Genomic DNA, 275,664 nt, shown 5'->3' with positions numbered 1-275,664 from the left:
TGCATATGAGCTATGCTCTGTTCTAATTTGTGTCCTACTTCTTAAACAGAGTGCACTTCACATATTATAAAACTTATTACTAAAAGACTGCATTGTGTACTGAATAGTGGACTATTGACTAGTGGAAGATGTTTGCGACTCAGCCCTAGTGGGTTGGTGGTGTAACTGCAGTGCAACACAGAGACCAGCGCACAAGTATAAATTCTCACAACAGCATATGGCACTTGCACAGGCTACAGCATAGGCTCTGCCTTGAGTCAACACAGAAGCATAAATTAGCCTTAAGGAAAATAGAGAGGTTGGAAAAGAATTGGATAAAAATTAAATTAGGCCTGATTTAATACAATAATTCCACACACAATCATTTGTAAATTTATAATAGGGAAAAAACATACAAGAAAAAATATTGGATGCAGTCCCTTTAAATCCAGCTGAAGGTTTACAAGGTGATCCCAAAAGAAATAACAGACCGGCCACAGTGTTATCTTCACATCCTCTTACATTTATTACAGACATGCACACACTCCAGCTCTTCACAAATTTTTCACACCTGATTGGTCAGCTTTGTCTCGGCAGGATATGAGAGACTTCCCATGAATAAACATCAGCGTCTGGTGCTGTACAATATTTTTCTCGGTGTGGAACAAATTCAATTACCAATGAGCTACACAGCTCCTCTCATCAGCATCTTTGCTCTCTCTCTATATCACTTTCCCTGTTTAAGGAAAACAACCACATTGTCAGATCAAATTTCTCCTCCAGTGTTAAAAAAATGTCTGTGAAAACACTGTGAGGCTATGTAACGAAAATCAGATATTTATTTTGCTTTAACATTAATCAGAAGTGTGGACAAATCCGATCATTTGCTAACAGATCTGGAGCTGTTTGATGAGCTTTAATGCAGGCTAGAATCAAAATGTTTTTCATTGTATGGCTTGTTGTCTGTGGTTCAAGACACATGTGGATTATACAAAGGACATTATTGATACCACAGAGGTTTTATATGGTCGCTTTACAAACACAAAAGTACACTCCCAAAAACTCTATCTGAGCAAAAGAAATCAGCATTAGACAGTTCTAACAGACTGTGTTTACAATTTAGAGCAGACTGGAAAAACATGGTTCACCACTGCTAGAGTCAGAGTATGTATGTTTTTGTTAGTGTTCTCAGGTGATGCTTTTGACTATTTTGTCTGCCTGGAACCAGCTGATAAGCACATATTAATATTCATGTTTGTGAATCCTTAGCCTGGCAAATACAGAAGTTATATCTGCAGTCAACTGAATGTGAAAATCCTTGGATGTTTATGTGAACATGTGTATGTTTGTGTATTTACTTGCACAGCTGTGCACCCCCGCCCCCATCTCTCTCTTCTCCTCCTCCTCTCTCTCTCTCTGTTCTCTCTCTCTCTCTGTTCTTTCTCTGAGATTTATTTCTGGAAGTATGTCAGGGCACCTCCTGTTGTCTGACCACTCAAGCTACCAACCCCAATTAACACTGTGGATGGCAGGGTGCTGGTGTTATGCAAAGACAATATACACTCAAACTCTCATATGTGTCTCTTGGGCACTGACTTCAACTCTCTACATATCAAGGCCATGAAATATGTAAGTGTACTAGTACTTCTAATAAACCGTCTTAAAACTAGGAACAACATTTACCTTTCTTAGCTAAGAATGGCACCAATTTGCGGTCAATTAAATATCTGAAGGGGGGAAAACACACACACACACACTCCTATTGTGGCATGTTAAGTGAACTGAAAGGGCTTTAAATAAAAATCTAGCTCATTTTAAATCAATATTATTAAACCGTGAACAACATTAGTATAAGTTTTTACTCAAGGTTTTAGTATCACTTTTGAACAAAGCATAGACAACATACACACACCAACAAATTGATACACATGAATCAAGCCAAGCGCATATTATACTATATGAAGTATGAAAATATTAATAATATGAATAAAACACATTTGATGAAGCTAGAATGCTAATACAATATGTTCGTAGATCACATTCAGGTGCACACTGACACCTAGGGACACTTCTGAGTCGCCAATCCACCTACCAACGTATGTGTTTTTGGACCATAGGAGGAAACTGGAGCACCCAGAGGAAACCCATACAGACACAGGGAGAACACAACAAACTCCTCACAGGCAGTCACCCGGAGCAGGACTTAACCCACAACCTCCAGGTCCCTAGAGCTGTGACACTACCTGCTGCGCCACCGTGCCACCCTTTATAGCCAACATCACTTTAACAACATATGTTAACACTTCTTCATTTTGTAAATTCTATACCCAGCAACTCTACACCTTAATTGGCATGGTCAAATAACAGCTACCACAAACAGTACAAGTAGGTCACTAAAATGCTTGCGAAAGCTAACAACTTTACTTTTAATTGTTAAATAGCATCTGACTTGATGACGAGTATGAAATGAGGACACGTTGCCTTCCTCTAATGGAGACTAGATACAGATGTGCCTAATACAACTACTGTATTGATAAACAGCATGAAGGCTGAATGTTGTGAAATGTTCTTGTTTAAAAAAAATTACAGCAAAAAAATTCAGCACACATTGTGCCGCTTGAACCTGAGTGGCAATGGTATATTAACTGAGCTTTAAGGTCCTACCATTTAGAACCTGACATTCAAATTCCTCATACTCTATAAACAATGATTTTATTTATACAGGGACATTCAGTCTCACTTGAAGCACAGCTCAAAACATCTTGAAAAGACAAAGCTGATGGATTCTTTAAACACTTGAAGAACTTACAAGGCTTTTATAAGACGTCTGCTCTGAGTCTTCACTCCAGACCTTGAGACTAAAACAAACAAACAGAAATAGCCTGTATACATGAAGTTGAACTGTCAGTCTTGTCTTTGGATAAAAAAAAAAAACGTTTTTGATCGTAATAGTACTGTTCTTATTAAGAAGCCTTCTTCATTGCCATGTTCTTTAACCACTTCATCCAGTTCAAGGTTGTGGTGGACTTGTTCAATACAGTTAGATAGGGAACATAATTGTACCTAATTATATTTTAATTGTAGATATTTAAGTTGTGGGCGGCACGGTGGCACAGCAGGTAGTGTCGCAGTCACACAGCTCCAGGAGCCTGGAGGTTGTGGGTTCGATTCCCGCTCCGGGTGACTGTCTGTGAGGAGTTGGTGTGTTCTCCCCGTGTCCGTGTGGGTTTCCTCCGGGTGCTCCGGTTTCCTCCCACAGTCCAAAAACACACATTGGTGGATTGGCGACTCAAAAGTGTCCGTAGGTGTGAGTGAATGTGTGTGTGTGTCTGTGTTGCCCTGTGAAGGACTGGCGCCCCCTCCAGGGTGTATTCCCACCTTGCGCCCAATGATTCCAAGTAGGCTCTGGACCCACCGTGACCCTGAACTGGATAAGCGCTTACAGAGAATGAATGAATGAATATTTAAGTTGTGCTGACTTCATACACCCCATTTCAACTCCAGGACTTATATTCATTCATTATCTGGCGGGAATACACCCTGGAGGGGGGCGCCAGTCCTTCACAGGGCAACACAGACACACACACACACATTCACTCACACACTCACACCTACGGACACTTCTGAGTCGCCAATCCACCTACCAACGTGTGTTTTTGGACTGTGGGAGGAAACCTATAGAACGCCGTTGGGCTCTAAACATGTGAACACATGCGCGTTAACACGTTATTAAAATTTTGCGTGTTAACACGTAAAATTTTGTCGTGATAACGTGACCAAAAATGACACGTTTACACGCTTCTTAAGGTTTTCGCCAATGGGAGGCCTCAAATCTGGGCCTACTTACCTATTCATTATAGGATTTACATCACACACTGTAGCTGACACGAAACATAAATCCTTTGTGAACGTAGTCCCTAGGTTTCATCTGAATTATTCATAACATAGTGAGCGAAGCACTGACCTATGGCTACGTTGAGCCCTACGTGAGCAGTGTGAAGACAGCAATACTAGTAAGCTGATCCCCATAGCAACTGGAAGTTTATTTTTCACAATAAAAAAAACTCTGGTGTTTAGTATCTTTAAATTTGTAAACATGCATGTTATTATATAACTTCATTCATAATATGCTCTAAAGCTTTTCATAATTTTATATCAAACAAACATCACTATTCTCTCACACTATGTGTGTGACACATACTGAGGCATAATTCATTCACATTGATAAATTATGTGCATTCTTTTAATAGCATACTGCTAACCAATAGTGTCAATACAAACCCATAGTGAAATTAACTTTCCAGATCCTCCTCTTTCTGTAAACATGTATAATATGTTTAAAGATACATTAAGTTACTCATGTTTTATTTCATTATGTGTATCTACTTCTATATATACATTGAGAGGTTAAATCTCCTTCAAAATGAAATTGAACAAAATGTGTGTGTGCGTGTGTGTGTGTGCGTGCTTTTAAATGTATTTATATATGTATAATGTTTATAAAAATCTCATAAAAAAACATGGTTCAGAACATTAAACACTGGAATTTTTCCGTTATTTGGTAAGTTAAGGCTTTACGTTGTTTCAGCAATAACTCCATACACCAGTAGGTGGCAGTAAAGCATCATGATTCACGAAATACACAAACTTAACGTGTTATCACGTAAATACCTTAGCGTGTAAACACGAAATTATACGCTACGTGTTAACAAGGAAAACCCAACACGTTTAGAGACCAGCGGCGTGCCATAGAAACCGGAGCACCCGGAGGAAACCCACGCGGACACGGGGAGAACACACCAACTCCTCACAGCCAGTCACCCGGAGCAGGAATCGAACCCACAACCTCCAGGTGCTCCAGAAGCTGTGTGACTGTGACACTACCTGCTGCACCACCCAGGACTTACATTACGCTGTTTTATTTTACACAATTCTATAATGAAAGATTACAAATATTCACTTCTTCTGGTAAAGAGAATGTAATGTACCTTTAAGGAACACAACTGTTATTCCTTTACATTACATTCCTAGTACATTTACACTCTTTGTACCTTTAGTGACGTACATCATAATACCTCTAAAGTGCAGGCCATCACACAATCATCCACTCATTGACACACAAACACACACTCAGACCTGAAGACATAATCACACAGCAAATCCAACTGTGTTTTTGGACTGTGGGAGGAAACCGAAGCAGACACAGGGAGAACACACCAAACTACTCACAGGCAGTGGCCAGAGACAGAACCCTGGAGTTGTGCAACAGCAACACTGCCTTCAACAACTTGCAAATGTCTTCCATTTTTTAGGGTTCAGTCACCAAACTGTGTAGAACCCTATTGCTTTTTTCAGATTTTTCTTCTTCTTTTTCTCCTAAAGAAATGAATCTTCAGAATAAACCGTAACAGCTGCAGACACCAAAATTAGTGGGTAGGTGTATTTTGTGTGCATCTCGGGGGACAACAAATATGACACTGATTGTTCAATGGTCTGCCACTCAGCCCCTATATTTTATATAGTATCTATGTCATTATTAATATTTAAGAAATATAATTATGAATAATAATTATTGCACAATATTTAATGTGAAATGAGTCATATTAAGTGCCAACATTTAGCAAATACAGTGTATGTTCTAAAGCTATAATAATAAGACACTCCTTACTTGGGGAAATTGATTCTCTGCATTGAACCCATAATAGGTAGTGAACATACAAGCAAAAACTAGTGAGCTATTTTAGCCAAACACATTAGGGGCTATGAGCACACACAACCAGAGCAGTGGGCTGCCAGCCATTATGCCCAGGGAGAAGTTGGGGGTTAGGTGCCTTGCTCAAGGGCATTTCAGCTGGCACACTAATTGTAAACACAGATGTATAACTGTGCATGTACAGCTTGTATTACACCCACAGAAAAGCATGCAACAAAATCAGATGATCTGGAAAAGCTGCACATGAGCGTAATTTCACAATTCTCAACAACAAATGTCAGCTAGAGGGGCATCTACAAGAATGGAGTATCATCAAACACTCTCAGAAAAACTGTCACTGTGATGGTACCAGGTGCTCCGGTTTCCCACCATGGTCCAAAAACATATGTTGGTAGGTGTACTGATGACTCAAAAGTGTCCATACGTGTGAGTGAATGTTTGAGTGTGTCGCCTTGAGAAGGACTGGTGCCCCCTGCAGGGCAAACTGGAAACACAGCAATTTAAAGTACCTTTAGGGAACAAAACTGGACTTTAAAAACCACTGTTATAACTTTAAATATATATTAACACTTTGTGTCCCTTTAGTGATCAATAATGTACCTTTAGCATACTTTTTTCTGAAATTTTATACCCTTTGGTTGAGGTGGAGTGGTGTCTGTGATCCAGAACATATAATCCAACCTGACAGGAACCACAAGTACACAAAGCACAGGAAAGGAAACACTAACAGACAAGAGAGAGAAATAGACAAACCGAGCACATGCAGCAAAGGAAAAGAAGGAAACAGACAAACCGAGCACATGCAGCAAAGGAAAAGAAGGAAACAGACAAACCAGACAAGCATACCAAGGAAAAGGGAAACAGACCAGAGAAACAGACTAGAAAGACACAAACTGACTTGGGATGAGAATGAGGAACAGACAAGACAACCTGAGTAGTAAGAAGCAAGCTAAAGTGGAATGTCCAACAAAGAGGCACTAAGACAAGGGAACTTAAATACACACCACAGACAAGGAACACCTGGGACAGATAACGAGAGGGCAGGATTACAAAGGAGGCACAACGAGAGGGTGGAGCTAAGGCGGGACTAGGGCTGAGACAGGAACAATAACAAACAGAGCCATGTGCTAGAGCACATGGTGGGAAAAACTGACAGATGACAGGACCAAGCCGTGACAGATGCCCCCTCCTAAACGCGCAATTCCCAGGGCGTGTAAACCTAGACCCCCCAAGAGCTGGCGCAGGAGAGGATCAAGGAAAACAAGACAAGACTGAGGACAGAACAGGACCAGAAACTAATGATTTGGGACTGGACAGGGTTCTGGACATTGGACTGGACACTGGATGGAAACAGAGTGGACATGATTAGAAACAGGGGACTGGACTGTAGACTGGACTTGAGACAGGACAGGAGAAGAGAGAGGTAACAAGACAGGAGACAAGATGCTGGACTGAAACTGGGACTGGACAAGACTTGGCAGGGGGACAGGGACTAAGATGTTTACAGGGACTGGCACAAACATGGTGACAGGGACCCGGACAGAGACAAAAGCAGACACAGGTACTGGGACATGGAAAGAGACAGGGACCAAGACAGGGACCGACAGAGGAACATAAACAACAATTGGGGAGTGCCCAGGACTGGCAAAAGTCTGAGGTGAAGTCCAAGAAGCCAGCCTGGGCACAGCTCCAGGAATCGACCCCAAAGTCCCTGGGGCCGATCTAGGGACACAAACAGAGGCCAAAGTCACAGGAACAGGAGCGGCTGGGTTGGCCGCCTTCACAGGAACAGGAGCGGCGGATGCTGCCATATTGGGAACAGGAGCGGCAGATGCCGCCATATCGGGAACAGGAGTGGTGGATGCCGCCTTCACAGGAACAGGAGCAGCTGGGTTCGCCGCCTTCACAGGAACGGAAGCGGCCGGTTTCGCCGCATTCATAGAAATGGGAGTGGCGGAAGCCTCCTTTACAGGAACAGGAGCGGATTTGCTGCCATCTCAGGGACAGGAGCCGTCTGGATCACCGCCCTCTTGGGAACAGGAGCGACCTCCTTTGAAGGGTATTCAAAGATGCATTGAGCCTTGCAGCGACATCCACAGAGGCAGGGGGCCCTGCAGCGCCGTCCACGGAGGCAGGGGGCCCTGCAGCGACGTCCACAGAGGCAGGGGGCCCTTCAGTGACGTCCACAGAGGCAGGGGGCCCTGCAGCGAAGTCCACGGAGGCAGGGGGCCCTGCAGCGACGTCCACTGAGGCAGGGGGCCCTGCAGCGACGTCCACAGAGGCAGGGGGCCCTGCAGCAACGTCCACGGAGGCAGGGACTTAGTCTGCTCGAAGGGCACGTGCTGCTCGAGAAGCAGGTGCTGGAAATCACCTGAACAAGGATCCTCATGAAATACGCCCCCGTTAGCCTCACCTCTTTTGCCCTGAGGCTTGAGGCTACAGCCCCCTGAAAAAATTTCCCCAGACCTGAGGGGGTAGTCTTCCAAAGAGGGGGAGTCTCCTACGTAACTTCCTATGGCAACGGGATGTGGAGGGCGCTGGTTCCTCCTTGAAAGAACAGTCCATGTTAGCTATGTCCCTTGTTGGGTTGGGCATTCTGTCTAGGTCTTTGTTGATTCAGTAGTGTAAGTTTGTGTAATTGCATTTGCATCCACTTCCCTCAGTCAACCCAGTCCTGACACTTGCACACACTAATGTTCCTCAAACATTAACTAAAAGAAGTACATTATCCAAAGAAGTGGAAGAAAAGTTAAATTATTTGTTGTTATAATTAGAAGAAATAACCACATAAAATTAGGAGCCTATGAGCATTATATCTGATATTGAGTTCAGAACATCATGGATTCATTCATCCAGGGACATGCAGTTGTGTTAAATATATTAAGAAAATGCTAGCAGGCAACATGCTAAAAGTTAGTTAAAGGTTTCATCATCTTAACAACTTCAGTTGTATTAGTACAGTTAGTCTTTTACATATGGACAAGTTAGATTTCAAGAGCTCATTCAGGGGGACATTTTTCCAACAAAGTTAACATAGGCATCCAGCAGTGTATATAGCCTATAGCATGTAGCAATGTACACAGTCATGATGGTGGTACACTGTAGAGTATATGTTCAGTACTTACCTCAAGGGTATTAACCACTCTAACACCTTTTTAGCTTATGGAATTTCCTTGGATGTCAATGAAGGGTTATCTAAATGTCATTCAGTCTTAGTGTTTGCAGTAGCTAAAGATTCCTTCTTGCAAAAAAACATTTTTGGAAGAATTTGTTCTGTCTTATCTTACTGGTGTTATTAGCAAGTCAAACAATTTGTTTAATATAACTATTTAAGAAGGGTGGCACGGTGGCGCAGTCACACAGCTCCAGGGACACAGCTCCAGTAGGTTCAAGCCCTGCTCCAGATGACTGTCTGTGAGGAGTTTGGTGTGTTCTCCCGTGTCCATGTGGGTTTCTTCCGGGTGCTCCGGTTTCCTCCCACGGTCCAATAACACACATTGGTAGGTGGATTGGCGACTCAAAAGTGTCCGTAGGTGTGAGTGTGTGAGTGAATGTTTGAGTGTATGTCGCCCTGTGAAGGACCGGCGCCCCCTCCAGGGTGTGTTCCTGCCTTGTGGCCAATGATTTCGGGGAGACTCCGCACGCACCCCAAACTGGATAAGTGGTTACAGACAACGAATGAAGATTAAAATTTCATACTAAGCGAAATAATAGCTGAAGAAGTGAGCAAGGATTTGTTTGTTAAATTTAGTGAGTCCAATTCTCAATGCTCCAGCCCATCTCCGGTGTACATTATACCACTTTCCCACAAGTAAACACAGCTCCCTGGAGTCTTAATAAAACATCTGTGACGTGTTGGTAAAAATACCACAATATCATTCTCCTTTCGTCTAAACAGCCCTGCTCAGAATGCCTGGTATTTAAAAGAGAATGGGTCACAGTTCACTTCAGTGTGAGAGCACAGGAGTGGGGAGCTAGGACCAGAAGATCTGGTTTTTAACCATTTTTGCTTGATTCTCTTTCTTCTCTATTCTTAATCATTTCTCTGCACCTGCTGTGTTTGGTTTGTTCCATTTAACCTATCTTATGTCATACGTTGTGGGTTGGTAGGCCCTACTCCCATCTAGCATTCATTACAAAAGTACATTAGACTTTTGTAAATTTGATATTCCCAAGCTTTGGTAGTTTTTAGTCACTGATAATATGCTGTTTCTCAACCACTCTTCTGATCTCTACAGCATATATACTACTTATATCTCCAACATCTTTAGACATCATTAGTTCTCTGACAGGGTTTTGCAAAAGATGGATGAGCAAGCTTTGTTAAATATTCAGTTCTCCCGCTCAGGAAGTCTGCCTCATCTTATGTATTTGGAGACAGTGCGACCCATGAAATGGAGAAAATGGATGGACTGACCTCAATTAGTGCCTGTCTGCTGGATCAGACCTGACAACCATATACAGGTGTCAGAGGGTCTATGAGCAAACACCAACATATCTACAGTGAGAGAGAGGGACAGAGAAATAGAGTACAGCCTCTTAACTACAAGCTTGGTTACATACTAACAGACAGGCTACATGTGTATTAGACACATATTTATATAGACAGACAAATTCATGCATCAGTGGATCAAGCATGTGACTGATTTGCTTAAATAATAACCTGAACAGATTTTATAATTGAAATGATGCATCTTCTAAGGTCTATAATTCATTCAGTATTACCAGTTGTCACCCAGCAAACAGCCACGCTTTCCTCCTGCAAATCTGAGGGGAGCTCATTACCAAGACTGTGCTGATGGCCTTAACCACTACAGTCTGCCTAGCTGTCAGACAAGCCAAATAATGATTTTAGAGTATATTAATTTAATTAGAGTATTTTGTGTTTAGTTGTAAAAAAAAAACATCTTTACTCAGTGACTCTTGCTTTCCAAACTTTTGTTCACATAGTGGTGTCAAATATCTCATTACAAAAGATGAAGAAGCAGCATGTGCCTATTTTTAAAATTCACAACATGCAAAATGGTTCAAGGTGGATGAGCATATTTACCACAAATATACAAATGGTAGCATTTTTTTTTTACTTTGAACAGATGGTCCTACGGCAGTATTTCTAGCCTTTACAAATATTAAGCTATTTTAGATGTTTGGGAACATTTATATTAAATTTTAAAATATTATTTAGTAATATTATGTGTGGCTCTCATATATAATCTAGTAATTTTAAGGCACTAGACAAAAATAAACAAAAAACAACACACACACACACACACACACACACACTAAAGCAGAAAGAAGGAAAGAATTGCTCCTGTAAAATGAAATAAATAAATAAATATGTGTGGTAAACACTGAACTGCAGAGTGCACTCAGTGACCCAGTCTGAATTTTGCTCAAAAGCTTCAATCTGTCTGCAAGGCATACATCAGAAAACTATATCACGTTGTTGCTGTTCTAAGAAACATAAGAGCCACAGTGCCCACTTATGTTCTTTTCATCATTTAGACATTAAAGACCCTATGTTTTGTGCCCATTTTAGCCTTTGCTTTGTGTGTGTGTGCGTGTGTGTGTGTGGGGGGTACTGATGATGTGTAATGAGTTACCAAACAAATCCACCTGTTAACAGTGGGAGAACAAATTCAGAGGCAGCTCAGGGGTCACATATCAGAGCATCTCCAATGGATGCAGTATGCACTGACAATCATCTTCAACTATTACAATCTCATCAAGGAAGCGTGAGAGCTGGGTGTCTTGGCCACCCAACCTGAGCCACATTCAAATCAGCCTGGTCCTCTCTCCATCATCATAACCCCAAACATGTACCCCGAGAGTTGGTGGTGGTGGGGGGGAGAACAAATGAATAAGACAGAGGGAGGAAGAACGGGATGTTTCAAATCAAAGAGGAAGGGATGAGGAAGAAAGCTTTTGTCAGAGCTAGATTAAAATTCATACAGCCTAATCAGCCACTAAATTTAACCTTGTCAGGCAGACCGCTGAACTACTGCACACACACACGTTTGCTCAGTCTGCTATATCTCAAGAGTCAGTGGAAGCATTCATAACAGATAATATTGATGAGTCATGAAATATCACAATGACCACTAATAGTATTTTTTGGTTAATTCTATACTTGTCATTGGCCTGTTATTATCAGTGGGCTGCCTTGTTCATGAAATGTGTTAAAACTTAATTGAATATAATACGTTTGCATTAATTCAAAATAATAAACATTCAACTTTGTTCCCATAAACCATCTACTACTACATATAGAAGACCCTCTCTCTGCAGCATGAGGTCTCGGTTATCTTTTAAACCTAGTGCAAGAACAATTAATGAAAAAACTGGAACCAAATATTTTGCAACACATATCTGAATAAACAGCAGCAAACAGGCTCTGAGACAAAAAAAACAAACAAACAATAAAAAAGCTTGTCATATAACACACTCTTGTCATTTCAGTGAGAAGAGAATGGTGATCAGGTCCTTCAGATTATTGCAGGATAATGAGCACATTTACATTTGGCCATAGCCGGCGTGCAGATGAGCCAGGGGATGGCTGATTAGGACCTTCCCTCTGGTTACCAAGGCGATTATTATCATTATTGAGCCTGCGAGCTGGGAGAAGGATTTCCAAACCAGGCCCCCAGAGTCTGCCTGGAAGAGCCTGGGCAGTCAGGACGGTGACAGCATCCACAGGGTAATCCCTGTTAACAAGGTGCAGAGCTGGGTGCAAAGCTGCCTAACAGAACCCCTGAAATCTTTTAACCAGGAGACCCCAAGACCACTGCCAGTGGGGATTTATATATATTATCCTATATAAATCTAAATTAAGCAAAACTGTTCATTGTATTTTAGTGATGCCAGTAAAATAATTACATAACTTGCTCATAGAGCATACAGGGTTTATATGGTATGCCAAAGTAGCATATACAATTAAGTTAGAATGTTATTTTTCTACTTTCTCAGGGGTTTCTCAGTTTTGACAATTTTAACCACATGTTTTTCCTCAGTCTCTAAAAAAAAAATGTGAAAACAGCTTTTTTTTCTGTCACCATTACATAAACTGAATATAACAGCCCCTTATATTCTTGTTTTCCCCCCTTTCACCACCTTGAACGTCTATGCGGAACTTATTCAGCACAATCTAAATTCTGCCACAGTAATTACAGATATTGGGACACTGGGAAACGTGTCTAATTTTTCCAGGCATCTGGAAAGAAAGCATATGGTTAACACAGACTTTATTTTAACAATAGATAACAAAACAGATAGACAAACCAGGACAACATGACAGGAACCTTAGATAAAGAAAGACGTACACAGAGAGAGGCTTTGAAATAATGACCTAGACAGAGACATGGACAGAAAGAGAGAGAACTGGACAAATGGAGTAGGACAGAGAGAGCTAAAGAGGCTAAACTAGAACACAAAGGTAAACTGAGTAATACAAATAGACAAACCAAACAAGCTCACAAAGCACATGGAAGAAACAGACAGATGCGCAGAAAGGTGACTCAAATCAAGAAACAGACAAGCAAACATGGACTGCCCAACAAATACTTACAGCGACAAGGGAACTTAAATGCACACCACAGACAAGGAACACCTGGGACAGATAACGAGGGGGCAGGATTACAAATGAGACACTGACGAGGAGGCGGAACAAAGGCGGGACTAGGGCGGAGACATGAACTATAACAAACAGAGCCATGTGCTAAGTAAGCACATGGTGGGGAAAACAGACACAACAGGACAAGGGCGTGGCAGCTCTATATTTTTTAATGTTGTTTTTTGTTAGAAATTCTTTTATAATATAAGTAGTATAACTAATAAAATTAAAATAGAACTAAAAATGAGTTACACTTTTCTCAGGAATCAATATTTGCTTTTATTGTTTGGCACTAGAACTATGAACCTAAATTTGCTATCAGATGCAGCATTCTATTTTTTTTCTCTAAATTACCAAAATTTCTCAATAACCAGTAACCTTCTTTCCTACTGATAAATAACTCAGAAGAAAATATGTTGAATATATTTTGTAATTTAGCATATAGGTAAGGTGTTATCGTTTGCATCTCAAGTACAGTTGTTATTAAGTGTTTAATATTGCATTTATATATGATAACTGCTACAACAAAAAGGGCTTTCATGTTATCATTGACCAAATGAACAAATGATGAGCCACTGAGAAAAATTTCAGACACATGGCAGTAATCTTTCTTCACCAACACCCGGCTGACACAACCAGCCTCCACTGACAAAAGGAGAACAGAAGCCATCATTAATCCATGTGCAACCAAGGCATCGTGACCTAACTGCTGGTGTGAGAAGCTCATTGTGAAGCTATCATTGTTTCAGGGCCAATGAGTAACAGAAAACTGAGCAGTTCGCCGATTCACATGAGGTCTGAATGTATCAACAGCCTTAAGAGAAGGGACCCTATATTTCTATTTGATGCTGTGTGATTAGTTGAGGTATTTATAAGTGTTCAAAAAACATAAAACAGCACAATATTCCAAATGAATCCAATTTACAGGGTTCATATGTCACAATTTAGTACCTACCCAGCTTAGTTGGAACGAAAAGTGAGCAGGGACTAAAAAAGTGTCAGGGACCAGGTACCAGATTTGGCTAGTGGCAAAGCAAAAGAGCCAAGCTGAGTCTAGTTTAGTCGTGTAGGGTCCATGCAGGGAAAATTCTTCTTATGTATATAAATTGTAAAAAGTGTTCATGTTACTGCAGGAAAAGGCATTGGACTGACAAGCAAAAGGGCCAATCACAAGCCTTGGCATGACATATAGGAGGAGGTATAGTGCCTATCAGAATGTAGCTTGCAGAATTCTCAGAGCGTGGCCAGATTAACACACTGAAAGTATCAGACTCTCTGGCAACTTGTGGGCAAAGTGTCTGTGGCTCAGACTAAACTTAATGTAACTCACTTTAGATTACACTGAAATAGCCAGAATGATCATTGTGTACAGTTATAAAAAATATTAATTATGATTTTAATCACTTTTTTTATTCCACATTTATCTAATAAACTCCTAGTAGAAGATCTACAGTAGGGACCAACCAGCCATTTTGAAAACAAGTGCTATTAAGACTTTGCTCTTGACTAACAAACTCTTCATTAATTTCACAGGACATGTTTCAGTCAGAAATACTACTTAGTACTAAGAAGGTTATGGCCTTACAAAACATCACCAAATGACACAATGACGTTTGAATAATGCCGGCCAAACCGCTTGGATAGCATCACAGCCTCATTGCATCATGGCTGGCATTATTTCAATGTAATACAGTAAAGAGGATAAAGAACAGATGTTCTCAGATAACTTCTCTGGGTCTAACCTCCAAAAACATAAGCGTTTCAGCTTGGTTTGCTCGGCATTACTACAGAAAAGGTTAGTAAATTTGAACACATTTCCAAAGGTATTTTATTTCTCTTAAGATAAACACAGAGATTATTGTGCTGTTACTGCATACTGATGTGTACTGAAGAGCGTGTCCAAACAGCAGTTTCACTCGGTGTGGTCAGAAGGCTCTTCCTTGTATAATCTCCATAGAAATGTATTACCAGAAACATGGGATGCCATGACATTCCATCATCTAATATAAAGCCTTCTGAGAATATTAGTGGCTCTATTCATACAGTAGTTTTCAAAAGAAATGCAGCATTTGCAATTTCTCCAATTGTTTAGTATATTTGAGTACTTTTACTTGCATTTCGGAGAAGCCGGTAGAGAAGAATGGCAGCAGAAAATCAATGACCTAGGACTGTCTGACTTCAAGCCCACTTTGAGACATCTACTTCGGTAAGTTCTCTGGGGGCAGCAGTGACTCTCAGGTCAACAGAGAGCTCTGCTCTGTCTGTGAATGCTGACAAGCCTCTTTTGAATTCAAACGTCATAAAATTTCACAGCTTCACTTGACCATGATCATGGATGTTGCCAGAGCTGCTCAGAACAAATGAGGCACTGCAAAAATACCTTTTTTAATCTACAACCATCTCTGACAACTATGGTGATCAAATACTTACTGTCATGCATCACTGCGAAATTACTGTGAAATAGAGCAGTTTGCTTAGTAGTAAACAGGAATTATAGGACATGTGTTGCATTTCCATTCTATGTTTTCTTACAGTGATCTATCTTCAGCTAAATTTACAGAAATTATGCTGGTGAATTTATTTGTGCTACTGAGAAAAAAGGGAAAAGGTCTCCATTTAGGCCACACAGCTATTGAGAAAAAGGGAAAAGGTCTCCATCTCTTGGTAGGAAATGAGAACTGCTTCTCATTTGGTGCTCACGCAAAATATAACATTCACTCGAAACCCTTGTTTAATCCCACTTTTTTTTTTCCTTTACCATATTTTTCTTTCTTGAGTGCTCTTGTTAGAATCTGATGGCATACAAAATTGCTTGTACTCAATACGCCCTTCCAAACTTTGCACCGTTCCTGTCTGCCGTTAGTTTTTGTACACAATGTAATAATTATTGTTAGGGATACACCTAAAAAAGAATGTAATTCACGATACACTCCACAGCTGAAAACCGGAGAAAGAAATTAATAAAGCTCATATCATAGAACCCAAGCTTCTGGGGTAACAGGTGTTACGGCCAATTCAGTTCCCCGTTTCCACTACCACATTAGTGCGCATGTGCGAAGCCATAACGTTGTTCAGCTGGCGCACCATTCATGGGAGGTGTTTTATATATATATATATATATAGATTTAATTTCTTCATACGGTAACACTTATTCGTGAGTCTGTGTGCGCATATTTGTACGTCGATTACGTAAATAAATTGTATTAAAAGATACATTAATCAGTTTGTGTATTATTGTATTATTGTATTACTTTATTATACACGTAGAAAATTTGTTTCCCTTTAGTATATTGAAGCTGGAGTACATTTCACTCCTGCTGACAAAATGGTCAAGGGTGGATTACAGTTTCATCCACAAAACTTTTACACTAAAGGAAGGAACATTTGGCCTACAGAAATGTGTTAACACTTCTATGTTAAAGTTATACTGCAATTTAAAGTGTAAAAATGATCCAATGATCAGTTCACACAATAAGTTACAGGAACCAACCACATTTATATTGGGTATACATGGGGGAATTGTTTTTTTTTTTTGTCCACGTCACTGAAATCTGTGTGTATTGCTTGTGTGCTATAGGTGTTGTTTTTTTCAAGATCACACACTGTGCTTCGTTAAGGCACAGTTTGTGACCTTCTTTTTTTTTACCACCACTTCCCTGTTGTAATCCAGCTGTTTTTTCTAACTGTAAGATATCTGTTGTGCACACCTAACCCCTGAATGTAATTTCACTGCAATATTGTACTTGTATAACTTTGTATGTGACAAATAAATTGAATCTGAATCTTAATCTGAATCTAAATTAACTGGAAAATGTTACGTTATGTTACGTTATGTTACGTTACATGATACGTTATCTTTCCTAAATTTTTTTTTAGTTTTTTTTGCATTTAGTTATGTGCATATATGACTTTAAAATTACTTGTGACTTTACTGGAAATTACTGCAAATCTCTGTTCAAGTGTAGAGTACATAGTTAGATTTGTCAAGCATTTCAAATGGCAACTTTCTTGCTTTAAGAAACACTAAAAAAATCAAGAAAAATAATTGTGGTAGCCAGTAACAGTTAGATTTTTAGAACAAGCACAGGGAATAAATTATGGAATCACTCAATTCTGAGGAAAAAATTATGGAATCACCCTGAACATTTTCATTACAAACACTAACACCTGCATCAGATTAAAGCTGCTCGTTAGTGTGCAGGTAAAAAGGAGTGATCACACTTGGAGAGCTGTTGCAACAAGTGGACTGACATGAATCATGGCTCCAACCCCACAGAATTTGAACAAAGGAGAGGATTATCAAACTCCTTAAAGAGGGTAAATCATCACGCAGTGTTGTACAAGATGTTGGTTGTTCACAGTCAGCTGTGTCTAAAACCTGGACCAAGTACAAACAACATGGGAAGGTGATTAAAGACAAGCATACTTTTAGACCAAGGAAGGCATCAAAGTGTCAAGACAGAAAACTTAAAGCAATATGCCTTGAAAACAGAAAATGTACAACAAAACAAATGAGGAACAAATGGGAGGAAACTGAAGTCAATGTCTGTGACCAAACTGTAAGAAACCACCTAAAGGAAATGGGATTTACATACAGAAAAGCTAAAAGAAAGCCATCACTAACACCTAAACAGAAAAAAACAAGGTTACAATGGGCTAAGGAAAGGCAATAGTGGACTGTGGATGACTGGATGAAAGACATATTCAGTGATGAATCTCGAATCTGCATTGCGCAAGGAGATAATGCTGGAACTTTTGTTTGATGCCGTTCCAATGAGATTTATGCAGACAACTGAAGAAAACATGCAAATTTCCACAGTCATTGATGATATGGGGCTGCATGTCAGGTAAAGGCACTGGGGAGATGGCTGTCATTACATCTTCAATAAATGCACAGGTTTACACTGACATTTTGGACACTTTTCTTATTCCATCTATCGAAAGGATGTTTATGGATGATGAAATCATTTTTCAAGATGATAATGCATCTTGCCATAGAGCAAAATCTGTGAAAACATTCCTTGAAGAAAGACACAAGGTCAATGTCATGGCCTGCAAACAGTCCGGATCTCAATCAAATTGAAAATCTGTGGTGGAAGTTAAAGAAAATGGTCCATGACAAGGCTCCAACCTGCAAAGCTGATCTGGCAACAGTAATCAGAGAAAGCTGGAGAAATTGAGTGAGAAATTGAGCTTGAGTGATTCCATAATTTATTCCCTGTGCTTGTTCTAAAAATCTAACTGTTACTGGCTACCATAATTATTTTTCTTGATTTCCTTTAGTGTTTCTTAAAGCCAGAAAGTTGCTATTTGAAATACCTTTAGTTTTTTTTTGTCATGTATGTGATCTGCTTTTTTTTTTCTACAAAATTAAACAACTGAAGAGACATCCTGGTGATTCCATAATTTTTGCCAGGGGTTGTATTCCCAGCAGCCACCAAACCTTTTTTGCATGTTGCCATACATCAGTCCTCATCAGAAAAAATGCCTCCCTCATGACTGTCATGAGTTCCGTCAGCAAAGAAGCCCTTAAACCCATGCTACAGCAACTTCACCCCAGCCACCAGCACATCATGCTACAGTGCCCCCACCTACACAGCCATCTATGCTGTCCTGGAAGACCGAAAAAGACCTAGACACCACTCCCCTTGTCTCAAGGCTTTGACCAGCTCAGACACCAGGGCTCAGTTCCACCTCTACATATACACTCTTTTGATGTGTTCAAACTTTATTTCCCTGTACAAACTGAACAAATACTGTGTCAAAATATAAACAAGCAGGCTGCAAATCATGTCACAGGGCAAGAAATACAAATCTATGCATGGCCAGCATCAGGGATTGCTTTTTCAGTTTTTGTTGCATCATGCCACCGTGGAGATACAGGGCAATGTTCTGGAGTGTTCATCTTTTAGTGACCCTGATGATGATGTCCATAATAACAGGAAAAAAAGGCACAAACCAGCACGACTGACTTTTCCGGCTAAAACCCCTGATGGACACCCTCAGGAACTCCTGAAAATCAATTTATCATCCCCACAGTGGGGCTGTGGATGAAAGACTGGTTGCCACCAAGACTGAAACTGGGATGTCCCAGTGTATAAAGGCAAAACCCCAAAAGTGGAAGTTCAAACTGTTTGCCCTGGCTGACTGAAAGAATGGTGACATTTCATTTACACTGGCAAAGCAACATCGTCACCGGACATGGCCTGTCTTATGATGCTGTTATGCTTTTTTACATATTGAAGCATATACTAATAGACAATGACCTTTTACACAGTAAAATGAACATTTCACTTCTGTTGGACAGCCAGTGTACTTTTTTTTTAAGCATTTACTAATTGACACAAATATTTACACGGTAAATATTTGCTAATGGTGAAACAATGAGGTTTTACACAAAGTAAGTTTAATTTTGTCAAAGTTGAATGCATTTTTTATAGAGTGCACATTTACTAAATAATTTTACAAAGTTTCCTTTTAGAAATTTTGTATGCATTTAGTCTCCTTTTTTGTGACTTTTACACTTTGTTAAACCCATTTCAATCACAAAAACAATTTGTCCAAATGAGTAAAGGTATGTTTTTGACAAGAAATATGAAGAATTTGTGGGTATTATATGCAAGTGCTTTTAAAGATATGAAGTAGAATCCGTGCATAAAGCGCTCTCCGTGTGTAAAAGCTCATTATATGCCAGAGCATGACCCTGTGTTTATTTACATCTGAAGATGCATTATTTAAGCAAATATACACTCGCGGTTCCTGCTATAATGTGAGATATTGGCACTGGTGTGCTGCAGTTGTAAGCACAAATTACGCTCCTGTCCATACCAGGGAAAGTGTTTAATAGAATCATTTTAATCAAATGAGGGGCCAAGTAGATGCTCAACTCAGTGATGCTCACAGCAAGCAGGTTTCCGGTAACTTCATGGACTTTGAGAAGGCGCTTGACAGTTTGGACAGGAACACCATTTGGAACCTTCTCCGTCACTATGGGGTACCAGCCAAGATAATTGACATCATCAAGAACTTGCTTGAGGGCATGACCTACAAAGAGATTCACAGAAGTCGGCTCACATGGCTTTGAATTGAAAACGGGTTCACCAGGGGTACCTACTCTCACCCTTCCTCTTCTTGCTCGCAACAGACTGGATAATGAAGATGTCGACAGCTTGTAAACAAATGAATTATTATGCTCATTGGCCCACTGTAGGTTCTTGGCTCCGAAATTGAATCTGACCCAAAAAACAGGAATCCAATTGGCACATTTTACACTACTTGACAATCTCGATTTTGCGAATGACCCACAAATAAACAGATGCAGGAGACGACAAACAGAGTGGCAGCCATCTCAGTGCATATCGGACTAAATGTCAACAAGGAAAAGACCAAGATCCTGAAAGGTCAACACCTCCAGCAATGACTCATCGAAGTGGAAAGACAGACATTGCAGGAGGGTGAAACATTCACATACCTGGGAGGTACTGAAGCTGATGTCAAGGCCAAAACAGGCAAAGCAAATTCCTACAGTTAAAAAACTAATGAAGTTCAAAGCAGCTGACTGCAAACAAAGAACAAGTTTTTCAACTCCAATGTTAAGTCTGAGGGTGGCACGGTGGCAGATCCTGTTTCCTCCCACAGTCCAAAAACACACATTGGTAGGTGGATTGGTGACTCAAAAGTGTCCGTAGGTGTGAGTGTGTGTATGTTGCCCTGAGAAGGACTGGTGCCCCCTCTAGTGTGTATTCCCGCCTTGCGCCCAATGATTTCAGGTACGCTCTGGACCCACCGCGACCCTGAACTGGATAAGCAGTTACAGATAATGAATGAATGAATGATTGTTAAGTCAGTTCTGTTGTATGGAGCAGAAACATGGAGGACAAAAACGACAGATGAAGAAAGTGCAGATGTTCATCAACTTCTGTCTGCGAAAGATACTATGCATATATTGGCCAAATAACATCAGCAGCAAGCACCTATGGCAGAAAACAAATCGGCTCCCAGCAGAGGATGAGATTATGAAAAGACGCTGGCGATGGATTGGTCACACACTCCATAAGCCAGCCTCCCAACATCACCAAGCAAGCGCTGACCTGGAACCCTTAGGGCCAGAGAAACAGAGGACGGCCCAGAAACTCACATTTCCAGTATTATAACTACAAGAGAATGAATAAATACATTGAAATGTATATAATAATAATAATAATAATAATAATAATTTTTCTATAAATAAATAATTGACAAATGCAGATACATGTTTAATGTGTAAATATAAATAGAAACCGGCAGCTGATTAGTTGTGTTGAATAATTCTGTGTTTTAGACACTAGGTGTCTCCATTATCTATCTAGCTATTTATCTGTCTGTCTGTCTGTCTAATTTATGTACTTATTTATATAAATATTCATTTATTTATTACTATTATTTTTAATGCATTTGAAATGTACTTAATCTGGGATTAGTTTCACTTAAAATCTGGCTACATACAACTCATACACTCAGAAAAAAAGGTAAAGTAGAAGTACAATTTTTGTCTCTAAAGATACAAACTGTGTAAATGTACCTTTAAAAGTACAACAGAGTAAGTCCAGTTTTGTTCCTTAAAGGTGCATTACATTCTCTTCTCCAGAAAGAGAGATACATGTTTGTAATCTTTTATTATAGAACTGTGTCATATAAAAATACATAAGTCCTAGAGATGAAATGGAACATATGAAATCAACACAATTTTAAAATCTACAATTATAATAAAATAAGGTACAATTATGTTCCCTAATTATAGGTACTGAATATGTACCCTTGAGGGTACCACCACAGTGACAAATGTTCTGACAGTGTAACTTATTTGTTTTTTTAAGGTAATTGGAACATTGACTATAAAGAAGAAGATGGTGTCTGCTGTGGGCAGAGCAACCAAGAAAAAAAAGCAGAGTGGAATGGATGACGGGGTTTCCCAGACACCCACTACAGCTGCAAGAGCATGTTGCCTCAAGTGGAATGACTGTATATAGCAGGGTGCCCTTGATGGGGAGGGGAGGGGGGAGAGAGGGAGAAAGAAATCATGTGGTTTCCCGGAAGCCATGGCATATAGAGCTGAGGCTGGGAGACTTGCCTGTAATTTGTATCATTTCCATTACAAGTCTAAGCAATTCTAGAGGATACGGTGTAGCCTGGAGGATTTAAAACATAAAAAGTACATACATTTTAGACATGCTTTTGGCTTCAAAGAGGGACTCTGACCATTCTAATGTCTTCAACGTTCTCTTTTGTAATAATCATTGATACCTCAAAATATTAATGTAAACACAGAAACAGATAGGGTCTTCATGACCACAACTGTACATGCCTAAACTTGGCTCAAGGGAATTTCCAATGACTCAACATTTGTTTCCAACATTAGACTGGGACTAGTCTGGAAAACTGACACCACCATCAGTTTTTTCAGTATCAGTATTTTTTTTTTTCTCTAATAACCTAAAGGCACAGGTCCCACACATTCTCTGCTGCTGTCCAAAGACCTCCCATTCCAGATGTCGTTTTTTCTTTTCTTTTCACTTCCCAGCAGACCCAAATAATGTCTTTAAAATCTGTTCATCCTGGCCATTTCCTCACTGGAGTTTCCATCACCTTAAAAATGTAAGCAGCGTGGCTTGGAATATCCTTGGATTACTTGTGTGCGTTGTTGATCAGAGATGATGATTCTTTCAAACACATTTAAACAGTTGCTAAACATGTGTTTGACATAAGCATGGCAGGATGTGATGAACATTGTGAATAAAAATGACACATTTCATAAGTTAATTTAATTTACAGTTTAAAACTGAAACTTACCCGGAGTAAAGGAATAACCAAAACAACCACTAATCAGTTATCAGTAACAGAAAAATACATTACACCATGCCTGTTGTCGATGGATGTAAAATGGATGGGATGTTTTCATTGGTGTGGCCTCCTTTCTTTTAATAATTCAATAGTTTTGTCTGAAAGGCTCCATTAAAAAATTTCCATGATATAAGAAAAAAGACAAGCACAGGGCAGCACAGGATTTAAAAGCTTTAAAATTCTTTGCTAAATTCCACTTCATGCACAGAGCTGTAATAAAATATAATATAAACCATAATAGTATAAAAATTATGAATAATGTCTGGGTTACTTTTACTGTCTCAAATATTGGGTTGTTTAATGAAGATGACATGTCCTTGTTTTATAATGTCTATTTGGGTCAAACAGTGTTTCTTGTTCAGGGCTCTGTCAAGTCCTGATGTTATACATTATAGCATGCATTCATCATCATTACAGCCTAATAATCTAACATGTTCTTAATATTTTGCTTTAAGTCTTGACACTATGTGAGAGCTCCTATGCTAAACACAAGTTTCCTTGATTACAGCCAGTAGTTTCAGAACTATTCAGAGACTTATGCAATTTTATTATAAACAAGTGGTTGGTAATATCCAAGTTTGAGGATGGAATCATCAATAGAGTGTCAGCATTCCCTACTTTTTGCAGTCTGGTATGGATTGTTCTTGTTAAATGTTGACAATGTATTCAAATAACAGTCCCTGGGCTCATTGTTTATCTTGTGTATCATCCCTCATGTTTCTCCAGTTTTTGTACTCTCACTGCTGCCTCATTATAAAATAATACGTTTTTCCACAGGGCACAAGGAAGAAGACATTATGGACAGGGCATCAGTCCATCACAGGGAATCAAAACACTCATATAGTCACTCAAACACTCACATATATTCTACAGACACTTTTGCTCAGCTAATTCATCACTGTGTTTTTTTTTTTTTTTTGGACTATGGGAGGATTCCAGAGTACCATGAGGACACTCACACAGACACAGGGAAAAAACACAAAACTCAGTGATTTGGGGTCAAGGATGAGGCAGTTACAGAAAATGAACAGTGAATAAAAGCTCTTCACTGCTTACACCACACTGTTCATTGTGGCAATGCCTCAGAAAAAATGTTGATGCTGTCACAGTAAAGTAAAAACATCTGATTGACAAAGACCAATTGGAGTGAAAGTACAGGTTGCTCTGGAAAGACAAGCCCATGAGTAAAAGTATAAATTCCATACATTATTTCTAAAGGGGGTTAAATTCATACATGTAGCAATTCATTAAAGCCATGGATAACTGCAGTAGCATGTAGTGGAGTCAGAGATAATTAATTATTACTTAATTAATAATTGATTATTGAATTCATTTGGTTGAGCCCCATGGTTGGGAGCCACTAAGTGATATGTAAGGTCTTTACATGTCCAGTTTTAGCTTGGACAAGTAGGTCATCATGTTGGATGACTTTACATATAATATAGCAGAATTAGCTTGCATTAATTATTATTAATGAATTATTATACTCATCGGCTCACTGTAGGTTCTTGGCTCCGAAATTGAATCTGACCCAAAAGTAATAATTCCGTACAAGAAATGTGCACACACAGACAAATAACCAAGGACTGGTTTTATCATACAACTTGTTTATTAAAGATAATGAATATGATCAGATAATGAATTAATCCAATTATGAATATTGATTATACATTCAAATAATGAAATGGATTCTAGTTATACATGAGGAAGATTAATATGAGGAAATTTCTGTGATGACTACCCTAAATTCTAAAAAGATTATAGTTTATCCCAGCAAAGCACTCAGCACCAGTCTCCTGAGTTATGAAAGAATTTAACCAATAAGCTTGAGAGGAGTAGAGATGGTGTGCTGGGCTTTCTGGACCTTCTCGCAGACACAAGCCTTGTAGCTTTGCACTTGTTCTTCCCTTAGGACTTTTGGTCAAAGACACAGCCTTGACACGCAACAACTCCATCGGAGCTGGTGGCATTCTGAGGGGCATGTGGGGATTCTCCTTCATCGTTGATTATACTCCTTGTGAGAGACATGTCCATGCACGTCTCTCCTGGGCCTTTGCTCAGAGTAACCACCTCGGAAGAATCTTTCATACCCTGGGCATTGTGTCAAGCTTTGCTGGATTTAAACTATAGATTTTTAATATTGGCACTAAAAATAAAAATAAACCTTCTATTGGAATTTCTGGGCTCTCTTATCTGAGCTTGGGTCAATCTAAATTTCTCCTTCATTCCACCCCTCTTCTTTCCTTCTCTCTTTTCTTTCTACATTTTCTTTCTCTGTTCTGGGTTTGTTCTGACCGGCTGAAGTGTTGAAGATCTCGAGAGTGAGCCTAAGAGCCTGTTTCAAGAGAGAGCCATGACAGCATCTTTAAGAGCTGTCTGATAGCTAGTCTGGAAGAGAGAGGAGTCTGTTAGAGAGTGAGAAGACAGAGAATTTTGCGCCACTGGATTTTAAACCAGGGTTTTGGAATCCTGCCTGATTGGTCCTCGGGGATTGAGGATTGGAGCATCTCTTGCCTCTAATTGGATCTTCTATTAGACTAGAACCTCCCTTAGTAGTGACATCACATAAAATTTACAGACCCTTGTTGAATGAGTTTCCAAGATTTCTGAATCATGCTTTTGCACTTATTGAAAATTATATGTTGACACAGAGTATTATCATTCAGACAAAACCATGTTTTACATAATTCTTAACCAAATGACACACATATATGAACATCTTGGTGGTTCCTAAATGAAGTCATTGACTTGACATGAAGTCAAAGACATTAAGTCAGTCTTTGTATCTATCTGCAGTCCATTGAGGGAGCTGGTCCCATCGTAAATAAGTGTATTGTCATTTTTATGATCCTTGTAGCAGACTTTTAGGCACCAAAATGTTATCTGGATTCCTGATGGTGAAAAGAGTGGCCGGTTTTGAAGGAAGGTCACTGAGGATGACCAGTTTAATTTCTGCAGATTATGTCCCAAAAAGTAAAATTTCTTATTAGAAATTGATAAAACATATTCATCTCCCACAACAAGCACATGCAGAAGCCTGACATTTAGTAAAATAAGTATGGACTTCCTGGGAAGTACAGTGCCTTGACAGCAGCATTTGTTTTTCTGAAATCCTAATATCTGTTGAAGCATCACAATGAGAGTCACCCTGCCATGTGAACTAATTCACACTATATCATAAAAGATGTTGGCTTCTACACCTTTAGTAGACAGTCAAGATGATCCCTATTGTCTTTATGCAAAATAACACAATGTCTTTTTTTTTCCTTTAAAACAAACGGAAGCATAATCTTACCACAGCACAATTTCCATTGTTTTGGGTCATTTGAGATTAACTTGGAGCCAAAGAGTTCAGCAGTTTATGCTTTGAATTCATGAATGTTTTTCTACATGCATAACTGCAGTTTTAAGGTGCATTTCTTTATGTTTAAGTGCTTGATGCTTGAAGTTCATGGAGATACAGAAGTTTATTAAATCCTTGCCTTGCACAAACTGAGATTTCTCCAGACTTGCTGAATCTTCTCAAGTTATTGTTGTGAAAGACCTAAATTCTTCGCAATCTTTCATTGAGAAATGTTATTTTTGAGCTGTGTGAATATTCTGCCTTGATATTTTGAGTCATGGCTCATATTTGCTTGCAAAATCTGAGGCTTTGTTGATGCTAATTTTATGCTAATGCTAATATTTCATATTTGCTTACCTATAGTGGAATGTTTGAAAACAGTGTAACTTGAATATTCTACAAACATTTCAATTTTTATTTTGCTCATGTCAATTTTTAAAAATGTTCATATTTACAAAATACCATTAAGTTAGTCAATGAAAACATTGGGAACAAAGGTCACATATTTTCATTGCATTATAGAAAATATTCAAACTTTGCAAAGGAAGGGTGTGTATAATCATCAGTGCATAGAAGAAAGTGCACTGTGTGTGGTGCAGATTTTTTTGCTCTTGTCAGCTGGGTGTAGCTGACAACTGAAACTAAACACAGCACCCCCATATGCTAAACTGTCCCATTCACCAATGTGTTTAAAATAGCTTTGGTTTAGCATAATTTAATTTCTCCAAGCACAATAATGTATCCATGTTCATCAAAACAATGAAAAAAAAAACATGGGAAAGTTTTCAAAGCTTAAAAATGTTCTATTTTAGATTGATTTCTGATTAATTATTTTATTTTAGAAATGGCGTACTAATTTAAAGTGCTATTGTACAGTATAAGCATAGGAAACACATATAATGCATTTGCCACAAAACTGAAAGGCACTAGGCCTATATTATAATGTAGCTTCTCTCTTACTTCTCTACCCCATGAACTGCCCTGGACTTCCCTATGACATAACTGCTAATTATATACACTTTGTTGGAGCCCCTCAATTGATGCCCCCCCAGCATGCACCCACCAGCACGCACCCATGCACTTCAACAAAGTTGTTCTGTGTTTTCCTCTGTAGGCTGGGAGGGAAAATATTCACTACTGCCAAGAAAGCACAATTGACTTACACATCCTATAGCAGCTGAAGCAATTTAATCTGCTCTGTGCAGTTTACATTTCTGAACGTGGAGTCCATCCTTACTTAATTGAAAACATCTGTTTGGACTACATCTATATCTTCCAACAACCAGCCAAACTCCAGCACACAATCCAGCCACTAAATAATACTGAATGCAGGCCAACTGAAATGCAAGAGTTTAAGAATGTTTAAAGTTTCTTCCAGTCCCTTCCCTATGAGAATGTTCAGGATCAGCATTCAGCAAAATAATGCATGCTGTGGGCTCCCACCTGAGATTTCCAGCATCACCCAGTCTCTGCACACTGTCACACAAAATCCAGCTTCATAATCTTATACCTGCTCTCATGTCTATTTATTTTAGTCTCTTTAATTGTATCTAAAGTAGGGCTGTCTCTCTCTCTCTAAAAAATAACATTAAAATAACTTTTAATGATGGATTTTTAAATGTAAAATAAAATAATCAATGTAAAATCAACATAATGGAATTATTTATATTAGTAGTGTCTATCAAAACATGTAATCACAACAAAAATTTTAAATGTATTTCCTTGTATTTTTGGGAGGGACATAAATGTGTGGAGTTATAGCCATGACAACTACTTCTTAGTACCTCAGAATAGCTTTGATGATTTTTATTGCAGAATCTCTTTATTCGCAGAGTAAAACTTTCGGGAGGGATTGAATATGAGACACAGAAGATTTTAATGGTGAAAATAAAAGCTACAGCACAGCTCATGACTTAAACACCTCAATGTAAGTGTAAGAGTGAGGGTTATTTATGATATTGAACCCACATTGTAGCATAAAATGTAATCTACCTCCTGAGCTCAACAGTAATAATGCAATGTTAAATAGACCATTAACATGCCACTAAGCTTTATAAAAAAAATGAATTATGGGAGGAGTTGTGGCCATATTTGGTGAGATGGGTAAATAGCATAAAAAATAGTGTTAAAGTCCCCTGCATGTTAACATATTGTGTTAATTTTGACAGCACTTATCTACATTTATTTTATTGTGCATTTAGTATTTTTGATTTCTTCAATAGTAAATTTAAGTAAATATTCTGGGGAATAAAGGAATTACAATCCTGACAGAGGAATACAGGACACTGTTTGGGTTTGTGAGTGTTTCATGGTATAATTTTCAGGATTGTTTAGTCTCTTAAAGCTTTGCACTACATGCCTAAACAGGTTCTTCTATAGATTCAAAACCTGTTCACGAGCTGCTGTAACTCTCATCACACAATGTGTTTTACATTTTTGTACTTTCAAATAAGCCTCTGCATAATAGTTAATTTCTTATAAGTCATTAAACTGAATTTCTTTTTAGACCATATCAGATTCCCTTTACAATGCTAATGTCATCTATTTGTATTACTCATTTGTAAACAATATATAGTTTTTCTGGTTTGTTTTCTTTTAAATTTTGCTTTTAAAATGTTTATTAGACATAACGGTGCTTGTGCACAAATAAGTTAATTTGTTATTAAGGTAACTTGTGGTGATGATATTGCTGTTTAACAGTGGCAAGGCTCCATTTAGGATGTTCCCCCCTGTATTGGTTAAATGCAAGTGGAACAGAAAAAACCTGGAGATGTGCCTTAAAGGAGTTGTGGCCAAATTTGGTGAGATGAGCAAATAGCATAAAAAATAGTGTTAAAGTCCCTTGCATGTTAACACATTGTGTTAATGTTGACATCTACATTTATTTTATTGTGTATAAATAATAGGCGTCTAATTATAACTCTAAGAGGCGTCTTGCCTGTGACGTAGATGGTGGACAACAACTCTAGAAGTTGCATTTAATTTAATGAAAAATGACGAAAAGGTGTGTTGTTTTTGGCTGCTATAATTCAATGTACAGTGGGACATCTGTGCACAAATGGCACAAAGATCCCAAAATATCCAGAAAATGGACTAAATTTGTCAACGTTAAACGGGCACTTTGGAAAGGACCACCCGCTCACTCCGTTATCTGTAGCTCATTTCACTGGCACTTTTCCAACAATATGGGCATGTAAGGACACCAACGAAAGGTGTTCAAGAGCCTCTGTAACATGGAGGTAAACAGGGTAAGTACACTTACTTCGCCCTTTTTTAGTTGGCGTTAGTTAACGTTAGCCTGACTTGCTAAACTTGGTGGCTCAGATTATACTCGGCTACGTAGTGATAGTTGCTTTACGGAGGTTTATAGTGTCGGATGAATTCGAGTTCGACTTCGATCACATTTACAAGAATAACGGTACCTCTAAATTTGAGTTTAGCTTATTGCTAGGCTGTTGTCATGAATAATGTTGGTTATTTAGCTAGCTAGATAGATACTGTCATAACAGTCAGTCATAACGGTGTTTTACCGCGGCGTTGTTCAGTAGTTGTCCACCTGTGACGTCACGGTTGCGTTCAAGAATTTCCGTAGGAGCTCGGTTTTCTCCGTCAATTTAATAAAATTGTCAGTTTTAAAGCCAATTAAGCATACTATTTTCATTTTAATTCATACTTAACTAAAATAATGTGAAATATTCACGGAGATCCATTAAGTGGTGCTTAGCCTTTAAACATCCCAAGATACAAATGTGTTCCTGTGTTAATTCAAACAGTTCATAAAAACTAACAGACACGTTAAAACTTCATCCACGTACAAACAACAGTCGGTTTTTTGAGTTCACACAATTCGTTCCTCACTAAAGGACCCCTAACTGAAAGTAAACCGAGAACTGCAGTGCACAACAATCATATGTGCAGCTGTTTATTCGCAGTGCTTATATGGAGCTTCATCGCAGCAGCTGTGACTGGGTCGGCAGGTTGATGAACATTGTTGTGAAGTCCTGAAATATGAACTCCTCTACAACAACACCAGACTGCAGCAAATTCTTGACAAGAGATTAAGAGATTTACTCACACATCTGTTTGAATGGGAAGAATGTAGAAGTGGAAAATTGGAAGAAAAAAATATGAGGGGGCCCACAACCGGTTTTTTTTTTTCTCTCCGCATGAGTCTACGCTGAACTACGCTGCTCTGCCACAAATATAAAAATATCACCATACTTCGTACACAGTGCACTTCACAGTTAATAAAACAAATACTACTGCACTCGGACAGTGCACTAGAGAGCGGAAACTTAAAGCCTTTAAATTATTACCCGACATACAGTGCACTTTTTGAATACAGATACCTTTATCTTATGACGTACGCAAGATGAAGGTATATGAGATTTAGCCCTACGCAGGTTTGGTGTAATTTCAGAACGACGCTGACACACCAACACACAAATGTAAACGCTGGCAAAGGCATTTGCGCAGGCTATAGTCTAACCGCTGCAGAAGCACCAACCGACATGAAGGAATACATAATTAGATGAGGCGCATGACACATGATGAAAGCACAAAATAAAACAAAATGTTATCTATAGCTACGAAGCAGATTAAATTACCTTAACGTTTTATGTTTTGTCGTTAAGAGAAACTGGCCCATGAAAGTATATTTGGATTTGGAATAGTTCTCAAGTTAAATTTAAGGATGCTCTCATTAGCCAGAGTACATTTGCATATCTGCCTTCTGAAAAATGAGGGAGTTTAGCAGGGAATCCCCAAATGTAATTAAGAGCATGAGGGATTTAAAGGAAAATGAAAATGAAACAGGCGTTCGGAAGAGAGGGCAGTTCCACAAATCCCAACAGCCTGATTGTATGACTAGGCTGGTGGGTGTCACCTACAAAAAGCCTATAAAAACACCGAAGGACGCAGACTCACTGAGCAAGTCACATCTTATACTCTCATACACAACAGGATTAATCTTCCCCTGGTTATGAAAAACATGCATTTTCCCGCGTTGTCCCTACGGAGGAAGAGTAAAGGTCAGTCAGTTTCTTTGTTATTGATGTGCATTGGACCTGAATATATGTTGCTGTTTTTTATTTTTTTTCCTAGATATACGATCACCTCAACAGAACTAAATACATGTTAGTGTTCTACGGACCTGTCTTTAAATGTACGTTTTCACGAGAAAAGCCAACTGGAAAAAAATGTATTATTATTTATTACATTTTTTTTTTTTTTACATTTCATGTCAAATCTTGGTCTTACTGGAATTCTGTGAAGCTGCTTTGTGACAACATCGGTTGTGAAAAGCGCTATACAAATAAATTTGATTTGATTTGATTATTATCTAACAGAATTTTAAATGCGTGCAGGGTGCGTCCCGCTGCCTTCTGAACTGCACATATCAGGTTCCCCACATATCTATTAATCCGAGAAGCCTATAGTTAAGTCCAAAATTTTGGACGCTTGCACTGTTTGATCAAGCCATTCTATTTCTTGATCTATGGAGTGCACTTGGGCATGGCGATCTGTTTAGGATTAAGCCGTTGTTTTTTCCTGTCTCTTTTCATCACCTTCACGTGATAAATTATTATCATGTATATATTTACTTTTATTATCCTTTACATCTGATCTACTGCAGAGCTCTGTACTCACACCATGTCATATTGCAGCGCTGTTGAGTGGCTGCTGAATATTAAAACAGTTTTGAGCGGGTCAGCGGGTTTAGAAAGGTTGTTGAGGAACATGCACAGTCATTTTGATTATGAAAATTTTCTTGCAGTTTGACATGGTAATATATTGAACTCACGAACTGACATAACAGTCTGTACATTAACATAACACACAAAAGAGGGCGCACCACCAGTTTTCTCTGCAAAATGGACAGACCGTTTAGTTGACGTTTCCCAGCCTCCTGCTGATCCTTTCTTTGTCTTCTCTGTCCATTTTTAGAAATGGAGGGTAGGGAATGGCATATGTCGGCAAAGATGCCCTTAAAGTGAATATTTCGGAGGCTGTCTCATGCTATACGAAACATCTACGCCCCGTCGTGTCATTCGGACTTCGTGCAGGACGACGAAATATTCGATGCGGTGAGAGACATAGGCGTATGAAGCACTGGAAAATCTATACTAGATTTGCGCCGCTGCCCGATTTGGACTGCGCATGCGCAGAATATCAAGCGTGCTCTAAAAAATGGCTTTTTCTAAAAATGTCCCATGGTAGATAGCATGAGTTCACTGATAACAGCACAATCAGTCCTCCAATGCCTTTGGGGCTTTCACATCAAATGACATCCTCTTGTTTTGTGCTCTATTTTATTTTTGCTGTTTTCCATTTGGTTGTTTTGTTTTTTCTTGGTAGTAATGTAATTGATGTGATCTATATGAGTCTTGAACCATTTTGGAGAAAGTGTTAGTTCACTGAACGCGACAGGTCTTATGCTGACCTGGAATAACTACACTACAACTACAATGTATTCATAAAAAAAAAACAAGTTCAGTTTAAATAGAAATGCCATTCAATTCTGGAATAAAAAAAAAAATTAATATCAGTTATTTTAATTTTTCACTTTCATAGTTATTTGAGGGCGGCACGGTGGTGCAGCAGGTAGTGTCGCAGTCACACAGCTCCAGGGGCCTGGAGGTTGTGGGTTCGATTCCAGCTCCGGGTGACTGTCTGTGAGGAGTTGGTGTGTTCTCCCCGTGTCCGCGTGGGTTTCCTCCGGGTGCTCCGGTTTCCTCCCACAGTCCAAAAACACACGTTGCAGGTGGATCGGCGACTCCAAAGTGTCCGTAGATGTGTGTGTGTGTCTGTGTTGCCCTGTGAAGGACTGGCGTCCCCTCCAGGGTGTATTCCCGCCTTGCGCCCGATGATTCCAGGTAGGCTCTGGACCCCCGCGACCCTAAATTGGATAAGCGGTTACAGATAATGGATGGATGGATTTTTATTTGATATTTCTTTTGATATTTGAAGTCTTATAAGGAGATTGGTGTGTTTTCCCAGTGTCCGGGTGGGTTTCCTCCCACGGTTCAAAAACACGAGTTGGTACCCAGTAAACATTTAGCCGTTGATTCAACGTTGAAATAACGCAATGACTGCCGTCTAATCAACGGTCTCTTAAGGTTGAAAATGAAAGTTGAAAAGACGTCCAAACACAGACAGTGAAAAGACGACTATTAGCCGTATTTTGGACGTCCATTGATGTTATTAATTGGTCCCGAAATAAATTACTTGTATAAAACGCATTTTGGACGTCCACTGACGTTATCGATTGGTCACCACTTAACTAACTTATTAAGATGGATTTTGGACGTCAGGAGGTAGATTACATTTTATGCTACAATGTGAATTCAATATCATAAATAACCCTCACTCTTACACTTACATTGAGGTGTTTAAATCATGAGCTGTGCTGTAGCTTTTATTTTCACCATTAAAATCTTCTGTGTCTCATTTTCAATCCCTCCCTGAAAGTTTTACTCTGTGAATTAAGAGATTCTACAATAAAAATCATCAACGCTATTCTGAGATACTAAGAAGTAGTTGTCATGGCTATAACTCCACACATTTAGGTCCCTCCCAAAAATACAAGGAAATGCATTTAAAAAAAAAAAATTTGTGATTACATGTTTTGATAGACACTACTAATATAAATCATTCCATTATGTTGATTTTACATTGATTCTTTTATTTTACATTTAAAAATCCATCATTAAAAGTTATTTTAATGTTATATTATAGATAGATAGACAGCCCTACTTTAGACGGACATACTACTTGTAGACCCTTGTTTACTGGGTAGGTGGATTTGCAACTCAGAATTGTCCATAGGTGTGAGTGTGTGAGCAAATGAGTGAACGTGTGTCGCCCTTTGAAGGACTGGCACTGCCTCCAGGGTGAGATCCTGCCTTGCACCCAATGATTCCGGGTAGGCTCCGGACCCACCGCAACCCTGAACTGGATAAGCGGTTACAGTGAATGACTGAATTCATGATTAAGTCTTATATTTTTCAGTTGCTATTTTTCAGTTGCTATGTTATTTTTCCGATTCAGATCGTCTTATTATTTTTTTGTTTATTTTTCTTTTTCTTTTTGGTTACAGATCTTTTTTTTTTTCACTTTCAAACACTTTTTATTCCCTTTAGCTTTCAGATCCTTGTTTTTCAGTTTCAGGCCTCTGGCGATTTTCGAGTGGGAGGCGGGACATCAGCTGAGAGTATGATTGCTCTTATACTGCGATTGGTACCTTCTCACTAAAGTCAATGTTTTACACTGAATATTGTGTATAACGCGAGTGTTCAGTGATATTTCCCATGGTCATCAATGAGGAAGGTCCTCTGCCTTCATTGTTATGCTGTCAGATACCACGCCCCACTCAGCTGAGGTCCCATCTCCCACTGCAGAATCAGGCCAAACCTCTGAAACTGAAAACCAAGCATTCAAATTTAAAACAAAACTCTCTACAATTTTCAATAAACAGCCACGAGATTTCACATAGTCGGACCTACATATGTCCATTCATTTGAATGGGGTAGACTTGAGTGCATGATGTCATAATACACTCTGCTCCTCAGCCTGGACAGTCTTATTCCAGTTCCACAGAACACTTTCTATTTAAATTATTATACTTTCACTTAGAGACTTAATTTAAACTTTAAATGGTAGAGCATTCCATTCTTTCTAACATCAGTACATTTGAAATTGTTTCACAATATGGTTTTTGAGTTATGAGCACTAGGGAGGGTCTTGGGTGCCATAGAGTTCAATGTATTTTCTGAGTGGGCTTCTGAAATTTATTTTACTGTGTTTAACTTGTGATAAAGTGACCAATTCTTGCTCAGTCTGCATAATATTTGCCCCAAATTTATCGTCAGAGCTTTCTTGTCATAACGGTGTCTTTTGTTAAGCAATTTTGGAAAGCCTTTCAGAACTACAAGCATTTGTTCTGAGTGTGTACACTCCCACAGTAATGCAGTAAAATGAGCTTTACTCACAGACAGCTGTGTGCGTGAGAGAGAGAGAAGGGTGGGGACAAGGAGAGGGAGAGATAGTGTCCTGCCCTGTTTGTGTGTGCATGTGTGTAACAAAAAAAAAGAAAAAGAAAAAGAAAGATAGGTATACTCCCAGTGGGAGAACTATCCAAGCTGCAGAACCATTTTGCATGTCCTTTAGGAAAGTTTCTATTTTCAAATGAGATTACTGAAGAGTGAAATTTTCAGTGTCTGTGTAGTTAGTGTCTGAATTGTCTTGGGTTTGTGGGTTCAATTCCAAATTTGGGACACTGTTTGTGAGGAGTTGTAGTGTGTATTCCACACACCTTAACAATCTCAGACAAATCAAAACGTACCGTTACATGTCATGACCTATTTTATATTAAGTCCTTGTTTAGCTGACTCCTCAGTTTATAGCAGGGATATTTAAAAGAGTTTCACCTGAGCCACCCTTAGATTTTTTTCCCCAGGAATGTTCACTAAATATGTATATCAGGTAAAGTTATCTCATTTGACCTAACTTTTATTTTCTGTTAGTAGCATTGTAACAAACTTAAAATAAAACAACAGGAAATAAGAGCTTCTCTTTTCTGAACATATGAACACAACAGATATGCTCCTCATTTAGGGGACTTTCTCTCTTCTCCCTTGGGTACATATGCCACCTAAATTGCATGGTGCATTTCTCATGTGTCAAACATTTTAATGACTTATTAAAAATAAACCAACCTCACTAAATTAAATTGTGAAAAAAAACAGATAATTTCAGAGTATGAAAAATAAAATTGGTTTTATTACATCTTATTTATTACAGTCTCATGTCGCACCTGTACACTATGCTCTGGAACAGGGCATAACCCATAATTTCAATACCTTTGCTTTAGAGCTAGTGCCTCAGCATGTGGTGTTCAGCTGATTTTTAAACTGTGTTATTTACAGATGTCCTGGGTTCACCCGAAGCCCTCAGCAGCAACTCCCCTGATCAAGCGACGTCTGAAGAGCAACCTGAGAAGTCTCCTAATGGCGCATCAGATGAAAAGGGAAAAAATAAAAATAAAATCCGAAACCGGTTAAAAATATCAAGGTTCATGAAGCGACACAATGCTCCCAACACTGTGCCAGGTACACTCCACTCTATGAAAATAATATTTCAGTTTGTACATCAACGTCCAACACCACTCTTTATTTATTCATTTACTTTATTTTCAGTCAAAATAGTAAATAAATTACAAATTCTTCATTTTATGGTAATACTTCTGAAAGATTAAATTAGATATCAAATATTCACTTGTATCTAAAACCCAAAAACTGACTTTCTGTGTTTTCTAAAAGAACTACATATGCTTTTAGTTGTTGAAGCTTCTGTGAAGTTATCTTAATGGATGACTGACCAGAAATATGTGTAAATTTGTGATTACATGGAAATATCCAATATACCTCTTTACTTGATGAATGTATATAGTGTTTTACATCTTATTTTAAAAATGTAAGGATTATGTTAGATGTGGTTACTGCTCTATAATTACAAGTTGAATGAACATATAAATCAGTGGTTTTAACTATTTTTGTGTACATGCCAGTTTGACCCATTTTTCTGTTTGGTCTTACACACTCAGCTCAACATTTTCTACATGTGATATTAAAACGGCACAATGCTAGATTTAAAACTGAGAAAAGTAAATTTCCTAAGGGAGAAAACATGCTGGAATATGTTCACTGCCATGAGTCAAATACATATATATTAGGCTATTAGTCAAAATGATAAAGTTGACAGTGGTATTTCATGTATATTTTAACAAAGACGTAATACATTTTTTACATTTTATTTTTCTTTAGAATAAACTTCCAATATGCTTAGAGTGTAATTTTAAATAAAATAAATAAATAAATAAAAAAGTCCACCTGGTGACTTTAAGACCCCTGGTAATTTTGCGGGTCCTAAATAACTGACACCTTTTCGGGTTGGAAACCATGGGTATAAACATGAAAACACTGCAAACAGCCCAACTATGAACATTTTTCAATATCCTTCTTCAAAACATTTACTTATGACTAAAACATTAAATCAATTGCATGCTGGTAACATTTATATGCTAGAGAATGTGAAGCCAAGAACAACTTGTCTTGACCACATTTAACAGAAGCAATATTTCTTTCATATAATCTGACATTAATCTAATAGCAAACTGTGTTCTTTCAGAAATTCCTGTTGTCTTGGACTTCAATCAGAATTTAGAAATGAATTATTTGGCAGAAGCAAGCCAACAACTTATAGCACGGGAAGAACAGCTCTTCAGTTCAGAGACAGCAGAGGACATTCGTACAGAGGATGAGGAGGACAAAATGCAGAAGGACTATGAGATGCTAAAACTGCATCTGTGGATTGTTATCCAGGATTCCTTTAATAAGGACAATCAAGAGCCACTGAAAAGTGCAGTGAAGGCAATCTGTCAGGAGGAGGAAAGAGATCATCGCTGGGAGGAAGCAGCAGATGATGAACGGCCAATTTGGAGGCCCGTGGGCTGCCGAAAGTTCCATGACACACTTCTCCAGAAGGTGGTGAAGATACGAATACAGAAAGCTAATGAGGAAGAAAGCGGAGCAGACAAACTGTCTACCTCCATAAAGAAAGACGTTTGCAGAATGGGCAAACGCATTCAGAATGACCTGCTCTGTGTGGTCAGAGATGTTCAGGGATGTTACACACCAGACTATGATGTGTGCCAAATGTACACTCAGTTGTACCATAAAGCTTTCTCCACAAAACTTCAAGAACTGTCCCAATCCAACCTCGATGTGGAAGACTGCATCTACATACTAAGTTGGATTAATATATATTTTCCAAAGTAAGTGACAGGTGATTGAACGTGCCCCATTCTCTGATTAGAAGAACTGCTCTTATGAAGTATTAAAAGCTATTACATTTCTTTAGCCTGATAAATATGGATGAGTGAATGAATGACTGACTTAGTTAGGCATGTCCACAAGGTGCTTTGCATCTAAAAACATTTCACTGTAAACAAGTTTTTAACCAATGATTAGCCCAGTGTAACATGTTTTATTTCTTTATTTTTTAGCGATATTTTGCAGCAGAAAGAACTAGCGTCACACATCAACAGTGAAACTCTAGGACCATTGTTAACAGAAGAAGATCTTAAGTCATTAGAGGAGCAGTATCTTTCACACAAAGAGGTACTGCATTGTGACAATGCAAAAGACATGAGCATTATATGTATGCTGGGCAATCCTTCAGCTTTTCATTTGTATTATAGGCTGAGGTCAGTGGGTGGTTGTCCAATGCGCTCAAGAAAGAGGAGGAACACTGGCAGTCTGACACACAGCCTGAGCAGATGGATGGATACTTCATTTCCAACCTTGCCTTGGATGTTATAAATGTATGGCAATCTGCATTGAAATGTTCACAATGTTTTTTTTTATTTAACAAGTTATGAATGAATGGATGAATTAACATTTCCTTAGAAAATAAGCACAGATAGGATTGGCTTTATTATTTATTTATTATTATTACTTCGTTATTTTACATGTCTGGACTGATGTGATACATTAACTTCTCTCTCTCTCTTTTGATTACAGCTTTTAGATGCAGCCAAGAAAGAAGTAATAACTGTTATGGGTAATGAGTCTAAAGCTCAGAGGATTCTGCTTCAGCTGGGAGGCTTCCTTTCAAGGTAGTTTACTTAAAATAAGACAGTGTTTGAAGTATGAATACACCTAACTTAAACTCTGTCCCTATGCTCTGTTACCTAGGACCTTCCACACTGTTAATGACCATAATCATTTCAACTCACACAAAGGGTTCCTGGAAGAACAGTGAGAAATAAATGTCAGAAATGTAATGTCTATTTGCCAGAATGATTCTTGATCTTATAGAAAATGTCTTTGCTGTGTAAGGTGTTCCTGAGAGGTGTTTCCATATTTCAGCTCTCTTTTATGTTTTTCCATTCAAAATATATGTGTTATATGCAAGACAAATCATTTTCTCTCTCTCTCTCTATTTTCTCTTTGTTTTCAGCTATAAGAAATCTCTTGCTGAATTCCTCAAAGGGAAGAACAAGAATATTTCAGACACACTGAAATCTAACCTGGTCAGCATCCAGCAGGCAAGGTAAGAAAATTAATACACAGTACAATAATTCATAATTCCCTATAGCCTAGAAACAGAATAAGCTAATATAAATGTAATTATGAAGGTTTGATTACGTCTTTATGTGCAGCTGCAATTAATTTTTTTAGTCAACTCTAAGTTGCTTTGTGTTTGGAAATAAATGTAACTAAACCAAACTACATTATACCCTCAGGGAATATATAGAACAACAAGAAAATCTTCCAGCTGATGATAAACAAGCCTGGCTATCCATTGTAGAAGATTTGGGACATTCTTGTCACAGATACTTCCTCGACTCTATACACAAGGAGCTCAAGGTATCTAAATATAAAGCAACACTGGAATGGGGTAGTGAACTCATTTCTTATGGGCTGGATTTCAGGGTTGCTTTGGAATGTGTTTAAAGCCAACCCAACACAAAAATTATGCAGCTTTGCAGGTTATATATATATATATTGGGCTGAGGGATGGAGTTTGGTGTGGTCCTACTTCCAAAATGTTGTTATTACATAACTTAAGTTTGCTAGTACAGACCATGGCCATAAAGGCTGAAATGGGGAGGAATTCAGGGCAGCTTTAGAATATATATATAAAGTCAAACCCCCCAAAATTAAGGACATGCTAGGCAATGTGAAGAATGGTCTGAAGAATGGTGAAGGTAGAGAGGTCTGTTGGTTGAGGGTTTGGTTGGTATCCTAGATTCTGAGTGAAAAGTGGTTGGTGAATCCATTAATTAATTGCTTTTAATAAACTTGTGCATGCCTGAGCACCATGTGATATGGATCAACAACTGGATAATTAGAGTCCTCAAAGTTCCATAGTGACTGAGAAACATGATAGAGTCATCAGAGCTGAGGTGAGATCAGAGACGAGGAACTCATCCATGGAACAGTGCCCAGAGCCCCTGGCACAAGGGCACAGCATCACCTTAGAAAAAAACACAAGCTGGAGGTTAGGGCTGGGAGCAGTGTGCCTGCAAAGGGGAGAGGTTAGGACGAAGCCCTTTAACAGCTGGAGGAAAGAGTGTGAGCTGTACAATTAAAGGCAGGTTGGAGGTCCTCAGAAGCACAAGCTAAAACGTTTGAAAGTACGAAGGTCCATAGCAGCATCTGAGGAGAGAGCTGTAAAGGTAGAGGCTAGGAGTGGCGTAGCCAGTGAGTTTGTCCGACATGGAAACGACATGAATTTGCAGGGTATATATATAGCTGAGGAAAGGAGTTCCGGTGGGAATATGTCATAAATTGTGCTATAAAGCAATATATTGATCTAAATGTATGCTTATGTGGACTATAGCAGGTTTACACTGACATAGTTAACTTTGTTACTTTGACATACATTACTTTACAAAAGTGTCTTTGTCTTACAAATGTGTGATGTTGCAAGTTAGTGCTCAGTTCCATGGTTTAGTCATCACTGCAGTATAAAAACTAAACAGGCCTGGTTACAATCAGGAAATAGCTAAACATTTTATGAGGAGCCTTTCATTTTCAGATTTGTTTTTAAATAATTGTGAAACTTTAGGCCCACTTTTGGGTGCATAAAGAAAAATGATTGCTACAAGGAAAGGCTTCAGTTTCTCAGTTAGACTGGCAAATTACAAAAGCTGTAAGTCAGTGTTGTAAGTAGGTCAGAACTGATCTTAAACAAGAAATTAGCTTGTGTTGCTGGAACTCAGGGCATGACAAAAAATCCTTCAGTTCTTATTTGTGGTCTGAACATGGGCCAAAACTGAGTAGAGATAAAGCTGGGCCTGTGTTTTCTTCACTTAGGATGAGCTATAGAGTGCAAGATATTAACAATGTCCCTATGTTTGGCTGTGGTACTTTAAGTAGAACACAGAGAGCTTGGATGTGAATGCTAAATTATAAATAAAATTCTCTTGGTAGAACAAAAAGTAATTTAATTTAAATCTGCTTCTACAGAAATCATACATTAATTTTACATTCATTTTATTTAGTTTCAATTTAGAAATTACTTGATCCCATTCCACATTTGGATTTGACATCTTATTTATCATATGTCTTCTCCATAGGATCACTACCGCAAGCTTTGGACGCCGGTCTGGTTTGCAGAGAGTCAAAATATTATTGGAGATCTGCTCAAATCTCTGGAGGATCAGATGAAACCTTTCACCTCATTAAAACCTTCCTGCACGAAGGTGAGAACCACAAACTCTAAACAAAGGATAACATTACAGTGGCTATATGAAGAGCAATACATACTTCATAGATTTCATATGTAACTCTAACATAATTATATTTTTCCATAGGAGCTGGTGAGTCAGCTGCATATTGAGGTGATGCGTGAGTATGTACGGAGAATGCTAAAGAGGAAGCTGAAACTAAAAGATAAAGATGAGCAGGATGCAGCTGCAACCTTTCTGTGTGAGGACAACATCAGAATCAATGGATTTTTCATAAAAACGGTGAGTATGTGCAATACATATACACCAACACCTGAATATAATTCATGTTTTTTAAGGTTGTCAACCAAAGTTCAACAAAATGTCCTTTCCACCAATGTCAAAATATTCACTTTTCGTCAGAAATACAATGACATCCCTGTGGCGTAATGTGTTTAGATTTTGTATCTTTGGGTTTTCCCATTATGCTTCATTTGTTTGTATCTTAACTTTCCCAAACGTAACAACCTGCACATGTATGTACTGTGAAAGTGAAAGTTAATTCTGAGGGCATTTAAATTTTTTTCGGAAGTGCTTCCAGATTCTTTAAATATCAGCATTTTCTCCCATCATATTTAGCCTTTAAAGGAAACACAAACAAAAAACACAGGCCTGTACACCCTCCCCCACATATAAACACACATCTCTACTCATAAACACAGGCATTGCTTACATTCCTCCTCTTCTGCTCTGAATTAATCTCACAAACCAGTCTCAGCACAACCCCACTCAAACCACAAACATGCCTTTTCTTCTTTCTTTTGCCACGTCCCCACATCTGGTCGCAATAAACCCTAACTGAAAGTGTGCTTTTTTTTGAGAGTGTTTTGGAAAAGGGATAAACAGGAAAAGCTGGTGTGTTTATTAGGTCATTTAAAAACATATTTTAATTTCTTTTATTTTCATATAAAGATAAGCTCACGATGTTTGTATGTACGAACAGAAAAGAGAAAATGCAAAGCCAGGAAAATAACAGGAATGGGATCAACCATGAAGGCATAGATCACACAAACTTACAGCTGAAGCTTGCCATGTACAAATGCCTTTTGTTGCATCACTCACAACAGTTTCAAACTGCTTCAGCAGAAGTAGTGTGCGATGGAAAATTCATGGAATGAATGGAACAATCTGGTTTTGGTATATGCCAGGAGAATGTTCCCTCTTACAGAGTGCAAGAGTAAAGTTTGACGGAGAAGGATAGTCTTGGAAAACAGTATTCATTATTCAAAGTAACAGTCTGAAGTCTCTTTTATGTTCCAGAATGACTGTGGCTTTGTGCATAAAGTCCATGAAGTGTGATGAGTTTAGGGCGGAGATACTCCAGTGACGTGCAGAATGTTGGCATGCCCTGATATTACCATATTTCTTTCCTCACAAATGTTCTTTCGATGAAATGGTATCAAATTCCCACTGACACACTCCAAAATCATTTGGAAAGCCTTTCCAAACAGGTAGAAAATGTATTTTATTTTCAGCCAAGTATATGTTCAGTCCTTTCAAAGTAGATGATTTGTGCAATTTCTCCACCTATGCTTTTAGAATGCTTTCATTTCTATCATAAAAAACTTAAGTTTATTTGACTGAAAAAACTGATGTGTGTACTCACTGATGAGAATGTTATTCTAAATAGACTGTCATTCTTTTCTCACAGGGGTCCAAAGAGGAATGGCTGCGCCGTGTCTTACCCAAAGTGTCAGAAGTATTAAGACTGCAAGATGCAGGCTCACTTCAGCTAGAGATTGTAACTTTAGCAAGAGCCTACCCAGACATAAGGTGAGTACAGCCAAAGGTGGTGTTAGTAATGCCACAAATGGGCTGCTGGCCAAATCGTAACTTTCAGACTTGAAATTTTCAAAGAGCTTTAGACTTTCAGTGGAATAAAATGACCTATCCACAGTCTGTTATTCAGTTAATAAATAATTAAAATATTATTTTTTCTTTACTTTTGAAAACATTTTAGTAGAAATTAATAACACACAGGGTTAGTTCCCAGGCAGGGATTAAGCTTGATGCTGCACTAATTTTTTCTTTTTTTAAAGGACATCATCCATTCACAGTGCTGTACAGTCCAGGAGTATAATTACTTCCTGCCTGTTTTTAAAATATTTCATAAACAATCACAAACATAAACTGAGTGTATACATTACTCTGAAGAAATTCTTAGAAAATCTTCAATAAAACACATAAAATAAATGTGGGAAAGCCAGGCTTTTGTATTTCTTTCACACTCAGGCATCCTTCTAGCTTTCACTGACCAATGAGCAAACAGCTGAAATGCTGCAGGGTTTGTTTGGTTCTAAGAAGTGATTTTTGTTAATAGACATTATTATTATTATTTTCTATTTTGATCACATAGTGACCTCACTGACATGTCTCCATGATTCTCTCTCCAGTGTAAGCCATGTCCATGCCCTACTGAAGATGAAGAATAACCTGTCTAGTGTGGATATACGCAACATTAAAGAAAGCCTAAATGAGAACAGGAATTTGCCAACTTCTGAGCCTCCACCACCTTTTTTCAGTAACATACCTGTTAAAAAAACACTCATATAACCATCCATTGTGTAAGCAATGTGATCAAATGCATGATGTTGTGAATGTGGTTCTGCTTCATTTACTAATGGGAAGAGCAGCCTATATTTCCGGTACTGAACCTGCTCTAAATGAAAGACCAGTATTAATGCATATTAGTATAAATATAAAGCTGTAACAGGTTTGCTATGTAGTTGCTTTGATTGTAAATCATGTGAGCTTATAGTGTTGATCAAAGCAACATGTGAGTCAACAACAAGCATCAAATCGTGAAGTCACAGCTTAGCTTTGGCCCTGTTTTGGGAGAAGGTAAATTTGAGTTGGGCAGTTAGTGCTTTTCTCCAACCATGTTCAAATGTCTAATGACATTGTTTTAGTAACTAATTAAAAATAAGCAGTTCCTTGCTTATTTTCAGTTCTGGAGAAGAAAGACACTTTTTCACTTCCATCCTCATTTGTTATTGGGAGAATCCCTGCTGCAATGTTCAAAGGCAATCAGATAATCCAACATTGTGGGCAAAATCACCCACAACAACAACAACAATAACAGAAATTGGAATTAAGGCCCTGGCCTCACATTTCTCAGAGGAAGTATGTGCAAGTCGTCTCCTTGCTGTATTTGGTGAAATAAATTAATGTGATTGGAGGGGATTTGGCTTTCAGATGGTGTTTCAAATGCATTCTGCAGCCACATTTATATACTAGTTTCTTATCAGACTTAATGTTTATATTCTGTATTTATCAGCAACAAAATAATGTGGTACTGTATTTGCTCATTAATGGCACAAAATATAGACATTCTATCTGTATTCCAGGGCAATCAAGGATCTGTTATTGTAGAGTCATGGTTTTGGTTTGTTTATACATGCATATAAAACATGTATGTTCCATTTTGTTCTGTATTATTTTAATAAACCATCAGTAAGTATTAATATATTTTGAGTATATCAGGATGAACAGAGTAATAGATCTGCTCCAAAATTGTGAAATAAAATCGTATTACTTGCACTTACATTGAAAATGATCTGAGCCTTTCTCTTGTGTTTATGATCGCATGCTCAGTTGTTTTCCTAGCCATGGGTCTTTTCCCACTTGTTTCCTAGCCATTGCCTGCACATGTGAGGCCTGAGAATTCAGGTTTTTTTTTCTATAGTGTTTTTCTTTATAAGCTCCCTCTCCCTGTCTCCCAGTTTGTTCATTTTCTGTCAGTGCTTTTGTGCTCCCTTTGTTTAGTTTTTGTTGCCATTACTTGTTTTTTATTAAATCTCCATCTGTCACGGACCACGGGGCGGACTGACAGAAGCGGACGCACTTGCTAAAGCACAGAAAATTTAATTATAACAAAAGATATAACAAAACAACGACAGGCAACAGTAGAAACAACACAACACGAAATGAAACGAAACTAACACAAGGACAGACTAGACTGGGGAGCGAAACGGTGAAAGGCAACGAAACAACTGGATTTGAAACAACTAAAATCAAACGGCAGAGACAGAGAGATAAACTAAATAACACGACTGATATGACAACGGAGAAATGTACGACAAGAGGGCTTAAATACTGACACAAACGAGACACACCTGGACAGATAACGAGGAGGACGGGTTAACACATGACACGGACGAGGAGGCGGAACAAAGGCGGGACGAGGGCGGAGACAAGGACATAAACAAAACATAGCCTGCACTTCAGTCCCTTCTCCCTTCAGTCCCTTGCCTGGCCTGACAAAAATTAAGAATATTTTACCTCCCATTTATTTATTTATTGTTTGTTTGTTATGTAGATATACAGTGACTGGTATGGTTTCATACACCCTTAGGATGTTATATATGGAATAATTTCACTTATTTTAATGCATGTTTATTATTTATTTACTTTATCTTATATGTTGCCTTTTTTTACAAAGACAAACATGTCCCCATTTTTGTCTATTTTTATTTTACACCATTTGAACATTGCAGCTTTTCTTCACATTCTGTGAAAATTTCAAAATGAATGAACCAATAGAAATGCTCCAGAATTACTGTAAAATCACTCATTTTACACTCATTTTCAATCACTCATTTTTTCTTTGGGGCAGCACGGTGGCGCAGCAGGTAGTGTCACAGTCACACAGCTCCAGGGACCTGGAGGTTGTGAGTTCGATTCCCGCTCCGGGTGACTGTGAGGAGTTTGCTCCGGTTTCCTCCCACGGTCCAAAAACACACGTTGGTGGGTGTATTGGTGACTCCAAAGTGTCCATAGGTGTGAGTGAATGTGTGTCTGTGTTGCCCTGTGAATGACTTGTGCCCCCTCCAGAGTGTATTCTCCACCTTGCACCCAGTGATTCCAGGTAGGCTCTGGACCCACTGTGACCCTGAATTGGATAAGCGGTTACAGATAAAGAATGAATTAATATTTTTCTTTGGATAGCGATGACATATAAATTATTTTGGCAGGCACATAAACACAATTACAATAACATTAACAAAGGTGAGTTACATTGATAATACACAACATGATCAAAGGATAGTAGACTCTTGCTCATCAAATATTTCTTCCCAGTGCCAAAAGCTGGGGGGAATTTATAGCAGTCTTCATTTTGCATTGGACATGGTAACCAGCTGACATACACCTACTTCAGTGTTTTTTATTTTATTTTATGCTTTTTTACAGAGACTAAACAAGTTGTATATGTTTTTGTAATGTTAAATGATGTCCACAAAAAAACATAAAGTATGTGTAATCTGTAAAGAGAATTCAAGAAATTTTTTAAAGTTAAGGTTTTAAAACACAAAAGAGAATATTAACTATACATGAGGAGAGAGAGAGAGAAAAGGCAACTTTTTATACATTTTCCTCAGAAAGGTGAGGTTGAAGTAGACCAGACAGTAAATATGCTGTATAAAAATTAACACACATATTTACAGTGTTCTATATAAAGGACAAGCTGAAACCACTGGAATTTCACTCATTACAGCAGAAACTTTGTAGTATATCAGTGTTTTTGCTGTCATAACATCGAAGCTAAAACAGCCTGTTATACTACAAAGTTACTGCTGTAATGAGTGAAATTCCAGTGGTTTCAACCTAGTCTCGCATTTCCACACTCTCATGGCCAAGAAGCACCAACTACAGCAGGAAAGGAAATTTCCTGACAGTGAGGCCAACCTAAAAGCAATGTTTACAATTGGAATAAAAAAACAGAGTTTTATAAAATTCTAAGGATGTTTCCTTACCATTTGCTAGCTCTCTAGTCTGTTTGCATGCTCGAAATTTATCTAATGTATTTTCAAAGACAACTTGTAAAACAACAGTCTTTATTTGCCCTCAAACATACAGTTCCACCTTAAAAGACGCTGAGTTTCTGAACTTCCCAGAGAGAACCGTGTTTCCCTACAACCGTAGACTTCCCCTTTAACGCATTGAAAGTATCAGTCTCTCCATCAGCTTGTGAGCAGAGAACAGCAAAATGAACAATGCTAATTCCAGAAGGAAGTAGACACTTTTTTCCTGATGCAGCTAAACCTGCTGATCTCCCCAAAGTATGTGGGATAATGGTATTTCAGCACCGTCCCCACACACGTTTATCTAATAATTTCAAAATATGGATCCAGAGGCACCCTGTTTAAGCAGCAGCTCTGAATGCTTGTTCATTTGCCTAGAAAACAGAGCCTTATCCTGATTTTACTTCCAATTAAGAGTATCTTTTTTTTCTGTCAGAAACAGAATAACATGTCATTTCCCATGTTCCATTTTCCCATTTCCAAAAGAGAAAACCAAATAATTAAATGCACATTAGTCTGGAAAAATATACTGTCAAGGAAAAATATCTTGACATATATGGAGAAACTGCATTTTCAAAAGAAAATGTCTTAACTGTGATGCAAAGCAATGTCTTAACTAGAACACATGGTAAGTAATATGAAGCCATATACACAGGGTAAGTAAATATAGCAGATGTATATATAAAGCAAGTATGTCTTTAAACATTCCATCCTATCCTCAGCTACAAGAAATAATGTCTGCCTTCCAAGAAAACACATGTATATCTTCCACCCTCCTGAAATGTTAAATATTATTCTGAAGAATAGTCTGGTGACTTACATACACTGGAAACCCTAATGTTCAAAGTAATTAACTGGGTTGATTGATTCAAATATACTTAAAATATATTGAAAAGTTTCAATCAATTAAACAATTCAACTAATTTCAACAATTTCTTGTTTTTGACTTTGTGAAACTGTAAAATTTTGATTTAGCTCAGTCCTGTTTGTGGTTTTAAGTAAAAATAGCTGGATATGAGAGATTTAACTGGATTTAAATGTTATGAGTTTATGCAGCATGGGGTCTGAAGTCACAGACATGGGAACAGTGCAAGAATTTTCAGCCGAGATAACGGTCTGGCGTTCACTGCTTTTAGTGAATTTGGACAGGTTCATGTGTTTATTTTAGTGCAAGGGGCAGTTACACAACAGGTAGAATCACTGTCACAAAGCTCCAGAGTCCAGGGGTCATGGGTTTGAGACCCATATTGGGCCACTGCCCTGAGGAGTTTGGTGTGTCTCTCCACAGTGCAAAAACACACATTTGTAGGTGGACAGGCCGTGCAAGAGTGTCCGTAAGTGTGAGTGTGTGGTGCCCTGTGATGGACTGGCACCTCAGTTACAGACAATGAATGAATATATGTTTAGATTAGTTAATAGCACTTAACAGTATTGAGTGCAAGAAATGCATATTTTTTAGTTGTATTAATCATTATATGAAGTGGTAGACACGTAAAGTAACTGTGTATGCATACTTCTGAAATTTTAATTTATGATTTTTTTTTATGAAAGATTTTATGGCAATATATATATAAAGGTGTAATGTATAGTATACAATAACTGTTACAAGCCTATGGGAGGCACACTTTAATAAATGTATGACTTAACCATTTAACAAATATAGTTTAGCATAGCTATCAAACCTTCGTCTTTACATTTTCAAGATTCAGTGCTCAATATTCATTTCAAATAGTTCATTCAAATACTTAAATTTAATGTTTAGTTAAAATGTTAAAACTAATATGTTTATTATTCTAGTGTGTAGCAAGTGAAGTTGGTTTATGTTTTTTTGGTTAATGTTGCTTTTACAGGCAACATTATAAATTAATTGTTATTTTTACTCCTGATCACTCCCTACACCCCTACATTCTAATTCAATTTAATTCACATTCGTGACAGAGATAGAGGAGAAAGCTTTTCCACCAAAAGAACTGTGGTTTTTGAATCAGTTCTGTTCCTGATTCTTGGAACCTTGTTTGTGTCCAGTGAACCAGCCCATGTTTCTACCAGTTTAGATGGGATCCAAAGATACATTATCAGTGGGGGCAGTTGCAGGGCTGCTCAGTTCCAGAGTTGCTGTGGCTGAATACAGCCTCAGAAACAAAGCTGTAGATAAACAAGGTCATTGTTTATTCTATGATAATAATGAGGTCACCGCAACCCTGAAATGGAAAAGCGCAAAAGAAAATGATGATGATGATGATAATAATGAGGTCAGATCAGAGTATGATACGCATGTGTAAATATCACAGAGTTCTGAGCCATCATGCTAAGCTTGTGAACAGCAGAGAAAAGTAGACAATGCACCTTGTCTGGCTTAACAAAGCCTTGAAACATAAACAAACATTTTCTATTGTGTTTCCCTGTAATTGAGGAAAGTTTACTGCAAACTTTGTCATATTAGCAAACAACACACATTCACTAGCATCATGCTGAGGTGGAGGGAGGGGTGGGGGTCAGGAATATATCCTACACACTCAGAACAAAGGTATGGTAGAGGTACATTATAGGTCACTAAAGGTACAAACAGTAAAACTGCACCTTTAAAGGTTCAATAGTGGTTTTAAGGTGAATACTTATAAGATATCTTTATAAAACAGTGTAAAATAAAACAAAATAATAGTCATTTGTGAAACTGGACATGTGAAAGCAACAAAATTTTAAAATGTACAATTATATTAGAATAAGTTACAGTTGTTCCCCAACTAATGGTAATAAATATGTACCTGTGAAGGTACCCCCACAGAGACAGCAAAAGGTACCACTGCAGTGACAATTTTTTATTATGAGATTTATTACCAGCTTTCAAGTGGGGTGTGTCACATTAAACAGGAGAATGAAGTGATACTTGGGGGAATATAAAGAGGAAACTAAGGGCTGCTTCAATAGTGTCATCCACTGATTGTATTTTAACTAGCAACGGTCTGCAGTGGGATCACATTTACTGGCAATCTTTGGATATGAGGTGCATTATGTCCATCACTGGTATGTTGACCTGACCACTCAACTCATCATATCTTTCTCCAGCAGAAGAGGTGGGCATCAGTGGGATCGTCAGTGAATCTGTGTACACAAAGATGGCTTTGGTTAATGCAACATTGATTTTAACATTAATATATAATATCAGTAACAGATTCTGTGTATGAGCATACTTTCCCATAGGCCTACCTTAAGAAAACCCTGCATTTTTGAATTACTTGAATCAGTTGTTATTGACCTATAAACTAAATAACTCTATTATGACTAATGTAATAGGATGTATTATTTTATAAGTATCTCAGCTTAAAGCATATTTCTACTAGATCCCCATTAATTCCCCACCTTGAATGTCTGGTTTTAAGGCCCTTAAAAGTAGAGTCTGCCTAAAAAAATGAAAAATATTTCTTTCTCACGCTGACTTTTCTGACTGTTAAGCATCCTGTCCATCCTGTTAACATGCTGCTAATGAACACCACAAACAGATGACAGGAATAGCCTCCCAAGGTTATAAATAATAGTCTGTAATGTATATGGTTCCTCTGGGTAACAGTCCTTATGTATAAGACTTCCTTTCTTTGTTTATATTCACGACAGCTCAGTTCAGGGTCAGACAGACAGAAAATGACCTTGAGTTCTAAACAAAGCAAAACATGTTTTTTCTATTTGACCCTTATGGATACACATCTGCCACAAAATCACATGTTTAAAATCTTTATATTTTTATTCTTTACCATAGATTTAATCAGAAAATGAAATCATCAGTAACTCATTGCACTAATTTTTTGTCCATTACAGAATGTCCACAGACACAGGGACAACACACCAAAATCCTCACAGACAGTCACCAGGAGCGGGACTTGAATCCAAAACCTCCAGGTCCCTGGAGCTGTGTGACTACGACACTTGTAGTAATTCAAACACTGAAAAAACGTACAGACAAGTTAAACTGTAGCCACGTACAAACAAGTCATTTTTCTCCTTCCCCCTCAAAAGCACTTCTTAACACAAATAAACCAGAGTGAACTGCATTTCAACACAAATGCTGATGTTTCTTTTATTCTGTTTTGGGTTTCTTTACTTTCTCAAAAAGAAAACTAATTAAAAATTACAATTATATACCTTGAATGTTAAAAAGTGTCCAGTCGGCCTACTCTGGGCCCTTTTGGTTGTTCTGTTATGTTATAAGGGCAAAGGTTTGTGGGTCAAAATATTTTGTTTGTGTGAGGAAGCCAACATGACTCAAGAAGGCCATGTCAAAGTTTTCAGACCCATGGGAAAATCTGGGATCAACATCTGCTAAATGAAAACACAACTGAAAACACGTCACATCAGAAATCTCTGATGAATCTGTGCCAGGCAGTAAAAGTATGCCTCAAAATGTCTGACTGACAGGATTTTAAATCTGAAATTAAAGGCTATCCACTTTGACACCATTAATATTAATGCTTCACCATATGTAGGGCTATCTCAGAACAATTATTAGGGAGTCAGTTTACATTATAAAACATTTAACATCAAGCTTTGATGCATTTAAGCATTGATGTAGAAAAACCACAACACTCCACAGGCATGATTAGCAAACTGGAGCAAAGAGCATGCAAACATTAGTTCCTTCCTAATTAGTCATATATTATTTTGCTTATAAACACAAGTTTTTTGTTTTTTTATGGAGTGACACACTGACACTCTAATGGCCTGGGTTGAGACAAGCCAAATAAGCAAAAGAGAATTCTCTCTGTAAACAGTGAATACAGTTGCAACTTATAAATAAATTATATTTGAATTCTTCTATAACCTGGACACAAAGGATGTGAAATATCACTGAATATTGTAGTCAGAAATTAGAATCAGTTCAACTGAGAAAAAAAAAAAAACAACACAAAAATATGGTTCTAAAAAATTATCCATAAATACTGTCTTCCAGTCTTTGGTGGATCTCATCCAGCTGTCACAAGTTATTATTGTTTTACCTTCCTGATATATTCCTGATTTTCATGTTTATAATAACATTATGTATATTACATTACTCCCTGGCTCTGTCATTAATGTCTCCTCAGAGGATGGATTGCAGCTGCTTGGCTGAGTATTCTGGGAATGAACTGTTCACTCTTTGTGACCCAACTTTATTTTATTTTGACTGTAAATTAATTTAAACTAGTAAATTAGTAAAGTTTTTTTCATTGAATAAAAAGCATTTTAGTAAATAGCAGGTTGCCTTTACATTTTGTGAAAAATATCATGAAACCACAATTTCCGAGGAACTGTATTGTTAAGATTCCGAGAAGATTCTGGCAAACCATCAGGCGACTCAGGAGGGGGAAACAGTTTTCCACCAACACTGTATATGGTGGGGGTGGGGAGTTGTTGACCTTGACTGGGGACGTCATTAGGCGGTGGAAGGAATACTTAGAGGATCTTCTTAATCCCACCAGCACATCTTCCATACAGGAAGTAGAGTTTGGGGATCCTGGGGAGGCCTCGTCTATCACTGGCTGAGGTAGTAGGAAAACTCTTTGGCGGTAGGGTCCCGGGGGTGGATGAAGTTCACCCTGGATTCCTCAAGGCTCTGAATGTTGTAGGGCTGTCCTGGCCGACACGTCTTTGAAACATTGTGTGGACATCAGGGGCAGTGCCTCTAGACTGGCAGACTGGGATGGTGGTTCCCCTTTTTAAGAAGGGAGAATGGAGGGTGTGTTCCAACTCTAGGGGGATCACACTCCTCAGCCTCCCTGGTAAAGTCTATGCGGGGGTATTGGGGAAGAGAGTCCGACTGATAGTTGAACCTCAGATCCAGGAGGAACAATGCGGATTCCACCCTGGTCGTGAAACACAGGACCAGCTCTTTACCCTCGCTAGGATCCTGGAGGGTGCGTGGGAGTTTGCTCAACCAGTCTAAATGTGTTTTGTGGATCTGGAGAAGGCATTCGACCGTGTCCCTCTGATTATTCTGTGGGGAGCGCTCTGGGAGTATGGAGTTCTGGGCTCTTTGCTACAAGCTATCCAGTCCCTGTATTAACAGAGCAGGAGACTGGTTCGTATGGCTGACAGTAAGTCAGACTGGTTCCAGTCAGGGTTTGACTCAGTCAGGTTGCCCGTTGTCACTGGTTCTGTTCATAATTTTTATGGACAGAATATCTCGGCATAGCCAAGTGGCGGAAGGTGTCCAGTTTGGTCTCAGGATTTCGTGTCTGCTTTTTGCGGATGATGTGGTCTTCTTGGCTTCATCGAGCCGGAACCTCCAGCTCTTGCTGGACCAGTTTGCAGCCGAGTGTGAAGCGGCAGGGATGAGGATGAGCACCTCCAAGTTCGAGTCCATGGTATTCAGTCGGAAAAGGGGTGGAGTGCTCTCTCTAGGTTGGAAATGAGATCCTGCCTCAAGTGGAGGAGTTTAAATACCTCAGGGTCTTGTTCAAGAGTGAGGGACAGATGGAGCATGAGATTGATAGGTGGATCGGTGCAGCGTCAGCAGTAATGCGGGCTCTGTACCGGTCTGTGGTGGCGAAGAGAGAGCTTAGCAGAAAAGCAAAGCTCTCAATTTACCGTTCAATCTACGTCCCAACCCTCACCTATGGTCACGAGCTTTGGGTAGTGACCAAAAGAACGAGATTGCGGGTACAAGCAGCTGAAATAAGTTTTCTTTGCAAGGTGTCTGGACTCTCCCTTAGAGACAGGGTTAGGAGTTTGGACATCCGGGAGAGACTCAGAGTGGAGCTGCTGCTCCTCCACGTCGAGAGGAGCCAGTTGAGGTGGTTCAGGCATCTGGTCCGGATGCCTCCTGGACGTATTCTTGGTGAGGTGTTCTTGGCATGTCCAATGGGGAGGAGGCCCCAGGGAAGACCAAGAACACGCTGGAGAGACTACATGTCTCGACTGGCCTGGGAAAGCTTCGGTATACCCCCAGAGGAACTGGAAGCAGTGGCTGAAGAGAGGGAGGTCTGGATTCCTTTACTCTGACTGCTCGGATAAGCAGTGGATAATGGATGGATGGTTGTATTGTTAATGATTGCAAATTTTTTAAGTGACATCATCTCTTATAGGTCAGCAGGAAACCCTGAAACCCACTGAATAGAAACTGAAACTGCTGCATGGCATTATTCAGCTATTTTCTCTGAGATCCCATGGTGATGTCACTGTTGGCTACGACACTGCAGAGCAAGTGCTGTTGAGCATCCACACATACATGTTCCACCCAGCCTGCTGGAGCCCCACTGTGAAAAGAAAGCAAAGGTAAGAACAGTATTTAGTTATTGTTTTGTGGGATGTTCCATGCATGAAAATGTTCTCCATGTGTTGCTTGGTTGGTCTTATTATAAAATGAAATCTATATCTTAGACTAATTGTACCTAGTGCAGGAAAGGAATGAAGCAGAACTTAATACAAACACATTTTCACATTAATATGTCAGTATTTGTAAATATACTTAGTAATACATATTATCTGCTTATCTTACAAAGTAAAAATGTTGATGTAAGATGTTTATTTGTGAAATATTGTTTATTATTATGAACGATTAACAATTATTCACGAGAATCTGACAATTACTGAACAACAGAAACACTCCCAAAGCCATAACAATGTCCCTTGCCTTTTTTTTTTAAACAGTCATGTTACAGTCAAGCTTTGTCTACCATACATAAAATTTAAATGCATGATCTCCTTTACCTGTCTGATTAAAATTTTTAATGAAACTAAATTACAAATAAGCTAATAAATGTAAAACATAAAATTTTATTTTGTTAATTTAATATTATATGTTCAGTTTATTTAAAAATGTATAATCACATTTGCTTAATTTCCAAGTAAAATGCATATTTTTCTCTAATTGTTTTAATAATAAAACAATATAAAATATATTTTCTGATCATGCTTAGGCATTAAAACGTGTGTTCTTACTTTACTTTTTTCAGTTTACATGATTTGTATTATATTATATTTTCATATTTCATTTAGTTGATGCTTTTATCCAAAGCTAATTTGGATATTTCCAGAAAAACTGACTGAACATACATATGCAATTTGCTAAACTCAGAATGCATTGTTGCAGTTCAGGAAAATAAGCAATTTCATGAAGTGTTGGACTGACCAATGTAAAGACATAAATAGCAGGTTTATCCATGTTTTAGCAAAAGACAACTGACTTAACAACCATGCAGCCAATTATGTTTAAGCTGTAGTGATGTACACAGCTGAAGGGATGCGAGAAGTGTTTCCAAATTCTGCTTAAATTCCAACCTCTTGAACGCAAGAACTCTCATTTTTTGTAGGTCCCAAAAAGAAGATGTCTGGGCAAAATAAGATTTTTAATGTTTTCATGTGTTTTTCATGAAAATTCCTCTAATGCATTATGCAATATTAGCTTACACTTATTATTTACTTTAAATGTTCTAAGACTGTACATGGTGAATTGGGTTTAAAAAAATTCTTATCAACACACTTACCTTATCTTTACCCTCAGGGAATTAGGCTATGCACATATTCCTCTTATATGTCTGTTGGGAGCATTTTCTGATATGGTAATTTATATAGAAAATCTTACCAACTGTTTTATTTAGGTGGTTGTACATGTAAAAGTACTCGAGCATACATAGTAAGGACTGGGAGATTGAGTGATAGTACGTTTTTAGGTGCAGAATGGCTAGAGAACTTCAGAATTGGTCCAGGTTGGTTCTAAACTCTGGTTGGTTACTTGTGCATGCATGAGCACAGAAAGAAATTGGGTTAAGCATAAACATGCACTGAGAATTCTACTTACTGAGCTGAAACTGAGCTCTTTTTATCCAATTCCTAATCAGATTTATAGTCCTTAATTCAATCTCAGAAGTATGCTGTTTACATGATCACTTTAATAATTAGATAACTGCAGAAATCTGATTATGATCTGATATTAATTTTATGCAAAGTCAATGTTGATTTAACATGCCAAATTTGTTGTGTGTTATTGTGATGAACCTGTCTGTAATTTTAAGCTTGCAGTTTGTCCGTCCATCAACTCTCAAGCAACAGACAGCTGGTCTGCCAACAAAAGCATTACACATTAGAATTTATCCAGCTTTAGGCCAGCTGGACTTATTTGCAAGTTTAAATGGGCTGGATATTTCAGCAGGGCATACATTTACATTTTGTTTGAACATTGTTGCCTTCCAACAAGACATTGCCAAGCTTCATTCTGCACAAAGGAGCCTATATGAGTTTCTCTGTACTCTATGGGTGGGTGGATAGCAATTAGGAATCTGCCACATCCTCCTAGTTATTGTGGCCAGCATTTTGTGTATAATATATCAGACAATCCATTTCCATGTTGGCAGAGAGTCTGAGGCCACACTGAGACTACAGCAGCATCTGCCCATTTGCAAAATGGACAAACATCTAAGTCATGGTGATCAAAATATTTTTTTCCTTTTTACAGTTGCACCACACCTTGCCATTTCCCCTCTCCAGAGATTACAGCCTTGCCTGAATCACTTACAGAAAATAAATGTCACACTCATTTCCCCAGGACAACACTGAAATGTTACCCATGACAAGTAAGTAAATTATGTATTTTAAAAAAGAATGGGAGGAAGTGATCCCATACCTCACCTTGAGTCCTCAGAAATGAAATGCACATTTCTGCTGTATTCTGGCTCAACACAGTATTTCACATGGAACCTATGAGCGAAAGGTAGGAGCATGTGATCCAGGTGTTTCTGTCTTTCAACCTTTGCATCTACTGTAGCACTCAATAAGAAGTTTTAAAGCAAGCTTTTATTCATCACTCATATAACTTAAGAATAGATGTCAGTTTGCATAGTATTTTGTTTATGTCAAATTATTTAATAGAATTGAATAAACCTGAAATTTGAAAGGATTAAGTATTTGTTATGTCCCTGAGGGTGGGGAAGTGAGGGAAGTATTAGTGTTTTAAGAAAACACAAGACACGCTGTTTATTACTTGCTGCTGCATTACTTTATATGTGATGCTGGACAGAGAATAAATATCCATTGTCTTTAGCTATATTCATAACAATTGACTGAGTACACCCAGTGTATTTTAAGGACTACAATGAGCAACCATGACAAATTTAAAACAAAATATTGTTTTTCAGCTTTTCTAAAGAAATAAAGGACACACACAAAAAGAAAATTGCTATTACAAATTAAGTTACCCAATGCTTCCTGACAATTGTATTATTCTCCATTAGTATAACAAGATCACAAGCAATGCATTTGAACTGCTTGCCCCATATTTAACCACTATACAGAGCGAGTCTAACACAGCCTTTAAATGTGCTTAACTTTCATGTTACCTGCATAACAGTGAACATGTTATATTTTGAATATATCTCACAACCAGTGGCGGATGCTGGTCTTTCAAGGAGGGGAAGCTCAATTTCGACCTACATCATAAAATGTGTCGCTTTATTTATACGTAAATTCTACACTTCGTTCCTTTTCAACAAAATGATCTGTGACCCTGTCGTACCAACAAGGCGTCTTTTCCAGGGACTTCATTAGTGTCCTCTCAATAGCCAGCAGAGCTAGGCTGCTTAGTGTGAAGTGTGTCCGCCTGTGAGTGCTTTGTGACGGTGGACGGGCTCAGCAGCACCCGCTGGACAGAAACTGCGATAGAAGTCAGAAAGAGTGATAGAAGTCAGTCTCCAAACACAAGCAGCTACAAAAAACCCACCAGAAATAGAAGCTCGATTTGTCGCTAGTCGTTTTTAACAAAGAAAATGCCGCTAAGAGGATTACTATAGTCTGGTTCAACTCAGAACAGAATGAAAAAGTAATACTCCCTCGGCTCTTTACACCAAAGGTTCGCTGATTCGCTCATTTCGCTGTCAATCAAAAAGGGACTCAGCCTCAGACAGATCATCCAATCATCATGCAGAAGCTGAGCGTCCGGGCCAGCCGTGGCCAACCCATTACCCCATAGACCCCAGAGAGGCTGAGCGTCCGATGGGCGGGACAAAGCCCAGCATTTATCCAATCACTCGTCTCGTTTCCCTGCACTTCGCTGCTTCTCCATTGAACTCACTGTTTAAATCACTGTTAATCTGCGCGAATAATTGAGAGGAAAGCCGCGTCTTTACCAGTGATAAGAAGCTGATTCTGAACAAAAGTTAATCGCGTTGTAGTGCATATTTATTCAACGACATGTACACACAACAGTATATTTTTGATCACTTATTTTTTTACATTTTAGGGGAAGCTGAGCTTCCCTTGCAGTCTTAGAGCAATCACCACTGCTCACAACAATATCTCAGCATAGGCTTTACAGCACAACAAATGATGTACAGCTGAGCTACTTAGCCTAACTTCCCAGCTTGTGAAATTCAATCCTAATATCAGCTAGGTAATTTGTGTCATGAAATATTCCATAATATAAACTGTTGCATAACTCAGCAGTTAACTTAAGAAACAGCTCGTTTATCAGAAATCTACCTGTTCATCAGAATACTCAGTTAAGGGACTGAACATGCTAAGCAGCTAAAGCTAAGTGGAGAGGACCGTCTAGGGCAAACCTGGGCATTGTACGGCCCTTTGATTGACTCTGACCGGCCCGTGTAACGTTAATTGGAAATGACAAAATAAACATATTTTCTTATTTTACCTGATGCATGGACTGAAGCTGCATTGCTTTTATTTTGAAGTTGTTTTTTATTTACGTACATGATGACGCAAAACGTATATTGAGGCATGAGCGTGTCACTAGCAAGTCACAAGACGACTTTAGCCCTCAGAAATGTCTGCTCATGCTAAAAAAGAAAGGTAGATGCCGAATGCAGGGTTTTCAACAAAAATTGGACTGCTAAGTATTTATTTACTGAAGTGAGAGGTAAAGCCGTGTGTTTAGTTTGCGGGGAGCAGATCGCCGTGTTTAAGGACTACAATTTGAGTCGGCATTACGAGACGAAACACGGGGAGAAATACAAGAACGTGACTGATGCTGAAAGGGCGCGGACATCGGAAGCTTTGCCAGCTAAACTGCAAAAGCAGCAAGGCGTTTTTTACCAAGCTTCTTTTTTTATTTTTATTTGCATGTTTAGCGTGTTTTTATGATGCCGTTTTAGTGATTAATTGCCTTTCCCATTGTTTTGTGAAATTCGCTTGAATAAATTACATTTTTTGGAAGGCAACCTCATGTTTTCATTGCTTAATTATAACATATACTCTTACCAGCTTGTCAAAACAATGCTATTTACTGCTTTTTACAACGAAGTACAGTTAATATTATGCAGAATTGAGATCAGCCTTTTGGCCGGCCCTCCACAATATTTTCTGTTTCTCATGTGGCCCCATGGAAAAAATAATTGCCCACCCCTGGTCTAGGGCATAACCAAACACGTTCTCACAACAATGAAACAAAGTTTTCACCGTTTTTTTTTTTCAGTACTTTCCGTCCTGAGGAAAAGGGGACTATTGTTTGCTTGGTGCTGCATTACTTTGAGTGATGCAAGCCCATGCGCCTTCCCTAGCACCCAATCTGAACCAATCATTATTGTACTCAAAAGAGAGAGAGAGAGAGAGAGAGAGAGAAGACCAATCACAAGAACTTATATGAGAAAAAATGTGTCCATTAAAGTGTTCATTAAACCATATACACATTTTATTTTTTATAAACACCTTACATATTCAGCATTTAGTTAATGTCTTGCACAGTTCCACCAAAAGTAGATTCAAATTTGGACTCCCTATACCATCATAATTGTGTACCACCGTCAAGAATGTAACAAGGGCCAAATTAGGTGGCATTTCTTGAAGATAGCCTATAGTCCAGAACATACATTAAAAAATACTTTTTCCTATTATTTTTGTGTGCTTGGACTCTGGAATGTTATATATATATATATATATATATGCCCTTTGATTGTGGAATCAAAGCGGAAATGGATGGAACAGTCCAGAGTCCAAGCACCCAAAAGTAATAGGAAAAAGTATTTTTTAATGTAGGTTTATCACTCAGAAGGTAAAATGTTGTTAAAATAATATGTAAATAAATTAAAGATCCATAGAAAGTACTTATGGATTGAACAAAATATTTTAACAAGAACAATACATCAACTCCGGTTTCTCCCACAGTCCAAAAACACACGTTGGTAGGTGGATTGGTTGGTAGGTAGAGTGTGTGAGTGAATGTGTGTGTGTGTCTGTGTTGCCCTGTGAAGGACTGGCGCCCCTTCCAGGGTGTATTCCCACCTTGCGTCCAATGATTCCAGGTAGGCTCTGGACCCACTGTGACTGGATAAGCGGTTACAGATTATGAATTTATTTTCATTTGCTGGCAATGGCGTTCGCTCCATCAGGACAAGCTCCAGTGCGCAGATAAGAATTACTAACTTCTATCTACTAACTATTCACATTTCCCGTTCCACCTTAAGCGGCCTTCTGTTTTTTAACACTGAGGAAGGCGTATGTAAATAAAATGCCATGTAAACACACTGAATGTAAATGAAAAACACAGCAACAACACCAGTTTAATTTAAAGCACAATTTAAGGTGGAACTGAACATCAGACTAAGAAGTTGGGGAATGAGGAGCTATTCATTCAGATTGGTTAACTGCTTGTCGTGATGGAGCGGGCGCCATCAGAGCTGTTGTACTGTTGCTGGTAGAGCCTAGGTGCTACACTAGTGTTTGTAAGTGTATTAACTCATAAAGGATATGGAAATACAATGAAAGAACAGAAGAAATGATGCCCACCCAACTCCTATCCAAGCCATTGATATTCGATAGTTTTTCAAGAAAAAACTGCCACTTTCTGGTGAGAGAGAAAGGTGAAAATGGACAACAAGAAGCAGGTGAGAAAGCTGACAGTAAATGAACACACCAAACTCTTCGTGAAGACCACATTTTTGAAAAGCAACAGGTAGTGTTGGTAGGTGGATTGGCGACTCAAAGTGCCCATATATGTGTGTGTTTCCCTGTGAAGGATTGGCACCCCGTCCAGGGTGTGTTACCGCCTTGTACCCAGTGATTCCAGGTAGGCATTACTGGGTGCAAGGTGATTCCATTGAAATGAAAACATGAAATGAAACATTAGTGATAAAGCCATGCCAACTTTTCTTCCCTGCACTCATTGCAGTAGAGTCCACAATGATTTCACGTATAAGCAAACTGAGCTTATGATATCCTGTCATAAAAGATGGATTCTCCACTACCACTTTTTATATTTGTTTATATCACTCAAACTTTGTTGGTTTGGCCTATTTATTAGTATTTATTTTTATTTATGTCATTTCATATTCAATATATTTGTGTATGATTGTCAGTGCAAATAGGGAGAAAGAAAGATGGAGAAAGTACAACAGCAGGAAGAACCAAGTGAGTCTGAGGGGCTGCTAGGCTCACTGGATGCTAAGCACCCCTAAAGCCCCGTTCCTAGTTAAAGAACTAATGCTAAGTTTCTAACAAAATAACACATTACATGAACCCCAGTAGATTCTTTCATTCATTCATTATCTGTAACCGCTTATCCAGTTCAGGGTCGCGGTGGGTCCAGATCCTACCTGGAATCATTGGGCGCAAGGCAGGAAAACACCCTGGAGGGGGCCATGTACTAATGTGTGTTTTTGGACTGTGGGAGGTGACCGAAGCACCCGGAGGAAACCCACGCAGACACAGGGAGAACACACCAAACTCCTCACAGACAGTCACCTGGAGAGGGACTCGAACCCACAACCTCCAAGTCCCTGGAGCTGTGTGACTGCGACACTACCTGCTGCACCACCGTGCCACCCACTCCAATAGTCTGTATATATAGAAAAGACATGTAAAAATGGATACAAAATAAAAACATGTCAAGAGGTCGCAAAGCAACTCACAATCATAAAAAACACACTAAATGAGAATATTAAGCAAATATGAACATATATTTACAAATGTGAACATATAGACACAAAAACACATGTTGGTGGATTGGCAACTCAAAGGTGTCCATAGGTGTGAGTGTGTGTCGCTCTGTGGGGGACCGGCACCCCCTCCAGTGTTTATTTCTGCTTTGCACCCAGTGGTTCCACATGGGCTCCAGGCCCACCATGACCATGAACTGGATAACTGGTTACAGACAATGAATGAATGAACATTTCCGTAACATTTCAAATATCCCTATGTCTAAAATGTATTAGAGCATATGAATGGAGAAATATATATTTTTGTAAATATGTGATCAAATTGCCAGAGCTATCCAAGACTGTACTAACACAGACTTTCTGTTCCTTAAAGTTCCTAAGTTTTTCATTATTTCATTACTTCATTATTGTATCCCTTATTAGATGATGGTAAATTCTCAACAAATGTTGGTGACTCAAGTTGTACAGCTATGAATGTCCAAATATCGGAGGCTTTTAGTGGACCAAAAGATGCTTTTCCAACCAACACTTTGCCAGGTATGCTCTAACTGCTCAACTAGAATCATAGAAACCACTAAATTGTTCTGTCTTGAAACATATACATGAACCTAAGGTTACACTCTCAGAAAAAAAAGGTAATGTATTTCCACTATTCGCAAGTGTGCAAATGTACCAGTTTTGAGGTCTAGTTTGGTTTTCTAAATGTATATTACATTCTCTACTCCAGAAGGAGAGGTGAATACTCGCAAGCTTTCATTATAAAACTTTGTACAATAAAATAGCATAAGTCCTGGAGATGAAACTGGACATATGAAATCAACACTTCATAATCTACAATGATTATATAATATGGTACAGTTATGTCCCATAACAAAATTTATTGAATTAGGGTACCACCACAGTTAGAGTTTTACACAATAGGCATTCATAATATATTATGTGCTTTTGAAATGTCCTCCCAGCTGGTCTGTAGGTCCAGTACTGCAGCAACTCATAACAAAATTTTATTTACATTGTGCACAATGTCCCAATGTTTGCAAATGCATTTGATAGCATTTTAATGTGCTTACTCTACCAGTGTTGTACTTTTATATAATAACAAATAAGATTGGTGCCTTTTTGATGAAAAATATTTTCTGTTTCTATGTGAGTTGTGTGTAAATAATGAAATGTCTGAAATGTTGCATGTTTTATAGAGGATAGCAAATACTCCAGAACTGTTGGTGACTTACGTTGTAACGTGGATGACCAAATGGTGGAGCCTGTGAATGATCCCAAAGAAACTTCTGTTAAACATAAACAGAAAATGACATCTAAACCAATAAAGCAAATGTTTAAAAAAATTATACCCAAACAAGGTAGTGCTACTACTGAAACATTGCCAGGTAAGATCTTTTAAAATAACTCAAGTAGAATTACTACAGTTATCTGGGGTTTCTCCCAGGTCAGTTGTTCAAGTGCTATTAGATTTCATTGGCAGCAATAAAAATACTGCTGTAGAAACTGTGTGTGTGTGTGTGTGGGGGGGGGGGGTGTTGACGTGCTCAAGGGTTTAAACATTACTATATAGCACCTATAGCTCTGGTTGTTTCTATAGCTCTTACATGTTAATAGAAGTTATGCTCATTTGTTGGTTACATTTAGAAATCTACTATAAAGATTGCATGAAAAATCACTACTCAAAATGTTTCTGTAGACCGTGCTGCCTCCAATTCAGAATGTAATTGGTTGAACATATGATGAATGTTATTGGTAAACATAAACTGGGAAAGCTCCACCTAGACCACTGTGATTTGTTGGTCTGACTGCCTCTGGAAGAAATAAGTTTGAAATATTTTTCTTTATTTACTCTGCACTTAGTTCTGTTTGATTACTTGTTGGAAGTGCGACAAGAAATTTTTATTTTCTTGAATGGAGCATAATGTAACTGCCTTTGAAGAAGCTGCAGATTTTTATCTTCTGCTGCTTCTGAGGCAGGTTATGAAGAAGTACTTTCCTGCACATTTGAGGTATGATGGTTATGAATGATTTGAGAAGCACAGGATATGCCTCAGAGGCAGTGAAGCATTATAACAACATTCTGCAACTTCCTCAGAAGCAGTTACATTATCCTACATTCAAAAAAGTCTACAGTAGAAAGTTATTTTGTTCCAAGTCATTTCTGGCAGATAGAGCAGGAAAACTGTCAGGCCTAGATGGAGCTATTCCAGTTTATGCCAGTATTTGAAAATCTCTACCCAATTTCATATATTTTGTAGTGGGTAAAACATCATCCAGAGCTGTTCAAACTGGGATGACTGAACAATTTCCAGAGACTTTGAATGATCCAGAAGAAACTTCCATGAAACAGAAAACAAAAGATACCACTAAACAAATAAAGCAAATTTTAAAGCAATTAAAGCCGACATTTGCTAGTGCTGCAACTACTGAGATGTTGCCAGGTAAGGTTTTTTAAAACTAAATGCTTGAATAGAGTTAGTGCAGTGGTTTCAGTATATTATTCATTCAAATACTGTCCATTATTATTATAATACTTTTTGTGTGGGGTGGGGGTGCAGCGCTATACTTTGCAGTTTTTAATGAGTTTTAGGATCATGCATTTAGACACTGCATGTATCGTTTCCACTTTCACAGAGATTGATTCAATTATCCAGTATCTATCCTAAACTAACCAGTGCTGATAAAATAAACCACTGGTTCATCTCAAATACACTACATGCTGTTGTTAATTTTGTTAACAAAACCTAAGATATAAAATTTCACAATGAAACCAAGATAATATCTAAATAAAAATAAATTACACTTTATCTTATTTGAAAACAGAAAATCTGAAAAAACACCCTCTCTGGTGCTTCTCTGGGCATGGTCCATGCCAGAAAATTATAATTAAATGGATTAAAACTAGACTAAAATGTTTTTTTTTTTTTTAACTAAAACTAAACTAGGGCGGCACGGTGGCGCAGCAGGTAGTGTCGCAGTCACACAGCTCCAGGGGCCTGGAGGTTGTGGGTTCGATTCCCGCTCCGGGTGACTGTCTGTGAGGAGTTGGTGTGTTGTCCGCGTGGGTTTCTTCCGGGTGCTCCGGTTTCCTCCCACAGTCCAAAAACACACGTTGCAGGTGGATTGGCGACTTGAAAGTGTCTGTAGGTGTGAATGTGTGTGTGTCTGTGTTGCCCTGTGAAGGACAGCGTCCCCTCCAGGGTGTATTCCTTGCGCCCAATGATTCCAGGTAGGCTCTGGACCCCCCGCGACCCTAAATTGGATAAGCGGTTACAGATAATGGATGGATAAAACTAAACTAACTATAATTCTGAGACCAACATATGACTATAACTAATAATAAATTACACAATGTAGTCAAAAGATTAAACTAAAACTGAATCAAAATCAGCTGCCAAAATCAACATTAGTACATTGGCAACAGTAGACAGGCTCATTCGCAGCCTACGTTTAGTCGATCTGTTTCAAATACACTATTTGGTCAAATGTTAGTGGACACCTGCACATCTTTCCATCATACACAGTATAAAATCACAGTCATGCCTGCTGATCTTTGAAAAATATCTGTTGCACTATACTGTATACACCCTTTCTTACCGCAGCCTGTTTGTGAAACTGCATGGGGGAAAGGTACTAGTGTAGTAAGTACAGATAATCAATAAATAAAGAAATAAACATCTAAAAGAATTATTATTATAGAGTAAAACTTATCCTAACTTTCTGCAAACTATGATAGTAAAAAAGTAATTAATAAACCCGTTATTCAGAATTTTAATACAGAAAAGTTTAAGTAAATTCAGAAAAATACAAGGAAAAGGAGTATAAATGCAGAGGTAGGGTGTAAAATAAAAATAGCATGTAAACACATAAATGCAAAATGATTGGAATTGCATAAATGTGGAGCTGGAACACTTCAAATAGCATAAGATTTGGAGTCCATTGTTTTAGTTTCTAATTTCAAGAATCAGCCCTGTGAAGGACTGGTGCCCCCTTCAGGGTGTGTTCCGGCCTTGCGCCTAGTGATTCCGGGTAGGCTCTGGACCCACCGCGACCCTGAATTGGATAAACTGTTTCAGACAATGAATGAATGAATTTCAAGAATCATATAAGGGACATTTATACCTATACATGTACCTGCTTATCCATTAAATGACAGTACTGTTGATTTTTTGGTCTTTGTCATTTTATTATTTACATATTTCTCTCTGTTTTTTTTTCTCCTTCTCTGTTTATATTTCATTTTCTCTCAAGTGGCATCTGCTGATTGCTAGGCTGCAATTGTAAATAAGGTCTTAATCACATGCCTGGTTAATTAAAAGTTTAAATTAGAAACATAAATAAAAACAACAAAATCAGAAAAATGGAGCATAAGAGATAAAAAGAGGAGTGCAATGAAAAAAGAAAAATTTTGTTTGCAATATGTTATTATTTTTATATATACTAAAGACCCCAGGTTTTCTCCAAACATGAATGCTGTTAATTGGATTTTATGCGACTTTTACTCAACTCTTATCCCGTATTGGCTGTATTTTTTGATAACATATTCCAGCCTCTCTGTATGCTATGTTTTCTTTTCAGTTAATAATGAAATGTCTGAAATGCTGCCTGTTTTGTAGAAGATACCAAATCCTCCATAGCTGCAGGTGATTCCAGTAGCACAGTGAAGTTGGAACAAATACACATGGTGGAGCCTTTGAATGAAACAGAAGAATGTTCACCAAAACATAAAAAGAAAATCACAACTAAAATTTTAAAACAATTGAAACCCAAACATACTAATGATACAACCACTGAGACTTTGACAGGTATGGCCTTCAAAACTAACTGCTTTAGTAAAGTAGTAATGACAGTCAAACACAGCTGTAGGGTTTTGTGCCTTGATAAGCAAATGTATGAAACCTTGTGGGTTTTTGTTTTTAAGATGTTAACAAATCCTCAAGAGATGTTGGTGATTCCAGTTGCACAGTAATGGATGAAAAAATTGTGGATCCTTTGAATGATTCTGAAGAACCTTCTGCAAAACAGAAGCAGAAAATAATTCCTGAATCATTAAGGCGAATATTAAAACAAGTCAAACCCAAACTTTCTAATGCTACCACTCCTGCCACTTTGCCAAGTAAGGTCTTTCTTTCTAGTGAAGAATTTTTGACTGCCAAGAGTGTATAGATAAGTGTATAGAAAAGTAGAAGTGTATAGAAAATGACAGTTTTTTCATGAGTTTGGAATATTTCTCAGCTAATTCTAAGAATTCTGGAGCTGTTGGGGGCTCTGTTTGCAAGCCAGTGATTGGAAACTCTTCCAAGTCCTTCAGCGGCTCTAAAATTAATTCCACCATGGTCAAGCCCAACAAAATAAAGGGTACAAATGCTTCCAGATATGCTGGGGCTTCAGGCACAGGTAAATTCTACAGTTATTTCCACAGTCAAGGTAGAGTCACAATTTCTGGATCATGACTTTTAATGCTTTATTCTTTCAGAAGTGGATTTCAACAAGAATCTAGAACTGAATCGACTGGCAGAAGCAAGTCAGCAGCTTATAGCACGGGAAGGAAGCCTTTTCAACTCAAAATCAGCAGATAATCAGGATATTTGTACAGTGGAAGAGGAAAAGAGGCTGCAGAAAGACTATGAGACCCTGATGTTGCGCATATGTATGGCTGTCCACAACTCCTTCAACAAAATTTGTCAGGGGACACTGGAAAGTGCAGTGACAGCTATCCTTCAGGAGGAGGAACAAGATCTCTTCTGGAAGGAGAGGGCTGCAAAGGAGCATCCAAGCTGGAGGCCTGTGAGATACCGACAGATACATGATAGTCTGCTCCAGAATCTAGTAAATAATCGACTGCAGCAAGATGATAATGAGGAAAATGAGACAGAAAACCTGAAGAAAAAGCTCAGCCAAATGATCTTGGTCATCCAGAATGACATGTTTCAGGTGGTCAGAGATGTGCAAGCATGTTATCCACAAGAGTTGGACATAAGCAACATATATGCTGAGCTGTACCATCAAGCTTTCTACACAAAACTCAGGCAACTGCCTCGATTCAACATCCCCATAGAGGACTGCATCTTCATCCTGAAACAAGTTAGCAATTATTCAAAGTAAGTGAACCAAGAGCAATGAATTTTTGACATCTGGTCCAGACTGCCCCAGACTCACTTTTTGCTTACAGGGATGTATCTGTATTCTTGATAGAATCCTTATATCATCAATGATTTTATAAATGGAAAAATATAGGCCATAATCTAATTATCAATTGGCAGACACTTTTATTCAAAACATTGTACAGTCTGGTTATGTTAGAAAGGTATAGCAAGGTAATGCAGCACGAAGAGTCAGCACAGCACAGTGAAGAGCGGCAGGTAGAGGTTTAGCAACAGTGATATACAAAAACATTGCAGTTTAGTTAGATTTTATTGTAATTTCAACTATAGTGTACAGTACACAGTGGAACAAAATATTTCTCCAGGACCACTGTGCACTGCAAGACCTGTAAATAAATAAATAATAAATAATAAAAACTAGGGAAGGGAGCTAATGCAGTTGGACCAGTCACAGTTCACAGTGGGAATAATGTAATAAATTGAGGTATATTACAATAATATTGTTGGAGGGAATGGAAATATAAACAATACACTAATTAGCAGGCTGCTTAGCTAATCTGCATTACTAATCAACGTTAATAAGAATAGCTAAAAACTTGAGTTGAACTGTTGAAAAACCTCAAAAATCATACAACATAATGCTGACTTGATTTTTTGAGCTCTTCAACTGTTTTTATACACTGACATGTTAAACTTTGAGCAGCAATTTAGCTATTTGTAAGAAATGTATTTGTATGTTTTTTGTTTATGTTTAATATTTTTAAATCTTTTTTAGCAGTGTACTGCACCAAGAAGAACTGGAGTTATATATAGATAATGATACACTCGAACCTTTATTACCTGAGGAAGATCTTAAGTTGTTGGAGAAGCAGTATCTGTCACACAGAGAGGTATTTGTTTAGGCAATATATCTGTTCAAAATATTATGCAGTGTTCCGAGACAATTTTTTTATGTAAATGGTATCGTAAGATAATGTTTATATTAATGCAGTGGTTTCCTGTATTCTTTATAGGATGAAGTTAAGACATGGTTGAACAATGTTCTTATATTAGAAGAAGAAAGTTGCCGGATGTATACAAAAACAGAACAAACAGAAGGATACTTTTGCAGTTTTGCCCAGGATGTTATATATGTATGATCAAAAGGAACTTTTTCTTTGCAAACATATTTTCACTATCGTACAAAATTTTGAAACCACTTGTAAGATGAGCAATAACTTAATTCTGCACAAAATAATTTATTATAAAATTATTCACTAAAAACCTAAGAAATATTTTGATGTTTTTATTATGTCTGGCCCAGAATATTCGACGATTTGTATATTCGTTTGTTTTTTTTTTCCTTTTTTTGGATATATGTGGCTGTTGATAAAGGCAACCCTCCACTCCAACTGTATTCAGCCTTGTCAACATAAAAGTCTTGAACGAAGCCTAAAACTCTACCTAAACAGCAATCTATTACAACAAAGCATGGCAAAGCTACAGTTCATTTTGTCAGCTTTCAACCTAAAATTAGAACATCTCTATAAAGTGTCCTTAGTGGCACTGTATATGCAAAAGTTTGCAAATGAATCAGCAAGTGGAGCCATTCTGGGAGCAGCAGTACAGCCTTAATTTTAAAGCAGGCGCTGAACGCTGACTTTCTGAACAATAGGACTATTCATATATTTGCTCATTGGGTAGGTATTTGGTTTATAATTTTGAGATTTGGATATTCTGATTTTTTTTTAAATCAGATCGGATTTATATATTGGGTGGAGCTATCGATTATGGCAATGCTCCACCCAACCAACATTTTCCACTGGTCCAATCTGATACCTGGTCCTTGGAACCGGGTAAGTGTTCTGTACCAGCTCTCATCGGGTTCCAACCGTGCCAAGTAGGTACTAAATAGCGACGTGTAAACCCTGCAGATTGCTGATTGGCCAGAGAGACTATCAGCATGAAATACAGAGGTCATTCAGCCATGTTCATCCCAAAAAACAAAAACAACACACAAATACACGATGAGTAAACAATGCCTAACTTTACCGCCACCATTGTTGTGGTTTCAAAGCCAGCGATTCCTGTTAGAGACAGTGTTTTGCAACGTCACTGGCTTCATTTTGCAGGGGAGCCCTGCCTGTGGAAAAGCGACAAGCTTTAAGCGTGCCAAGCCAAACCGTGTCGAGTCGAGTCATGTAGAGTTGGACCCATGCAGTGGAAAAGCGACAACATACAGCTATTGTTAAAATCCACAAAAATGGAGATACATGTTTTAATTGGACAGCGATGATGTTTACTTTATGTTTAGATTTATTTTATTGTCTTCTTTTATTTAAACTTTTACTTATTTAAATATCTGATGCATGTGACAACCACTAGCATAAAGCATTAGCACAGAACAAGCGTTAGCATCTGTTGATATATTTCTTTTGTTTTGTTCAATTTGTTTTGAAAATCTTTCAAACCTTTCTTTTAATGGGGACTTCAAGGTTAATATAGTTTTTTGCATTCCATTTTTAATTGTTTTTACCTAATATATTCTTGAATTAGCATGCTGCATCATGTTTTGTCTGGCCCAAGATTCTGAATGGTTTTAATATATACCACTTTTTTCCCAGTTTGTTGATGGAGCCATGAAAGAGGCCATGACTCTCTTGAGTAACAGGGATGAACCACAAAGGATTTTGTATCTATTGCCCAACTTCCTGGAAAGGTAGTTTATTGTACTGGCATATAATCAGTACATATAATGACATGAATAAGAGAAAAACATTCTGTAACAGTATATTGTAATCCCTTTAATGAAAATAAATAATTTTATATCATAATAGAGTTAAAATATATAGTCATATAAGAATATTATGATCACACTCACTGTCCATTATCTCAGCTCCACTACTGACCACTGTGCTGATCCACTTGTACACTGTCAGAAAAACTGTCATTGTTTGATGAAATTCATTTAGTAAGTCTGCCTTCAGTGAAAGTGCATTTAGAATAGTTGCATTGGTGTTTGTAATCCATAACTGGGATAAATTTTGCTTCTCGTAATTGTTTCTTATAATTTCTCTTTATCACCTTATTGAAATGTTGTCATATTGATACAACAGGTATTGTTGTGTGCAACAAAAGTTAATAAATTGATATGTCCTTTTGTCAGTTACAAGAAAACTATTGAAGAATTTATCCGCAGTGAGCAAAACATTTCTGAAATCTTGAAAGTCCACTTGTGTTGCATCAGAAAACTGAGGTGAGAGTAGAAAACAGACAGAACATACTTTATAAGAAATTCACCAGACCATAAATAATATGATGTATATATTGTCATATACTATTTTTTTCATCATCAATATATTTTTTTTTTTTACGTATGTTCTCCCTCCTACTGTTCATTTAAGTGGCTGGTGTGCTCTCATGTCCAAACCAGTCCTTCATTTTGCATCCTCCATTTTATTTCTTAATATTAAATCAACATATGTTGGTATTTAATTCTTACGACTAATATACTAATCCCTGCATTGCGGCTGACTCAAAAAGCAGAGAAATTTATCCATCCATCCATCCATCCATTAGCCACCGCTTATCCGAGTCCGGGTCGCGGTGGAAGCAGTCCAAGTAAAGAAACCCAGACCTCCCTCTCTTCCAGCTCCTCCGAGGGTATACCGAGGCGTTCCCAGGCCATTCAAGACATGTAGTCTCTCCAGCGTGTTCTTGGTCTGCCCCGGGGCCTACTCCCTGTTAGACATGCCCGGAACACCTCACCAGGAAGGCGTCCAGTAGGCATCCGGACCAGATGCCTGAACCACCTCAACTGGCTCCCCTCGACGTGGAGGAGCAGCGGCTCCACTCCGAGTCTCTCCCGGATGTCCAAACTTCTAACCCTGTCTCTAAGGGAGAGTCCAGACACCCTGCGGAGAAAACTCATTTCAGCCCCTTGTATCCGCGATCTTATTCTTTTGGTCACTACCCAAAGCTTGTGATCATAGGTGAGGGTTGGGACGTAGATTGAATGGTAAATCGAGAGCTTTGCTTTTCTGCTCAGCTCTCTCTTCACCACCACGGACCAGTACAGAGTCCGCATTACTGCTGACACTGCACCGATCTGGCTGTCAATCTCAAGCTCCATCTTTCCCCCTTTTTAAAAACGGGGACCACCACCCCAGTCTGCCAGTCCAGAGGCACTGCCCACGATGTCCACTCGATGTTGCAAAGACGTGTCAGCCAGGACAGCCCCACAACATCCAGAGCTTTGAGGAACCCGGGGCGAACCTCATCCACCCCCGGGGCCCTACCGCCAAGGAGTTTTCCTACCACCTTGGCCACCTCAGCCCCAGTGATAGACAAGCCCTCCCCAGGATCCCCAAACTCTACTTCCTCTGTGGAAGACGTGCTTGTGGGATTGAGAAGATCCTTGAAGTATTCCTTCCACTGCCTAATGATGTCCCCAGTCGAGGTCAACAACTCCCAACCCCCACCATATACAGTATTGGTGGAAAACTGCTTTCCCTGAGTCGCCAGAAGGTTTGCCAGAATCTTCTCGGAGCCGACCGAAAGTCGTTTTCCATGTCCTCACCGAACTCCTCCCACACCCAAGTTTTTGCCTCAGCGACAGCTGAAGCCGTGAGCCGCTTGGCTCTTCAGTACCTATCAGCTGCCTCCGGAGTCCCCGGAGCCAACCAGGCTCGATAGGACTCTTTCTTCAGCTTGACAGCCTCCCTCACCTGGGGTGTCCACCACCGAGTGCGGGGATTGCCACCCCGACAGGCACCGACAACCTTGCAGCCACAGCTCCATTCAGCCGCCTTAACAATGGAGGTCTGGCACATAGCCCATTCGGACTCAATGTCACTGCCCTCTCGTCCACTGGGGTAAACCCAAACGTAAAGGTGCTAAGCTGGGGGGCTATGAGTAAGCCCACTCCTGCCCTACGCCTCTCACCCTGGGCAACTCCAGAGTGAAAGAGCATCCAGCCCCTCTCAAGGAGATTGGTTCCAGAGCCCATACTGTGTGTTGAGGTGCGCCCAACTATATCTAGCCGGTACCTCTCAACCTCGCCCAGCTCAGGCTCTTTTCCCACCAGAGAGGTTACGTTCCATGTTCCAAGAGCCAGTTTCATTAACCAAGGATCAGAACATCAAGGCCCCTGCCCCCGGCTGCCACCCGATCCACAATGCACCAGACCTGGATTACTACCTCTCCCACAGGTGGTGGGCCCATGGGAGAGTGGACCCATACTGCTCCTTCGGGCTCAGCCCGGCCAGACCCCATGAGTGAAAGTCCGACCACCAGGCGCTCGCCAAGGAGCCCCTCCCCCATGCCTGGCTCCAGGGTGGGGCCCCGGTAACCCTGTGTCTCTGTTTTTACTCTCTTCATCTGGGTCTTTATGGATCACTCTTCATCTGGCCCATCACCTAGGACCAATTTGCCTTGGGAGACCGTACCAGGGGCTATTGCCCCTGACAACATAGCTCCTAGGCTCACGCAGGCACACAAACCCCTCTACCATGTTAAGGTGGTGATCCAGGGAGGGGAGGATATATTTAATCCCACCAAAAAAATGAATGCTAGATAAGAGATTGCAATTGATAAGGAAAATATTAATTCATAAGAGATCTGGCTATTTGTGTAATATTTCATTCTTAAAGGGAAGGAATTAATTACAGAATAATCTTGTAAATAAAAAGACAGGAATACTTGCTTTATGGATGAAAGGATGGATTTTTTAAAGATTTTTGCAACTGGTTATGAAAATATGATATTGATATGTAAGATTTCAGCACAATAACTATCTTCACAGAGAGTACATTGAGGAAAGAGACAGTCTTCCAGATGACATGAAAGCAGCCTGGCTGTGCACTGCAATTGACCTCAGAGACTCTTGTCACAAATACTTCCTCAGCCAGATACACAATGAACTCAAGGTACATCAAATAAAGCATAATGTATTACATTTTCGCTGATTTGAAGAGACTTGCTTTCTGGTAGAAATCTACAGGGGTAGTTATCCACAGCCTTACTGTTCAATGAATGTTGTTGAAGCCTGGGTTGTGTCCATTGTTTATCTGAAGGGGACAGTTTTGGAAGTCTTGCCACATTACTTCAGGTTCCAGATCAATAACTGTTGTTTCACTTATATTAATGTACTAATACTAATATTCTATAAAACTGTTCTTTTTCATTCAAATTGGACTATATTATAATCTAATATCCTCTGACATATCAGATTAAAATCTTTTATCATCCTGTGGTTCCTCAGGTGACTTATAGAAAATTGTGGACTCCAGTCTGGATTTTAGAACATCATGATATTATTGAAGAGATTGAAGATAAACTGGATAAAAAGATACATCCACTCAAGGACTTAAACTCTGATTGTCTACAGGTCAGTATAGACTGCGGAAATTTACAGAAATGCTACCCAGTGGATTCTACTAGATTTTTTTTAACCTTCTGTGCTTGTGTGTGTGTGTTTTCAGGAGCTGTTGAGTCAGTTGCATTTTGAGGTGATGCTTGAATATGTGAAGAGAATGCTGAAGAAGAAACTGAAACTAAAAAACGAAGAGCAGGAGACAGCTGCAAGATTTCTGTGTGATGACAGTGAAAGAATCAATGCACTGTTTATCCAAAATGTAAGCAAATAATTTGTTTATCGCTGAAAATCAAAATGAAAATAATTTTGAATGTTGTTATTAGAGCAGTGTTGGGGGATGAAGTTTGTAGTCCAGCACAGTTTGTTGATTCCTCTGCTGTTACAGCACAATTGAACTTGATAAATAATTACGGACTGAAATCGGACATATCACTGACCTGAGTAGAAAACATGATTTCCAAAGTTGCCCACTTTTGCCTTAAAACTTTGGCACATCATTCTAGCCTTGGATTCCAAGTTAGTATGTAACCTACAACATTCTTCTTCATATGCAGAGCAGCTGCTGTAGTAATACAGAAAAGTGAAGAAAAGATGTTCAGCTGTAACTGACATGGTATAAAATGCTAAGTAGTAACAGCCTTCTAATTGAACATATTAGGAGCTAATGTCCGGTTTTAGTATAAGGGGGTTTGTCATGCTTTCTCTCTTAAGAGATAATCACTAAATTCCAACAGGGATCAGAAAAGAGGTGGTTATGTGAAATCCTGCCCAAGGTTTCAGAAGTGCTTAAAGTTCAAGATCCTGAAACACTAGAGCTAGAGATATGTGCACTGATGAAAGAGCACCCTGATCTCAGGTGAGTTTTGGCATCAGAGTTTCTTAAAATGTTTTTAGCAAGGTTTTAGCACTTTTTACATCCTAAAATCACATGAAAATATCAATTTTTTATATATAAGATTAAATATCTAAATATTTCTCTTACACATAGTGTTAACAAAACTCTGTAGATTCAGAATACTACTATTTAGCACACAAAGGAACAGGGCAGAACACTAGACCCACCACCTGATTATTCCTCTAAAATTGGCAATGTTTAAAGAAAAACAAAAGGATACAGAATGCCAGACAGATTGGTCACTTGCTTTTTGTGGAAATATTTCAACAGATTTCAAACAAAGAAAACTCCAGTGGTTAAATCAAGCAAGGGCTTATATATTGTTGCTGTCCTATTAAAAACATGTATTTCCATTTTTGCGGGTTTTTAGTTTACTACATCATTTGAACAGAGCCGCTGTCCTTCACGTTGTGGTAGAATTCTCCAGAATGACTTGGAATAAATTGTTTTTACATTGATTCCATTGAAATTTAAGAAGGTTTTCCCCTTCTTCTGTAAAGTTGCTATTTTGGGAAATTTTTTACACTATTGATTATACATGTTTATTAAAAATCGGTAAGTAAAACATGAGGGCTACATGAAAAAAGCAATCAATACTACTTAAATCTGTACAGAATACATCTAAAGTCATATACCCCTTTTCCTAGATACAGGGAATCATTAAATATACAGATGTTGTATGTGTTATGATAAGTGTACTTTACCTTTTTTTTTTACTACAGTGAAAGCCAAATGCGTGCAATCCTGCAGCTGAAGACAAACATATCTTGTGCAGATAAACGCATGATTAAAGAGTGTTACCATCAGTCAAAAATCAATATACTTGACTCTGAGCCTACTCAACCTTTTTTCTGTAGAGTGCCCAAAAGCTGCTCTTTAAGCTTCAGTTCTTGTTTGTGTATACCGCCTTTACGGCCCTCCTTCCAGATGAAGGGAACCATTCCTTGTAAGAATGGCTGCTCAGTTGATCCATCCAGTCCAGGTAGTTAGAAATAAATAAATACATTTCTAAGAAGCCAAACTTATTTACTTCTGGTAACAACTGTGCTCATTTAATATGTGAAAATCATGTAGACATTTGAATCAAGTAAGCTCAGTCTTTTGTGCAAGTGTGGGTAGATAATAGTTCATGATATTCAGATGCTGGTGGAACAAGTTGGCTTTTAAGATGAAAATAATAAAATCAATGATTTTCACAGCTTTTGTTTGGGTAATCCCAGCACAAAAGTGCTGGAGGCCTCCACAGACATGACTGTACTGATAAGTGCGCATCGTTGCTCTCAGTTTGATTATATGGGAAACATAAAAATTAAATAAATTTGGAATTAGAAAAGGTGACTTGGTTAAGAATATTTTAACATGTCTGAAAATAAATTACGTGACTGGCTGATATCTTCTGTGCAAGTGAAAATGAATATTTGTGTGTACAGTTCAGTGCAAAAGTCAGAGACCACCTTTAATTTATTTAATTTCCAATTATTTTCATGGTGGCAGGGTTGCACAACAGGTAGTGTCACTATCACACATCTCCAGGGTCCTAGGTTTGTGGGTTCGAGCCCTGCTCCCAATGAATGTCTGTGAGGAATTTTTTGTGTTCGCCTTATGTCACAGGGCGAACACAACAAACACAGGAATGGCGCCTCCTCCTTGGTGTGCTCCTGCCCTCCGCGAAGTGATTCCGGGTAGGCTCAGGACACTGAGATATATATGACTTAATGAATGAATAAGGAAAGCCTGAGGAAAGCCTCCTTTATTTGGGTGGGGTCAGTAACAGTAAAATATAGTGTATTCAGCATCAATAAATAATGGTACAAATGTTAATAGAGATGTATACACACACCTTTACATTCAGTTTTTAAAATTTCCACTTCCAAACACATTCAGTGGTCTGGAGGGATCCCAAATGTACTCATTTCAAATTCTTCTTGTTAGCTTGCCTGGACTCTACCAATGCTATCAATCTGGGAGGGTGACAGGGTAACACACGCTTCCTCTGAAATGTGTGAAGCCAGTCACTGACCTTTTTCTAATTGCTTCTGACAAAACACCACAGGACAGCTCAAAACACTTGGAGGTGAATGCTAACTGCCCAGATCTGTAACTCACCCACAGTGACTTGCATGAGTAATAAAGGTGAACTCTGACTTTTACACAGTGTTATATGTCTGTGAAAACAATTAAGCTTTCAGACTAGAGCTTACATTTTGTCTTTTTCTGACAAATCTAATGCCATCTAATGTTACAATAAGTCACAGTGGCTAGTCAGTAGTGTTGATGTCATATATGCTGTTAATAATAAGTTAGTGTTCTCTATGTCTTTTCATTCAGTCATAAGACTAATGACTGACCATTTTTCACTGCTGGTTTGGTTTTTCTTCACTATGAGCAATGAAGGCTAGGAGCTGCTTATTGTGTATGACTCACTGGCCAGCTTCTTTATTTCAGAAGAATGGCTCTGGAGTGTGAGGGCCTACTTGCTTTTGACTGGCTTCATTGTTAGTCGAATCACATATACTAAACACTTACCCTTCCTTGACTGTGTTGCAATGTACTCTATGTCCTGAAAAATAAACAACCAATTCCATTTAAAGAGTCTTGATGTTTGCTCTGAATAAATGAAGTAACCTACATGGGGAAAAATGTTGTGTATTTATTTACATTTACATTGGGCATCCCAGACTCTCCAATAGATGAACATGCAACAGCTGTTCTGTAATAGCTGTTTTCAAAAGTGTTATCAATTTCCAAAATAAAATCAATGGCTGGGATGAAGAGGTCATATATAATTTTGTTTCAATACAAAAATATATATGATTTATTTATAACTGTTTATTCATATAAGGATCTTTATTGCCATTACAAAGGAAACACACTTGAACAAATGGAAATGCAGCTGTGTAATTTATGTTTCCTCTGAGGCACATGATTGCACAGGAAAGGCCACTGAAATCATGAATAATAAACAGGATCTTAGAGTTTGCTTAGCCCATGCACAAGTACTGAGAGCTCATGTCTTGAATACATCATGACTACATATAGACACTAAAATAATAAAATTAAATAAATATAATGTTAACGTTAAGAAAGTTTGGTGAAGTTGTATTTTTTTCTGGAGAGGTATCATTATTTGGAAATTTCAACAGAAAATGTTGATTGCCTAAGAGACGTTCACCCTCGGGCTCTTTGTTTGCCTTTAGTGGCACTGAAAGACATAAAAAAAAAAGGGGGGGGGGGGCTGTTAGCTTACCAGTGAGAAGTCTGCGTATTATCGTTTTCCTAAAGTAACAGCCTTACCAAGATCTTTGAAGGTTATTCCAGCTAGGTTGGAAGTGGTTCATTAACATTAAACACATTTCTCATGCTATGCTGCCCCCTGTAGGACGCCAGGTTAGACCACATACAGCATTCTTTCCAGGTCCCTGGAGCTGTGTGATTGCGTCACTACCTGCTGCGTCACCGTGCCGCCCTACTTTAACATCAATAACGATAATTATATTTATGACTTTATGAATTATATTTATTATATTTAAGACTTTATGTAAAGTCTTCTCAGAATACAGGCTTCAACTGTAGCAAAAGGACAATAAACCCTCAAATGATGCACTTAATTAAAAAAAAAAGAATTTGCACAGGGTGGCACTGTGGCTCAACAGGTAGCTTTTCTGTCACACAGCTCCAGTGTCCTGTGTTTGTGGATTCAAAGCATGTTTTGGATCACTGTCTGTGAAGAGTGGGTACTGTGTTTTTCTCCCACAGTCCAAAAACACATGCTCGTAGGTGGACTGGCTGTACAATATGTCCATAGATGTGAGTGGCTGCGTGAGTTCGTGATACCTAGTCCATGATGTGTTTTTGCCTTGCTCACAGTGATTCTGGGTAGATTCCAGACAAACCATAACTTTGAGCACAATGTAGTTTTTACAGAAAATATTGCATTCTTTTCCATTGCAGTTCACTGACTTGGAGTCAAAATGATTAAAGTCATTCAAAGTAGACAGTTGTTAGATAAACCTCAGAGATACTCGGTTTAAGAAATGCAACAATACTTAATAATATAACATTTGCATATTATTTTGTCTTTCAACAGTGTACAGGATATATAAAGATGCTTAAAATAAATATAATTGCTTAAAATAACAATATTATTATTATTAATGTTATTATTATTATTATTATTATTATAGAGCATGTCAGATAAAATGTAATTATTAATTTCACAATGACTATAACCTTTAAGACATCCATCCATCCATTATCTGTAACCGCTTATCCAATTTAGGGTCGCGGGGGGGTCCAGAGCCTACCTGGAATCATCGGGCGCAAGGTGGGAATACACCCTGGAGGGGACGCCAGTCCTTCACAGGGCAACACAGACACACACACATTCACTCACACGGACACTTTCGAGTCGCCAATCCACCTGCAACGTGTGTTTTTGGACTGTGGGAGGAAAGCAGAGCACCCAGAGGAAACCCACGCGGACACGGGGAGAACACACCAACTCCTCACAGACAGTCACCCGGAGCGGGAATCGAACCCACAAACTCCAGGCCCCTAGAGCTGTGTGACTGCAACACTACCTGCTGCGCCACTCTCTCCACCATGCCACCCTACCTTTAAGACATAAAAGACCAAAAAGAAATAAGATATTAAAACAGCACATTTGGCAGAGCTTTAACTGCATCCCGGGAGAGGCTGGTGACATTGAGTCCAAATGGGCCATGTTCCGGACCTCCATGGTTGAGGTGGCTAACTGGAGCTGACAGTCCCCGCACTCGATGGTGGACACCCTGGGAGAGGGAAGCTGAAGAAAGAGTCCTATCAAGCCTAACTGGCTCAAGAGACGCTGGAGGCAGCTGACAGGTACCGAAGGGCCAAGCATAATGGGGCATTGGCTATCGCTGAGGCAAAAGCTTGGGTGTGGGAGGAGTTCATGAGGACATGGAAAACGACTTTTGGCGGTAGGGCCTCAAGTTCCTTAAGTTCCTCAAGGCTTTGAATGTTGTAGGGCTGTCCTGGCTGACACGTCTTTGAAACATCAGGGGCAGTGCCTCTAGACTGGCAGACTGGGGTGGTGGTTCCCCTTTTTAAGAAGGGAAAACGGAGGGTGTGTTCCAACTCTAGGGCAGCGGTCCCCAACCACCGGGTCGCGACCCGATACCGGGCCATGGGCCATTAGGTACCGCGCTGCACAGAATTATTTTTTATTAGAAAGAAATTTTATTTTCGTTCTAAAATAAATATTTTTGTTTACAGAGATGTTGTTGATTATTAATTTAAGAACCAAGGTTGTTTATTGTCTGTTGATGTTTGCATTTGACATAAGACCACTGCGGATGATTTATTATTAGATTACGTCATTAACGATTATCGAGCAATGTAGGCCTGAACATATGAAGGCCGGTCCGTGAAATTATTGTCTTAGATGAAACCGGTCCATGGGGCAAAAAGGTTGGGGACCGCTGCTCTAGGGGGATCACACTCCTCAGCCTCCCTGGTAAAGTCTATGCGGGGGTACTGGGGAAGCGAATCCGACTGATAGCTGAACCTCAGATCCAGGAGGAACAATGCGGATGTGTTCGGATTCATGGAACACAGAACCAGGTCTTTACCCTCGCTAGGATCCTGGAGGGTGCGTGGGAGTTTGCTCAAACAGTCTACATGGGTTTTGTGGATCTGGAGAAGGCATTCAACCATGTCCCTCTGGATATTCTGTGGGGGGTGCTCTGGGAGTATGGGCTACTGGGCTCTTTGCTATGAGCTATCCTGTAAGTCTGTTTGCAGTCTTGGCTGGACTCCGTCAGGGTTGCCAGTTGTCACCTGATCTGTTCATAACTTTTATGGACAGAATTTCTCTGTGTAGCCAAGTGGCGGAAGGTGTCCAGTTTGGTGGCCTCAGGATCCCATGTCTGCTTTTTTGCAGATGATTTGGTCTTGTTACATTCAGCACCTGCAAATCTGAGTCCATGGTACTCAGTTGGAAAAGGGTGCAGTGCTCTCTCCAGGTTGGAAATGAGATCCTGCCTCAGGTGGAGGAGTTCATGTATCTTGGCATCTTGTTCACGAGTGAAGGAAAGATTGGGGGGTTGACAGGTGGATCGGTGAGGTATCTTCAGTAATGCGGACTCTGTGTACTGGTCCGTTGTGGTGAAGAGAGAGCCGAGCCAAGAAGCAAAGCTCTCGATTTACCATTCAATCTACGTCCCAATCCTCACGTTTGGTCATGAGTTTTGGGTAATGACTGAAAGAATGAGATCGCGGGTACAAGCGGCTGAGATGAGTTTTCTCTGCAGGGTGTCTGGACTCTCCCTTAGATACAGTGTTAGGAGCCACTGCTCCTCTACATCAAGAGGAGCCCATTTGAGGTGGTTCTGGCATCTGATCCAGATGCCTCCTGGATACCTTCCTGGTGAGGTGTTTCAGGCATGTCCAATGGGGAGGAGGCCCAGGGGAAGACCCAAAATGTGCTTGAGATGTCTCGACTGGCCTGGGAACACCTCAGTATCCCTTACTACTTAAGGACAAGTTAAATTTGAGCCACGAACAAACAACCGTTCTTTTCCTCCTTTTTTTTTTACAAACATACCATTCCTCCTTAAAAGACATGGAGTTTCTGAATGTAAACAAACCAGAAAGAGCAGCAATTCCCTAGATTTGTAAATATTGCCTTACCTTGTAGATTTGTAAATGACATGTAGCTATGTGCTTCATTATGTAATAGGTTTTTACGTCAAGCAGAAAATAAATGTGTTTTTTACGGCATGTGGTGAAAAATGCTGTGAAAATATTTGGCCTAAACGTGCTGTTTTCCTCTGTGCCACCAACTGTCCCATCAACAGTAAGCCTTTTCACCCTTTGTAATTCCACAGATAATCCTGAGGGTCCATCCTGCCTGTTTGTTCCCAGCATTCCTCCCTCTCTGGCCTGTGTGGCTCTGGCAGGATGCCTTTGTTCCGCAGCAGGATGAAAACACATCCAGAGCTTTCACTCTGTGTGCCATCCCCTGGCCTGTGTAGCTGGGTATTTGTGCCATTACAAAAATGGAATGTGCTCTGAAAGGGGAGCTGATCTGAAATATGCCTCTATTCAGAAGCTTCCCACCCACACACCCAAAAAGTTGACTGATTATTTTATGAATATTAAAGGCTATAACATGCAAGTTGCACTGCATGGAAAATAAGTTCTAAAATTCACTCGCATCTACACATGGTCCAGAATGTACTGTTTTTAATGCTATTAACAAATGTATTTACATATATACACAGTTTAGTATGTATACCCAATTATACTGAAGTGATATGCAGTGTTTGAGAGCAAACTGCGCTTTGGATGTAGTGCAATAAAAGTCAGCAAAACATTCTGGTGATTCCAAGACTACACTGTAATTCATTCATTCATTAACCGTAACCGCTTATCCAGTTCAGGGTCGCGGTGGGTCCAGAGCCTACCTGGAATCATTAGGCGCAAGGCAGGAATACACCCTGGAGGGGGCGCCAGTCCTTCACAGGGCAACACAGACACACACACACACTTTTTGAGTTGCCAATCCACCTACCAACGTGTGTTTTTGGACTGTGGGAGGAAACCGGAGCACCCAGAGGAAACCCACGCGGACACGGGGAGAACACACCAACTCCTCACAGACAGTCACCCGGAGCAGGAATCGAACCCACAACCTCCAGGCACCTGGAGCTGTGTGACAGCGACACTACCTGCTGCGCCACCGTGCCACCCACACTGTAATTTATAATTATATAATTAATGTAATCATAACATGTAATAAATGTCTTAGAATATTATTTTAACCCACAATCCCATCACTTTCCTTGAAATATAGACATAAATATATCTTACTTCTCAGATTCCTGATGAATGTAACAAATCTCTGTCAACCATTATAGATGTACTTCTTATTTTTCGGAATATAGATGTAAGGTGTTTGGATTTCTTGAATATCTTGTTCAAGATCATGTATTCTTCGTTCATTTTAATTATATTGTGACATTAACTGACAGCAAATTGGAAAGTTAAACCCTGAGACACTTAGTGTAGTATAGAAGCTAATTATGAAAAAAAAAACATTATATCATGCTGGTATTGATGATAGTTAACTATATTTAGTGTGTATTTATTATTATTAATTCAAGCCACTGTCTGCAAAGAAAACTCATCATATTAGATTTCAGTTGCAGAGCAACTGCCCTAGAGTACCCTAGAGTAGAACAGAGTTCAAGTCCTTGCTTGGGCAGGCACAGGGCCATGAGAAAAATGTCCACAGTAGAATTTCTTCATCTTCAGGATATCAATAGTCTGTTATATTGTGTCGTTAGTGAGACTTTCAGATTTTTGAGACACTTTGAAAATAAAGAGATAATATCCACGGAAGGAAGCTAAACGTGTAGTTTTCCACGGTGTAGAAGTTGTGTTCGTATTTCATGATCTAGCGGCGACAGAATGCAACTAGTGCAGCATTTAAGGTGAAAGAGAAAATCCTAATGAATCGATTGCTTATTCTTTGTGTCCCGGATGTGTATCTGAATTTTTTCACTCGTATTTTAGCATCTGAATTTCATCTGTTGAATTTGAGCAACTTCTAAATATATTCTTTGAAATTCTTTAAGCTTGAATTTTTTAAAATCAGAATTTATTAACCTTGAATAATAACAGTGAAAACGTGTTCTTGAAAATTCACAAGGGCAATTGTATTCAGATGCATAATTGTGAAGCAAAATATTCAGAGGTGTAAATCTGAAAACTTAAATTCAAAAGCAACAAAATTCAGATTCATAATTTCAGAGCAAAAAATTCAGCGCTACAAATTCAAAGGTGGTAATATTTCAAAGCCTGATGAGACAGATTTGCTTCCATAATTGGCGACTCAAAAGTGTCCATAGGTGTGAGTGTTGCCCTGTGAAGGACTTGCGCCCCCTCCAGGGTGTAGTCCTGCCTTGCGCCCAATGATTCCGGGTAGGCTCTGGACCCACCATGACCCCGGACTGGATAAGCAGTTACAGATAATGAATGAATAATTCAACGGCAAATGGCTTTGTATAACAGCATTTGGTAAATGCCGAAAACTTCAGTAGTGTTCCTGGTATGATTCTAATCATTTTTGAATGGCTTGTACGTTTTTTATATTCAGTGTTGTGAAATGTTATCAATGGCCTTAAATTCTGAACCATACTAATTTAGTTAGTGACAGTGAATTTAACCAATAGAGTTGAGTGAGAATAGGGGGCGTATTCGTGGTCGTTTGTGAGTGAGTGATGCTGAGTGGGCGGAGAGAAAGAGAGAGAGAGATGAGTGTATTTAGTTCACTCAGAGACTGAGTCACTCTAGCTGCTGCCATAGGAACCGCTCACTGTGGCGCTGGACTCAGGAGCACACGGCGTGTACGTGTTAGAGTGTATGTATAGATGTTTATTTATTTCTGCAAGCACAGTTAAAACCATAACCACGGAACATATACATTTATTAACAGTGTTTCTTATTGTTAAGAACTTACAGCTCGCTAGATCGAGCTAGTTTAGCTTTAGCTAAAAGCTAGGAAGTCCTGCCATATGTTAGCTAACCACTTAGCTAAACTTGGCTTTAATGTTATCCTGTTGTGGACTTTGAAGGATGTGACACACGCTATTGTAGTGTTTCTCTTTTCGCATCAAAGATCGTGAGCTTAATTAGACTTTCACGAGCTTGGTTCCATTTTCTAGTATAACGTTAATTTCCTTCAGGATCAGCAGAGCACACTATCTTGATGTAACCTTTATATTAAGGCTCGGTCTCAAATGGCGTCATACAGACTTTTTAACGTGCACTTTTTTTTTGAAACCGCACTTAATCTAGGCTAAGTGTTGAGAAGTGTTATGTTCAATCACTTACAGTTGAACATGGATTGAATTTATATACTCAATTACTTATTAGATTAAAGCGATGATTCTGCGTAAATATCGTTATTTCATGACACTTTTATAGTTATATTGTTTTCATGATGGGCATTTTGAACATATGAACTTGACCAGCTAAGGTTTCATTAATGAGCTTGAGTCCAGCTTAAGTGATGTTTAAATACGTTTAAGAAAAAATACAGTAATTGGTTATAATTATTTTAAAAGTTAAAACAAACAGTGTGGATTTCAACATGTAATTGAACGCATCGGGTATATTGTCTATGTATCGTGATAGTGCCGAAATATCTTATCCATCCCTAGTTCCCTATGTAGGGAGTAGAGCGAGTCGGGGCCCTATTTGAGATCGAGCCTGAGCGTCTCTGTCGGACTTGGCTGCTGTCGCTAATCGATGGTGATTTGGTTGGTTGCAGATTCCCGTTTTCGAGGGTAGCTCGAGTTGTCTCTCCAGGGCTTTACTTTCCTTCTGCGGACCCAGGCTGAAGTGTCCTCAGAGCTGTGCTCCTCCTGTGCTGCTGTAAACTCCCTCAGTCTCTCACGGCCAGAGAAACGCACTAACTGTAACTCAACCCTTCAGCGCATCTCAGGGCGAGCAGCGGTGGGTTTATGTCTTTGTTTTACCCAAACGGCGAGTACCTGGACGTCAGGAGCTGCGGATGGGAAAGGTACAGGGTTTTTGTCTTTACCACATGACTCTTCTGCTGTGTACGTGCTTCCTCGTGTTTCACCCTCAATAAGCTGAAGTGTGGTTAAAATGGCGGCCCCCTCCTCCTGACTCTGAGCTGCTGTGTTTGCTCGGAGTGTGACGCATTCTGCAGCAGCTTTACTTCACTCACGCTCACATAGACATTACAACAATTAATATTTATTATCAAAGGAAAACGCAGTTTCCCATAGCAGTAAGTCTTATTTTATGTCCTTCGAGGACACACATTTGTAGAAATACTGTTCAGTAGGGGAGGCAAAATTCATTTAATTTTTTACTCAGGATATACCCTGTGTGTTCTGCCCTCTCCAGATCAGTGGACATTGACCACACTTTGTTTGTCTGCTGATGAAACTTAATTTTTCCCTGTGAGAACTTTTATATTGTCATGTACTCTCCTTTTAGTCCTGTTGAAATTATATACTTTTTAAAAATGTTATAATGATATCACTAATAATGGGCCCCTGGAATATGTTCATTCAGTCAATAGAAATTTTTTGTTCTCAAAATGAAGTTACCTAAAGTAACACTAAAGCAGCCCCTCATTTCCTAAATTGAATGGCCAATTCCCTGTGTCCTTTAAAAAATAACTTATCTCTTTTTTTATTATTTATTTAACAGTTAAATAAATTGAGTGCAGTGCTTTCTTTTTTTTTTATTCTTTTTCTGGTCATTTTCATTATTTCCCTTTTTTTTTTCTTCCAGAAAGTGAGAGGCCTCATAATGTGAGACTTTGTGGTCTGTGCATATGTGCTTTTGTAATTTTAATGTGTATTAAAAAGCCCTTAATTTCCTAAATTGCATATTTTACGCTGTGGCTTTCTGTTGGGTTCCATTCGAGTTGAATAGGAGCAAACGGCTGTTCCCAGCAGATAAGCATGGCTTTTCTGCCTTTGGGAGGGAACAAAATGTTCTCATTTTGATATCAATAACACGTTTATAGCAGTGTGATTAAATAAGTGTATGTTAATTTTATTACTGTAATTAATAACTAAATAATTGGGATACCTGAATTGCCTCCTTTTCTTTCTTTTCATATGTGTTCTTTCTTTATTTTACAGAGCTGTTGGACAGCTTTTGAAACCTGTGTGTGGGGAACATAGCCTACGAGCTTACAGTTTAGAGCCTGAGTGGCCATACCTTTTTCATGTCAGAGACACAGTCCTCTTGCAGTCGTTTATGTCATCCCCTCTTTTTGAGACAGAATATACCAAAAATTGCCAATTCAAGATCTTTTCATCTTGCTGATAAAACCTATAGCAAGGTAAAATGTCTGTCAACGTCAACCGCAGCGTTTCAGACCAGTTCTACCGCTATAAGATGCCCCGTCTGATTGCAAAGGTTGGTATGGCTTGGTGCTTTGTATTTGTAAACTTCAGAAAGGGAAATTTTGACTTGAATGGGTGAATTGAATTAGTAAAACTTATTTATTATTTTTTTTTATTTTAGGTGGAAGGCAAAGGAAATGGAATCAAGACTGTCATAGTCAACATGGTCGATGTTGCCAAGGCACTGAACAGGCCTCCAACTTGTAAGTACTAACAGAGCACATTTTTACAGAGCCTTAATAAAGTGATTAAATCCCCCTAATATGTTATAATGCTTTCTTTAGATCCCACTAAGTTTTTTGGTTGTGAGTTGGGAGCCCAGACTCAGTTTGATGCCAAGAATGACCGCTACATTGTCAATGGATCTCATGAGGCAAACAAACTGCAAGACATGCTGGATGGGTTCATTCGCAAATTTGTGCTGTGTCCTGAGTGTGACAATCCAGAAACTGATTTGGTAAATATGGACTTAATGACCCCCCTGCCTTTTGTGCATTAAATGGCTCATTTGAATTCACTTTTTAAATACATCATATAATAATATTTTTCCTGAGTGTAGAATTGACCACTAAATTCCATTCATCTTAAACTGCTGTTTGACCAGGGTAAAACAATGCTCTTAGTGACGAGGCTCTTTAAAAGCTTACACTTGTGACTCTGTTTGAATAGGTGAACTTGGTACCCTCTGTATTGGCCACAGGTTTGAAAGGGTTGCTGAATATGCAGCTTCCCGTAAGGTACTCACAAAGGTAGTTTTGCTCCATGTGCCAGAATCAAATGACTGTTCATAAGAGCTGAATTAACAACTAAATTGTCAGTGGGCAGAGTTACTCTTCCTGGAGACTTACTGGCTAAGCTGTAATTGAGATGATCAGGCTGACAATAGAGGATACAGGGACAAACTGGGAAGACATCACCTGAGCATATCTGCAGAAGCTGTGTTTTGTCTGATAGCAGTGCCAGGCCTGTTTGCACAAGCAGGGAATTATTGAGGAGGACAGCCCTCTTTGTACTGCAGTGTAGCACGCTGGGTCTTGCATTGTCTCAGCTAGCTGGTTTTCTGCTTAGGCATGCTGGAGCCGCAGTGGGGAATATGCTGTCTAAAATGGTGGCCTTCACAAAAATCCTTTCTGTAGTTTGGATGAAAATTGTGCCTATATACTGGGTGTACTATTGTGGTTTGCAAGAGGTTTATATGAGATTACTTGGCACTAAATTAAAGCTTTCCTTTTTCAATCTTAGACAGCTATGTAGTGAAAGGGAGTACAATATATACACTATATTTCCAAAAGTATTCACTCACACATCCATATTTAATTGTGTTCCGTTGTGTGTGTGTGTGTATATAAATTCCATGTATATGACAAATATATTTCAATGTATATATAACCAAGCTGTTAGGCATGCAGACTACTGCTACAAACGTTTGTGAAAGAATGGGTTGCTCTCAGGAGCTCAGTAAATTTCATAGTGGTACTGTGATAGGACTCCACCTGTGCAAGTCCAGTTGTTGCCATACCACTAAGAGTTGACTGTGGAATATTTATTGGCAAGGAAATTTGTCAAAGTGGAACAGATTGAGAAGTGGTAGGCCATGTAAAATGAGTGGTGTCAGTGGATGCTGAGGAGCAGAGGTCACCATTTTCTGCATAGTCAATTGCTACAGACATGTGGCCTTCAGATTAGCTCAAGAACAGTGTGTAGAGCTTCATGGAATGGATTTTCATGGCCGAACAGTTGCATTAAAGCCTTTGTCACAAAGTGCAATGGAAAGTGTTGGATGTAGTGGTGTAAAGCACACTGACACTATTCTAGAGCAGTATTCTCTAGAGAGACCTGTTTTCTGGGGTTTTCAAGATTCTCTGTATGTCAATCCTACCTGACTGTATTGTGCCAAGTGTAAGGTTTGGTGCAAGGAGGGATTTCAGGAGTTGGGCTCGGCCCCTTGTGGTGCTTGTCCACTGCATGGGTCCGGCGCTACACGGCTCGCCGCTCTTAAAACTTGATGCTTTTCCACTGACAGGCCTCCCCTGCAAAATTGAGCTAGTGACGTCATAAAACCCTGTCTCTAACAGGATTTGCTGGCTTTAGGAACCACAACGGCAGCTGTAAAGTTGGGCACTGTTTACTCATCATGTATTCGCATGTTGTTTTTGTTTTTTGGGCAAAACGTGGTTCCATGTCCCCGTTCTCACAGATCAGTTTTACTTTTTGCATGTTCTGCTTTCACTGGAAATTTTCATCAGCCCAAGGAGGTAAAATTATAAGCTACCGTTGTGAGTCCGATTAAAAATTAATGTGAAAGCTGCTGTAACTTAAGAGATTTAACAATCAATAATTTGTGCTGGATTTGAATGAGCACTGCATTTCATGATAGACATGTCTCTCTGGCCAATCAGCGCTCTGCTGGGTTTACACATCACCATTTAGTACCTCATAGAACACAAAGCGAGCTGGGACTGAAAACTTACTCGGTTCCAGGGACCATGTACCAGATTTGACCAGTGGAAAAGCAAGAGCAGTGTAGACTTGTGTATGCTCCTTGCAGTGGAAAAGTGCCATTAGTTCCAGTGACAGGAATTCTTAATACTTCTGCATACCAAGACATTTTGGACAATTTCATGCTCCCAACTTCTGTGTGACTAGTTTAGGGATGGCCCTGTCCTGTTCCAACATGACTGCACTAAATTACTTTTGGCAATATGGTGTACATAACTGTGATTTACATGCAAGTTGAGCTTAGTTGTGTGGCTCCTGTTCCACAGCCTTAACAGTTAGAGTACCTATTCACCTGTGTGCCAAAACTTGCCACAGTAAATTGAGCTCCTCAGCTGTAGCGTCATTCTCTAGACAAATTTTACAGCATGTGTCATTTGATTTGTGATCTAACTTTTTTGAGCTTCATTTCTGTAAATTCACAATGATCACTTCCTTGCAGCACATCAATCCCAAAAAGCAAACCATTGGCAACTCATGCAAGGCCTGTGGGTACCGAGGCATGCTGGACACCAGGCACAAACTGTGCACCTTCATTCTTAAAAATCCACCTGGTAAGATCAGTTTCATTTTGATATGATATCTCTCTGATACCACTGGCCCCTATTTTTAATTAATTATTATATATATTTTTAATAAACACTGTTCATGATTTTTACTTTAATTCTCCCACTATGGATTAATGAAACTGTTGCCTGTTGACTCAATGTTTCTTGTAGTATCCTGCAGTTGTGAAACACTGTAGTGGAGTTTAAAGCCAGGGGCACTTGTCTTATGGCCTTCGGCACCTTCTCTCTTTTGAATGATATGTACCTGGTGCAATTCTCTGAATTGGACTGCAAATTGTTTCTTCCTATTTTACAGCAATGGTTGTACCATATGCTTGCTTAATCCTGATGCTGTTTTTTAGAAGGTTGTAAATGAGACTACTCAAAATTATTATTAATATTATTATTGTGCTTATTACAGCTTAGTACAGGTGTGTGTGTTTTTCATTCAAAAAAAGCTTTTCCTTGTGTGGAAATAGCCTGCATGCTTTTTTTTATTATTATTATTATTTTCTCAATGTTATGAGCATTCACACATTCTTTAAGTTTGATCTCACTAACAAAATGAACATGCACATACAGTGCTGCTATATCTGTGCTTATATAGTTTCTTGTCCTGGAACAGAGAATGATAGTGGATCTGTCAAAAAGGAGAAAGAGAAAAAGAATCGCAAGAAAGACAAGGAGAATGGCTCAAATAGTGGGGAGACTGGGAACAATGACATAGATGCTCCTGAAGCTGTGGTGAGTATTGGTGTGCCTCACCTGCTCTTTCTAATGAAAGACTTCTAAAGACATTTGTCATGTACACAGTACTGTCCACTCTGCTCTTATATTTAGAGCTGAATCCATAGTGTTTGCATGTGATGCATATTCCTACTGTGTCTTTTCTTTGTCTGATTTTCAAGGTTTTATTTATAACTTACATTTTTCTTATTTAAAACATGTAACAAAAGTGTGGTTTTTGGGGGGGACTGGAAAGGATTAATAGCATTTAAATTAATTTTAATGGGGAAATTGAATTTGATATACAAGCAAATTGACTTACAAGCTCAGTCACAGAATGAATTAAGCTATTAAGGTATTACTGTTTAACACTTGCACTATTTAAAGTGAAGCGAAGTTCTGCTGATGCTGGAATGTCTTTGCTGCACTTCTAAAAATGGAAAGAAATTCTAATGAAAATTTAATTTCATTCAGTCACTGATGCTGATATGGTACAGCAGGTAATGACACATGACAATGTCAACTTCTAAATGTAACTGTTATAAGTTTACTATTAAATGTGTAGCTGCCTGAGAGCACCAATACAAACAAACTGCTGTGTAACAAACAGATCTGAAAGAAAAGGATGGGTCCCGCGGGCTGTAAATTACTGCATTTCTTGGGCTATACCAGAATAACTGATTTTAGGGGGAAACAGATAAAATGTGCAAGTATTAGCACAAGGTAAACTGCTGGATTTGAACAGTCGAGATGGAATTTCAGTTTAGAGGAGAAATTGAAGTTGAAAATGTGCTGCAGAGGCGTACACAATGACGGAAGGTGGAGCTACACATGCTGGAATTTTTTTTTTTTTTCCCAGAGATGTTATTGTCCATGTTTTTTACAGTCATTACTCTTTCCTTTTTTAGAATGATTTTCTTTTGAAAGACAGTACTTTGCCAACCACTTGACCTTGGTTAGTCCAATAACTTTATTGATCTGTAATTTTGAACTTAATCTATCCTGGAAAAGCTGAGGGTGCACTTTTAGTTGCCATGACATTGTAGCTTCAAAATCATGATTCGCCATAGTGAGAAAGCAGTTCCAGGGTTGGAATTTGCAAAGCATACAGTTGCCTCTTCAAGCAATAAGTCTTGTTTGCCCACAGCACTGGAAGCAGACAGTCTGAAGCAGCAGAATTCACTTACTGCAGAAAATGGTGGGTGGGCTGTGCAGTAAATTTGATCACCCACTCAACCCATTATTGTTCTTGTTTTCAATATCAAGCCAAAACAGGTAACCTCAGTACTGCGATACCATGGTTCTTGTTTAATATCACATGGTAAACATTAATAATAATAATTATGGGGCATCAGTGTATATATAATGTCAATTAAAATTCAAATTTCAGATCTTGGATCTGACAAAGTGTTATCTATCTAAAATAAAGGGCATATTTTGGCTTAACCTACCGAGGGACGAATGGTCCTAGGAGGGAAGTACAGTAGGCCACATCTATACCCACAGCAGGTTAGCTTGAAGGACCCTTCACACGTATTTATCAACAACCAGTGCCACCTGTGAATGAACAATTTTACGACGGATACTGAGCTCTGATCTACTAGAAGGCATGACACTTTATTGTTCTGTTGATCAGTTGGACGTCTGCACTTGAAACAATCTAGTGAACTATCCCTGGTCCATGGTTTTGTGCTGTGTGCAGGATGGGAATGATGATGATGATGAAGACTGGGCAGAAGAGACCACAGAGGAGGCCCAGCGACGCCGAATGGAGGAGATCAGTGAGCATGCTAAGGGTCTTACACTGAGTGAAGACCTGGAGAAGACTCTGGAGGAAAGGGTCAACATTTTCTACAACTTTGTAAAGGTGCAAGTTTGGTGTTTTTGGCTACATCTGTTTATATCTAAATATTAATATATCTAAATATTCTATAATATATTTGCACTTTACTATTTGCACATTGATATTAGTCTACTGCCCCCCCTCCATTCTGTTTTATTGTGTTGTATTATAGACCTACATGTCTGTCTGTAAATCTGTGTATAAGGTGCAGGAGAAACTGCATTTCGATTCTCCTATGTGTCCTACATATATAATGGAATTGCCAATAAACATCCTTGGATCCTTAATGTCTTTTCCATTATAGAATGCATACTCCATGTATTCATTTTTTCCCCCCTCCCTAAACAGCAAAAGAAGGAAGAGGGAGGAATCGATTCCTCTGATAAGGAAATCCTGGCCGAAGCGGAGCGGCTCGAAGTGAGGGCCATGGGCCCACTGATCCTGAGTGAGCTGCTCTTTGACGAGAACATCCGTGAGCAGATCAAGAAGTATAAACGTCATTTCCTCAGAGTAAGGGCAGCCTCAGTTTACCTTCTCAAGTCCTTAGCAGTTGTCTTCATCAAAGGCAACAAGGGTGCAGCTTCATTCCTTTATTGAGATTTATTTTTTAAAAATAGAACTTCCTTGTTCTTATTATAGCTTTATCAGTGAGCATGACAGAGTGATTCGGTTTATAAATATTAGGTATTTTAGGACACCTGAACTGTGGAGTAAGTTTGTCAGGCATAGTGAGATTTATACAGCGATGTGTGATGTCTCCAAATAAAGCTGTTGCCTTTGTTGTCAGTTCTGCCACAATGATAAAAAGGCTCAGAAGTACCTCTTGGGTGGTTTTGAATGCTTGGTAAAACTCCATCAGAGCCAACTGCTGCCTCGTGTCCCCATCATTCTCAAAGACCTATATGATGCAGATATGCTGGAGGAAGATGTCATACTTGCATGGGCTGAGAAGGTGAGTGAAAACCCTAATATTGTTACTGTCCAAGAAACATGAATTGTAGCTTGACCGAAAAGAGCAAAGAATTTTAGCCTCATGTAAGATTGGGGTCTCCTGTGTGGTGTAGTGGTCAGTGTTTTGGCTCTTAACATTAGCAGAATGATGTAGGTTTGCTGTATACACTATCCAGCAAATTGAGATTCTCTAATGCTAATCTCAACAAGGATGTGTGATGCCTGTTCCAGGTTTCCAAGAAGTACGTTTCAAAAGAACTCGCCAAAGAGATCCATGCTAAGGCTGAGCCTTTTGTGAAATGGTTGAAGGAGGCAGAGGAGGAGAGTGAGGGCAGTGAGGAGGAGGAGGAGGAAGAGGAGGACAATGTGGAGGTAATGACTTGTTTTTAAAAATATCAAGGGGCACATGTCCCAGACCTAATTCACTTTGTCTGAACTGAAACGTTGTACCCAGTATTTCACAACTAGACCTAACCTATGTCCAGGAAAATAGTATAAAACGTTCTGCTAAATGGTGTAGCGGAAGTGCTCATCTTAACAAAGCAAATTCTACCCAATTATTCAATTAATTTTCATCTGATGCTGAGAATATGCAGACATTTGCAAAAATAAACAAAGACTTTTGTTAATTCTGAAATGTTTTTCCTGACATTTGTGTGTCTCTCAAGGTGGTGTATTCATCCTCTGCACGTGAGCTGAAAATGGAAAAAACAAAGCCAGAGAATTCTGAAAAAGAGGAGGAGGATATCGATATTGATGCCATTTAAAAAAAGAAAAAAAAAAGTTAAATAAAATTTGCCTCTTGACATTTTGCAAAGCTGCAGGTGGTCAGACGCATGCCTTCAGAACATTTCTGCTCATCTCAGCCGTAGGCCTGAATTAGTACTTTGCTAGAAAGCCTTATTTCAGTCACTGCACCAGCCCTCTTGATGAACTGTCGCCATTCTATTTGTATGCATGAAATCAGGGGTTCTTAACCAAGGGGTTGCAACGTGTTTCTGGGGGGAGTTGAGTGGTACTACAAATACCAGTCAAACAAGTGGAACATAATTGTGAATAGTACATGCTAACTGTCTTTGGATGGTTTTACTTACAAATCATGCAACGCAGGCCAATGCTTATGAATTTTAAATGGCTGATTAATGGCTCTCGTTAATGAGGGAAGGATTTGATTGATAGCTAAACTTGAAATACTTTTTAGTTCAAGGCTAAATATTTGTGCTTTGGATGACTTGTTGGCTAATGAATGCAGCCATCCCAGCTGAGAAGATCTACTGTTTGATCAAATGTTATTTTGATAATGAGGAGTACTGGTGTCTGTAGAATGAGGTAAACGGGGAATTATTTTTAACCTCAAATGGTTGCACTGTGAAAAGTTAAGAACCCCTGTTTTTAGATTATAAGGCACAAATTATTTTTCCCCTCCCTTTCTTGTATTTTTCTTTGCGATTATTAAACAATGTTTGAAAGTGAAACCCTTCCCCTGCGTCTTGTGGAATGTTTTACTTCTGTACCTGACTTTAACTGAAGGCCTCAACACCTGAACAGATGAGTGTGGTGTTTGAGGATTGAGGAAGGAAAATAACCTGCTGGATTTCTGGTGCCTGGCAGATGTTTTTTTTTAAATCAGTGCAATATTAGACCAAAGAGGAAATGTGCAACTTGCATCAGTTTTTAATGAAAATTTAGCACATTTGAAACACCAGATAAATCATAGTTTGAGTCACACTTTAAGCACTACAGTAATAATTTAAGGGCAAACTACTGTTTCTTCCATCTTTTTTTTCTGCTTAAATTTAGCCACAACATAAAAACTTAACATTGCAAGCACCTGACACAATAACTACATACCAGCGTCAACTACATCAAAGACTATCTTAAATACTTGGTTCCATTTTTTTGTACCTGCAGGAGGTAAATCACAGTGGTTCTGCCCAGTTGGGGCCTTGGATGTAAAATTCTGAATCGGAAATTAGAAAATTCAAAGGAATCTAGTGTTCTATTTGTACCAGAGTTTCCAAGATAAATAGCTAAAAGATTTTGGCACATATCCCTTTTTATAAAGATTAAAAGCATGGGAAAATACTGTGCAAAATGCAACCAACCTAAAACCACTCTGTTCCCATACATGTTAATTTCTACAAATCCTGATAAGCTTACATTAATTTTAGTGCAACACAGAGGCAGCTTGGTAACTACCTACTTATAAATAACGTAAAACATTCAGGCAGCATTACAAACAAAACATTAAAGCATGTAGCCATTGCACTTTACCACTTGATCAGGGATTTTTTTTATGGATAAATCACAATATTAAAAAAAGAAAGGAAGTTAGAAATGCTTCCAAGATCCTAAAAGAACGTAAAGAAAACAAACACAGCTTTTGTAGACAAAAGTTCCTGACAGACTCTGAACTGTGGTAAGTAACTCCTGTTTTTAAATTTGTAGGCCACACGAATTCAAAAACAGGTGATTTGTTTTACCAGCAGAGGGCGCTGTGTGTTCTGCTGTAATTCTGATTATTCTTTTGCCCTCATATTGCTCTTGATTTATTGTGCCTTTTTATAGCACCATTCGTCGTGATGTGATTTGGCAGTCCACTGTACTTCACTGCTACATGAATTAAAGTGAGCTTGTCTCTAATTTAAATTTAAAACATGGGTCGAATGGAGTCAGCAGAAGGTAGAAACAGGTTCTGAAGCACCAGAAACAGGGATTAGTGCTACATGCTTCAAGAGCCTCACACTAGAGGTCTTTAAAGAGTATTACTACGCGTATCACCTTTGACACATCAAAATAAAGGGTTTTGATCAGAAATGCAGTGTCTTCATTAAAGATGTAAATCTTCCTGCAGTAAAGGCTGTGATATCTCCTTGATGGTGAGAGGCAGAGGGGGCAGTTGCCTTTGCTTCACAAAGGTGATGAGGAACCCCACTACCAACGCAGCCCCCAGGAGTGAGCCCATGGCCCATGTGTAGGAGGGTTCGCTCGGTACTGATGGCAGTGTGGGTTTGGGGGTCGGCATTTCCTCCAGGAGATCCCTCACACTTGCCAAAGAACCATTGTTGGGTAGCGGATGAACCCCGAGAATGCTACACATAAGAGGGTAAATGTCAACGGAGCGCATGGCGGCTTTGGTGTAGCCAACACGGAATGATGGCCCACGGGCAACAAAGACAGGATGCATGCTGCGTAGATGGTTATCATAGCCATGGTTGCCCACTGTAAACAATAAATTCACACAATAGTTAATGTAATATTACTGCAATATTACAACACATTTTACCTCTCAATCAAAGACAACTCCTTCATTTGCCAAATTGCCACTTAAACAAGCTAAAGACATTAGAATGTTTTTATTACCGCACATTTGCAATCACCAAATGTTTATTTTGTTGAGTCAATTAAGGCATCTGCTTGGTTCACGCCAGAGTTCACTTTACAACTGCCGAGAGACTCTTTAGTTTACTTCAGCTTTGTTTCAGATCAATGTTTCTTTAATCTAATCCATTGCATCAGCTCCACTGACCACACAGAAGCTCTTTGTAGTTCTACAATTTACAGACTAGTCCACCTGGATCTCTGAATACGTTCTTATCCCCACTTCACCCAGTGCAAAACTCTTGTACCTTTGTACTGTATTATTTTAAATAATAAAAATCTTATGTGCCTAAGAGATTTGCAGAGCTCTGTACAAAATGGTATTAATTACATTGGTACTCACACATAGACAATCCAGTTCTGTTCTGCACGATTGTATATCCTTCTGTGGCTTGAAGAATTATAGGCATTATCCTGACGTTGTGTTTGTAGTGGAAATAATCGGGGATGTCTTCTCTCTTGTACACAATCATATTATCAGTAGCATTCTTCAACAAATTATAGACTTCATCAAGTTTACCTGAGGAAGAAAAAGCCATAAATACATTACACACATAAAATGATGGTTCTACAAGGGTTCTTTGGTCAAGAAAATGGTTCTATATGGCACCAAAAAAGGGTTCCTCTTTTGTAACAAGCTTGACATTGTAGCAATAGAGGACACCTTTTCTAAAAGGTGCTATATAGAACCCTTTATAGCACATCCTCCATCAATCTGAAGAACCCTTTTATCATGCAAAAGATTCTTCAAGAGTTCAGGGTTCTATATAGAATCACTGTCTTTACCAAAGAACCCTTCATGAACCATAATGTGTAGCTAAACGCTTTCAGACAGAATACCTGCCGCACAAACGCTTTCTTAAAGTTACAGTGTGACTTCTGGCCCAAACTAATCAGATAGTTTTAACTAAAAACAGTAAAAACATTCAACTTTTAAAAAATAAAAAAATACAGATTTTTGTACAAATAATGCAGTATGCATAAATCCTTATTAAATAATATGACATTAGTAATAAAGTGTATTATTATTATTATAAAATATTACATTTTCAGAGAATTTGCCCTGCTTTAATTTAATATTTAACATAAAAGCTCGCAACATGCTTTACTCACCTTTATTTGTTCATGAATAAGCCTTTCATCTTTATCATTATTTAATAATGCAACTGTTCCAGGTCTAGACTGCACTTGCTACTCACTATAAAATATAGGCTCTAAGGTGAGCTATGAATCATTCATTCATTATCTGTAACCCTTATCCAATTCAGGGTCGCGGTGGGTCCAGAGACTACTTGGAATCATTGGGCGCAAGGCGGGAATACACCCTGGAGGGGGCGCCAGTCCTTCACAGGGCAACACAGACACACACATACATTCACTCACACCTACGGACACTTTGGAGTCACCAATCCACCTACCAATGTGTGTTTTTGGACTGTGGGAGGAAACCGGAGCACCCGGAGGAAACCCCAGACTCCTCACAGACAGTCACCCGGAGCGGGAATCGAACCCACAACCTCCAGACCCCTGGAGCTGTGTGACTGCGACACTACCTGCTGCACTGTGCTGCCCAGCTATGATTCAGAACATTGTAATATGTCTGTAAACTCTCTTAAAGATGCCTTAGAGCTGCCAAATTTTGTACCCAGAAGAACCATGTTTTAAAACGAGATTTAGTAATTTGAAGAGCTTTTTAAAGAGGTAAAGAACTTTCACATAATTCAAAAGCTCTTTACCAAATCAAGAGTTCCTAGATTTTTTACATTACGTGGAGACTGTAAATGTCTTATGAGACTCATTTTACAAAAAGTAACACATGAATTAACCAATCTACAGGTTATTTTTTGGTCAGGGACCCAAAACTGGTTCTGCATTAGAACGTCAATTCTTTTGTTTGTGCACTGATTTCTCTTTAAAAAAAAATTAAATCTTGCCTTCTTTCGGTAGAATGCCAACCACTGGGCTCTTGTCTATCCATGTGTAGAGATCTCGACTCACGTAGGCGTCCAGCTCAATGACCTTATAGCGAGATAACTGTGTCATACCATGGTCACTTGTGACAATGAGATTGATTTTGTCATAAAGACCAGCTTTCTTCAGCCTCTCTCTCAGAAACCCCAGTTTTCCGTCAATGTCTTCGATGACTGCATCCATAAGTGAACTTTCTGGCCCCAGGTTATGACCGCTCTCGTCAGGTTCCTCCCAGTAAAGGACCCCAAAATCGATTGCTTCGGTTCCGGAAAACCAGCTGATTAGCTTCTCTACTCGCATCTCAAAGGGCACGGATGCGTTGTACGGCACATAATGTGTTGGGTACGATCCGCTGATGGCCACATCTGATCCAGGCCACATAGCAGCTCCGCTCCTCCGTCCTGCCCTCTGACTGGTCACCCAGAGCGGAACAGCCTCCTCCCACCACCGAGAGTCATACACTTCTGGCCCCTCCATGGAGAAGGAGCGATTCAGAACTGGGTCATACATTTCATTGGCTACAATCCCGTGACTCTCAGCGTGGAGACCTGTTACTAAAGTGTAATGATTCGGGAAGGTCTTGGTGATAAAGGTGTTCTCCACTGCCTCTACCTGTACCCCCTCATCCATAAGGGCATGGAAGTTGGGTGTGGGCACTCTGTTTACGTAGTCCCAGCGGAAGCCATCAAAGGACACCAGCAGCAGCTTGCCATGCTCCTCCTGCTGAGAAAGGAGTGGAAGCAGCAGGGCTAAAAGGCAGCTCAGTGAGCAGGTCTTCCTCATTACCACAGCTACTATGTTGATCTCTGATGTGAGAAGGGACCTACAGAAGAAAAAATAATTCATGTTTCACATCAGCCCAACCTTCCTCTGAAACATCTGTATATCTGGAATCTGTTTATATCCTTTATAAAATATATCCCTATAAAAGGATCGATTATTCAATTTGTCTACATAGTGTGAACAGCCATTCAGATCAGATGCGTAATGATTGGAGACATTTTCATGTATTCATTCTTTTATCTTCAGTATTGTGGTTGCAGTCCGAAGCCTATTCAGAATTATAGAGAAACAGTGATAGTGATATCTACCAGACTTCATGATGTTTAAAATTCTAAATGAGGTCCTCAAAACAACCAGTCAAACAGTGTGTGTGTGTGTGTGTGTGTGTGTGTGTGTGTGTGTGTGTGTCATCAGATATGTAATGCTATATTTAATGCTGAAAATGATAAAATCTAATTTTCTTTAGATTATTTTGAACCTTGCATTTATCTAAATACACAGGTCAAAACGTCATTGTAAAAAAAGCTATGTAAGAAAGTAAACATATACATTTCAACTCATACATTCGACTTGGCTTTGTGTTGCCAAAAGACTTTCAAAACACAGTGGCAGTATGCTTTTCTAAAAAGGAGCCTTTCACAACAAACTACTGTTAATTACTGTCGTTATTTCGGGGTTATTTGGGGCTGTGCAGAAACGTTTTTGAGAAGCATTCATTTTTGGTCCGTGTAGTATATTTAGCCAGTGACTTAATTATCAAAGGACTAATGTAATGTATTTGTATCTGAAGCTCCAGGGCGGCTGGTCAAACTGATGAATGTGTGGACTGTGTCTCAGACCCCGGTGTCAGCGCGCATTCTCTGTGCCATAGCTGCTTTACGCCAGTGTGCTGTTAACAGGTGCATGTGTGTCTCTCAGAATTATATAAATATATACACTTACATGTAAGATACAAAGAACTGAGGTCCAAGGCTGCGAGGAGCAGATATAAAAATGACCCCCAGTCTCCGAGACACACGGTTATAACATGTTTATTAAGGGAGACGTGTTGCGTCGTTAAAATGGGCTTAATGAAAAGCGATGACATCATGCAGCGCAGCGCAAGTACAGGCGCTTCACTGGGGGTTATTAAGGCGTTATTACGGCGTTATTACTGCACAGGAACAGTGTGAAATGCATTCCGCAAATTCCCCCTAATCCTCTCCCGGTGCAGCAGACCTGCTGATGCCCCCTCACTGACAGCTGGAAGAAGCTGGGGGCTCTTTTCTTTCACAGGCGACCATTAGCCGTAGCTGGTCTGCGGTGATAACGGACTGAAAAACAAACTGACAGCGCCATGTCTCTCTCAACATTCAGCACCACATCAGTTCTGCACACATGCAAATAAAACCCACCTGCAAACATAGAAAAATACCTTACCTTCTACAGCCAGCTACTACAGTCCGCAAGGAGAGAGAAAAAGAAGATATATCAGCTGTGGCGAAAACAGGAAGTCCCGCCCACTCTCACACCGACAACTGTAATCATACTCGATATGCTAATGAACTAGAGAGAGAGAGAGACCTTAAAAGCCCCTCTCCGACTTTACCACTGATATTTACAGAGTAGGTGGCGGACTATTCTGTAATTGTAGAACTACAAAGGGCTCCTGTGTGGTCAGTGGAGCTGAGAGAATATAGAGTGAGTGTAGAAGGAAAGTGGACATAATGTTATGGCTGATCAGTGTATGTGTCCCACTCTTTGTGTTTAATAGTCTAATACACAACACCACCCTGCTTATTCTGGGGGTGGGGGAGCTGGCATTGAGATTCCCTTTACTATATAGGCGCACGTGCAGATGCTTTAGAGGGACACATATCGATTCGTTGGAGATTGTACAAGTTTCATTGTCCTCGAATGAATGCTGGTGCGCGCAATTAGTTCACCTTAAAATAGAGAAGATTCAAATGTGCATACCGTTGTGCCGTTTGTCCAGCAGGGGTCAGCACATCATAATAAAACTGTGGCCCCTGAATCCGTGAGAAATTTGCTCCTGAACATTTCAGTGGTTCATGAGTAACAACATAAATAATAATAAAAACATGTTAATATGTAAACTGTAATTCTAGAATCACAAGCGGCTCTCTTAATTTACTGTTTAAAAAATGTCACTTGCATTTGCACACAGGTACTTAAAAAAAATCACAGTTAGGGACCTACACCTCTTTACACACTGGGAGACTTCATTCTGTGGACCCACAGAGTAAATCATGAAGTTTTAATGCTTTAGGGTTTGTGTGTGTGCTTGTGTGTGAGTGTGTGTGTGTGTGTGTGTGTGCGTGCGTGCGTGTGCACGCGGTTCAGCCTGTTGCTCTAACTCAACACACTACTGTTTGATCAGATTCTTTATGGTCTCCAGGGTAACCGACTCGTGACGCAGCTCCGCCTGCTCCTCCTCCTTCAATTCAAAACCAAAAGAAGAGGAGCAGCGCGCACACACACGCTCTCTCTCTCTCTCTCTCTCTCTCTCTCTCTCTCTCTCACACACACACACACTGGTGAAACTTGTTTCTTTTTCCAGCCTTCTTTCTCTGCCTTCGTCTCCATTAAGCAGGTAAGTCAGTGATTACATTAGTGTATCTGTGTCATCTAGTGATTTGTGATCTTGTTTGGGAGGTAAACTTGGAGATTTCAGGGGAATGCAACTCACAGCTCTGTGCAACTTAAATAGTGCTCATTTGCAGCTTGTGTTAAGTACAATATGTTTCAAAAGTTGTCCACCTTCTTGGCTGCTTGTGTAATCATTTTAGAAAATTGATTAAAGAACATGGTCAACAAAACAGGACTCTGTGCAGCCGGGATATAAAGCCCTCCAGCACTGAGCCATGGAACTGTAGAAAATGCAAACTCTGAAGTGATGCACCACCTAATACCATGTATTCTAAAGCCTTCCCAGAAGAGCAGAGGTGGTTACTGGATGAGCAGGTGTCTCCAGACGTTTAGATATACAACCTGTGTAAGTGGGTTGGTTTGATAAAAAGTTTTCGGCTGAGTTTTGTTAGAAAATGTTATGTTCGTAATGATTTAAAAGCCAAGGTTGTTAATATTGTCAATATATCAAGTTATTTTAAGTGACTAATAAATTAGCGCGTTATAATTATTATTCATGCCTGTGTCAGCTTGAACAAGGCGCTAGTCTTTTTTTCTTATCACCAATTAATATCAAAAACAGCTTAGGGATGGATGCTGTTGTACTGAAGTGGTTTTAACACTGGCTGCACATTGGTTGGACGGTTTTATGGAAAACGGCTGGGTCACATTTTGGCATTTCTCTGGGCCACAAGGAGGCTATAATAAGGAAGTATTGAGCACTTAGACATTGGCAAGGTTAGTAACCATGATGAAATCTGGACATGAGACGATACACTCTTGAAGATGAAGCCAGTTTTATTCTGGGTTGGAAATTCATGGTGAGACATGCCTAATATTTGCCGGCCTACTTCAGCAAATCTAATACTGAAATCTGATAACAAATGCACAAACTAGACAACAATTATTCTATTTTCTTCAAGAACGTTTGTTTTTACTTTCACATTCTCACAGCTACATGAGATTTAAATTTGAATTATTTGTTCAACAAGATCATTTTCACTGTTGAATTCTGGTAAATAAACTGAGCAAATCAGTCATATACTGTCTATCAATATTCATTATTCTCTAAGCAGAGCTTTTATCAAACAGTCCTTCATGTACAGATTTTAAGATGCAGCAGACAACATGAGCTTTGAGCTCTTGATGAAATAGTTTAATATTTGCTAGTTTATGCATTAAAAACAAGTGGTCAAATTAAACGTTAATTTCCTTTAAGCCTAAGCAGTTTGTTCTGGCCAGAAATATTTAGCATATTTATACTACACACTCTTCTCTTTCCTTGAAATATCATTGGGTCCTTCAGAATCCTCTGTAACTGAAATACTAATTGTGGATATATCATAAACAACAGTATAATAACCAGCAGACACAGATTCCAAGAAAATCTTCTTTATTAAAACCTGTCTGCACATTACAAACTAGTTTCCAGCTTTATTTAGTTGCTACTGAAGTAAAATATTATTTTCATATATGCTGCAGAAGTTACAGAAATTTCCTTTAACTTCCCAGGCCAAAAATAAAAAAAAATAAAATAAAGAAGCTGCAGAAACAGACTGTTTTCAGTTCATTCCTTTTCAATTTCATGAAAACAAAACTTTTTACATGTAAAAACTGTTCAGGAAATAGCAGTTTAGCGGTTGACATTTTTGTCGAATTTTAAGGAGCATTTCAGGCAAGATTGCGTCTTGTAGGCACTAAAAAGCAGGGCAGCCAATATGAAGGGTGGGTATTAGTTACCATATAGCTTATCAGTCTAAAAGAAACCTGAGCAAGAAATCTGTTTAATTCATGGGACAACAGAGAGGCGGGGACATTGTTACGTAAGTTAGCATGACTAGCATTATGAATGAACGTCTGGAGAGAAAACATGCAAGATTATGGGCACTTAAATGTAACATAAATGTAGGTAATTTTTCTTGGTTTGTACTGATCTATTCTTTTTAAAATGTAAAGTATATCTTACAGTTTAAATTGAAATAAAACTGATAATGGTATGCATTCTGTTATCTACAATGGGCACTGTACAGGATATAAAACCTTAGGGCTTAATATTCACTGAGGCCTTCTCCTCAAAAGGGCAAGAAGTATTCTAACAGCTGAGGTGATGTCATGTGACCATGCTGGTGCCCTCAGACATGACTAAAACAGAAAGGAGAAGCAACTTCAGAGGGATTTATTCAAGAATTGGCCTTGGTATGGGCATACAGTGCATATATTGGCCTTAGTTCACCCATGTAAAAGAACAGCAGGGTGCTTAATGTGATAATATTATGACAGCCCACAAGATATGCAGATCATGTGAATGCCTGTGCCAAGTAAGATCTGCTCTTTTGAGATTTGTCAAGAACACACAGTACTGCCATTGATCTGTAGCTTTTTTTAAAGGGCTCATGGTTTAGTGTAACATTGAAGTGCTGACTCACTGGCTGCCTTTAGTTGCTATGGCAACTGCCAGCTTGGAAGGATCCAGAGCGTGACATGAGGTGGTGACAGAAGAAGCATTTTATGACCAGTTAGTAAAGTTATGGTCCAAGACACCAGTAATGAGGACATACAATGATCAGTCATAACATTAAAGCCACTTCCTTGTGCCACTTCCACATTTTTACCTGTTTTGGTTACCTTTGTCAGCTTCACTTAACATATAGATGGGTTTTGTAGTAATTCTGTTGCTCTGCAAAATGTAAGTTCATCTCCTGTTCATCCTGTTCTGGTTGAGACCTCCACAGGACCACCACGGAGCAGGTATTATTTGAGTGGTGGATCATTCTCAGCACTGCAGTGACACAGATGTGCTGACAGGAGGTGATGAGACACAGCAGTCTGTCCACTCTGTTAGACACATCTACCTTATTGGTCCACCTTCATAGATAGAAGGTCTGTTGATTCAGAGTTTGCATCTTCTAGTCCTTCATCAGCCCCTTTTTGTTACTGCTGGACTGAGAGTTGTCAACGAAACAGAAAGTTACCTCCTGTAAGGAGTGTTATTGATGGACTTGAGGACGACCACCACAAACTGTGCAGCTATGGATTAGCTACAGTCTCTAATTGATTTTATATTTACAAGGTGGACCTACCATGTAGGTGCATCTAACAGAATGGACAATGAAAATATCCAGCAGCCTTGCTGTGTCTGATCCACTAATACCAACTAAAACACCACTACCATGTCAGTGTCACTACAGCGCCAATAATGGCGTTGCTAGGAATAGGGGCTAACAATGTATGCAAAGCAACAGATAGACAAAAGTTTGCAACTGTAGAGCTATGAAATTTACCTGCATGGTCACTTGAGCTGATAAAATGGAAACTGAGTGTAAAAACATGAAGGTTTATTTACTGTTAGGGTTGACTGGTGTAAACTATTTTGTACAATTTTATTACAGTTGCTTTATTTATAGTGATCCAACTCATTATAAAACCACACATGTAAAAATAATTTCATTGTTTATTGTTTTCTTACAGGTTTTTCAAAACCCTGTTTTGACCAGAAGAAACGTCTTGCTTAAGCACCAAATGGGAGGACTCTCTGTATGAATGGTGACATTAAGAGGAGAAAACTACACTCAAAATGACAAAATGACTCAAAGTGACAATATTGTTTAATCTGCAGTCATTTTCCTGCCAGGTCAGCAGGCACTTTATACAACGTTTTGCACCTGGTTTCCAAACTCTAAATCTTACTGACCCATTTAAGCAGACTGCATTAACATTTCAATTGATCTCCAGTGTATTTTTAACTCCTGCCCACCTGTATTTGGCAAGCCATGGATACAGACACTATACCACAGATTAAAGTGGAGGACATCAGTCTCTTGAACTATGACAACCTGGAGGTTGCTACAGATGACCACTTGAGAACCCTAAAAGCCTTGGCTGAGAAGCTGAGGCTAGAAACAAGGAGACCCTCGTATCTAGAGTGGAAGGCCCAAGTGGAGGGTCAGAGTGCCAAAGGACTGTCTGAACAAACAGAGTCCTCTGAACCAGGTCATTCCACTAGACAGGAGCACACAGACCAGGTGAAACTAAACAGCCAAAACTCTGACCTGATACAGGAGAACAACCTTAACTCTGTGAATCTGAAAGGCTTTGGAAATATTGATGAGGCTCTCATCTGGCTCAGGAAAGAACTGGTAAGAGGAACTTGTTGGCAGTGTGGGAGTGTGACTGATTCTTTACAATTAAAGTGTTTATAAATGAATGAGGTAGAATTCATTCTACTTAATTCTTAACTAAAAAGAATAGCTCATTATATTTAACACGTTACGCATGCGGGAATTTAACATGTTAATTTTTTTAATGCTAATGAATCATTTTGCCAAATTTGGCCACAACTTTCTCCCATAATTCACTCTTTTCACAGAACCAAGTGACATATTAGCAAATTTATTTAGTGATGTAAACACAGTGTTGCTACTGTTGAGTTCAGAAGGTTGACTACATTTTATTTATGCTGAAATATGTATTCAATATTATAACACACACACACACACACAGAGCTCCTGTTTCATATTCTACCTCACTTAATCCTCCATGTTTGAGCCACAAGCTGCGCTTTAAATATTCTCAAGTAAAGTGTCTGTGTCCAATGCTACAGCTCTCCCAAAATGTTTAATAAGCAAATTAACAGATTTTAGGTTTTAAAAATTGACCAAAGCTACATAAATGAATAAATAGAGTTTTCCTCTCGCCAGTCTATATCACTCTACATTTATCTTCCCTCACAAAAATAAAAGGAAGTAGTGGCATTTTAACATTAATTTTATTTTTTCAATTTATAGACTTCTCATATATAATGGATATGTAAATGTAAAATAAAAGAATCAATGTTAGAACAAAGCAATGGGATGTATATTGATACATTGATACGCAGTCACACAGCTCCAGTGGTGACTGTCTTTGAGGAGTTGGTGTGTTCTCCCCGTGTCTGTGTGGGTTTCCTCCCACAGTCCAAAAACACACGTTGGTAGGTGAATTGGTGATTCAAAAGTGTCCGTAGGTGTGAGTGTGAGTGAATATGTGTGTGTTGCCCTGTGAAGGACTGGCGCCCCCTCCAGGGTGTATTCCCGCCTTACGCCCAGTGATTCCAGGTAGTTTCTGGACCCACCGTGACCCTGAACTGGATAAGCGGTTACAGATAATGAATGAATGATTCTTTTATTTTACATTTACATATCCATTATTAAAATCTTCAAAGGCATCATCTTAAGAAGGGACAGTGTGATGAATTGTGATTAATCGCAGCAAATTATGTGATTAATTAGATTAAATGAAATTATCGATCTACAGTCCTAATTTAAACACGTACATTTTATCATATAACAACACTTTAGAGACTACAGACAGTCCACATTTTGCTTTGTCCCTAAGACCATCTGGGGTGACCTTCAGATAAATCCAAATCAAATCTCCAGTCCACTGGGTCCATATTCTAATATGGGATACTGTATATTTTATTGGTGCATCCATGTTTTTATACCTGTTGAACCCTTTGCTCCAAAATTGTACTGTTTTGTGTTATCCCTTTATTGAACGAAGAAAAACTAGCATCTCCCATTAGTTGGAACAGGGCAAAAGTGTCATTAGTTCATAAGGTTTGTATTGAAATTGAAGTAAGTGGAAGTCATAAGGACCAGTGGAGAGTGAGTGATGAGGAGTGTGCCTGTTCCATCTCTCTTCTGCTGCTGTTTTAATCTTGGTCTCTGCTTAGCCATGTAGTCAGTGCTGTTTAGGCCTGCACAGGCTGTTGTAGTCTGGCCACACAAAGAAGCATCTTACACCATCTCTGAAAAAGTACTAATCCCCAACCCCCATCTTTGCCCAGTGTGTGTCCGCAAACATTTGCAAAAAGAAAATCAGGCATGAAAACAACAAAGTTCCATCATTTATGATGATTAAGGAGAGGTTGTGGTTCTCTACTGGGCCCCTATCATTACCCCCTTTCCCCAGTTCTTCAGTAAGAAACATTCAGTTCTTTTCCAGTATTTGTTATGAAGATAAATTAATATCTTAGTTTTGTTCAAAATAAAGTTCAAGGAGCAATAAATAATTTCACCTCTAAAAAGCAGCAAACAATATTTATTTATTAGATATTAATATTATTAGTTTATTATTGGTTTATATTTTTTTCTACAAAGTGCAAATCAAGTTGCTTTGTAATCCTTGAATGAATCAGTTTACGTTTTTAGAGCATGTCCCCCACATAGAAATGCTGTCATAATATAAAGATTGCTTCTTTATGGGCTGTTGTAGATTTCTTAATGGCATTAGTGTATTCTAAAAAGGTGCAGGAATATAATGTGTTACATAATTCATTATCGTGCAGCAGTTATAGTATGGTTCTGTAGTAAAGAATTTACTTTATTTACTATAGAATCATGAATGCTTGAAGAACCCTTTGCATGATTAAAGGGATCTTGCAGAGTAGAATGATTCTGTTTAGCACCTTTTAGAAAATTATTCTGTTTACCCTGTTAACCAAAATTGGTTCTTCTATTCTATCTTCTATTGTGACAATAGTAAGTATAGAAGGATTCTTTGTTGGGGTACAGTATAGAACCCTTTTTCCATGAATATGAAGAAGGTTCATGTAGAGTATCCTGTATTCATGCACTGTAGGTGTTCGTGGTTCTATATAGAACCATATACTTTTCTAAGGAACCCTTGAAGAACCATCATTTTTAAAAGTGTAACCACTATCATGATGCCAAAACCCCCCAAGGCCATGTTAGAGGTATAATGACTTTTTACATAACCTCATACCCAGTCCTGAAAATACCCATTCTTCCCTAAACTAATAATTTTCTCAGTTGCAATCATTGTGGAACTGTGATTAAAGAGAGTCTGACCTCTAAAAGGGATTTACAGTTTTCCTACTTCTCCAAACCAGCTAACTCAAGTCTGAAGTCCAAAAATTTTCTTATGTGTTTGTATTGAATTACTGTACTTTCTAATAATAGAAGCTTATACCCCAACATTTAGACACCACACAATGTCTTTAAATCATATTTAGTTGTTAGTAATCTCAAATAAATAAAAGTATAGCGGTTACAAGTGGTTTCCCACATATTTATATTCATGAAAATGAACTTTGAATAAGAATTCACCATACAAAGTTTTTTTCATTAAAAAACAAATCCTAGTTGCTAACTCATAAAACAGTGATTATCATTGGTGTAAAGATGGCTTTATGTCTCAAATTAAGTATTAGTCTTTAAGCATTTTAATACTGAAGTAAAATTTTAACCAGATATATTTTCTGATATACAGTGTGTTTCAATGTGGTGTTGAAACTACTCATGTTCAATTTAACAGACTATGGTTTACCCTGGGATTGCTTTTTGAATTTTCAAAGCCTATTTGTTTCAGTAGTGTCATTCATCTTTAAATTTAAATTACTTTTTTGCATTTTTCTGTGTATAGAGAATATTATATCATACAGTATCTAAATGCACAAGAGAATGTATATTTAAAATTATTTAACAACTTTAGGCTTGCACTTTGTGGAATAGGTTTCTGTGAGTTACACGTTAATCTCAGACAGCTGGGTGACTACGTGTGGGATAAAGAGAAACCATTTTCATTTTTGGTCTGACCTTAAGTTTATCTAGGCCTCTGAGTAACTGCTTTCTATTGATAAGTTGAAAATTATGCAGATCATTTTTGTTCCTTCTTATTTATTTCCAGAAGGAGATGCGTCTGCAGGATCAGCAGCTTGCCCGGCAGCTCATGCGTCTGCGAGGCGACATTAACAAGCTGAAAATCGAGCAGACGTGCCACCTGCACAGGCGAATGCTCAATGATGCCACCTTTGGTCTGGAGGAGCATGATGAGCTCTCTGATCTTCTGTGTGATGGTCCAGTCACACCAGGTTTTGGTCTCTCCGCACCACTCCGCCTGATTGGGGTCACAAAGATGAACATTAACACAAGACGCTTCTCCCTCTGCTAGCCTGAGAGAATACAAGCTGCTTGATTCAATACAGAATTGATCATATTCTTGGACAGATGCTGTTACTAACTTCACTGGGAATGCCTGAGATCAGCTGAAGGGGCATTCCCTTATTTTAGCCAGCTCAAACTGGTTAAGTGCTTAGACAAGCAAAAGGTATGTTTTCATCAAGTTTAATGGTCAACCAGCATGACCAAATGAAGCACATGGGTAGATAAAGCTAAAATTTCAAATTCTAACCAAAATGTAGCCTATACTGTGCTACCAGATTAACCAGCTGCACGTCTAGCCCAGCTGAACATCCAATCTGACTTTTAACTTAACCGTATCTTCTTAGATGATCTGGAATAAGTTCCCAGCAAAGAGTGTACTTAACCGGATTTTCCATAAACATACAACAGCACGACTTGCCAAAAATCATCAATTGTCCCTGTTTAAACAACCATAATGGTGTACAAAGTTGTTCATAATCCAAGCAGTAAATTATTTTAAAGCCATTACGTTACAAATGATTACAAACCCATTTTTTTTCTGGGTTTCGGGTTAAAGACAGTTCCATATGTTGTATACGACTGCTGATGTAACTTTATTATGCGTGCCTGCATATTAGCAAGCTGAATGCTGACAGCTATAACAATGAAAGCATTTCAGCATGTTTTTAACCCAAGGCTTGTAGTCAGAAGTGAGAGATTCAAAACTTTAAATCTGTTCTTTCTTCTGTAAAAAGAGAAGCTCACTGAGGCGAGGTGAGGGTAAGCTTGTTCAAATGCAAGTTGATGAGTGCACTGGAATGAGGACTTTTGAGGACTGACTCATGCAAAGCAACATTTTGCAGCAGATTTTCTTTTATGTGCCATGTGTTTTGTTTGAGCCCTTGAATGAAACATAAACTCATGCACGTGAAGTTATTTAACCCATTAGCTTTATCCCTACGTCTGGAACACAATGATTTGTAGCGCTGATGTCAGAATGTTTATTTTTATTGAACACATGGAGCCTTATGCTAAAGTCATTCTAAAGGTTAATGGAAACAAACAAAACATTATTTTATATATTATTTTATAGTACAGTTTTAATGTTTGTCACTATATGACCAAGGGGGAGATGGTGGCAAAACTGGTAGTGTTGCTGTCACAAAGCTCCAGTTCTGGGTTTGTGGACTCTTTAGTTCCACCTAGGTCTGTCCAACACCACATGTAGCTGGACTGGTTATTCAAAAGTATCCACAGGTGTGAATAAATACGATGGACTGGTCCTATCCAGAGTGACAGGGCCAGGAAAAGCAGTTATTGAACAATGAATGAATATGAGCAGCTAGCCAGCATAAAATAATAATAAAGAAATGTTCAATGTAAGGAATAGAAAGTATTACATTTTTTGTGCCTACATTATTTCCTGTGAAAAAAAAAGTGTGTTTATATTAAAGATTCTTGATAGAAGAGACATAGAGACAGTAGAGAGAGTTTCTGTGCAAAAGTAGGTAACCAGGCTTCATGTATTTAATTCCTTTCTGACAGCAGACATTTTGTACGTGTTTGGTGTCTTGTAATCTTATTAGTCCCAGTGTCTCTACATATTTTAATTAACTTTTAACCTCTAAATCCTTTTTAATCTTTTGTTCCTTAAACATTCCTGTTGTATCCGAAATATATCCAAAAATTATTTTAGCTTGTACTTAATTGTCATTTTGACAGGATATGATGTGTGATCTCTGACTTTGGCAATAATATTTAGGAAAATATTTAGTGAACATTCCATTTTGTTGTATGGTGTTATGATTGTATAGTTTACAATGTTTTGTCTCTGTTTTGCTGCAAGGTTGATAGTGAAACCTTTGAATCATATCACCAAAGTGTTGCTTTGCGGTGGACAAAGTTGATTTTAGTACATCTGTATTTACAATAAACTGTTCTCTGTATTTGGGTAACATTCATTGCTATGTAGATTAAGCCTGTATTCAGAAGTCACGGATCACTGAGTTTGTAGCCAATTACCGTTGTTACTGTTTCTTCCTATAAGAATCAAATCCCTACATCTGTTTAACAGTGCTTTGTTAAAATAAATACACTTTGTGTAGACATGTTGGGCTGGCTATATGCAGTAAAGAATAATGTTCTCTGACATTTAATCTCTGTTTCTGTTAGCATGGATAAGGGAAACGCATTGCACAAAAGAATGATTGGCAAAGGCAGTTATTTCTGAAGTATGAAGCTAACTTTTGATTATAACTTGTTTGGGCATTTCAGATTGGTCAGTTAGGATGCAATATCCTCAGTAGCTCTGCACAGAAACTAATTCCCCTTGATATTCATCAATGTCTCTTTAAAATGACAAACAAGAAACAAAACCTGATTTGGAACAAATGTAGGAGCACAGAGTCCTGGGCCAAAGGCCACATTCAGAGGGCTAATATTTCACAGCCCCTAACAATGACAGGCTTTTGTGTGAGACCAATCTCTTTTTCAGTCATTGAGGAAACACACAATACAGGCTAGTGGAGGGAAACTCCAGACTCCCCAGAGATAGCAAAAATAACATTGCTTTTTTATGGCACAATTGTAATGCAGTTTTATACTGCCAATAAAAACACAGACACCATTTTCTGTGTTGGCGAGGACTAATTGTTTATTAATGAGGACTGCCAAAAGTTTGGGAAAAAATGTCTTTGTGAATACAAAGATCAACCTTTCACTGGGATGAAAGAAATCTAACTATTAACCCACAAAAGCTTAGTCTAATATACACATAGTCTAATAACCCCACTCACACACACACACAGAGACAAAAACCTATTCAGATACTCCTAACTCCCATCGTCTTCTGGGCTCTTCTCTTCAGTTCATGTTTAAGTAAAGATACTGGGAATGGCCACTGAAGCATTTTTGTGTGGATTTGGATGTATGTTTTGGACAATTGTCTTGCTGGTAGATAGCCACGAGACACCACATATCCTGACCATACTCAATAGCTGGAATTCTTTTAAAGTTAAAATCTTCATCTAAAATATCTACTAAACTACTGAGACAGTCAGAGAACTGCAGTCGCTTGCACATGTGGTGAGTTAAAGGAGACTGCTTTCTTTCACCAAAAAACCATCAAGTACTTTGCTGACATGGATGTGCGTCGAATTGTGGTTTTGGAGAATTAGTGACTCCAAAAGCTACACCGTGGGAAAAAGGTACTGTACAATCCCTAATTAAAAGGCACTGAATGTGTACCACCACAGTGACTGCAAAACTATCTTTTTCCTGTCTAGCCATTACCTTTTCTGTGCACAGTCACATGCTAATCATGTTTTCTTATTTCACAAAATTAAAAAAAAACATTACACTAAAACAAAATTAAGAAAAAGCCCCAAACAAAAAAAAGTAACTGCCAATCTGTGTTCAATGAGAGTGCACTAATCACAGTGTGTGGCTGTGCCTTTATTTATGATCATTTCCATCATGCTCTGACCCAAGTGACATCCAACATGTCACATGGTCCACTGGGCTTGCTCTTTACTACTGAAGGGCAGTGACCTCTGCTTCTCTTTGTATGTGTCCTTTTCTCAGTTCTTTTATAGGGGCTTGTACTTTTGCTGCAGTGGAAAAACACTTTCACAAATTGTTCTCTGGAATGTAAAGGGGACATCACTGAATAAGCAGAAATTATGTGAGTTCTGTGAGTCTTTATGTCACGAACAATGACAGTGTTGCTTTACACAAGAGATGTCATAGTTTGTTCTTGTCAAACTTGCATTTGCTCGTCTTTGGCGTAAATAAATTTAATGAAAGTAGGCTGATGTACTACACTTTATTCTACAGGTTACTCTCACAGAGGTCACACCAGGCCTCTCGCTCTAGTGGAAGTGTCTGCTAATGAAAAAAGCAAGGCTCCCCTACTGCACCCCGGGAGAACTTAATCCTTCTTATCTTGTGGAGAAAGCTGCATGCTCACAGCAGTCATGAAGGCTTATGCCTATTTAAAGAATTTGTGTCTGTCTATTCTGGTCCTAGGTGGAAGTCTAAACTACAAGGCAACTGGACTTTTGACTACAATTACGGCTTGCTTACATACCAGATTAAGAGAATAAGCAAGGTTTGAAAAATGACCTCCCTCTGGGCAACACTCATTAAGTCAGGAGGGTAAAAAAGTGCAATCCAAACACTGATAGCCTTTAATCATTCTTTATATACCAAATTATGCAATTTGCTAAAGGATGTGAGCAGCAAATCAAGCATAATGTCATTAGCCCAAGCAAGCAGAAATAGATCAAGCTTTACAAGAAAGCAAGCATGATCAATTGATCTGACTCAAAGTTCTGGCTAACTTCCCAACGTCTTGCACAGCACATCTTATTTTATAATGAGGGGTTTTGAAGACCTTTAATTAACCAGGTTAAGGTGGCAGACAGCCAAGACCACAGCGAGCAAAACTTTGCAGGTTATTTGAATTGGCTCCGTCAAGACTTTTTCTCAATATATTTTGCTGGATTCAGGCACCTTGGTTATACTTTAAAAAGAAAAAAAAAAGGCATCTGAACCACACACCACAGCCATGTTAACTCCGCTGCCTGCAGAATGCAAAATATGACTTTACACCCTGGTTCACATCATTCTCCTGTCATGATTAAACCATTAAAAAAAAAAACTTAATTTAAAGCAGTTTGCTGACCTTCCTTTATTTCAGACGGCCAATAATCACAATTTCCTGACACAGTGTTGCTGAGCCTCTTAACCAGAAGCCCTGTTCAGTCTTTGTTGCAGTAACTAATTTAATCCATTTGGGTTCTTTTAAAATTATTTTACTACTTTTATTATTACTGCATACTAGAAATTTTAGTATTTGATTCGGTTCTACTTGCCAAAATATCAGTACTGATAATGAATACATTTATGTTGATCCAGAAAGAGCTTGGCATTAATAAAAACTCACAAAGAAAAAAAAATACTCACATGTAACTTAGTGTGTTTAATATACTTGCAAATGAAAGGCAGTGTTCTGATGTAATTTTGAATGATTTTTTATATATATGAAAGCACTCAGGTATTCCCTTCTCATGCTCAGGTCCTGGTGTTCATAATTGGATTCTCAGCTCAGTTTCAGCAAATTTATATATATGTGTGTGTGTGTGTGTGTGTGAGAGAGAGAGTGAAAATGTCAGTGATTGGACCTATAAAAATGCTCCAAAATGACTTGTAATAAAATATTTTTACATTAACTTCCATTGAAATTTAACATGGTTTTTCCCTTCTCCTGTAAACTTTCTATTTTGGGAGATACAGGTCTTTTAATTTTTTGTTTCTCTGAGGGAAAGTATTTCATACAAGGCTTCTTTGCCTTCCCTCAACATCCTTTTAGTTTCCACTGTAATAAGTTTAACCATTCTCATTTTTTACACTGTGCAATCAAATAAATAATTCCATATGTCAAGGGTACCCCTTTGGATTTGCTGGGCAATTCTAGCATTGAAATTAAACTGATGTGCAAGCACAGAGTATCTACACGTGCACAGGACAAATCTGTTCAAACATGTATAGGGATATCACATCTTAAATATATGCTCTCAATTTTTGCCAATAAACTAATGCCATATAAACACTGTGCAAGATTCTGATCCAGGGCAACCTCTGCAGGACATCAGTGCGGACAGCCAGCTACCAGTCTTAAGCCCTATTTAGATAGGATTAGTTTTACCTGTCGACATGGAGTAAAGTAATTATTAACAGAGTATCTTAATAGTTTTAATCCTTCTGAACCATTTCAGTAATAATTTCCATACTGGAAGCTCCCATTTCAGGAAAGATTCCTGAGCCTTTTACCTACTCTAAGAAATCAGTAAAAATGACCTTGGGTGATATTAATCCCGTACAAAGTGACGTGTGCATGAATATTCCGTTATATCCCTGAGAAAAGAAGCATTTAATGTTATTTCTTAAGAATGGAGGAGCTGAAGGAAGCCGATGAATACATGCTTCAAGTATGAGAATAAACTCAGGTGCATCACTCAAATTTACAAGAAAACTTAAAGGATCACTTTCTGGTAGCTGTAGGTAGGTTTTGGGCATAATACTAATCATTATACATGTTATGAATGTGTATCCTACTCATTAAGTTACCATTCAATAGTTTATAATATCAGTGTAAATCGAGTAGCCACTCATTTTACACTCAGATTACACTCACCCAGCTCCCCATGTATTACTAATCCGAATAGGGCTTTAGCTTTCCAAAGAGTATACAGTCTGATTCAAGTGATCAGTTTCTGACTAAACCTGTTAACTTCAGACATGATACTTGATACAGCACATAATATTTAATAAAAGTCATCAGTCACAGTCTGTACACATTACAGAATGATCATTACATCCCTGTTGGATGATACAATAAAGCTGTTGTTCTGCAAGGCACAATGTCAGGCTACGAAAAGCTCAGAACAGGATAACTCAATTTTTCTGCAGTGTAACAAAACAGTGAATTCCTAATCAGCCAGCAAGCAGGCTTTGTCCATGATCTAATACACCATGTTTGCAGCAAAAAAAAAAAGTTGGAGATGCATTCTCCAACTGGTGCACCATCAACTGGAAATTACAGCCTGTTCAAGTTGTAATAATGTAATAGTGAAATGTGTTTAAATGTTATATAATAAAAATTAGAGTAAAACACAAACAGTTAATACAAGGCCAGGAAACAAGCAATGTGTGGATCGAGTTTCAAGCTGAACTAAAGAGGGAAAGAAAAACTATACTGCCCTTCGGTCAAAGCACAATGTTACGAGACACATGTAACCACTGATCCACATGTAGGTTAAGTGAAACTTCCCAAAAGCTACTCGGTTATGCTCTTAGATCCTGGAGACGCTGTGATTTTAGAATGATCTAAAACCGCTAATCCATTTCAATACTTTATCAAAATTCAGGGCTCAAATTACTCACACTGCACTAATATGATGGATAAGAAATCACGGTAACTTCACTTTTCTGGAAACCTGCTCCACCACCAGTAGTCACAACTCATACTTGGTTGTGTATTTTTTTGGCTGATTTATTATTGGCGAATCCTCCTCTTTTGCACATTTTGCACAATTCAGACAGGAAGAGAGTTAAACGCTGACATTCAAACCTTTCATCTTGACACACAGCAAAACCACAAGACTTTAGGCTTAGTTTTAACTCTTTCCTGAGCCTGAACATTGTTTAGTGTTTTCTCTGCTCTCAAACAGAACTGTCAGCTAATTACCAACTCATTCTTTAGGGTACAATGCCTATACTAGAGCACAGAAAACACAACAATACAACAGAATGTGCAGTATAATGGCATTTTATAAAAGACTGTACTGAGCCCATCATAAGTAAAATCTTTAAGCTGGTCTTAGATCAGAGCAAAAAGTCAACGTCCCCTCACAGATAGCAGATACTGCCAATAAACACTGAGAAAATCCTTAACTGTGTCACACAGTTACAGAGAGGTCTCATGCACTTCAAGTGTCTTAAAAAGCACCATCATCCAATTTGAATGATAGCTTTGTGGTCACACAATTACATGAAATTCTGGATTGAGCCCAAGTGGTTAAGTACAGTTGAAGCCCAAAATGAACCCAGACTTAAGCTGAGAATTCCAAACTACATTTTTCACAACTCCACAAGTTTCATGTAACTATACATTTTGTGGCTTAGATAAATAAAGGCATGGACATTACTTTCACAAGAAATCATTTCAAAATAATAGAGTTTATAATTTCAGATTTTTAACTAAATGAGTTTTTCAATTAATAAACTTTCTATATAAATTTTGTTAGACTTTGGCTTGGAACTTTTTTATTGCTGAGCTTAAACCAAACATTGAAATTTTAGCCCATTCATTCGGACAGAACTAGTGTACTTCAGGTAATCTTTTTAAGCTTGTGCTCAATCACCCTTTTTCAGTTCATCCTGACGGGGAATCTGGTTAGGGTTGGATTCTGGGTAACGATGACCGCTCCATGTTTTGCCCAAAGCCATTTTACACAAATTTAGAGGAATGTTTAGGATAATTATCCTAATGGAAGTAGATGGCGTGCACAAATCCCTTTCCCAGAAAAACAACCCATCAGAGAGCTGCCATTCCTTTCATGGTATGGATTAGGTTTGATTGGATTAAGAGCTTTGCCCCTTGTCCTCCATACATACTTTCTGTCACTTCTAGCAAACAAGCTAATTTTTGTTACATCTGACCAGCAACTGGTAAATTTGTGCAAACTTTAGCCTGGCCTTTCCTATCCCTGTCTTGTGGTAGATGCCTCTTCCAAGGCAGCCTTTCCATTTATGGCAATAGCATTCCGTTAACAGTGGATGTAGAAGCTTTGGTACCTGATGCCTCCAAGTCCTTCACCAGTTTTGTTGTCGCCTTTGGTTTGAATTGGAACCGTTTAGACTTGAACTAATTCAGCCTAAAGACTTGATTTGTGTAATATTTGCGTCACCCCAATTTATTTTCATGCATTTGTTTGTACAGCTGCCTCATTGTACCTTTAGGCCTTCTCCACACATGCACGTGTTTTTTCTTATTCATTCCGTTCACGAAAACATTCCGTTTTAAAATATCCCAGTGCACATGATATTTTATGCTCTGTCAAGGGCATGCAAACCCAAAATGTGGCAATATAAATTTTAACCATTATTTTCACCAATCAGAAGCCCAAACGGTGCTAATCTGGTGCTTTGTAGGGCCTTGAGGTTAGATAAATAAGCATGAGGCCAGAAACTCGCCAGTTCAATTCCCAGGACTGGTAATAATAATAATAATAATAATAATTGCCCACAGCTGAAGTGACCTTGAGAATGGGACCTAAAACTTGCTCCAGTTTTTGAAAAGGTCAGGTTTCAATAACCTAAAACTCCATTTGTGTGTGGATTAAAATGCCAAAATGTATTAAAAAAAAAAAAAAAAAAAAGAGACCAGACTTTGAGGTCTTTGTTGAGTTGCCGGCATTTACACCAAGAGTGAAACGCACTGGCTGTAAAAGTAGGCCATTAAATACAGTAACAGATGCAATAATGAAATCCTAATTTGGCAGTCAAGCCAATCAGAAATTATTCCATCTAGGGCTGGACAATAATTCAATATCAATACATACCATAATATAAAATGTTTCAATAACAATGATATGATTGTTTACATACATTTTAAATATTTCAATATACATTATTTACAGTATCTGTCACTGACTGACAGACATTACAGGGCTCTGCCCAGTTCACTGCACTCAATTTTAAAAGTTAGTTTCAAAATAATAATATTGACAAAGCCAAGAGCTTTATGTTTGATGGTGATGTCATGTTTGTTCTAAACAATTTTCTGAGGCTTTTATGTTGTTTACATTGATACCAGTATTATATAATATCGACTGAATTTTAGAAATATATTGTAATATAAATTTTGGCAATATCATCCAGCCCTAATTACTTCAACTTTTTAAAAAAGATAATCCATACTGTTAAGGAGACAGTCATCTTGGTTCATGTAAATCTTTGATCACCTTAAAATATGGAAAAACCCTATAATATATCTGTCTCAAATCAATAAATTTAAAATGACCTCTGATGTGAACAAAGCAGGTGCCCTAATAATTCTATTGAAACTAAGTGTGTAGAGCTGTCAAAAACATTTTAGGTTTTAACTAGGCTTTTGTACATTTTTAACCTCAACTGTATCCACAATCCAGCATCATTTAACAGATAGTGTCATGGACTAGTGGACCATGCAACAGTCTGTAAATATTAAGTGGTGACTGCTCCTTCCCTTGATTTCTGTTGTCAGGGTGACACACCGTCTTGGTCCATACTGCACCCCAACGCCTCAATGTCATTGCTGATGTCTGAGATCATTCGGTCCCATTCATCACCCTCAGAGGGCGCTGTTCCTTCATCTGAGCCACCCGCAGCCCCATTGCCATTTGTGGTGGAGTCTGAGGCAGAACTAGCCGTGCGTCTGTAACGGCCAAAGCTGTCAGTGATTATACCACGGCCATCCTTCACTCCAATCGTTTCGAGGAAGTTTTCAAAATGCTGACTGTCCTTTTCTGGGATGAAGGGTCTAAGACCTGCAGAACAAAAAAGAAACAGAGGAAGTCAGTGGAAGACAAAGAACCATATCGAATGGTCCCCAGATATTTCCTTTTAACACACAGGTATAATCCCAGACAAAAACACAGACCATCTATGGGCCACTTAGGATTGGTTTGGGAATCACTGATTTATTACTACATTCATTGGCACAGTTTAAAGGAGCAGTCTGTAATACTGACACCAAGCATTTAAAATCGGAACTATAATACAGTTTCAAAACAGTGGAGAGAGCTGTCTGCCTTGAGCAGGTTGCCAGTTTGAGGGAAAACTGAACGAATAAGCAAGAGATGAGTTTAAGAACTTGGGCTGTAATAGCTGAGAAGAATGTACCATAATCAACATATTTACACAGATCATCATTTTACTAAAACATCTACCTACGCAAAAAAGTGAACATTTTAGATGGCATATCCTTGCTTCCTACTCACAATTTTCGTAATCAAGCATTAAGTTCCACCTTAAATGGGTCAGTTTAAGAGTCTTGTTTGCATTATTCTCCAGCTACTTATTGAATACTCATTTCCACCTAGCGCTAGGTTTATTAACAAAACTTGTTTTAAAACACTTATTTCCCATTTTATCCATTTAAAACACAAGACCAAGTGTACATCCTGTCACTAAAACATCTACCTACTAGTGAAATGCTTATATTTGCTGTGTACTACCAAGCTTGATTTATCCGTTCCACCTTAAACAGGTGACTATGCAAGGATTTTCAAACATTTTTTATTTTTATTTTTTTTAAAGACACCACAGAGAAATGCACATGAATCTGCATCAATTTCTTTAAAACAAACAATGGTATTTACACTTTTCAATCATGTTGTTATTCATCACCTTGTACAACACCATCCTGCCACCTTTCAAAAGGTCGCTATGCCTCACTTTGTATATATACATATAAAAAAAAAAAAAAAAAAAAAAAAAAAAAAAAACCTATAGCGTTTACTCCTTTTAATCTATACATAGACATCTGTACTTCTATATTTTTTTCAGAACTTATTCGCTGTTTTGTGTTCGGGAGAAAATTTGCCAGCTCTGTCTCTGTTCTGTAGTGTTGCTGCTTGTAAACTGCCTCCACTTTTCAAACACAAGGCCAATATTTCCTCTCATTTTACTCCGTCTCTGGTCATGGATATTTTTAGAAGGGCAATTGGGCTTTTTGGGTCCGGTAAAATATAATATTAACTATGTCCACTAGGTAATTTAATCGCTGCGAGGCTCTGTTTGTAGACCTGGCCACACAGTGGACTGTAAAATAATTGGACAGAGGATGGAATGACAGACAGGACCTCAGAGGGCAGGATCATATGAGCCCTGCTCCAGACTGGGTACTTCTCAAGGAGAATACACTGGTTTAGCAAAGCTGTGAGAGGCAGCAGTGTATTAGCTTTGACTGTTTCCTTAATCTATGATCACACACCCTGGACATTTTATGACCAACTACAGTAAATATCCTACAGGCTGCTCCTTTAAGTTTCCATTACGTTCTAGTCACATTACATTTCTATCTTCAGTGCAGAAGGAACAAACACTGGAACCCTTGCATGTCTTAGATTATTGACTACACCGGTGCAAATGGAAATTGAATACATTGTATCGTGTATTAACTGTTGTTAGCTGTCTCCTAAAAGTTTCATAGTGAAGTTTCTGCAGTGCTGACCCCAGAGTAGCAACAACAGAGGGTCTATTCTACCCATTACAGGTCAGTGAAGCATGACACAATCTGAAGTTGTAATTATCAGGTAAAAATTATGTATAGTTAGTGGTACTTTAATTAGTTTTTGTGCTGAAGTAAATGCAATACAGCTATGATAGTAAACCTAGACACAATCTCACAAATCTCTTTGATGATTGACTATATTTGTAAGGTAAACACTGAAATGTACTGTTCACAGCACTGAAGGTTCCTAATAAAACATAAGAACTGTGTATAGACTGTAATTTAGGTTTCAAGGCAGCGGCCCCAATGTGGTTCACACTTAACACAGGAGATTCTGCAAGACTGAGAATCTCTTGCTGGTTTAGCAAGAGAAAATGACACTCACCAAGTAGGAGGAACTTCCTGCTGTCCCCATAAAGCTGCCTCAAGTTGATGCAGAACTCATGGATTGAGGCACCATTTCTGTACTCATGCAAGTGTGTGGCAAACTGCTGGATCTCCTGTGAGGACAGCTTTGTTCTCAACTATGACAGAAAAATAATTGACATACATTTTGGTTTTGACAGAAATTCAAGAGGTTCAAAAGAATTATTTTTAAAATATTCTACCCTCTGACACACCGTGGTCATATAGTCCTGAAGCAGTTCTGCTGCTGTAGTGCTTAGTTCACTCTCACTAGCTGTTTTGTCCTGTGGTGAGGCTGGGGTGGATGAGGGAGAGGGACAGGGAGAATGTCTTGTCCCCTCCAGTGAGCTTGGAAACAAGCTGAGACAATAGGACAAACATAAGATACAATAAGAAAGTAAGTTACCAATCACAAAATCGGATTCAAATCTAAAACTGGCAGTGGTAGCTTAAGGCACCAGTTAATAATCTATTAGTTAATAATATTCCAGTGAAACTCAACATTCAAGCCAAGATAAACCACAGTTTCTGCTATATACATTTGGCAGTGAAGAGCAACCATTTTCTAGAGGAAACACTGTAAACAACCAATCAAAGAATATTGCACAACACATTATAAAACTAAGCAAGTACTTACAATGTTCCTGTTTCTCCCTCAAACGGCTCTTTATCATCAACTTTGTTTGAAGAGTCATCTTAAAGTTAAAATAAGCACAAGTCATGTGATTCATAATACTCGTGTCATTTAGCACACCACTTCCCATTTATTTTCTTTAACCCAGTTTCATGAAGGATTTGCTTAACAACCTACTTAACATATGCATGTGTCCATAGCATTTAATGACTTTTCTACAAACTTCAAATAGCATAGGTGTTAATAGCATAGGAGTTATACATAGTGCAGGGCGAAATGATCAGCTTGGAAACATGCTATTAAAGGGACAGTACATGAACACACAGTGGGGAAATAACAGAATAAAAAAAATCAAATCAAAATCGTTAAAAGACAAGATTATGTTGATTAGAAGTACTGAATGTCGATTTCGAGTAATTTTCCATTAACTGCCCAGCCCTAGTTACACAGATAAATTTTTGCTCATACCTATTTAAGACTATTTCCACAAGTTTATCAAACGAAAACCTCAGATTTTAGAGAGGTTACTTGGGAAAAGTGAGGGAAAGGTCTAGAATGTTCATCAACATCCTGGTCTTGGCAAACATCTCCAGATAACTTGAGGTGTCTGCTGTGCATCAGTCTTTTCCACTCACCACTGTAAAGGGACAGATGCCTTGTGGGTGTTGTGGCTCCATCAAAAATGGCTCTGTCCAGGAAGTCGATGGTAGATTCTGTGTAGACTATCTGGAAGACTTGACTGAGGAGCAGACAGAGCTCCTCTGCAGCTGCCTGCAATTACAAAACACCACAAGTTCTCCATAAAGAAAAAATAGGCAATGCTAATACTTGTCTCATCATGCAAAGGCATAAATGCATTCAAGGTACACTTTGCAGATGCAAAAAAAAAAAAAATCTTATATCTAAGGGTGCTTTCATACATGCTTTGTTTGGTCTGGATTTTGACTTCTCGGGTTGGTCCAAACCCAAATAGCATGTGTAAAAGGTGCCTAGAAGGGCTGTGCCATATCATATTGCTAGATGTTTAGAAACCACTGTTTAGATGTACCACAAACCACTGTAATTGTAAGACTGGAAAGAAGCCTGTGACAACAAAAAACAGGGAAAAACAACTAACCTGTTTCACCCCCTCAAGAATAAACATCTTATTGAGTACAAGGTAAATTGCCACAAAGAGAGGTCAATAGACAATCTGAGCTCTAACCCAAGCAGACAGACTACACTGACTAAGCGTAGTGACTATTTTGTATTTGTCTTGTTATTTACAGTGAAGCTTTAAGGGTTTGTTTTGCATATGGTCTTTTTTGGCAAACAAAATATTCTGCATTTCAGTTTTGTGGTTTATAAACTACTATATTTCATAACAATGTCAATCTTAGTAAGTTATGACTGCTTACAAAATAAGCCCCAAATATTGTTATCGCCAAAACACCTTGAAATATTGTGATATATTTTTAGGGCCATTTTAACCCAACACTAGTGCCTCGGATAATGGTTCCAGATCAAAGGACCAACATTTAGTGTAATCAAAAGAGGTGGGGTCAGGCCAGGCCAAACTAAACCTGGTTTAGTGTGCAGTGTAAAACCACTGTTTAACATGCATCTCCAAGTCTCACATATCAACTGTCGTGGTTTTTATGTTGCGTTACATTAGTAAACATAAAAGGTAACGTTTAAATAGCATTCATTTACTGCCTTATCCCAAACCTCCCACTAGCCAACTACATGGGATATAAAAATGCTTAATTATTAGGAGTGCACTCAGTAGTATAAAAAGTAAATTGCAGATGTGTGATTTGAAACAGTTTTAATGAGCCAGCACATGTTCATTCATTTAGATTGGAACTGAATATGCAAATGTAGTGCTGGTAAACGAGGAGGAAAAGCATATAAGCAATGTGTGTGTCTGTGTCTTACATAAGATAAATCTGTACATCTTTAAAATAAGAACTACACTTAGAAGGGTTTACAACCTAATTAATAGCCATGTATTAAAAACCTTATAGGTCATTAATAATTATTTGTAACAGAGATAAAAAGGGACACTGTGACCTCTTTTTGACCTAATAGTGAGTGTCAGAGCGTATTTAAAATGTCAAAATTAAAAACTGAGATAATGCGAAATTAGTCATTTCATATGTTGAAGAGAAACACATTATCATCATTGCCTAAAAAAGATATTATATCCTAGGTTAAATCATTAAATTTGTTTGTTACATAGTTAAACATGACAGGGTTGATGTCAACTGATGGAGAAGACGAAGTAAGGTTGCGATGATGACAGAACGTTTGAAAGTCCTTCAGTCCAGTTCAAGGAAGGTTTGCCTTATGTCCCCAAAACAGAGGGATAACCTTTGTGCACATGTTTTTGTGGTAAAAATCATAGGTGGTACTTTGAGGTTTTGGTTTAAAAAGTTTGAGAACCACCGACTTAGAAGATCCCACGTATAAAATTTAACACAAACATTGGTTTGGACCATGGTCTGGATTTTGTGTGTAAAATGCTAGGGATAAGGGTGAAAAAGAAACAAAAAAAATGGTTCAACAATAGGACTTGACTATACAAGACAGGATCTATGCCTGGGACATAATTCCAGGACAATTTAGAACAAATATTTTTGATATTGGGTGTCAGAGTGTAAAACGGCTTGATGAATTTGGGTGAAGTAAAAGAAATTAGTCACCTTGTTCTCAACAGCCAGCACGAGCAGGCAGCAGACCTCTACAGCACAGCTCTCCGACAAAGAGCTCAGAGTGGGAGACTTTGATAGCTCTGGGCAGGTACTGGGACAAGGAGAACCTCCAGGCTCCTGAGCTACACACAAAAACCCCATACTGCTATGAATGTACTCCTAAAGTATTGAGTGTGCAGTTTGTTAATAACTGCTGCATCAGTAAACAACATTTAGAGTACAGAGAGAGACTGCTGAAGGACATGCCAGTGTAGTGTTATGTTTTAAGGGATAAGTATGTGAATCCATACCTGTTTTTAGCACCACTAGGTGCAGTGAGTCATCTCGGATGTAAGAGACAGCAGCAATGTCGTGAATGGGAACTCTCAGGATGATGTCCTCTCCATCACGCCACACCAACTTCACATTATATGCAGACAGGCTGACGACAGCATCCTGTTCTGAGGTTAGCTGACCCGCTAGCTGGTGAGACTTCTGGCAGCATAAAATAAATAATAATGAAGGAAAAAAAAAAAAAAAAGACAGATAAGAGTTATTCTGCATGCATTATGTATAATTCTTGTGAAAACTGTTTGCCTGGTTTGAAAAAAAAAAAAAAAAAAGAATTTTGTCAACTGCATATACTGCTAGAAAGTTTAGCTTGCCATGTAATGCACTCTGCAGACACTTCACAACAGTATCCATCTTTGGTCACAGATTAAGAAGCATGCAATTATTACTGTTAATAATAGTAATCATATGTTTTTAATACAGCAACCTTCTCACAATCAACAATATAAATAAATAATAAAAAAAAAAAATCAGCAGAATTAAACAGAAAGTAGTCCATTTAGATGAAGAAAAGCAGTAAGAAAAGAGGTTTAACAGGTTCCGAGTTAAAGGCTGAGAAAATGGCAAGGTCATGGAGACTATATAACTGTGATTGTAGTGTCATGCTGTTCTCCCTGGTTTGTTTACATACAGAAGCACAGCATCTTTTAATGTGGAATGGTTTGTTTAAAAAATGTCCTGTTTGTACATGGCTGAAGTTTAACAGCAAGATATTATTCATAGAACTGCCAACTAAACTCATTTGCAACTTGAGTTGCTTAGCTTCTTGGTCAGAGAGGTATTATAGAAATCTAGGAGTTTATATGGGCTTAAACCAGCATCACTACAGCTGAGCATGTAGTGGAGTTTTATATTATGACATGACAGAAAACAGCTTAAGTGGGTTGACACTAAATTCAACTCATTATGCAGAATAATATTAAATGTGTTTACAAAATGTTTAAGAGGGTCTTGTATGAAGACATTAGTCTTATAGGGGCTGAAACTAAGGACATTTCAGCTTATCTAAATCTTAATATTTCAAGCAGTCAGAAAGGGAGGGCCCAAGAGAAGAGTGGGACTGGAAATTGTACTGTCTCATCAACAATGAAAACAGTCTGCATAATTATATGACTAATTGGGAACAAGTGGTTCAACAACATAACTTTGGGGAACAGTTTACGTCACATGAGCAATGAAACATTTGTGTTGTTTAACAGTGATAAATAGGGAAAAGAATAATTGTTACTAAGAATAACAGATGCCAATAGCAAAGAATGAGCATGCCATGAAAGACTATATTAAAAACAGAAGCGTAATTATTCCAGCATCTGAAGTAACTAGGTCATTTAAACACCCAAGGACAGATAGTTATGTGGTGCAACAAGAAAAGAAACCAGATAGGAACTGCTCAAACAGGGAATTATATGCTAGATTGATACTGAAATTATAACAAGAAATGTATTAGTTTAGTTTTAATTGTTTGTTACTTAAATCTAAACCAAGAATGGAATGACTGCAGAGGTTTTTAAATCTAATGGGACAATCCCAGATGCAAAGGTAGATAAATCAAGTGAGGAAACAGGAGCAGTGATAGCTGGAAAATATTTTATAGTAGGATTTTTGGAGCAGGATCTAGCCAGAATTACGTATTTGTATGTCCTAATTAGCTCTAAGATGCCTAAATCAAGTGGGTGGTCTGTGTGAAAACAGTAAAATATGATTAACGTATAACAGGATAATTACAGTGCTTAGAATTATATCTTCATAGTGCTTTAACTAAAAGGTTTAGAAATTATTTTATTATAACTACAGAGGAAAACAAGCTTGTGCAGAGGCAAAAATCGACTGCTATTCTATTGCCAAGGACAGATTTTATGTATTATTACATAAGTGGATTGAATCCATGACAGGTCACCAGTAGAGCAGCAGGTTTGTGTCTCTTTCACACAGCTCCAGGGTCCTGGGGTTGTGGGTTTGAGCCCCCCACTGGGTGACTGTCTGTTAATTGGTTTATTGTACATCTGATATTTTATAACCAAATTACCTCCACAAGCCACTTTTTTGGAGCAAATTCCTCTACCTCAGAGCCACTTTCCACCGTACTTCACTGTGGCTAAATGACTCATGCAATGAACGTATGAATAAACGTCATATTATGGTAACTGCATGACAATTGCATAAACAAGTTTGAATATCAAGATATTGATTATGATGATATTATTGTGAATGATACGATATGGCAGAGCCCCTGGCTCTGGACTGACCGCGACGCTGAACTGGATAAGTGGTCACAAACAATGAACGAATGATCACAACAGCATTCTGTGATTAATCATTATTAGTTGCAAGTTAAAATTCTTGTTGTTTTGTGAGAAAAAACTAATTACGTTGTAGGGCAATGAACAACAAACCAGGTGAGAGGAAAACATTCTTTTCAACTTTATTATAATTATTTAAGAGTAGTTTTTTTATATCTGAATTAGAATCTCTCTATTGAGTAAATGTTTCAGGTTACTGCTGAACTCAGCAGTAGTGATGCTGCATTTACAAAGTTCAATAAAAAAAACCCTAATATGTAAATATACTCTGTAAAACAAGTGAATTATATAGGACGATGATGTGGCCAAATTTGTTTAATTTGTGGTTAAACAAAATGAATGCATAAATGTTTCCAGATTAATTACATGCATTACAGTTGACATTACTAATTTACATACATTTAAAAAAAACACCCACACATGCACAAATTAGATTAGACTTACAGCACAAATTATAATCTTTTTATTTATTAGCTCACCCTGGCATTATCAATAAGTTGCAGAACCTCAGTGCGACTGGAGGGGTTGAGGTATCCTGGGACTGAGGTCAGCTGGCCCAGATACTACGGCATAAAGGGGGAGAAGAATGAATGAATGAATAAATAAATAAATACACCTACAAGTCAAATACACAGCCTGGCTAAATCACTCGTGATCTGTGGAAGTGCTTATAAGTCAGTCAATGTCAGTTGTAAATTTTATGCATGAGAGACCAGTATACGGAACATTTTGTGGAGTGGGGTTGGGATGATTACTCAATGAAAAGTAATGCAGCAAGGCAAGTTAATCCAAAACTGAGTAACTAATGTTGCAGCCATAAAAAGTTGGATCTTACCTTGACCTCTTTTTCAATATAATCATTGAGAAGGATATCTGGGTCAATGCGATGGTCAGGGATAGAAAGCGCAAACGTGTGGAGGGCCCTGCGCTCTGTGGATTTCTCTTGAGCTTTCTTATCCCTCCCCTTCTCCCCCTTCAGAAATACGCGCTTAAATGGAGACACTATACCTGGCTGAAAGGAACAGAAGACAGAAGGAAGAAAAGAATGAGAAATGAACATGAAAAGACCCATATACAGGTCTTCATAAAAAGTGAAACTTGTATGTTATACTCATTCATTACACACAGTCTGATATATGTCAAGTGTTACCTTCTTTTAATTTGATGATTATAACTGACAACTTTTGAAAACCCCAAATTCAGTATCTCAGAAAATTAGAATATTACTTAAGGCCAATACAAAAACAAAAGGATTTTTAGTTTTGGCACTGTGTGCAGGTGCCAAGTCCTGTTGGGAAATGAAATCTGCATCTCCAAAATTTTGGTGAGCAGCAGGAAGCATGAAGTGCTCTAAAACTTCCTGGTAGACAGCTGTGTTGACCTTGGACCTCAGAAAACAGTGGACCAACACCAGCAGAGGACATGGCACCCCAAACCATCACTGACTGTGGAAACTTTACACTGGACCTCAAGCAACGTGAATTCTGTGCCTCTCCTATCCTCCACCAGACGCTGGGACCTTGATTTCCAAAGGAAATGCAAAATCTACTTTGGACCACTCAGCAGCAGTCCAGTCCTTTGTGAAAGCAAGACGTTTCTGACACTGTCTCTTGTTCAAGAGTGGTTTGACACAAGGAATGCGACAGCTGAAACCCATGTCTTTCATATGTCTGTGTGTGGTGGTTCTTGAAGCACTGACTCTGGCTGCAGTCCAGTCTTTGTGAATCTCCCCCACATTTCTGAATGGGTTTTGTTTCACAATACTCTCCAGGGTGAGGTTATTCCTATCGCTTGTACACTTTTTGTATCACATTTTTTTTCCTTCCCTTCACCTCTCTATTAATGTGCTTGGGCACAGCTCTGTGAACAGCCAGCCTCATTAGCAGTGACATTTTGTGTCTTGCCCTGCTTGTGTAAGGTGTCAATAGACGTCTTTTGGACAACTGTGTAGTCAGCAGTCTTCCCCATGATTGTGTAGTCTACAGAATTAGACTGAGAGACCATTTAAAGGCCTTTGCGGGTGTTTTGAGTTAATTAGCTGATTAGAGTGTGGCAAAAGGTGTCTTCAATACTGAACCTTTTGAAAATATTCTAATTTTCTGAGATACTGAATTTGGAATTTTCATAAGTTACAGAAACACTTGAAATATATCAGTCTGTGTGTCATGAAGGCGTATAATATACAAGTTTCACTTTATGAATGGAATTGCTGAAATAATTCAACTTTTTCATGATATTCTAATTTTATGACTAGCACCTGTGCATGGGCAAGCCTAATCCATTTCATATAGTCCACTAAATCAGAGAAGCATTACATTCATTCTTAAAAATGTCCAAGACTGTGACACTAGTCACCCGAGCTGCTGTGAAAACAGTAGCCATAGCAACATAAGAAACGTATGTGTGGTAGAGGCAGACCTACAGAGGGGTATGCTACATGCTGACTCCAGCCTTTCCCACCACTGTTCACAGATGCCAACACAAAGATAGGTGGCTCATTTTTACAAAGCAGAAATTCAGAGCATCACTGAACTCAGTGTGCTTCTAAATCTCTAACTTGAACAAAAAAATATTTCTTTATCTAAGCATTACATTTGTTAGTGTTTAAATTGATCATAAAAATAATTATTAAATCATAAAATATAAGTTAGTGACTCCTAAAGTCTGCTTAGTATCAAATACAGAGCCCTACACATTCTCCTTTACTTTCAAGCTTACCAGGAAGCAGCTTAACATTTTCAAATCCTCATCAAGTTTTGAAAATAACAGGTCAGTGCCTTCCTTTGCAAAACAACAAAACAAAACTGAAACAGTGAAATGAGAAACTTCTTGTCTACCTACCTCTATCTCCATGACTCCTCACTAGAAGCGCTAAAGGAATCCCAACAACTGAATTACAACTGTTGCCTTTGACAGCCTTCCAAATAAATGCTCTTACACAAGCACAGTTTTGGGTGTAGTTCTTGCGACAGGTGGCATGTAGCTCAAGATATACGACACGGGGCCACCACCCTCACCAGAAGAAAGAGCTCTCCAACACAAACACACACAAGCCAACTGCTGAAGCTATCTATTGCACTGTAGAGCTGGCGAAAAGGAAGATGAGAAACCACGGCTTCCTGTGATGAAAGTCACAACTGAACTGAAAAAAATGGTACGTGAAACTGGTTTCATTCTCTTGGGTTGTTCCAACTAACAACAACTTACTTCTCGTCTAATGAATGGACAACAGAAGATTACTGATTTCACACTTGCAATTGTAAACTAAACAGCATTTAAGATGATCAAAGGCTGTCAGTGATCAAATAAATTATGCTTATAAAATCATGGACTGCAGATTTGAATTTAGTAAGAGGTACATAATTCTGTGGCACTCAAATTCTAAATCTCAGGGTCTATCTAGTTACATTCACCTGATTTAGATGTATTTCAATATATTTAGGTTTTAGTTGATTCCCAAGTTAAACCAAACAAACAATAAACTTATTTATAGCTTGCTTTAACATGTTAACTGTGGCTACCATGTTAAGTGTTTTTTGGGTGCTTTAATTATTAACTAGTCAGTGGTGGAACCGTACAGGAGCATCAACATTTCATGATTCTGTTTCCCTCTGTAATATGAGAATGCTGGGCTCTACATGTGAAAATGTTAGACAGTAAATAAATGAGTTCAACAAAACTGCAAAGTTTAAAAATGTTACAAAGCATCAGAACAACAAAAATCAATCTTGGGCGCCTCTGAAATAAATAAATGGCAACAGATTGGTATTTTTCAACTGTTCACAGAACTTGATACCGATTTCCTCAACCAGTAACATGACATGCTGATGGGGAGGCTGACTATAAAACAACTGAACAGTTTGTTAAAGAAGCAAACTAACAGTGACACCAAGCGTTTAAAATTGGAACTATAATACAGTTTCAAAACTGTCTGCCTCCTCCCCCTCCTCTGCAGATGTAAGCTCGACTAGGTTGCCAGTTTGATAAAAAATGAACTAACATGCAAGAGATGAGTTTAAGAAATGTGGACTGTAATAGCTAAGAAGAATGTGCCATAATCAACATATTTACACACAAAATTGTTTATCATTTCACATAAACATCTTCCTATGCAAGAGAAAGGCAAAAAAGTGAATGAGCAACCGCCACTGTCCCGCATTTACAGTCCAAACCACATTAAATATTTCGATTAGACAAGGAGGGTGTTACTTATTGGTTTTCCTTTTCACCATAGATTTCGCTTAGGAGGCAGATTTTTGCTTCTTATTCACAAATTTCATAGTCAAACATTTCGTTCCACCTTACATGTCCGTTTACAAGTCTTACCGTGCATGCACACTGAAAGTGATAAAATCACTTATCGTCACCCGTCCAGCAGGGAATGTGTCGCTGGTGGGCGTGTCCAGCGACACACGAGTAACAAAAACTCAACATTATTTTTGACTCAAATGCCAACTGTAATTTGGGCATAATGTAATTTATCAAAAAGTAGCTCTACTTAAGCATTCAAAGCAAACATTTATACTTTCAGTTGTAATGAACAAGACAACGTACAGTATACTTGCACTTTAACACGTCTGGATGCAGTAAGGGATGTTTTGAGAAAGGAACAAATCTTCAGTAGGAACCAAAGAGAGTTGAGCAGTTCTGAGGGAATGTGAAGACTGCTTTCTGATTGGTAGTTCACTGCCTTGACACTCAGATCCTTGCTTTTTATTCTTAATTTTCGTAATCAGGCATTTATTTCCTCCTTAAACGGGTCTGTTTAAGAGTCTTATTTGTGTTATTCTCCAGCTTCTTACTGAATACTCCTTTCCACCTTAAACAGCTATGTGAAACTAAAGCTAGTGCTAGATTTTCTAAACAAAACTCATTTTGAAACACTTCTTATTTCCCATTTTATCCATTTAAAACACAAAAGTGTCACTAAAACATCTACCTACTAGTGAAACGCTTATATTTGCTGTGTACTAAAAAGCTTGCTTTTTCCTTTCCACCTTAAATGGGTGAATCTGCAAGAATTTTCAAACACAATTCTTACTCCTTACTTTGTTTACAACACACATGCCTCAATTTCTTTAAAACAAACACACAATGGTATTTACACATTTCATTCATGTTATTGACCTTCTTTGTATAAAACACAAAATGCCATCCTAACAACTTTCTAACGAAAGAGGTGTTTACTCCTTTTAATCTATACCTATGTACTTCCATATTTTCTTCTATGTTTTTATCAAATTCTTTGCTGTTACATGTTCAGGAGAAAATGAACCAGCTCTAGCTCTGTTGTGTAATGTTGCTGCATCTAAACTGCCTCCACTTTTCAAACAAGGCCAATATTTCCTCTCATTTTAAGGTTTTTTAGAAAGGCAATAGGGCCATTTGGGTCTGGTATAATATAACGTTAACTTGGTAATTTCATGGCTGCAAGACACTATTTGCAGACCTGGGTTTGGAGTATTCGCAATTGGACAAAAGGCAGGAACACAGGGAGTGTGAGATAACAGGAGCTCTGCTCTGGACTGGGCACATCTCAAATAGAATGTACTGCTTTAGCAATGCTACGAGAGGCAGCAGTGTTTTAGCTTTGACTGTTTCCTTAATCTATGATCACACACCGTTGACATTTTATGACCAATTACAGTAAATATCTTACAGATTGCTTCTTTAGTATAAAATAGTTCCACAGATCCATTCAATGTATCTAATGGCACTTTTCTATTGCATGACTCCCTTGCTTTTCCACTGGCCAAATCTGGTACCTGGTCCTTGGAACCAGGTAAGTTCAGTCCCAGCTAACTCTGGGTTCCAACTGTATCGAGTAGGTACTAAATGGTGACGTGTAAACCCTGTAGAGCGCTGACTGGCCAGAGAGACATGTCTATCACTACAAAACACAGAGCTCATTCATACACTGGCGTGCCAGTGGAAAAGTGACAAACTTTAAGCGAGCTGGGCCATGTCAAATCAAGCCAGACCCATGCAGTGGAAAAGCACCATAATATGTGAACAGAGGTAGGCAAAGCACAGAGTCAGTGTTCAGAAATGAATCTGTACAACCTTTAAAGCTAAATCTATCCTTTTTAAAAACACAAACAAACAAACCAATACCACAACGAGTGCCCAACAATAAAAGCAACCTATATTAAGGCAAAAAATTGGTGGAATGGCAAATTATAAAGACAAACACTAATAGCAAAATATGTTCTCTCTCTCCTCAATTAGCTTCACTATTTGCTCTGTTCATGTCATCTTTTCCCCCTACTTGAATTCATCAAATTTGAATGGACAGATTCTCAAAACATGACAGCTGTTGTTGCACATTTTTGTTTGGCACTGTTCTGAAGAAGTAGTGTAATATGCATGATAATTCTCTTCACCTCTGAAAATAGGCATCTTAGAATTAAATAACTTTATCCACAAAGGATTAAAAAGGGATTTTTATAGATCCACAGGAATCCTGGGGCAGGTGTTACAAAGCTTAATACTGCTGTATTCTCAACTCAACTACAAGGCTAATATGGCTACAAATTATGTGAGCTTATACTCAATAATTAGAAAATGCAATTTGCTTGCTCTTTCCTTGAGTTACACAGTCACTAAAATAGCATGACATACTTGTTCACATTTTTTCAATTCAAGATCAACATTTCATTTTAACTGAAAAATGGTAATTAATATCATCCAAAATGCACAAAACAGAATTATACCAGTTAGTTCAAACCCTGCAATGTGATTGGCTGAGAGGTGTCCCAGGAGTGCCAATAGTGCTCTGACAAAAGCTCTTCAGGTATCACTCCGCAAAAAACATATAACCTAGCATCGATGCCAAGGGTTTCAAGACAGCGCTGTGCCTGGACTTCTTTTACACAACAGGGAACAGGTTCATTTACTTTCACGCAACTTACTTTGAACAGAGTAAAGATTTATGGCACAGTGGACTGTAAAACGGAAATAAAGTAAATTGCTGCATGTTTGTTTCTGTAATTGTGTTTAACTCGAGTTGAGGAGCGTCTTTTTTCTCTGCTGCCCTCATTCACCAGCATGGCCCTGGAGCAATACTACAAAATGCTCACTTGTAACATAAACAGAGAGAACCTGGCATTGTTTAGTGTATGATATATATCACAAGGATCTGAACCTGCTGTGAACCTTGGTTAAACCATGACATTATACTGACTTGATGGGTTAATCTCTGCTTCTGTCCTGATTTAGACAGAGGGCAGCTGTGAAAAATGCAGCCTTGTTTCCCAAAAAATCTGGTGTGAACATGGACCGGATCCCTGAACAGAACCAAAGTTCAGAAATCCTGGACGGGTCCAATATCACACAAGATACAGAGGTCCTTGAAAAGACCAAAAAGGAACGTGTGATGGAATGGAACTATTCTTCCTCACAGAAGGTGGATAAACAAATAATTTTTCACGTTCTTCTTTATCAATAACTGTAATATAATAGCAATAATACTCTCAAGGTTCATGCTATAATGCAAGATACTGAGGCAAGTAGATCAGAGTTATAGCACTCCCTCTCGTGTATTAGTGCCTAAGTATGAGCACTCGTCTGAATTTTGCCCATTAAGAGCCCTGTATTCCAGACTTAATAACGTGCATGTACACTCAAAAGAGTATATAACCAATATTAAGAAATGTTGTATCTTAAGAGTTGGCCAAATCTGATCAAGTGAGTCTAATGCAATTATTTGGTCAAAGACAAAGAGCCAGAGAGCTTTAATAAAAATAGCTACTTCCGCTGTATTGGACCATTTTTTTTTTTTACTGGTTTGTTTACATTAGCAGTACTTCTGAATCTGTGAGTTCTTCACGGTATTAACAAACAGTGCCATCATGTGGCCACACGATCCATTTTTTTTAACACAAGCCAATTAGAGAGAGAGAGAGAGAGAGAGAGAGAGAGAGAGAGAGAGAGAGAGAGAGAGAGAGAGAGAGAGAGAGAGAGAGAGAGAGAATACCAAACAGCAGGCCACACCTGCTGACTGAGCAAATGGTCTTCATTTAATCAACATGGCCCATATTCTGCCTGGGAAATATACATGATGATATTTCATCTGAGACAGTTATTGTTTTTCAAATTAAGAAGAAAAAGAAACAACCCTGAGGAGATTACGCCTCCCTCCTGAGTGGGCGCTAACAGGGGGAAGTCATATCCTGTTTGAGCCCAACCCTCTATTCTCCCTTGTGTATGATTAAGGAAAATTTCTACTTCTGAGGAAAGCACATCCACTGTAACAATCGACATAGCAGAACATGTGAATTTGAGAAAATGTCAAAAAACAGAGGAGAAAAGACAGGATTAGGTCAAATTTATTTTTTTTCCCTATAAATAAATGGTTAATAAATGGTGCTAAGAAGTACAAGGTGAATGATTTGGGATGTAAAAATACAACCTATGGTATTTTTCCTGAAATGTATCCATATTTCATTTTATTAATATATCTGGATTAGCACGTTATCTTGTGGCTAAAATGTTTGCCTGGGGCTAGCATGCTAGCTTGTGGCTAAAACATTAAATTGCATACTATTTAAAACCCAGTTTCAGGTACTTAAGTTTGAGTAAACTTAAATATATAATTTCCATATCAATGCTAGGTAAACTGTCAATAACTTTGTTTTTTATATTTAATGGTAACATTTAGATACAACCATATTGGATGAAATCAAATTCCAGCAAGATGATGCTTGAAAAAAGGTTAACAAAAATCTATTTTAGCACACACTACTTAGAATGCTGGAACATTGTTGCTGCTGTTGTGGTTCTATATTTTCACCTAGACCTGACACTAGTTTTACAAGACAGCTCTTAACTAATATATTAGTTAATATTAGTATGTATGTATATATTAGTCAAGTATGCGCCAACACAACTTTCTAATTTTAGCCTGTCCCACCATATAATTACGAAATATTTATCAATATAAAACATTATTTGGAAACATTCGACTACTTTTACATCAATGTGTGAATCCATTTAACACCAAGGCTTAAAACAGCCATCCTCATGAGGCATTACTTTCTGTTTTTGGAATTGTATCGTTACGTTTCAGCAACCACCCCCACCCCCATCATTCACTCAGTCCGGGCGTCGCTCATTGGGACTATTTTAAAAGTTCCATATAAAGTTCAATTAGCCTACATTACAGCAGTTACAGAAATAATTTAAACAATCATTTAAATAATAATAAATAAAAATATATCTATGACATGTCTGGACTTATTTTGCTAATTCTATGCTAAATTACTCAACCCTTTAAATCATCTGGCAGTGTCAGCAAATAAAACGTGGGTTAACAAGATTTTTAAATTAGCTACATATTTACTTAGAAAACTGAAAATGGTTGTGGAAAACTGCGATACAATGACTAACCCGCTCCACCCAATATAGCTAGACTTTGTTTAATATCCCCGACCACCACAGACCGGCGTTGTGTTTAATTTTCCCGCAGCTTGGTCTCTGTCTAACGCAGGTCTGTTCAGCCCGTCAACCAGTTAGCACTGTGGCTAAGCTAATACTGCCTACTGGAGGCAAACAGTGAAGGAAAACCCCGACAAAACAGCAAGAGTCGATTTAGGACTTACCTTTTTAACCTTTTTCACATCCTCCTCCATCTCTAAGGACACACGTTCGTCATGTTTACGTTACCGAGGCCGCGGCGTTTGTGGTGGACAGAGCCAAACACAGTGCCGTAACCAAGTGTGGCAAATTCACTGATACCTGCCCAAAAAGCGAAAACAATGAAAAACCACAGTTCGTATCAACTCTGTATAACAGCGAATGAAAACAGTAACCTTCTGTTAAGCGAACAGGCCCGATACTCATACCAGGAGGAAAGCAGATAAAGTACAGGATAAGTGCAAACTACAACAAACACTGCACCAAACTTTTCAATCCTGCCGCCATTTTGGGCGTAGAGATCGCTTTCCCAATATGCTTTGCACAGCAGACCCAAGTTTGGTGGCTGAAGAGCTGTGGGCTGTAAACACAGTTGCTTTGGTCCTACACATTTTACAAACGTGTTTACGTATCACAATATGTGTAGGTAAACGTGCTAAATGATAAATGTGTTCGTTACTACAGCTGCATTGTTAACTGTTTTTAAAGCAGCAAGTCACAACGGCAAGAGTTTATTAGTGAATATCAAATAACCATTCACGGCGATATTTCACAAAGCAGGATTTCTTATTTAGCCAGCTAACATAAGCTCATAGTTTATTAGACTGGCTTGATTTTGAGCTCATCTGGCCGCTAGACTGATAAATCCTTGTGGAATACTCTGTTGTCTCATAAAGGTAGGAGTAATTACTGAGAAACAGACCTTTGGGGTGGATACTTGGGCTTTACTTACAAGCTAATGCTTAATAATACCTGAGAACTAAAATGATCATGAATAAGTCCACTTTTATATTTAGACTACTTTTTAGCTTTAACTTGAGGTTTTTGTAATCACCATTGGCAGTCAAAAATAATCGCATAGGCTAATACATGGTGGGCATTGATTAACAGAGAAAACATGATTTTGTCAAATCTGTTCTACAGAAAATAATATGACAATTTACATGCTATTTTAATTTGAAATTCCCCTTTAAAGCTTTTACTGAATAGGCCATTAAGGCTACACAGTTCAAACTGAAAGAAAAAAAAAGATGGAAACAAAATGTAATCATAAAATGATTTATAGAATGTAATAATTCTTTATTAAACAACAATTTGTTACTCTGGGAAATCTATCTCTATCATATCAGTACATTCACATACACATCTGTACATATACATCTGTATATATCCACTTTTGATCTGTCATTGGGCGAACTGTGCATGTGTGTACAGTATACATTATATGGTATAGCTATTTGCACTCTTTTCAAATAATATATTCATTTTCTGTCTTAAGAGATGAACAGTCTCATATCATGATCTACGGTAAGGCTTGACATGTATTTTCTTCTGTTGTAATATTCCTTTTTTTTCACCTAAAAATCAAAATATACATAAAAACAACTGTAGCACCATATGTTATTAACATCATTAATGTTGTTCCCAAAACATAAGGGATAATACAATACTGGACATCAGATTTTTGTTTTCAAATAATGGGAAATCCAGTGAAACAATTTACTTTCATTTATATTTGACGACATCAAATAAACAGTTTTTATGTTTTGAACATAAGCAATGAATACAGTGATTGAACAAAAAATATGCTACATTTTGTAGCAAACATTTGCTGAATAATTTTGTTTTTACTTTCTTAAATACCCCTATTTTATTCCAGGGTACCTTACATACTCATCAAATACAGTAACAATCTAATACAGTCTAAAATATAATCCATATTATTCAAACCAGTCTCTAACAGCCTTGATAACAATTCTAATATCAGCAGCAATTCCTCTGACAAACATATCCATTGATAATTTTTAAACATAATATTACAACAACTGTAACAGAAGAGTTACACATAGATTCAGGACATAGAGATGACAGGAATATACAACACAGCAATCACCTTCTATACTTTTAGCAATTCCTTTTCTCAGCATTACTTTTATGCCACTGGATGAATGTCAATATGATGCATTTTTATTATCTTTTTTTATTCCTCTCTTAAGAGATACTCTAGTGCAGATAATAAAGAAAACTCATTCAAAAGAAAGATACAAAAACAGGGATAACAAAAATAAAGGAGTTCAAAACAAAATATACAATATATCCTTCATCCACTGTTTTTTTCTTTGTGCAGTTGAGAAATAAATAAGTGCCACCGTATTTCAAAGAATGAAGTTCAGCTGTAAACTGTGCTGAGGTGCTTGTTCTTCCAGAGCTGAGAAAGTCCATGAGCTTTAAGAAGCAGGTTTTTTCAGATGGTGGCCTTGCTCTGTGAGCCACAACACAGGTCCTGCAGTCCACGTTCTGTGGTAGCACCTTTACAATATATGTGTAAGCACCAGGTCAAGAAAAAGAAATGCACCATTTGTTTTCTTTTCTTTTTTTAATCTAAAGATCTTTTGGCTCTATTGTATAACTGATGGTTGTGGCACAAATGTACAGGTTGGAACTGAACATGGTGCAATGAGCTGCTACTTGGCAATGCTCTCAAGGAACCCAAGGAATGGGTGGAAACATTGCACTGAGGAAAGCTAACATGCAAACATATCGGAGGCGTCACATTTGGATGCATTCTGTGGACATGCTAGGAAGCCGGGTGATGTTAGGGCAGTCTGTGGATGATTGAGCACTCTAAGCCTTTACAAAGGCAGAGACTTGAATGCTTCCTGTACCAGCTTCGATACAGGTTTAAATATATGATCCAGTGAGCACCTTGTCTACATACAACATTTCTTCCTATTCATATTTTTCCTACATACTTTTTTGCAGGCATAACTCCATTTGGCTAGACATTTTGTTCACAAGACAAACAACAGACAGTAAAGGTTAACTTGTTGGCACTACAGATCATTCATCTTGCAAGACAGAGGAAGGCATAGACAGAAATACATTAACAATCTTGAAATAAATTGCTAAACTTGTCATAACTGTCATTATAGTACTCAAGTGAAGTCCTTATTAAATCCAATTTCACCAAAAGTAGTAGAACAATACTGAGGCTGTGAGTATATCTGTCCTAACTAGGGAAATGTATAACCAAACATTCAAGTAGATTTTGTATATTGCCTTGCATTTAGAACACACTTGTAATTTAGTTTTGCAAAGATAAATTCTCTTCACTTTAAGACAGGAATGTCATCATGTCAAGCCCATTCACTGTGTGTGTGTGTGTGTTTACGTTGAAACTGATCCTTTTTATTACAGTACTATGTGTAATATGAAACGAGAAAAGAGACACTGGCATTGTTGTTTGCTGTACTGGCTGCCATGGCTAGATAGAAGCACCCAGAATAACAAGGCACCACTAAGGATCATATATTAGAGGGTTGTTGTTGTCCACCCTTCTTAGTGTACATAATGTTGTGGTGAAGATCATGAGTGTCTATTGATTATACAGCTATTTGTCAGTGATTTATTGTCCTATAAGGCAGTAATCTAAACAAACTTATTCGACATTTTCAGGTGCCGACTGAGTCCTCTTGCAGTTTGCCCTGTTAAACCCTTTCAAATACAGCAGTGAACAAGTGGAATAAGGGAAGAAGGTATCACAGTGTATTTTGCACCTGGTTAATGTTTATCTCTCTCCTCAAAGAGTGTTAATATTGTAATAACTGAGACTGAATATGTGAAGTGTCAACACACTATGGGATGCCAGGCAGCCAAGTCATCCAACCATTGCACCCATTTAATCATTCACACCATCATGAATCATAGAATAGGATGGTTGGAGAAATCCCAGCAAACAACAGTGCAACAATGTGCCAAGCACCTAGAAGTGTTATAAATTCAACAGGAACCGTAAGTTGAGGGATTGTATAGGGCAGGGTATATCACACAAATCATGCTAATACTAACAGGTCTATGCTCTAAAGCTGTTAAATGGAAGCAAGAAATGTCTTTGTTTAAAAGATGCCAAAGGAGAACCAACACTCCAAAAGATGGCCCTTTGCAGATATATGTTTATGATTATACAAGTATGAAGACCATTTGTGATATCTGAAGGCCTCCACATGTAAGGTACCTGTATTAATTGACCGTTTGCAAAATTTTGAGGAAGTCTCATTTCACTTAGTTATTGTTACTATGTCTGTCAGGCTAACTGGTAACATTTGTATCATTCACTAAAAATTGAAAGGTATAAAATTGACAAGGAAATATTTATAAACACACAGATGAGTATGTTTTGAAATACTTTCATTTATCACTTAAATACAAACTGTCTTACAATAAGTTAATTCCAGACATTGTTGAGCTCTGTCACAAAATTGTGTAGACCAATTTGTATAAACAACAACAAAAAAATGTCCTTTAAACTTAAATTTGTAAAATTTCATTCACTAACTAGGAAGATTAGCATCAAGCGCATACACCACAATGTGAGCACTATACATTATTAATGTATTAGTATTAGACTGCTGTATTAAAAATGTGGTCTTCCATTTTAGTCCAAGACTTTATTTGCTTTTGGGATGAAACAAGACAGCATGACTATAACTGATGAGGATAACTGGTGGCAGGAATTTGGTGTTGCTAGCATTGTTCTCCAAAATTTTTAGCCTAATCTAATGAATTATACGGTCAGCACAGTTTTTTGCTTGGCAAAGGAACAATTAGAGATATTTGTGATTGACTGAGAGGTGTGACAGTTATCATTTTGCAAACGGTCAGTCTACAACTATATAGCCAACAAATTAATAACCTTTTATCTATGTATTTATTTATGACTTTAAGCTCTAGCATAAACCTGGTGGACTACCTTACCAGGACAAAGACTGTTTAAGAACCACTACTGAAATCATAAGTAAATACCAAACCAGGTCTTGATCAGTTTTTAGGAATTTGCATGAAATACTCCAGCATGATACAGTTCTCACGGCTAATTTCAGATGATGCCAAATAAAAGAGTTTAGGAGATTTAAAAGTTATGTAACTATTGTAAATATTATGCTTTGCACATTGACTTGGTTTTCCGTTCCATATGACATCCAATCCCTTTTGCCAGGTTATGAACACAGGCTGCTGTCTTGTGATATATCCTTTGCGTCAGAGTTTTCTCTGTCACACTTACATAATAGGGGTGAAAGGGTCAAAGCAGCAACCAAGGATAGAGTTGAACTACTGGACTCCAGACCGAAAGATCGGTGGATTAGAAATGTGTAGACACCCATATACACATCATTGTCTTTTTTCCATCCCTGGCAAAAGCCCATCACCCCATCCAATACAACCAGTCTGAGATCACAGCAGGCACAAAGGGATCGGTAGTAGCCCATGCCTCTATTTTTGTGGTGAACCTTGGCATCCCATGTTTGTAATTATAACGCTGTTGAAACAAATCATATTACAGATGAAATTTTAAAGGTTATAGCACATTTTTAGGAAAATTGGGAAAGAAAAGTTTTGTTTTGCAACTGAGAATAACGTGTGTGACATCAGTCCCTGTGGCAAACTCATCATAAGCCCTCAAAAATGAATGGAGAATCCCATGTTCACTTTCAGTTTACACGTTTCTTAAGGAGGTCAAATGCTCTATGTACAGGAAATGGATGATAATGCGTCACGGCTTTGTTCAGATTATTTTGCAAAAGAGAAGCACCACTGAAACACTCACAAATTGGCTGGCACATATTGAGGACCCAATTACTCATCAAAGTGAGTGGCCTTGGCATGCATGCTTTAGAGTAAATTTCAGGTCATTTCAGGTAAAGTAACATTTCTTTAGTAATTACAAGAATGCACAACAAAAAAAGAATATGCCTGATAATAAGATTAGATAATCTTTTAGTCTATGTTTAACCAATGTAAAATGTGTAAAGAGGCCAGTTTCTTCTTGAACCTTCAGTTGAGTAGGGAATGATGGAGGATTCTTAGCGATTAATGCTAGCACCATATTTTGCAAGATTTTGCCTTTGATGTAAGCTATAATATAGGAATAAAACTAATAGGATTATTCATATATATGTAGCTGGTATTATTTTATTTATTTTTAATCTGTAGCCATTGTTTTGGAAAACCCTGATCCTTCCAATCTTTGGGAACTATTCATTTTCAGAATTTGCTAAAATAAAAAAAAAGGAACACTTAGTAACTATTTTGCTATATATGCAAAATATCTCATTAATTGTGCTGTTGTTTACAAACAAAAAATACAAAATACAATACAAAAAATGTGTGTAAAATGGGCCACTCATGCACTACATGCACACGTACATCTCAGACCAGCAGACATCCCTCAACAAGTTAGTATTTCATGAAAAAAAATGTAAAGGCATTTAATATGGATACCTTAAGGCCTTCTTATTCAATAAAATGCCCCTGGCAGTGTTTTTTGCCCATACCTACACATTGATTGTAGTACCATGTCATTATTCTATTCTGGGAATTGTGTGAAATTGAGAATCAGAATGATATCGGCTAAAGTGTAAACATCAAACATACATCCATATTGCAGGACATAGTAATTTTGTTTTTGTGTTTTTTTTTGTGGAAGTTAGCTAATCATCTTTGAGACTTCAGCAATTGTCAATAGGGAGCTATTTACAAACATCTCTGATCCACTCATTGGTAGAAGAGATGTGGAAAACATGCTGGTTGATTGTGTGCTTTATTTTTTATAAATGTGCTTTTCAGTACTGTTTAAATGTTGCTGATCTTGTCAGTCAACTTGCAGTCATCTTGCATCAAATTTTATTTATATTCATCACCATCACTCATAATTACCCTAGGCACAAAATAGTTACCAAAAACCTAAAAGGTGATGATAAGTACTATGGTCCTCCATCATTCCCATGAGGCTTTGCACATCTCAGAGCTGACAGGGACACAGACACCATCAAAAACACATTGTCAATAGAATACTTATACCATAACAAGGGCCCATTTTAAGAAAAGCAGTAATTCTATCTTTGTAATCCTTGTCTGCTATATGTTTTTTTCTCTGTATTTGTGAAAATAATTTATTATTCTCTGTTTAGACTCTTTTTAGACCTTTATAGATACTCTAATAGCTTGACAGAATAACGAGATGAAACAGAGGAAAAATAAGCACCAAATGGAGAGAAGTGAAGCAGAGAGAGAAAGAGAGGGAGAGTGTGAGAGAGAGGGGGAGAGAGAGAGAGAGAAAGAGAAAGAGAGGATGGCAACAGAGGCTGCCTTTATAGGGAGGACTCATACTGGAGCAGCTCATAGAGGAGAGGCCCATCCCTGTACCTGATGCCCACTGCATTGGGGCTGATGTACTGGAGAATATTTATGGTCCGCCGGAGGCGCCGGTCCACAAAGTGCGCATCCCAGGCTGGGTAGCGTTTCCTCGGCATGTCAATTTTAATGAGGGGCCCCTCAGGCCGAATGGGTCTGCCTGCTTCGTCTGTGGGCTCTGTTGACCTCACCTGGAACACAGGCAGGCATGTGTCTGTGGCAGACTCCTCAGGCTCTCTGTAGTCCCCTGAAGCCATGCCTCGGGTGGGAGTGGCCTGAGAGCCCCGAGGCCCTGGGGTAGGCGCCATAGGCTCAGCCTCTGGGGGCAAAGGGAGACCCCAAAGGAGCTCAGCACAACAGGAACTGGCCAAGACCCTCAGCCTTGGCCCCATGGGGTGCAAGACCCCATAGTAGAGGATCATGCAGGCCACACCTGACGCAAAGCACAGGAAGACGCCGCAGAGGACAGAGGCGGCATAGGAATCGGTAGTGGATGGGTCTCGGTAGGCATACCACAGGGCAGTCAGGATTGTGTTCTCCACCAGCACCAGTGAGTAGTAGGCCACCATTCGGTATCGGGTCCTGCCCTCCTTGACGTTGAACCAGCAGAAGATGTAGACAACACCAACCACCATGTTGAAAAGCACCTCCTCCCACTTGGACATACAGAAGTCGGTGCCCCCGTGGATCACCCAGAAAGCCATGGCACACCAGTGCAGCACCACAAAAATGCCAAAGTAGAGGTGGAAAACCGAGGCAAAGAGGGCAAATGAGAGTGCCCTTGAGGAAATGGTGAACAAGCGCCACAGGAGATGTACTAGAGCTCCCCGGTAGCTCATGCTCTTTTGGTCATCGCGAGAGTCGCGCAAAAGCTTGTGGTAGGAGGCCAGCACCCAAGAGAGAGACAAGAGGGAGGCAACTGCTGACATGCCTGCAGGGGTGGGATGGGGAACAGGAGTAGGAAAAGAAATAGGTGACTTTTTGGTAAAGAGAGTAAAGCTTGGCCTTTGTTTAAAAAAAAAAAAAAAAGAGTAAAGCTTAACACATTGTTAAAATGATAAATGATTTAATGAATAGTTAAAGAGGAATGTTTAAGAACGATAGGGTTTTTTTTACAGCTTAATTTAGTCCAAAGTTCCCCTATATTAATTTTTTTTACACCATCAAAATTAAACCTATATACCACCACAGTAGAATATATCTTGAGCTTAATATGTTTACCTACTTGAAAAATAAATTACTTAAATTCTTTTTAGATTTGTCTCCCCCTCTAATCTATGCATTGTCATTTCCTACTGACAAATTACAACTTCCCCATCTCACAGTGCCCCTAGACTCCGTCCTCACAGACTCCTGACCATTAATGCTTTCTGCCTCTTGCCTCCTGACAATCAAGCAGTTTAAGACTAGTGCCACTCTGAATTGATGATCTGCTGTAAATCCTCATATTTCATCTATTGAGGAAAGCTATTATTTCTCCATTTTTTTGCTTCAGAGATATTCCATAACATTTGCCTCTTGTATTTGATATATATAAAGTTTACTATTCATCCTGCTGAGCTCAGATTTCTTCTGGGATGTTCATAGAGGCATCTGCTTTGCTGTCACTGCTGTCACCTCAAAAGTGAGAAATGGTCCTAAATCTCAGTCTATGTGCTGAGAAGCAGAAAAAACCCTGTCCCCACACATATACTGTTGATAATTCAAAAGTCTTAGCCATGACAGTTTTCTCCCTGTTTTTTTTTTTCTTTTTTCTTTTTCATACATAAGTCAGGCCTTTTCTGATATACAGCAGGAAAAAGCAATGATGCACCCCATCCTTGGACCATCAATTGAACAAAAATCTCAATTTTCTAGTTTTACTTTTATATAATTCAAACATATTGGCTGCCCAATACAATTCATGAAACATTAATGATAGATAAAACCATACTAAAGTAAAAAGTGTAATGAAATAACTAAATAAAATCTCTGGAGAATCATCTTTTTTTTTGGACAATGATGAAATTTAAAACAAAAATCAGCCTAAAACATGAATAAATTCCATAAATACAGAAACATCAATGGTCCTTGTATAGTGCGTTGGGTCAGTCCTTACACTGCAGCGTCTCAGCACGGTTTTTCTGTATCATGATGCAGAGTTGGAGCACCAGCTGTGGGGCACTTTCCAGAAAGGTCTCCAAAAGCCGAAGCATGTTAACATCTGCATATTCATACATCATAGCCCAGTAGAAACGCCGCTGATTCTCCTTCTGTCTGCGACTCTGTATACCGAGGTACATGGTCCGGATATACCTGCAGATTAGAAATGCACAAGAAAAACAAAGAAGACCACATGTCAGATTGGAACTGACATGAATTTACAGTGATTTCACAGAATATATATCTAATTTAACAACAACAGGAAGAAATAACAGATAATTAAAAGAGGCAGGAGTCAACGAATCCCATCAATATTTCCTATCCTCTGTAGCACATATTCAGAATTCTGAAATACAGCTTTATGTGTAAAATGCAATATTCAAAATTCCAGTAAAGCAGTCCCACTAACCTTGGTCAAGTGGCAAGAGTCAGTATACCTCTACTATATTTATGTATCTGTGGTTGTACAGCTAATATATTGTGCACCAGTCATCCATGCAATTGTAGATTACCACAAAAAAAAATAAAAAATAATAATCAGACACACTAGATTCATTGACGTACTTCACAAATCTATTAGTGTACAGAAATTTTAACATTACTTCTGACACATGCACTGATTCAAAACAGCACATATGATGATGAATGAAGCTGCCCTTTAGTCAGGAGCATTTCCCAAGTTTCTGATAGCTGAGTCTACACTTCACTGTTTAATCAGAACAATCAGTGTCTTTATTTTTCATGTGTTTTTTGACGAATCCGTGTTGAGTCAGGATTCATTAGGGACAAACTGTGTCTGAAATCTCTTTGTATGTGACTCGAGTGGCCATCTCCGATAGGAATCACATTATTTTCAATTATTTTGCACATACAGAAATAATTCTTGCACTTTGTGAGTTCAACCCAGAACAGTTAAATATGTGCTAACATGCTAATCTTTTTACGCAATACTATTAAACCATTTCTAATGAACACTTATTAAACCTGAACAGTATAAACCTGACTTAAGTTCAATTTGCTATTGGTTTGTTCACCCCACGTTTCTTCTGTGCCCCCCATTTGATTCATTATCAGCTTCTACTCTTCTTGGAAGACTTCAGACTAAATGCTTTCAGCCACAGGAGTCATTCTGAGGTCAGGTACATTTGGTGTCATAAAGCCACTTTAAAACTGCTCCAGAGAATCCTATGCCAATTTTTCTTTTCTGTGAAAATTATACAAGCCGTGTCCACGATGAATGTGCTGAAATGAGCTGAATTCACTGTTCATTAGGTTTGGATACAGAATGTATATGGCACTCAAGTCCATTGCTAGGTAAAACTACAAAAAAGAAGTTGTGGTGAGGCCATGGCACCACTAGAGGGTATAGTTCACTACCTTGCTGAGAGGATCTTCTGCTCTGTGACTACAGCTGATGCTCTGTTTCTCTGGAGATTATCAAGATCTTACTGTCATGACAGTATTTCTTTACAAGGCACACCCAATCAGTGAATAATTGTTTACCAAATGTTTTGACAAGAAAGTGATGTAAATGTCAGTCACATTGTATGATTTCAAAATGAAAAGTAATAGCAAAATTCAAAATGGTCTTGTCACAATGCCATGAAGTACAATATGTACCAAGAAGATACAAGGCAAAATCTTCAATATAAAAGCACTAAAAATGGATCATGGGTTTAAAATTTGAGATCTTCAAAGGACCTTTTACTAGGGAAATTAGGAAACAGCATTGTTTTTTCCTCTGGCCATAAAAATAGCCTATTTGGCAACCTCGGATGTGCTTGTGTTGCACAGATAGTTTTTCTTAGAGATAGCACCTGGTAAAAACACCAGAAAATGTATATATGTTAGCAGAAAACTACACAGAAATCTCAACAAAGTGGTCCACCCAATGACTTTATTGCAACTTCCATTCTTTTTTGGAAGAATGACGTTTGCCTTTTCATAGAAAGATTCTTCCACACTCCAGAGTTCAGTGTTAAGTATTTAGTGCTGTTTAATTTTTCAGTAATGGTTTCATGAAAGCTATACATCCCTTTTGGCCCATTACGCACAGCCTCTTCAGAAAATATCTACAGAAAAAAAAGAAAAACATAATGGCTATTTTGACTGGAAATTAACGACATGAAATGTGCCCTCTAGCTTTTGCAAAGTACTGAATACAACACATTAAGAATGAGGCTTGAGAAAAGAACAACAGGAGAATAACAGCACACACACAAATATACATGCACATACTTGCACAACCACACACATACACACCTACAGACACGCACATCAAAGTCAGGCTCAGATGCTGCCCCACCTCCTCGGCTCCTGTCCTTTCAGAGGTTGACAGCCTTGAACCCCCTCCCTTTCGCTCCATGTTCCTTTCATGTCTGCTATTTCCATTCTGTTCATCCAATATGCTCCTTATGCTCGACTCATTCGCACACCTCCCTGCCTCCTTTTCCTCTCTCTGGGCCAGTCAGCACAGCTGCCGTTATCTTTCCAGGGCTGATCTGAGATCAGTTTTCTGGTATCTCCTGCAACCATTAGCTTAAAACCACATTTTGTGAAGCTGTTTCTAGATCCAAACGGATGAGTGAATTTTAGCCAGCAGTGCTGCTGCAGCGACCAGCAGCAGCTTCTCTTTACTACTGGCCAAAACTCTGCCATCTGCTCGGAAGCACTTCTTCACAAGAGGCTGTTCTCCACTGCTGTTCACACATTAACTAGGCTACAGCATAGGGATGCAACAATATGGCAACAGTGGCCGATCTTAGATGTTTAATGAACATAAACTATGTCCACAGCTTTTTAAGCACCCCTAGTCATCAGTAAATACAAATACACAACACTAGGATATTGTGTCCTTGTTGTAACATCTGTATAGAATTTCTGTAAAATGGGACACTCAAGAGCAGCCACACATTAGCCTAAGTCCATCAGCTAGATAGGTATAGAGCTCCCTGCATTGGGCTCTGCAGTAGTGAAATGCCTCTTTGGAGTGATGGAGCACCATCAAATATTATTGGCTTTAGTTGGAGTGGCATTTACAATCCAAAACAAATAACTGAACATCAGTACCTGACCTCACTAATGTTGTAGTGGCAATTAAATCCTATCAGAAGTGGTCCAATGTGCAGTGTCAAACCTACAGTTGAGCAGAGGATGTTTTATACTGACAACAATTTACTATATTTTTAAAATATCACTTTTTAGCATTACTCATGATACTGATAAACATGTCTTCAAGTACATTATGATATGGACATTTTTCTCATTTGTTTTTCTATGAAAAATGTACACCCACTGCACAAAATATTGACAGTTCAAACAATGGATGTGCCCAGAATTCCATTCTCTCACCTGTTCTTATAGGAATACATTTAAATTCTGGGCGGCACGGTGACGCAGCAAATAGTGTCGCAGTCACACAGCTCCAGGGACCTGGAGGTTGTGGGTTCAATTCCCACTCCAGGTGACTGTCTGTGAGGAGTTTGGTGTGTTCTCCTTGTGTCCGTGTGAGTTTCCTCCGGGTGCTCCTGTTTCCTCCCACAGTCCAAAAAGACACGTTGGTCGGTGGATTGGCGACTCAAAAGTGTCCGTAGGTGTGTGTATTCCTACCTTGCGCCCAATGATTCCAGATAAGCTCTGGACCCACCGCAACCCTGAACTGGATAAGCGGTTACAGATAATGAATGAATGAATTTTAAATTCCTATAGTATTGCTCATTGCAATGCTTCACTGGAAAAAAACATTAACTACATTCTGCACTGTCCATGTTTAAGAGAAGTTTCTGTTTATTGAATATGTTTAATAAATAGGAATTTATTCCTTGCCAGCCATTTATTTATTTATTTATTATTATTATGTCTATGAAGGAGGTGGTAACGAAAGCCTTTGTCAGTTGTATGACTTAGCCATAGCTCCACATAAGAACATTTTTAAATGACTCTTGACTCCATGCCTTTTCAAAGGGAGCATTTTGAGAAATTCCTTGCAAGAGGGTTTTTTGAATGCTACGTAATCTCTCCCTTCCTCTCCGCACTCAGATGTCACTAATTAGAGCCATAATCATCTTTGTGTTTGTGGCAGAGTGTAATGGCTGCAATCGGAGTTGGTAATTATGGAGAAGGGAGAGGAACATTTGGTGGCAAACACCACTAACAACAGCAACAAAAAAGCATTTATTGTGCACTGTAGCACAGCACATTATCTTTAGGAAAGTAAATTCTGCGCAAACTACGTGACGTCTTGGCACATCTGAAATGGAAAAGTCAAATAAGTGTCCCTTTCCCCCCCTCCATTGCCTGTTCTGCTACTTGGAAATTCTCTCATTTATTACTGAATGCCCTTGAAGTGCTCTCAGACTTAGCTCATGCTGCTAATAAAAGTCAAAAAGCCGCCTGCATTTGTAGAGCTGTGGAATATGTGCTGAAACAGACGAGTCTGCTTCATGATAATGATATGAGGCCAGTCAAGCGAAGACAATAACTTGAAGATGGACAGAAATAGACCAGACTTTGCTGTAGCCATTTTGGAGTGGAGTGGAAAAGCTTTGGCTTAGATTTTAGCTTAATCCTTTCTATTGACATTATTCAAAATGAGCCAATTCCTCTGGGTTCACACCATATGGTGAGCTTGTAGTAGCTTTTATGCTGGCTTCTGTCATACTTATACTCAAATTGTCTAGTGTGGACCATCTCCACTGCACAGCATGAAATAATCTGTAAAATATTCTTGTTTATGGTGTATTCAACAAGACTGATTGGTCATGACAAGTAAGAGCAATGAGTTGATAGTCTGACAAAAAAAAAACATTTCTGTATTTGCCCGTATAAACCACTTTTATAAATTACAGAGGCCATTTCTCAACATAGCATATAAATGCATTTGTGGCATGCACATATCTTATCCTTCTGTGTCGAAGAATGAGCTAAAGAGCATTGGCAAACTCCAACAATAGGAACAAAGACCTGCCTTGCTTTGTCTCTATAACAGAAGAAGCAGTTTAGCTACTGGTCTGCAAGTCAGCCATTCAATTTGCTAACCGTGGGAGACAGCTAAAGGAGTGGCAGAGCATTGGTGAAGAGATTGGAGGTGATATCTCACGCCAAGTGTGGAGAGGGGTAGGGCAGGTCAGCTTAAAATGTTTCTCTCGGAAACTAGCCTGGTTTCTTAAGCAAGAGAATGTTAGCATTCAGAGCATTCATGAAAGACAAGAGAAAAGATTTTGAAAGGTCTTCTGTATGGCTATTCAGTTTATGCTGTGTGATTTATAGGGCATTTGTGAGGCTTGTGGAATAGGCTGCTTTGAACCTGTTTTTGAGATCTATGGATATAATATTATGCAACTTGTTTTGGTTTTTAGGTGTAGCTGTGTTAGGCAAAGGAAAAGTGCAGACGTGTGCAGACTGATACAACCAGATGAGCAATAGAACCACAAATCCAAGAAGGGCTAGACAAAAGAGTAAATTTGGTTAGGTAAAAATAAATTGATAATAAAAAGAATATTTGATGGGGAAAATAACACTAAGAATGCTTCGTAAAGCCACGCAAAGGTTAAGCAAAGACTTCACAGTGGAAAAAGTTGAACTTGTCACTTAAATACCCTCCAGACAGGTGTCTCTAATCAGTGCTCTGGGAAGGACAGCATCATCGTGATCTCTGACTGGTGTGGGAGCTGTCCTTAAGCACCATGTGATCTCCCGATGTCTCATGAGAAAGTTCCTGTGATTCTGTTGAACATCATCTCTGGACAACGTGAAAAGTGATCAGCGGTATACAGTCGAGATCAAATATCTGAAAAAAATACATTTTCCTAAACTTGTGTGTTTCAAAAGTGTATTTCAAAATGTAGAAATACTCTATATTACAAGATACATGTAACGTTATCAGTTAAAATTTCTATTTGAAGCTAAAGCTAAAAAGAGAAAATTGGGTGTAAAATGTATCTATTTAAAATTTTTCAATTGAAATGTAATGTTCCTGTTCTTAAATATTAAATTCAACCTGGGACCAGAAATTTCCTCTATATGTCTGTCTTATATCAGCCCTCAATGAGTAGGACGAGGCAAAAATGGAAAAATATCAAAATCCAGCATCATTTTTCCTGTAATTCAGATTGTGAGGAGCAGAAATTAAGGTCTATAAAATGAGTGAAAACTAATCAAATCCCATTTCAAAATAATCATGGTTACAGCATTCAGAAATTTGCAGGAAGTGTAGAAGCCATTGCATTTAATGACTTCACTCCATATGCACCCACAGGACATCACTGATTTCTCACACTGCTCTCTCACACTTCCAGGCTTTTTCACAATTCAGTAACTGTAGTGGCTTTCTTAGCCACCTATCATCTCAGGTTCAGATGAGGGCTCTGGGCTGGCCACCATTATGTTATTTCAGTGTCAAGAACTTCAAGAATATGCTTTGTCCATTCTCAAGTGTGACAAGGGGCATTTTTTTGCATAAAAATTGCTGACTGGGGAATTTTCACAGGGAACTTACTGCTGAAGTAAGTTCTGATAAACGTTAGCATTCACCTTGCTATGTAGCTGTATAAGCTGCCCAACCCCTGCTGAAGGAAACATCTTACCATGATGCTACCGCCTCCAAACTTCACACACTTTGGGTTCAGTTTTTCTGCAGTTTGAAACAAAATCTGTTTCCCATCTGATTCAAATAAATTAATCATGCTCTCATCATCAGTTCTCCATCCACACAACATGCTCCTTAGCCAAGCTTAGTCTATTTATGTTTAGATTCTTTCTAGTGATGAGAAGCTTGGTTACTGCAGAGTAGATTTTCAGTGTGAAGTCTCTCAGATGAAGAGCCACTGGATGCTATGACAGAATCTTGCCTGTTGGGCACTGAATGGAAGACTACTCCCAGCTGCAGTGCGGAACCAATTAAAGCTTCAGTCTTCTAGACAACATGCTCTCGGAATGAACACCTTTTCTTACAATAATTGAAAGGGTGGTTGCTTCAGCCTAAATCCGAACAACTGAATGTTTTAGGATTTCAGTCACCTTAGAGCTTTGTTAAAAATTATGAGTGTTGCCAGAGACGTTTTGTCACATCATAATTGTGCAGTCTCCCAAAACATTCTCTAATGTTGATCACAGCTCCTTCTGAGATTTCATGTTGAAATTGTGATATAGTATTCTTCACATCTACAAAGGTTTAAACTGATATGAGTAGTGACTTTGAAAATTAGGTAACTATACTGTCTGATCTTTACTGTATATGTGTTGAATTCTTTATTTTAAACCTTTTTTACCTGTGTTTTGCCTGTAAATATCCCTGTTCTAGATAACCATATTCTATTTTCCCTATTGAGACTCAAGATGCATGAAAACATCAGCTGTAAACAGAGTCTCTGTGTTATGGTGAACTAGGAGGCTACACCCACTGCTGACATCAGACTTTAGATCTTTGACAAGTTGTTTAGTCCAGGGCAAAGAGAGGGATAAAATATAGAGAGAATGTGAGAGAGATCAGAAATGGAGCACGAATGAATGTACAGCAGGGAAAGAGAAGGGAACTGAGGAAAAGGGGGGGAAATCTATGGATCAATAGCTCAGGCCTTTCAAGAGCTGCATTATAACCCGAGGTAACATCTGGCATTCACTGACATTTTCTGTTAGTCTTGTAAATGTCAGGGGTGCTAGGAGACAACACCCCCTTCAAATATGCCCCCATTTCTTACTCCCCAAAATAATGGTGGGTTTGAATGTAATGGGAGACACCTCATTATTTAACTTGAAGCTTTACACTTAGTATTTTATGAAGCAATGCACTATATAAGCATTGAATTAGACTTTTCCAGGCTGAACTGAATTCAGACCTAGGTGTTCAGAGTAAGGGAGTTATGCTTTCAATACCTGAGCATCAGTTTCATCTACTGAATATAAATAAATATATAAATGTGGAAAATACTAATGTGATTTGAGCCTTTATTTTGCACACAAGACATTTTTATCAATTTAAAACCACACTAAAACACTGCATCCAGAGCTTACTGCTGAAACATAGATATTGGAGTGAAGATAAGAGTGCAGGATCCAAATGAATGGGAAGATAAGTTAAATTTGATTACCAGGCTAACATGGGGACAGCATATTCTTCCACAGATGCAATTAACAAGACAAATCAATAATTCTTACAAATGTGACAAGTTAAAAGTTATATTAACACATACATTATTACCACAATTACACAAGCTATGGCTGCAAGAAAAGGACATGCTTTATTGTGAATCTATTGCTACATTTTATGACTATGAATATTTTTAACTATCAAATGCTTTAATTTACAATATTTCAGTAATAATTCTGCATTTTCAAATATTTATTTAAATAATGAGTTAAATGCATTATGTAATAATGGTTTAAATAATTTTTTTAATACAGAAGAAAAGATTTCCAACTTCATAAAGTGAATGAGTGGTTTCTTTAAATAATTTGTAAATGTTTTTGTAAGTTACATATATGAATAAAACTTTAAAGAACTTATATATTTAAAGAACATTCACATTAAGTTCTATATAATTTTACTTTTATTAAAAAAAACAATATTGTACCTATTTAGCAAAGTTTTGGATTTATTTAACATATGAATATTTTACAATGATGAAAAAGAGATGATGTATAAACACTTACATTTATTTAAGCTGTTAATAATTGAATATTATTTTGTTTAATGCAACAAGCATTTGGTATTCAGATTTTTATCATGATTATTTTTTGGTATTGAACATGGTAATATGCAAAGTGAGAATTCTGGTATTACATGTAGGCCAAAGCTAAATTAATCTGTGTTTACATTAATGCTGTTTGTTCAGTGATTTTCCTCAGAAAATCTGCACAAGGTATTCATTTGCTTAATCAGAGTAATATGAGCCTGATGTAAGGTGAAATTATTGTTCGAAAATGTAGTTTATGAAAAAGAAACTCTTTAATGATTTAGACATATATACACTATCTTTTCTTATCCAACACAAGTAAACAAGGGGAATGAGAAATTATGTAATTCAGAAGAAAAGGAGATAACTTCCTTTTCCCTTTGCCTAACAGCATTTCAATCCCAGGCTATTAGCTGTGCTCTTATTAGCACTAATCTGCAGAAGTATCAGAGGAGCACTTTAGGAAAATTTAAGACATCATATGTCTTAAAGGGAACATCTACAATTGTGGAAAATGCAGTTCTAAGCTCCGTGTTTTCTAAGGTGGAATGGTACGTTTAATGAAAATAACAACTGTTGTTTGTACAAGGATGAAGTTTAACTTGTCTTTAAGATTTTATTCACTGAATTACCACAGAAACTCATCTGTAACTCGAGTTGTTTAGTTTTGTAGCACTTTCAGTAATGCAGTCTACCGTTTCCTGAGTTTGGAGAAATTTCCACCTTAAGTGATCCAAAACAGCAAAAATAAGTAAATATTACCCACCTATGGAGCAGGAATAGAGCAATATCCTGATCTCGGTTCATGACTTTCAAAATTTGGGGTTTTCTCCATAGTCTAAAAAACTCCAGGTGCTATGCCATGAACAGAGAGAGAGAAAGCCTAGCATACCAGACCAATATACAGACACTGGGGCTTCATAAAAATATAAGACTTGAGAGCTAGCAATCAGTGAGGAAGCATACTCAGAATTGAAAAACAATTATTCATTCATTCATTCATTCATTCATTATCTGTAACCGCTTATCCAATTGGCTCTGGACCCACCGCGACCCTAAAAAAAATTATTTTGATTAAAATCGTGAATGGTGGAACTGAAAATTTACAGCAACATCAGCATACAACTAGTGATGTTTTATACGCTTTATGAAGGAAATGTTCATAACTATTATAATACAATTGTTATCATATGAGAAAGTACTGAAATTTGTGGGTTAATTTCCCAATTTGCTAGTACAGACCTGTTAAAAGCTAAAACAACGAGGCAAACTCAGATATAATTTTTAGACAGAAGTTCAAGGAGTTTCAGCCCCTTTTATTTTATTTTATAAAGTAGTAAATGTTAGTTTTTGTTACCTAGATAACAATAAAAATCAATGGTCAAAATGTTGGTTGCTTTTAAAAAAAAAGTTTGAAAACCCTGGGTTAGCAGTCTTTGAATATTGAAGACTTGAGGATCTTTTGGATCAGGGTCAAACTTCACATAGTATTGTAGATTCCAGTGTTATAATAAATGTTGACAAACAATATATCATATGGTCCTAACATAACACTGAACCCCCCAACCATTCAGGCTCTTTCAACAGGTTTTATCCATACAACCAAGCTGTCAAAAGTAAATGTGTATTCAGTATGAAGCTCCTGTCTAGCTCTTTGTCTGACTCTGTGGAATAGAACATGGCTTCCCATGAATTATTCGTGCTGAGATCATAGCATTTGCTCACGCCTCGTTAGCTAGCCTGCGCTTGGCCTTGTGGTGTTGGGTCATGTCTAAGCACTCTGTCCGTCTGCCCGTCTGTGCGACTGATACACACCATTTCCTGCCTTGGCCACGTGGTAACTGCTAATAATTCACCAAGGCATACACCACATTGTTTCTGCTTAATTAACTCCTGTTAGGAGACCAGGCATTGTTTGTGTGAAAATGAAAGGCCGTCAAAGCACAAAAGGTGAAGTACATTCACACACACACACACAGGCACAAACAACCCGAAAAAACTACACATTCGTACACACTGGTGCACATTGCACTCAGGTTTTTGCCTGCATGGTGGAGGAACTCTAACTAGGGATCTGACAGGCTGACAGGCAAGGCTGAAGCAGCCCTTGTTCCTCTCTACTGCTGAAGACAATGTGATGACTGCAGCACTCCTCATCTGTGCACCACAGACTCCAGCACCCATAATGGCCCTATACATCTGTAATGGAGTTATCAGCCTAGATAACCTAAAAAAAGAACCTCACCTGCATGTACCAGAGCAGTGCTGTATGATATGGGCAAAATACTAGCATTAAAAATGTTTTGCTATGATTTGTCATTTTCCTTTTTTTTCTTCATTTAAATGTATTTGTCATTTTTCATTTACAAACACCACAAACAAAACACCAGCTGCTATTTACATTGATTGGAAAGTTGTATGATAGCTGGTGTTAAAATTTTAGCTGAAATTAGCTGCATAGCTAGCATTAAAAGCTAGCTTTGGTAGACATTTTAAGCATTATGAGTCTATTCTCAAAATTCATTTTAAATCTAAGACCTAGCAATCTCTGAGACACTGAGCAATGTTCTTCTATATCTGAAATAGTTTTGATTAATCACTGGGTGCAAGACGGCAATGCACCCTGTGGCAGGGCAGCTAGTCCTTCACCGGGTGACACACACTTACATCTATGGACACTTTTGAGTCCCCAATCCACCTACCAAAGTGTGTTTTTGAACTGTGAGAGGAAACCGGAGCACGCAGAGGAAACCCATGCAAACACAGGAAGAACACACCAAACTCCTAAGACTCCTAAGCAGGGCTCAGACCCTGGAGCTGTGTGACTGTGATTGATTGCTTTTGGGGATTGTTTGCACGTGATTTCTGGTCTGTCAATATTTGAAATGTATATAAAATTTATTAGGTATCTTGGTTAATTGAAATTTCATTCAGTCGTTCATTCATTCATTGTCTGTAACCACTTATCCAGTTCAGGGTCGCGGTGGGTCTGGCACCTACCTGGAATCACTGGGTGCAAGGCTGGAACACACCCTGGAGGGGGTTCCAGTCCTTCAGAGGGCGACACACACACACACACATTCAACTCACACACATTCACACCTATTGACACTTTTGAGTCACCAATCCACCTACCAGTGTGTGTTTTTGGAGGAAACTCATGCAGACATGGGGAGAACACAGCAAACTCCTCACAGACAGTCACCTGGAGTGGGAATTGAACCCCCAACCCCAGATCCCTGGAGCTGTGTGAGTGCTACACTACCTGCTGCACCACCGTGCTGCCCTAATTGAAATTTCTCTTGATAAAAAAGAATAAAGGTAGAGTAAAGGGTATAAAGCTTGTGGTTATTTATTACTGAAGGAAAGAAATGCAACTATTCCTAATCTAAGACTAAAAGCCTCGTCAGTTTTGAGGCCATGAATAATTGCTGTACCTTTATCTGGGCCAGGTATGTCATGTCTCTTTTAGATTAATGCTATTTATCTTCACCATTAAATCTCCTGATCCATCAGAGTGTATGGAACAATAAAATTCTCCTTGAGGCTGTTATAGAGCTGTTTATTTGAGGAGAGATCTGTGGGCAAAGAGTGGTATATCTGTCTACATATATGTGTATATGTAATTGATGGAGTGTGTGTGTGTGTGTGTGAAATTGGGCTCAGATGAGTCACTCAGTGACTCACTCAGTGAAGGTGAGGAGGAACACTTACCCTGGGAGGAACACTGCTGAGATTGTCAATGAGGTCTGCTAATGCTACCTGTTGTGAGAGTTACAATTCCTGACCACCTTTGTTTTCTTGTGACTTTACACTTGGTTATGGAAAAAAAATCCATTCTGGCTTTCTACTATTTAGTCCTCCTCTCATTTCCTCTCCTTTCTCCTGTTGATTTTTCATCTCTTTTCAGGTTCTCTCATTATGCAGAGTATCTCTGGCTCTCTGCGTCTGAAGTATTTATAGCTGCAGTCCTATTCACTGTGAGAGAGAAACACACAAATGGCTCGGAATTCAATTTGAGCTTTTATGAAAGTGTGACAGGGCCAGATTTAGAGGCAGCCAGTCCTCCCTGGAGGAAGCAGGAAAATGCCTCCCATTACATCAGAGTGCAGGAGACGGTGTGGGCTTAAACGCTTCCCAATGGGACACAAAAGGCTTTCCATGTATCAGAGAGGACCACAAACTTTTATGACAGGGTGCACAATGATTCATGAAGACCCGAGAATAGGCCTTAGATCTACAATGCCAACGGAAAAGTGCAGCTCCAGCTGTTTCTTCAGCACAATGTATACATGATTATATGATGCTGAATCAGGGATTGAGGCATCCAGGACTGACAGTCACACTTTGTCATAGATCATGTGTGGGGGAAAAAACACCACGTCAGCATGACTACTGTTTTCTAAGCACAGGAAGATTTCATGATAAAAGAGCGCTGTCCTAAGATCTCTGATGTCAGAAACTAGGCAAAAATATTTCTGAAATTGGATCACATATGGTAAAAGGCTTGCGTATCCTGCGTCTGCTTGGTGCGTAGGTTATGCACTTCCTTAGTGAATAAATGCTATGCGTATGCAAGGTGCAGTTCACTCATAGGGGCAGTGCAAGCGAGCATCACAATGGTGGAAAGTTTGGAAGAAGGCTGTGTCAGAGCCAGGCCCCCAGTATTTGCCTTCAAAAGCATGCCACTGGAAGTAAGCCAAAGTGCAACAAGAAGACCATTTGACAGTAGCTCTCCATTCACTCCAATTAATTTCAGGGTGTTTTTGTACCAATAATAAAGGTATTTCTGAGCCATTTCTGATTACAAAAACGACCCAGGTTCTCTTCTACAGAGAATGGATTTTCTGTCATTTGATCCACAAGCTTAAAAAAATCTTCATACTTTAGAAATTAAAGTTTTTTTACAACAAAGATGCTAGGTTTAGTGACTTTTCAGACCTTCTAGTGATTAATTAAGAAGAAAAACCTACTAGAACCAAATCTAGCCATCTTTTCTAGTATACATGTTTCAAAATTCACCATGGCTGTTTTATTACAATTAATTACACCTAAACTTAATCCACTTCTTTAGGAAACCTTACCTGAATAAATCTAGGCTTTTTTGCGATATTTTATGTTATACTTATTATTACTTCAAGCTGAACTCAGTCAGCTATTTCTTGAAGCATAGATTTATTTCGTTACTTATATCATAACCATATTTATTAATTTGGACAACTCCCAACAGCAACAGCGCTTAGCGCCACTTAAAGCTCCACATTTTCTCCCTCTGTACCTGGATATTGTCTGCCTGCAGCACCGTTTATGCTCTGCCAGATCTCAATAGTTTAGGTATGTTCTGCTGTGTTCCTGTTAATGATAAACATTACCTCAAAAAACTGAAGTAACAAAAGTATCAATATTATGATTTGAGAATTGATCTCAGAGAATAAAGATCATCAGAGGTATCAGAGGTATCGATATTTCAGTATTGATCCACACATCTCTAGTAGGCATAGCCAAACAGCAAATATATCTGTACCTTTAAGTTCAAGGCAGCTGCTTCAAAGCATCCATTCTCTTAGCACTATGGAGGATTGTCTATGGAGGTGTTCACAGCTAAATACCTGTTTCAGCAATGACTTCAAGATAAAGAAATCACTAATTAAAAGAGATGTGTACAAACTGTGTGGACTGTGGAAGTTCTGTGTTCAGATTAATGACCATTAAAGAAGCACTAATATTTCCCTATAAAGGGTAATACTTTCAATAGTTAGCCTAAAAAAGTGTACTAGCAAAGTAAAGGACAGCTGGTTTATTCTAAAAGCCAGTGGGCAGTTACTTCTGTACACACTATGGAATATTCCTTCAAATAACTATATAAATTGAGGGGAGTCCCTTAGGGAGCCAAAGGATGTTCTTTTAAGGCATTTCCTGTGCCTATTATATTTAAGGGTACACACTCAGAGAAAAAGGGTACAGTATGGGACCTTTATTGTCACTAAAGTTTCAAACAGTGTAAATAAACCTTTAAAGCTGTGGTTTTAAAGTCCACTTGTGTTCCCCATGGTACATGTAGTACACTCTGGTCTCTCAGAGTGTACTACAATCACCAGACTGGGAGAGGGAGGAACAGGAGAGAGTTAATCTATAAGCAGTAGTCCATACAATATTTGTATTAATGTGTGGAGGATCCTACATTCCTATTTGTGTTCTTCCACCACCCTCTATGTGTGTGTAGGCTATGTTTGTGTGTGACAAAGGCTTAAGCAAGCTGAATGTTCTTCAGGAGAATGAGAGGAGAAAGAGAGAGACGTGGAGATTAAGCACATTGGACCTGCACTGACAGTGTTGTGACAGCACTGCATCTCCTCAAAGCTTGCACTGGCAGTAAACAACTTCCTTTGTCAAATAATGACTAATGTGGCGGTCGGAAGCATGGAGCAAGCATGAGTGCCTCTTATGGCAAGCTCTGAAATAATTAACAACACTAGGATCTCTCTAGGACAGAACGGGTATTTTTGGACACGGGTTAATGTCACTTTGGTTTAAGCTGAAACTTAATGTCTAACAGAGAGGACACAGGTTCGAATCAATACTGATGAAATTTATAGTTTCATACTGATGAATTAAATAGAGCTAAATATAACTTACAGACAAAAGCTCAGTCCCTAAATCTTCATATACATGTATGTGTGTGTGAGTGAGTGAGTGTGTATGTCTCCTACACTCTCACAGTTTCTAGTCACTGGTGAGTCTCTCTCTCTCTCTCTCTCTCTCTCTCTCTCTCATACACACGCAGTAGTTTGTCACTATTAGCAACAGCCTGATTGTGCGGGCAGCAAGGGTGTGTGTCACATGACCATGATCTCATCCTGCTGAGAGGGAGGAGGAGGAGGATGGAGGCTGCAGTGACGAAGGCACAACTGCCTCAATCCTGGCACCAAGTGCTATTGCCTCCCAGTCCTCTAAAACCATTGAGCTACCTTCCAATTAATATTCTTAGTAGTTTCAGCTCAATGACTTTATAATTAAACTTCTACTGCAGCCTGACTATTAACCTTCTGAAAGTTAAAATATACCTTAAAGTTGCCCTGTTTACTTCCCCAAGCTTGGTTCTACTGTATTTAAAAATCTTATGTAGTTAATGAGATGCCAAAAGATCCGATTTAAAGGTCCCATTCTACTTAAAATGCTAGCATTTGTTACTGTGCATTTAAGCATGACATATATAAGTGACCTGTATTCTGCTTGTCCTTTATTGTGCCTATTTTGCAAAAAGTGTTCAGGCTAAAACAATCCCATTATGTAATTTCAATGTGACTAATATGGAGGACCTGAACTGTGAAACCTGGACAGGTGAAGATATAGAAATGAGTCTATTTTTGTTGCCAAAATAAAAAATTAAAAAAATTAAAAAAGGGGGGGTGGCATATGGGCCCATTATCACCACCATTGCAGTGCATTTGAAACCTAATACCCAACATGTTTTCACATTGTACTGGTGTACAATGTCCATAAAGCACGATTTCCCAATGCTGTATGCTTAAAGATATCCACATATTGAACAAACTCAGCAGAAAAAAATACTGTCAGTATTATCAGAAATAAGTTGGTTTACAGGGTCATTATCATTCAAAAAAATGTACAGAAAGTGTAAATCTTCAAAGGTATAGCAGTGGTTTTAAATTTCAGATGTGTTCCCTATTGCATCCTCTTCAGCAGAAGAAGAGGTGAATGTTTGTAAGGTTTCATTATAGAACTGAGCAAAATAGAAATAAAAATTATAATATAATATATATAATATATATTGGCTGAAGAGAATCTAGCCCAATTTAAAATCTCCCAGCTACTGTAGCGATCACATTTGTGTTTATCCAACTCAAAACAGCAGCTCATAAAGCTACGAGGCTTATTAAACAGGTAAACACCTTTATTGGATTGGTGGTCAGCGAAAGAATTCAGTGAGAGCTGGAAGGTGCAACAAGAAAACAATTAACTATACTGATTTATGTGAGGCTAAGCTGTGTAAAAATGTAAATATACGATGAGTCAACAATGCTTAACATTAACACTGCCTTTGTTGTGGTTTCCAAAATCCACTGTCCCCATTAGAGATGGTGCTTTACAATTAGGTACCAGGTTCCAAAAAGCAAGCAGAGTAAAGTAGTGTAGATATGATTTAATGGAAAAGCACCATAAAAGTACTGAATATGTACCCTTGAGGACACCACCACAATACGATTTTCAGAAAGTGCAGTACGGGATACTCTAGTGCAGTGGTTCTCAAACTTTTTAAGACCAAGTATATCAAACCAAAACCTCCAAAGTACCACCTATGATTTTTACCACAGAAACATGTGCAGAGAGGTTCTCTCTCTGTTCCAGGGACATAAGGCAAATCTTGCTTGAATTTTTGCATGTTTTTGTTGCTTTCTGTTTACTTAAAACTTGCATTCTTAACACAAAGTGTTCTAAAATAATGACTAAAAATTACAGAGAGAAATAACTAGGCCTAAACTGACTGTTTTAAACACAGTTATACATTTATGAGAACATATAAAATGTTTGGGCACTAAGCATTTTGAAAGCAATAAAAAATTAGAAGAGGTCAATTTAATAACAGTTATGGGCTACAGGTGAAAATGCTTTCCTTCAGCCGAGTGTTGTGGTAGAGTAAGGGTTAATTTCCCTTGTCATTTAGTCGATACGTAAGTGGTATGGTACTCCTATAAAAAAAGGCTCGGTGATCAGCACTGGAGCCCCACACCTTCCATGTCACTGTTCCGTTTGGAGGAAGGTGAATGTTTGGAGTAAACATTAGTACTCATATTGAGTGATTTTACTTATTCCTCTTTAAATTACAGAGCTGGAGGTTACGGAAACATCCCTGCGCATGCCTGTTTGGCTACAGATTCCGGGTAATATGGTAACTATGCGAGTTATTACTGTTTTCACGTCACATGCTTCTTAATGTTCTATACTGTTATCAGTTCATTCACTTGTGGTGACTGACGGCGTGACCGATGGAGGAGCTTCCTGTTTACCTTTTTATCTGACTCGTGAGTATGCAAACGACTAGATTCGTAAGCAGCTTTAAACAGTATTTGAACTCATGTTTGTTTTTAGGTATTGGTGGGCTTGAAAACATTCACTGCTGCTCAAGTGTAACTGCAACCTGCATTGGCTAATCAGCTGCCGTTTTGTCTCCTGGAAGTGGGGTGCTGCCTCCATGAGGAGCTAAGTCCTGGTTTTAGTCATTTCAACAAAGCTATTTTTATCAGTGGGGCCTCTTGTCAGTGTCAGTGAATGCTGTGTTTTGTTTTGTTTTTAATGGGCAATTGCAACTAATTCTAATGCAATCAATTGGTACACTTTAACTCTGCACCTGTCACAGTCTCACTGACCACATCCTCCTTCCTCATACTCATATATCACTAATATGTACCTTCACATTACTATAACCCATTTATCTGTCATCAGTTCACTTTTACTTCTGTTTTGTTCTCTGTTGTGCTCTCGGGTGTCGACCCGAGGAGGATGGGTTCCCCATACGAGTCTAGGTTCCTTCCAAGGTTTCTAACTAGTGTGCTGAGGGAGTTTTTCCCTGCCACTGTTGCCTTGCTCATAGGAGGCTTGGACCCACATCTTTGTAAAGCTGCATTGTGACAAATTTCTCTTGTGAAAAGCACTATATAAATAAAATATGATTGATTTTGAAGACAGAACTGTATGCCATTCTAGCTTTGGTGCATACTGGGCTGCATATTAAATCAAGTCTATTGGAGAGTATCCTAAATCTCAGCCTTGCTATAGCTTTTGTATTTTCATGCAACATGTTATGTACTAGGTGCTGAGGGTTCTTGGGGGGGGGAATTGTTGTCTTTTGATTTGTTCACCTCTTTATTTTCTTTTTTGCAATGTGTTTGGTATTTTTATTTATTTTTTGTGTGTTTTGATGCACACTACCTAGCCTATACACCTCTGTAGAGACTAGCTATAATTTGAACCATTTTACTGTGCCCAAGTGAAGTTGCAGTTATGTTATGATCTAACTCCTCCATTGGTGAATCATTGTAATCTTAAGTAAAATATCATTGTATTCTTTTTTTTTTTTTTTTTTTTTTTTTTTTTTTTTTTTTTTTATTTAAATATGGCCCCTGCTCTTGTCTCCCTCTTCTCTTTTTGTATTGTCAATGTTTATTTAATAAATTTGGTGTTTTCATTGGAAATCCGACTTGTCCTCATTGTCTTTTTGGTACAGATGAACCTGTGTCTTAACTATTAAAATTCACTTGGTGCAATTCCCAGGGTGGTGTAGTTGGCTACAGTGCTTAATGTTGCATGTCATCATTAATTATTAAGGTAAAGTTAGAACAGTGGTTTAAACAGCGACACAATCATGGTGGTTCCACCTCAGTTTAGTCACAGCATGTGGTGGGGCACCATCTCAGTTTTTGGAATTTGTTTCATTCCAAATAAACAATTTTTTGGGGGAAATATTTCTTTGCACTGCCACCTGTCCTTTTGGAGAATAATGTAACAACCAAATCTGGACACTGATGGAGGCTTAAAATTGAAGGAATAATAACACTTAAACTTTCCTCACCTTTCTAATGAGGCAGTAATATATTCTACCAAGCAAAGAGAAGGAAAAAAAAACACATAAGACCTAATTCCAAGACTTTTGTCGGACATGTCTCTGACCAGCTATCCTTGCACACTGTGTCCCAGTTCCTGAGCAGAAATCCTTTGCTACAAAAATGCTTTACATGTTACTCCATCACGGTCAGAGAGCACACACATCTACTACCACCACCGCCCTAAGGGAAAAGAAAGTGGCTAATTAGGTAGAAGCTGTGCCCTTTTCAATCTGCTCTCCAGCCTATGAGCAGCAGACATTCCTCTGCCAGCCATGTTCCGCTGATGCATTTGGCCGAGAACGCAGCCCAGTGCCCATGGCTTCTGCACTCTCCTGTGACTGGATGCGAATGAATAGCGGATTAGCATTGTGCTGATTAGCATGAGTTTTGGTTTTGTCAGCCGAGTCCTGTTAAGCGCTCTGTTTCCTGGCACCACAGAGAGCACACAGGGCTTAAAGCCATAGTTTGGCCCAAAATTAGGTTTGCACAATTTTCTTCATACAACAAAAGCATCATACACTACATGTTAAAAGGTTTGTACGCATATACACCTTATACTTTAACGTGTACGCACTGTGGACACAGATGTTCTGTTGTGCAGTGAAGCCTGAATCATGTCTGTAGAAACGCACAAAAATGAAACTATGCCTTGTAGGAGCTGCTCATGAGCTTTTCACCATGCCCACTGCCAAGCGTGAGCAAGAGGAATACAAAGCCACCCCAGCATTGGGCTGTGGATCAGTAGAACTGTGGTGTGGAAAAACGATTGAGTTCTATCCAGTAACTTTGGGATGAGTCAGAGAGGAGTTGTGATCCAGAGCTAAGCATCCAACATCAGTACAGGACCTCACTTATGTTCTCAAGGCTGAATGCAATCAAATCCTCTTACACCCCACCAATTAGTGTCATACAAACTGCGAGCCTGAATCACCACACTTTCAACCAACTATGCAAAGGGACACAATTGCCACATCTAAACATACTCACTTGTAAACATACAACTCTTTCAGAGTTGTTTGTCTCTTCTCTGCCTGTGTATCATTGGTTTATAACCTTGATGCTTGGGGGGAACAATTGAGGGTGATAACATTTTCTATAATATGTGTTTGCTCCAACTGACAGTGGGAAAGATTAACTAAGTCACGACCAAGAAACATCTCTGTAAACCTTTCCATCTCTACTTTAAAATAAAACATCCTTACTCTCTTCACACGCGCGTGACTCTGTCTAATTCATTCTCAACAACCTCAACCAACACCTCAATCCAACAACTGGCCGAGCCAGAGCCAGGAGCCTGTACATCAAGAATCAAGATTCATCTTCTGAAAAAGTCCAAAGTCAAGTTTGAGCCACAAGCTGGGCCGACTTCAATACTTGCTGTGCTGTGTGAGAAGAAGGGCCCATAAACAGAAATATCCGCCCAAACCACGCAGTGGTGAGTTGAATGGTGCTATCCTTGCTGAAGGAAATAGTCAATTAATTATTAAAACTTATTTGATGCAAAGTTAACTACATTTTATGAGGTTAATGAGGTTATTGTGATTGTAAATGAGGCTATTTTGATGTTGTATCTTGAATGTGAGAGACACTGCCTGGGGTGGGTTTTGGGGGCAGGATATTATTAAGAGTGATTTTTTTCTGTTGGTTTTTAAGTTTGTGAATGCAGAAGGAACACTAATAACTAGCTTCAACTCATGATTGCGCCCTGTGAAGGACTGGCGCCCCCTCCAGAGTGTGTTCCCGCCTTGCACCCAATGATTCCAGGTGGGCTCTGGATCCACTAGATAAGCGGTTACAGATAATGAATGAACTCATGATTGCAATGTAGAGTTAATTACTTACATGCTAGAAATGAAGAGGACATAACCTAAAGTTAGCAGTTTAAATTGCTAGATACCTTAATTTAATATAGCTTTTTATGCAAACAAAAGAAGAAAAATCTTGTTTCTTTTGTCACTTTTGTGCTGATGAACAAATTAACAAAGTGGCTAGGGTTTCAGTATTATGTAATACCACAGTGACTCTCAATTACTTTGTGAGGTATTTATGTAATTCATGCTGGAAAGAGAACACTCATATATTAAAACATGAAACAATATTTCAGGATTTTGTCAGAGTGATGGGGATGCGCTATAAGGCTCTGTATACAGCATACAGCAAACACATGGTAAACATATTTTTTTGACCAGGAAACCTCTTCATGCAACACCAAATACATTATTTGTTTATGTGAGACTCTATTACATAACCTTAGAAACAGAGAAACCCTGAATTGTGTTTTTCTCCAACTCAGTATGGTTTGAGTAGGGTGACCATATATGAGTTTTAAAAAAAGAGGACACATGGGGCAGGTTTACAGCACAAATCCTTCCATAACCATGGAAGGATAATCTATGCTCCTGAAAGTTAATACATAAACAGATACCCTTTAACAAGATAAATAACAAATGCCTTTTTGGACAGATTCCTTTCCATTCAACATTTGGCCCTAAGCAAATATAATAAAATAATTATTTCTTGACAGTTTATTATCATTAAAACCTGTTATTTTCTTTTTATACCAAATTTCAAAACTGAAGCCCTGTATTAAAGCGACTTGTTTACACCAGAAAACTCATGATCATAACAGAAATGGACGAGTTTAACTTTTAAATGTGTTTTTAAACGTTACTAAAAGCAAGCACCACATTTGATCAACCAGAAGTAATACAGACTTGATAAATGATTAGAACATCACTGGGATCCAGACATTATGTAAAAATACTTAGCTATATTTCATATTTTATAAGGTGTGGCTGATAAAACGTGCTGTATGTGAGAGCTGTAATTTAGTCCCTGCTTTAATGATCCGGAGAGTTGGCCTGTTTTCTTCTAAAGTTAATGTTAAACAGAAAAACTGCGCAGATGTAACTTGATTAACTCGTCAGGAGCTGAGTAACGGTCAGGAGTGTCCGTGTATTTGTGTCGTTACAGGGACAGAAGTGACGACTTTCAGTTTTGTAAAATATAGAGGAGAAAGTGAAAAGCTCGTGTGACACAGTAACTCTTCCAAATATGAAGAAGAGATTATGATAAATTACCTTAACAACTTTCAACACATTTCTGTTCGAGGCCCAGAATAAAAACTGTGATGTCGGCTGAAAGTGATGTAAGCAAAAGAAGGTGCATGTCATCAAAGTGCACACTTCTAGAAAGGAATTAGGGCTTATTATAAGAATTGGGACGGGGGAAGACTGTGGACTCTCACAGAGAGTTTTGGAAATTTAGAAATCCCGGCCGGACGCATTTTTTAGGCCCCGAAAAGAGGACATGTCCGGTGAAAAGAGGACGTTTGGTCACCCTAGGTTTGAGGCAATATGGTGTGCTAGGTGTCTATTACAGTTGTGCTACATTAGGTCTTTGTGTGACACATAATTTTTTATGTTTATATGTATAATTGTTTTGTGTGATGTATGCTAAGTGTGTTTCAGAAAATGATTTTTTGAGATATATTTGTCCGATATGTTTTTCCTTTGAAGCAAGGTTGTATTCCCTAATTCAGCCACTAGGGGAGCGGTCGAGACAGGAGGTTAGGCAATAGTGGTTGTTTTTTTTTTGCGGTTGAAGGGAAACAGCCAGCCTGAAAGTAAGACAGAAACTGACCCCTGTCCATGTTTTCACCTGTTTTAAACAGGTTAGTAAGACATATGCTTGTAAAATAATTCTGAAAACGATGAGTATATATGTTGAACATCAGTTTCGTCTAATTGGTCCCCTAAATGGCATCGAATTTAAGAACGAACGTTTTGTTAATCGTGATGCTAGATGCTGGTGCTAACAAAATCAAAACTACTCACGCTCTGTGGGGTTTTTGTGTAAGTATATAACAGTATGTAGTACCCTGTTGTATATAATTTGTGTTCCTTGAGACTTTATCTCAGCACTCTTATGGAAGTACTGTCTAAGGGTATGGGCCAAATTAGATGATGAGCTGAGCTGGTGAGGTGTTGTGAATGTTTTAAATGGTGACTGTTTTAAATCGTAAATCTGTGGTTACTTAAATGTTTTCTTGTTTATTTTGTTATGATAAAAACTGTTTAAGCTTTTGCATAAAAGTACAGGCTGTGAAGTACATATAAATATATATGTATACATGTACAAATTTTATTTCAATTGATAAAAAAGGGGGAAGAAACCTCAGGTGAACTAAAGCAGATATCCATGCACAAATATTTGGTGAATGTTTGAGTCATATGATATAGAAACTTCAAGTTTCATCTCTTCAAATTGTATTTAATAGAAGTGGATGTCCTAAGAGATGCATTTACGAATACTGCTTATTGATTTATTGAAGGATGTTTTTTGATGAGAAAGTAATGAGAAAATAAAGAAGGGAAACAGCCAGCCTGCAAGTAACTGACTCCTGTCCATGTTTTCACCTGTTTTACACAGGTGGCCAGCTTTTTTAAAGGCGCATTGTCTGTTGCAGCTGGACATGGGCCTGTGTTCCTTGCTTGAGATTCATAACTGGTCTTTCAGAAAAAGAAACCCGCAAAAATGTAGTTCTGTAACAAACAAAAAGGGCACAGGGGAGTTGAATGTTTGCTGAGAGTCTAAAAGAACTCAAAGTGAACACAAAACAACAGTTGAGAAGAGATGGCAGCTGATCTGCCTTTGAAAGAGAGAGAGAGTCAGCTTTGGGCTGTGTAGAAAAGGATGGGAGCCTGTCTCGCTCCTTTGGAAAATGAGAGCTCATATCAACAAGACAAGAGGCTAAACTAAGCTAGGATTAAAAGAAAGAGCTTGACCTACTTGCCTTTGAGAGGACCACAAACCAGAGCAGAATCTACAGTCAGCCCATTTTGGCATCTGAATGCATTAGGCTTGAGTTTGTGGCATCAGAGACTGTTATTAAAGCTCTCTGGAGAGAAAGCTCTTTGTAAAACAAAGCCAGTTTGGATAATATCTAGCTATTACTTCACCTGCACATACCAATCGCAAACTTGTGTGCTCAAAGGCTGAGCTGGCCTCTGCTCTGTGGAGTCTTTTTATTTAGGTTTATATAGTTGATTCTTGCAGGGTTCCCTTCCTGTGATGTTCTTACATCTAACTAGACATCCCAAGTTACAAAAACTCATTTCAGGGTGGTACCCCCGGACCCAGACTTTTTGATACAGAACTGTGCATAACAATCTTTTACTCTCACTCACTGAACCGCTCACACTAAAACTCATTGGCTAGCTAATTGACTCTTTGCAGAGGACAGGCCAACCAGAACCCTCTCTGTTCTGCATGCGCTTCATGAATATGCACATATGGGGAGCGCGTTACTACAAGGTAGGCTACCACAGCAAGTATGGCATTTCTCTCCTCTCCCTCTTTTTCCCACAAGATCGGGAAAAAAATCAGTTTGTGTGCGCTCTTTGTCGCACATTCTAGATTCCAGGAGGTTTTATCTGACTTGCGGGCATCAGGGAGCCGCATAATATGCGGGAGAGTCCCGGATCTTTCAGGAGACTTGGGATGTCTGTCTAACACTTGATATATTTAAAATGATGAATCCACCACCGTATCTAATTCTGAAATTTTATTTTTTTGAAAGTCTTAAAACAGTGACTTATGTTAAAAATCTATTAATCACATATTTGACTTTGAATATTTCTGTTTTTTTAGCCCCATTTCTTAAATCTTACTTTATAGTACCCCAGACTTACATGGTCTGATAAAGCTTCTTCATGACAGGTTATTGTAAATCGGTACCTGTTCAGTAACCAAAATTTAGAGTCTAACAACTGACAACAGCAGGGGGCGGTAATATGATCATTTGTCCATTTGTTAAGCATAAATTCCACAGGCCTAAGAGCCAACAAAGAAGAGTGAGTGAATCGTTAGTCTCAACAGAGATATGGCAAGCAGAAAATGTAAGAAGAAAGGTGGATGGAAAAAGTTAAAAGAAAAGAAAGCCAAAAGAAATTGATCAAATGCATCAAAAAGGAAAAAGCTCATAGAGCTTTTGGCTGCGGCAGCAGTAATGTCTTAGACAACGTCGACCAAAACACTGAATCACGAGACTGAGAAGCAGGTGGAAATTAAACCTGATGTTGGTGGTCATGATAAGGGACAAACCGCAAGAGGAATTTCACCAGGAAGAGGTATCGGTAAATGAGTTATAGCCAGTTACGTTTAGGCTACTCAGTAACCCCTCTCATATGGTGCTTTTCCACGGCATGGGTCTGGCTCGACACTACTCGACGAGACACAGCTTGGCACGCTTAAAGCTTGACGCTTTTGAACTGGCAGGGCTCTCCCACGAAATGGAGCTGGTGATGTCAAAAACCTGTCTATAACAGGAATCTGTCTTTGAAAAGCACTCATCATGTTTTCACGTGTTGTTTTAGTTACTTGGACTAAACATAGTTCTGCACCCCAGTTTTCACAGATCAGTGATACTAGTTGCATGTTCGGCTTTCACTGGAAATTTCCGTCGGCCATCAGCCCAAGGAGCATTTAAACCTCTTAAAAAAAACCTCAAGGTAAAGTCATGAGCTACCATTGTCAGTCTGATAGTCAGCTTAGAGTACCTGGATTTGGGTTGTGATAATGAGAAATATCATGTGGTTTATATTGCTGTCAAAATTAACACAAAACTGCTAAACTAATTTGACAGCAGCATAAAAAAAAATATTTTTGGTTAGGGGTTCACACTTTAGGAGGTGCAAGTGATGATTAAGCATTCTTAATTTCTTGATTATTAGTCATTCTTCAGTCTTGAATAAACAATCATTATTAATATGTATGGGTTTTCTTCAATAATTTTAAAATCAGACAAGTTAAGCACTTTTCACAAGCAGGCCCCACCCACCCCAACCCCCTCAGTTGGTGGGCCTATTTGGGGAAAAGGTCCTGGGACATGTTTTGGTCCAACTATGTCTCTGCAGTATGCAGTAATTAATTCAATGAGTTAATCACTGTAGCCTTTTATATATTGTGTGTGTGTGGTGAGCAGTGGTAGCCTGCACAAAATATAGTTTGATTGTATGTTGCTTCCTACAGTGTTATAAATGTTATAAATGTTATAAATAACTAACAGTAGTTAAAGGTCGTATAATGATTGGCTGGTGAGGCATTGCCCCAACAATTGCCCCCCTGATATGAACATTGTGAAGTGCTATATGGATCTATAATGATATAAAAATGATCAAAAGATGAATTAACAGATAATGGATTAAAAACATATTTGAATATTAGTTGAATCTTGAAGCAGCTGAATTCATCAACTTGTCTGAATACCTCTAGACAGAAGTGTATTTGTAGAAAAGATGTGGTCATTTGCTATGCTAGTTTGCATTTGGTGGCAGCCTCTAGGAGAACCTTTTAGGGTTGCGAGCTGCACTAACTTAGGCAGAGCATTTGCTAGTGTCTGCATTTAGAAACCAGCCATTTATCATTGTAAATAGTGTGGTTTCAGTGCTGTGTTTTGCACAAAAAGGCCAAACTAAATTTTTCAAAGAGGACATTTTTTATTTCTAAATAATGGCTGACTAGGGAGCAGCTGTGAATTCTTGTCCTGTGCAAAAAAAGGAGCAAGGGAAAGTGGCTGGAACTTATCTCAAGTCCACAGTGGCCCGGATCTCCTTCAGGCTTGTGTCAGGGAGACTGCACATGAGACGCTGTCCTCTGGAGATACAGGCCAGAGCAGAACTGTAACATTCTGGCTCTGAGGAGAGCGGAAAGAGAAGATCAAGAGCCACAGAGTAGAGGCAATAACGGGAACAGCAAGAATCAGAGGGACCGATCAGAGTGGAGCGAGAGGAAGAGTAAGATGAGAAAAGAGGGAATGAGAATGAAAGAAAGGAGAAGGGAAAGAAAGAGAGAATGAAAAGTAGAACCCAGGAGGTAAACTAATCACCAAACACGCAATGCAATTTTCTGGCTCTGTGCCTCCCCCACTTCCCCCCACACCCCAACCCTCCCACCTCCCTCATCTCTGGGGCTATTTTACTATTCCACTCACACACACTGTCTCTCCCCTGCTTCATCTATCAGACTGTACCATTTCACATCCCCCCCACCACCATTTCACCAGCCCTGCCGGACATATCCACTCTGCTGCTCTGCGTAGGATGGGTGTGGGGTGGGGGTTATGTGGGGGAGTGAGAGTGGCAGAGGTAAATTACAAGAAAAGGAAGGGATGGATAGTGTAGATAGAAGGAAGAGAGGGAGCAGTATCCTGGGAAATACAGGAGTAAATCTCTGACCTCACAAAGATTGAATTCAGTTATGATTCCTAGGAACTGATTCAGTGCTGTAGGAAATCCCAAATTGTGTCACGTTTGAATTTTTTTTTTCCTTATTCAAAGATGTTGCTCCAGTTTATCACAGACATCGCACACTCATTCACTCACACAATCACACCCATGGACACATATGCATTGCCAACAATAGGAAACCGGAGCAACAATACAGAACCCATGGTGAGGAATACATGAGGGGAACACACCAAAGACTTCACAGACAGTAACCTGAGGTGGGGTTTGAAACTGCAATCCCAAGACCCTGGAGACTGGTGACAGCAACGCTACCTGTAGCGTCACCATACCACCCCCTTTATACATTTTTTACATACTTTTAATGGGACATACTATAACCCTTTTCCAAATGGTAACACCGTTCCCTGGGGTCTTAAAGAGATATTGGTGATGTGCTGTGGTCAAACAAGTGGTTTGTTGTGTTTTCATGTGCTAGTGTGTGTTGTTCTGTTTATGAATGGATCAGACACAGCAGTGCTGCTGGAGTTTTTAAACACTATGTCGACTCAATGTCCATTCTGTTAGACACACCTACCTTATGTACTACCAGAGGTAGTAGCTCATCAGTTGCTGCACAGATTGTATTGGTTGTTTTCTGGCCTTCCATCAGTGGACATGAGGCACCCTTTGGCTGGATATTTTTGGCTGGTGGACTATTCTCAGTCCAGCAGTGACACTGAGTGCTTGAAAAACTCCAGCAGCACTGCTGTGTCTGATCCACTTGTACAACACACAATCGCACAACATATGTTAGCACACCACCATCACGTCAGTGTCACTGCAGCACTGAGAATGATCCCCCACCCCAATCACACATGCTCTGTGGGATCCTGGCCACAGTACTGTAGAACTACGGTACTGTGCAGTCTTAGGCACCTAGGATAAATAAATGTGTGTGTGTATATATATTTAAACTAATGCCTTCTCAGTAAGCATGGTGCTTGTATGAAGTTAGTTAAACAATAATAATATAAAACAAATAAGAAATATAAGACTTCATCAACATCACACATTATTTAAAATCATTGTTTATTAACCGCTAAAACTATGTATTGGAAGATAACCTCAAATAATACGCACTCCACGAGGAGAGATTTGGAAAAAGTTAAACCAACACAGTCACACATACAATATCACACTTACTGGAATAATGTTATTTGGTTTTATTCTAATGTTGGGCGTTATTTGTTGTTTGTTTGTTTTTTCTCAGATGAATAGCTTTTTAAATCTTATAATCTCTGGCGCCCCCTCCAGGGTGTGATCCCGCCTTGCGCCCAGTGATTCCGGGTAGGCTCCGGACCCACCGTGACCCTGAACTCGATAAGTGGTTACAGACAATGAATGAATGAATAATATCTGGTGCTTAAATTTTTGCACAGTACTGTACATAGTGCTCTTAATAGATAATGGTTGATTGGTGTCTCTGAACTCAGTTAGAGTACTACTGTTGCAAAAAGGCTTAGGCAGATATGTTCTATGGCATTGCTCTAAACTGGTTTTGGGCAGTCCATGTCTGGTCCACAGTTGGTAGGTGAATTCATAGCAAGGAAATAGAGTCAGTAAAAATGATACACTGTGCCTTTAGGGGAAAGGGTTTACTTTTGTTTTAAGGAGAGTTTTATTTATGGAAATATGTTCTTCACCTTGAGACAAGATTGTTTACAGCATTCTCATTGGTCTTTTCATGACATATGTACAGAAATTTAAATAATATATAAAATGTTTGTTTTGAGGCATTGATGTTTTATTACAATCCTAGCAGGGGATGAATGTGAATTGTGTTTAACCCTCATTGCTGCGGTGCACAGATGGAGAGTAGTGAACACAGTGAGCAGAAAGCAGCTGCAGCGTGAGACTCTCTCAGGAGGAGGAGGAGGCGTTTAGAGAACGTTTGATGGCACGTGTGTAACGTTTCGTGGCGTGTTGATGGCGTTCCTCTCTCCCCAGGCATCCGCCTCACAGCTTAGCGACGCTTTTGTGATGATGATAGATGTGAGCATCTGCACACTCGCACCAGCACTTTTTACGGCGGCGTTTAGGAGGGTTCTTCGATCAAAAATGCAGGAAAAATCAGAGCGGCGTGTGCTTATTCTTAGCTGGCTCTGCTGGGAGAAACCCAGGAGGATAAACAAGCACAATGACTGTACTCATTCCCCCCTCCAATTATTTTCATTCATCTTCACTTTGCAGGAGGAATATAGTGGAGCTTTAGCACTTGGAGAATGCTGTAATCAATTACAATTATCTAAAACTACAGCTACAGGAGAGGCATTAGTGCTCCTGTCGGGGACACTTTGATTTCTCCTGCCTCTGGGATTAAGTCTGAGAAGGTGTTTCCACAGTTACTGGCTCTGGGAGCATCCATCATAATTCTCAGGGCCATGGCATTGCTCTAGCTCTTTTTCACTGCGGCTCCAAGCAGCTCAGGAGTGGCAGAGGAGCGGAAAGCTGGCTCCAGGGCGTCTCTGGACATTGAGCTTATGTCCCAAGTCAGTGTCTGACCTCTCTCTGTCTCACACACACACACACACACACAGTGACAGACAGGCCATCAGTGTGTGAAGTGCTCCTGGGCAGCAATGCTACAGTCACTTTGATCTGGAGCCTCTCGGAGACAGGAATTGATCTCTGGGACATGCCAAAGGAGCTCTGGTAACAGCAATTTTACATTAAAACTATGTTTGAAATTACACAAGCTCTGCCTTTCTGACACAGCTGGTGCAGACATTTTAGTGTTTATATTTACAGCACACACACACATATATATATATATATATATATATATATATATATATATATAAATTCATTTACCAGAAGCTCTACATAAGAGCTCCAGAGAGGCCGGTAAATATATGTCAGAACAAATGTTAATAACTCCTCATTATACAGCTTTATATTTGGTGGGTGTTAAAAGAAAAAAAAATCATTATAGAATGCAACTCAGAGCCTAAGAGCAGTGAAGTTTGTGTAGCTTCAGTTGATCATTCAGCTCAAAAAATGTACGGCTTGAAAAATGATCATTCAATCATTTGGAGATAATCTAACGCTATTAAAATTCTTAAAATTCTCTTTCCGGTGTTGTTTACAACACAATTTACTGCAATAAATTCTGATTGCTCTGCTATATACCCATTGTTAACAAACACATAAATTAACAAGGCAATGAAAGACTGTTGCACTTTTTCAGTAATAACAAGATCTATTAGTAGTAAGATCTGTTAGTACAGATTCTATATAAGAGATCCATAGTGGCATAAATACTGGCATACAAACAATTGCTGTTGTTTATTGTTTGTTTCTTTGTTGTTGTTTGTTTATCACATTACTAGCATGGCTAACTGGTGACTTTATGTTTAGCTGTTGTTCAAAAGAACCTTCTTATCTGCAGTGCTGATATTTCCTTTTACTGTGATGACAGTGCATCAGGATTTAGTTACTAAGCTGGATTCTCTAACAATGGTCAATTCTACTTTAAAAGGGGGCAGCGAAGAGCAACGAAGCTTGTGAAACTCACTAGCTCCATTTCCATGTCATGAAGGATGGGCATTTCAAATACCATGAAGTCACTTGTACTACTGAAGGGTAAAAGAAAATGGGCTCCCATCCCATTTGAAGTCTATATATACACATGTGCCTGGGTAGCATTTCAAGAATTACCAAGCTCTTTGTGATAAACCAGGTGCTAGGGTCATTCATGGCATTGTTTATGCTATGCCTAATGGAGTTTTTTCAGCCATAGGAAGCAAATCATTAGGTGTTTCTGTGCTATTTCAATGATCATTAAAGAGTAAATGTCCTGTCTGGGCTCTTAAAATATGTTCTTGTACTGCCCATAAGTGGCATCATTTACCCACATTATCATGGTGCTATTATAAGCTGTAGGCTAAAACACATCACTGATAGAGAGGTTTTACAGGAAAGGATTCAGAGGTCCATAGAGATTACTAAGTGAGAGAGAACCTTGGACACACACACATACATACACACAAACACACACCCTTCAGGCAGGGAAACCTTGTGGCTCCTGTCAGTGAAGCCGTGGGATCGCTTCCAAGGCTTTCATTTCATTCATAAAACTCCAGCTATGTCCACACTTCCCTCTCAACCAACCTTTCAACCAATCCCATGAGAGGCTTCTCTTCTTTCATTCAATGCCTGGAGATCTATGGCACACACACACACACACACAGGCCCCTTGCCCATGTACATGAAAAGCATACGGCAATCTGATCCTTCATTGATCTCTTCTGGGTGAGAGGTCTGAAAACAGTACACAGAGAAAGAGAGAGAGAAAATAAATGCAGAGTGAGAGGGGACATAAAGCGCTTGAGAAGGAATTGTGAAAAAGAAAGAAAAAAAACAAAACAATACTAATATGAAATAGATGGGAAGGCAAGAGACAGATAATGAGAGAGAGAGGGAGAAAGGAAAAAAGAGTGTGAGAGACAGAGAGAGAACGTATGGCCAGCTGAACTGTAGTCGGTTAACACTGGGATACTGATAAAGCAGTGGGATTGATAAAAAAAAAACCCTCCATAATGAACATTGCTACAGCAGAGAGCAAGAGAAAACAGAGTGAAAAGGGAAAAGAAAAGGTCAGACTGGCAGAGATGGTGACAAAGACGTACAGACCATCAATCACTCCTGTCCAAACAAGCTAGAAAACTGGGCCTTTTTCCAGCACTAAAGGATCTTGCTCAGAAAAATAGCTTAATGTTCCAAAATAACATTGTTTCAACAAAACTATTAAGACTTTAAAGGTTCTGTGATATTCAGTAAACACAGAGCAAGATATCAGACTCTTACTTTTCTCTTTCAGTACCATGATTGCTCAGGGCGGTTGTAGCATGTATTCTGATATGTAAGGGATATAATGTAACAAGGCCATACTTTTCTCTGTCATAATATGCAACACAAAGAAATACATGGGAAGGTGTTTCACATTTCATTCACATTATTGTTACTCATTTGAAGACCAAATGTGTGCATACACTCTCACTGCTAATAGCACAATGCATCCAACAACAAACACAGCCTTTCATTTCTTTTCAATGCTGTTAGATGACCTGATATAACAGAAAATGCTGATATTTTCTACTATGAGAACGGTCCAACTACACTGTGGTTCATAGTTACAGCTTTGAATGTGTTGCTGGCAAAATTTCAGCTTGAAATGGGGTTATATGAGAAAGGACAGAATATATTAAATGCTGAAACAACATTATTTAGCTACACAAAACCAGCTCAAAGTCAGTCCCCTGCCACATCATTACTATTCCACACACACGCTGGGCATGTCAGTGTTCCAGACTGGCCTTTGAGTCAGACAGACAGATGCATTACATCAGCAACACTTACTAATACTGGCATAGAGATGACATTGGACTTCAATTCGTGTAAACCCACACAGGCAGATAAAGATATCTCCAAGCTCCCAAAGGAGCACACCCCCACACACCCAGAGAAAGACAAAAAGGGAAAGAGGGTCTTTAATGTGTCATCCCATCAGTGGAGACAGCTATGTGTGTGGAGGGAAGTGGGGGCCCACTCCCACTCAGATAAAGCAGTCATATTTCCATACCCCGCTGCTCTGAGAACCTACACACAAGCCTGTGATTCACTGTGACTCAGTCCACCAGCCTGCCACTTATCGCCTTTCATCTGCCACGTCTAAGTGCCTATGTACAGCCAATTTCATTTTAGAGAGAAAAACAGCCCAGTGATTTACTGCTTAATACCTGGATTGCGGTAAGTTGGATTTAAGCCGCTAAAAACACTGTTTTTGCCTGTTTTGACAAACACAAGCAATATGTTATCATGTCTCTACCTATTGATCCTGTTATGAAGTTATAAGGAGTGTTTCACTGGAGTTCTGGCACTTTTATTGGGGTTTTGAGGGACCTTCATACATTGCGTAGTGACCTTTAGTGGACACAGAGATGTTCTGTACACACTGCTTGTATAATCCCCACAGAAAAGCATTAAACAAAACTGCATGCTGTGGGGCAGCTGCACACGAGACTACGCTCACCATTATCAATCACAAACATCAGCTAGAGAGTTAAAAATGTTAAAAATACCCTTAAAGGACTAAAAATATTATGTTAGCTGTACAAAAGTTTGAATGCATTTTTGTAAAATTGTATTCCAACTTCAAATATTCTTCTTCTCTTTTATCATTCTATGGTAAATGTTGCATAGTATTAAAATGATATCTACCATTTTATTAAAAATAAATAATATTAAGTCTTAATACACTACCCTCAGAATTACTAACATCAACATTACTATTTTTAAATGGTCTAAACCAAAACTCACATGCACTTCTGGATACAATGTTATCCCCAAGAACAGAACTAATTTATGCACATGATTTTTCTGCATTTTTTCCTTGATGTAACTCATAACAAATGTAGTGGCAAATACATTTTTCTGGCTTGCCATTTTCAAACTTAATTCTTAGGCTATTTCTGTTAACAATATAACAAGTGTCATTTGTAATGCTATGCAACCGTTACAGTAAAATGACAAGAGTGGGAGAATTCTGAAATACAATTATATGATACACACAAAAAATGCACATTTTTAATATTCATAGATCATCAGTCTGTTGTATAAGCTTAGCCAACATGCAAATAAGTTGCTGAGGAGACCATGTATTTTTCTTGAGGTGACAGTGAGGTGGAGGAGGATGGAAAAGGAGAAATGAGTGAGTGGGGGAAAGTAGGACAGAGACGTGTGTGGGGGCTGTGCTCTAAATGGATGGCGCTGGTAATAAAGGCTCAGCAGCAGCTTTCATAAACCATTCTCGGCAGCACAGGCCAGGGTGAGCTTAGTGACCACCTCACTGGACTAGCCTGAAAAATGTGTTTAAAAGCTGAAAAAAAAGACAATATGACTTTATGCAAATAGCTTTGATAAATGAATATACTGGATTAGGATTAGGATTCAGTTTTGGTTTTATATTAAATTAATTAAATATTTTGGATAATCAAAATTAAGACGTTGTAAGCATATCATTGCTTAGAGATATCAGCCATCAGCTCAAAATAACCACCTGTTAAAATAAATGACATTAATAATATAATTATAGTGGCACCTGAATGCAGTGGTGAGATCCTATCAGAAATTATCCAAAAAAGGACAACTAGTAAAATTGTTATTGTTCCCCTGTTGAACCATTTTAATGGGTACAAACCACTGCATATTGGGATTTAGACCTCTACCATAGTAGAGCTGTCATTTTGTGAATGCTCTGACACTGAAAACACTTTGTTTACCAAAATCTCTCCCCACCTTCAAACTGAAATCAGAAAAGTGTTTCCTCCTTTTTAAACTGGAAAATCTGAATCTAGGCCCAACTACAGCACAACTGTTAGGTGTCAGGGTGTTAACAACGGATGCAGCAGATGGTTACATTCATAATTAAAACCATAATTGTAACATTCATTCATCGTCTGTAAATGCTAGTCCAGTTCAGGGTTGAGGTGGACAGGGTGCCAGTTCATCTCAATCCATTGAACACTTATGAGCAGCTAAACCACCTGCCATTGTGTGTTTTGGACCATGGGAGGAAACTGGATCACCTGGAGGAAACCTACGCAGGCACAGAAAGAACACAACAAACTCCTCACAGACAGTCACTCGGAGCAGGGCTCGAACCCACAACCTCCAGGATCCTGTAACATAATTGTAACATAATATTTATAAACGCATTCTATTCTATTCTAATATGTATATATTAAATTCATATATTAAGAGAAGATCATTTATTTATTTTTTATAACACAGTTAACCTGCTTTCTTTTAATTAGTCACAAGTGATCCAGGATCAAATGCTATCTGATGTATAATCCCCAAGCCAGATTTTCTCATGAAAGAACCAAAGCAGTCAGATATGTGAGGCACTAACCACTCCTAGAAATACCCCCATTCTGGAGCAAAGTGTTTTTCAGAAAAAAATGTCAGAGTGAGACATTGAGAACAGATTGGAGAAGACAAGCCCCTAGAAACTCAGCATTTTGAGGAGGGGTAAGGTGGGGGGCTGACGCCGTCAGGCAGCAGAAAATCCAGACAAGCCGCCACTCTCCTCCATCCCTCCATTCCTATATCCCTCCTGGCTGGCTCGAGCACTCATCCCTGACAATCTCTCTCCTCCGCTCCCTGCATTGTATCTCTGTTGGACACCTGGACCCATTCCCTTTCAGAAAGAGGCAAAAAGTACGGAGAAAAATCCCCCCTCCCTCAACCCCTCACGAGAAAAGAAAACAGAAAATTAATTTCTTTTCTGATCACAGTTCTGCAGTGCCTTACAGAGTGATGAATGCACAAGGCAGGTGCTCACAGGACTGAAAAGAGAGCAGAATGTAGATGAAGACCACCAGCCACACTGGACCCCAGACCACCAAAAGGTGTCCATCCACTGCTTTCAGGTCACATTGTGCTGTTTAGGAGAAGGATCGGTCATCAAAAAAGGATTACTCCTATTGGAAATCTGTCTGTGCTTAACAGAACTGCTGGGATTAGTCATGCATTAAAATGCACTGCCCATGGAAAGGTGGGGGACACCTTTGAACGTTCTTCTGAAGCCTGAATTACCTCAGTGTTCTTTTTCTATTATGTTAAATGACCCATATCAGGGAAAAATGAATTTTCCTTGCTTTAAGCTTCATAAACAGCCCATTTTGAATTCAGTGTTGGATTTCTTCATTGATGTCACAAGAAAAAAAAAATCTTTTATATACCACTGCCTATTGAGCCAAAAGCAAATTAGATTTGCCTATTCATACCGAAGTTGTATGAATGTGTTTCAGACTTTTTTATTATTTAAGCACAACTTAAAGCAGCCACACAAACAAAGAGTATAAATGAATGTGATTTTGATGTTGGAAATTAAAAAATTGCAAATTTAAAACTGCATTTGTTAAACAATGCAGGTTGTTCCTACAATAAAGGACTGGCCACTCATGAGACCTGAACATAAGTGAATATATGTGAGAAGCAGTAAATGTAACCAACTTCTAAGACTGAACTTCAGAGGTATGGAAATATCTGTTTGTGTGCGTATAAGTGTATACACACCTGCTTGTCTGAGATGAGAAATGTCCCCTTGCTGGTCACATCACAGTGCATGCTAATTCAATATCTCATTAGTGGCCTGTGTCTCAGGACCTTTGAGGCTGCTCAGTGACCCTGAGTGTCTGGGTGTCTTGGCCCACTCTAAGTAGCTCCTACACAAACCCCATCATCTCTAGACTCATCTACAACATAAACCACAGTGACTCTCCACTCGCCACAAACTTGGGCACCAGCAGCTCAATATTAGACTTGATCTCTCAAACTCTGAGTGGAACCCCAGCAATTTGAGACCCAACTCAGACGTGAACCCAAGTGACTCCTGAAACCTGACTTGGACCTGAATCCACGTAACTCTAGACCTGACTTGGACTTGAACCCTTTAGATTTGACTTGGATTTGCATGAATCAAATTGTCAACATCTGTCTTCTGACACATACCCTTACTGAGACTGGAGTGCACACAGTGCCTTCTCAAACATAACAGAGCATAACAGAGTCCTGATTCACTCTGTACTTCTTCTGGGAAACTCTGAGATGAACAGAGTGATTCTTCTTCTTCTTTTGCACTGGGGAATAATATATATGAAAAGTTGTTATATGGAAATATATGTTCGTTGCTCCCTGAAAGCTCTCCCTCGGAAGAGCACTGGAAAAATGTCAAACAATTCGTTTAAGTTTGTTCCCTTTTTCGCTACAGTTTTAAGCCGAAGAATTCTGAACTACTCTCAGTTGTTCAGTGAACATCGAAATACTTTCAACACATTTACAAACAGCATCCAGTAACACACCTCTACAACAGCTTTACAAACAAGCCACTGGGAGTACCACTAGGTAACATCTGCATATCTGCCTTTCCTCTTTCTTTGCCTTTAGTATTTCTCTCAGGTGTCTTGCCCCACTGTGCATAGTAGGAACCAATTTGTATATGTGTGTGGGTTTCCTCTCTGTGTCTATATGGGTTTCATCCAGTTGCCCTGGTTTCCTCCCATAGTTAAAATACACATGCCTATATAGCTGGATTGACTATTCAAAATTGTCTACAGATGTGAGTGAATGTGTGAGTGGTGTACTGTCCCGGGTGTATTCCTGCCTTGTGCCCAATAATTCTTGATAAGCTACAGATCCACCACAACCTTCAATAAAACAGAAAATGAACAAATATATGAAATATATGTTCTCCCCTCAACCCCTACACATTTTTATCCAGACTAGACAAGGAGCAGTAGCAAGAGTTTTGGGAGCCAGGCATGGTCTTCACTATGCACACTGTAGACTACTTGTTTGTTTCTAATGTTTGTACTTGTGTCTGTATCTCTGGACATATTCCTATATTGGCCTCTACCTTTTGTTGTCCTTACGAATACTCATGTGCTTTGAATTTCCACTTGCTTTGTTGACTCTTCTTCTAAGCATGGAGTTCAATAAAGCTCTCAAGCACACACATCACTCCTCCCATGTTCGAGATACAATTAGGAATAGTTGACTTGTGCAACTCAGTTAATAAAACTCAGGTGTGAACTGTGCTGTGCAATAGTGAGGATAAACAAATATTTCATAGCTGTGTCATGTGAATGTTGCTCAGAGTACTTTTTTTTAGCCTATAGTAGTGACTAATATTTGAACAAAGGTTTTTGGTGAGGAAAGCAGCACAAAGCACATCAAACTATTCTGACAGCAGCAAAGGATGAATCAGAAAGAAATTTGAGCAACGGAACACAGAAAGGACAACAGTTCCTGCCTTTCCACTGTTACAAAGTTTACTTACATCAGTTCACATCAGTTCCATTCTCATCAAAACTTGTTCTATAAACTGTTCAATGTGTCCAAGGCAACGTAATGCATAAACCAAGACTATGGATGTAATTAACTGTTCGTTATAGATACACATCACTCAGCCATAATATCAAAACCACCTCATTGTCTTTAAACTCATTTTGCATTTTTTTTCAGCTCCACTGACCATATAGGAGCACACTGTAGTTTTGTGGTTGTATACTGTTTAACCTATGTTGTTCTTTACTTTGTTTGCATTCTTTCACCCTGTTCTTCAATGGTCAGGACCCCCAAGGCCTCCTGGGTGATGGGTAATTCTCAGCACTGCAGTGCCACAGACGTGGTTAATGTGTGTTGTGCTGGTATGGGTGGATCAGACACAGAAGTGCTGTTGGAGTTATTAAAGCCCTCGGTGGCATTGATGGAGTGAGATTCGTCAACCAACTAAAAATGTACAGCTCCCTGTGGGCAGAGTCCATTGACCACTGATGTGATGAATGACTGAATGACTAGAGTATTATATATATATATATATATATATATATATATATATATATATATATATATATATATATATATATATATAATAATAATACACACACTTCATTTTATTATTTATTTCCCAGTTCATTTTTATTGTCCAAGTTTAAGTCCAAATAATTTGGAGCATTTCAACATTTTCTAGATCTTTGTACCATCACTGTCAGGGGCATTCATCTGTGTGCAAAGAGTGTGTGTGTGATGTCCTCCGAGATTGAGCAACTTCCTGTTCAGCCTGGGGCCATACAAACAGCCTGAGACAGCCTCACAGGAGCCCCATGTCAACCCCCAGTCACCATGACGATCAGCGGCATGGAGCATGCTCAGTACTTGCTGAGAGAGAGCAACACAAGCCTTCTCTCCTCTCAATCCTCCTGCCAATTTGTAGGATGAAAGTACACAGAATGACACCACTGACCTTAAACCAGTTACAGAGCATCTGCCTCACAGCCACACTGCATCTCCCTCCCAGCTGCAGTAATGGAAGGATTTCTATGGATGACTGCTACTTCCCCTACGAGGAATAAAAATACTGCTTTCTTTTATTTCAAAGAGGACACCTTGCTGCCAGGTAAAGATACAAAAGAGATTCAAACAGAGAATAGCTGGTTTGGAAGATCAGTAGTAATTTCACAATCTCAGCTAAGATGAAATATCCCACCTACAAACAAGCCAGACTCTTAACAAGAAACAGGAGGAACATAGAAACATCGCAATGACTTGTGAGTAAAAAAGGATACGTCTGCAATTTCTATTTTGTTTTCATTTAATAAATCATCATTTTGTAATGCAGGTATTGTAGTAATAAACATAAACCATTGTTTCAACTTTTGGTAATAAAAATGTAACAGGTTAAATGTAAAAAGGTAAAATTCCTTTATCACTGGGTGTAAGGCAGGAACACACCCTGGAGGGGGCGCCAGTCCTTCACAGGGCAACACACACTCACACTTATGGACACTATTTGAGTCACCAATCCACCTACCAACTACTGGTAGGCAGTTTTGGGAGGAAACAGGAGCACCCGGAAGAAACGCACGCAGACACGGGGAGAACACACCACACTCAAGGTCTAAGATTGGGAGATCGGGTTTAAATATGGGATGTCTTTTACAACAATCAAATGTCTGTGCATAATCTAGAACAACAAAAAGTATTCAAGTGCCATTAGCTTATTGCTACCATATTAAAATAATTCCACATAGAAATTAACATTACCTTTACATCCCATAGAGTTGTTTTATTCCTTAACAGTCTTCTTCCTAGCTCGATCTTTTTGGAAAATGTGTAGTTTCCCCAGAACTCTAACAGTGACAACTGCCAAAGCATGTAATCATGAACATTCCCCAACCCAAATCTGAACATTTCTTAGTGTGCTTTTCGTCCATCTCCTTTTCACCCTGAGGCCATGGCATGTCTGCAGGATGTCTCTAAATCTGTCTGTTTATGGTGTGAGATTAGTGGATGCTTTCCTCTAGATCCTCACAGTCCTGCTGTCTTTGATGTTGTGATTGGCGTCCTACTGTGGGTAATGCTAAGCAGAAACCACCAGGAGAGGGGAGAGGACACCCCACCCACTGACCCCCTTGGGTCCTTCTTTGCAGGGGAGGGTGAACTGAGAGCTTTAGATGTCCCAGATATGGTTGGTGCCCTAATTTATATCTGTCATTCATTTGCCACATTGCAATGGTTTTCAAATGTTTTTTTTTTTCTAAAACCAATGGAACATGAGGAACATGAGACTACTACTTACTGCCAAGTGTGGGATAGTGAGGTACAAGCCACTGCAGCATTGGGCTGTGTAGATATGGAATTATGTTCTCTGGAGTGTTGAAGCATCATACCCAAATATTAGTTTCAGAGACCTCACTAATGCTTTAATGACTGAATGCCATCAAAGACTCACAGATATGTTCCAAAATCTAGCATAAAGATTTAGCAGGCTACAGGGTAGAATCTACATATTAATTTCTCTGACAGCCTTCAAAACAGTAATGAAAGAAAAAAAGCCAGTGAATTGGGCAACATTTTCTGAGTTAATTCTATGGTAAGACTGGCACCATTGTGTCTCTGTGTAAAGTACAGGACACTAAACACTGCTGCACAAAGATTCTCCCTTTGTGTTCACATCTGTGGATGGTAAATATGAATCAATCCTTTCATATTCTTTCCCTACAGTTATGGGCTTAAAAACTGTTCTAAAAATTCTTCTGGAATTGTCAGATATTTTAGCATACCCAGGCTTGTTTCTCTGAATTGTGGGGACTTTATCTTTTCTGTAAGGACTACTAGCCCATTGGTAACTGTTACACTAAGCCTAACCCTAACTCTAACCTTTACATTAAAACTCTAAAATGTAACGATTTACGTTTTGGGACAAGCTTGTTGTGAAGGAAAATAAGTTCCCACAATATGAGTTTAGAAACAGCTTTGGGTCTCCACAACACAATAAATTCCTTATATACACACACATACACACACAAAAGCATCCAGAGTTCCAGTAGATTTTACAAACAAGTCACTGTGTGTATCATTGGGTAAAATGTGCTTTGAGCCATCAATACCCCCCACCCACCCCAACCTCTCTCTCTCTCTCTCTCTCTCTTGATATCTCTTCATATCTTATCTCACCCTCCCCCTTACCCCCCTGTTGTGTTGTGCTGTGCTGTGCAGTTGAGTCTCAGAGGAGCTGAGCGTGAGTGACCCTGCAATCGACTGCTAATACAACTGTCATCGCCTCCTAGCAGCCGCCAGCGACAAGCCAGCAGGGGTGGAGGAAGGAGTGGGGGCGAGATGGGAAAAGAGAGCGAGAGAGAGAGAGAGAGAGGGAGAGGGCAGGAGAGCTGAAGAAAGCAAGGAGGGAGTGAGACTGATAGGAGGCAATGAGGGATGAAACTGGGAGTATGTGTATGTGTGTTTGTGCAGGCATGTCTGTGTGTGTGTATTTGTGGAGGGAAGTGAGGAAGAGTCACAGCGGAAGACACACTGAAGTATTAAGGTTAGAATGGTGTGGTTTCCTAACGGTACTGTGTGCAGCTGCTCATGTGTGACCATGTAGTGTTGCTTTTCCAGGTATCCCGGTGTTGCCAGAAGAACTGTCTACGGTGGCACAGAATGTCTATGAAATATTGTCACTGTAAAAAGCTTAATAGACTTTAAATATATATATACATAGTCTATATTAGGAGAAAATGTGTTACTAAATTCAGTGAAGATTTAAGTAAAATCTACTGATTAATTGAAGTAAATTTACTTAAAAAAAAAACAGAAGTTAACAAGCCCCCTTTATTTACATAAACAGATTTCACTTAAATTGACTCAGAATTTTTAAATGGGCACGGTGGCGTAGCAGTAGTGTCACAGTCACACAGCTCCAGCAACCTGGAGGTTGTGGGATCAAGTCCCACTCCAGGTGACTGTCTGTGAGTGTGTTCTCCCCATGTCACTGTGGGTTTCCTCCCACGGTCCAAAAACACATATTAGTAGGTGAATTAGCGTCTCAAAAGTGTCTATAGATGTGAGTGTGTGTGGCCCCGTGAAAGACTGGCGCCCCCTCCATGGTGTGTTCCTGCCTTGCGTCCAATGATTCCTGGTAGACTCCGGACCCATCGCGACCCTGAACTGAATAAGCATTTACAGATAATGAATGAATTTATAATATATTCTTTAATATTTTTTTCTTTAAATCCACCAGTGTTTTCAAAACACTGTTCATACGTGACTCTTTGTTTCACTAGGATATAAACATAAGGTGACATCCAAGCAGAATTCCATTCATCAGGAAAAGACTAGAGAATATATTAATCTTATAAAAAAGAAAAAAGTAAAGTGAATGACACATAAATCAACCAAAAACAACCAGAGCTATAAGAAAGGCGTACAAAGCTTCCTGACATCAAAAAATAAAGGTAGGTAAAATGCAGGATGGTGTACAGAAAATAAGCCCATCTCTACTTGCACTATATGGAGGAAGATCTGTGATGATTTGGGGCTGTTTTTTCTCCAGAGGTCCTAGGGGTTTTCTTAGTATGCAGGGCATTAATTACTCCAAGAAGGATGAGGGGATTTAAAATGAAAGTCTGGCTGCCTCACTAAACACTAAAACTGGGTTGTGGTTGGATCTTACAGCAGGGCAATGATCTAAAACACACTGATCTGTGGCCACAAATTCAAAGTCTTTGCCTGGCCATCCCATCCCCAGACCTAACCTCAGTGGAAAGAAGAGGAGCATCCAAAAGAGAAGAGCTATAGATCCTTGAAGGATCTGGAGAAAGTCTGTATTGAACAGCATACTCATATTCTTTGCTCTGTATTCTCTATAATATTATTGGGTATTATAATAAAGCATATACTCAAAGGAAACACTGTCTGAAAAACTGTAACTGTGGCAGTACCTTTGCTATCACTGTGGTTGTACATATTCAGTATATTTGGTTAGGAACATCATTGTGCCTTATTGTATTATAACTGTAGATTTTAAATCTGGTGTTGATTTCATACACCCAATATACCTCTACCATACCTTTTTTTCTGAGGGTGCATGGCCTAGTCTCTATCTATACCCAAGGTTCTGTTAATAGTGCAGTAACACACACATCATTAAACCAATCAGGAAAAGATGGTTAATGTACATTTGTTTGCTTGTCAAACATATTAAATATATACAGCACATAGTGGGAAGCTGTAGCCTATAGCTACAACAAAATAATACCCATGTTATTGCCTATTTGTCACAGTGAATGCTTTAAGGATGCAGTGATAAATAATCAAGGATGTCACAAAAGCTTCAAACAGCCAATGTCCTGCAGGGATGTTCTCAGCTGGTTAGTATTTATAACACCACACTAAGAAAAAACCTGGCTAAAATTGCATTCATGAAAGAGCAGCAAGTTAGAAAATGCTAATACCTAAAAGTAGCATCAATTCTTGTCTACATCAGCAAAAAGCACCTGGACAATGCCTACGCCTTCTGGGATAATGTAATGTAGACCAGTCCAAAGTGTAACTGTTTGGATAACATGAGCAAATATATATGTAAGTTCTATATTTCATAATAGGAACATAATTAAACACGAGACAATGAAGATGATGGTGGTGGGATGGTGTGGGGTGCTCTTGTTATCTTGGGAAGTGGTTAGGAACACCTCACTATTATTAAATGAAGCCAGAATTCCTTAACAGTTTCTGGTCATTTGTCGATAAACTGAAGCTGAAACATTTCTGGGTTATGGATTAAGATATGAATTTGAAAGTGAAAAGTTATTTATATTAGGTCTTCATATTGTCACTGTCTTCATATTGTTACTCTCTGAGCAAATCCTCATATTTCCAAAATGGTAATTGTGTGGAAGGCAAACCCTGCTTAAATTCCTGTGGAAGTTAATGCAGTAATTTATTCAGTGTTGATTGGAGAATCTCTATTAAAAAAAAAAAAAAGGACTACTGGTGTTGTCAATTTATGGGAAAAATGGAAACAATTTGAGGAGAGAACAGATTTTGTCTTTAGTTTTTAATCTTTAAGTCTGGGGCCTCATTTGTTTTGACACTGAGCTACTCATTATAACATACAACTAGGATGTTTATACAAAATTCTGTGCAAAGTCAAGGCAAAGCACTCTTAATAAAATAGGCTTCAGCAGAAGACTTCATTCCACTGTGATGGTCGTATTGAGAAATCAATAGACATTGGAAAAATTCCTCCACCTAGGAGAGAATGGATGCTACATCAACCAAACACAAAGGCAGAGATCTCCCTTTTGTGCACGCTTTTTCACTCAGAAATCCCTAGATTAGGGTTCAGTAGAGAGCTCAGCCTACATGGATTAGGAATCTGTAACATCGTATCAGCGTGAGATTTTCTTCGAGTTTCCCCTCACAAGACTGGGCCTGGGTGCTGGAGTCAGCACAACGTCAACATATCTGCGGCTGCTTAGGATTACATGCACACAGCAAAAAAAACCCAGCAGCCGTCTCCGATGGTAAAATCCCCATAGACAGAAGCGGTGATAAAGAGTGGGGCAGGGGGAGGGTTATAGACATATGAGTTCATAATGCCTTTGTAGTTGAAGGAACACTGCACCCTTCTGCATCATTCTGTCAACCGAATCTCTATTTGCTGTATATGTGGCATGCAATCAGTAACAGATTGCAGGTTACATTTTTTTGTGCATATAAATTAAGAGAAAACTCATAACGCAGATTGATGAAAGAAGCCAATAAGTAGGTTCTTTAGTTTGGCATTTATGATATTTGGCAGACACCCATCCAGAGTGAGTAAGCTAATGTACTGTTGGGAGTCTTGCCCAAGGACTTGAACCACATTAGACACTCATGTTACCCACTGTACTATACCAACCACATTAAGCGATCGACGGTAGACATAGATTAGGATAAGATCACTGAAGTATTTCTTTAAGTTGCTGAGAGATAGGGTGGCACACAATGTTTCTGCACAGTTTAATACATGAGAGAGAGACAAGTTATTATTATTGGCTCTTGTATTAAAGCACTAAACAACTTGACTGGTCAGTGCAAGATGCCGTGACTCTGTTTGCGAAGTAGGTCAGTGCTGGCACTAGGGCAAAGCTTCAGATGAGTCTCAGCACTGTCTCTGGACCCAAAGAGAAATGTTGCACTCTTTCCACATCACAGCACTTCAACCGCTGCCACTACCCTGATAGCCTCCAGCAAGCTACTTATCATCTGAATTATAATCAGAGGCTATTCCATCATGGCTGAGGAATAAAAAACAGCACTCTTAATCAACACTTTAACATGCAGCACTAAATGCGTTGTACACACCTTCACCTCTCTAGATAGTAACATTCTCTCTTCATGCACACCTCTGTGCAGCAGAGATAAGTAATGGATTACATGTACTTTAGTAACTGACGCTAGCTGATGGTTTTTTCAAAATTTGTTTATTCTGCAGCATTTTGAAATCACTTTTGAGGTGTTTTTTTCTTTTTGACTTCTACCACTCTAAAACATTTCCAGTTCCAGTTACATTTCCTTGGATATATATTTGTAATGTGTGCTTGGTTCCTGCTTGTGTTTCCCCTTTCATATGTATCCCTGTCACATGTGTGATTACATTCCAGTGCTGTGTCTGAAACTGTGCCTTATTCATTATACACTCTCATAAAAAAAGGTACGGTAGAGGTACATTATCTAAAGGTACAAACAGTGTAAATGTACCTTTAAAGGTACAACAGTGTTTAAAAATCCAGTTGTGTTCCCTAAAGGTACATTTCATTCTCTTCTTCAGAAGGAGAGGTGAATATTTGTAATCTTTTATTATAAATATATGTAAAATAAAAGAAAATAAGCACAATTTAAAATCTACAGTTGTATTAGAATAAGGTACAATTATGTTCCCTAATTAAAGGTACGAATATGCACCTTTGAGAATACCCCCACAGAGACAGCAAAAGGTACCATCACAGTGACAGATTTTCTGACCATGTATAGTGCATTATTTTGGTGTTCCGCCATTTTGTAGTAGTGTCCAAAAACATGGACAATTATCAGTGCATCAAACAACCCCACAATGCACCGCAAAAGGTAGTGTAGAACCCATGTACATTAGCTGATATTAGTGGATAGTGGATACCCATAATGCACCTTGCTGTTTAGTAAAAACCTGCATGAGGTAATGTCCAAAATTGTTCACTACCCTCCTGACTTCAGTTTCTTATAATGCACTCTATAGTGAGTAATATAGGGAATAGTGAATAGGGTGCCATTTCGGACACAGGGCAGATTTCTTGTCTGAGTTTTCTATATAATTCCTGTGTCTGTGTTCCCTGGTTGTTGGCCATTTTTTCTTCTCTTTGTTCCATGTGTTTCAAGTTCTAGTTGTTTCTTAGTGTGTAATCTGTTTGTCTTTCTTCAGCCCTTGATGCTCCTGTTCCAGTTCCCAGGTCGTTGTATATGTTCTGTGTGTAACTCTGTGTGTTAGCCCTAGCTCTGTGTGTATATATGTTTCTCTGCTGATATATTTATGTATGTCTACACTGGTTCACAGCTGTTCCCTTTTTTGTTCTTGTTTGTGTTACTGTGATCTATCCGTGTTTATGGATTCAGATTGTGATTTTTTTTGTTTTTTTGGTTTTGTTATTTGTTATTATTAAAGTATTCCTTGCATGGACATTCGCCTCCTCGTCTCCCTACAACTGTGACACTATTACATTTTAAAAATGAGTACCCTCTTTTTTGACTTTTCATAAATATAAGGACATAAAACATCTATTTCATTTTTTGAAATATCTAACCTTTAATTAACTCACATAGTCTCAGATAAATAAAAACCCATATTAAGAAACTTTTTAATGACTAATGGCATCCTGTTAATTTATGTTAAATCCACCCTAGTTTAACTTTGAAAATATGTACTTTGTTGTGTATATGTAAACAAAACAATCCAAGATGCACCAAAATACTCCCTCATCTGGGGAGGACAGATAGGCATTGCAGTAGCAGAACTGAAAAAAAATAAACATCCCTATATTAAGGATAACGTAGAGTTTGTTATGTTTTAATGCTGTTTTTCATCCAAAGGTCTTGGGAACTATGTTGGTATGCATGGCATTATTAAATCATACATACTATAAAATTATAACGAAAATGTGTCTGCCTCTGCCAACAAGATAAATCTGGGTCATGTCTGGCAGAAAAATGATCCAAAACACATCAAAAAATAAAATTCACATAAACAACATTCACATAAAATGTATTCAATAGCCAGGTCTTTTACCTGGCTTTTCCATTCCCCTGACCTAAATCTCACTGAAACCCAGTGTAGTGAGTTCAAAAGAGGGCTGGTTCAAAAAGTCGTCTAAAGTACCTTGCTCTGTTTGCTTCTCTTGTCAATTTTATCAAGCATTATAGGAGAAGACTTGTGGTTATGTTGGCAAAAAGAAGTTGCATGAATCACTAAATGCAGGGATGACAGTATTATGAGGTTTGGCATGTCATGAAGAGAAAAAGGTAAGGGTTATATTTTCCTTTTAATTAAATTTACCTCAGTATACAAGAGCAATCTGTAAGATATTTACCATAGTCATAAAATGTCCAGGGTGTGTGATCATAGATTAAGGAAACAGGCTAAGTTGAAGAACTGGCATCCATGAGAGCAGTGCTTAAGCAGTATATTCTCTTTATGAAATAACCAATCCAGAGCCGAGCTGTACTGGAATTTCAGCCTGAGATCAAACCCTCTGCAATCACATTACAGTCCCAACCCACCAGGTCTCCATGTCCACAAACATAGTGTCTGGCAGTGTCTGAAATGACCAAGTGAACATAGTTAATGTTATATATTACCAGACCCAAAAACCTCACTGCCCTTCTAAAAATCTCCATGACCAGAAAAAGAGTAAAACGAGAGGAAATACTGGCCTTTTGTTTGAACGATAGAAGCAGCTTAGAAGCAGCAACACTACCGAACAGATCCAGAATTGGCCAATTTTCTCCTGAACAAGTAACAGCAAATTATTTCTAAAACAAAATATACAAGTACAGATGCCTATGTGTAGATTAAAGTAGTTAACACCATAGTTTATGTGATGTGTAAATAAGATTGAAAGGTGTAAATACAATAATTGTTTGTTTTAAGGAAATTCAGGCAGGTTCAGGTGTGTTTCTCCATTGTGTGTGTGTGTGAGTGTGTGTGAGTGTGTGTGTTTTAACAAATTAAAGAGTAAGAATTGTGTTTGAAAAGCATAGCATATTCGCCTATTTAAGGTGGAATTGAGAATTCAAGGTCTGTAATACACAGAAAATAAAAATGTTTCACTAGTACGTATATATTTTGTGAAATAATAATAATGAGAATAATGAATAAAATGGAACAAACACTCTAAGCTGGAAAATAATAGCAATAAGATACTTAAACAAAAATAAATGCATGAATATTAACATTATGGTTAAAATCATACACAAGATAAGATAATAAATAGGTAAAATAACCTATGCCAATCCATTAGAGCTTCACATAGGGCGCACCACACTAGCTTCCTACCTGCAGCCACCAAAATTCCTGTTGAATCCCACACCCCAACACTAAGTTTGCTGTGGCCGTTTATGATCCTATCAGCCACCTGCTATCCTTAACAACTACGTTTACTCTGTACACTGTATCACTACCTCTTCACAGGGGTCATCAGGCAGGCACCTCCTCTCATTGGTGTTTTGCTGAATTAAGCCCACAACACCCCCAGAAGGCTCAACAGAGAAGTCTTGCATCCCAGACCCACCCCTTCTCAAATCCAGTTTTACAGTTCTACCTCACCCTTTACCATCAACAACTGTAAATCCACACTGGCCTCCCTGGTGACTAAGGCTGTACCTTGCCCCACTGGCACCATTAATGCAAGCTCAGTGCCACCAGTTCCATGAGAACTTTACATGCTACATTACCAACAATCCCAGTAGCAACTCTACAGTGACTAGATCTTTCAGTTCTTTCTGATAACTCCTTCAAAGCTGCCCTTAGTTTCCGGCCCCTGATGCCAAACTATACAAGCTGGAATGTGGCTGATTTGGCTACAAATCTCCACTGGTTTTACATGTGCCTGTCTTCTGCGTTCCCTCACCTCAGCTGCCAAATCTGCATACTTCAGCTTCTTCCTTTCGAATGCATCATCTACTGCATCCTCAAATGGAACCATTAACTCTATGAAATATGAACTATCTGCTTACTTCCAGAGTAGACCACCATGTCTGTCTTTAGTGTAGTTAACACTATGCACTCTGGGACCTGCAGCTTTTTCCCTACATCCACAAGCATTTTCCAATCTCATGCTTCATCCCATTTACCAATATTTTTATTCTGCAAAATCATTCCCTCTCATGCATAAAGCTAACTATTTTATTACTACAGCTACTCGTCAATGTATTAACCTCTAGCCGTTTGCTGTCCAACAAACATACTAAAACACTTAGCACCCGACTGTCTCCATGTATACGACCCTGTGACAAACTAACCTTACAAGCTGATAAAATATGTTTCAGCGTGCCAACCCCTGTAAATAATCCACAACCAGGGTCTTCACCTACCCACTGTCAAGATTGTGCTGTGTTGGAAGGAAATCATAAGTTGCTCCCAGCAAAAAATATATTTGACTTGCCTCCATCGCCCACAGCTCTTGCTAGGAAATCTTCTGCTTCTCTAGAATCTACCATCAAATCTCCCATGTTTATTGAAATGATGAACACTTTTCTGTGTAAATAGGTTGATTTTGGCACATTCTTCTTAGCTATTATGGTCCAACGTTCTTAAACACACCTCTTGCTTGTTGGTGTTCATTTTTCCTGGAACTGGCAACCTTTCCTGTCAGGGTAGGAAAGGGAGGAGGCAGACACATCTCTCCATTGTTGTAAAAATGTATTGTAGTTCTTATTTTAAATGAATGTGAATGTGAGTGGGTGTGTTGCCCTGTGAAGGACTGGTGTGGTGTGATCCTGCCTTTTGGCCAGTGATTCCGGGTTGGCTCTGGACACGACCTGAACTGGATAATCGGTTACAGATAATGAATGAATGAATGAATGAATATTTACTTGGTGCTTTTCCATCTCCCAGAGGTCCACAAAACACCAACACAAAGGGTACAAACCAACATGAAATATAGCGGTCCAGGGAGAAAAAGAGTAGTTAATGTGCTCAGTGGACTCTTTGTCGGTGTGAAAGCAGTGCAGTGACGGTGAGACTTAGCTCTCCTCACTAGCATGAAAGCAACAAAAACGGACATTCTCCCTAGGCCAGGAGGGCAAAAAACAGGGTCCTACAGGTGCAGATCACAGGAATAAAACATAACTGAGTGAGTGAATTTAGTGTCAATGAAGTCAAGCTCTCCTTCCTTGCAGTAGGCAGAGTCTCATAGCCATTCCACATTAAATGGTGCCAATGAACATCGTGTTTCATTCATTCATTGTCTTGCTTATCCAATTCAGGGTTGCAGTGGGTAAGAAGCCTACCCGGAATCATTGGGTGCAAGCTAGGAACACGCCCTGGAGGGGGCACCAGTCCTTCACAGGGCGACACACACTCACATATTCACTCACACCTATGGACACTTTTGAGTAACCAATGTTTTTGGACTGTGGGAGGAAACACCTAGAGGAAATCCACAAAGACAGGGAGAATACACCTAACAGTCACCAGGAGTGGGACTTGAACCCACAACCTGCATGTCCCTGGAGCTGTGTGACTGTGACAGTACTTGCTGTGACACCATGCTGCCCACATTGTGTTTTAACGCTGATAAATTTAAATAACACTGTTAAAAGTAAATACAATGTTGTCTAAATGCCTTGAATGGAAAAGAAATGACTCAGTGCTATGGTAACTTTTGAATCAGCTTTAAGTTGGAATGGGATATCTGAATAAGGATATGGTGAAAAATATGTTAATTTCAGGCTTGCAAGTTACACATCATGTTACTGAAGCAGCATTTAATTTGGAACATGAAAAATAAAATTAGAGAAGAGAAAGCAGTATTTCCCAGTGCATCATCACACCACATCAGCGTGGAGTAGAGCCAATGAATAATATTCCTGAATTCAGTGTCCTGTTGAGCATTTCAGCATAACTTAGTGTTCTCCATTTCAGAAAAGTCAGTCCAGGGTGGATTCTCACTCTGGTTTCCTCCCACAGTCCAAAAACACACATTGTTAGGTGGACTGCTAACTCAAATGTGTCCGTAGGTGTGAGTGTGTGAGTGAATGTGTGAATGTGTTTCACCCTGTGAAGGAGTGGCGCCCCCTCCAGGATGTGTTCCTTCCTTGTACCCAATGATTCTGGGTTGGCTCCAGACGATGGAGATGGAGATGTATTAGAGGAATGGCTGGAGATAGCAGTGGACTAATTGCATATTCATGAATTTGTGCGTACTAAAATGTAGTTATATCTAAGCCATTTTCAAGACATATTCATTTTCTAAAATTTCTTTTAAACGTGTCGTTAAAATGACCAGAGAGGAATTTTAGAGGTGTAATTGATGACTAGATTGGGATTTAAAAGACTTTAAAAAACTCCAAACCTGTTAGCACTGCAGGCAAATTCCTAAACTTGTGCTAAGCTTGTTCAGTGTGGTGTAATTGCTGGAAAGAGCATTTGCAGATTAGACAGACTTGGGCAGTGTTAGGCATGGACAGCTCAGGCAGAGAGAGAAGGGAATCCCTGTTAGAACCTCCAGACTGTCTAAACTGGTTCTGGCTGTCCCGCTCACGTAAACAAAAATAGCAGAATATAAATATATAAGTCAATACGTTCACTCAGTGGAAGCAGCAGAAAGGTTTGGTTTGGATTTCTGAGCATCCCTCTGCAGAAAGGATTTCCCGTCCGAACATTCCTGGCTCATAGATAAAAGTTAATGCTCTCCTTCTATTTTACTCTTCAAAGACCTTGCTGATTAAACATGCCCTAATATCCAAAAGTTCCTCCTGTAAAAGTGCGCTGAGCACAGCTCTGTGTGCTTCAAACCTAGAGATGCAGGACTAAAGAGCTGTCAGCTTGCAGCTTTGAAAGGAGGCGCAGAGTTGAGGAGAGAGACGTTGTGACACTTTTGGATCATTTAGCAGCATTAATATTGTGAATGCAACTCTTTGCACAACAGACGAGTCACACACATTCACACAGGCCTTCTGCTTCTGCTTCTGCTTCTGCTGGCCTCCCATAAGAAAGCTTTTCCTCAGCCTTGATCTTGTGGTTTTGCAATCCCTGAAATATATCTTTTGAATAAATACTCTAAGATCCAACCTACACAAATAGAATTTTAGAGAGGGTCCATCTTACTGGATGTAATACGTAAGCAAGTTCATCTCTTAACCTATGCAATCCATATATGGAAATTACAAATCAAAATCAGCACATTATCAGTTAACAAAAGCTACTAGCTACACTTTTAAATCCTGATAATAATTACAGTTTAACATTTTAAAATTGTTTCACTGGTAGGTCGATGTAACCTTTGGAGTCTTGGCCACTCTTATTAGTGTAGCATAGAGTGGTTGCCCAGGCAGGGAATCAAAAGCTAGTCTTCTATGTAGGAGGCAGCAGTATTACTCACTACAACACACCAAACATCATTTCACTACAAACATACTGTTAAACATCATCTCTTGATACTATGCATATGAACATGAGTGGGTGAGCTGCTAAGGGTTGTGTGAGGGCTAATGGATGAGTAGTAACTGGAGGAACGTAAAATTCTCTCTCACACCCCTCAGGCTCTCTAGTCTTCTGTCTGCCATCACACACACACTGAGTGCACACAGAAGAAAGAGCAGTCTGACAGATGCCTGAGAGTACATACATGCCTTCAGTAACATGCCTCAAGGTCCAAAATGAAAAGACCATTTGATTGAAGCATAAGATTGGAAATGGCCTGGGAGCTACCATTTCATGTATAAGGCCCAGAGACCACCAGCAGCTGAGGTGAATAAGAAAGCTTATCCTCAGCCTTGATGTTGTGGTTTTGCAATCCATTTTTTAAGTAAGAACAGTAATATCCAGCCTACACAAATGGAGATTTAGAGAGGGGTCTTCTTATTGGATGTAGCATATAAACATGTTAAAGTTCAACTCCCAATCAATGCAATCCATATATGGATATTAAGAAGCAAAATCAGCTTGTTATCCGTTACTAAAAGATGTAATTTAACAAGGGCGCACAAACTTTTTAAAACTGCTGTAAATGATAACTGAACATGAGAGGAGAAACTAATATCAGTCTATATCAACTCCTCCTCTAATTGTCCCACCTATCTTTAAAGGGAATGTAGGCAATTCTGGGCAACAGCTGTTCTCACAGCAAAATAAATTCCCCTCCTGTTTGTTTTCATTTTGTGTGGAACATTATGTTTGAATAAAAATCTGCCTGTAGCTTGTTCATGGTTGAAGTTTATCTTGCTTGTAAGTTTTTATTCACTCTTCGAATTACCAGAAAAACCTCTTTTGTAACTGAACTTGTTTTGTTTTGTAGCAATTTTAGTATGAATTTATGTTCATGGAAAGTAAGAGGTCAGTGTCAGTTCCACCTACTAAAGGAACACTATGCTGTATTTCTACTTTAAAATTACAGCTTCTAAATGATTGTACTGTTCCACAAAGCTGTAAAAGGGAGAATGCAGCCTCTGTTGCGGCTACACCGGGTCTTCTTCTGGTTTACTGCACTAAGCAACTTCTGATTCACGGGGCACAAGACTGTCGCAAAAAATAGGTAACGCTTAACGGCACATAGCCCACAGGTGGATGGTTACCTAGCTACAAGAATCTATCTCCGTATTCCTGGCATGAACATTATATGGCAGAGAGAGCAAGGAAGAGAAAAGAGAGAGAGAGAGAGAGAGAGAGAGAGAGAGAGAGAGAGAGAGAGAGAGAGAGAGAGAGAATGAGCAGCCGTAAAAGAGTTAATACTAGATTGAATTTACAGTAAAATGAGCTGAAACAGACATGAAGACACAAGTTGGATCAGCTAGTATTTGTTACCCTTTTTTCATGTGTTGCGGTGCCAGTTAGTGATATTTTTTTTGACAGAATGTTGTTATAATGTTTTTGAGAGTTACTGAGCAGTGAGCCAGGGTTTGCAGCTGCTAACTTTAGCCGGATTAGCTCACTTTATCAATTGTGGTAATAAGTGCTTTTCACCGGTTGCTATGTGGATTAAATGACTGACTTTGTGTCGGTGGAACCCAAGCTTTGTCAAGGACAGTGTTATAATCTGGTTTTGAAAGTTACTGATGAATGAGGACGAGTGGTGGTGCCTGCTTACTTTAGCCGGATTAGCTCAGTTTTTAGCATTGGACATTGACTCTAGTAACAAGTGCTTTACTTTCAGTTGCTGTGATTATAACAGCTAGAGTACCCCCAAGTTAGTCCAGTGTGTATTATGAGCACTATATGGGTTTTATCCTATAGTTGACATTGTTTTATTTGATGACACACATTCCCCAAGCTCAAAATCAGCTGGAGATCCAAAGCCGTTCACTACTTTTGTAAAAGTCACTCAATGAGTGAGTGAGTAAAAGAGAGAGTGACAGAGGTGTGTGTTTGTCTGTGAGAGAGGGACAGTGAGACTGTGTGCGAGTTTAATTGAGTGAGCGAGCGAGCAAGCAAGGAAGATGTGTGTGAGACTTGATTTCACGACAATACTGTAAACGTGAATTACACTCAGCAGCATGTAGGGGTTGCTCAGGAGACAAAAAAGCCAATTCTTATATTGTATTTCTTTAAGTTATAAATCAGAAACAGCTAAAACTAGTCAATATTACCCACCTAAGGAATAGAGAAACATCCTCTACCCCTTTCATGTTTTAAAACATCTGGATGTCTCTCCACTGTTGAAATACCTCCAGATAATTTTCTGTGGCATGTAAAAATTGTAAGGGAAATGCACAGTTAGCTTACTTTCAATCAAGTGTATAAACAAATAAAATAATAATAATTATTATTATTATATTGCACACGTTTATTCCAAATTAGTTTCTGGCAGACAGAGCAGGCAAACGACCAAGGTCTAAGTGGAGCTTAATAGGTTTATGGCATGGTGTTTGAAAACCTCCATGCAACGTGTTCTGACCAATTATGTTCATCCCCACCTGTTGGCTGGTAACCAATTACATTCATTTTACCTCATAGGCAACATGGCCTTCAGAACAAGTTTGAGTAATTATTTTGTGCACAAACTACAAGTGTGGAAGGAAATGGAAAAAAAATGGAAAAATGGAAATAATGCCCCATTATTATATAGCATTTCTAATGTACGTTGCACATTTGGTACATAAACCACTAGAGGATTATTAGCTTTACTGAATTTCAGAGAAAACACACAAGCATGAATAAACTAGATATGGGTTCTTTAAATAGTCTGACAGCATGGGGTGTTGGAGGAAGGGAACAGGGAGTTTTCATCAGTCAGGGCTTGTTTTTGTAAGACACATTCAGAAACATGTTCCATCTACCGCTCTGTGTCTCTCACGCAGCTCCAAAGACTGTCCAGAACTTGTTAGCTGTCAGGAGTGCTGGTACACAGCAACAAAAACAGTCATAATCTTAAAACCCAGATGGTGCGATAGAACACATTCAAATTATTCATGGCACTTTTGCAGTCCAATTGGTAAACAGCCTTGCAAATTAGTCACTATACAGCCAAGCCCACACAAAGCACACGTACATTAGCCATTACAGTCTTAACATCAACAAACCAAAACATGTGCAAATTACTCATAAGTATCAACTGTGTTTTTGGAACTCATTACCACAAATGATGTCCATATGAGTCCATCACTCTTATGATTCCCCTGCCCCCCATGGTTAAGGAGAGATCTGAGTATGGAGCACACAGGCTGAAACTCCTCAACATGTTTACCCACATGTATGGATTCAATTTCATCAGTTCATCTTATTCCTAATCACCACAGCTTACTGATTTGGTCTTATATAAATCTGAATGTGTACGGTAATGGTACAGGCAGGGGGTCTGCTTTGGAGAGCTTTCAGTGAAGGAGAACAAAGGCTGCCTTCAATAGCCTTGAGGAAGGCCATGCTCCAAATCCTCTTCCTCACTAAGAAAGTGGCTGTACATAAGAGACTGTGTGTGTGTGTGTGTGTGTGTGTGTGTGTGTGTGTGTGTGTGTGTTTGTTTGAGTGAATGTGTAGATGGTACCTCAAACTACTATGTAAGACCACCACCAACCCTATGACTATTTTAAAGATGATCTACTTCTTCATCAAATTAATTTGTTTTATACATCTTTTAACTGTGACCTGTGTCTGAAAGGATGGATGAGACAAGATTTATTTGATGTATTTCTAAATTGTTTGCATATCATAGCCTTCTGCATGATCTGTTTTGCTATGTATATGTAAGCCAATAGTGCAATGACAAGAAACAATATGTACTGTGTAGGCCTATCTGTGTGTTTGTGTGCGCGCTCGTGTGTGTGTTTTGTGTGTGTGTCTTTCTGATGGTTGCTTCTGAGGACAGGTGAGAGAGGAAACTGCTGAATGGTCTGCTGTGGCTTTGCCAGTGGCTGCTGTGAGAGGGAGCACTTGACAAGGTTGTTGAACTACATCTATTGCACTTGAACAGATACAAAGCCATTTTCCTCTGCCTGGAAAAAAACAAGCAAAAAAAAACAACAACAACTGGGCTGGTCATGTCTGTGTCTTGTTATATAAATATATCTGGAGACTGCAATGGATCATGCTGGCTTCCATTCAGCGGGTTGTTGTTCCACACATTAAAAAAAAAGCCATATGTGGCAGCTGACACTCTGGCACAGCCACGCAGTGTAATAATCTGAACCCACCAGTGACATGTGAAGTTGTATGGGACTGAAAGTGTAATGAGGGAGATACTGGCACTATGCGTTGTCACTTATAAATCATTACATGCGTTGGCTTCTGCATGCTGCATGTTTCTAAACAAACAAGCAGTCACCAGGAAAAATAACACTGTCTGGCAGGCTTCAGCAAGAGTGTCAAGCACATTCCCCAATGGCTGCTACAGCCAAGAGTGTGTGTGTGTGTGTGTGTGTGTGTGTGTGTGTGTGTGCGCGCACACACACACGTTTGTTTATATTTACACTTTTCCAGGCTCATTTTGTAGGAATATATATAAACAAATGCTAGTTAATTATTTCATATAGTTATTTACATATATCTTATACATACGGGACTTTATAATTACATTACATAACATGTTTTTATATTTTAGTATCTGAAATAATCAAAGTGATAGTAAGGAAACAGGTTACTGCCTCTTTTTTAAATTGACACTAAAACCTTTTTATTCCAGACCTCAGCATACTGGAAGATGATGCATTCATCATGATATTTCAACATAACTCTATATGTCACCAATCCAAATAATTTAATTCAGGTGTTCCATTCATTTCTATGGCCACAGGTGTATAAAACCAAACATCTAGGCATGCATCCAGTCAATCACTACAGAACTTTCACTATTTCATGTGGCCTTCAGATTAGCTCAAGAACAGTGCATACAGAGCTTCATGTAATGGGTTCCCATTGCCTCCAAGCCTTACATCACCAAGCCCAATGCAAAGTGTCGGATGCACTGGTGCAAAGCATGCCACCTCTGATCTCTAGAGCAGTGGAGACCTGTTCTCTGGAGTGATGAATCACGATTCTCCGAAATCTGATGGGCAAGTCTAGGTTTGGCAGTTACCAGGAGAACAGTACTTCTGCACAGTCTGACTGCATAGGTGCCAAGTTTAAAATTTGGTGGAGGAGGGATTATGGTAATGGTTGGTTTTTCAGGATTTGGGCTTGGCCCCTTAGTTTCAGTGAAAGGAACTGTTAATGATTCAGCATACCAAGAGATTTTGGAAAATTTCTTCGTCTTTGTGTGTGTTGCACAGAAAAGAGAGGATCAGACACAGCAGTGCTGCTCAAGATTTTTAAAACCCCTCAATGTCACTGCTGGATTGAGATCAGTCCACACACGTGTGTATGTGTGTGTGTGTGTGTGTGTGTGTGTGTGCCCATGCACATGCCTGTGTCTGTGTCTGTCAATGTGCCCATAAAATAACAGAACTAATCCACTAACAGTCTTAGCATTGTTTAACCAACCAGGCTCTAATTCCATGAGTGATATTTAATCAACAGCTCAGTGAAACATGAATAACATATGGGTCTTGAGGGGATAAATCCTCGATAACAAACGCCTCTACAGCTGAGCGATCTTACTGCCTCACAAACCCATGGGCCAGAGAAATGCTGCGCTGACCACCCAGGGACCTCCTCATAGCTGCCGATGAAAGGCCTAACACTGATGGGGGACACAGGAGAGAATTGGGACACTGCATGTGTCCGTTTGAGTTTAGGAGAGCTGATAGACAGTGTAGGGAGGATTGAGAGAGCGAGAGAGAGAGAGAGAGAGAGAGAGAGAGAGAGAGAGAAAGGAAAGAAGGGCTGGGCTGCATGCTCTAACCATCACAGATGGGGAGGAAAAAAGTCTGCAATAATGGGGAGGCCGACAGATGCTCCAGTTTCCTTGACAGAAATGGAGGTCAAGTGGAGCTTTATGTGAAAGGAACACAGGCGGAGAGGGAGCGAAGGCAAAGGAGCACATTATGACTAACTAGTGGATTGGGAGGACAGAGGAGCAGTGCAATTCTTTTAACTGGAAGGACTGGTAGTGAGGGAAATAGCAGAATGCCACAGAAAAGGCAGCAGAGAATCAATTATAAAGGTGTAAAAAAAAAGTATTCTTTTAGACCGATGGTGTATGAAAAACAGAAGCCTCGAGGCTCCTTCACACGTGCATATCTAACTCAGAAACATCTTGTCCCCATGCCTACCCTGTCAGCAAGGGCTGGGTACACAAATAATTGGGCAAGCAGTAGAGGGATGGCAAATAGAAACACTCAAATGCAAACAACATTTTTGAAATATAAAGAACCTCGACTTAATAGATAGAGACTATAGCAACTAAAGGTTTTCCTTGGAGCATTACATCCAAAATCAGACCCACTGAAGAGCCTTTATTGTTTAAAGTTAGAAACATTTTTCTCATGGGGTGAAGATGGAATGGGAGAGCAGCAGGCAGTCATCAAACAAAAAAAATAAATCCAGAGTAGTCTCTTTATGTGACACAATGACAGTCAGTCTTCACATCAAGACTATATTTCAACGTTCTGCCTCTCTGTGTTTTCACATTAGAGGTATTTACAACCGTGGTGTGACTCCTGCTGCTCTTTCTGCAGTAAGCACTTCAGACTTTCTGTGCCTTTTAGCACCTTGACTAACTTCTTGCAAATTTTACCCAATACCCCACACTTTATCCAGCTACTGACTTGCAGGAAGATAGATAAAGTGTACGCATTTACAACAGATTACACACTTAGCTCGGTGGCAAACAATGGATACCCTGATAGCCAAGAATTTTTGGCTCAAATGAGACACATCTGCAGTTTTTTTAAGACTGCCTCAACTGAGCCACAGGTCCACCTTATACAAGTCAGATATCAACATTTGGCAGACGTCTGGTCCACACAACATGTGCTATGAGTCAAGCCCGGCTCAAGACATTTGTGCCATATCTGTCCTACACACCACTTGCCAGTGCCATAACTGAGTTGTAAGTGGCAAATGTGAAACCGATTTGGCCCAAATGTGTCTGCTACCTGGGTGGTGCAAAGCACCTAGCACTGGACTGTAGAGCAGGGGTACTGTGTTGTCCTGAGCAGTCTCCAGAATTGTATGGATAAGTTGAAGCCTTCACATCAAGATGCCAGCACCTAATTTAATCCATAAACCTAAAGTTAAAGGACCTGAGCTACAAACATTTGAACATATAGTGCATGAGAACCTACAGAATCTTTCATAGACAACAAAAAAGGTAGTGTACACATTAAGATTAATGAGTCTTACCCAATCTAAGTCAAACTCAATCTTTTTTACAGAGGTAGACGGATATAGCATTGGGAGTTTTGCCCAAAGAGTCTTATGGTTGTAGCATATTTTAGCCTCCTAGACTGCTGCACGGAGGGCAGTGATCTCCACTACACTAACCACAGTAGAGGTAGACAGGGTTATGTACTATTAAGTGTCAGTACTAGGGAAAGTCTTTAACAGAGATAGACTACATATGCTATCACTATGCCTAGGAGGGAAAAAGGGGACAGTGAATGTGCTCTCTGCTCCCCAGAGACTCAGACAGCCTTGGAATGCAGCAGAAACACACAGTGCATGTCAGACAGACGGAGCACATCAGGTGGATGGTGATAGTAATAAGCATGTGTGTGTGTGTGTGTGTGTGTGTGTGTGTGTGTGTGTGTGTAGTCAGCTTGCAAAGCTGCTCTGACTGCACATAGGTTTTCATGTCTCGACAGCCCAAGGGCTTGGTGTACAGTGAACAGTAACAGACTGGGGAAACATGTCTCAGGCACTATACTCACCCCACTTTCACCCTTTTGTGGCTAGCAAACCTAATGTTAAGGGATCACACTATGGTCTCATGCAGAGTTTCTGTTGCAGAGGCAAGCTAAAGTCAAGGCTAACTCCATGCTAGCAGAAAGAAGCCCTTGAGAATAGGAGTGTTTTTCTCCTCAGGGACACTACTCAGTGAGTTACACTTTTGCCCTCAAGAAAATGGCTTAAATACACATTTCATCCAATGAACTTGAAAGGGCGTGTATTCTCATTGTCAGGGCTTGTATTTTTTTGACAAAATTTGAAGATATTGTATCAACATTTTATAATATGCCTCAGTATGATGTGACTCAGTTATTATTATCTCTCAAAGAGAGGTTTGATTTACAAGCAGTCATTAACAATACCATCCATACATACAGTAAAATATGTGAAAAAAGACATAAAATACAACTAAGAACAAGTTCATATACACCACAAAGGAGCAAACAATATGCAGCGGAGGACTGAGAACTTTACTTTGCTCTCTTATTTAGCAATAAAATTGCACTAGGAATAAAAAATTCTTAAAACTATTGCAGTGTATTTTCAGAAGACTGTAGCGTAAACAACAGATACAGTAATAACCAGGTAAGGAATGCGAAAGTCAAGACTGATTCATTCATTCATTCATTATCTGTAGCTGCTTATCCAGTTCGTGGAAGATCCAGAGCTGACCTGGAATCATTGGGTGCAAGGCAATAACACACCCTGGAGGGCAACACACACACTGACTCACACCTATGGACACTTTTGAGTCGCCAATCCACCTATCAGTGTGTGTTCTTGGACCGTGGGAGGAAACCCACGCGGACACATGGAGAACACACCAAACTCCTCACAGACAGTCACCCGGAACAGGACTCAAACCCACAACCTCCAGGTCCCTGGTGCTGTGTGACTGCGACACTACCTGCCGCACTAGACTGATTCAATAAAACACTTATAAATTAAGGTCATGAGTATTGAACACACAAGAATCCGGCTCAGATGTCAGTAGTATATATCCTACACCTTCTGTCAAACACCTCTGTGAATGATTTATGACCCCTTGATTTATGACCCCTGATTTATGACCCAGGTGACAGGTCAGTACAGGATGTCCTTATATGGGCTTCCCCTCACACCTACACCCCACCCCCTGACACCCTCACACCCCCCAACATGTTTGGGGTGGGTTGTGCTTGCATGTGTTATTTAAAATGACCCTGGTGGATTTCTATGGCTAAACGCTTTTTAAAATGTCTACAGTGTGTGTAAATCAGTCTCTTTTAAGAGAATCTACAGTTACACCAACTATTAGTTCTGAAACCAACGTTGCTTTTGCGCCAAGGAAGAAACGGCGTGGTAAAGCATTTGGTAGCAGCCCTCGCGAATATTTTAGGGATGTTAAAATTAACCTGTTTGATTCTCGGGCTTATGACGTTTGTGGGATGGTCAAAAGTGGATCAACGCCTTCCAGTGATGTCTGTTAAAAGAAACATAAGCTGACACTGAAACCACACGAAGTCAAGACACGAACAACACGCAAGCCATCATGTTTGAGGACATTCTTCCAGCAGACCATCCCGACACCCGTGGACCTATGTGGTGTGAAAATTATCGACTGTCGGACATTGAATATACGCCGATTGACACGGGTCATGGGCTTGTAAACTACAGCTATGGTGAATCGACGGCGGTTGCCAAAGCGGTATCAGACAACAGTTTGTTGGGTCAATATGGTGATGATCTCAGTTGTGTGGACATTGCGAACCCGCATGTTTTTCGACAAGACCCGGTGGATGATTTGGCAACGTTGATGGCTAGACAACTGACAATCGCTGAAGCTCCTGAAGACAACGCTATATCTGCTCCGATTGATGTGGTGGACGGGCAAGTAAGCTCTACGGCGCTAAAACTGATAAAGTCCACTGTCGTTGTAATCCTACAACATATCATAAACAACAAGCTGAAGGAAACATGTCTTGGTTGTGAAGTGGATCACCCTAGTCAACTTCGACATTCGTGTCTGTTTGAACCTGATATCTTCTTTTTTGAAAAATACTATAAAGATATAACAAGGGTATTGTTCACGCCCGCCTTAAAACATGCCATAGCTGGGCTTCTAAAGTGTTTTGGAATAGAACTACCCCTTCTAAAAATTCAAGGATGTGTTGAAACAGTCGTCTGTGAATTACAATGCGAGCCGTACATTGTGGAAAAGCTGCAGGAACTAAGAGAAAGTCTGATTGATCAAACCTCTGAACAGTTTGTCAGCGATGCCGTTGACTGTTGGGAAGGTGATTCAAAGACTTGCAGAGCTGTTTAAGTGAAAATGGGGATAGTTTGCGGACACCAAAGTCTGTCAAAGCGTGTGCTGAAACACCGTGTGAACTGCGAATTGACACGTTTGTTGTATAAATGTATTGACGATAGTGTGGATGATTTTACACTCATTAATAATGTGTATGATGTCAATGTTAAACGTTTACAAAATTTCAAGAACCAAATGAATATTGTTAAATCAACATTGCATGATTGGTGTCATTTGACACAGTTATGTATAGATTCTGACGAAACAACCCTTGTGACTATTAGTAAATTACTGTCTCTCATGCCTAAGAGTGAAAATGTGGTAAAAATTGGTTATGTGCTTTGTCTATGTACATATATAATAGACATTTGTGTGATAAAACTTTCAACAAAGAAACCAATTGATGTTTGTAAAGTGATTGAAACATTTGTTGAATATCTAGTTGAGAAAAATGTAGATGTGTGTGCAAACTTTTTAGATTTCATCGATGCATTGTGAATAAAACAGTCAAACAAACAAATCTGGGGTCATTATTTTCAACAATGTCATCTATCGACACATCAAATCTTATGAGAACGGTATATTACACGCCGTCTAATTCTGGTTCATTAGGCGGTAAAAATCGTTTGAAACGGGGTGTTTTAGAGAATACAGGATTGTGTCTGTCTGATCAACAGGTTTCAGACTGGTTATCTGGAGAGGATGCATACACACTCCACAAACCCATACGACATAATTACAAAAGAAACCGGGTTATAGTATATGGCATTGACGCTCAATTCCAAGCTGATCTTGTTGATATGAGTGCGTATTCTAGGGAAAATGACGGATATAAATATATGTTGACATGTATTGACGTGTTCAGCAAATATGCGTGGGCTCGACTGTTAAAAAATAAGTCTGGTATAGAAGTCTCAAAGGCATTTGCGAACATATTAGAAGAAGGCAGAGTTCCTCAAAAGTTACAGACTGACAGGGGTAAAGAGTTTTTCAACAAACATTTTCAAAATTTAGTATCAAAAAACAAAATCACACATTTTGCTACAGGTAGTGAGCTAAAAGCCAGTGTCATAGAGCGGTTTAATAGAACGCTAAAAAGTCGTATGTGGCGTTATCTAACAGCTGTAAACTCCAAAAGGTACATTGATGTTTTACAAGATATTATGAGCGGTTACAATAATAGTTACCACCGTAGTATCAAAACCAAGCCAGCTGATGTGACGAAAGAAAACGAATCTAGCGTGTTTAAAACGCTGTATGGTGTGAGAAACAAATTAGACAAGAAAACCATATTTAAGTACAAGACTGGTGACGTTGTGCGTATTTCTAAAGTCAGGGGTCCGTTTACAAAGGGGTATGAGGAGAACTATACACAGGAGTTTTTCACTATATCAGAATGTATCCGACGACAACCACCCGTTTATAAATTGAAAGATTATGACGGTGACATTATACACGGCCGTTTCTATGAAGAAGAGTTGCAAAAAATACGCATGTCTACAGAAAAAGCATTCAAAGTTGAAAAGATTTTGGATAAAAAAAAACAGGGTAAAAAACAATGGTTTTAGTGAAATGGTTAGGTTGGCCGTCAAAATTTAACAGCTGGGTTCCTGAAAATGATGTTGTGGACATACAAAGGCCTTAAAAGGTGTTGTACTTTGTGAACTAGTTCATTTACATCAAAGGACAAATATGGGGGACAATGGTTTTTGCGTCACACTGCCGAGCAATTCGTCTATGTCGGTATACCCCGATAATCAAATTTCTAATTATAGAACAAAACTAGCGAAACCAATCGATCTAAAAGGTGACTGGGAAGTAGGGGTGATAGAGTTTCAATACCCACGAACGTGGACAACCTTTTGTGAGCTAGATGCCACATTTAGCGTAATTGATAAAAAATCTGGCAAAACAACACAAATAACACTACCTACAGGGTATTATAACCATATACCGGCATTAGTTGCTGAGATTAATATCCATCTAGCAGACCATTCAATAGGTCTTGTTTATGACCAAATAAGTCACAGGTTATTTATTAAGACGTTATCTGATATCGGTTTGATATTTAATGGTAAACTAGCCATCATCTTGGGTTTTAAACCGGGTGTGATACTAGAGTGTGTAGTTAAAACAAATGACCCGGATGTCGTACAAAAAGAGTACGCGCCACACCCTGTCGACATCTATGGTGGTTTCTACTCAATGTTTGTTTACACAGACATTGTTGATTACCAATTAATTGGTGACAGTTTTGTACCTATGTTAAGATGTGTACATATATCAGGGAACAACCATGATATTGTCACAGTTAGATACAGTAAGCCACACTACGTGTCGACAACAAAATCACAGATAAACGATATCGCTATAGAAGTGAAAACCGATCAGAACCAGCACGTAAATTTTTCTTATGGGAAAGTGGTTGTAAAGCTACACTTTAGACCTGTAAAACAAGGAATTAGGTTTTGAAAATGGAATCTTTCAACAGACTGGCCATGGATCCTGAACGTTACGTTTCTTACTATCAAAGTCAGGCCGGAGGCCACATGCCCGGCTATACAGGTAGCCCAACAATGTATGGTGCGGGATTTGGTGGGATTTTTAGAAATTTATTCAGAATGGCTATACCGTTGTTCAAGAAGGGTTTTAATATAGCCAAACCACATCTAAAAACAGCTGCTAAAAACATTGTAAGCGATGTTGTCAGTAACGGTCTGACGCGTATGATGGCACACAATCAAGATGGGTCGGGTATGTTGGTGATGGCTCGAAAATCTGTGAAACGACCCCCTGGTAAGAGGCGTGGCCGTCCTGCTAAGAAAACCAAGCTTGAGATGAAAAAACACATAGTGTCAAAAAGAAAGAGTAAGGGGAAGCAGACAACAACCTCGACCTGTAGGAAACCTATTAAAACCATTTTCTGATCATGGCTCTACTTCATCGCATGTCTGAGGAGTGTATTAAATCAGAACTGGACTTGTTTACAGTACCTTTAACACAAACCGCTATTGAGAAAAACACTTATGTCGAAATTCCGCCGCTGTCAGCAATTTCCGACACTGCCTCACTGGAGTTTTTCATAGCCGGCCATGGTGAAGATTATATGGATCTAAATAACACACTATTATACCTTCGTCTTAAAATCACAAAACCTGACGGAAGCGACATTGATGACGGAGCCGCTGTGGGGTTGATAAACTATCCTGGAGCTACAATATTTTCACAGGTCGACGTGTCCCTAGGAGACAGGCTGGTATCACAGAGTTCAAGTACCTACCCATACCGTAGCATGATAGAATGTCTCGCCAACTATGGTCGGGACACCCTGGAAACTGTCTTCTCTGCAGGCCTCTTTTATCTGGACACTGCAGGGCATATGGATGAAACAAACCCCGCAAGGAACAATCGCGGTTTGGCAAAGAGGGCCGCATTTACAAACGCTAGTAATGTGGTAGAACTGCTGACCCCGATTCATAGCGACATATTTTTTCAGGAGAAATTGATGCTTAACGGTGTTGATATAAAAATTCGCATGACTCGTAATAAGGATGATTTCTGTCTAATGCGGCATGACGCGTTAGCATACAAAGTGAATATTCTCTCTGCATCGTTATTTGTCAAAAAAGTATCTGTGTCACCAGCTGTAAGGTTGGGTCATGCCCAGACATTGTTGTCAACAACGGCTAAATACCCCATTGACAGAGTGTGTCTAAAAAATTTTTCCATACCTGCTGGAACACGTGTTTCTAACCAAGAAAATTTGTTCTTGGGGACTCTACCTAAGTCTATGATAATAGCCATGGTTGATAATGATGCATTCACAGGCGCGTATAATAAAAACCCCTTCGCGTTTAAACATTACAACTTGGAGTTTCTTGCGGTCTATTTAGACGGCCAACAATTTCCAGCCAAACCACACCAACCCGATTTCCACACTGGTTCCGCCGTGCGCGAATTCTTCCAGTTAGCGCTTGCATCTGGAAGACATCTGAAAAACCAGGCATTGCCAATTGATAGGCAGGATTTCCTACAGGGTTACACACTGTATGCTTTTAACCTCACACCTGATGAAGAATGTGGTCAGCACGTGTCTTTGGTCAAATCAGGTAATATTAGACTGGAGGTTCGTTTCAGACAGCCGCTCCCGCATACTGTAAATTTGGTTGTGTATGCTGTTTTTGACAGCATCATTGAAATCTCTAACCGAAGACAAGTTTTAGTGGATTATTACTAATGAATACGTTGGAGCTGTCTGCTGTAATGGACAAAGTGGCTGTTAACACACATTTTCTCGGTGTGTTAGCATGTGACCAATTACCAACAAATGGTATATGGAAATTACCTGTGACGGCTATTGTCAATACACACTCATCTGATCTTCCTGGCGAACATTGGCTTGCTATCTACATAAGTGAAGACCGTGTCGGGTGTTTTTTTGACAGTTTTGGAAATGCACCTACCTATGACAAGTTCCCTAAAATTATTAGTGATTTCCTTAAAACAACATGCACGACTTTGAGGTATTCTACCAGACAAGTTCAAGATTTTACATCAACTACATGCGGTCAACATTGTGTGTTTTTTCTATACCACATGGTTAGACTGTGTAATTATGAAGAAGTGATGTCAAAATATGGTTTTAATTTAACTAAAAATGACAATATGGTTTCAGCCTTTGTGAAACATTTGTATCCGTGTGTTTGTAAGAACAGGTCGTTTATTTGTATACAACATGTTCAAAAAGGAGAGATGTTTATTGTATAACCCTGTGTAGTGTAAAGCTGACGAATAAAAACACTGATTTTCAAAAAAGATTTTCAACTCTGGTTCGTTTATTTACAAATATACATGTAACAATAATAAAACAACAAATGACAGTTTTCAAACAATGTGAAAAATATTCAAAACAATCAATTAAACAACACAATCACACACACATCAAATAAAAATAAAAATAAAATATATAACAATTAGAAGTTTAACCAAACACTTCTGTCTAAAACGGGGGAGTGAAATCTGGGGTGTTCAACACTCTTAACAGGCGATTGCAAAGTGTCTTTCACTGGTGTAGCATAATCAGCAGACTTTTTATTTTTTAACAAATTAATTTTTTGTCTGACAAACTTATTTGGTATGGTAGAAAGAGGGATGTTTAAAACAGCAAAAGCCTCTAGAAACTCGCTCCACCCCTGAGGTCTACGATCATCGCTAACACGGTGTGCGGCGGTGATGCTTTTCACCAAGTCCAGAATATGTGACCCTGGGATCGTACGTCCATTTAAGACAAATTCTCCTAATTCATTCCAGGAAGACACATCTTTTGATTTAGACATTGTATCTAAAACATACTGAACATTCTGTCTGCTTCGCGAAGATACATTTCTAAGAACATCATCGAGTATGGAATGTTTGTTACCAGTCTGATCGACAACATTTATTTCCTTATTAACAGTATCCGCATGCGGCAATGACAATGTTAAAGTATTGGTCTCCATATCACCATGTTTAGCGATGGTTAAATATCTCTGTAACACGGATGTATAAAGTTTGGCCTTCTCGTGGGGGTCGAGATCCCTCCTGGCCAAAATATCTCTGATCGACACGTCCAAATCATTTTCTACAATTTGTCGGACAGCGCCCCGACTGTTATCACTCTTTAACTTATCCAACTGGTGCTGAGGTACCAAAAATAATTTTTCAGCATACTCCATGTCTTCAGTTTATCTCCCCGCTATCAAGCTTGCTATAAATGGTAAAGCAACGCTTAACAATGGTAAAAGAAAGCCGCCTTTCTGATTAATTATTTTCTTTTTCCGTGAAACACCAACCTTTTTATCAGCGATAAATTTAATTTCAGACTTCTTCTTCTTTAACTCACGATATTGTGTTGATGTGAGAGGTACAGTGCCATTAAGAACATTAAGGGCAACCTCACACAGAGTTAAGATAAGTTCATTAGACGCCGTTTGTAAAATAACACGTCTCTGTGCTGGTGTGGCTTTAAATAAAAGTTTAAGAAGCGGCAGGTTTCTATATAGTCTGTCCGACATGCTGATCTATCTGCGTATTTTCGGAATGTAAACAACAGGCGTGTTTGAAAGCAGATCTGTTCTGAGACGAAAGTTTTCAGGAGTCTTAGCTTTATAATCAATTAAAAGGTGACCGAACGGCTTGCTAACAGCATTTTGAAAACATTCCATGAAAAATTTGGTGTTGCCGGGGTACATCTGTCTACCTAATACACAAACCTGATTGTTGTCTCTTGGATTTTTAAATAATATGAGATAGTTTGTATTCAAACTAATTGTCCTACTAGACTTTCCTTGAAAAAACAAATTTTGCATTAAGTAAATGGCGCTTAAATTTCTGTGATGTACATACTGTGTAAACACCTTTTCCACTTCGGCATTATTGCTGGCATCTTTCATAACATCATCAATTATTAACAAATTATTTCTGTTAAGCGGTAAAAGTGTGTCGTCACATAGCGACGTTGGTATCCCTTGAACAAAAACAATATTTCTTATCTTTAACATTTCATCATAAAGGGGTTGCCAGCAGTCATAAATGTATACTATATTTTCTATTTTATTTGAAATCAACTCATCAGAACGCTCAATCAACTGTTTTACAAAAAAAGTTTTTCCGGAATTTGATGGTCCGCTTATTACACACGAAAATGGGTGTTGTAATCTAAAATCAAACCCGTCAACATCTATCACACCTCGACCGTCTTTAGTACCCATAAGGAAGTGTTGAAAAATCAGGCAACAGGACACGTTTGTTGTACACAACTTTAAACCGCTTCACTACTGATTTGTTTTTCAGCGTGAGGTTCTTTTTATTTCTCACAATGCCGTCAGCGCGAGCAAGTATGTGTCGGCTAGTATCGCGATTCGTCACATAATTATCAACAAGGTCAATAAGTGTGTCGAGTCTAATAACTTTTGAGTTTTCAGAATTTAGCGTAATGCCCTTTGCTTTCATGCATGTTTTACCACCAGCTGTAAGATAACCGTACGTCTTAGGACCTCCCGAGCAGAACTCTGTAATGTAATCACCACCACCAATCTCGTCTGTCAAATCGCTTAAATAAGGCCCCAGAGGGGGTTCCCAATCACCTTCACGAGAAACAAAAATAACACTGTCAGTGTCGCTATACAACAATCTGTCTCCCAATTTATCCATTAGATTATACAATTCTAAACGAGCGTGCGCTGTTGTAAATGCGCCGAGGAATACATTAATATCACGTGTTGGACAGCTGTCTCCAGCCGAATAGCACCACTGAATCAATGCTGTGGTGTCGGACACAAATGAAAAGTGTTTAACCTCATAGCCGTCACCAAAGATGTGTTGTGAAAACTGTTCAGGGTCCGTTAACACTTCAGACACGGGCAGGTTTTCCCTCATTGAAAAACGGCCCCACAAGCTGTTTAACAACAATTTGTTAATAGAGCGTGGTTAAGGCATATCTTGTCAGGATTCAGTTGGATATTTTCCTTTTCAAAATAATCCCTGATGTATTCGGCCCTCTCTTCCTCTGTGACAGCATGTGCTGGATAACCACTGGCCTCCTGCTTGTACTGTAAAAACGTCTTTACATACTCGCAGAACAACGTCTCTGAACTGTCTGGGAAATGCCAAACTTCATGGATTTTTGCAACTACATACCCTTTCTCAACAGCCTTCACTAGTTCAATACTGACCCATGACCCCGTTATAGATCTCTCTTCATCACTATGCATACATGAACGCAACTGGTTTTCGTGCTCGGCACATGTGCGGCACAGCGGGAACATTAACTTTCCATTACAACGGTATGGTAAAACAGGGTGGAGGAGTTTTCTTGGCGGATATACTGTTGCCTTGACTAGACCATAGTAATCCTCAAGAGGTTGAAAGTCTTTGAAAAATATTTGGGGGTGCCCTACCGGGTATTTCTTCCGGGCCTGGCAGAATGGGTACAAGCTTGTGAAGTCCAAATATCTAATCTTCTCACCCTCCTTTGCTTTGTAATACAAATTATACGCATTTGTTCGACCACCAAAAAGTGCGTCTCTTGGTTTGAGCCTTTCAGGAGCTGTGTAATTAGAAATGAACGTGGCAACATCCAAATCATCCCTCTTAGCAGATGCCCACTGACATTCCCACATCACTTCAACTTCTAGACCATATGCACGAACAAGCGTCTCCACCTTGGTATCAAACCGCATTCGCAAATCTCCATACAAGACCTTTGACATAGGATGGCACTGGTTCGGGTTGTAACGACATTCATGACCATGATGCATACAACCATTAAATTCTAAAGCTTTTCGCACACCATCTTTTTCATAATAACCATCCACATAATATGCGCCAAACTTCATTTCCCCGTGAGTTAAAGCGTGGTGCACATCAACATCTCTTACATGCTTAACATACTCAAGCCATTCAATAGAGACGTTAGAGAATGTCTTGTGCTGGTTAATGTATGCGTTGTTGTGTGTCAGCGCCAGCGTGTCTTTTGGTAGAAAATGTGTTTTGTATACTGCCATACAACATGATGCTAATGTCGTATAATTAAACGGGTCTAGCTTTGTGCACTGAATGAATTCTTCGCGATACTTGATACATGCTTCGCGCAGTAAAACAACGTCGTTCCTGCCGTAAACATACAACTCCTTTTGGAAGTCAAAAACACCGTTTGAGACTGTGTCGTACCATTCGTCAAACTCTTTTTTGCCTTTGTCGTTCATAGTGTCATAACCATAAAAACCCTTTTCAGGGTATTGCCCCACATAGTTCTCATTTTGTTTTAAATTGAATTTGTGTGGGAAATGTCCTTTCTCGGAGCATGTTAGATTTAAGGCTGATGTTGTTTTAGCCAAACGCATTGGAATGAATGAATATGAGTCTATGTAACGTTGTTTGTATGTTTCATCATACATGGAGATCAGTCTACACCCCATCATGGTGATTTTGACAGCGACACCCACACTAGAAAAATATTCCAATAATAGAAAATTGTCAAAACCGGCCGCATTGTGTGCTAACCATGTGTACCCTTGATATTTGAGCTGTCTAAACTTTCTCATAAGCCTTTCTATGCAGTCAGACCCTTCTGCAGTGAATTCTGTACCATCATATGTAATAGCGCAGACAAAATTAGCTTCATGCTTTCCATTTTCAAAGCGTGTCTCAAAGTCAAAAAAGATGTAGGAATTACTGGGTTCTTTTATTTTGATCGGCTGTATGTAACATTCATGTGTGGTGTCCGATATTAAATCTTCACCACAATGAACACAACGACCCGACACACACTTGTGGGGTTTTGGTTTTATTAAACTTACGTGATAACGATGGCCACATTTTTTGCAATACTTAGTTAGATCGCATGAGGATGCTATCACCCCTTTAATAGACTGTTGTTTTTGTTTCTTATGCTGCTCATAGCAATAGACAGACTTGCAGTAACGCGAACAGTCATCACAATATTTCACACACCTGGGGTGTTTGTGACACATCGCATCTTGACACACATCGCAACTATATTTACAGCTATGATCTCTGGCGTTAGTGTAGCCCGTATAACAAAACGTGCAAACATGTGGCACCCCCATGAACGCTTTCAAATTTTTTACCAAATAATAATGACCGTCATGGAGGTACAGAAACGCAGTCTTGGTATGTGGTTTGTCTTTGGTTTGGTACTTTTCTAATTTACCCGAACGACTCTTGTGGAACACAACTATTTTAATACCATACTTATATTCAAAACGACCAATATCATTAAAACCTACTCTATGGTCACGTGTGTAGCCAATGTTTATCTGTATCTGTTCGGCTATAGGTTCTAATGTGTTATGTGGTACATGCGGATTCAGAAAAAGAGCAATGCAGATTGCAAAACACAGATTGTTTGAGATGTTTGTTGGGCAGAAAAGATTCAGTCTGTTCCTTTTGATCACCTGATCGTGTGCTAGGTCACGCACCTTACGACGAACACCACCATTTTTAGCCACGACTATCGAGACAGTCAGAGCCAAACTCTCATCCGTTTTAATACTGTTATTGCTCTGCATAACCCTTTCAATAGCGTCTGAAAATCTGTCCACACTGTAACCGTCCCTTGAAGACAACACCGTGTTTACATCAGATGTTAAACTACTACCTCTTAGGGTGATGTCGATAACACCGCCATCACCAGCCAAGACCCTGGAGAATGACACAATTTCTGACAACACATCGTGTATATAGGACGTGTATGAAGCTATGTCTGTGGATGGCGCGTCATGTAAATTCAGCATCCGGTGAAGCACAACGCTGTTAAACCGATTCCTAGACACTATGGTATAATCGTCTACAACACCACCATTTCTCACCAATTCTGCTATATGACCGTCAGATAAACCAAAGTTAGGAGCTGTTGGGTCAAATGCTGAATGTCCAGGTGTTGTCACACCGCTACCTGTTTGTTCATTGTTTATGTGTTGTGTATTATTTTGAATATCGTTTTCTAGGTCTGCTATAGCCATGTCACATTCTTCGATAAGACAGTGTAGTTTTTCACTTGGAGACAACCGCCCCCAAGCATCATATGTTGTGTCATCACATGCAAAATCTGTTGATTGTTCGCCACTACTATCATATCTACAACGCTTAACCGGTTGTGTATGTGATGCTTGTCTTGTGTTTGTTAACCATTCGTCCAGTGTAATTTGTAATAAGCCATGTGCGTTACTGTTATCGCTGTCTTGTATGTCTACGTCTTGCTGGTTGCTAAGCGATTCAATACCCATATCATATTCGTCCATAAGACAAAGCATTTTTTCACTCGGAGACAACTGTTTCCACGCTTCATATATTGGGTCATCACGCGCAAAATCTGTAGATGCCATGACTGTTTAGACCTATTTGGTTTTCGATACACAAATTGTTGGTTTTTAAATGTCAATGGTTTAAAATAATGCTATTACTTTTGAATGTACGTTAATGATTTGATTTATTTAACACATACTTGAAAAAAAAACCACAGTATATTATTAACACAATAATAATAATAATAACAATTATAATATTAACTATTATCATCTACAAGACGGTCCTGCAACAGGGATCCGTGTTGATTTTTTTAACTGCAAAAGTCTGTTTAATTTATACAACAATTCTAACGCTGTTTCACTGTGCGCAACCTGTTTCTTACACAAACCATGAATATCCTTAACTAAATTGGCATTAGCTGTTTGTTCTTTACACAAGGCTTCAATACGTTCAAACTGTTTCTGAATAATATTGTCACGCCTGCGGTTTAAAGCAGCCTGCCTACGCTGTTCAATAGAGATTTTAGCGATCTCCTGTGACATCTGTCTCATCAACGTTATAAGCTCAACAGGGTTGTTAGCACAATTACAACCCCCCACCTGGTTTTGTTGTTGTTGTTGTTGTTGTTGTTGTTCGTGATCTTGATTGGATTTTATTTCATCCGTAACAGAGTCCCCAGGTTCGATCAGAGCATCATTTAACACATCATTCGGCACAACAGCAGCACCGTTGTCCTCCTTTACTGTAAAGCTGTTATCATTCCATGTTTTAAATAACTCATCAGACCATCCAGCGGCGCACAGACCAGGATCAACACAGTCCTCATACACCGACAGATCGAAAATGTCCAAATCTATGAACAGATAAAATAATGAAACACTCGTTAACACACAAACCTCATGTTATAAATAATACAAATAATATTTAATTGTGTTTTTATTACCGTTTGTTTTGTGGATATCGTCCAATCTAAGACGTTTACCACTACTTGAGCGCGATGTTTGAGCACCACCAGATCCAAAACTACCACGTTTTCCTTGTGGAACAGGCACCCTGATGTCCCTTGGGACGCTTTGATTGGATCGGGTAGGACTGCTTGTTAAACACGGCGTAAATGTTTGCGGCGCTTGGTCGTTGTTGGCGTACGTAGCATCCAATGGTTCAACAACGGCAGAGGTGCCGGGAACAACTTCAAACCCTGGCGGTGTTAAGAGATTTGTTTCTTCAACCAAACGTGTCAACCCTACTACAGAGAACATATAAATTACACACTATTGCGACACACAATCAAAATATAACACCATGAGTTATAAGATGTATCAGACAACCTACCAAGAGGATTTAAATACCCCGTAGCATCCACAGTTTCTGAAGAAATGAAAAAATAATCTCATGAATAACAACTAAAATCAAAAAAGACACATAAAATAATAAAGAGCAGAGTCATACCTTCACAAAGTTGTGATAAACCTTCAATGCTCCTAATGGCACGGATGGTTTCTAACTCAGATGTACCTAGACAAGATAAACCCTGTTAAGTGGGTAAGAAAATATTATATCACTGAAATTCTGACAAAAAAATTAGGTAGAAATCTGTAGTTTAACACTTACCGAAAATGTAGGACTCCATTGCGACTTCCAAATAGTGTCGGTATAGGCTTTCTCACAAACACAGGATTCAAGCTAACTATATATACATGGGGGCTGTGGGTGTGTCAGGGGTGTGGTGTGGGTGTGAGGGGAAACCCATATAAGGGCATCCTGTACTGACCTGTCAGTCATAAGCCCGAGAATCAAACTGGTTAATTTTAACACCCCTAAAATATTCGCGAGGGCTGCTACCAAATGCTTTACCACGCCGTTTCTTCCTTGGCGCAAAAGCAACGTTGGTTTCAGAACTAATAGTTGGTGTAACTGTAGATTCTCTTAAAAGAGACTGATTTACACACACTGTAGACATTTTAAAAAGCGTTTAGCCATAGAAATCCACCAGGGTCATTTTAAATAACACATGCAAGCACAACCCACCCCAAACATGTTGGGGGGTGTGAGGGTGTCAGGGGGTGGGGTGTAGGTGTGAGGGGAAGCCCATATAAGGACATCCTGTACTGACCTGTCACCTGGGTCATAAATCAGGGGTCATAAATCAAGGGGTCATAAATCATTCACAGAGGTGTTTGACAGAAGGTGTAGGATATATACTACTGATGTCTAAAGCAAAACAGCCTTTGTTGACATGTCTTAAGAATCCTGTTTTGTATTTTGATCAAAGCACATCTTGTCATCAATCACCGTTGCAAGATATATATAACTGCTAACCCTTTCAACTATGGTACCATCAATAGTTATAGGGTGGATCTCCTTATTCACTTCTAAAATCCATAACCATTTCCTTAGGTTTTTCAAGGTTAAGCTTCAAGAATGATTTTTTACACCACAACACAAACTCATCCACTATTGGTCCGTAACTATTCTCAGAGTCATGAAGTAGACTGACTATGACAGAGTTGTCAGCATATTTAAAAATGTATCTGTCTTCATACTGACATACTCAGTAAATGACCTGGTAGATATTGGTAGATTTAGTCACCTTCATGTTGTTTTGTTAGGGTATTTATTATTTTGGTGGCTTGAGGATTCATAGATTAGCATGATAGCTAGCTCTGTTTGCTCAGGCTAATGATTACCCCAGCCAAACTTTAGCCTATCTGTAGCAGGAGGTGGGGATGATTGCTGATATAATCGCTGTCTGAAGCTAGGAAAATTGCTCAGATGCTCAGTGTGGAGTGAAAGGTTAGCAAACATACCATGGGCGTGGCTCAGTACCAAGTGAGCAGCCTTGCATCTTTCCACTACTTAGACAGCTGCATAAGTAGACAGCATTTTCATCAAAAGCAGATCTTCAAACAGCTTATGGAGTCTCTCCTTTTAAAGTGCACCCATCACTAGACATTTAGTTTTCTACACAGTTTTTATAACCACCATAGAAAATCACTTACGCATAGAACACAGTGTTCTGGAGCAGCTGCAAACAAGCGGCAGATGACCATACACAGCATGAAGTGTAGGCTAGAGGGCTATAAATGTAGGGCAGTGCAGCTGGTGATGGTAATGGAACTCCATTCAATACTTCCGTGGTTGGAGTGGTGATCCAGCACTAAACAATCAACATCAGTAACTAATCACTTTAATAGAATGAAAGAAAAAAACTTGCAGTGGCGTCCCACAGCCTGTCTAGGTGTGTAGAAGCTGTTGCTGCAGCAAAGGTGGGACAGCCTCTCCATTTGCCATTTAATACCCTTGTTTTAGAAAAACACTGGGGGAGTGGGGGAGTCAGGTTTTTAGCTATACAAATGTTCCACAGAAGTGGTACGTCTCTAACGTTATCATGGAAAGCAGAGCACACTAATGAACCACTGAGCAGTTCCCACCCATCTTAGTAGCTTTAATGTGGAAATGACTGTACTAAGTACTCAGAAGCAATGTGAGAAAATGTCGGCTCAACACAAGAAGTCTGCTCACATTAAAAGCTTAGAGAGGAATGCTGAAAAGGCAGAGCTTGATCAATAAAGAGCTTTGGGAGAATCACAGGTGATGTTCAAGAGAGAACAGGTACATTTACACATATGTACATTACAGTCATAGAGCACATTGTTGCCGATCTGATATTTAAACACGTCAACATGTCTCAGACTGAATTTTGCATTGCTATCATTATTTCAAAGGGTAATTCCACCTGTCTTTCACATTTTCTAGCAATAAGTTCAGTAAAATTCATAAGAAAGTTTTCAAAGTAAACAAAGGAATTACACTGGTGGTAAGTATCGTAAACGGATACCATTTAAAAATTTCTTCGTTCAGTGCTTATATTAACTTACATAGACACTTTATGTACTTACTTATGGGGAGTGTTAAATAATGTATTCAAGCATGCAGTGTAGCCAACCAGCTAAATGTCAGGACTGAAATAAAATAATAAGCAAATAAAGTAATGATGATCATTATATTCTAATATGCATCCACACATTGACAGTGGGTTGAGGGGGTGGCATATAAGTCGAATGATGAAGAGTCATAGAGAGAGAGAGAGAGAGAGAGAGAGATACAGACAGGCAAACAGGCAGCGCTCTACACCTCAATAGCGATGACATCATGACAGTCGTGGGGCATTGATCATCGCGAGATTGGCTTTTTGAAAACACCGTCACAACTGAACGCACGAGCCTCGAGAGCTGCACGATTATAGTAAAAAAACCTTCAAAATAAATTGCACCAGCATTCCAGCGAACACCGACGCGTACAACTCTTTAATTCTTCTCTCTCTCTCTCTCTCTCTCTCTCTCTCTCTCTCTCTCTCTCTCTCTCTCTCTCTCTCTCTCTCTCTCTCTCTCTCTCACACACACACACACAGCGCGCCCGCCCGCCTACATGCCGGCACTGCGTCTGTCTGCTGCAGAGATTTTCCCCGAGTCTCACACACTCGTTTGTTTTCCTGTGTAGTGGGGACATTACATAGACCATTCATTTTATGGAGAGTTCTTTTAACCCTATCGATAAGAACAACCCTAGCCCAACATTAACCCTACAATTAAACCTCCAACCAAACCCTAATCTTCAAAAAATGTCTTCACCTTACAATGTAATGGTCTTCGTTGTGGGGACTAGCTTGTCGTCCCCAAAAAGTAGTAAATGCCTTACAGCGTCACAGTGTGAGTGTGTAAATAGAGATGGGTGCCCACAACTTAATATATACCTGGTGAACACACACACACACACACACAGACTGCTGCTCCGTCTGCCTCGTATAGAACACAGACATGACGCAAACTCCTTCCCTATACAAACATACACCATGATGACTGAGGTGCGTGACAAGCGGAGGGACAGAAGGACTAGAGAGAGGGGGAGTGAGATGCTGGCGGAGTCGTGGCTGGTTTGCCTCGCAGTGAGCGGGTCTCCTCTGGAGAGGCGCTGGATCCTCAGATGTACCGTGCACGCGCGCCTCATCATCATTACTACTCCAGCCTGCTCAGCATGCACCGCCACGCGCCCTGCTCACACACTCTCTGTCACACACTCAGTCTCGAGCTCGGGCTCGCCCATATCATATACAGCCTTGAAAAACAGTACCGCGTCTGGGCTTGTGTGCTGCTTTCAGCCTTTCCTCTCCTTTCACACTCAACCACTTCAAATGTAGTGCGAATATAATGTGTGTGTGTGTGTGTGTGTGTGTGTGTGTGTGTGTGGGTGGGTGGGTAGGTGAGGGGGAGGTGGAGGGGGTGTATTCTGATATTACACAAGATCATTACTCTATGGAGAGTTTTTGCATATGTTTTGAAATGTTGCCTATATTAATATTGATAATGAGTGTAATGGATACTTATTAGAAGCAATAACAGAGGCCAGAAAGGAATGTAAGTGTGCTGCAGCATTAACTAAGCTGCTAACTATTTTATATCAACCTTGATTAAGAGTGATTATTGTCTGTCTACACCATCAGTTGCCCACATGCCCAAAAAAACATGTTTTAATATTGATTTCTAAAGCAGTGGCCATCAGGAGACTATGGGAACACAATGGGAACACAATGTACTTTCTTCATTTAGCACACAGGGCTTATACTGCACTGTGAAAATGTGTGTGTGTGTTTTTTTTGTTGTTGTTTTTTTTTACTTCAGTAGTGGAACCCTGTTCTTGGTGCTCAATAGAACCTTGTTTAAACAGCCTCTTTAGAGAACCAGAGCCATTTAATCAGGCAAAAACCCACTTATGGTTTCAAACGTTTCATTGAGTATGTGAAGCTCTATATTAATAGTATATAATAGAGTCAAATAGAGTCTATTTATTAAAAGTAAAATGGTCTGAACACCCCTGGTCAAATAACATTATCTGTGGATTTTCTAGGTGTATCTTTTACACCCTCTGCAAATTTTAAAACTCATCTACTGTGCAGTGGGACGGAGGATGGGCTAATGCATAAAAAGTGTCCGGTGTAAAGTTATGGCACATTTTGCATTTAACTAATTAATACAAAGTGTAGAGATTTCAAACTGAACACCAATCAGCTGAAACGTTTAAATTAAATCCCTTGTTTCTACACCCAGAGTCCATTTTCAGCCTCACTGACGATACAGGAGACCTTTGTGGTTCTACAGTTACAGACTGTAGTACTACAATTACATCTGTTGCTCTGCACTTTGCTAGCCACCTTTCGACCTGTTCATCAGTGGCCATTGACCTTATGGTGGTTTGTTAGTGTGTGACACAGCAGAGCTGCTAGAGTTTTTTAAACCCTCACTATCACTGCTGGACAATCAACACAAAACCGTGCAACAACCTATGAACTACCGCTTCTGATTTTACAAGGTGGACCAATGAGGTAGGTGTGTCTAACAGAGTGGACAGTGAGTGCACACTGTGTTTATGAACTTCAGCAACACTGCTGTATCTGATCCACTCATACAGCACAACACACGCTATCACAACGGCACCACATCAGTGTCACTGCAGTGATGCTCCTGTTTGGTCATTGGAGCAGAGAGTGTAAAGAGCGAATGTAGAAACGAGGAGGCCTTTTTGATGTTATCATGTCATCGATTTCCATGCATTTATATAAAGTAAACTTCTTTTTTTCATGGATGACTTGGTTGGATCTACTAGAAACAACACTATGTTAACATTATAGATGTAATATCATTGTGATGCTTCACTGGGCTGTAATAAGAGAATAGAGCCCCTGTCGTTGCTACTCTACTGCACTTTTTAACTATAGGATTAAGGAATGAACACCAACCAACCAGGGCTTTCAAAGTGAATTGCATTTTGTAACTGCAGGGGAATCTCAGAAGCAGAAATAGTCAATCTTTCCTAGTGTTGTTTTAATTCAATTATATTCAAATTTGAGGGAATGGCTGACTTTGCGAGGCCATATCAGTAAGGACCATCCACTGAAATGTTCTGGACCAGGGATATTCCCATGACTTTATGGTGTAGATTGAGCACTCTGTGCCTATTGAAATTGCTTTTTAGATTGCTGGAGAAGATGTTGCATATGGTACAGCACCAAAAGTAGTTCTTCCACTGTATCATTCTGTTTATTTCAGTAGAAGTGCTATACAGTTACAAGAGTAACATCTCCATCAATCTCATGAACCATTGGGGCTAGAAATCATGGTACTAACAATTGCTTTTTCCAAAGAACCCGTTTTAAACGATTGGGCTGCTGTGTGTGTGTGTGTGTGTGTATATGTGGCTAATCGAACACACCGCGCTGCGTAAAAGCGAGCGCGGGGTGACGCGCGGTGGATGACGCGCGCGGGTTAAAGCAGGTGAGAAAGTCACCCGGTGGTAGCTGAAGTAGAGCCGCGCGTGCTGAGGGAGAATTAAGCGCGTGAACTCACCTCCACACTTGTCCCAGCTGCAGGAGGTGGATGAGCGCCTGCCAGAGCCAGACGGAGACGCGGCAGCACGCGCCCCTCGCGCCCCTCGCGCTCAGCCCCGCCGTCGCCGCGGCTCTGCGACCGCTGCTGAGACCGTCCACGGAGCCCAGGCCGCCGCCCGTGTAGTCCTGCACGAACCACCTGAAGCTGAGCACCTGCACCAGCACGGAGGGCACGAGCACGAAGAAGAGCGTGAGGCCGCCGGACACGTACTCGCGCTTGGCGTAGTAGTCGGCGGCCAGCCACACGTCCGTGCCCACGTCGCCGAAGAACACGAGCAGCGCGAGCACGATCCACAGACAGTCGAGCCACAGGCGCTCGTCGCCGTCGGGGGGCCGTCGTTGGCGCGCGTCCTCGTCCTCATCGTCGGCGTCATCGCGCCCCCGCCGCTGCTGCTGTTTGCCCCGCAGGTAATGCAGGCACGCGCTCCGGCAGCCCCAGTAGCACGAGGACGTGTTGCAGCAGTGGCAGATGTGGAAGGAGCTGGGCTCGCCCACCCCGCCGCCGCCGCAGCCCACCTCGTCCAGGTCGCGCAGCTGCGCGAAGCCGGTGACGACCCCCCGACCGTCGGACTTCGCGGCCATCTTGCTCTCTCCGGCGCCCACCTCCTGCCCACGTCACTTCCCTGACACCTGTTCAGCGCGGGGACCCCTAACGACGCAGCCATGGAGCTTTGGGGGTCGCCACGATGCGTCCCGCCAACTGCATCAGCACCAGCGGCATCAGAGGCAAACAGGCAAAAGGCAACGCGGGACAGAGAGAGAGAGAGAGAGAGAGAGAGAGAGAGTGGGGTTGAAGACAGAGGGTGAGAGAAAGAGAATGAGGATAAAGATAGGGAGAGGGGAGAGAGGATTAAGAAATTAAGGACAGAAAGGAAGTGATGGAGAGTTAGACAGACAGAGAGAGAGAGAGAGAGAGAGAGAGAGAGAGAGAGAGAGAGAGAGAGAGAGAGTGAGTCCACGCGTTCCTCTATGATAGTGTGTGAGAGTGTCGCGGGGTCAGAGATTAAAGCTCGATGAGCAGTCGGTTGCCAGGACACTGCATGTGTCACCTGCGCATGGTGAGTGCGTTCGTCGTGTTCCCTGCTGTATCTCCTTGTCTTCTCTTCTCTTCTCTTCTCTTCTCTTCTCTTCTCTCTCCGTCCCTGAGCTGTGCGAGGCGAGCAGCGCGTGCTTGCTTGCTGCTCCTCGGTCGAAATGCCCCTCAACGAAATACACGATCCACCTCCCTCCCTCCCCTCCTCCTCCTCCTCCTCCTCCTCTCCTACCTCCTCCTCCTCCTCTTCTCCTCATTGATGATGCCACCTAGTGTTTCTCTTTAAACCCTAACGCTGGACGGAGGGGATGCTGAATGATGTAATGCAGTAGTGAACACGTTCATGTCTCCCCCTTAACCCTCCGCAGACAAGGATTCGTGCACAATCTTGAGGTTCATATAACAGCGCTCACAGGAAAAAAACGTGTCCCTGAACGAACCGTGGAAACGTCCAAGAGGAGAATGCTGCGGGGAAAAACGACGACAGCTGTGTTTAGATGGGAGCCTGAATATTGAGACCACTAAGCATCAGTATGGGTGGTGTACAGGTCCAGAAGCTGAGCATAAATCTGTCCAGATATTTGAGAATACTAAATAGATGAACACAATACCTCCTTTACTGATAAAGCTATATACTTTAGATGGTGTTTAATGTATATCAAGATTTTAAGCTTTTGAACATGTGTGGTGGTTATTTACCTGAAGGTGTGTTATGAGTGAATTAAGAATCCAAAGCCATGGAAGAACAAATTCAGTTTGAAACTGAAGTGTTCAAAAGACACAAAAGCAAATTCAGTCAACCAGGGCTTCTGACATCATAAACCTACAGAACCAATTTAGTCAACTTGGGGCTTTGCTTTCAAGAAAAAGACAGGGGCTAATAGCATGGTCACAGATCTGCACCTAAATTTAAGCCACTTTTAATAGAAGTTTTGTCTTTGGAAATAACCTCTTATAACTTAATTAGGGTGGCACGGTGGCGCAACAGGTCGTGTCACTGTCACACAGCTCCAGGAATCTGGGGTTGGGGGTTTGAGTCCCGCTCTCTTGTGAGAAGTGTGGTGTGTTCTTCCCGTGTCCTCTGCATGCTTCAGTTTCCTCCCACGGTCCAAATACACATGTTGGTAGGTGGATTGGAGACTCAAAAGTTTCCACAGCTGTGAGTGTTAAATAGACAGGAACGGAACTGTCCATGGTGCTGAACTTAGTGATTCCATAATGGAAAACAAGCCAGTAGAAAGCGCGCGTCGTGTGTTAGTTGGATAACTAGATCCCTGTGAGTTTGTGAGCATAAGGAACCGTGTGGGCGCCATGTGGTGCCACTATGCGTCTCTGTAGGCGAGTGAAACATGCCGTGAATCATGATTAGTGGTGTGAGCAGGTGTGAGTGTTTTATTTAAGAATCACTCCAGTACACATACACACGAGCCCCTACCATCAACGTTTTCCTTCGATAACAAATCTCTCAAATGGTTAAAACCTTAACATTAAAGATAAACTCTTTGTTTCTACACTCATTTTCACTTTTATCAGCACCACTGACCTTACAGGAGCACTGTGAAATTCTATAGTCACAGTCTGTAGTCCATCTGTTGCCCTGTCTACTTTTTTAGACCCCATTCATCCTGTTCTTCAATGCTCAGGACCCACACAGGACCAACACAGAGCAAATATGATTAGGCTGGTGGATCATTCTCAGTGCTGCAGTGACACAGACGTTGTGGTGGTGGTGTTAGTCTGTGTTCCATTGGTACACGTGGATCAGATACAGTAGGGCTGCTCAAGTTTTTAAACAGTGTCCACTCACTGTTCACTTAGTTAGACACACCTACCTACCTGTCAGAGACAGTTGCTCACAGGACTTTATAGCATGGATGTTTTTGTTTGATGGAGTATTCTCAGTCCTGCAGTGACACTGAGGGTTTAGAAGCTCTAGCAGCACTGCTGTGTCTGATCCACTTATACCAGTGCAAACACAGCACCACCATGTCAGGGTCACTGCAGCTCTAAGGATAACCCACCACCCAAATCATACCTCCTCTGTGGTGGCCTTACAAGGATCCTGATAACTGAAGGATAATGTAAAAAGGGACTAACATAGTATGCAAAGGAGTACAATGGACTACAGTCTGTAACTATAGAACTACAATTCTTTCGAGCAGCTGCCTTTCACATAATGAACAGACCAATAGAAATGCTCCAGAATGACTCATAAAATATTTACATTGACTACCATGGAAAGGTATTTTCCTACTCATGTAAAGTTATTGTTTTGGAGATACAGGTGTTTCTTTGGACAGTGGTAATGTGTTTTCTGATATTTTCTGTCCAAATTCTGAAATTAATATGTATTTTATAACAGTGTTCACTGAAAATTCAAGCCATGAAGGATGGTCTGATGGACGTATACTTAAAGATCACACAACAACAGCAAACTTGTTTTGTTTACCAGCCCAAATACTACAGTGTTGTTTATTTCTACTATCCTTTGTCCACACACAGCCTCTTAATTCCTTAACACCTGTTCCTCCATCAGGGAGTCATTTACCAGGATTAAGACACTACAACTCTTACATTAAAGTCTGCTCCATTCCTCTAACTGCCAAAAGGCCCAGGCACTTCCATGAAGCTGAGTCATGATTTTCATATTAATATAATATATGTCATTTCATAAGCTTAATTACATCATGTTAATGAGTGAGCTGAATGATCCTAGATTCACTAGAGAATGAGAAATCCACTTCATTTATTCAATGTAGTAAGTTACAAAATTATTATTGATGCTGGCCTTTTAAACTGGAAAATCTTCCATGTTATATATTCATTGTTGTACTGTAAATGTGGCATACAGGTTCAGTATTGCAGCCTGGGCCTCTATGAGGTAGAGTTGCTGCCACATAAGTCTAAGACTTGGCCGTCTGGGTTCAAACATCGGCTGTTCATGTGGAGTTTGGTGTTTTGCCTTGCATCTGCTCCAAGCCATTGGGGTTGTGCTGGTGTGCTCCTGAAAAATGAAATAGGAGGGTGGCATTAGGAAGAGCTTATGTTTAAACATTGTACACAATATTGTGTGCTTATCATCAGCCAGATTTGAGGGCGACCTGTTGTGGCGACCCCTGGTGGGAGCACCTGAAAATGAAACAACAATTACACCAATATTGCAGTGTGACTAAGCACGATAAAATTGACCTATGGGCATAAGTGGCTTGGATCAACAACATTTAATATCTCTTAATATGGCTTATCTGCACTCCAGGATAGCCAGTTCATTACTGTGAACACCAGCAGGTTCTTATTTGACTTTTTGTCTTCTGTAAATCCTTTCCTTATAGGTTTTTGACAGCTACACATCCTTTCAGACTCATAACGTCACCTACTCACATTTTAGAGAGGAAGGATTGCCTATGCTTTTCTCTTGCAAGTTTTTTTTCTTAATCTCTGTGCATAATGTAGGAGGAACGGTGGCTGAAGTGTCTTGGGGTCTTAGGGATGTAGGTTCAATGTTTGTTTCGGACTGTGAGGAGTTTGGTGTATACTCCCTGGGTTTGGTTTTACTTTAGCTCTCTGGTTTCCTCCCACACGATCGTAGGTCAATTGGCTGTGTGAAATAGGCTTTAGGCCTGATTGTGTTAGTGTGTAGATGCCAGAAAATGAATGATTGAATGTGCACAGCTGATTATCTGTGGCTGTTTTGACTGTAATTAATGAAGGATAGATTTCAATGTCACTATAAGAAATGTATAAAATGTATTAATTTAAAAAACAACATTCTTTTCTTTGTTCATTTGACTCCCAAAGGACAAAAATTGAGTGTCCCTGATCTACAGCTTTAAAAATAAATGTTCTTTGTAATGAGGTAATTGCATGCCACGTCTGGTTCCTTAAAGGTGCACTAGGCAACTTCAGCAGAGTGTCTGTCCATTGCTGTACCTCACCTGCCTAGCCTGAATCTTGACCTCCAGTGGTCAGCAATTCTGGGGGGTGGGAGGGGGGTGCTATATTTCAGACAGATTTTCTCAGGCACAGACAGCACCTGTGGTGATGCCTGTCATGTTTTTCATATATTACCTTTAATTTGCACTATAAAACATGACATATAATCACTTAGTGCACCTGTTATTCTGTTAGTACAAGGAATTTATACCACTGTTTTTTCTTATTCAATCTGTTGAATCTGTAGCATACACAGTTAAAAATAATGGTTTCAGAATTGTCCTTAGCTTCAATGTGTGACTTTAAAAAAAGAAAGAAAATGGTTGAAAAAAAAAACCAGCTTTACTTTATGTGGAATTTGAACCAACAACTGAAATGTTCAAAGGTTGTTCTTTTGTTTGCTCTGACAGGAATCGCGTCTTCTAGCAAGACTTGTAGAGTCAGAATTGGTTACAGAAGTCATGATAGTGACGAGATTTTTGAAAAGTATATAGCATCAGACAACAGTTACATAAAATTTTCACATTAATGTTTTCAAATAAAATCAAGATGAAGTTGTATTATGTAATTATGCAAAAATTATATATTTAATTTCCTTTTAAAGTGGAAAAGTGGATTAGCCTTATTACATTTTGTTATATACATTTCTATGTTTTTTATTTTAGTGGAATGCAAGGTGTATGTACCATATCAGCTGTATGTACCACTTCAGCATTTAACTGTGAGAGTGTAAACTGGGAAATAAAAGCTGAATGCAGAGGCCTGTGAACCTCATTCTGCAGCCAGTTGAGCTGAAGTGTGCATTACACTCCAGCAGCTGTAGTGAGGCTGGTCAGCCCACTCTGTCAGTGTCAGCTGGAGGCTCTTTTTTGTGTTTCACTGCAGAGGAAATCTCATAGAGATGTTTGATGAGAAGCATTAAACCAGAATAAACAGCATTTCTGGGCTGCTGTGGTGAGAAGGGTCTATCAAAGCAGACCTTAGACATGGTGTGTGAGAACAATGTTTGTGAGATGCATGATGTTGTGGCGTTGCAGTGAGGCGAATGGCTCATCAAAGAGTTCTCTCTACACTCTCGTGGCCTTTGGGCTTTTAACAAGCCGCCTCTGTCACACTGCAATAGCAACACAAAGACAAGATTATTACAGCTCCAAATAAGAGACAGCAGCAGCAGCAGCAGACACCACTAGGTCTCTGTGTTCTCCTGCTGCCACACAGAGAACAGATACATAATCCTGAGCCAATAATGCATGCTCTCGTTTTCCACAGCTCACCTCTGCACACACAAGACACTTCTGTTTGGTTACAGCCGCTTAAATATCAGCTCTTAGTCAGGGGAATCTGTTTCTCCTGCAAACTCCATGCATTTTTAATGAAAGCAAATGGAGCCACATATTTTGGAGTTGTGGGCAATTTATGGTGCACATGTAACTCAAGCTAAATAATGCAGCGGATGCAATTGCAGGCATTTCCCCAGAGAATCGCTTATACTCCTATCACCTCACTCGGGATGTCTCTCTATTTCCAACTAAATCTTACAGCAATTACACTCACAAAATATGTAGAACGCTTCTCTGTTGGAGTGTGGTTTCAGAAAAGTAAAAAAGTTTACATAAACAATTTATTATAAAGGAGCATCACGGCGGCGCAGCGGGTAGTGTCACAGTCACACAGCTTCAGGGACCTGGAGGTTGGGGGTTCGAGTCCTGCTCCGGATGACTGTCTGTGAGGAGTTTGGTGTATTCTCCCCGTGTCCGCGAGGGTTTCCTCCGGGTGCTCCGGTTTCCTCCCATAGTCCAAAAACACACATTGTTAGGTGGATTTGCGACTTAAAAGTGTCCATAGGTGTGAGTGTGTGTCGCCCTGTGAAGGACTGGTGCTCCATCCAGGGTGTGTTTCTGCCTTGCGCCCAATGATTGTGGATAGGCTCTGGACCCACCACAACCCTGAATTGGATAAATTGAATGAATGAATGAATGAATGAATAAATGTATTATATTGTGGCATCTGTCATGCAAGGTGGCTACTTACATTTTTATTTTTAAATCCTCTCCTCTTTGTGTAAAGCGGCTTTGGGTATTAGAAAGGCGCTATATAAATCTAACTTATTATTATTACTTAATAATTTGTTGTAGCTTATTGTAGTTGTTTTTTTTGTGTAGTAATGTGTTGTTTTAAATTAGTTATGTTCTGTTGGTTTTGTGCAGAGCTGAAGTTATGGTCACTTTGTGTTAAAGAAACACTAGGAAAGAGTTGATATATTTGCTCCTGGGCTCCCAGAATATACTTCACTTTTACTCTCCTGAAATCAAGGTTGGATGGGTTTCTTACCCTCCTCCAAAAGTTAGTTAGTTAGTACCGTTTCTGCTTCATATATATATATATATATATTTCTACACAAGTGTCATATGTATCAAGACACTGCATGCAGTTAGTGGATTCGAATACTTTATGGTTCAGGTAATGCTGCCACAGGTGTGAAACTTATGTGTGGAACTTCCTCCAGCAGCTGCAGAGCCTGACCACGATCAGTGCTAAGCGTTCATAATGCATAAAGATTTTCTAACCCACTCTAACAAATTCACATCAAGGTGATTTTTTTCTTGTGGGTGTGAAATATAAATAACTAAATGTGCTCTGAATTGTAGTTTTCCCAGGCCAAGGTTCAGTTCTCTGTTTCAGTGTAGACTGTACTACATCTCTGTAATTGCAGCGTCTTAAAAATGACGTGGTGGTAGATTGAAACTTCCTTTTGTTGCTATATAAACCTTGCAGAAAAAAAACGATAATTTTACCGAAATATCAAATTTATTCTCCTCAGGAGGCTCCTCCCAGCAAACACAGCTACGTATTCACAACGTGGTAAAAACCACTATATTAGTCATTTGGAACGTTGTGTAAATATTGTCAGAAAGTCAAAATGAAACACTTTATAGGGTTGTCACAACGTTTTTGTGCAACATTACACTACCATTCAGCAACAGATTTGCAACATTCCAGAAGGCCCCTTTCCTGTATTCTGCAACATTCTGACAACCTAAAATGTAATTACTCATTTATAGTCACAAAGTAGACATAAAGTTACATCACATTATGCAAATACTGTTCTATATTTCTCATAGTAACATTGTCAGTGCATTTCTCCTGATCCACATCATCAATCATTTTTAGTCTGTTACAAAATACGGACATTACTGTGGCCAGAACAGAGATACTTAAAAAACGAGATATCATAGATTAAATTATGTCATCCATTTTGTTTTCATATTTCAGCATAATTACATGATAATGTACTTGTCATAGTTTTGTTTCCAAAATTGCAATGATGCAAAACATAACTACAAGCATTACACAAACATAATAAATATCAGACAATCACAATAAAATTCAGAATGCAGTTTAATCAAAAATAATTTTACAAAAAGAGTATGCACGTTTATACACATTACACACAAACACAAACATACACTCTTTACAACAGTTAAGCTCCATCCACTCACATTGAAGTTAAGAACAAATTTTAAACACAGAGCACAATAAACAGGAGTCAGTCAGAACAAAGTTCATTTATTCACACAACAAAAACAGTCTGATGAATTCTAAGGAACAGTGAGGTTGGAAAATGTTCATGTAGAAGTAAAGAAATTATAAGATGGTGATTCAGATTCCACTGGGTCTGAGTTCGCCAAAGGCTGTGGAGGGGAGGAAATGAGACAATTCAAAAGTGATGAACATTGCTTGTATCCCTATAATTGTGCTACAATTGCCATATAAGGAGCACTGTGTAAGATTTAGTGACATGTAGCAGTGAATTGGAAAATCCCTCCCTTCTGGTGCATCCCCATCTTCTCTGCACCTATCCAAGTTTTTAGTGGGGCTCATTCTTTCGTTTTTTTTTCTACTGCACAGATATAAGATATAAGTTTGGTGCATGTACTGAGAGCAAGGCAGAAAACGCATGTCTCGAGCTGCAGCACCTGCATGGCCAAACATCATCATCTATGAAAATGATCACTGAATTCATGTTCTGTGACTCTTGAACATAACCATCTAAAAAACTTTTATCTAATTTTTTATTGCTTTGGAGAGCGGCTCCTTGTTTGCACGTGGTCATGCACTGTGAAATGCCATGCATCCCAAAAGCCCCTGAGTGTTTATATCCAACAAAAAATAATGGAAATCAGCATGAAGCTTCCTGTCAATTTGCAAACCTACAGAAAAGTGATGTATGAAATTACGAAATCAATCCAAGGTTCAGATGGAATTTTTGTATGTGAAAGTAAACCAACTATGAGCTTCTTGCCCAACCAATTCCAGAAACGATCCTAGGTGAGGATTTGAGTATATGGGACTGGAAGTATGAAAGGTTAACAGTAGAAGTGACTGACATCTGACTGGTACAATGACCTCATGCAAGCTGTGCAGTGTTTTTGCCTCCTTAAAGTATGTTTTACTGTCAAACAAATTTTGAAAAAATAAAAATCGGTGCATCCCTACTTCTAATACCTAATGATGCTTCTCATAATGCTTCTAGCACACAGATTTGTAGTTACAGGTGATTATACTCTAATAAGCATATGGTTTTATATTGCATTTCTGCTAATTACTCCCCTAAATCTTACACACTGCATGTTTCACTAGATTTTTACTTACATTCCCTTTTCGTCGTGCAATCCCTGGTGCATGCTTCAGAGTTTCAGCTATGTGAGCCTCAATGTCTGCTGCGTTTAATCCTGGTTGGCTTCTCATCACTGCTTCTGCATAGATGAAGCATACATTTTTAAACCCAATCAACATTGATTTTTTTCCATAAACATCTAAGCTCGCAAGTACAGAGAAATACACTCACTCATTATTACTCTGTAAATGGTTAGATTCTGAAGTGAGATTTTCCCTTTCCTTCCTTTCAGACTAAATGAAGCCCATATTCTTGAGGATGCAATTGTGCGCATTGTACGTCTTACTGAATCTCCAAGGGAATGCCCCCCTAAGGTGGCAAGGTACCTGACCTATGAAGAGAATTGTATAGTTTACAGTTTTAATTTTCCTATTTATTGGAAATATTTCAACTTATAAACAATGGATTGATGGTGCGTATGAGAGGGTTTGATGGTGTGTGTGAGAGAAAGTTTAATGGTGAGTGTGAGAGCGTTTGATGGTGTGTGTGAGAAGTTCAATGGTGTGTATAAAAGGGTTTGATGGTGTGTCAGAGTTTGATGGTGTGTATGAGAGGATTGACAGCGTGTGTTAGAGGTAAGTTTGAAATGGTTATTTAGTAATGAAAATGGTTTTATATTTACATTGATAAGTCAAAAAAAAAAACCTTTTACAGATTAACAATTAAATGGTTCTTTGCATCATGAAGGGTTTCTTCAGATTGATTGAAAATGTGCTATAGACGGTTTCTGTATAGTGCCTTTAAGAGAAGACTTCTGTATGGCACCAAAAATGGTTCTATTGTTACAAGCTTAACATCATAACAATAGAAGATTACTTTTCTGAAAAGAACCATCTATAGCACATTCTCCATCAGTCTGAAGAACTCCTTCATGATGCAAAGAACCATTTAATCATGCAAAAGGTTCTTCGAGTGTTCAGGGTTCACACCATTTCCCTTAATAAAGAATCCTTATAAAACCATCAATTTTAACTGTGTAGTTGTCTATGCTGCATTTAAATTGGATTTGTAATTATGAATTTATTTTATATCATTGGATTAATTGAGCTTGTCACCATTTTTCTTTCTTCTTCTTCATCTTTCAGCTTAATTTCAATCTTATTAAAACCCTCCATATCATCCACAGTGACAAACTCCATATCCATTGGCACCTCACTTCTAGCATTAATCAGCTGTTTAAGGAGAAGGCTTTGTTCCTCCTGCTTCTGCAGTAGCTGGTCAAGTTTCATGAGGACATGCATTTGAAAATCTATGAAACAGAATTTTGTCAATATAATTTCCAAACATTATCAATAACATTAATGAACACTTACAAAGAAACTTACTGTCTCTTTGAGGAGGGCGCTCTGGTTGAATGGATGGTCCTAAAATAATTGCAGAAAACATTTATATTCTTAATATTCTGTTAAAATTCCAACAGGCAAAGGCTGTGTAGTAAATTATTATTTTACTGGTTGTTTTCCATATAAACAAACATCACTGTCTGAGGGCTAATGCTTCTCATAGTCACAATTCAGCAACTGTTGAAATGCAACAGAGCCATTTCCACAGTATTTGCTATAATGTTTAAAAGTACAAACAAACAATTTTTTTGTTTTTCAGATATCAGCAGCCTGCATTTCTTGTCATTCATGCATGTTCTAAATCATTCCAATCAATGCCCACTCTTAATTATTCTAACTAATGCTGCTCTGTGTGTGTATGTATGTGTGTTTACTGCCCCTAATCCCTAGTATGAGAGTGTGTTCACTGCCATGAATGAGTTAAATGCAGTGGTCAAACTTTGTTGTACTATTGTACAATCATAAAGCATGTAAGAAGTAGTAAGATGTAATGCTTCAATCAAATCAGCATTTTGGCTTCCAATATTATATTAAGATTCTTCACTGACAAATATAAAAGTCACAATAAAGCCTTAAAACTAGTCAAGTAAACTAGAAAGGGTACACGAAACAATAATAATAATAAAATAAATAAATAAATAACAATGTACATTTTCCATACATGAAAACCAATACCAAACCTGCATCACAGAAAATAAAACAAAATGTATTCTCTGTAACTCACTTTGGGCCATTTCCAGTTCTCTACCCACAACCACAGGAATCTCGGACCCTATAAGTAACATAATAATGTCTACATTATTTCATTTATTTAAACATGCCAGATTTTTTTCCCTTCTATTATTGTTTGTATGTATATGTGCATGTGGCTGTTTGTTATAAAAAGAAAATAACTCACAATTTGGCAAACTTGCTGGTTCTCTTGCCATATCCAACCCTCTTTCCATATCTAACACAGGCAATATAAACATTACATATACATGAATGCATTCAGACATACAACAGTTTTAATATTGATCAAATAAATAATGCCTTACCTTGGTAGAGAGCACATCTTGTTTGTGCAAGAAAGTCAGACAATCTAGGTGGAGATCTAGCTTGAACTTTAGGACCCTTGGTAGGTTGGAAACTATCATCTGCAGCACACAGTTAAGTAATATTTACTGATATATTGAACACCAAATTCTTAATATATTAAGACACATTGCCCTTTAAAATACATGCATCATATTAAATATTTACCATCCTCACTGGCAGAGGTATAACACAAATAGCGAGATGGTGGCCTCTTTTCCCTTAGCTTCTTCCCACTCCCATCTGACTCCTCTAAACAAGAAGTGTTCTCTGCCTTCCTCATTAGCTGATGAGCTGTTTTATAATCAACTTTGCAAAGAATTGGTGCCCAAGAGTTAAAATATTTGCTTCTAAACAATTAAAAATAATGATTACAATGAGCCTTCAGAAATTGATACACACCTGATGATTTAAAAACTCTGACTTCAAGTTTTTTCCACAACGCTTTGTCGGGCAAAGATCCACGTTGAATCAATTTTTGTTTATTTTTAGGTGGCCAGTAGCAAAAGTGTCCCTAAACATATAAGTGAAGTTGAATTACTTTGATGGGCCTCAACCTTTGTTTTGCAAACTCTCATATTTGCTGCTTTCTAGATTTAATTAAGCAGCGATTTTCTACGTCATTCAAGTGAGTGTGTTTAAGGAAAACATCAAAATGTGCATGTAAGGGCTACTCTAAAGCCAGAACAGGAAGCCATAAAATTTACTAGCATTTCAAGTTTACTAGCAAGTAAGATCATGTTACATACTTTCAATACTACTCTTGAAACACTGGACAAGCTTTACAGACTGGTGACAAAAATCCAATTTAACAAAATAGTAAATTGCAATACACATGTCTAAAAATGTAAGGAGTATTGTTAATTTCATATTAGTGTTATATATTGAATGATCCTGGGATCAGGGACTACCTACCTTAAATCTACATTCACTGTTCTTTTATTAGCTCCACTGACCATACAGGAGCACTTTGTAGTTCCCCCTGTTATTCAATGGACAGGACCCATACAGGACCCCCACAGAGGGTATGATTTGGGTGTTGGATCATTCTCAGTGCTGCAGTGACACTGACATTGTGGTGGTGTGAGTGGATCCGACACATCAGTGCTTCACACATCAGAGCTTTTAAAACCTATGCACACTCACTGTCCACTCTAATAGACACTCCTAACTTGTTAGTCCACCATGTAGATGTAAAGTCAAAGACAGTAGATGATCTGGTGCTGCAGAGTTTGTATAGGTTTTCCTCTAGTCCATCAGTGGACACAGGATGCAGCACACAGGACACTGTTGGCTGGAAATTTTTGGTTGATGGACTATTCTGAGTACAGCAGTGACCCTGAGGGCTTTAAAAATTCAGCAGCTGTGTCTGACCTCTTGTGCCAGCACAACACACACTAACACATCACCAACACGTCAGTGTCACTGCAGCGCTGAGAATGATCCACCACCCAATTCATGCCTGCTCTGTGCATCCTGTAGTGGTTCTGACCAATGAAAAACAGGGTGAAATCAGGATAAGAAAGTATGAAGAGAAACAGATGACTGCAGTCTAAATGTAGAACTACAAAGTGTTCTGGTGTTTTCAGTGGAGCTGATAAACTGGATGATGAGTATAGACACAAGGTAGGTTTTCCTAATTCAGTGTATAAATTGTTAACTACCTTAGTGTTTTAAACTGTAAGCTCTAAACTCTAACAGTATTTTAACTGAAATTAAGTTTTTTTTCAGCATACTGTAAAGTTCATACCTGTGTACAAACCAGTATGGATAGGTCAATTGTCATAGGTTTTGTTATAAAAACTACAAAAAACTGTGTACCAATCACATAATAATGGTATAGGAATTACATGCATTACATTAAAATAAAAATCTTACTTCAGATGTTCTCTCCACCCAGGAATCCGGGACAACAGCCACACTTCGCTCTTGTACAAATTCAAGAACTGAATACATACTGTTAACATATAAAAAAACATATATAAGTTGGTTATCTGATATTCTATTACACGTCATCAACTTAACCTTGAATCCAGTTTCTAGTCCTGAATTTTAAATAATTATTTATGTTTTGCGCTGCCTACCAGTGTTTAGTCTAGTCATTTTAGAATTCAGGAGCAGTAAACTGATTCAGGATTTGGAGTCGAAGACCTGTGCTGTATTATTGATGCTGAATGACAAGCAAATGTAAATATGAGGTACCTGACTTTTTTCTTGGCCACGAAATTTCACAATTCCATTTTACAATTATTGAATTCATTATTTATTCCTTGTTTGTTCATTTACATATATACATAGTTCTTGTTATTGCTGGGACGGCTAGTTACTGAATGCAGTTCATTCATTCACTCCTTATGAAGAAGGGTAAGGTACAAAATATGATTTCCTCGGTGAATTTTGATTGCCCTTTTCATGATTTTATTTTTTGGCACCATCCTTATGGTCATGTCTCCACAGTGAAATGTATATGCTCCAATGAATGTTGAATCACATGGCTCCACAAACATTGGCATTGGTTGGCTATAAATGCGGCACAAATATCCATTCTTTGTGTCATCAACAATTTCACAACACTGTCCATCCACTGACAGAAAAGCATTATCTGGTGTGTGACAAGTGAATGTTTCTCCTCTTTTTTTGGTTTGTAATGCCATTCCTGTCTCACTCTCCCAAATTCTTTTTGCAATCTGCACTAGTGGGTTTTTTGGGGATCTAACCATTTTCTTCAGTGTCTGCATGTAGTTCTCAAAAGGAAATCCAGAACAGTTATCCAGAGAATCATGAATGATTCCATCAGTTGCTATATGTAGCAAAGAATGCACATTGTATATTAAAAACTGAGATCCATATAGGTCCCTGCCTTCAGCTACAAAGTACTCCAAAAGACTTTGTGCATACATCCCATATTGTTTCACGTGGTCAGGACTTAACAAAATGCACAGTGCAACACTGAAACAAAGAAAATGCTCATATATGTCTTGTCTAAGTACACCAGGCAAAACAACTTTACCTGTATATAGCATAAACTGTCTAAGTTCAGTTGCCTTCCATCTGTCTAGGTGTTTCAGACTCCTGGGTCTTCGGGCAAAACATGTGGGAATGTTTTTCTGGAGATCTATGAGCCTAGTACTAACAATTTCAACCTGTCCTGCAGACATCATTGTCTCCCTGCTTCGTCCTCTTTCTCCTCTTGTCCAGATGAGTAGTAATTTTTTCATGACACCAAGACAAGTCTGGTGCATATAATCAATTGGAAAAGCTTTTACCATGTCAATTGGTAGTTCACAAAATGGTGTACCACCATGATGGTGTTCAGCTTGGCTCTGTGTATGGAATGTCCTATCTGTTCTGAGAAATAAGTGATCTATTTGTTGGTATGTCACAGTATTCTGCCAGGTGCCTCTCTGGTGACATCTATCACACCCATAGTAAGCAGAGTATTGCTTGGTGTTTTTAACCATTGCACGTGCAGGTGCATCACAGACAACACATTTTATTTTGATTTTGATATTCTTTCCTCCTATGTCAAAACCATTTTGTAGTACATCTTTTAGATCAGAAATGGCATCTTCAAGAAAGGACAAGTCTGTTGGTCTATGGTTTCCTGAGGTTAGAGTGAGAGGGAAGACAAATAATGGATCTAAATGCACTGCGCATAGCACTGGCCACAAGCAAGTTGCTGAGCTCTTAAATAGTGGCAGCCCATCAATATTTAGGGAAAGCTCCAAATACTCTAATGATGCTATTTTGTCCTGTGAATAGCGTTCCATTAGTCTTGACAGTTGGTGTCTTAATTGAAAATGTACATACTGCATTCCAGATTTAATTGTTGTTTCTACAGATCTAGCTGTCTTCAGAAGTGTGCGGGTGGTTAAAGGTACTGTTAAACCAACAGAGCTAAGGATTTTCAAAAGATCATCAACAGCCCTATGTGAAACACTGTTATCATTCACCCAGCATGCAAGCTGTTTCTGTATATCTTGTTTCAGCTCCTTTTTCCTCAGACTTGACTGAGAGGGAGTTGTTGCATTATATGTACATGTGTTACATGCAACACTGCAGCCAATCTCAACAGTGGCATCTTCGCTGTTTGCCTCAAATAAGGAATAATTGCAGTCAGTCTCATTGTCTTCCTGGCTGTATTCCTCAGACAAGTAAGGACTGCAAATTGTCCCTACAATAGGCTCCTGGCTGCTTGCCTCAGATATGAGAGAAGAAATTTTTATCATATTTTTTTCTGTTTTGTTTTCTGAGACCCCTAATCCTCCAAGAATTCTCCTGGCTGATCTCCATCTTTTGAGGTAGTCTTTCCTGCTCCATCCTCTTTTAACCATCCTTAAATATTAAGAGGTCCAATTTAAAGTCAGAAACTCATCAACTGTTATCACAAATCCATTATTATATTGCTGTAAAATAAGAGTGTAGGAGTGACTGGGTCATTAAATAATTTAAAATATAATTTACTCTGACATGCCAAATGTCGTAGAATAGCAGTTTGTGAATTGATTATTAAGTGATGTTACCTTAAAAGACTGTTTGAACGACGTGATAGTGGGTGCCAGACAGATGGGACATAACATTTTCAAAGTTTTGTGGCCACTTAATATTACTCAATCCATTGTACAGGGAATACATCATAGAAGGCATTACCACCCACAGTTTATAGCACAGTGTCCACCCACAAGAAGACCTACCAGAGTGCCTCTGTTCAAACCATGAAACCAAACACCACATTACATGGGCTCAGAAGGTTGCTAAAAGGACGCTAGAAGACTGGCAACATGTGGCTTGGTCCAATGAATCGGTTGTTTTGGACTGATTGTACAGTGTGTATGTGACCCAGACCCCATGAAGACATGGACTGGTGGACCTTGTGCTCCCATATCCTGCTGAAGCTAAAGAACATTGCACTGACCTGTGATCGCTTGTCTTGGTAAAGTCTTCGATTATGTATTCCTTGCACATGTTATACTGTAGATAGAGGAATGTTAAATGCCCACTCAACTTTGGAAGTGGAACATGCCATCTGTCTGACACATGCTCTCTTGCCTTTTCCAAACTCTGATAATATATGTCGCCTTGACATTAGCATGCTGGCCAATGTTCAACCTCACTCACAGGATAACACCTCACAATGTATACAGGTACGGGCATTGCCAAGTCATCCTCTGAGGTAACACTTGATAATCAATTTACATAACGCTACTCCATGACATTTGGCATGTCACTGTACATTAATAACTATCGCATTGGGAAAATAAATATTACAAACTATTCATTTACAGTATTTTTACATATTTGATTACATATTTTAAAAATTCTTTGAACAATAAATTGATAAATAAATATACATTGATGTATAATGAGTTAATGCATGAGTTCATTATTCTGAATAATTCATTTTTGTTTAGAGCATCCTTGATAGTGTCCTAATTACCCGAGACCTGTAAATTTGCACATTAGTAGTATTTAAGTGTAGAATAGAAACGTTTTAAACATTTTAACTAAAGTAAATGGGTTTTACATTATTGAGAATATGGATTAAAAACTTTTGTATTATTATTCTAAACTTCTAAATGGTAGGTTAGACCTATACGCAATTATTAATTACGAGATGATAAATGTATTTCAACATGTGGACGACAGGAAAACGGAAAAAAGAAATGCACACATTAAGTCCAGCTACCTCATAGTATCCACATAACACAACAGCAAGTGAAATTGCCTACAATTTATTGTTTGGGCAGTTAAAAGGTAGACATACCAAGACATTTATGTGAAATGCGTCTGACTGAACTTACAGTGAGATGCGTTAGCATTTGCTAATTAACCCATTCATGGCACTCGCAGTCACTCAAACTCTCTTTTGTTCAGAGACACACACCTCTATCAACATTTCCCTCAGTTGTAGCTATACAGTACGATGGCAAAAAGACAAAAGTATTTTGTCTATTGTAGTCATAGGAGTTTTAGAATCAGAAGAGTCGACTCCCAACACCCTTTTGCCACACTAATACTCGTTTAAAACGTCAAAATAACTTCAGGACCAACGAAAAAGGCAGGCGGGTATTGGAAGAGGTGTGGGACTCGAATGCTCTTTAAAATTATAGTTTTAAATATTAGTATAACTTATTAGTTATACGTTCTGTTCAGTAACATTAGCTAACTAGCTAACATCAATTGTACAAATAATGCTGATAAACTAAGCAAGAATACTGAGCTATCTACCCAGAATTGTCTGTAAATGGGGACTATGGTAGTACGTATATAGTATACAACATATACATTCGAAAATGTTCTAAAAATTATATTTTATAGTCATAATTTATAAATCACTCACCTGAAATCCTGTGAGACTTCAACGCAGCAACGGTTCTTCGCCAACTGACAAAAAATTGAATTTCTCTCGTGCCCTCTAGGAGCAGGTTGCAGAGAGGTGGACACAAGGTTGCAGCGGGACCAGTAGAATCTGATTCGCGCAGTTGTCATAACGTACTTCATTGGTTATGTTGGCACCAACCCACATAGTTCATAACTGCAACCTTTATCAATAGGTTGATAGAAAGTAGATGCAGGGTTTTATTGCCACCAACCTTAGTGCAACATATTAACAACATAGTAAGAGAGTGCCTGTTAAGTAACGTGGCCACCAACATAACCACAACTAAAATACAACGTTGTGTGGAAGTTGTGTGTTTGCTGGGCTGTTCGTCTGTGTGTCGCTCCAGGACTGTAGGGGGCGATATGTAGGAAGTTGACCCCTCCGCCACTCTGTAAACATCAGGAGAAGTGGAAGTCAACAGCAAGAGGAAAAGGTATACAGACCGTTTATGTACTGTATTTAACACCGACATTCAACACACACACATTTCACACATATTCAAGTGATTTATCCTCGATTCTCAGCTCAGTCCAAAATGTTTATGTGTGGTCTTTGTACAAGGCCCTCAGGCCTGAATCTCTTTCGGAGCCGAAATACATCATTAATATCAACACAACCGGCAAATAAATCAGTCCGATATTAAATTACCGCCTGAATACCTTCGTATCAATACTTCCCTCTGTCAGTGTGTGGCGTAAACGAACGGGCGAGGTTCGTTTTAACTGCTTTTTGGTTTATTTTTACTGTTCAGTGTTCTGGATTTGGAAGCTAGCGTAAACAGACGTTCGCCCACTGAACGTGTCTTCCGTCGCTGGTGCTATAGCGATATTTTTTATTATTTCATATCTTCAGTATTACCCGTATTTTTAATCCAGTCCCATTTTCATACTTGTTGGTGTTCTGTGTACAATGTAAATATAAGTCAGAATGCGGTGATGTTTAAATAATTATAACCCTATGTTTAATTTAATTTCAATTTTAATTTTAATTTAATGCGAGCAACACCTTTCAATAAAAAGCCGGGGCAGGGACATGTTTACCACTATACTCAATTGGCCAGAAGCCCCCTGTGTCAGGAATCGATGTGGTGGGACTGCATTATATTTGGAAGTGGTGATAAGGTAGGGCTGCAGAGTGTGATGTGCACGTTGGCAGATGAGTAGTCCAAAATTGTTTTGAGTGTCATCCAGTGAAAAATGATTAGCAGGTACACAAAAACAAAAATACAACACAAAAATAGATGGTAGGTAGGTTTTAATTTTGTTATTTAAATGTAGTTTATAACCAAATTACTTCAAAAAATTATATGCAAATATGTTTGCCTTCTTATTAGTTGAGGGGCTGTGGAATCTTCTGGTGGGCCGGATCAAACATCCTCACAGGCACCACTTTGATCAGTGTACAGTACTTTGGATCTACAATTTCCTTTTGTTTCTATTTTGTGTGCAGAATGGAGTTTGCTGAGCTAATAAAGACCCCACGAGTGGATGGAGTAGTTCTCCACCGTCCGTTCCTGCCCACAGTGGAGGGCACTCTTTGTCTGACTGGACATCACCTCATCCTCTCCTCTCGACAGGACAACACAGAAGAGCTGTGGCTGCTCCACTCCAACATTGATGCCATTGAAAAGAGGTAGGTTTTTCTGTGACGGTGTGGTTCTGTGATATTTGATTTGCTTTTATAAAACTACAGTATAGCTGAATATGTTAAATCTTAATTTCCAAAATACAAAAGAAAATTAGTGAAATCCTTTAATAGATAGGTCCAAAACCAAAATTTTGATAAATGTATAATTGTTTTAATGCAAATTAGTAATGCTGTTACAAATAGGAGAGAAAGAAGCAATTGATTACACCTTTAAAATTCTGTGTTTAGATTTGTTGGCTCTCTTGGTACCATTATTGTGAAATGCAAAGACCTTCGAATTATACAGCTGGACATTCCTGGCATGGATGAGTGCCTCAACATCGCCAGCTCCATTGAGGTATATTTGATTGCGTGCTAAGATAACTGTGGTCAGATTTTTCACTTTTGATTTATTACAAGCTTAACTGAGAATGATTAATCATTAATTTGGTCTGAGACCTGACCTCATTCATACTTCTCCTCCAGAGTGTACCTTTACACAAGATGGTAGATTGGTGATTTAGTCCCAAACTGGGCCATCCGTGATTGACTGTATGATTGTATTACATTTTTGTTTAGTTCCATGCATTTTGTACAAGTCTTATTTTTGGATAATTTCTCTTGTGGAAATATTGAAATTGAAGAGCTTTCTCAGGTCTTTCATTTTCTGTATGTCATGTGCCAGTGAATGCTATACCAGAGTTAACCAACAATCAGATAATGCCCATTTGTTCAAAGAATCAATATACGATTACTAGACAGAGCTTGAATACTCAGATAAAAAGATTAGGCTTGTTCTAAGTATATTTCTGAAAAAACATTAAAAACAAATCCAGACTGGAATTTGCTAAAATGAATATTAAAAGATTCAGTGCTTCTGAGAGAGTTTTCTATGGAAATATAAGGCAAAACTGGAGCAATTTGGCAAGTCACATCAACTCTATGTTCACAGAGAAAAAGGTGAAGAATTTAACGGAAAGAACACCATACTTTCGGTGAAACATGGAGGAGGCTTTGTTATGTTTTGGGGCTGCTTTGTTACGTCTGGTACTGGGTGACCGAATCAGTACAAGGCAATGAAATCTCAAGACTATCAAGGCATTCTGGACGTACTGCCAAGTGTCAGAAAGCTCTCAGTCACAGGTCATGGGTTTGCTGACAGGATAAGGACTGTTCTGAAATGGCCTTCTATGAGCCCTGATCTGAATCCTAATGAACATTGGTGGAATGAGCTTAAATATTTATCTCGAGAAGATACCCTCAGACAGCTGGAGCAGTTTATTTAGAAGAGTGCGCCAAATCTGCTGACAGGTGCAGAAGTCTCATTCAGAGCTACAGAAATCAATTACTTGTAGTTATTGCCTCTAACGTTTGTGCACCAAAATATTAGGGTAAATATCCCATCATTTTGTGAATGCCATTTTAATTTGTTTTATTCTATAAAATATTCTGTTGAATCAGAAATCAAAAGCAAAGTCTGATTTTTATTAACTATGGAATAAAGGTTCATAGGTCAACATAGGTTGAGAACGTCTGACATCTGACGTCTTATCACCTTTTTTCTTTAGGCTTTATCAACACTTGACTCAGTTTCCCTGATGTACCCTTTCTTCTACCGCCCTATGTTTGAGATCGTTGAGGATGGCTGGCACTTGTACTCTCAAGAAGAGGCCTTCAAAGACCTGGAGTCAATGGTAGGTTCTCATTTATTTTTTTTTTGTAGGCTTGTGACTATTTTTCAAATGGACACTTTTCAGACATGTATTGGATATATACTTGCAATGAAAATTGAATGCTGCAGAACAATCTGTGACAGCCTTAAATGTTATAGAGCGCAGCCTAAACAGAACTTTTTCTCTCCCCGTCCTGGCAGACAGATGAATGGAGACTAAGTGAAGTGAATAAAGACTTCACAGTTTGCCCCTCCTACCCTTCACTTGTGACTGTACCGAAGGACATCGATGATGACACTCTTTGCAAAGCTGCTGCTTTTCGTCATGGTGGACGCTTCCCTGTTCTCAGCTACTACCACAAGAAGAATGGCATGGTCAGCCTTACACTTTGAGGAATTTTGTAATTTTGCCAGAGTTAATTTCAGCAAAAACAGCTATTTTAATACAATGCGCTGTTGTTTGTTGTCAGGTGATGATGCGAGCAGGTCAGCCTCTCACTGGAACCAATGGGCGCCGCTGTAAAGAGGATGAGAAACTGATCAATGCCACACTTCGTGCAGGAAAACGTGGTTACATCATTGACACACGCACTATTGCTGTAGCACAACAGGCAAAGGCACGCGGGGGTGGGTTTGAACAGGAGGCCAATTACCCACAGTGGAGAAGAATTCACAAAGCTATCGAGAGGTGAGTGTCTGCACTTACTAAAACATACACACTAGGGGGAACTGATCATATGGTATTGCATTGTGTTCTACTGGAATATGTAAATACTGTGCTGGTGCTAGCTTTCAAATACTGTTCCAAATAATGGTTCAGATGTCAATGCCTAATATAGATCAGATTTTGGGGCATTGAGCATTGTGTTTTAATCTAAAATCATTCTTCCAAATTTCCATTTAATCTTCTTCAACCAAAGGCAGTTGTGTATTCCGCGACACAATTCAAAGCAGAATTATGTTTAGGGATTTTTAACTATTCGAAATGTTGTTCTCAGATAGAGTAACTAGAGTGTAATTTTACCCCTCTATTGCTGCTGTCCTTAGAAAAATCTATATCTCCATTTTTGTGGATTTTTAGTTTGCATGATCTGAACACAGTCCTTCACATTGTGTGAGAAGTTCATATTGAATAGAACACCAAATACTCCAAAATTACTTGAACAGCAAGAATATGTAATTATTATGAACTATGAAGGAATGTTTAAGTATTTTATGAAAGTGTTAAGCAGAAAATCATGTGGTTTGAATTAAAATCTAATGGGTTTTACCTTTTTTTCTACTGTTGTAATGTATGATATCCTCTCTCACAGGTCCAATATTCTGCAAGAAAGTTTGATTAAACTGGTGGATGCCTGTAATGATCATTCTAACAGCATGGATCGTTGGCTTAGCAAACTGGAGGCCTCCAACTGGCAGAGCCACGTTAAAGAGATCCTCACCACTGCCTGCCTGGCAGCTCAGTGCATTGACAGGTCAGTGTTGGCACTCTTTCTTCGTTCTGTGTCTCTGTGATATTCTAGAAAGAAAGAGGTAACCCCATCACCAGTTTGAGCCCCTCAAAGACTCTATTTTAAGGAAACTTAATGAACTTAACTTTTGTTCCCTGTGGGAGACGGGGTGCCTAAAAGGATGTCGCCAGCTAAGGGAGCTGGTCTTGTCCCTGGCGGGAGGATCTACCGTGTGGAGATAGGAGAGCCGTGCTCTCTTTAGTCAAACCTTGGAGATACATAGAAATCATCAGCCATTAGCAGTAGAAGGTTTATACAATAACCGGTTGAGTCATTATAGAGACATTTCAATTCACATTTATGATGGTGCATAGGAGCTCTTTTAATGTCATGACTATTCTTGTCATTGGCACTACCCAGGATAGTGGTTCATCCAGGGGTGGAGCTTGTGGTTTAAAAGCCCCATGAGGCCATGTGGGGAGAGAAGGGGGGTTATTGTTGGGACACTCTGCTAACCGCCATTGACGGAGGGTGTCAGCGTACTGAGAGGTCCCAGCTTTGTGGCTGCTCTTTCCGAGACAGAACCTCGACATTTTGTATATACCTTTTCCATACCGTTTCATTTCTGTTTTGTATAGTGTTTTCTTTATGTTTTGCCGTTGCACAATAAATCACTGTTTTGCATAGAGCTTGGCGATATGGCCAAAATATTTTCACGATAAGGTTTTCTATATTGATCAATCTCGATATTTATCGTGATATTGACATTTTGTCACATTGTGACAAAGGACATCCTTCTAAAAATATAGACTGAATACACCAAATGTTCATTACTATACATCATATATATGCACATTACTCAAATTCACTGCCTTTAACTGCTTACCCAGTTCAGAGATGTGGTGGGTCTGGAGCTTACCCAGGGAGAAAAATTCCAGGTTTTTATTTAAGAGAAACAGCATGGCATTGGAGCCAATTAAAAATTTGTGAGCAGAGAAAATAATTAATTGTGAGGGAAAACCACATAAGGCAACAAACAGTGCTCTCGCAAACCGGAAAACATTTCCCAGGAGGAAAATACACTTTGAGTGAAGAAAATCCCACCGGATTCTCCCTGCGCACGAGAGAAATTTTCGGTGCTTGTGTTCTGACAGGGGGTAGCCATACCAAACAAAATACACCCCAAAACACATAGCAAACAGGAGACTATAACATATTTAATATAGATGTATGTATATTTAATACATACACACAAGCACTTGAATTAAACCTATTACAGTCTTGTTTACCTTCTTGTGTTCATGTTCACCTGTTCATTTACAGTAATACCATGAGTATATGCGCCAGATAGCGTGTAGCTGGCTGTACTAACCAGGAATAGAAATCGGAATTTATCGAGCTCTAACCCAAAGCTTATCATCGTTATCAAGTGAAAATTAATCACGAAACATATCAATATTGTTTTATCGCCCCGCGCTAGTTTTGCACTTTACCTCCTCACTTCAAGTACCACCTCACCCTCCAGGACCTTGTCCGACCGACCTCACATAAACCCGAAATCCCTTCTAGGGTAATATCTTAGATAATACCAGAGATCGGGTAATACCTTAAGTTCCTCTTACCTTTCACACATGAACTCTGGAGAATTTCTTTCACACATGCAGCTGACAGCGTGAGATTTTCTGCGTCGGGCACACTCTTGCAGCAGGAAATGAAACACGTAGTTTATGCATGGAGCAACGCCTACACAGTGTATGCAGGAGAAACTGTGGAATATTTCACGCTCCGTTCTCACAGGCTCTCACTCAGATTTTACCTGGTGATTTTACTAGGGTTCTACCAGGATAAAGCCTGGGTAACGTCCAGGACGAGTGTTGTGGGTGGTCGCGTTTACACATACAGCTCCTCCGGGTAAAGTCCGGAACATTTTTGGATGCATGTGTGAAAGGGGCATCTCTGTTCTGTCTCTCTTATCCCTAGGTTTGAAACGCTTTTGCAAAACTCAAATTTAAAATCATTCATTTTCAGACTAAGAAGACAGGAATAATTTTGCGGGAATTATAACACTAAATATTAACCGGTATAATTTTGTATAGTAATAAAGTGGTTCAAATGAATGTTTTATTAAGTATAGTATAGATATTAAGTTAAGTATAGATATTCTTTGTGATGAAAGACAAATAACCCAGCCCCCTCTCATTGCTTCTTGCACATATGTACACTTCAGCTTAAATAAACAGATATCTCTCTCCTGCATAGATGCACTCACCAATCTTAAGACTCGTTTTAGAAAAAAACTGCATATAAGTAGTTTTATGACTGTGTTAATTACTGTTTTCTCACTGGTAGTTCTATTCTGAGCTAATTACCAAGTCTGTTATTGCCTTGTTTTGTGCAGCACTTGTTGCAGAGCCCATTTGAATGATAATTGCTAGCTGTTGTCTAGCCTACAATCATCATTAAATTCATGGAACCCTGGTACTGCTTTGCTCCACACTGATCTTGGCACACAGCTCATTACTGTGCTTTGTACTGCTGGGTCTTTGGATATGGGATCAATTCTGCGCTTTGTCATATATTTGAGCAAATTTAGCTTATTTCCTTATGGCCTTTAATGGTGAATTTGTGGAAGACTTTGGATTAATTTGGATCCACACAGACTGTTCACATTTTAAGCACTGTTTTATGAATAACATAGTGGTACTACTGTTTCAACACAAAGCTCTGGTTTAACCTTAATTCGACTAGAATGAATGTCCTCTGAACATGCCAGATATTAAAACATTTTGTGTGTGTCGTCCTGCAAAGGAATTGCGCCCCCTCCTATGTTTGTTCCCACTTTGCGCGCAAGGATTCCAAGTAGGCTCTGGACTCAGCGCCACCCTGAAATTGATCAGCAGTTATAGACAATGAATGAAGGAATTAATTAATTTAAATAGTGACGTGGTATTTGCAGATTTGGTGTAGAAATTTCCTAGACACAAAGGATGCAATATATATTTTAATGTGTAGTGACAGATATTCACAAGGGTAACATTATTGTTAGTTTGGTTCTATATTTGTCCCTGCCTGTGTCCTCAGAGAGGGTGCATCTGTATTAGTCCATGGAACAGAAGGCACAGACTCCACGCTCCAGGTGACATCTCTGGCCCAAATTATCCTGGAGCCAGACTGCAGAACCATTCGTGGCTTCCAGGCCCTAATTGAGCGAGAGTGGCTTCAGGTGAGGAAGAATACTATGAATAATTTGCTGGTGATTTACATTTCAAATATGACTTCACTGATTTCTCTTTAAAGAACATTATTGTTAATTCCAAGCAACTGACCAATCAGTTTTTTAAACCAAGTAAAGGTAAAAAGGTTTATGATGGATGTCATGATTTATTTAATTGTTTTTCAAGTGCAATTCACATAAGATGAACAATGAAATTTTGTTATTTTGTAGATGCTGAATAAACCAATTGATGCCTCATAGAGATAGTACCTCGCATGTGGTGTTAATGTTTAAAACAGATTCAATATAGAGTCTCTGATGCAGGTCACTAAGTGTTTGTATAAGACAATAAACTCTTACATGATGAAGAATAATTGGAGAAAATTACTTGTTAAACAACAATAATACCACTAAGGTAACATAAAACCTGCATAAAGCCTTATGCTGCTGAATTTGCTCAGAAGAAATTCAGCTGAGTTGCCAAAAAAGAGAGTGTGAAACAAAGGCATTGAGGTTAATTTCATTTTTTGCTGAGGTAATCTAAAATCATTCTTCCAGCATCTGTCGCCTTCCTGTGAGAACAGGAAGCTTCTGGTTTCCTGAATCTGAATCCAGTCATAGTCCGCCACATGTGCTCCAGATACTGAATCTCTCCATAATCATTGACAGCCTGAATTAGCATTTTATTACATGAAAGTAAGGGGAAGAATGATATATATACTGTAAATATTGGGACTAAACTCCACATGTGAGTACGTCTTTGAGTGGAGGTTTGCTGACTTCCAGATTAACGTGAACCCAATGAATTTGCAATCATTGGAAGTCTGGCTCAAAAGGAAACAAGTTGAGCCTGAGCCATATCTTAGACTGGAAAAGCAATTGAAAACATCTACTCTTAATATGCTGTGTCACATACAAGTTAAATAAAGCTAAATTAGTTAGCTATATATATGTTCACTGAAGTACGTTCCCTCAAACCAGATCACTCACAAAGCCAATACTCACCTGATATTTGGTCAATTGCAGTAAGACAATCCACTGCACTAGCATTGAAAGTGGTCCTAAAACGGGTTAAGAGCCTCAGCAGCCTTTCACTTGGGCTAAGGTACAGCAAGCCTCAGACTGCATAAACCCAGCACATATTTCGAGCCTTACACCAAATAAACACGGCTTGTTCCAAGCCTTACACAATTCTTGAGTTAATTTGGAGCTTCACATGGAGTAAACCCACTATTTGTTCTGAGCCTCAGAGTGAGTAAACCCAGCGCTCATTCTGATTCTCCCCGTGTGTAACGTAAACAAAGTGTTAGAGGGCTGCCAGTCATGCATGTACATTACAATATTAAGATCACACTCACCCCTTTCTCAGAGGTCTGATGAGAGCATTTTGGCTATTTATTTAGTAGTTTTTTAGTATTGTATGCATTAATTAAATAGTGTTTATATTACAGGCAAAGTGTATCCTGTAATATGGTTAAGCATTTGATGTTTACAAAGTCTTATAGTTTTAAATTACAGCTTAATAAGGTGTAAATTGACTCTGAGTCGGTTTTGATGACTACAGGCCGGTCACCCGTTCCAGCACCGCTGTGCTCAGTCTTCCTATTCTAATGGAAAGCCTCGGAGCGAGGCCCCAGTGTTCCTGCTGTTCCTGGACTGCGTGTGGCAAATCCTGCGCCAGTTCCCCTGCTCCTTCCAGTTCAATGAGCACTTCTTGGTCATGCTTTTCGAACATGCCTATGCGTCCCAGTTCGGCACCTTTCTGGGAAACAGTGCTGCGGAGAGGTCAGTTACACATTCATTGCAATTGTCAGAATTTTTCTTGAGATGTCTGATTTCTATCTTGTTTTTGGTCCATGCAATGTGTCTCAGAAACCTGACATGTTTTTTAAAATTATTCTAGTTGAGGTAGACAAAAACACCTTTTAAAAATACTATTGGAAACAATGATTACAGTGATTTTTAAAAAGTTGCACATATGCCCTGTGAAGGTCTGGCACCCTCTCCAGGGTGTGTTCCTGCCTTGGGCCCAGTTATTCCGGGTAGGTTTCGGACCCACCACGACCCTGGATAAGTGATTACATATAATGAATTAATGAATGAATGTTTCACATAGTGTTATGCACAAAGTCCAGTCACAGGACTTTCAACTGGTCAGTGTTCTTTAAATACAGATTGCATTCACAGTATACACTGTCAACAACATATATACATTTGTAACAATAAATGTAATCATTGCCCAGCTTCAAATATGTAATATGAGAATGTTGTCTTTATAATACGTTGGTGTCATGTTTCCTGTAGTTAAACCTGGAAGCAACAATTGCTGAGGTTTATGTATTTGTAAAATTATCTATGTGTTTTCAATATGTTTAATGATCCAGGGTGAAATTGAAGTTGTCCAGAAAGACGGTGTCTCTGTGGTCTTGGGTGAACAGGCCTCAAGAGCTGGAGCACTTCATTAATCCACTGTATGAGGCCAACAGCCTAGTCATCTGGCCCTCTGTGGCCCCGCAGAGCCTGCTACTGTGGGAAGGTGAGAACTAGACTCATGTACTTTCACTGCTTAACCCACATAGCCCTGCTGGTGAATACTGTGTCTACATTTCTTTGTGTGAGTGTTCTTTTTCTCCATCTGTCTCTAACTGTAAATGCATCTTATTCAAACTGGATTGGGTTTACCCAGATTGATGCTCTGATATCTGTTGTTTTTAGACGTTTAACATACAATATTACTACAGCAAATATCTATTGTATTTTTCTATTCCTGAAGCACAATATTCCTGTCCAAAACAACCTCCCAGCGATTCAGTAACATCCTGGTAGTCAAAAGGCAAATAGAACAAGAAATGGACCTGGTTAGCTATAGTAATTGTTCAAATTCTCTTAATTTTCACATAAATATGTGTGTACTTCTCTTCACCGGGTGAAATGTTAGGAACTTTTGTAATTAAAAACTTGTCTTCGGTAACCTTTAGGGGGCAGCAGTGCATCGATGTAGGGCCATTGCAGTGCAGTACATTTTGATGACTTTATTTAGCGGGCTTGTTAGAAAACTAAGTTAAGAATATGTTAGTGTTTTATAGTTTTATATATTTATAGATGCACATATAATGTGTGCAGACTATAATTGATGACTAACATTTTCATATAAACAGTTTAAACAAATATACTTCTCATGATGACTTTGATTCGTGACTAATGTATTTTAGCTTGGTCGGCTTCCCAGAATGTATACTAACAGGTTCCTGTTGCAATATATTTGTATGTTGTGTTCCTGTGAACATTTTCTGCCTTTATGAAAACAGTACTGTCAAACTGTGTTCTTAAGCAAGATGATTTTTTTGGGAGGGGTAAAGTAGTTTGGCTTCCTGCATTTGATTTTTTTTTATTAGCCATCAAGTGCTTCGTGTCCATTGTATACAATGGAGGATACCTAATTATTTTTTTTGTTTTGTTTTTGTTTTTAATGAGCAATTTTGTGTTTTATTTTTCAACACACATTAGTATTTTATCAACTACCAAATAAATGTTTTTGAAGACCAACACACACAGCGAATAGTTTTTGACTGGGTGGTAATATTAAGTAAAGAAAACAGCATTGGTTGTGACAGGACACTTGCACACTCGCTGTGGTCTCTTTTGAAAACTTTTAAGGCTGTGCAGAATGTAATTAAAGGTTAATTAAATATACATGCATTTGTATTTCTAAATATAAGATATTCATTTAAGCTTTCATTTTAATTTCCTGTTATGGATGGAGAAATTAGATTAGTGAATGTTAACTGTGTTAAAGTTTAAAATTTACAGTAAATGCTATTGTAGCTTCAGAGGTCATTGGGTTCAGGTTTTTTTTTTTTTTTTTTTTTTTTTTTTTTTTTTTTTTTTGGGCTGTCATTGGAGCATTTTGCAACCCACTGACAGACAAGTTTAACCTAGAGTTTGCATTTCCCACCTACTCTGAGCATGAAGAAAGTGTGTTGTAGGCTGAACATTCCTCATTCCTTTCTAAATAGAGGTCACACACATTTGAGACTATGAGGAAGAGATGAACGTTAAGCAAACTCTAAACGTAGAGTTATTCCCTGTGGTTCTTTGGTAATGGTAACTAGGCAAGGTCTGCATCAGTAACACAGAATAGCATCGACCTCCACATTTTATCTTATGTATTGCGTCCTCATATAATTAGCTGTCCAGAATGGAACACTCTTTATGGAGTCTAAATGAAAATGGGTCTGTAACACAAGGATCAAACACCACAGCACCATTCTCACGCAGTCTAAACAAGCCTATTCTGAACAACCTGTTGGAGTACCTTTTCCTATAAATGAGAATTAATGCTCACCCTCAAGTGCACAGCAATGAGAATAGGCACATAAGCACTTGTTGTGAGTAGCTCATTGCAATATTTATTAATAGTAATGATAATATAAAACATAAATGTTACACTTATATAGTGCCTTTCACAAACCCAATGTCACTTTACAGTGTTCAGGGGGAGGGCTGAAAAGGTGTGTAATTATTCTGAAAATTAGTCCTCACAAAAATGATAATGTAAATAAATTTTATAAAACACTCCATGTTCTGCTCTCAGATGGCACTGTTTACTTATTTGTAGAAGTCTTATAAACATTAAGTGCTGTCTGTTCTTAGAGTACAGTAATATGACCTATTCACCTCACTAAAAACAATGGTGTAAAGGTGGCTGGTAATGCCAACCATGACATACTGTTCTCACTTTACCCAAAGGGCATGAGACCCTAGTGACAGGTGTAAACTGCGTTAGCATCATGAGACTAGTCACAAGGGCTTATTTGTGTCTTACCATTTTGAGCTATAAACATTCTTGCATAACATGGCTGCATTTCTTCTTTTGCTATGTTCATGTTTTGGTCTCAGGTTAATTTTAAAGGCTGATTTGTGTATACTCATTTTCTAAAGTATTTTTTAATGTCATTTTGAAGTAGATTATATATGGCATACAGTTGTTTAATCTCTGAAGTGTAAGTCAGAAAATAAATATCTTAATACTCAAAACATTATGACAACCCACTTGTTTCTGCACTGTCCATTCTCTCAGCTCCACTAACTGTACAGGAGCACTATGTCGTTATACAATTACAGAATGTTGTCCACCTGTCGCTCTGCATAATGTGTTTGCCTTCTTTCACCCATGGGACCATCACGGAGTCTATATGGTTTGAGTGGTGGATGATTTTCTGTGCTGCAGTGACACAGTGTGTATTGGCATTAGTTGGCTGAATATTTTTGGCTAGTGGCTCAGCCACGTAGTAACATTGAGGTTTTTACCAAAAGTAGCAACTCTAGAAACTCTGCTGTGTCTGATCCATTTGTATGTGCGCAAAATATAAAACACACCATCACCACACCAGAATCACTGAAGTACTAAGGATGTTACACCATCCAAATCTTACCTGTCCTGTGGTGGTCCGTTTAGGGTCCTGATTATTGTAGAGCAGTAAGAAAGGGGGTAAATAATGTAAGCAGAGCAACAGATGGACTATAGTGTGTAATTGTAGAAATAGAAAGTGACCTTTATGGTCAGTGGAACTGAGAGAATGGATAATGAGTGTACAAACAAGGAGGTGGATTTAATGTAATGGCTGATCAATTATTTTTGTACATTTTATAAACCACTGTAATTTTACTTGGGTATTCACTATTTCCCACTTTCTTATAGGTGTATTCCTACGATGGAATCGCTCTACCAAATGTCTGGATGAAGCCTATGAGGAAATGGTCCATATTATTGAATACAATAAGGAGCTGCAGAATAAAGTTAACAGCTTAAGAAGACAGCTGGCCCAACTTGAGACACAGGATAGCCCTCTGCAGACTCCATAATACAGCTCCATGGTACTGAGAAATTTCACAAGAGCGGAACTCATTGGAGTTCCTCTTCAGCACTTCTGAGATTAGTCAGTCCTATTCACACATGTCCACACACACATACACATAACCTATAGTCTTTCGCCATTACTGCTGTTTTCTTAGAATCTGGCTCTATCCATTTGCTTCTCAACTTCTGTGTGGCTTATCTTTAGTCTTGTGTCCCTTCGAATTCTCACCCTTGCATTTGGCCTTCACATTACATAGACTAATTCATTGAATCTGGTAATGTGCCAGTGCAGTTATGTACTCACTCTATACTAACACTATTATCACATGTATGAGCCCTATGAGCACTTTCCAGACACTAAATACGATTACTGAAAAAAACAAATATACTGGCTTAAGTCTAGCCTCTACTTACTTGATGGTCAGTAGGTAGTGGTGGCTATTTGGGTGCCTACACTAAACTGTGCAACAGTTTTTGCTTTCTGCTACACAGGGCCATGGACATTGTATGTTGGTCTATAGCTGCTTGCTTATTTCTGTGACATTGTGGCCAATCATTTGGTGTTGAACTGTAATTAATTGTTTGACAGTGTATGAATCGTCTTCTAAAAAAGGGAAAAGGGTGTGACTGATTTGATTTTAGCCAGTAACTCTGCACTATGTACAAATGCAGTCGACTGTTAGTTGACAAAACAGAACTGGCATTCAGTGTTCTCTCCCCAGCAGGTTGTGCATTACGCTGATGTTGTGTTTGTGGCGATGGTTGAACTCCAGTGGCTTGGAGGAAACACTTCCAGTCCTTCACCTCCCAATTATTAACATAATGGGATGAATGAATTATTACAAATATCATTTCAGAAAGCTGCTTATAACATACCATTTCATTTAAAGCATTTCTATCTAGTTTTGGGATACCCCCTTTTGGTTGATAAGAGTTAGCTGTGGGGTTTTTTCTGATTGTTTGACACAGTGTCATCTCATTCTGGTTTAACCTAAACCCACATTGGATTATTCAAATCTTTAGTGTGTTTATTATTATTATGTTTATTTTTATTTTTTATTGTAATGTCAAAAGCCAAATGTGAAACAGATTTAAAAACTGCACTGTAATGCTGTTTTTGAGCTATAAATGGAGACTTGTTCCCTACATACCACCAAGCTAAAAAATATCAGCATTATTCTCATAAACCTTTAACTTTTCAGCTGTTTTCTTTTTTTTCTTCTTGTTTTTACATAGCAGTGGATTTACATCAATCAATCCTATAGTTATATATTTTTACATGTAGCAGGGTAAACAATGCTTTTGGATCCAAATATTTTACAAACAGATTCCACTCATGTGTCATTCATTGTCTTCTCTGCTGTTTTGTAGGTGCATTATTGCCAACCATTATACAGATACAGATTTTAGATTTTGTGCCTGATCACGTTTGGGGTGTTATGGATAAACTGACTGTGTAACGAGGGTTATGTTCCTAAAAGTATAACAGCTACAATAATGGTTCATTGTGATAATCTTGGTTTAACAAAATATATTTAAATATATATTACTTACATATGGACTCCACAAATCAGGCTTAGGAGTATCAGGCCTTTGTGAACATTGTCAATCATTAGGTAAAGCCTCATCCTGCTACATTCCCATAACATTTCCTCATTTAATTAAAGTACATTCATTACCTCAAAGGTGTCCATATATGGTTTGACTCTTTAGTGGTAGTTTTGAAGATGTAACAGTCTAGAATTACACCCATGAAAGCATGTTAACCAAATATTTTGTGATGTAATGTATTTGGTCACTGATTAATCAGAGCATACTTTATTTCAAGTAGTAATTGAAAATTATTTAGGCATTCCTGGCAGAGATGCCATTTGTCACTTTATGATTATCTTACATGTGTCTAGTTGTAATGCTTTTTGAAGAAGTGAAATCTATGCTTTTTTGTATTATTTTGTGTTTTGTTTGTAAAAAATTATGCAATTAACTTTTTTTTTTATGTGGTTTTCATGTATAATTACATTTTGTGGGCATTAAATATGAATGTTGTATGCACATTTTATTTCCACAATCCATTAATAAAGAGCAGATAAAACATTGTTATTTTCAGTGCAGTGATTTTGACAGTTGCAATAATTTATAACAAATTAACAAACAATATAACAAACTCTGGAAAGGATCAAGGGGCAGCTGTGGCCTAATATTTACAGAAGTGGGCTTGGGAAGGTTGCTGTTTCGATGTTTATAAACAACAGAAAAATTTGGGTTGAGGGTAGTGGAGGAACAGTGTTTACCCACCTTTACATAATCCACAACTGATGTGCCATTAACACACATCTGCAAATTAAAGAAACTGCTGGTGTTCATAGAAAAATGAGTTGGCTGCCCCAGAATGAATGTGTTTACGTTATTCATTCATTCATTCATTCATTACCTGTAACTACTTATCCAGTTCAGGGTCGCGGTCAGTCCAGAGCCTACCTGGAATCATTGGGTGCAAGGCGGGAATACACCCTGGAGGGGGCACCAGTCCTTCACAGGGCAGCACAGACACACACACACACACACATTCACTCACACACTCACACCTACGGACACTTTTGAGTCGCCAATCCACCTACCAACGTGTGTTTTTGGACTGTGGAAGGAAACCCACGCGGACACGGGGAGAACACACCAACTCCTCACAGACAGTCACCCGGAGCGGGAATCGAACCCACAACCTTCAATCCCTGGAGCTGTGTGACTGCGCCACCGTGCCGCCCCTGTTTACATTATTCAGTATTAGATTATTTATGTAGCAGAAAATAGTCAACTCCTAAGAATGACTTAAAGGGGACATCTATGATTGTGGAGAAACGTTGTTCTCTTTGGTTCATTTACATTCAGAAACTCCATGTCTTTAATGTGGAACGGTATTTTTAAGGAAAAAATTACTGTTGTTTGTATCTGGCTGAAATTTTAGTTGTCTGTAAGTTTTTATTCTCTTAATTACCGCAGAAACTCATTTGTTGTTTAGTTTCGTGTCACTTTGCAGTAAAGCAGCCATCTCTCAAATTTGGTGACATTTCCACCTCAGGTGGAAAAATGTCTCCCACCTATGGAGCAGAAATAGAGTAATATCCTCATCTTGGGTTGTGCTTTTGTTTGGAGTTCTCTTCATTGTCTTAAAAACCTGTAGATGCCTTTCTCGGCCAAGAGCAAAGAGAAAGCCTAGCATACTGGAGACACACTTTTTATATATTTTTTAATTAATTTACAGACCTTGGGCTTTCTTAATCACATTAGACTGATTCCAAGCACAAATAGACTGGAGAGCAGCACATGGTGAGGAAGCATCCTCAGAATTTTGTAAGTATATTTTGATTAAAATCTTGAATGGGTATAGAAGAAATATTCCTGAAACAACTTATAGGGTAAAAACAGCAAGAATGGAAGCAGTAATTGAAGCTAGGGATGGGCACACTATTGAAAATTTTATTATTATATTATTGAAATTGCAATTATTTAGTTTTATTTTACTTCTATGTAATATTCTTTTAAATGTTTGTGATTTTTTTTTTCTTGAAATTGAAACAATAATGATTAGATTTCATGACTGAATATGTGCATAAAGCATTGGCCTAAGAGTTAATTGGATATTGGTTCCTACAAAAGCACACAGACAGTTGTATACTTTTCTGTTTCCTTCTTCCTATACAGAGAAGCTCTCAAGTTTTTTCCTGGGGGGGAGGGGATCCAGCAGTGTGAGGAGCCATTTTGGGTCGTGCGTGTGCTCACGTTTCACATAATCTGTTGCTTCGTGTCCCACATGGCTGTCTGTAGCACAAGTTTATCTCATCAGGGCGTCTGACTACTCGTCCATGTACTTGAGATTGCACAGCCAAATCTTTTAAACAGATGTACTCATTTACCTCACACCTATATAGTATTTGTTATTCCAAGACCCTCATAAAAATAAAATGGTTAAAAGAGTACTTTTATTTAGTGGAGGCAAACATTTAAACTAGCACAATGTATTTGAGCGTGTTGAAAACACCCCCTCCCTTTATACTATTACAGCCTCAGGGAGGACGTGACCAATAGTAACCCCTCAAACACGTCTTGTGTGTGCCTAAATGTGTGTCACTTTGACTGTGGTACTAGCCTGTTGTTTTAGAGGTCATTAACAGTAATGGTTGTTTTTCAGGTCTGATTACTCAAAGGGGTAGTTTCCTAATATATTCCTATCAATACTGGACTTCCCTGCTTGGAAGCTACGTCTAACCTGATCCTGAAATCTAAAGAGACCGTAAGGTCATACACAAGTTTTTTTTTGGGCTGTTTTTAGAAATTTGCATTAGTCTGCATTAGAGATTCATTACACGATTCAAGTTATTATACTTTTTCTGGAATGATTTGTTTTGACAGATAGGGTTAAGGTTAGGTGAGGGTTGGTTTGTGATGACCTATAACTTAACACTGGGTTAAAGCTGATTCAGTTGCCCAGTTGGATGCAGAAGCTCACAAATGTATGATATATATATATATATATATATATATATATTGATATTTTGATGATTACATTACTACTGTTAACAGTTAATTTAGAGGGTTGGAAAAGTCACTGGTTTGAACAATGTTTTCTCCTCCCTTAACATTCAAAGCCTGAGTTGTGCTTATGCAAGGCACTCCCAGGGTGTTGAGGTGGCTCCTCATTAAAAGCATGTATGTTTGTTTTTTTGCTTGTCCTTGTAAATGCAGTAACAATAAATAAATAATTAAATAACACAGTCCAAAAACATACAGTGGTAGGTGGATTGGCGACTCAAAAGTGTCCGTAGGTGTAAGATTGTGTGTGTTGCCCTGTGAATGACCTGGTGTGTTCCTGCCTTACGCCCAGTGATTCAGGGTAGGCTCTGGACTCCCTGTGACCCTGAACTAGATAAGCAGTTACAGAGAATGAATGAATGAATGAATGAATGAACGAACAAACAAATAAAAGGAAATTGCACCTGTTTTTCTAAATATTTATTGTATTTATTTGATGTAAATTGTTGATTTAATTCAGACTAAAGGTTTTAATGTAAATGATGTTTTTGTATTAGAGGTGGCCTGGCTCCTCCCACCACCACAGTAAACAATACTGACTCTGCAAGCTTTTCTAGGATGGAGAAATTCTCATCAAACCTCTTTAAATTTCCACCCTTAATGACTTAATTGTTGTCATTAAAAAAGCATGAGTTTTTTTTAAGTAGATTTCCTTTTCAGCACATTAGCAGCTTAAATCAGTTAGTTTTCCTCAAATCCAGCCTGCAGTGATGTGTTGGAGAGTGTGAACGCTGAGCTGAATGGTCTACACTAAGAACGTATGTCTGTGTGTGAAAGACAGACTGAGAGGCACACGAGAGGCCATGACTGTTTCTGGCGAGGAGCTGTAATGTGCACGCGTGCATTTTCGGTGACGTCAAAGAGGCGTGGCTAGGGCCGGAGACCGCACCTCCGCCTCTCGGCCAATCAGAGCGCGAACCGGCTTCTCTTGAAAGCAGCTGGCAGCTGATATATAACCTCCTCTAAAAGCTGATGCAATTGTTGAAGGAGATATCCAGTCATTGGTTCAGAGCCCAGTTAAAGGAGCAGCGTGTGAGCATCGTGCACCGCAGCGAGTCACATCTCATTCAATCGACTTATTTTTTTATTGGTAAGTCATATCTGTTTAACTCTTTTATTTGTAACAGTACGGTGTCTTTGTAATTAAGTAATTGCTTTTGGTCTACTGTATTTGGCGCTGTTTGAGATGTGGACAGATAGAATTTCCGGATTTTGGTTACTGTCTCCATATTTGTCGGAGAGAAGCTTCCTTCTTCAGCTCATTCTTTACTGCTTTCTTGTGTTTTCTCTTAGCTCGGATTGGGAAAAATTGTCAGTTACATTTAGACTAACCCATTGCGACGTGATGTACACTCATAATATCCTATAAAACGGTTAACAGTTTGTATGCAAGGGAAATTATATTTCTTGTATTTGTAGGCTATATCCACTAACAGAAATATATAGGCTATCATGAAAACAAAGGAAACACTTGAAATTTCCCCATGTGGATGCTCTCGTTGAAACTGCTCAGATTGTAATTCTCAGTGTGTGTCTGTATTAAAGGAAAGGCGGAGGTTCAGTATATTCATGAGAATGAATGCTAGGCTGTGAGGTGGCGCGGTGGGTGTAACTTAAACAAGGGTTTAAAAAAAAAACAGTCTGTGCGTCAGGATTCCAGGAAGTCCTCTATAGGGTCTCTGTGTAGTGAGCCAAGTACACGCTGACTGAAGGGATACTGTTGTTGATGCAAGGCTGGTGTTTTATCTTTTGAAATGGGAGGTTTGCTCAACCCCCACCCCATCCCTTTTGTACTCCACTTGACCGCACCATTTCTATGTATAGTAGGTCACACTATTGTGCAAATCACATCAACTCTCAGCATTGACAATGGCTCAGTGATGAAGTCTTAAAGTCCTGTTTACTCTTCCTAACTGCGTCTAGACCATTTTTTTTCTTTTAAGGGTAATTTTAAGGGTTCTTTAGTAAATGTGATTGTCTATAGAGCCGTGAACCGAATTTAGAACAGAAGCACGAAAAGGAAGCCCAATTTCACATTGGTTCTTGTGGTGAAAAACTTGTTATAAATGGCTTCTTACCGAACATTTTAATACGATTTTATCTAGCAGCAAAACAGTGCTCCATTATTGTTAAAATAATTTTTTTAACCGCATTTACTAAGAATATTGTGTAGTTAAGTATTTAAGTCGACCTATCGTCTAATACAGGATTTTAGATCAGATACATTATGCTTTGTGTATAACATTTTTTAGAAAATATATAGCGCCACATGTCAAGATGTCTGCTTTAATGGGTAGGCTATTCGACCTTCTCATTTAGCTCCTCTTTTGAGTTAAAGAACGTTGCTTTTGCTCACACCTTACTTTTGTTATAGTTAGCCTTTATAGGACCAAAAAAAAAACGATAAAAAGGAGTAAGTCGCTCTGTTGGGGGCGGTTGATGTAGGCTGGTAATTCTACCATGTCGCTACCTGAATATTGGATGAGCTGATATAATTTTACCTTATTCATAAAATTTATTTTGGCAGATTGTTTAACCCTGTCTGTTTTATTTTCCTGATGTAACAATAAATTATGTAAATCAAGGGTATGGCCCTGGGTGGTTGTGCTTCTGAAAGGTTACTGTAGCGTTACTAGGAATATGAAAGTCGTTGCCATGACAACTCGTGTCTTTCGCTGGTCTGGCGCAGTTCTCAGTCTTGCGCGGGGTCTTTCTGGGCGTTGATTGGTTTACGGCGAAGGCAGGGCAGAATAAATAATCTCAGATTACACTCCCTCTCCCTTTCACCACCAAACTGCAACGTAAGCCATTCAGCCTGCAGAATTAGTGAGGACCCATCTATTTCTGTTATAGCAGTTTATGACGGGTATAGATTTCGAGTCCCGTATTTTCAGTCTTATTAAATTGAAGTTCTATCCAAACGAGTAAGGTTACTAAAAGTTGTACTGGAAAAAGTCGCTCTTCAAACGTACATCAAATCTTCCTCTACATTTCTCTTACTGTCCAGGGCACTACGACTATCATATGGGACACTCCTGTGCCCTTCCTCTCCTTTTATATGTGCCTTTGTGCTACTTAATCACATGTTCACATTCCGAGGATGGAGGTTGGGATGAGTGGGGGCAACTGCTTGATATGCAGAATAATTTTACCTGTTGCAACAGGGTTGTGGGTTCTATAATTCTTTGAAATCATATTTCACTGCTCTGATATACTGTGCAATTGCTGAAAGTTTGTCAAACCAGTTTGTAATAGCTCTGGGAAAGTAAATGTAGCATACCTGTAAAACTCTTCTGCATTACAGTCATTTATAATGGTATTTTGCAAAATGTTTTAACATGCTAAAACATTTAACAGATCAGACTGGAACAGTTGACTGAGAAAATGTAGCAGACAACAAAACTGAATTACTTCTGCCCATGTATGAAATTCATGCTCATCTTATATTATTTATTTGTCTGTCTGCATTGACATATCTTTAAGGTAAATTCAGGAATGCCCTGTTAAGGCTATTTCATGTGCCATCACTCAGAACAACACATAATTTCATGGATTTTCACTTTAATAAATTGGGTTTTTCCATTTACTCTCATTTCTGTTTACAGGTAACTGAAGATGCCAGTGTTCAGAGCTTTGAGCAAAGTGGCCAAGCAGGCCCTCCAGGCTCCTGGATGTGGCTGTCAGCCTATGGCAGTGGCTGTACGCAATATTAGCTTTTCCCCTCGCCAAGTGACGCCTGGCTCTGACGCCAGCTTTCACTCAGTGTCCTTCTCTGAAACAGACCACCCCAAAGTCCTTATCACAGGTATAATGAACATCTGCCATTCATTATTACCAAATATCACTGGCTTACAGTCAACTGTTGTTCACCCTCTGTCTCTATGACACAATACGACTGCTTTGCCTTTAAGCCTGCATGGTCTGTTTTGCTCTGGGTATAAAACTTCCTTGAAATTTATGCAATCCTAAAATAGCCAAGTGTGATTCTTCATTGTGTTTGAATCCTCTATTTTTCTTTCAACTCACAGGTGGCCTTGGGCAACTAGGGGTGGGCCTTGCTAAACTGTTGAGGTGAGGACATCAGTAGGATAGACCTATTTGCTTTACATATAACAGCTGTAAGAGTACCAGCTGATCCATATGCAACACACCTTTCCTTTGAGATTCTGACTCCCTGAAAGGGGCTTTAACTTGAGGGTTGTCTTTCCTATTCTCAGGAAGCGTTTTGGAAAGAACAATGTGATCCTTTCAGATATCAGGAAACCACCCAGCCATGTCTTTCACAGTGGTAAGTGCTATCTTTTTGTCTGTTTCACTCATGTAACCTTAGATGCAGTCTTGGAATTGTGGGCCTTTAACATACTTTCACTGCTTTGCCAGTGCATATAAAAAGTGTTTGTTGTCTGCACAGTTCTTGATGCTAAGTGTGGAGTTGTTGATTTCTTATTTGAAAATTTACAAGTAAATATTTTGTGATGTTGTCATACACAGGATCAAAAATGCTTTTATTTTTGTGAAAAATATGTGCCACTCAAGCCAATATCCTCTTTTTATGAAGTCCATGTTTTCACGGATATCAAATTATATTAGAAGCACTAAGGTTTTAAATAGCTGAATGTGCTAAGTAGAATGTAATCTTATTACTCTGATTTATTGCAGTTATCTGTCATGGCTTATGCAGGTTAAGCTTCTTGATGAGACTTCAAGGATGTATATGTGTCGCTACTTGATACCTAATTCCTTCTTTAAATCCTCCTTCCTGTCTTTTCTACTTTGACCAAACTAACCAAATTCATGAGCTTATTTTCTTTCTCATTTTTCACACAGGTCCCTTTATCTACTCTGACATTTTGGATTACAAGAACCTACGAGAAATTGTTGTCAATAATCGGATCACCTGGTTGGTGCATTACAGTGCCCTTCTCAGTGCTGTGGGGGAAGCCAATGTGGCCTTAGCACGCGCTGTCAACATTACTGGTGCGTCTGCATGCAAATGATAGCATTTTATGCTGATAAGCGTTAATTCTCATACATTAGTTAACATAGCATTGAATGCTTAAACTCCAAGAGCTTGTGAGTGGGCCTACACTTTCTTACTTATAATTACATAACTTTCAGATACGTGTCATGGTGGTTATTAGATAATTTACAATAGTTACTACATGACTTAATGTTAGTAGCCGAACAATAATGGAATGTGTTTTAACAGTAGTTGTTTATTCCTGGATTGATTTCATTCATATATTTATTTAACACTAAAAATATTAACGTAGTAATAGATCACACACAAATAACAACTTTTTTGGGTAGTTTTAAACAATGTATCATTATTTAAAATTGTTTTATGTTCCTAGGTCTTCACAACATCTTGGACATTGCTGCAGAGCATGGCCTTCGCCTCTTTGTGCCCAGTACCATTGGTGCCTTTGGCCCCACGTCCCCCCGGAATCCTACACCGGACCTCTGTGTGCAGAGACCTCGGACCATATACGGGGTCTCAAAAGTCCATGCTGAGCTAATGGGAGAAGTGAGTTCTGCATATATTGTCATGTGTAACCTCAGCTTACAATATCTGTAACTGATGACCAATGACCGCACACTCTATCTCACAACTCTTATCAATTACTTTCATCTGCAGTACTATCATCACCGTTGCGGCCTTGATTTCCGTTGTCTGCGGTACCCTGGCATCATCTCTGCAGACTCTCAGCCTGGTGGTGGCACAACAGGTACAGTATTCAAATACCCTTACAGTCTTAATAATGAAGGTTCCTAAAGAGTACTTGAGGAGTATATGATGTTAAAAAGAACCATGTTTGTTTACTTTGAACTGCTTAGTGTATAGTTCTTCAGAGTATTGATTCTCCAACCAGTCCTCTATTCCCATCATAATCCCTCTATTAACTTCAGCTAGTATATCGCTTACTTTATACATTATACAGATAAGAGTTTGCAGAGAATTGTACATCAAATGTAAGAAACCTATCGTGATGTGTGTCTTCTCATTTCATGGCTAGGACATGTGTAACGAAATTATATAACTGTGACATACCATATACCAGGCTGCGTGCTACTCGCAACACACCACACGACTATTTTTAGCTGTGCTGATAACATGAAGCCATACAGGCAAACTCAATTTCAGTGCCCTGCGTTAACCCTTGAAAAGAGAAAATTCCATTTTACAGCTTGCAAACATATTTTACATGAAACTGTTAATGACACAGAGTCTGCTTTTGCTCTGTAGATTATGCCGTGCAGATTTTCCATGATGCTGTTAAGACAGGCAAGTTTGAGTGTAACTTGAAGCCGGACACAAGATTGCCCATGATGTACATTGATGACTGTCTACGTGCCACACTTGAAGTGATGGAAGCTCCAGCTGAGACACTATCTATGCGAACGTACAACATTAATGCCATGAGCTTCACTCCTGAGGAACTCGCACAGGAGGTCAGGAAACAGCTCCCCGAACTGGAGGTGACATATGAAATTGATCATGTGCGACAGGCCATAGGTAAGGGTCATGCCACTGCCGCTGTATTTTATTCTTATCACAAAGACATACTTGAATTCTCACCCTTATGATGTGATCACATTTACATCTGTTTCCACAGCTGAGAGCTGGCCCATGAACTTTGATGACAGCAATGCCCGAAATGACTGGGGCTGGAAGCACGACTATGACCTGCCTGAGTTGGTTCAGACTATGCTCAATTTTATTGGATCAGAGTCAAGGGTAGCCCAAGCCAACTGAGTCAAGACCAGGAGAACAGAAACATGTACATTCATATGTTTAAAGACTGATTGCTTTAGAGATGGGAGACCCAAGATCTGTAAATAGTCATTTGCCCTCTCTGTCTCTACTGTGCCATTTGGAAAAACCCTGGCTTGGCTAGCGCATGCTGCCTGAAAAAAAATGTGACATTCTTTGGTCATATGATTAAGGTCTGCTATCCCTTCTCTTCCGTGGGAAGGGAGAGTTGTTCGTATTTAGGCAGTCTACTGTATCAGTGATCTACAGCTCAGGGGATGGGCGTGGGCCCCCTGGGAGCCTTCTGTGTTTAGTGTTCTGTATATGAACCAATTAAGCCTGAATTCTCTAGGATCAACAAACCAAACAGGTGTATCATTTAAAGGAATGGCAGCTGTATATTTTTGAGTGCTAAGAAACCATACACCCTTAAACACTACTTCCAAAGAGCTCTATTTTTCTTTTCAAACTTTAAACTATAACTTTACTTATTTCCAAAGCCATATGATATATAAATCATTACTGGCATTTAAGAAAATAAAACAATGCTCAGATTCCACTATCAGAAGCTGAAAACCTTGTTCCTTAAAATTCCTTTAAGGAAATGAAACAGAAAATGGCTGAGGCCTGCTGTGTGGAACTAAAAGGGTGTGACTGAAGGGAAGCAGGAGTCATTGTGATAAGTGTCACTGTCATTTTTCTTTTAACTGCTTTTCTTCTTATGCGCAATATTAGTTTGCTAACAAGTAAATGATATCCACATTTTCTTATAGCAACATGTCTATTTAAAGTAATGAACTTCCCTAAATTATTTTTTTTTTCTTAAAACACATCTTATATTAAAACATACCTTTTATTTAAAAATGTTTGAGCATTTTCTTTGCTTAGCAACACATTTTACTGAAAACAAAATAAAGCCTCTTTTTCAAGTATGCTGGAATAAAAATGGTTTTGTCTGGATTTTATTAATATACTGAATTAATAATGTTCTAGTTTTTGTCATTTACATAGTTTTTGACTTATATTTAAGAATAATAAAGGTGCATCAGTAGCAGTTATGCTTCTGCTATACTGTAAGAAGGAAAATAGGTCATTTTCTACAGTAATAATACAATGTATATAGAGCAGGTATATAAAGAACTTATCCATATCTTAAATGGCTTATTTTATGGTTTTAAAGACTTGTCTGTTTATTATAATGATAGGATATGTTATTACACTTGTAAAATCCAAAGTTTCCAATTGGCTCTTTGATGTATGAATTTACAAACAATAATGACAATGAATATATATATATATTTTTACTTACTTTATTCGTGTGGCATTGTGTTCTGTTTTAAGACCAGCCTTGTCAGATATTTACATAAAGCATGTCACCATTGCCCCTATTATTTACTATAAACACTTTCATGCTTTTAAATGATTAATATTTGTATTTCAAATATTTATGTTAAAGCACTTATGAGATCATTAATGATGCTTCACAAGCAAATTTTATGTCAATTTCTGAACACATAAGAATAGATAGAAAAAAAGAAAAACTGATGTTTTCTTAGCCAACAATGACTAATCGTGAAAGCTGGAGAGCAAATCCGTCATTTGTTTAACTTTATATTAAAAAATCTCTTGTTTTTTTGTTAAAAGTGAGTCATTGAGTTATATTTTATTTGCCATTTCAGCACACACCTTAGCTACTGGAAATGGCCATACGTTTCCTATGCTTTTCTAAGTAAACTCAGTGCCATTGTTTTTCAAGAGTATGAACATTTGGGTTCTTCTGTAGACTGTACATACTCCAAAGGTTACATAATGCACAGTATGTGAATGTAAAGACATGTCCTTTTATCATTGTACAAGCGAAGATTAATTTACCCTCCTCCTCCCAACCAAGTCTTGTGATAACATTCCCATGTTAGCTATGTAAGTATCTACTTTTTATTAACTTATATTTAATGCTGTAATGAGGATAGGTTATGTGCAGGCTGACTTTCACAATGTAAAATAATAACATCTCTCAACTCTCTTGCTTTATTACATAATGTGTTTCTATCAAAGCCATGTCAGGAGTCATGATTACTCTTCCACTGGCCTTATGTTGTGAGTAATTTGAATTGGAAGAAAGGAGCTGTCAGCATCCACTTGCTTGACAGTGAGGCCACTTTGGCACAGCTTGGAGAGAACATCTGAGGCATGTATAACATGAGAGACATTTCAGCCTGGGACAACTTTTACTGTCAAATGATCCCAGCCAAACGAAACCCTACCTCAAATTAACACATGAGCTTGTGATCAGTCAACGCAAATGGACTTGTTTGTGTTCAGTGTTTCTAAATGTGGGGATCAGTGTGATGTTTACTAGTTATACATGAGATCATGAGAGGTGTTTAGAAATGCTGGACTTCCACAAATGAAAGAAATCCAGGGTTTTATCCAATTGGTGATTAGCAAGAAACACGTCTGTGTATATATTATTTT

At 38.9% G+C, this 275,664-nt stretch overlaps 11 protein-coding genes across 22 annotated transcripts; 6 read left to right on the top strand and 5 right to left on the bottom strand.

Moving 5' to 3' along the window:
- Window positions 1-31,469: 31,469 nt before the first annotated feature.
- LOC136702175 (tumor necrosis factor alpha-induced protein 2-like) lies at window positions 31,470-45,429 on the top strand. 2 transcript variants are annotated; one of them, XM_066677112.1, is made up of 12 exons: window positions 31,470-31,553; window positions 36,450-36,632; window positions 37,711-38,356; window positions 38,588-38,702; window positions 38,783-38,905; window positions 39,105-39,199; window positions 39,544-39,636; window positions 39,830-39,953; window positions 41,669-41,794; window positions 41,906-42,061; window positions 43,470-43,591; window positions 44,212-45,429. In XM_066677112.1, the coding sequence occupies exons 1-12, from the start codon at window positions 31,505-31,507 to the stop codon at window positions 44,369-44,371; spliced, it is 1,992 nt and encodes a 663-aa protein (XP_066533209.1). In that variant the 5' UTR covers window positions 31,470-31,504; the 3' UTR covers window positions 44,372-45,429. The 2 variants fall into 2 exon arrangements, with proteins under 2 accessions (XP_066533209.1, XP_066533210.1); XM_066677113.1 differs by lacking the exons at window positions 43,470-43,591; window positions 44,212-45,429 and adding an exon at window positions 43,079-43,249.
- Window positions 45,430-67,801: 22,372 nt separating this feature from the next.
- Window positions 67,802-76,812, top strand: LOC136702694 (uncharacterized). Its single transcript, XM_066677845.1, has 12 exons — window positions 67,802-67,865; window positions 67,945-68,569; window positions 69,348-69,462; window positions 71,176-71,270; window positions 72,625-72,973; window positions 73,261-73,465; window positions 73,762-73,886; window positions 74,335-74,478; window positions 74,814-74,939; window positions 75,034-75,186; window positions 75,662-75,783; window positions 76,680-76,812. The coding sequence occupies exons 1-12, from the start codon at window positions 67,802-67,804 to the stop codon at window positions 76,810-76,812; spliced, it is 2,256 nt and encodes a 751-aa protein (XP_066533942.1).
- Window positions 76,813-85,114: 8,302 nt separating this feature from the next.
- On the top strand, window positions 85,115-95,797 carry eif5 (eukaryotic translation initiation factor 5). Its single transcript, XM_066676940.1, has 12 exons — window positions 85,115-85,228; window positions 86,141-86,392; window positions 87,495-87,774; window positions 87,883-87,964; window positions 88,046-88,218; window positions 90,700-90,811; window positions 91,431-91,549; window positions 93,234-93,398; window positions 93,723-93,884; window positions 94,162-94,326; window positions 94,557-94,697; window positions 94,994-95,797. Exons 3-12 carry the CDS (start codon window positions 87,703-87,705, stop codon window positions 95,090-95,092), a joined length of 1,290 nt encoding a protein of 429 aa, XP_066533037.1. The 5' UTR covers window positions 85,115-85,228; window positions 86,141-86,392; window positions 87,495-87,702; the 3' UTR covers window positions 95,093-95,797.
- A 197-nt stretch (window positions 95,798-95,994) lies between these two features.
- Window positions 95,995-101,973, bottom strand: enpp5 (ectonucleotide pyrophosphatase/phosphodiesterase 5). Its single transcript, XM_066676939.1, has 4 exons — window positions 101,880-101,973; window positions 99,641-100,500; window positions 98,050-98,226; window positions 95,995-97,547 (listed from the first exon to the last, which is right to left on the bottom strand). Exons 2-4 carry the CDS (start codon window positions 100,458-100,460, stop codon window positions 97,156-97,158), a joined length of 1,389 nt encoding a protein of 462 aa, XP_066533036.1. The 5' UTR covers window positions 100,461-100,500; window positions 101,880-101,973; the 3' UTR covers window positions 95,995-97,155.
- Window positions 101,974-102,921: 948 nt separating this feature from the next.
- On the top strand, window positions 102,922-113,123 carry fam167ab (family with sequence similarity 167 member Ab). Its single transcript, XM_066677302.1, has 3 exons — window positions 102,922-103,053; window positions 106,557-107,224; window positions 110,778-113,123. The coding sequence occupies exons 2-3, from the start codon at window positions 106,859-106,861 to the stop codon at window positions 111,039-111,041; spliced, it is 630 nt and encodes a 209-aa protein (XP_066533399.1). The 5' UTR covers window positions 102,922-103,053; window positions 106,557-106,858; the 3' UTR covers window positions 111,042-113,123.
- Window positions 113,124-117,334: 4,211 nt separating this feature from the next.
- On the bottom strand, window positions 117,335-139,140 carry ccm2 (CCM2 scaffold protein). Of its 6 annotated transcripts, none has more exons than XM_066677281.1 (11): window positions 139,057-139,140; window positions 138,754-138,889; window positions 129,990-130,166; window positions 129,634-129,717; window positions 126,815-126,998; window positions 126,516-126,646; window positions 124,467-124,602; window positions 123,835-123,892; window positions 123,413-123,557; window positions 123,178-123,316; window positions 117,335-121,104 (listed from the first exon to the last, which is right to left on the bottom strand). In XM_066677281.1, exons 2-11 carry the CDS (start codon window positions 138,781-138,783, stop codon window positions 120,818-120,820), a joined length of 1,371 nt encoding a protein of 456 aa, XP_066533378.1. In that variant the 5' UTR covers window positions 138,784-138,889; window positions 139,057-139,140; the 3' UTR covers window positions 117,335-120,817. The 6 variants fall into 6 exon arrangements, with proteins under 6 accessions (XP_066533378.1, XP_066533376.1, XP_066533377.1 ...); XM_066677279.1 differs by having other exon boundaries at window positions 138,997-139,077; XM_066677280.1 differs by lacking the exon at window positions 139,057-139,140 and adding an exon at window positions 138,964-139,034.
- Window positions 139,141-145,163: 6,023 nt separating this feature from the next.
- xkr6b (XK, Kell blood group complex subunit-related family, member 6b) lies at window positions 145,164-230,252 on the bottom strand. The gene is made up of 3 exons (XM_066677574.1): window positions 229,542-230,252; window positions 148,077-148,273; window positions 145,164-146,909 (listed from the first exon to the last, which is right to left on the bottom strand). Exons 1-3 carry the CDS (start codon window positions 230,162-230,164, stop codon window positions 145,936-145,938), a joined length of 1,794 nt encoding a protein of 597 aa, XP_066533671.1. The 5' UTR covers window positions 230,165-230,252; the 3' UTR covers window positions 145,164-145,935.
- Window positions 175,001-223,835, bottom strand: LOC136701939 (uncharacterized). The gene is made up of 8 exons (XM_066676740.1): window positions 223,753-223,835; window positions 223,591-223,656; window positions 223,474-223,509; window positions 223,085-223,387; window positions 222,493-222,994; window positions 221,289-221,535; window positions 179,905-179,965; window positions 175,001-175,113 (listed from the first exon to the last, which is right to left on the bottom strand). The coding sequence occupies exons 1-8, from the start codon at window positions 223,769-223,771 to the stop codon at window positions 175,001-175,003; spliced, it is 1,347 nt and encodes a 448-aa protein (XP_066532837.1). The 5' UTR covers window positions 223,772-223,835.
- Window positions 230,253-237,687: 7,435 nt separating the features above from the next.
- Window positions 237,688-248,291, bottom strand: LOC136702159 (uncharacterized). 4 transcript variants are annotated; one of them, XM_066677087.1, is made up of 12 exons: window positions 247,984-248,291; window positions 243,522-243,600; window positions 242,046-242,157; window positions 241,812-241,952; window positions 241,607-241,705; window positions 241,468-241,518; window positions 241,294-241,341; window positions 240,552-240,590; window positions 240,282-240,475; window positions 239,398-239,557; window positions 239,202-239,305; window positions 237,688-238,240 (listed from the first exon to the last, which is right to left on the bottom strand). In XM_066677087.1, the coding sequence occupies exons 1-12, from the start codon at window positions 248,142-248,144 to the stop codon at window positions 238,175-238,177; spliced, it is 1,254 nt and encodes a 417-aa protein (XP_066533184.1). In that variant the 5' UTR covers window positions 248,145-248,291; the 3' UTR covers window positions 237,688-238,174. The 4 variants fall into 4 exon arrangements, with proteins under 4 accessions (XP_066533184.1, XP_066533185.1, XP_066533186.1 ...); XM_066677088.1 differs by having other exon boundaries at window positions 240,378-240,475; XM_066677089.1 differs by lacking the exon at window positions 241,812-241,952.
- Window positions 248,292-248,376: 85 nt separating this feature from the next.
- On the top strand, window positions 248,377-263,926 carry mtmr9 (myotubularin related protein 9). Of its 3 annotated transcripts, none has more exons than XM_066677084.1 (11): window positions 248,377-248,458; window positions 249,475-249,657; window positions 249,901-250,009; window positions 251,220-251,345; window positions 251,525-251,698; window positions 251,794-252,011; window positions 252,637-252,798; window positions 255,856-255,997; window positions 257,553-257,773; window positions 258,373-258,524; window positions 261,690-263,926. In XM_066677084.1, the coding sequence occupies exons 2-11, from the start codon at window positions 249,476-249,478 to the stop codon at window positions 261,851-261,853; spliced, it is 1,650 nt and encodes a 549-aa protein (XP_066533181.1). In that variant the 5' UTR covers window positions 248,377-248,458; window position 249,475; the 3' UTR covers window positions 261,854-263,926. The 3 variants fall into 3 exon arrangements, with proteins under 3 accessions (XP_066533181.1, XP_066533182.1, XP_066533183.1); XM_066677085.1 differs by lacking the exon at window positions 248,377-248,458 and adding an exon at window positions 248,690-248,736; XM_066677086.1 differs by lacking the exon at window positions 248,377-248,458 and adding an exon at window positions 249,150-249,268.
- A 3,476-nt stretch (window positions 263,927-267,402) lies between these two features.
- tdh (L-threonine dehydrogenase) lies at window positions 267,403-274,746 on the top strand. The gene is made up of 9 exons (XM_066676852.1): window positions 267,403-267,525; window positions 270,041-270,240; window positions 270,464-270,506; window positions 270,653-270,723; window positions 271,263-271,412; window positions 271,790-271,962; window positions 272,074-272,164; window positions 272,683-272,952; window positions 273,053-274,746. Exons 2-9 carry the CDS (start codon window positions 270,051-270,053, stop codon window positions 273,190-273,192), a joined length of 1,128 nt encoding a protein of 375 aa, XP_066532949.1. The 5' UTR covers window positions 267,403-267,525; window positions 270,041-270,050; the 3' UTR covers window positions 273,193-274,746.
- The last annotated feature ends 918 nt before the right edge of the window (window positions 274,747-275,664 follow it).

This window comes from Hoplias malabaricus, chromosome 7, assembly GCF_029633855.1.
Source record: "Hoplias malabaricus isolate fHopMal1 chromosome 7, fHopMal1.hap1, whole genome shotgun sequence".
NCBI classification, from domain to species: Eukaryota; Metazoa; Chordata; class Actinopteri; order Characiformes; family Erythrinidae; genus Hoplias; species Hoplias malabaricus.
Note: the sequence above shows the minus strand (reverse complement) of the source record. Positions and strands in the feature narration are given on the sequence as shown.

What these genes read in the sequence shown, in the direction of transcription:
- tdh (XM_066676852.1), top strand. Translation starts at nt 270,051, where the DNA reads ATGCCAGTGTTCAGAGCTTTGAGCAAAGTGGCCAAGCAGGCCCTCCAG. An exon ending in GGCCTTGCTAAACTGTTGAG is followed by an intron (nt 270,507 to 270,652) that starts GTGAGGACATCA and finishes TCCTATTCTCAG; the next exon opens with GAAGCGTTTTGGAAAGAACA. An exon ending in GCCTGGTGGTGGCACAACAG is followed by an intron (nt 272,165 to 272,682) that starts GTACAGTATTCA and finishes TTTGCTCTGTAG; the next exon opens with ATTATGCCGTGCAGATTTTC.
- fam167ab (XM_066677302.1), top strand. Translation starts at nt 106,859, where the DNA reads ATGGATACAGACACTATACCACAGATTAAAGTGGAGGACATCAGTCTC. An exon ending in TCTGGCTCAGGAAAGAACTG is followed by an intron (nt 107,225 to 110,777) that starts GTAAGAGGAACT and finishes ATTTATTTCCAG; the next exon opens with AAGGAGATGCGTCTGCAGGA.
- xkr6b (XM_066677574.1), bottom strand. Translation starts at nt 230,164, where the DNA reads ATGGCCGCGAAGTCCGACGGTCGGGGGGTCGTCACCGGCTTCGCGCAG. An exon ending in CAGCTGGGACAAGTGTGGAG is followed by an intron (nt 148,274 to 229,541) that starts GTGAGTTCACGC and finishes TCTAATCTGCAG; the next exon opens with GTATATCCGGACCATGTACC. An exon ending in CCGTGCTGAGACGCTGCAGT is followed by an intron (nt 146,910 to 148,076) that starts GTAAGGACTGAC and finishes CCACCCCTGCAG; the next exon opens with GCATGTCAGCAGTTGCCTCC.
- eif5 (XM_066676940.1), top strand. Translation starts at nt 87,703, where the DNA reads ATGTCTGTCAACGTCAACCGCAGCGTTTCAGACCAGTTCTACCGCTAT. An exon ending in TGCCCCGTCTGATTGCAAAG is followed by an intron (nt 87,775 to 87,882) that starts GTTGGTATGGCT and finishes TTTTTATTTTAG; the next exon opens with GTGGAAGGCAAAGGAAATGG. An exon ending in TACTTGCATGGGCTGAGAAG is followed by an intron (nt 94,327 to 94,556) that starts GTGAGTGAAAAC and finishes TGCCTGTTCCAG; the next exon opens with GTTTCCAAGAAGTACGTTTC.
- LOC136702694 (XM_066677845.1), top strand. Translation starts at nt 67,802, where the DNA reads ATGGTCAAGCCCAACAAAATAAAGGGTACAAATGCTTCCAGATATGCT. An exon ending in CCCCCATGCCTGGCTCCAGG is followed by an intron (nt 73,887 to 74,334) that starts GTGGGGCCCCGG and finishes GTAAGATTTCAG; the next exon opens with CACAATAACTATCTTCACAG. An exon ending in AAAGAGCACCCTGATCTCAG is followed by an intron (nt 75,784 to 76,679) that starts GTGAGTTTTGGC and finishes TTTTTTCTGTAG; the next exon opens with AGTGCCCAAAAGCTGCTCTT.
- mtmr9 (XM_066677084.1), top strand. Translation starts at nt 249,476, where the DNA reads ATGGAGTTTGCTGAGCTAATAAAGACCCCACGAGTGGATGGAGTAGTT. An exon ending in ATTGATGCCATTGAAAAGAG is followed by an intron (nt 249,658 to 249,900) that starts GTAGGTTTTTCT and finishes TTCTGTGTTTAG; the next exon opens with ATTTGTTGGCTCTCTTGGTA. An exon ending in ACCACAAGAAGAATGGCATG is followed by an intron (nt 251,699 to 251,793) that starts GTCAGCCTTACA and finishes GTTTGTTGTCAG; the next exon opens with GTGATGATGCGAGCAGGTCA.
- enpp5 (XM_066676939.1), bottom strand. Translation starts at nt 100,460, where the DNA reads ATGAGGAAGACCTGCTCACTGAGCTGCCTTTTAGCCCTGCTGCTTCCA. An exon ending in TGGCATTCTACCGAAAGAAG is followed by an intron (nt 98,227 to 99,640) that starts GCAAGATTTAAT and finishes TTTCTTCCTCAG; the next exon opens with GTAAACTTGATGAAGTCTAT. An exon ending in CAGAACTGGATTGTCTATGT is followed by an intron (nt 97,548 to 98,049) that starts GTGAGTACCAAT and finishes TATTGTTTACAG; the next exon opens with TGGGCAACCATGGCTATGAT.
- LOC136701939 (XM_066676740.1), bottom strand. An exon ending in GTTGCGCACAGTGAAACAGC is followed by an intron (nt 221,536 to 222,492) that starts GTTAGAATTGTT and finishes GTCATTCTCCAG; the next exon opens with GGTCTTGGCTGGTGATGGCG. An exon ending in TATGCTTTTCATGTACATGG is followed by an intron (nt 175,114 to 179,904) that starts GCAAGGGGCCTG and finishes CGCTCTCCTCAG; the next exon opens with AGCCAGAATGTTACAGTTCT.
- LOC136702175 (XM_066677112.1), top strand. Translation starts at nt 31,505, where the DNA reads ATGAAAAACATGCATTTTCCCGCGTTGTCCCTACGGAGGAAGAGTAAA. An exon ending in ATTAATATATATTTTCCAAA is followed by an intron (nt 38,357 to 38,587) that starts GTAAGTGACAGG and finishes TTTATTTTTTAG; the next exon opens with CGATATTTTGCAGCAGAAAG. An exon ending in AGTATCTTTCACACAAAGAG is followed by an intron (nt 38,703 to 38,782) that starts GTACTGCATTGT and finishes TTTGTATTATAG; the next exon opens with GCTGAGGTCAGTGGGTGGTT.
- LOC136702159 (XM_066677087.1), bottom strand. Translation starts at nt 248,144, where the DNA reads ATGAAGTACGTTATGACAACTGCGCGAATCAGATTCTACTGGTCCCGC. An exon ending in GAAGTCTCACAGGATTTCAG is followed by an intron (nt 243,601 to 247,983) that starts GTGAGTGATTTA and finishes ATATGTTAACAG; the next exon opens with TATGTATTCAGTTCTTGAAT. An exon ending in TACCTCTGCCAGTGAGGATG is followed by an intron (nt 241,706 to 241,811) that starts GTAAATATTTAA and finishes TGTGTGCTGCAG; the next exon opens with ATGATAGTTTCCAACCTACC.
- ccm2 (XM_066677281.1), bottom strand. Translation starts at nt 138,783, where the DNA reads ATGGAGGAGGATGTGAAAAAGGTTAAAAAG. An exon ending in ATGTGAAAAAGGTTAAAAAG is followed by an intron (nt 130,167 to 138,753) that starts GTAAGTCCTAAA and finishes TGTTCCTTTCAG; the next exon opens with CCAGGTATAGTGTCTCCATT. An exon ending in ATATTGAAAAAGAGGTCAAG is followed by an intron (nt 129,718 to 129,989) that starts GTAAGATCCAAC and finishes TTTATGCCGTAG; the next exon opens with TATCTGGGCCAGCTGACCTC.